General features: G+C 44.5%; 2 protein-coding genes and 1 pseudogene across 4 annotated transcripts; all 3 read left to right on the top strand.

Moving 5' to 3' along the window:
- Window positions 1-16,205: 16,205 nt before the first annotated feature.
- LOC143816815 (retinol dehydrogenase 16-like) lies at window positions 16,206-140,299 on the top strand (annotated as a pseudogene). Its single transcript, XR_013224004.1, has 5 exons — window positions 16,206-16,329; window positions 34,107-34,431; window positions 87,960-88,223; window positions 113,584-113,747; window positions 138,719-140,299. The product of XR_013224004.1 is annotated as a retinol dehydrogenase 16-like (transcript).
- Window positions 140,300-156,734: 16,435 nt separating this feature from the next.
- Window positions 156,735-212,464, top strand: LOC143816813 (retinol dehydrogenase 7-like). 2 transcript variants are annotated; one of them, XM_077297675.1, is made up of 5 exons: window positions 156,735-156,957; window positions 184,895-185,220; window positions 194,654-194,912; window positions 200,154-200,317; window positions 212,147-212,464. In XM_077297675.1, exons 2-5 carry the CDS (start codon window positions 184,905-184,907, stop codon window positions 212,362-212,364), a joined length of 957 nt encoding a protein of 318 aa, XP_077153790.1. In that variant the 5' UTR covers window positions 156,735-156,957; window positions 184,895-184,904; the 3' UTR covers window positions 212,365-212,464. The 2 variants fall into 2 exon arrangements, with proteins under 2 accessions (XP_077153790.1, XP_077153791.1); XM_077297676.1 differs by having other exon boundaries at window positions 156,741-156,963.
- LOC143816814 (uncharacterized) lies at window positions 201,950-209,509 on the top strand. Its single transcript, XM_077297677.1, has 6 exons — window positions 201,950-206,248; window positions 206,330-206,398; window positions 206,747-206,939; window positions 207,102-207,258; window positions 207,379-207,515; window positions 207,983-209,509. The coding sequence occupies exons 1-6, from the start codon at window positions 206,177-206,179 to the stop codon at window positions 208,297-208,299; spliced, it is 945 nt and encodes a 314-aa protein (XP_077153792.1). The 5' UTR covers window positions 201,950-206,176; the 3' UTR covers window positions 208,300-209,509.
- Window positions 212,465-258,552: the final 46,088 nt, after the last annotated feature.

The following is a 258,552-nucleotide window of genomic DNA, read 5'->3' as shown; positions in this document are numbered from 1 at the left end:
AGTCATGTGAGGTCTTGTTTTTTGCGGGACGAGTTGACGTTTTTATTGGTAACATTTTCGGACAAGTGACAGTTTTTGATCACTTTTTATTCCGATTTTTGTGAGGCAGAATGACCAAAAACCAGCTATTCATGAATTTCTTTTGGGAGAGGCGTTTATACAGTTCCACGTTTGGTAAAATTGATAAAGCAGTTTTATTCTTCGGGTCAGTACGATTACAGCGATACCTCATTTATATCTTTTTTTATGTTTTGGCGCTTTTGTACGATAAAAGCTATTTTATAGAAAAAATAATTATTTTGGCATCGCTTTATTCTGAGGACTATAACTTTTTTATTTTTTTGTTTATGATGCTATATGGTGGCCCATTTGTTGTGGGACAAGATGACGTTTTCAGCGGTGCCATGGTTATTTATGTCCGTCTTTTAGATCGCGTGTTATTCCACTTTTTATTCGGCGGTATGATAATAAAGCGTTGTTTTTTGACTCGTTTTTTTTTTTTCTTACGGTGTTCACTGAAGGGGTTAACTAGAGGGACAGTTTTATAGGTTGGGTCGTTATGGACACGGCGATATTAAATATGTGTACTTTTATTGTTTTTTTTAAAATTTAGATTAAGAAATGTATTTATGGGAATAATATATATTTTTTTTCTTTATTTAGGAATTTTTATTTTATTTTTTTACACATGTGGAATTTTTTTTTTAACTTTTTTACTTTGTCCCAGGGGGGGACATCACAGATCGCTGATCTGAGAGTTTGCACAGCACTCTGTCAGATTGGCGATCTGACTTACAGTGCTGCAGGCTTACCAGAGCCTGGTCTGCACCCCGAAGTAATCCCTGCAGGACCCGGATGCAGCCCCGCGGCCATTTTGGATTCCGGGGCCTGCAGGGATAGGAGGTAAGAGACCCTCGGAGCAACGCGATCACATAGCGTTGCTCTGGGGGTCTCAGGGTAGCACGCAGGGGGCCCCCTCCCTGCGCGATGCTTCCCTATACTGCCAGAACACTGCGATCATGTTTGATCGCAGTGTGCTGGGGGTTAGTGTGCCGGGGGCGGTCCGTGACCGCTCCTGGCACATAGTGCCAGATGTCAGCTGCGATAGTCAGCTGACACCCGGCCGCGATCGGCCGCGCTCCCCCCGTGAGCGAAGCCGATCGCTATGACGTACTATCCCGTCACTGGGAATTAAGTCCCAGGTCACTTTGACGGGATAGTACGTCCAATGGGATTAAGGGGTTAATAGATCATTCTGTCCCCATACAGTATAGTGTTCAGGCAGCACTTCTGCAGTTTACATCGGGCAATGTGCTGCTGAGAACTAGGATTTTTGTTCTGGCATAAACAATCCAATCATCCAATCAATGAGCAGCATTTTGTTTGCTCCTTGGTGGTTTCCAACATATTTATTACACCTATGAACTTCCATGTACGTTGCCGGTATTTATCGATGTGGATGCTACAGACAAACACAGTTATATGACACTAACACTGTATTTTACACACACACATATACACAGATACAGTGGGGCAAAAAAGTATTTAGTCGGTCAGCAATAGTGCAAGTTCCACCACTTAAAAAGATGAGAGGCGTCTGTAATTTACATCATAGGTAGACCTCAACTATGGGAGACAAACTGAGAAAAAAAAATCCAGAAAATCACATTGTCTGTTTTTTTATCATTTTATTTGCATTTTATGGTGGAAAATAAGTTTTTGGTCAGAAACAAAATTTCATCTCAATTCTTTGTAATATATCCTTTGTTGGCAATGACAGAGGTCAAACATTTTCTGTAAGTCTTCCCAAGGTTGCCACACACTGTTGTTGGTATGTTGGCCCATTCCTCCATGCAGATCTCCTCTAGAGCAGTGATGTTTTTGGCTTTTCGCTTGGCAACACGGACTTTCAACTCCCTCCAAAGGTTTTCTATAGGGTTGAGATCTGGAGACTGGCTAGGCCACTCCAGGACCTTGAAATGCTTCTTACGAAACCACTCCTTCGTTGCCCTGGCGGTGTGCTTTGGATCATTGTCATGTTGAAAGACCCAGCCACGTTTCATCTTCAATGCCCTTGCTGATGGAAGGAGGTTTGCACTCAAAATCTCACGATACATGGCCCCATTCATTCTTTCATGTACCCGGATCAGTCGTCCTGGCCCCTTTGCAGAGAAACAGCCCCAAAGCATGATGTTTCCACCACCATGCTTTACAGTAGGTATGGTGTTTGATGGATGCAACTCAGTATTCTTTTTTCCTCCAAACACGACAAGTTGTGTTTCTACCAAACAGTTCCAGTTTGGTTTCTTCAGACCATAGGACATTCTCCCAAAACTCCTCTGGATCATCCAAATGCTCTCTAGCAAACTTCAGACGGGCCCGGACATGTACTGGCTTAAGCAGTGGGACACGTCTGGCACTGCAGGATCTGAGTCCATGGTGGCATAGTGTGTTACTTATGGTAGGCCTTGTTACATTGGTCCCAGCTCTCTGCAGTTCATTCACTAGGTCCCCCCGCGTGGTTCTGGGATTTTTGCTCACCGTTCTTGTGATCATTCTGACCCCACGGGGTGGGATTTTGCGTGGAGCCCCAGATCAAGGGAGATTATCAGTGATCTTGTATGTCTTCCATTTTCTAATTATTGCTCCCACTGTTGATTTCTTCACTCCAAGCTGGTTGGCTATTGCAGATTCAGTCTTCCCAGCCTGTTGCAGGGCTACAATTTTGTTTCTGGTGTCCTTTGACAGCTCTTTGGTCTTCACCATAGTGGAGTTTGGAGTCAGACTGTTTGAGGGTGTGCACAGGTGTCTTTTTATACTGATAACAAGTTTAAACAGGTGCCATTACTACAGGTAATGAGTGGAGGAAAGAGGAGACTCTTAAAGAAGAAGTTACAGGTCTGTGAGAGCCAGAAATCTTGATTGTTTGTTTCTGACCAAATACTTATTTTCCACCATAAAATGCAAATAAAATGATAAAAAAACAGACAATGTGATTTTCTGGATTTTTTTTTCTCAGTTTGTCTCCCATAGTTGAGGTCTACCTATGATGTAAATTACAGACGCCTCTCATCTTTTTAAGTGGTGGAACTTGCACTATTGCTGACTGACTAAATACTTTTTTGCCCCACTGTATATACTGTAAAAATATACACAGAGCACATGCATAGAGACACGTGCATATATACAGAGTGCAAACAAACACAGTGCATGGTACACACACATATTCACACATACAGTGGGAAAAAAAGTATTTAGGTAAACCACAACTATGAGAGTCAAAATGAGAAAACAAATCCAGAAAATCACCTTGTCTGATTTGGCAAGATTTATTTTTCTAATTATGGTGGAAAATAAGCATTTGGTCACCTAAAAATATGCAAGATTTCTGGCTCTCACTGACCTGTAACTTCTTCTTTAAGAGGCTCCTTTGTCCTCCATTCATTATCTGTAGTAATGGCACCTGTTTGAACTTGTTATCAGTATAAAAGATACCTGTCCACAACCTCAAACAGTCACACTCTAATCTCCACTATGGTGAAGTCCAAAGAGCTGTTAAAGACACCAGAAACAAATTTGTAGCCCTGAACCAGGCTGTAAAAACTGAATCTGCAATAGGCAAGCAGCTTGGTGTGATGAAATCAACTGTGGAAGCAATAATAAAAAAATGGAAGACATAGAAAACCACTGATAATAATCTCCCTCTATCTGGATCTCCACGCAAGATCTCACCCTGTCGGGGCAAAATGACCACAAGAACGGTGAACAAAAATCCCAGAAACCACAGGGGGACCTAGTGAATGACCTGCATAGAGCTGGGACCACCGTAATAAAGGCTACTATCAGTAACAAAAACCTATATAGAAAAAGATACCAGAGATAACACCTTGTATGGTTGAATGAAAAAAACTATAGAGATTGATGACGCACTTCCGGGTTCCGGTCGTGGTGACGGCGGCGGCTGTATGCGGTATCTCGGCGCCATGTAACTATGGCATCTCCTGATTAAATATGATTTGCAGCTGTTATTTAGCTATATATGAGCCCTCCTGCCCCACTCACATCACTCCCTGACGAAGCAGCGAGCGAAACGTGCATTGGAGTGGTGTGTGCGGGGCAGTGGCATCCCTATACTGGTTGGTATAATATATCATTTTTTGCACTAGGTTGCGGTACAATTGGCAGCATTGTGGTATAAGTAGAATTGTATTATGGTGATGGATTTTTTATTCACTCTTTGATTGATTGAATTTCATGTGTTTTGTATATAATTCAAATATTTTTCATTGATTGCACTATTGCACTTTATTATAATTGAATATTTGGTTGTTATACACAAGGGGTGTGTATATATATACATATATACTTTTCCACAATTTTATCACATTATTTATTTACACAAATATGGTTTATTTTTATCACATATTATATAATTAAATTTTATTTGCTGCGTATTAAATTATATATTTTCACAAGAAATATAATTTTATATACCAATCAGTTTGGGTTTGCCCTGTCCTGCACATACAGGGTTTATGAAATTAGTAAAATATTAAAATCCCCAGAAAACCTCATTTGAGGAGATAAACATATCTACATGTACATTTTATGTGTTTTTAATAAATGTAGTCATCTATTTTAATTGGTTTTATTTTCATTTTTATTTTTAATAAAGATTTCTAGATATATTTTTGGTGATATTATTGTGATTGTATTTAAATATAAATAAAAATTATATTTTTATGGAATAATTTTTGGTCTGATGAAATTTTTTAAGGGTTAATATTACTATCAGTAACACACTACGCTGCCAGGGATTCGAGATGAACTTTTCTTAATGACCAAATAGTTTTTTTCCACCATAATTTGCGAAATAAATCTTGCCAAATCAGACAAGATGATTTTCTGGATTTATTTTCTCATTTTGACTCTCATAGTTGTGGTCTACCTATGATGTAAATTACAGGCCTCTCTCATTTTTTTAAGTGGGAGAACTTGCACAATTGGTGGCTGACTCAATACTTTTTTCCCCACTGTATGTATATACACAAAGCACACATATGTACATATACAGAACACATATACAAACAGAGCACATACATGCATGCACATGCATGTGCAGCGCCCCAGAGTCCTGGTCGTTGCAGTACTGATGCTCCGCCGCTAAGGGGGGCTATGGTACGTCTGATGGAACTGAAGGAGTTCACCTGACCAGGTATCACAGACACCAATACACTTCACAGTCTGGCCTCCAGGGGGAGCTAAGGGTACTATGTATTAGGCCACTCCTCACAATCTGGTAAAACTGGGGGTTGGATAGGAAGTTAGAGAGAAGCTGACTGGGAATCGAACAGGCAACACCCAGGCAGGGTGTTGCGGGGAGAGACTCAGGGGGGTCCCTGTCAGGGGTGGGATCCTGACAGAGGCCTAGCGAACAGAGAGAACGTTACGGGACCGCGCCTGCACGAGATAGCGGCGGTGCCCTAAGAAAGGACAAGAAGCGAGGTCTATTGTGCTGAGTGAGAAACGAGATCAACGCAACAAGGAGAAATACCAGTAGGAGTCGTGCTGTAAGACGAGGCAACATCCTACTGAGGCGCGTAGCCGGTGGCCGGAACGCCGAGGAAGTACTAGGCTCCAAGCAATACTTCAAACCTATGGCAGGACAGTCAGCTATAGGCAGGCTGTCTCACACAAATCACCTACGAAGACATAGGGGGCAACAACAGGAGAAGGGCGACACTAGGGTCCAGGAAGAGCTCCGAGCCTACCCGTCATACGGGTGCGTCCTAGCCATATCATCTGGGGGACAAAGAAGAACATCAGAATCGAGTTGTGAGGGAACACGAGAAACAGACACAACAGTTGTGGGGACTATCCCGTAAGCACAGCAGGGGAGGACTACAACACACAAGCGCTAGAAGGTAGGCACAGATTTCCACCTGCAAAGGGAACTCTGGAGGTGCCATCGGACCGGCCGGACTTGCGCAGCCTGGTTAACCGTATTCCGGACTGAGGATCCTGGAGCCTTCAGTAAAGAGGTAAAGAGACTGCAACCTGGTGTCCTCGTTATTTACTGTGACCCGCACTGCACCGCACTACCACCACCATCCACACCTTTCATTGGGCGCCCCTCAGCAGGGTCACGGACCGGGTCTAGCCACCGTGACAACCCCAGAGCAGAGACTCAGAGGCCCGGTACCGGGTACCCCTCGGCCCTGCGGCAGTGGGGGCGCTACACATGCACACATGTATATACATTGCACACTGAGCAAATACATACATAAACACAGTTACAGTATTCACAGAGCACATACATATATGTATCCACAGAAAAAATACACACATGTATACACAGAGTATAGACATGCATTCACATTTGTATACACAGCACATGCATACACACATGTATACACAGAGCAAATTACATACAGACATGTATACAGAGAGGACATATATACAGACACATGCATATGCAGAGCGCATACAAACGACACAGAAAAGGTGAACGGATGGACTCTACATGCCTGGTTCCCACCGTGAAGCATGGAGGAGAAGGTGTGATGGTGTGGGGGTGCTTTCCTGGTGACACTGTTGGGGATTTATTCAAAATTGAAGGAATACCGAACCTGCATGGCTACCACAGCATCTTGCAGCAGCATGCTATTTCATCCGGTTTGCGTTTAGTTGGACCATCATTTATTTTTCAACAGGACAATGACCCCAAACATATCTCCAGGCTGTCGAAGGGCTATTTGACCAAGACGAAGAGTGATGGGGTGCTACGCCAGATGACCTGGCCTCCACAGTCACCAGACATGAACCCAATAGAGATGGTTTGGGGTGAGCTGGACCGCAGAGTGAAGGCAAAAGGGCCAACAAGTGCTAAGCATCTCTGGGAACTCCTTCAAGATTGTTGATGTACAATAACAAATTGTATTGTGGTACCGTGTTAGCCAGAAAAATCGATGTGAATACTTTTCTGCCCAATGTTTTCTGGTTAGCCAATAAAGGTATCACTCTTAGAATACTTCTGACATCATTGGGCAGAAAAGTATTCACATCTTCAAGATTGTTGGAAGACCATTCCCGGTGACTACCTCTTGATGCTCATCAAGAGAATGCCAAGAGTTGTAATAATTATAGGGGATAACTCAGGAGACTCTTTGCGTGGAACAAGACAACTACAGGACACAGTTTTATAAATGGTAAAGTCTATATTATCACATGGTGATTCAAACAGGTGCCGAGAGAAACTCAAGTCCACAACACTTGGTGCAAATATCAAATGCAGCTCAGCAGTCTATAGGAAACTTCAGAGGAAAATGCAATCATGCGGAAAGTCTATGAAGCACAATTATTCTTGAGGATACTTGACACGAATAAGTCTTTGCTTAGTCCAAAACACAGATAGATATGCTTATAAGGCAGTTCAAATAATATCTTAGCTCAACCAGGGAGGTCTGGGTAATAGTCTCAGGTTCTTGCAAACCAGAAACAGGTTACATGTCCAGCAAATGCAGATGGAAGTAAACACGAGCAGCAGATGAAGGAGGATTACTGGAACTGGTGTATGCAGCAGGAACTCAGAGCAGAGTAGCAGGATCACCACACAGGTTCACAGGAGCAGGTATATAGCCAGGGAGTCACCAAAGGTCAGGAGCTGGATGCAAGGCAGAATACTCTAGCACAGACTGAAGGCTGGGGTGGAGTTTTATAGTAGGAAGACACAGTGCACATGAGACCAAAGATGCCATCTTGGAAAAGGGCAGTAATGCACAAAAAGGTAATAAAAAATGTTCTGAGTCCTGACATTACTCCCTCCTTAGAAGCGGCCTCAGGACGATCCTAGACCTGGTTTCTCAGGGAATCTCTGATGAAAACGAGAAATCTTCTGTTGGGCATTGATGTTTTCCACAGGTTCCCAAGAGTCTTCCTCAGGGGGATATCCCTGCCATCTTATCAGATATTGGAGCCGATCCCTGCGAATCCTGGAATCAACAATTTCTTCCACCACAAATTGTTCTTGCCCATCAATCACCACAGGCTGCGGAGGTGGCACAACACGTCCCTGGAAGGTATTAGGAGATACAGGCTTTAGTTAAGATACATGAAAAACTGGGTGTACCTTCATAGTCCTAGGCAGCTTCAGCCAGCAGGCCACAGAGCTCACAATACCGTTGATCTTGAAAGGGCCAATGAATTTCTGTCCAAGTTTTAGTGAAGGAACGTTTAACTTCAGATTCTTAGTTGCTAACCACACATAATCTCCTACCTTGAACATGGGTGCAGGTTTACGGAATCTATGAGCCGATCTCTTATAACATTCTTGAGCTGTGGTCAGGGATTCCTTCAGAACCTCCAGATTTTGCCTCATCGCAGTCAGCCTTTCCTTCACTGCCGTAACCAGAGAACTAATTGGAGACCTAGGTAAGATACACGGATTATAACCCAGATTGGCAAAGAAAGGTGTAAATTTAGCGGAGGAGCTTTGAGAATTGTTATATGAAAATTCGGCTAACGGCAGCAACTCCAACCAATCATCCTGGAGATGGCTGACATAGCATCTTAGATATTGTTCCAGAGTCTGGTTGGTACGCTCAGTCTGACCATTTGTCTGGGGATGGTAAGCAGAAGAGAGACAGACATTAATATTGAGTGCAGAGCAAAACCCCTTCCAGAATCTTGAAGTGAACTGCACTCCACAGTCAGAGATGATCTCAACCGGAACCCCATGCAACCGAAAGACATTCTGTATAACCAAGTTCACTGTATCTTTAGCTGAGGGGAGGTCAGTGCACGGAACAAAATGAGCAGCTTTAGTCAGGCGATCAACTACCACCCTGATTGTATTCATGCCCCCCCCCCCCCCCCCCGTTGTAGGCAGCTCCACAATAAAGTCCATTGATATAGAACCCCAAGGGCGGGAAGGAACAGGTAATGGTTTTAGAAGACCCGTAGGTGCCACATGAGGAGTCTTGTAATGGGCACATACCTCGCAAGAGAGAACATAGTCCTTGGTATCCTTCAGGCAAGTTGGCCACCAGAAGAATCGGCTCAGGAACTCTTGTGTCTTCTGTACCCCCCTGTGACCAGCCAACTTGGAGTCATGTACCAACTTGAGAATCTGCAGATGGACGACCTCAGGGATGTAAATACGTCGATCTCTGAACCACATGCCACCCTTAAAGACAAGATTAATATCCACAGGTGGGTTGGCCAGAAATACATCACCGTCATAGGCCTCCCTGCACTCATTCCACAAGTCCTGATCGAGGATAACTCCGATGAAATTGGCATCAGATAGAATGGTCTTGGATGGGGCTCCAGGTACGGAATCTGCAGCATGGATTCAGGATAAAGCATCAGTCTTCCTATTACAAGAACCTGGATGGTACGAGATAACAAAGTTAAACTGATTTAAAAATAAGTTCCAACGAGCCTGATGAGGAGAAAGACATCTAGCGGATTTAAGGAACTCTACATTGCGATGGTCAGTTAGCGCTATGATCTGTTGTGCAGCTCCTTGCAGATGATGCCTCCATTCTTTGAAAGCCGCAATAATAGCCAGCAATTCCTCTTCTCCCACATCGTAATTCTCCTCTGCTGAGGTTAGTCTATGGGAAAAGAAAGCCCAAGGATGTAGCAGACCCTTCTCTCCAGTTCTTTGGGAGAGAATAGCCCCCAAAGCATTATCAGAAGCGTCCACCTCCACAATGAATGAAAGTGTTGGATCTGGGTGTATCAACAGCGGTGCTGATGTGAAACAGATCTTAAGCCGATCAAAAGCTTCTTGAGCCTGTGATGACCATTTAAAGGGCTTTTCCTTCTTTGTCAAGGAAGTAATGGGACGGACAATATCAGAAAAATTTCGAATGAAGCGTCTGTAGAAATTTGCAAAACCAATAAAACGTTGGACCTCCTTAACGTTCTTGGGTCCTGGCCAGTCAAGGATAGCCTGAATCTTACCAGATTCCATGTTCAGCCCCTGGGGAGAGATGATATAACCTAAGGACTGTATCTCAGAACGATGGAACTCACATTTCTCCGGCTTAATATACAGATGGTTCTCTTTCAGATGTCTTAAAACAGAGTTGACATGCTTTTCATGTTCCTGTAGAGAGTCAGAAAAGATTAGTATATCGTCCAAATAGATCACTACAAACTGGTCCAACAAATCTCTGAAAATGTCATTAGCAAGGTGTTGAAACGTTGCAGAGGCATTACAAAGCCCGAAGGGCATCACAAGATATTCAAAGTGTCCATACCGGCATCTGAATGCTGTCTTCCACTCATCCCCTGGACGAATTCGCACCAAATTATAAGCCCCACGAAGATCCAGTTTAGAGAACACCTTAGCATGGCGGACTCTTTCCAGTAATTCGGGAATCAGAGGCAAAGGGCAATGGTTTTGTACGGTTACCTTATTGAGTTCCCGATAGTCATCACAGGGTCTCAGGGTCCCATCCTTCTATTTTACAAAAAATATAGGTGCCACTGCTGGTGAGGAAGAAGGACGTATGAAGCCTTTGGCCAGATTTTCATCAATATACTCCTTTAAGGCTTGAAGCTCAGGTGCCGCCAAAGGGTATACGTTACCAAAAGGAATAGCTGCCCCAGGAAGCAGCTCAATGGAACAGTCATAATTAGTGTTGAGCATTCCGATACCGCAAGTATCGGGTATCGGCCGATACTTGCGGTATCGGAATTCCGATACCGAGGTCCGATATTTTTGTGATATCGGAAATCGGAATCGGAAGTTCCCAGTGTATGGTTCCCAGGGTCTGGAGGAGAGGAAACGCTCCTTCAGGCCCTGGGATCCATATTCATGTAAAAAATAAAGAATTAAAATAAAATATATGGATATACTCACCCCTCCGGCGGCCCCTGGACCTTACCGATGTTACCGGCAGCCTCCGTTCCTAAGAATGAGGAGTTTAGGACCTGCGATGATGTCGCGGCTTGTGATTGGTCGCGTGAGCTGTCACATGAGCGGTCACGTGACCAATCACAAGCCACGATGTCATCGAAGGTCCTAAACTCCTCATTCTTAGGAACGGAGCTGCCGGTTACATCGGTAAGGTCCAGGGCTCGTCTAAGGGTGAGTATATCCATATTTTTTATTTTCATTCTTTATTTTTTACATGAATATGGATCCCAGGGCCTGAAGGAGAGTTTCCTCTCCTTCAGACCCTGGGAACCATCCAGGATACCTTCTGATACTTGTGTCCCATTGACTTGCATTGGTATCGGGTATCGGTATCGACGATATCCGATATTTTTTGGATATCGGCCGATACCATCCGATACCGATACCTTTGAGTATCGGAAGGTATCGCTCAACACTAGTCATAATGCCTGTGTGGAGGAAGCTGATCTGCATTCTTCTTGTCACAGATGTCAGAGAACTCTTTATATGCTGGAGGTAAAGTAAATACCTGTACATGTGGTTCCGTAGCCGTGGACTCCGGGACAGCTTCTGTTAAAGCTGAGTTGCTCCTTGTTGGAAAGGTAATCTCCTTGGTCTCCCAGTTGATAATTGGGTTCTAAGAACACAACCAAGGAATGCCTAAAATCACAGGAAAATGAGGAGAAGAAATTAGCAAGAAAGAAAGTTGCTCCTGATGATTAGGCTCCAACACAGTTTCAAGGGGTACGGTATCCTGATTCACAGGCCCGGAGATTAAAGGTGACCCATCCACTGTTTCCATGGTAATTGGAGAGACTTTTTCAAAAGTCGGGTCGAGTGAAATCGGCCGATCCTATAAAAAAGTCGGGGCCGGGGTCGGCCGAAACTCGAAACCCAATGCAGTGCATTGGGTTTCCAATGGTTCCCAGGGTCTGAAGGAGCGGAAACCCTCCTTCAGGCCCTGGGATCCATATTTAAGTGTAAAATAAAGAATTAAAATAAAAAATATCGCTATACTTACCGTCTGACGGGCCCTGGTACTAACCGGGAACCTTCCTTCCTTAGAATCAGCCTTCCAGGACCTTGCGGTGACGTCACGGTGACGTCGCGGCTTGTGATTGGTCGCGCGGCCACCCATGTGACCGCTCGCGCGACCAATCACAAGCCGCGACGTCACCGTGACGTCACCGAAGGCCCTGGAAGGGCTGATTATTAGGAAGGAAGGCTGCCGGAACGAAGCCGAGGGTGAGTATATTCCTATTAGGTATATACTCACCCTCGGACACGCCCTGCTTCTTTCCGGCAGCCTTCCTTCCTAAGAATCAGCCCTTCCAGGGCCTTCGGTGACGTCACGGTGACGTCGCGGCTTGTGATTGGTCGCGCGAGCGGTCACATGGGCGGCCGCGCGACCAATCACAAGCCGCGACGTCACCGTGACGTCACCGCAAGGTCCTGGAAGGCTGATTCTAAGGAAGGAAGGTTCCCGGTTAGTACCAAGGCCCGTCAGACGGTAAGTATAGCTATATTTTTTATTTTAATTCTTTATTTTACACTTAAATCTGAATTCCGATACCAATTCCCGATATCTTAAACATATCGGGAATCGGTATCGGAATTCCGATTCCAGATTCAGAAGATCCTGCAATGTCTGTCCAAACACTTGTTGATTGTGTTCAAAGCTTCCAAACTTCTTTTGCAGACCTTCCACATCTTTCTGCAGTGATCTAATTATGGAAAACACCTGCTCTAGTCTGCTTTCTGCAGTCATTGTTCCAGCAGCCTCCTTTTTTTTTTTTAGGCTAGACTATCCTGTAATAATTATAGGGGATAACTCAGGAGACTCTTTGCGTGGAACAAGACAACTACAGGACACAGTTTTATAAGTCATAAAGTCTATATTATCACATGGTGATTCAAACAGGTGCAGAGAGAAACTCAAGACCACAACACTTGGAGTAAATATTAAATGCAGCTTAGCAGTCTATAGGAAGCTTCAGAGGAAAATGCAATCACGCAGAAAGTCTATGAAGCACAATTATTCTTCAGGAAACTTGACACGAATAAGTCCTTGCTTAGTCCAAAACACAGATAGATATGCTTATAAGGCAGTTCAAATAATATCTTAGCTCAACCAGTGAGGCCTGGGTAATAGTCTCAGGTGGTTGCAGAGCAGCAACAGCTTACAGGTCCAGAAAATGCAGATGGAAGTAAACACGAGCAGCAGATGAAGGAGGATTACTGGAACTGGTGTATGCAGCAGGAACTCAGAGCAGAGTAGCAGGATAACCACACAGGTTCACAGGAGCAGGTATATAGCCAGGGAGCAACCAGAGGTCAGGAGCTGGATGCAAGGCAGAGTACTCTAGCACAGACTGAAGGCTGGGGTGGAGTTTTATAGCAGGACAACACAGTGCACATGAGACCAAAGACGCCATCTTGGAAAAGGGCAGTAATGCACAAAAGGTAATAAAAAATGTTCAGAGTCCTGACAGGCAGCCTAACAGCAATACGCCATGTAGATGAGGGACAGAAAGAGCATGTTCTCCAGTGTCTGAATCAAGAGGCATCTCCTTCTCTTCCTACACCTTAACATCACACACAGTTCAGTACTCAGAGGTTGCACCCAGATTAGGGTTGTAGATCCCGCATGGTGAGAACCCAGAGGTACGCAGCTGAGTATCTTAGCAGAGGAGGTGAAGGAGGAGGAAGACGAGGAGGTTACATTGTGGCTTGCAGCACAGACATAAGGTATGCAACCAAAACAAGCACTACATCCTCAGCCATAACTTGGGCTGTAGGTAGCAGCTGTCGTGACTCTGCAGTTTGCAAGGGCAGCAAGGATTGCCTAGCCTGGGACTTTTCTGAGACCACAAAGGATGACCCAAATCACGTTATCTGACAACTTTGTTAAAAAATGACTTGGAAGAGACAAAAATGTCACTAACTTAGCTACTACATGCATGAACCAGTCCAGTACATGCGCGATCAACACGCATTAGTCTGGGAATCTTACTGGACTAAATGGGATCAAGCGGGCATCACCAACCACCGGCTGCCCAATGAACTGCATATGCTGCTTCTTCCTCCTCAGTCACCCTGGCAAGTGTTCTCACACAGGTCTCCGGTCGCAGAACCTCCACTTCTTCACCTGCTACAGTCAGGGTGAGTGAGAGCCTGGCAGCAGTTATGAAAGTGGACATGCCTGCTGTTTTTGAGTGATCTCAGATACCGATCACAACACATCTTTCTCAATTCACCATAACATTTCTGCCCGCACATCACTCACAGTCCATCAGTTTGTTGTGCATACACTACTCCACCCTCTCTCAGCACAGCAGCCAGCCCACGGTCCCACAGTTGTGGTCACATAAAAGATTTTTTCCTCCTACACATGACAAAGCTAAGAGCTTGAACTTCACCATCTCTAATCTGTTGGCCACGGAAATGCTGCCTTTCCGCCTGGTGGATACAGTTCCCAAAAGCTGATGGCTGTCGCAGTCCCCAGTCCAGTTGCCCAGTCACCATTTTTTCTCTAAGAAAGCTGTGCCTGGGCTACACCAGCATGTCATAGACAACATCACCCATTCCTTGAAAATATCTGTGTCTGACAGAGTGCATTTCTCCACTGACACCTGGATGATCAAGCATGGCCAGGGACATTACATCTCACTGACACGGCACTGGATGGCTCTGGTGGCTGCTGTGCAGGCAGGGAAGGGACAGCTCCACAAGTCTTGAAATCCCCAAGCTATGCAGTACACACCTCTGCATCTAACACTTCTTCCACTTCTTCTGACACCCCCACATCTTCAAGGGCCTCTACCTGCGCCATCAACCTCTCCCTTAATGACACACAAGTTCCAGCAATGCATAGAGAATCCCCCTCACCTCCATACTGTTCAGCCCGGGCTCATCGCAATCAGGCAGTGTTTAAATTAATATGCCTTGGAGATCGCAGTCACACAGCTCAAGAGTTTGAGCAATGATTGTTTCCACCTTTCACTCATCCACCTCTTACTGATCAATTTTCAACTTTGAAATGCTGGGCAAGGCCCTGTCCCATCCATCCATGCTGCGCCAATATAAAATTCAGACTGAGGGTCAATTAGTGCCACTTTTCCTGGTGTCTGCCCCTAATTTCTGGAAATGTTTGGACTCCATGTTGGGTCTAGTTCATGTTTGCTGTCTGAATTTGGCCGGGCTATCAGAGCACTAGGCCTACACATGTCACTTATCCACCTGTTACTTATCAATGTTTAAATTGACGTGAAATGCTGGTCCAAGCCCTGTCCCAGCCTCTGTCTCATGTGCAGCCATGTTGTGCAATTACACTATTTGCTCTGAAAATTTGGGTCAATTGATGCTACCTTTCCTGGTGTCTGCCCCTAATTTGAGCTGTTTTGGCAGCATTTGGGCCCCTCTCTGAAGGTGTTGTCTAGGAGTTTGGCTCTGCCTCCCATTGAATTCAGTGGGGTTTGGATAATTTCGGTGAACATCAGGAAGTTTGCTGATCTGAGCTGAACCAAACCTTGAAAGGTTAACTCATCTCTAATCACAACTGACTCATATTATTTATTTATGTCCCCATATGACACAGGGGTAAGTATATAACCAAAATAGAAAAATGTGCAAGGAAACAAAATACAATAATGTTTTGATAATACATTCATTTTATTCAATAGTATGTTTTGTAAAAATAGTGATTAGCACAGTTTAAATAACTGGCTTAAAAGCAGACCCAGGCAGCAAGGAAAATTGGAGGGTGAACAAATAAAAATATATATATATTTCAACAAAATTCATAAATTTTTATATAAAGAAATATGTCAAAAATAAATCAAAATGACATAATATTGCATGTCAATTGACAGTCTGTTGTTGTATACATGTATACAGAAAGCTTTCCGAAAAACAAAATTATCTGACATGACAGAGTAATTAAAGGGTCCTCTTCAAAGAGCCTTATCAGTAACAATAATTGTGATAAAAAGTAATGGTAGATGATTAGTACAAGTAGGAGGAAATATCCAGTCTGCGTATAATGAAACACAAATATGATCAGACCACCCACCAAGACACCCGACAAGTGTTTCACGATTTTTTTTATATTATTGGAAAAAAAATAATGTTTTATCAAAGCATTGTTGTATTTTGTTTCCTGGCAAATTTCTCTTTTTTTGGTTATTTTTGATTTAGTGGAGCAGTACAGGTTCAGGTGCCAGGAAAGTGATGGGCGGGACCAGTCATTCCTATCCTCCAATTCAGAAGGTTCAGCTGGAGCGAAAAAGGCAGCAGAGCTGCTCATAGCTGCCTAGCTGTGGAGGAGTAAACACGTCTAAAACTTACACAAGGTTGATTGAAGGACCTATAGGACAATAGTCTGCTTTGCCAGTGGTTAAACGCTACCCAGCTGCCTGAAAGTGAGTCCATCTCTACAATACATCTTTTGCTATATTTTTTTACATTAAAAAAGCATGTTGCTTCACACTAAGTGTGATTATATCTGAGAGCTTAACTCTATTGTTCCCACATTGAACATTTGGTGTTTTTTTCATATTGAAGGCTTGCAGCAGTTCTGCTTTTATAAGCTAAATTAGGTTATTTGCGTTTTTGAGTGTTTCTTTTACATGCATTTTTATCTTGTTTTTGGCACTGATGTTTTTGCATCTTTTTGGTATGTCATGTGTTAGGGCTAGCGGAACGCACCAAATGAATAGAGAGACTTCTATATATATAATTGTCTAAGGGTTTTTCTGTCTGTCTGTCTGTCTGTCCTGGCCTGGCGGCCTCGACCAATCAGAGACGGGCACAACATGGCGACGATGATGTCATAAAGGTTGCCTCGACCAATCAGCGACGGGCACAGTCTGCCACGAATTCGCCTCGACCAATCAGCGACGGGCACAGTATCGACGTAGATGTCATAATGGTTGCCATGGCGACGATGATGTCATAAAGGTTGCCTCGACCAATCAACGACGGGCACAGTCTGCCGTGAATTCTGGAATCATCATTGTCCATATACTACGGGGACATGCATATTCTAGAATACCCGATGCATTAGAATCGGGCCACAGTCTAGTTATTATAATATATGCGCTCGCAGCCCGGGGTCCACCGTGCAGGAGAACCTGCTGCTAGCAAATGGCGGAACTAAATAGTGGTATGAGCTACCTCTGTTACTTCACAGAGTAGCCGTGAACTCAAAGCACTGTGCCCTGTTAACCTTCACAGTGGCACAGGCTAACTACCCAAATGAGAGCAGTCAGTGGTCATGCATGCACACAAAACTCCTTGCCGGAGGTGCCAGCATTCTAGGGGCTTATTTCAGCCAGGTCCCTGAATACTCAAACACACAAACTCCTCGCCGGAGGTGCCAGCATTCTAGGGGCTTATTTCAGCCGGGTCCCTTAACACTATCATACGTGACCACACTGGCGCAAAGTACAATATTGAACAATACTAGCGCATGGCCGTGCGGCCATGCGAGCCTTAAATAGTTGCAGCACATACAGGACCTTCCTAGAAGGACCAATGAGAGGCTGCCACAGAGCGTGAGCACCTACAGGACCTTCCTGAAGGACCAATGGCCTTAGCTGCAGTGTCTGATCATGTGACCCTCGATCTCCACTGAGAGATCTTACTCTGGGCATGCTCAGAACGAGAAAAGCAGGACTTAGTCCCAGAAGCGTCTGCTCGCCGCTGCCCAGCACTGACTCCAATGGCAGAAGCAGGAAAAGCAGCAGTAACTCTGTACAGAGTCAGACTGAGCGAGACGCTGGGACCGATGTCTCCGCTGAGCAGGCTCCACTGCGGCAGGAGAAGAATGGGCGACCGCAGCGGAGATGGCCCGAGATTCCCCCTGTGCAGAGGCGGGAACTTGACCCCTAACATCATGTTTCAAAATAAAGATGCTTAGTTTTTGATACTTCTTGCATTGTTGAAAATGCTATTGATATTGTCGTGTGTAGTTTACATTTTATTTTAAGGAAATTCTGTAGCAGAAATGCACTACAAATGCATCTAATGCAATGCTATTGGGGAATTACACACATTGCTTCATGAACCTGAAAGACAAATTGATATGTTGCCAAATAAAAAAACGCTCCGCATTTCACTTTACACTGCATAAAATAAGCACATCGTGCACAAGATTTTTCATTTTTAATCTGCCATCCAAAAAGAAAAAGTGCGTGTGTGTGCGTGTGTGTATATATATATATATATATATATATATATATATATATATATATATATATATATATATATATATATATATATATATATATATCAGACCAAAAGCTTGGACACACCTTCTCATTTAAAGATTTTTCTGTATTTTCATGACTATGAAAATTGTATATTCACACTGAAGGCATCAAAACTATGAATTAACACATGTGGAATTATATACTTAACAAAAAAGTGTGAAACAACTGAAAATATATGTTATATTCTAGGTTCTTCAAAGTAGCCACCTTTTGCTTTGATGACTGCTTTGCACACTCTTGGCATTCTCTTGATGAGCTTCAAGAGGTAGTCACCGGAAATGGTTTTCACTTCACAGGTGTGCCCTGTCAGGTTTAATAAGTGGGATTTCTTGCCTTATAAATGGGGTTGGGACCATCAGTTGTGTTGAGCAGAAGTCTGGTGGATATACAGCTGATAATCCTACTGAATAGACTGTTAGAATTTGTATTATGGCAAGAAAAAAGCAGCTAGGTAAAGAAAAATGAGTGGCCATCAGTACTTTAAGAAAATAAGGTCAGTCAGTCCGAAAAATTGGGAAAACTTTGAAAATGTCCCCAAGTGCAGTTGCAGAAACCATCAAGCGCTACAAAGAAACTGGCTCACATGAGGACCTCCCCAGGAAAGGAAGACCAAGAGTCACCTATGCTTCTGAGGGTAAGTATATCCGAGTCACCAGCCTTAGAAATCGCAGGTTAACAGCAGCTCAGGTTAGAGACCAGGTCAATGCCACACAGAGTTCTAGCAGCAGACACATCTCTACAACAACTGTTAAGAGGAGACTTTGTGCAGCAGGCCTTCATGGTAAAATAGCTGCAAGGAAACCACTGCTAAGGACAGGCAACAAGCAGAAGAGACTTGTTTGGGCTAAAGAACACAAGGAATGGACATTAGACTAGTGGAAATCTGTGCTTTGGTCTGATGAGTCCAAATTTGAGATCTTTGGTTCCAACCACCGTGTCTTTGTGCGACGCAGAAAAGGTGAACGGATGGACTCTACATGCCTGGTTCCCACCGTGAAGCATGAAGGAGAAGGTGTGATGGTGTGGGGGTGCTTTGCTGGTGACACTTTGGGGGATTTATTCAAAATTGAAGGCATACTGAACCAGCATGGCTACCACAGCATCTTGCAGCGGCATGCTATTCCATCCAGTTTGCATTTAGTTGGACCATCATTTATTTTTCAACAGGACAATGACCCCAAACACACCTCCAGGCTGTGTAAGGGCTATTTGACCAAAAAGGAGAGTGATGGGGTGCTACGCCAGATGACCTGGCATCCACAGTCACCAGACTTGAACCCTATCGAGATAGTTTGGGGTGAGCTGGACCGCAGAGTGAAGGCAAAAGGGCCAACAATTGCTAAGCATCTCTGGGAACTCCTTCAAGATTGTTGGAAGACCATTTCAGGTGACTACCTCTTGAAGCTCATCAAGAGAATGCCAAGAGTGTGCAAAGCAGTCATCAAAGCAAAAGGTGGCCACTTTGAAGAACCTAGAATATAAGACATATTTTAATTTGCTTCACATTTTTTTGTTAAGTATGTAATTCCACATGTGTTAATTCATAGTTTTGATGCCCTCAGTGTGAATTTACAATGTTCATAGTCATGAAAATAAGGAAAAATCTTTAAATGAGAAGGTGTGTCCAAACTTTTGGTCTGTACTGTATATATATACATTATATATACAGGTGCTTCTCACAAAATTAGAATATCATCAAGAAGTTAATGTATTTTAGCTCTTCAATACAAAAAGTGAAACTCATATACAGGTCCTTCTCAAAAAATTAGCATATAGTGTTAAATTTCATTATTTACCATAATGTAATGATTACAATTAAACTTTCATATATTATAGATTCATTATCCACCAACTGAAATTTGTCAGGTCTTTTATTGTTTTAATACTGATGATTTTGGCATACAACTCCTGATAACCCAAAAAACCTGTCTCAATAAATTAGCATATCAAGAAAAGGTTCTCTAAATGACCTATTACCCTAATCTTCTGAATCAACTAATTAACTCTAAACACATGCAAAAGATACCTGAGGCTTTTAAAAACTCCCTGCCTGGTTCATTACTCAAAACCCCCATCATGGGTAAGACTAGCGACCTGACAGATGTCAAGAAGGCCATCATTGACACCCTCAAGCAAGAGGGTAAGACCCAGAAAGAAATTTCTCAACAAATAGGCTGTTCCCAGAGTGCTGTATCAAGGCACCTCAATGGTAAGTCTGTTGGAAGGAAACAATGTGGCAGAAAACGCTGTACAACGAGAAGAGGTGACCGGACCCTGAGGAAGATTGTGGAGAAGGACCGATTCCAGACCTTGGGGAACCTGAGGAAGCAGTGGACTGAGTCTGGTGTGGAAACATCCAGAGCCACCGTGCACAGGCGTGTGCAGGAAATGGGCTACAGGTGCCGCATTCCCCAGGTAAAGCCACTTTTGAACCATAAACAGCGGCAGAAGCGCCTGACCTGGGCTACAGAGAAGCAGCACTGGACTGTTGCTAAGTGGTCCCAAGTACTTTTTTCTGATGAAAGCAAATTTTGCATGTCATTCGGAAATCAAGGTGCCAGAGTCTGGAGGAAGACTGGGGAGAAGGAAATGCCAAAATGCCTGAAGTCCAGTGTCAAGTACCCACAGTCAGTGATGGTGTGGGGTGCCATGTCAGCTGCTGGTGTTGGTCCACTGTGTTTCATCAAGGGCAGGGTCAATGCAGCTAGCTATCAGGAGATTTTGGAGCACTTCATGCTTCCATCGGCTGAAATGCTTTAAGGAGATGAAGATTTCATTTTTCAGCACGACCTGGCACCTGCTCACAGTGCCAAAACCACTGGTAAATGGTTTACTGACCATGGTATTACTGTGCTCAATTGGCCTGCCAACTCTCCTGACCTGAACCCCATAGAGAATCTGTGGGATATTGTGAAGAGAAAGTTGAGAGACGCAAGACCCAACACTCTGGATGAGCTTAAGGCCGCTATTGAAGCATCCTGGGCCTCCATAACATCTCAGCAGTGTCACAGGCTGATTGCCTCCATGCCACGCCGCATTGAAGCAGTCATTTCTGCCAAAGGATTCCCGACCAAGTATTGAGTGCATAACTGAACATTATTATTTGATGGTTTTTTTGTTTGGTATTAAAAAACACTTCTATTTGATTGGTCGGGTGAAATATGCTAATTTATTGAGACAGGTTTTTTGGGTTATCAGGAGTTGTATGCCAAAATCATCAGTATTAAAACAATAAAAGACCTGACAAATTTCAGTTGGTGGATAATGAATCTATAATATATGAAAGTTTAATTGTAATCATTACATTATGGTAAATAATGAAATTTAACACTATATGCTAATTTTTTGAGAAGGACCTGTATTATATAGAGTCATTACAAATAGAGTGATCTATTTCAAGCGGCGTCGGGCCCCTCTTACTCACAGGTCCCCTTAGCGGCCGCTTGGTGTGCAGCTATTAGTGGCACGCTACTGGCTGGGCGCCCCTGGAGGAGCAGGGGCCCTAGGCAGCTACCTTGTCTGCCTGCTCTAAATGCCGGCCCTGACAGCTACTTTGTATTAATTATTATTTTTAAAAAAAGCACAAATCTGATGTCACCAAACACTGATGTTCACTTCTTTAATACGCTACCTATAAAACTACTCTGTATGCAAAAAAAATTCAAATGGGAGTGGGGGGAGGGTAGCGGAAGGTGATTGGGGGGAATTGGGACAGGGATTGAGGAGCTGCTGTTGCCACTGCTGTTGTGATCACAGATGAGTCACACAGCAGCCCCCACACATCACAGGAGACAGATTAGCACAGCATGTCAGCTAAGCAAAATATCCAGGAGTAGGCACAGGTCGCGGGGGGGGGGGGGATTTCGAACTAGCCATGGATGAAATTCTCTCTCAGATCCACAGGGGGGTCTCACAACTGCTCTGCACGCCAACTGTGAGGTAACGATGGTGGGGATTTCTATTTTAGATTAACTTTTGGCGCTGATTGGCAAAAAAATAGTTTGTGACCAATCAGCACCACAGGGGTTAATCAGGTGAGGTGACATGACCATCACCCCACCCATTGTGATGGCTGCCATTGGTGATGTGTCAGACAGCACCAATCACACCATGTTACATGATTTATTTTTTTTATATAACTTTATTGTCACATTACTGAGATTGCTATGTCAGAATTGACCAGCCAATCAGGGAAGGTACAGACTCCCGGGATGACGTGCAGGGATGGCCTGCTGTCAGACAGCAGCCATCTTAACCAGGTCAACGCACGATGCAGCGTGGTGACCAGAAATAGAGGCACCGTATACTTCTCTTTGCTGGCATGCAGCTCCCGCAGAGAAGTGTATATATACGGCACATGTCGGGAAGGGATTAACATATTCCAGTAATTGTGAGAATTTTTTTTGTGACATGTTTTGCTTTAAGTTAGTGGAAAATTTGGGTTGTTTTTTTTGCATTTTATTTATGGAATTATAACAAAAATTTACAAATTTTAAAAGTTTACAATTTTCTAACTTCAAATGTTTAAGCCCTTAAACCAGATAGATAGTTAACCACACAAAATGGATAATTCGTAACATTTACCATATGTCTACTTTACATCAGCATCATTTTTAAAACCTATTTTTTTTTAGTAAGTTAAGAGGGTTAAAATTTTTATCAGTAATCTCTGTAAAATTGATTTCAATTAGGGACCACATCCCTTTTGAAATGACTTTAACCCCTTTACCCCCAAGGGTGGTTTGCACGTTAATGACCGGACCAATTTTTACAATTCTGACCACTGTTCCTTTATGAGGTTATAACTCTGGAACGCTTCAACGGATCCCGGTGATTCTGACATTTTTTTCTCGTGACATATTGTACTTCATGATAGAGGTAAAATTTCTTTGACATTATCTGCATTTATTTGTGAAAAAATGGAAATTTGGTAAAAATTTTGAAAATTTCGCAATTCTCAAATTTTGAATTTTTATTCTGTTAAACGAGAGAGTTATGTGACACAAAATAGTTAATAAATAACATTTCCCACATGTTTACTTTACATCAGCACAATTTTGGAACCAATTTTTTTTTGGTTAGAGAGTTTTAAGGGTTAAAAGTTAACCAGTGATTTCTCATTTTTCAAACAAAATTTACAAAACCATTTTTTTAGGGACTACCTCACATTTGAAGTCACTTTGAGGGGTCTATATAGTAGAAAAAACCCAAAAGTGACACCATTCTAAAAACTGCACCCCTGAAGGTACTCAAAACCACATTCAAGAAGTTTATTAACCCTTCAGGTGTTTCACAGGAGCAGAAGCACCGTGGAAAGAAAAAATGAACATTTTACTTTTTAGTCACAAAAATGATATTTCAGCAACAATTTTTTTATTTTCCCAAGGGTAAAATGAGAAAATGGACCTCAAAATTTGTTGTACAATTTGTCCTGAGTCCACTGATACCCCGAATGTGTGAGGAACCACTATTTGGGCACACGGCAAGGCTCGGAAGGAAAGGAGCGCCATTTTACTTTTTCAAGCTAAATTTGGCTGGAATTTAGATCGGACGCCATGTCGCGTTTGGTGAGCCCCTGATGTGCCTAAACAGTGGAAACCCCCCACAATTGACCCCATTTTGGAATCTAGACCCCCTAATGAACTTAGCTAGATGTGTGATGAGCACTTTTATCCCCAAAGTGCTTCACAGAAGTTTATAACGCCCGGGCGTGAAAAAAAAAATCCTATTTTTTCCACAAACATGATCGTTTAGTCCCCAATTTTTAATTTTCACAAGGGTAACAGAAGAAATTGGACCACAAAAGTTGTAGTACAATTTGTCCTGAGTACGCCAATACCCCATATGTGGGGGGGGAACCACTGTTTGGGCGCACGGCAGGGCTCAGAAGGGAAGGAGCGCCGTTTGACTTTTTCAAGCTAAAATTAGCTGGAATTGAGATCGGACGCCATGTCTCGTTTGGCGAGCCCCTGATGTACCTAAACAGTTGAAACCCCCCACAAGTGACCCCATTTTGGAAACTACACCTCCTAAGGAACTTATCTAGATGTGTGATGAGCACTTTTATCCCCCAAGTGCTTCACAGAAGTTTATAACGCCCGGGCGTGAAAAAAAAATCCTATTTTTCCCCACAAAAATGATCTTTTAGTCCCCAATTTTTAATTTTTCCAAGGGTAACAGGAGAAATTGGACCCCAAAAGCTGTTGTCCAGTTTGTCCCGAGTAGGCTGTTACCCCACATGTGGAAGAAAACTAATGTTTGGGCATACGTTGGGGCTCGAAAGGGAAGTAGTGACGTTTTGGAATGCAGACTTTGATGGAATGTTCTGCAGGCATCATGTTCCGTTTGCAGAGCCCCTGATGTGCCTAAACAGTAGAAACCCCCACAAGTGACCCCATTTTGGAAACTGGACTCCCTAAGGAACTTATCTAGGTGTGTGGTGAGAATTTTGAACCCCCAAGTGCTTCACTAAAGTTTATAATGCCCAGGCATGAAAATAAAAAATCCTATTTTTCCCCACAAAAATGATCTTTTAGTCCCCAATTTTTAATTTTCCCAGGGGTAACAGGAGAAATTGGACATCTAAAGTTGTTGTCCAAATTGTCCTGATTACGCTGGTGCGCCATATGTGGGAAAAAACTGTTTAGGCATACGTTGGGGCTCGAAAGGGAAGTAGTGACGTTTTGGAATGCAGACTTTGATGAAATGGTCTGTCGTAATGTTCCGTTTGCAGAGCCCCTGATGTGCCTAAACAGTAAAAAAAAACACAAGTGACATCATTTTGGAACCTAGACCCCCAAGGAACTTATCTAGATGTGCCCCCTTTTTGGAACTAATGTACGGTTTCCTGTGAAGTAAATTAGTAGTGCATGGAGGTGTGGTACAATTTGAAGCAATCCTTCATACACAGGCCAGGTTTTTCGGGGCAGGTGTTGCATTGATAAATGGTGTCCTTGCGTATTCCCCTTTTGTAACACACTCAGCACCTTTTTTGCGGCTTACCTTTTCTGCCAGTTGGCGGGACCACCCCCGGAAAATGCTGGCCTGGTACGGTATGAGCACCTTCAGTTCCGAAAGTACTGGGGCCCTCTCCTTCCGGAGTGCCAAATATCAGGGCCTTAACCACTACCTCCTGGAATTGAAGGTACAACGTATCGGTGTGGTGTGCACATTGTGACAGCAGGAAAGCGTTCAGCATTGCCATTTGTACAATGTGCACGGCCAGCTTTTTGTACCACACCTTGGCCTTTCTCAAAGCACTGTACGGTTGGAGGAGTTGATCAGAGAGATCAACGCCCCGCTTGCTTTTGTTGTACCCCAGTACACAGTCCGGTTTGAAGACCTGTGTGGAGGTACCCCGTACAGTGCTGAGGGCGCTGCCATCACCGTGTATGGTGGTCAAGAGAAGGACATCCCTCTTGTCCTTGTACTTGACCACCAGCAGGTGGTCGCTACATTGGGCTTTGCTCTCACCTTTTCTGAGCATCTGCCCAAGTAGCGTCTTTGGGAGGCCTCTCAGATTTTTGCGGATAGTACCGCAGGCTGCGGTACCTCGCGTAGAGAGGGATTTGTAGAGTGGGATGCTGGTATAAAAATTATTGGTATAGAGGTGATAACCTTTATCCAGCAGTGGGTGCACCAAATCCCACACAATCTTCCCACTCACTCCCAGGACAGGAGGACACTCAGGGGGTTCAATCCTGGTGTCCTTCCCTTCATACACTCTAAACCTGTGGATGTACCCTGAGGTACTCTCACACAGCTTGTAGAGTTTGATTCCGTACCTGGCCCTCTTGTTGGGCAGGTATTGACGGAATCCGAGCCGCCCCTTAAAATGGACCAAGGGCTCATCCACGCAGATGTCCCTTTTGGGCATGTACAATTCAGAAAACTTTTTGTTGAAGTGTTCGATGACCGGCCGAACTTTGAACAGACGGTCAAAGTTGGGGTCATCTCGTGCGGGACACTGTGCATTATAGGAATAATGCAGGAACTTATGGATGGCCTCAAAACGCTTCCGAACCATGACCATTCGGAACACTGGAGTGTTATATAAAATATCTACACTCCAATATTGCCGAATTTCTGGCTTCTTCACGATCCCCATGTGGAGGACCAGGCCCCAAAACTGCATCATTTCAACTGCATCTACAGGAGACCAGTTGGAAAATGATGAACCGGGGTTTTGCTCCAAAAATTGACGAGCATACAAATTAGTTTGCTCCACCAGGAGTTTAATAAAATTCTCAGAGAAAAAGACTTTGAAAAAGTCTGTTTCTGTGAGGCCGGCGGTGTCAAACTTGATTCCTGATTCTGCCACAAAATCAGGAATCAGCGGCTCGTAATTTTCTGGGGGCGAGGTTCGTATGGGGTCCGCAGTGGGGAGCGCTGGTTCAGGAATGGTGGGCGATGCCTCATCTTCTGTCCTGGGGCATCTGCGTGGCGGTTCCGCAGGACCCGAGGAGGAAGATGAGGAGGAGGAGGAAGAAGAGGATGAGGATGAAGAATCAGAAAAGTAAAGAAAAGTGGGATCCTTTCCCTCACTATCAGTGTCGAAGGAAGGAAAGAATATGCCTCCTCCAATGAATAGCGCTGTTGGGACGAACAGGACTAGCGGGACATTTTTGTGTGAATATGGTGCTTGGGTACACTTTATTGATAACTGTATGTGTGGGGGGATAGTGATTTGTGCAAACTATTATCTGAAAAGAAAACGCTAAAAGGAGAATAAAAACCTGTGAAAAGAAAAGTCTAAAACAGCAGGCCCTAGCTCTGATAAGTGAACTTGCATCACTTATCAAAATTCGGCGGCTGCTGGATGTGCGCACGGAGATGACAAAAAAAGTAAAAGTGTCTAAAACAGCAGGCCCAGCTCTGATAAGTGAACTGTTTCACTTATCAAAGTTTGGCTGCTGCTTGATGTGCGCACGTGCCTCAGGCAAGGGGGGGGGGTAAAAGGAAAACGGCAGGCACAAACTATGATAAGTGAACTGCGTCACTTATCAAAGTTTGGCGGCTGCGGGATGTGAGTATGGAGTTGGCGCAAAGGGGCTGAGGAAAAAAAAGCGAGCACGAGCGTTGATCGGTGAACTGCGTCACCAATCAACGCTTGGCGGCTACTAAATGTGCGCGCAGAGGCGGTGCAAATGGGGGTGGAGGGTGTAAAAAGAGGGGGAAGGGGGGGATTGGGGGGGATGTGGGGATTGGGGTGGATGAAGGGGGATTGGGCAGGGATCAGGGATAAAACTTACGTTTAGTTGTCTTCTCTCTTTAGCAGGGATTGCGGTGCTACAGGCTGCTGTGGCACCACAATACCCAGCACAGCAGGGAGATCCAGGCACAAGATCCAGCAGGGAGATCCAGCAGTATGACCACTCTGTAGGAATCCTCAGCTAGAGTGAGGACCCCTGCAGAGCGGTCATACACAGGTCAGGCAGGTGACGAGACAGGTCACAGAGCGGTCATACTGCTGCTGTGACCTGTCATTGGTGGGATCGACCATAACATCGATCCCACCAATCAGAGCTTTCCTCGTCACCCTGGCAACTGCTGATGACCTGGCTGCGACCTGCCTGGATCGAAGCTGTTAGCTCCGATCCTAGGCAGGTCACAGCCAGGTCACATGCAGGGCACAGAGCGGTCACCGCGTGACTGCCGCAGTGCCCTGTGATTGGCGCAATTGACAATGACATCGATCGTGCCAATCGGCTCCTGTAGGCCCTGCTGGGCCTGTGCTAGGTTCTATCCTTGGATCGGTGCTATTATAGCACCGATCCACGCAGGTTCCAGCAGGGCACAGCGCGATAATACCGCGCCGTGCCCTGCGATTAGCGCGATCGATGCGATCGGCGATCGTGCCAATCCGGGGTCCTTTTGCCGGTGCCTGGTGTTGCCAGGCACCAGACCTAGGATCGAGTACATCGGTAATCGATCCTAGCCTGTGACCTCATTGTTTCAGCCGCTCCGATTGGCTGAAACAGTGAGAATGGCTGTGATTGGCTGTTCAGAATTGAACAGCCAATCACAGCGATCGGGAGGCCGGGTGGGCGGTGACAATGCCCTGGATGCTGACACCATCTTCCCTAAGGTAAGATGGCGTCGGAATTTTAATGCGATCACCGCGACTTAAGTCGCGGTATCGCATTAAAGGGCATGACGTACTATCCCGTCGAGGGTCAGATAGGCCCAGGTCACCTCGACAGGACAGTACGTCTAAGGTCAGAGAGGGGTTAAGGGGCTTATGTGACTAAAAGTCACAACACATTAAAAACAACACCCCCTCAAAGTGCTCAAAACCACATTCAAGAAGTTTAACTCTTTAGGTACTTCACCAAAATTAAAGCAATGTGGAAGGAAAAAATGAAAATTTTACTTTTTCCCACCAAAATATTGATTAGCCTCAAATTTTTCATTTTCAAAAGAGTAACAAGAGAAAATGGACCATATAATTTGTTGTCTAGTTTCTCCTGAGTAAGCCGATACCCCATATGTGGTGGAAAACTACAGTTTGGGAATGCGGCAGGGCTCAGAAGGGAAGGAGCACACTTTATCTTTTAGAGCACAAAATTGGACTAGATAACAGATACCATAATGCGTTTTCATAGCCCCTGTTGTGCCTAAATAGTGCTTAATGCTTCTAACACCGCCACTTGATGACACTTTGTTTGAGGGCGGCGCTGTAGGGCGGCACTGGTCTCTCACTGATTCTGTCTCTACCCCCAGTGACATCTTATTTCACAGGTAGAAGATGCTGTTGAGATAGAAGTAGAGTGTGGGCATGACACTCACTTCTCCAACAGCTTATAACACCATGGATCCAAAACATCTCAGTGATGCAAGAAACTATATCAAATAACTGCAGCTTCACCTCCTGACGGCACCTTGTTCCAGGAGGGGCAATACTGCAGGGAAGTAAGTTCAGTTGAAAAAGAACTTATTGTTCGAAACATGTAGCTTGCTGCTATTTCTTCTCCTGTGAACCATGTTTTTGGACTTTGGATTTTATCTTTAATAAATTTTGATATTTTTGGAAGCTGGATTTTCTCCTCTATTTGTTCTAAGTAAGTTCAGCCCCAGCCCCAGCATTCTGTGTCATTTGTTTGAGACTCCTCTCAAAAGAAGTGTAACAGGAATTTAAGTAAAAAACGCATTTAAGGATTAGCTAGATATGAAAAAGTGTAGGGTATTTTATAATAGAACTAATTATAAAAGTGGTTAGGGTGTAATGATAGATATTTAAAAAGGACATTTTAGGTGCTGGACCAACACTTGCAATTAATAACTTGTTGCACAACCTTTTGAGGTAAAATCTGATAAATTATTTGTCACTGACTTCTGCACCTGCCCACAGATACTTAGATTCACTTCTCATGAGCAAACTACTCCACTTGAATGTTTTAGCTCCTTCCACAGATGTTCAATAAGATTTAGTTCAGGGCCCATAGACGGCCACTTTAGAATAGTCCAATGCTTTGCTCTTAGCCATCATTGGGTGTTTTTAGCTGCATATTTTGGGTGATTTTCCTGTTGGAGGTCTCATGACCTGCAACTCAGTCCAAGCTTTCTGACACTTGGCAGCACATTTCACTCCAGAATGCCTTGAAAGTATTGATGGTTCACTGTACCCTGCACAGATTCAAGACACCTTCTGCTAGATACAGCAAAGCAGCCCTAAAACATAACCAAGCCTCAATGTTTCACAGTAGGTACAATGTTCTATTCTTTACTTTATTTTTGCATGTGTCAATATAGAGCTGATGTGACTTGCCAATAAACTCTTGTTTTATCTCATCTGTCCAAAGGTCATTCTCCTAGAATCTTTGCAGCTTGTCAATATGCATTTTTGCAAATTCCAGTCTTGCTTTTTTATGATTTGCTTTCAATAGTTCTTTCCTCCTTGGGCGTCTTCCAAAACTGTGATGGATTGTGCAATCTGATACGAATGTACCCTGACCTTCAAGTTCAGCTAATCTTTATGGAATTTGTTTTGGGCTGTTTGGTTACCATTTGTATTATCAGTCTGTCATCACTTTTCCTCTTGCGGCCACATTCAAGGAGGTTGGCTACAGTCCCATAGCCCCTACACTTCTGATATGTGCAATTGTAGTAACATGAACATCAAGCTATTTGGAGATGGTTTTTACCTTTAACATGTTTGTCTTTCATTTTCTTTCTACTCTTCTCGGACTAAATCAATTTTGGCTCCATGTTCAGGGTAGAACACACTATGATACAAAACAGCACAAAGACTACTTTTCATCCTTAAAATAGGCAGACTAACTGATTACAAGTTTAGAGCCACCTGTGAAGCTAATTACAGGACACACCCTTGCTTAACTTGTCCTTGTGATCAAATTATTTTCAGTCTTTTCTATGGTGACCATCAGTTTTGTCTAAGTCATTTTCATTAGTTTGTTTTTTGCTTTTAATTTTCAAGTTGAACCCCAATGCCAAAGTAACGTTGGATTTTCGTTAGTTGATTTTCAGTAAATTTAACTTGAGAACTACTTTTGCCACTTTCAAGTTATTTCAGTGACCATTATGAGTTTTTGGGTTCTTCCTATTTTAACTAAAGGGTTCCAACTGCATACATATCACAGCTACATATACCGTATTTTTCGGACTATAAGACGCACCGGACTATAAGGCGCACCCAGGTTTTAGAGGTGGAAAATAGGGAAAAAAATATTTGAAGCAAAAAAATGTGGTAAAATATTTAATAACATACTATTATATGTGATGTTATTATATATAATAGTATGTTATTATGTTGGAAGCTGCGGGACCAGTGTGGTGTCTGTGAAGTACTATATGAAGATGCTGGAGGGTGAGTATAAGAATGGGGGCACAGGGCTTCTATTGAAAGCACCACTCCAGCACTGCAAAATAACACTGGAGTGCTGCTTTAAAAGCCCATGAGAGAACTAGAACTCCCAGCATGTCCTGCAGATCCTAAGACATGCTGGGAGTTATAGTTCACTAAAGGAGTGGCAGAGTGCTTTATTGTGTTTTGGAAAGACTAACCTCTTAATTGTGGCAGCCAGCCTGTGGCGAGGTAAAAGCATCCCATGGCTGCACACACAGAGCCCTCCCTCTTGTTGCCTTTCCACAGCACAGGTAATGGAAGCCAGCAGATTCTAGTGTTGGGGTCTGAAGGACCTGTGATGATGTCAAGAAGAGTCAGGGCTCTGTGCTGCCATGTGATGCTGCAGCCCACCCACTTCTGACATCATCACAGGTCCTCCTTGTGCACACTGCACAGCACTCAGCTCCAGCCCTGGAAGGTACGCAGCGATCTCCTCTCCCCTGGACCCTGCTGCTGCTGCCTCCTCCTCCCCCGGACAAACGGATCTCCCCAGCTGCTGCAGGAATCAGTGCTGAGGAAACCATGTGTGTCCCTGCTTAAGTGCAGTATTCATTTGCTGCTCCCGGCTCACCGCTCAGCTGATAGGTGGGCAGGGAGTAGCTAATGAATATTCACTGCACTTAATCATCAGGACCACATGGTTTCCCCAGCGCTGATTCCCGGCAGTGGGGACATTTTTCTGCCTCCTAAAGTGGGATAACAGTGCGATCCCACTCACTGCTGCCCCCCTCCCCACATGCTACATCCCTACCATAAGACGCACCCACACTTTCCTCCCAAATTTGGAGGAAAAAATTGCGTCTTATGGTCAGAAAAATACGGTATGTATATAATCTATATCTGCGTGAAAAAGTGTTTGCCCCTTCCTGATTTCCTATTTATTTGCATGTTTGTCACTTTTAAATGTGTTAGATCACCAAGCAAGTTTAAATATGAGACAAAGATAACACAAGTAAACACAAAATGCAGTTTTTAAGTGAAGGTCTTTAATATTGAGGGAAAAAGTACAATTTTCATAGTCATGAAAATACAGAAAAATCTTTAATTGAGAAGGTGCGTCTAAACTTTTGATCTGTACTGTGTGTATATATATATATATATATATATATATATATATATATATATATATATATATATATATACACAGTACAGACCAAAAGTTTGGACACACCTCATTTAAAGATTTTTCTGTATTTTCATGACTATGAAAAGTGTACATTCACACTGAAGGCATCAAAACTATGAATTAACACACGTGGAATTATGTACTTAACAAAAAAGTGTGAAACAACTGAAAATATGTCTTATATTCTAGGTTCTTCAAGGCAGCCACCTTTTGCTTTGATGACTGCTTTGCACACTCTTGGCATTCTCTTGATGAGCTTCAAGAGGCAGTCACCGGGAATGGTCTTCCAACAATCTTGAAGGAGTTCACAGAGATGCTTAGCACTTGTTGGCCCTTTTGCCTTCACTCTGTGGTCCAGCTCACCCCAAACCATCTCGATTGGGTTCAGGTCTGGCGAGTGTGGAGACCAACAGTATCAACAATACAGTTGATCCTCTGTCTGTATAATACTGTACATGTAATACAGCGGAAAAACACAAAAATTGAGCTTGGATCAAGTTGGTACATGCAGCACATAAACGCATGTTTACATTGGCCATAAAGCGCACAAAACCTACAAGAAACAAAATGAGCAAAAAATCCTCAGTGTGTGAATAAGGGCACTATCTAATATTAAAAACATGTAATAATACAGGTATACTTGTACAGTGACATATAAACGTTTGGGCACTGCCCATCCATTCTTCCTTGAAAGATTCTTGCAGTTCTGTGAGATTCCTGGGTCGTCTTGCACGCACTGCTATTTTGACGTCTAGCCACAGATTTTCAATGATGTTAAGATCAGGGGACTGTGAGACCATTGCAAAAACCTTTAGATTGTGCCTTTTGAGTTAGTCTATTGTGGATTATCTATACAGATATTCTACAGATCTTTCAAGTTTCAGGGCTGTCGCTGGGCAACATTAAATTTCAACTCCCTCTAAAGATTTTCTATTGGGTTCAGGTCTGGAGACTGGCTAGGCCACTCCAGGACCTTGAAATGCTTCTTATGGGGCCACTCCTTAGTTGCCCTGTGTTTTTTCAGGTCATTGTCATGCTGGAAGAACCAGCCACCCACGACCCATCTTCCATGCTCTTACTGAGAGAAGGAGGTTGTTGAACAAAATCTTGCGATACGTGAACCCATCCATCGTTCTCTTCAATATGGTGCAGCCATTCTGTCCCCTTTTCAAAAAAGAACCCCAAAATCATGATGTTTCCCCCATTATGCTTCTTGGTGTGGTGTTCTTTGGGTTGTATTCATCCTTCTTACTCCAAACACTGCAAATGGAGTTGATACCAAAAAGTTTTATTTTAGTTCCATCTGACCACATGAACTTCTCCCATGCCTCCTCTGGATCATCCAGATGGACATTGGTGAACTTCAAATGGTATTGGGCATGTGCTGGCGTGAGCATGGGGACCTTGTGTGCACTGCAGGATTTTAATTCATGACTGCGTAGTGTGTTACTTATGGTAATGTTTGAGACTATGGTCCCAGCTCTCTTCAGGTCATTGACCAGGTCCTGCTGTGTAGTTCTAGGCTGATTCCTGAGCTTTCTCAGAATCATTCTAACCCCACGAGATGAGACTTTGCCTGTAGCCCCAGATCGAGGACAATTGACAGCCATCTTGTGTTTAAAGTTTTGGTCTCTTCTTGTGGCTAGTGTGCAAAAAGGAATTGGCCAATATGTGCACTGAGAATCATTTTGAAAGTATAGTCTATATGGCAGTAATGCAGTTTTGCAGTTTACATTTTATATATTATATGTTTGCACAATAGGCTCCTGAACTTTTGGATGTATGTAACCCTATATTCTGCACTATGGCGATTGTCAGTTTTGATTTTTGAGGTGTCTCTAAAAAAACATTTACCGTAATTTCCTTTTATTGCAGTTCATTTATATATTGTTTTAAAACTCTGTTTTAATCCCACATTGTATTGCCATTGCCTAGGTCCTCGTCACCATGTGGCTCCTTCTGTTGGCGCTCCTGGCTCTGATCCTTCTATACAGACGATACAGATATAGATTGATCCTGGAGAATCTCACAGACAAATATGTTTTAATCACGGGATGTGATTCTGGATTTGGAAATCTGCTGGCAAAACAGCTGGACAAGCGTGGGATGAAGGTTTTGGCAGCTTGTCTGACTGATAAGGGGGCAGAGGAACTAAAGAAGGAGACATCATCCAGATTGCAGACAATACTTTTAGATGTCGCCGACAGCCAGAGTGTCAGCGCTGCAGCAGAGTGGGTCAGTGGTATAGTCCGAGATAAAGGTGGGTCACAAGAATAGACAGACAGCAACTTTTTACATTTCACAAGAAAATACTAATTTCTGTGTGTTTAAGCATCCATCACAAGTGTTTTCTTCATAGAACTTGGTTGTTTCATCTTCTGAAATAAGTAAAATTGCAAAGTGCTTGTAAAATTAAGTAACTTTGCAATTTACCTCTAAAAATTCTTTATCTTCTCAAGAATGGAGAGTTTTTACATTTTTATTTTTTTTTAGTTTACAAGCTCGTTGACTGGGATACTGGCTACCTTAAATTGGCTAGTAACCCAGGTAAGGAGCTCGTGCTTCCAGGCTCTGTGTTTTAGGCCTCATTGAAATATCTGTGATTTTGCTTGTATGTAAAAACATGGACTGTTCTTCATCAATGTCTTGATTCCGAGCTTCATCATTTTTTTGTCAGTTAATTTTTGCAAAGTTTTTCAGCATTTATTTTCACATTTGGATATATACATGAATTACAAAGCCTAATCATTGCAGTGTTAATCACAGACCGCACACAGGTTGTACACTGATTCCATCCATGATTTCCATGGACCCTTAGGCCACGTTTACATGTTCAGTATTTATTCACTATTTTACCTCAGCGTTTCTAAGTCAAACCCAGGAGTAGGTGATAAATATTGAAGTGTTGATGTGTTTCTACTATACTTTTCCTCTAATTGCTCCTCCTTATTTTGGCCTACAAATACAGATGTAAGGAAAACTCACCAAATTCATAACGTGTGAACGTGGCCTTAGTCATGTATAGGTGATTTTGATCTGTGATTCACATAAAAAACAGACATATCTGTGTGATTTTGTGGACATGCAGTATTGGTCCACATTCATTATTGTCTTTGTGCATGTGCTTTGTCTAGTTTTGGGTGTCTTGTTCCTCTTTTGTTTGCACCCAATTCATTATTCTATTTGAGTCTATTTTCAATGTGCTCCCCTGTTTTCTTTTTCCGTGTTGTGGTTGGAGTTTAATGATTTCAAATGTTTTCACCAGATTTATCAATTTTGACTTTTTCTAAAGTCGTAAAATTTGGCACAACTCCAGTCTCATCATGGTGTAAATTTGAGTGCGCCAAAGTTTTGGCATAATTTTTGCCCCATTTTGCACCAAAAAGTCGCAAGAACTGTTTGAGGCAGAAAAAAAGGTCATATTTGACTGTGCAGTAAATTCATGAATCGCATGCATCATTTTGAAGAATTGGGTGCCAAAAATGGCAACTAATACGACAAGGAATAACTAATACGACAATGATAAGACAAAAAAGGGAAGTGACAAAAAAGGCAAATGATGAATCAGGGCCATGGTTCACAAAACAACATGGACATGTGAGCAGCTTCATAGGTTAAAATGGATATACAGTATGTTCTATGTTTGAGAACCACAGATAGATTATGTACGGGAAAACCTGTTGTCTGAAAGAGGCTTTAAAACTAGCAAGCACTGCTCTAAAGCTTGATTATTGGATCCTGCCAGCTTTAGAGTCCTAGCACTACTACCATAGTACAGAGGCAAAGCTGACTCTGCTTGCAACACTAAAGAGCACACAGTTTTGAGCAGTGACACCACCATTCTGCTTATCTGAACTGTCAGTCTTCAGGAACGCCCTGCCCACAGCAACCAGGAATCGGGAAAGCAGAGGAGTGATGTGCTCTTGAAGTATAAAAGGGGGTCAAACACTTTAAACTCTTCCTACCATGGGCAAATTTAGCCAGATCACTAGATTACAGCTATTCTGTAACAGTGTAGAGTGCAGTGTATATCCAATGAATTCCTGGTAGGGCCTTTAGCTTCAATCACAAACCATTGGCACCAAGCAATCATTTTATGGATTACACTGAAGTGATTAGCAATAGCACCGATAGCTGTATTTAGAGACAGTTGTATCACAGACAGCACCCACATCTAGATTTGGAATCAAGCATGTGACCCGTTGTCCTAATCAGACATCCAGTTGATAAAAAATGCTCATAATGTCTTACAATATGTTTACACACCCACAATTCATTCCTCCAAAGTACTACAAATTTGCAGTGAGCATAGCTCTGCATGAAGCAGTACTTTACTGTACTGCTTTACTGTATGTAAACCATGTCTCATATCATGTCGGGTTTGGGAAGGAGATAGCAAAAGCCGGCAATTGAATTACCGGCTTTTATGATATCTAGCGCTGTATGAAATATAATTATATATATATATATATATGTGTGTCTCACTGACAAAAAAAAAATATATATATATATATATATATATATATATATATATATACACTCACTGGCCACTTTATTAGGTACACCATGCTAGTAACGGGTTGAACCCCTTTTGCCTTCAGAACTGCCTCAATTCTTCGTGGCATAGATTCAACAAGGTGCTGGAAGCATTCCTCAGAGATTTTGGTCCATATTGACATGATGGCATCACACAGTTGCCGCAGATTTGTCGGCTGCACATCCCTGATGCGAATCTCCCGTTCCACCACATCCCAAAGATTTCATGTTGTTTACGCCAAATTCTGACCCTACCATCCGAATGTCGCAGCAGAAATCGAGACTCATCAGACCAAGCAACGTTTTTCCAATCTTCTACTGTCCAATTTCGATGAGCTTGTGCAAATTGTAGCCTCAGTTTCCTGTTCTTAGCTGAAAGGAGTGGTACCCGGTGTGGTCTTCTGCTGCTGTAGCCCATCTGCCTCAAAGTTCGATGCACTGTGCGTTCAGAGATGCTCTTAGGCCTACCTTGGTTGTAACGGGTGGCAATTTGAGTCACTGTTGCCTTTCTATCAGCTCGAACCAGTCTGCCCATTCTCCTCTGACCTCTGGCATCAACAAGGCATTTCCGCCCGCAGAACTGCCGCTCACTGGATTTTTTTTCTTTTTCGGACCATTCTCTGTAAACCCTAGAGATGGTTGTGCGTGAAAATCCCAGTAGATCAGCAGTTTCTGAAATACTCAGACCAGCCCTTCTGGCACCAACAACCATGCCACGTTCAAAGGCACTCAAATCACTTTTCTTCCCCATACTGATGCTCGGTTTGAACTGCAGGAGATTGTCTTGACCATGTCTACATGCCTAAATGCACTGAGTTGCCGCCATGTGATTGGCTGATTAGAAATTAAGTGTTAACAAGAAGTTGGACAGGTGTACCTAATAAAGTGGCCAGTGAGTATATATATATATATATATATATATATATATATATATATATACATACATATATATATATATGCATATACATATATATATATACATATACACACACACATATATATATATATATATATATATATATATATATATATATATATATATATACAGTACAGACCAAAAGTTTGGACACACCTTCTCATTTAAAGATTTTTCTGTATTTTAATGACTATGAGAATTGTACATTCACACTGAAGGCATCAAAATTATGAACATGAATTAGCACATGTGGAATTATATACTTAGCAAAAAGTGTGAAACAACTGAAAATATGTCTTATATTCTAAATTCTGCAAAGTAGCTACCTTTTGCTTTGATGACTGCTTTGCACACTCTTGGCATTCTCTTGATGAGCTTAAAGAGGTAGTCACCGGAAATGGTCTTCCAACAATCTTGAGGGAGTTCCCAGAGATGCTTAGCACTTGTTCGCCCTTTTGCCTTCAGTCTGCGGTCCAGCTCATCCCAAATTATCTCGATTGGGTTCAGGTCTGGTGACTGTGGAGGCCAGGTCATCTGGCGTAGCACTCCATCACTCTCCTTCTTGGTCAAATAGCCCTTACACAGCCTGGAGGTGTGTTTGGGGTAATTGTCCTGTTGAAAAATAAATGATGGTCCCAAGTAAACGCAAACCGGATGGAATAGCATGCCGCTGCAAGATGCTGTGGTAGCCATGCTGGTTCAGTATGCCTTCAATTTTGAATAAATCCCCAACAGTATCACCAGCAAAGCACCCCCACACCATCATACTTCCTCCTCCATTCTTCACGGTGGAACCAGGCATGTAGAGTCCATCCATTCACCTTTTATGCGTCGCACAAAGACACGGTGGTTGGAACCAAAAATCTCAAATTTGGACTTATAAGACCAAAGCACAGATTTCCACTGGTCTAATGTCAATTCCTTGTGTTCTTTAGTCCAAACAAGTCTCTTTTGCTTGTTGCCTGTCCTTAGCAGTGGTTTCCTAGCAGCTACTTTACCATGAAGGCCTGCTGCACAAAGTCTCCGCTTAACAGTTGTTGTAGAGATGTGTCTGCTGCTAGAACTCTGTGTGGCATTGACCAGGTCTCTAATCTGAGCTGCTGTTAAACTGCAATTTCTGAGGCTGGTGACTCGGATAAACTTATCCTCAGAAGCAGAGGTGACTCTTGGTCTTCCTGTCCTGGGGCGGTCCTCATGTGAGCCAGTTTCTTTGTAGCGCTTGATGGTTTTTGCAACTGCACTTCGGGATACTTTCAAAGTTTTCCCAATTTTTCGGACTGACTGACCTTGATTTCTTAAAGTAATGATGGCCACTCGTTTTTCTTTACTTAGCTGCCTTTTTCTTGCCATAATACAAATTCTAACTGTTTATTCAGTAGGACTATCAGCTGTGAATCCACCAGACTTCTGCTCAACACAACTGATGGTCCCAACCTCATTTATAAGGCAAGAAATCCCACTTATTAAACCTGACAGGGCACACCTGTGAAGTGAAAACCATTTCTGGTGACTACCTCTTGAAGCTCATCAAGAGAATGCCAAGTGTCATGATCTCAATGGCAAGAGATCATAGCATCAGCATATATAGGAACTAGCTCTTGGAAGATGGAAACTGAGCTGACCATGAACTAAACCTAACGCACAACTAGCAGTGGCCGGGTAGCATGCCTACGTTGATTCTAGATGCCCAGCACCAGCCGGAGGACTAAATAAAGCTAGCAGAGGAAAATATTAGTCCTAGCTCACCTCTAGAGAAATACCCCGAAAGGAGACAGAGGCCCCCCACATGTATTGGCGGTGAATCAAGATGAAATAACAAACGTAGTATGAAAATAGGTTTAGCAAATTTGAGGTCCACTTACTACATAGCAGAAGACAGAAAGGACACTTTCATGGTCAGCTGAAAACCCTATCAAAACACCATCCAGAAATTACTTTAAAACTCTGGCATTAACTCATAACACCAGAGTGGCAATTCCTGTTCACAAGAGCTTTCCAGACACAGTAACGAAACTACAGCTGTGAACTGGAACAAAAATGCAAAAACAAACATGGACAAGAGTCCAACTTATCTAGTAGTTGTCTAGGAGCAGGAACAAGCACAGAGAGGCTTCTGATAACATTGATGACCGGCAAGCAACTAACAGAGCAGCAAAATTATATAGCGACTCCCACATCTTGATGGGAACAGGTGAACAGAGAAGATGAAGACACCAGTTCAATTCCACCAGTAGCCACCGGGGGAGCCCAGAATCCAAATTCACAACAGTACCCCCCCCTCAAGGAGGGGGCACCGAACCCTCACCAGAACCACCAGGGCGATCAGGATGGGCCCTATGAAAGGCACGAACCAGATCAGAGGCATGAACATCAGATGCATTCACCCAAGAATTATCCTCCTGGCCGTATCCCTTCCACTTGACCAGATACTGGAGTCTCCGTCTGGAAACACGAGAGTCTAAGATTTTCTCCACAACGTACTCCAACTCACCCTCAACCAACACCGGAGCAGGAGGCTCAACGGAAGGCACAACCGGTACCTCATACCTGCGCAATAATGACCGATGAAAAACGTTATGAATAGAAAAGGATGCAGGGAGGTCCAAACGGAAGGAAACGGGGTTAAGAATCTCCAATATCTTATATGGGCCGATGAACCGAGGCTTAAACTTAGGAGAAGAGACCCTCATAGGGACAAAACGAGAAGACAACCACACCAAATCCCCAACACAAAGCCGAGGACCAACACGACGGTGGCGGTTGGCAAAAAGCTGAGTCTTCTCCTGGGACAACCTCAAATTGTCCACCACCTGCCCCCAGATCTGATGCAATCTCTCCACCACAGCATCCACTCCAGGACAATCCGAAGATTCCACCTGACCAGAGGAAAATCGAGGATGAAACCCCGAATTACAGAAAAACGGGGACACCAAAGTGGCAGAGCTGGCCCGATTATTGAGAGCAAACTCCGCCAATGGCAAAAAAGCAACCCAATCATCCTGGTCAGCAGACACAAAACACCTCAGATATGTCTCCAGGGTCTGATTAATCCGCTCGGTCTGGCCATTCGTCTGAGGATGGAAAGCGGACGAAAAAGATAAATCTATGCCCATCCTAGCACAGAATGCCCGCCAAAATCTAGACACGAATTGGGTCCCTCTGTCAGAAACGATATTCTCAGGAATACCATGCAAACGAACAACATTTTGAAAAAACAGAGGAACCAACTCGGAAGAAGAAGGCAACTTGGGCAGAGGAACCAAATGGACCATCTTAGAGAAACGGTCACACACCACCCAGATGACAGACATCTTCTGAGAAACAGGCAGATCTGAAATAAAATCCATCGAGATGTGCGTCCAAGGCCTCTTAGGAATAGGCAAGGGCAACAACAATCCACTAGCCCGAGAACAACAAGGCTTGGCCCGAGCACAAACGTCACAAGACTGCACAAAGCCTCGCACATCTCGTGACAGGGAAGGCCACCAGAAGGACCTTGCCACCAAATCCCTGGTACCAAAAATGCCAGGATGACCTGCCAACGCAGAAGAATGAACCTCAGAGATGACTCTACTGGTCCAATCATCAGGAACAAACAGTTTATCAGGTGGGCAACGATCAGGTCTATCCGCCTGAAACTCCTGCAAGGCCCGCCGCAGGTCTGGAGAAACGGCTGACAATACCACTCCATCCTTAAGGATACCTGTGGGCTCAGAGTTACCAGGCGAGTCAGGCTCAAAACTCCTAGAAAGGGCATCCGCCTTAACATTCTTAGAACCCGGTAGGTATGACACCACAAAATTAAACCGAGAGAAAAATAATGACCAGCGCGCCTGTCTAGGATTCAGGCGCCTGGCGGTCTCAAGATAAATCAAATTTTTGTGGTCAGTCAATACCACCACCTGATGTCTGGCCCCCTCAAGCCAATGGCGCCACTCCTCAAAAGCCCACTTCATGGCCAAAAGCTCCCGATTCCCAACATCATAATTCCGCTCAGCGGGCGAAAATTTACGGGAAAAGAAGGCACAAGGCCTCATCACGGAGCAGTCAGAACTTTTCTGCGACAACACTGCCCCAGCTCCGATCTCAGAAGCGTCGACCTCAACCTGAAAAGGTAGAGCAACATCAGGCTGCCGCAACACAGGGGCAGAGGAAAAACGGCGCTTAAGCTCCCGAAAGGCCTCCACAGCATCAGGGGACCAATCAGCAACATCAGCACCCTTCTTAGTCAAATCGGTCAATGGCTTAGCAATATCCAAAAAACCAGCAATAAATCGACGATAAAAGTTAGCAAAGCCCAAAAATTTCTGAAGACTCTTAAGAGAAGAGGGCTGCGTCCAATCACAAATAGCTTGAACCTTGACAGGATCCATTTCAATGGAAGAGGGGGAAAAAATATATCCCAAAAAGGAAATCCTCTGTACCCCAAAAACACACTTAGAACCCTTCACACACAAAGAATTAGACCGCAAAACCTGAAAAACCCTCCTGACTTGCTGGACATGAGAGTCCCAGTCATCCGAAAAAATCAGAATATCATCCAGATACACAATCATAAATTTATCCAAATAATCGCGAAAAATATCATGCATAAAGGACTGGAAAACTGACGGAGCATTTGAAAGACCAAAAGGCATCACTAAATACTCAAAGTGGCCCTCGGGCGTATTAAATGCGGTTTTCCACTCATCCCCCTGCCTGATTCGCACCAAATTATACGCCCCACGAAGGTCAATCTTAGAGAACCACTTGGCCCCCTTTATGCGAGCAAACAAATCAGTCAGCAACGGCAATGGGTATTGATATTTAACAGTGATTTTATTCAAAAGCCGATAATCAATACATGGTCTCAAAGAGCCGTCTTTTTTTGACACAAAGAAAAAACCGGCTCCTAAGGGAGATGACGATGGACGAATATGTCCCTTTTCCAAGGACTCCTTTATATATTCACGCATAGCAGCATGTTCAGGCACAGACAGATTAAATAAACGACCCTTTGGGTATTTACTACCCGGGATTAAATCTATGGCACAATCGCACTCTCGGTGCGGAGGTAACGAACCAAGCTTGGATTCTTCAAAGACGTCACGATAGTCAGACAGGAACTCAGGAATTTCAGAGGGAATAGATGATGAAATGGAAACCACAGGTACATCCCCATGAGCCCCCTTACATCCCCAGCTCAACACAGACATAGCTTTCCAGTCGAGGACTGGGTTGTGAGATTGCAGCCAAGGCAATCCTAGCACCAAATCATCATGTAGATTATACAGCACCAGAAAGCGAATAATCTCCTGGTGATCCGGATTAATACGCATAGTTACTTGTGTCCAGTATGGTGGTTTATTATTAGCCAATGGGGTGGAGTCAATCCCCTTCAGAGGAATAGGAGTCTCCAAAGGCTCTAAATCATACCCACAGCGTTTGGCAAAGGACCAATCCATAAGACTCAAAGCGGCGCCAGAGTCGACATAGGCGTCCGTGGTAATAGATGACAAAGAGCAAATCAGGGTCACAGATAGAATAAACTTAGACGGTAAGGTGCAAATGGAAACAGATTTACCAAGCTTTTTAGTGCGCTTAGAGCATGCTGATATAACATGAGTAGAATCACCACAATAGAAACACAACCCATTTTTCCGTCTAAAATTCTGCCGCTCGCTTCGGGACAGAATTCTATCACACTGCATACTCTCTGGCGATTTCTCAGTGGACACCGCCAGATGGTGCACTGGTTTGCGCTCCCGCAAACGCCTATCGATCTGAATAGCCATTGTCATGGACTCATTCAGACCCGCAGGCACAGGGAACCCCACCATAACGTCCTTAATGGCATCAGAGAGACCCTCTCTGAAAGTCGCCGCCAGGGCGCACTCATTCCACTGAGTAAGCACAGACCATTTACGGAATCTTTGGCAGTAAATTTCCGCTTCATCTTGCCCCTGAGATAGGGACATCAAAGTTTTTTCTGCCTGAAGCTCCAAATGAGGTTCGTCATAAAGCAACCCCAAGGCCAGAAAAAACGCATCCACATTGAGCAACGCAGGATCCCCTGGTGTCAATGAAAAAGCCCAGTCTTGAGGGTCGCCCCGGAGCAAGGAAATCACAATCCTGACCTGCTGTGCAGGATCTCCGGCAGAGCGAGATTTCAGGGACAAAAATAATTTGCAATTATTTCGAAAATTCTGAAACCCAGATCTATTCCCCGAGAAAAATTCCGGCAAAGGAATTCTCGGCTCAGATACAGGTGCATGACAAACAAAATCTTGCAAATTTTGTACCTTCGTGGCGAGATTATTCAAACCTGCAGTTACACTCTGAAGATCCATTGCAAACAGGTGGACACAGAGCCATTCAAAGGAGAGAAAAAAAAAAAAAATTTCAGCAGACTACTTATTACTCTCCTTTCTCAGCCAAGGATTTTAACCCTTTAGTGGGCCGGTCAAACTGTCATGATCTCAATGGCAAGAGATCATAGCATCAGCATATATAGGAACTAGCTCTTGGAAGATGGAAACTGAGCTGACCATGAACTAAACCTAACGCACAACTAGCAGTGGCCGGGTAGCATGCCTACGTTGATTCTAGATGCCCAGCACCAGCCGGAGGACTAAATAAAGCTAGCAGAGGAAAATATTAGTCCTAGCTCACCTCTAGAGAAATACCCCGAAAGGAGACAGAGGCCCCCCACATGTATTGGCGGTGAATCAAGATGAAATAACAAACGTAGTATGAAAATAGGTTTAGCAAATTTGAGGTCCACTTACTACATAGCAGAAGACAGAAAGGACACTTTCATGGTCAGCTGAAAACCCTATCAAAACACCATCCAGAAATTACTTTAAAACTCTGGCATTAACTCATAACACCAGAGTGGCAATTCCTGTTCACAAGAGCTTTCCAGACACAGTAACGAAACTACAGCTGTGAACTGGAACAAAAATGCAAAAACAAACATGGACAAGAGTCCAACTTATCTAGTAGTTGTCTAGGAGCAGGAACAAGCACAGAGAGGCTTCTGATAACATTGATGACCGGCAAGCAACTAACAGAGCAGCAAGGTTATATAGCGACTCCCACATCTTGATGGGAACAGGTGAACAGAGAAGATGAAGACACCAGTTCAATTCCACCAGTAGCCACCGGGGGAGCCCAGAATCCAAATTCACAACAGCCAAGAGTGTGCAAAGCAGTCATCAAAGCAAAAGATGGCTACTTTGAAGAACCTAGAATATAAGACATATTTTCAGTTGTTTCACACTTTTTTGCTAAGTATATAATTCTACATGTGTTAATTCAAAGTTTTGATGCCTTCAGTGTGAGTGTACAATTTTCATAGTCATGAAAATACAGAAAAATCTTTAAATGAGAAGGTGTGTCCAAACTTTTGGTCTGTACTGTATATATATATACCTATACTATGTGTAGACATTTATTCTATCTATTCTATTCTGTCAGTGTGATTTTACTGTACACCGCAATGAATTACCGGCTTTTCTCTATAACACCGGTGCGTATTTCTTGCAAGTCACACGCATGGCCCGTGTGTAATCCGTATTTTTCTCGCCCCCATAGACTTTCATTGGTGATTTTTTTGCGCAATACGGTGACAAACGGAGCATGCTGCGATTTTCTACGGCCGTTCAAGACCGTATAATATGGATCAGTAAAATACGGCAGATAGGAACTGGGCCATAGAGAATCATTGTACCGTATGCAATCCGTATTTTCTGCACCTCTCATACGTGCGTAAAACACGCTAGTGTGACGCCGGCCTTAGTGTCAAATACAGAATAGGTTACAGCGTTATTTTCATTACACTATATACAGTATATATATATATATTAGAGCAAATCTGTGACCAAATAGAGGAAAGTGATGAAAAAAATGCTAATATGGTCTCAGGTAAAATGTACATGTGGTGCTTACCTGTTAGAGGCCAACCAAGCAGATTGCATGGGAGTAAACTTTATTTCATGAGGATATAGTGATAGGTTTGCCAAATCGGTATCCTATAATTAAATGTTTTTATTAGAATAAAAAGACCTTTGCATATAGTATGAGGAAACCCAGATATCTCATAGGGAAATGTCTTTATACTGTTTAACAATAAGTGGTTGTCCCAAACTTTACTGCATATTCTACAGTGCATTCTATCCTTTCCATTGTGGCCACAAGCCTGTGACTCACCAAGGCCAGACTGTGCTGTGCATGGCTTTGTATTTCACCTTACTGCAGTCTTGCTATTGTTCCATCTTTCCTCCACAGGAGGCATTTTGCACCTTATTTCTGATTTTCAACACAAGTTACATTTATCATATACCTGTATAATTAGGGTGTTATAGTTCTTGTTGTGGCATGAGATGGTTATCTAACAGGAGCTATTTCCCATTGGCATCATTTTCTGTTTATACTGCTATTGTTCATGCATGTTTTTTGATATTGCCATATTTGTGACTGCATCCATGTAAATATTGGGATTCTTATTTTGGGACTTGTCCTTCAGTTCTGCTTGGGGATTGTGGTGCAAATATTTGGAGTATTCTGACTCACCAAGGCCTGACTTCTGAGTCGACTCATCAAAGCCCAGTAACAGCTATGGCACTGGCTCACAGGCTTTTATTACCGGCAAGCTGGAGAATGTGCCATTGATGATCTCTGGACTGCTTGCATGTATGAGTGATCACTTACTGTCTCCGTACAGCTTTGCTCTTTTGTCTTCTTACTGTGCACCCACCATATTCGTTATTGACAAAATCTTGTCAGTTTATTTGGACATGGAATAGCGAGGGAAGAATCAAGTGGCAGTGGTGATTTTCTTCATATGCTGTTGCCATTTTTTTTGTCTACTGGACAACATTTTTTATATTTGTGTCTTCATGCTTCAAGGAAATTTTGAGGGCTAGGTGTGGGGCTATGCATATTGCTGAGGAGCATGGCGAATGCTCATAAAAATTTTGGACCATGTGTGAGATTTATTCCTGTTGTCCAATTAGAAACTATTAAGAAAGATGACAACCTTGACATATGCAGGTTCAAAGTTAGTCTCAAATTGTTACTGGTCCCAGTCCTCACATGGCACTTTGGCGCAAATAAAATGGGAGAGTACATCTCTTTCTATGTGCCAAGTTGCTGTCATTTGTTAGGTCTGGTCTGTATAGCCATTACATCTGCACACTCAATGTCGCTTTTGCAGTCATATTCATCTACATTGTCATCAGCAAGCTTCTGTAGGAAGGAGTATTCTGATTCCATAATGCTACAAGTGTAGGGTGCTTGAGACACCATATCTCGGCTGTCTCTATGTAATAGTACTCACACGAAGAGATATCATCAGATAGCCTGACTCGTCTGCAGAGGCACAGATGAAGATGTAAGAAGATTTATTATCAATCTGAATTCTTATAAATACACAACCCAAAACATCATTATTTTCAGGAAAAAGAGGGTCCATTCAGAGAAAGTTTAAAAAAAATATATATATACATATTTTATTTTCAATAATTCATCAATCTTAAAAATTCAAGCAGGTGTTACCAACAGTGACAAGTTCAAGCAAAAATTATATATAGAAACGGGCTTCATTTTTAACTCCAAAAAGAGGGATCTTCAAATTAGGATTTATAATGCCAAATAAACCCTATTTGGAGCAGAAAAGGGGGCCCCCTTTTTGAAGAAGCATATGGCGAGACGGCGTTGTTGGAGTGGTGACATTTGATCAAGCTTCCTTGGCGTTGTAAGCTTAGAGGCATTCTATGTAAGTATACTTCAAAACACTCTAGCCTGTTTTAGCTTTAGCGGCAATGTCCTTTTCTGCTCCAAATAGGGTTTATTTGGCATTATAAATCCTCTATTGCTGAGCACATGCAGTACATAGGGATTACTCTGGAGACCCATACACATTGCAATAGTGTGCCTAATTTGAAGATCCCTCTTTTTGGAGTTAAAAATGAAGCCAGTTTCTATATATATAATTTTTGCTTGAACTTGTCACTGTTGGTAACACCTGCTTGAATTTTTAATATTGATGAATTATTGAAAATAAAATATTTGTTATTTTTTTTTTTAAATAAAACTTTCTCTGAATGGACCCTCTTTTTCCTGAAAATAATGATGTTTTGGGTTGTGTATTTATCTTAAACTGTTGAGGTTATATTCTTTAAAAAGAAAATACATTGGACTGTGTAGATCAATCTGAGTTCTTGTAGTCGTGCACAATTACTAGTGATGAGCGAATATACACGTTACTCGAGATTTCTCGAGCTTGCTCGGGGGACCTCCGAGTATTTTTTTAGTGCTCGGAGTTTTAGTTGCAGCTGAATGATTTACATCTGTTAGCCAGCATAAGTACATGTGGGGGTTGCCTTGTTGCTAGGGAATCCCCACATGTACTTATGCTGGCTATCAGATGTAAATCATTCAGCTGCGGCAAGAAAAACTAAAACTCCGAGCACTAAAAATACTTGAAGGACCCAGGAGCATGCTCGAGAAATCTCGAGTAACGAGTATATTCGCTCATCACTAACAATTACATTAGCTGTAACAGCTGCAGTAGGTAAAAAAAGACTATTCTGAACCAGAGCTGCAAAACACGAGGTTCTAAAATAGCGGACATACAGAAAATGAGGAAGAAGAAATTACTGACATCAGAGCGAGGGAGGCAGACGAGGAGAGAGACAGGACAAACTTCTAAAAGACAAGACTTATTGCATAGCAATGCTACAATACAATACAATACAATACGATTTTCAAGTCATGGGACATAACAAGGAGACTCTCCTTCTTTTGCACAGCTCAATGAGGCTGGTACTCAATTGCAAACACCTCTTCTACAGCCCCCTCATGGTACCAGGGCTGCACTCAATTCGGGCCATTCCATTCACTGCCTCGCTGCGGAATGCAACCGCACAATGCATTTTAAACAGCACTTTCTCATAGGCAGGCTACCTCCTCTGGCAATAGAAAACTTTCCAACTATTCCACTATGCTGGGTTCTCAATTAGCCCTGCAGCCTCCTGATTCCCTGACCTTACAGGTGACCTCAGGCATAACCCCAGTAGCAAGATATGTTCACATTTAGGAACAAATACCTGACGTGCCCTTAATCAGATCAAATAATTATATGTAGCTCAAAGACCTGAATAATGTGATATGATTGCAAGGTGATGTACTGCAGCATAGTCCATAAGACATTTATGCCATCAGATGAGAATGCAGCATTAGAAATATATATCATACACATATATATGTACACTGATAATATTTTATCTACAACGGATAGTTCATGGCACAAGCAGACATAAAATTAGTGCAACCTGTGCAGCCGCAAAGTGGCGTAAGATATAAGGGGGTCCACTTCTAACTCCAAAGCAGGTAAAATTCTGCATTATGATGAACTATGGGACTGCCAAGGGGCCCACATACTGGTCTTGCACAAGGGCTGTCTAATGTATTTTTCCACCACTGGTCCATGATGTGTCACAGGAAAGGTCATGGCAATACCTTATACTGTATACCTAGTGCATGATGACCTGAAAACCAACGCTACAATATACACTGCTCAAACAGATAAAGGAAACGCTAAAATCCCACATCCTAGATATCACTGAATTAAATATTCCAGTTGCAAATCTTTATTCATTACATAGTGGAGTGCGTTGAGAACAATAAAACATAAAAATGGTCAATGTAAATCAAAATTAATATCCCATGTAGCTCTGGAATTGGAATGATACGCAAAATCAAACTGGAAAATCAAATTACAGGCTGATCCAACTTCAGTGGAAATACCTCAATACAAGGAAATGATGCTCAGTAGTGTATGTAGCCTCAATGTGCCTGCATGACATCTCTACCGCACCTGGGCATGCTCCTGATGAGGCGGGAGATATTCTTCTTAGGGATCTCCTCCCAGACCTGGAATAAAGCATCCGTCTACTCCTGCACAGTCTGTGGTGCAATGTGTTGTTGGATGATGGAATGAGACATGATGTCCCAGATGTGCTCAATTAGATTCAGGTCTGGGGAATGGGCAGGCCAGTCCATAGCATCAATGCCTTCATCATGCAAGAACTGCTGACATACTTAAGCCACATGAGGCCTAGAGTTGTCATGCATAAGACGTAACCCAGGGCCCAATGCACTTGCATATGGTCTCACAATGGGTCTGAGGATCTCATCCTGGTACCAAATGGCAGTCAGGGTACCACTGGCTAGCACATGGAGGACTATGCGGCCCTCCAAGTAAATGCCTCCCCACACCATTACTGACTCAATGCCAAATCGCTCATGCTGGAGGATGTTGCTGACAGCAGAACATTCTCCATGGCGCCTCCAGACTCTCACGTCTGTCACGTGCTCAGTGTGACCCTGCTATCATCAGGGTTCCAATGTTGAATCTGCCAATCTTGGTGTTCTCTGGAAAATGCCAATCACCCTACATGGTGTTGGGCTGTAAGCACAACACTCACTTGTGAACGTCGGGCCCTCCTACCACCATCATGGAGTCTGTTTCTGACTAATTTGAGCAGACACATGGATGTTAGTGGCTTTCTGGAGGTCATTTTGCAGGGATCTGACACTGCTCCTGGTCCTCCTTGTACAAAGGAGAAAGTAGTGTCCTGCTGCTGTGTTGTTGCTGCTATGGCCTCCTCAACATCTCCCGGTGAACTAGCTTATCTCAAAGTATCTCCTCCATGCTCTGAACACTGTGCTTACAGACATAGGTACCCTTCTTACCTCAGCTCGCATTGATGTGCCATCCTGGATGAGCTACACTACCTGAACAACTTTTGTGGGTTGTAGACGCTGCATCATGCTACTGTACAGTACCTCTAGGGGTGAGAGCAATGACAAGATGCAAAAGTGACCAAAACAGCCAAAAAGGATGAGAACAGATAAATGGTCTGTGGTCACTCTCTGCAAAACCACTGCTTTATAGGGGTGTCTTGCTAATTGTCTATCATTTTGACCTGCTGTCTGTTCCATTTGCACACCAGCAGGAGAAATTGATTCACAATCGGTGTTGCTTCATAACTGGATAAGTTGACTTAGAGCTACATTGTGTTGTTTTACGTGTTCCCTTTTATTTTTGGTGGCAGTGTATAAATATGTTGCCAGGATTACCAGTTTAAGTAAGGCTAATTTCACACTAAGCACATTTGCAGCGTTTTTTAAATGCAAATTTTCGGCTGTGTTTTACAATACCAGCAAAGTCTGTGAGATTTCAGAAATCTTATGCACATAGCTTGGTTCTTTTGTTATCAGGATTTTCGGCTTTGCATGTTTTTTTGCACAATGGAGCATGTCACTTTTTTCAGAAGATTGAAGTGAATGGGTTGTGAAAAACGCTAAAAAAAGCACCAAAATTGCAGGTATCAGGTTTTGCTGTGTTTTTTGTGCCAAAAACCGAATTCTATAGAGTAGGACATTTTTTTTCAATGCTAAACTTTATCAGCATGCACAAGAGAAATCTAGCATGTCAAAATCGCACAAAAAACGCAGCGGAAAACACACAAAAAAAGAAGAAAAATATGATTTTTATTTTTTTTCAGCTTTGTTTGTGCCATGAGATCAGGTTTTACTGCACAAAAAAAAACTGTGAAAAAATTCCTAGTATGAACTTACCCTAATGCATGCAGTACCAAATAGACAGTGCCAGGATTAAAAATGGAGGCCCATGGAGAAAATGTATTTGAGTGGAATTAAATTCTTTTGACTCTTACAAAAATGAGTACCGTGTTCTCTAGAATACAGATTTTTTTTTTTTTTTTGTAATTCACTTTGTTCAAATTCAGCAAAATGTTAGCAAGTTGCGGCCACTATTTTGCTATTTTGTTGAACTATACAGCGGCAGGTAACAGTTAAAAACAAAGAAAAAAAATTAATCCCCTGTCTCAGCTCATCAGCATACTGCCATTGAGTCCTCTGCTCCTCTTCTTTTCCCTTTGCCTCATTGCGCATATTCTCTTCGGTCTGTGACTCCACTGCTCGATGTGCCTTCACAGCGCATGTTGTGACGTTATGACGCTTGACGCCTGAGTGATGGCATGGTGCACAGTGGCATCTGAGGCATAGAAGCACCAGAAGCCAGAGCCTGGAGTGAAGTCGCCGAAGGCATTGCAAGCGATGGAGAAAAAAGGGGAAAAAAAGAAGTGCGTAGAACCAGACTATGTGTGGTGGAGGCCGGACAAGTGAGGTGAGGAGAGTATAGAATATTAATTAACCCCTTAATCTCATATGACGTACTATCCCATCGAGGTGACCTGGGACTTAATTCCCAGTGACGGGATAGTACGTCATAGGCGATCGGCTGTGCTCACGCTATCGCAGCTGACATCCAGCACGGACCACTCCTGGCACATTAACCCCCGCCACACATTGCGATAAAACATGATCGCAGCGTTCCGGTGGCACAGGGAAGCATCGCGCAGGAAGGGGGCTCCCTGTGTGCTTCCCTGAGACCCTCGGAGCAACGCGATGTGATCGCGTTGCTCCGAGGGTCTCCTTCCTCCTCCTCCCTGCAGGCCCTGAATCCAATATGGCAGTGGGGCTGCTTCCGGGTCCTGCAGGGAGGTGGCTTACAAGTGCCTGCTCAGAGAAGGCACCCGCAAACCTGCAGCACTGCCTGTCAGATCGCTGATCTGACACAGTGCTGTGCAAAGTGTCAGATCAGCGATCTGACACTATAACATGATGTCCCCCCTGGGGCAATGTAAAAAAGTTAAAAGAAAATATTCACATGTGTAAAAAAAAAAAAAAAATTCTTAAATAAAGAAAAATATATATATATATTGTTCCCATAAATACATTTCTTTCTAAAAAAAACCCCCTCAAAACAATAAAAGTACACATATTTAGTATCGCCGCGTCCGTAACGACCCGACCTATAAAACTGTTCCACTAGTTAACCCCTTCAGTGACCACCGTAAAAAAACGAGGCAAAAAACAACGCTTTATTATCATACCGCCGAACAAAAAGTGGAATAATACGCGATCAAAAAGAAGGAAATAAATAACCATGGTACCGCTGAAAACGTCATCTTGTCCCGCAAAAAACGAGCTGCCATACAGCGTCATCAGCGAAAAAATAAAAAAGTTATAGTCCTCAGAATAAAGCGATGCAAAAATAATTATTTTTTCTATTAAACAGTTTTTATCGTATAAAAGCGCCAAAACATAAAAAAAGATATAAATGAGGTGTCGCTGTAATCATACTATCCCGAAGAATAAAACTGCTTTATCAATTATACCAAACATGGAACGGTATAAACGCCCCCTCAAAAAACAAATTCATGAATAACTGGCTTTTGGTCATTCTGCCTCACAAAAGCGATCAAAAAATGTCACATGCCCAAAAATGGTACCAATAAAAACGTCAGCTCGTCCTGCACAAAACAACACCTCACATGACTCTGTGGATCAAAATATGTGGAGATGCAAATACTATTTTTTGCAATAAAAAGCGTCTTTTAGTGTGTGACTGCTGCTAATCACAAAAAACTACAATAATAGTAAATCAAACCCCCCTTCAAGACCCCCTTAGTTAGGGGAAAAATAGTAAAATACATTTTTTTTATTTATTCCATTTTCCCATTAGGGTTAGGGTTAGGATTGGGACTAGGGTTAGGGCTAGGGTTGGGGTTAGGGTTAGGGTTGGGGCTAGGGTTAGAATTGAGGCTAGTGTTAGGGTTGGGGCTAAGATTAGGGTTGGGATTAGGGTTGGGGCTATGGTTAGGGTTAGGGCTAGGATTGGGGCTAGGGTTAGGGCTAGGGTTAGGGCTAGGGTTAGGGCTAGGTTTGGGGCTAGGGTTAGGGTTGGGGTTAGGGCTACAGTTGGTTGGGGCTAAAGTTAGGGATAGGGTTGGGGCTAAAGTTGGGGTTAGGGTTGGGGCACATGTTAGGGTTAGGACTACATTTATGGTTGGGATTAGGGGTATGGTTAGGGTTATGGTTGGGATTAGGGTTAGGGGTGTGTTGGAGTTAGAGGTGTGCTTATGGTTGGGATTAGGGTTAGGGGTTTGTTGGGGTTAGGGGTGTGTTGGTGTTAGGGGTGTGGTTGGGGTTAGGGGCATGATTGGGGTTAAGGTTATAGATTGAGTTGGGATTAGGGTTAGGGGTGTGTTTAGGTTAGGGTTTCAGTTAGAATTGGGGGCTTCCACTTTTTAGACACATCAAGGGCTCTCCAAACGCGACATGGCGTCCGATCTCAATTCCAGCTAATTCTGCTTTGAAAAAGTAACACAGTGCTCCTTTCCTTCCGAGCTCTCCCGTGCGCCCAAACAGGGGTTTACCCTAACATATGGGGTATCAGCGTACTCAGGACAAATTGGACAACAACTTTTGGTGTCCAATTTTTCTTGTTACCCTTGGGAAAATAAAAATTTTGGGGGCTAAAAAACATTTTTGTGGAAAAAAAATGATTTTTTATTTTAACGGCTCTGCGTTATAAACTGTAGTGAAACATTTGGGAGTTCAAAGTTCTCACAACACATCTAGATAAGTTCCTTGGGGGTCTGGTTTCCAATATGAGGTCACTTGTGGGGGGTTTCTACTGTTTAGGTACATTAGGGGCTCTGCAAACGCAATGTGACGCCTGCAGACCATTCCATCTAAGTCTGCATTCCAAACAGCGCTCCTTCCCTTCCGAGCTCTGCCATGCACCCAAACCGTGATTCCCCCCCACATATGGGGTATCAGAGTACTCAGAATAAATTGGACAACAACTTTTGGTGTCCAATTTCTCCTCCTACCCATGGGAAAATACAAAACTGGGTGCTAAAAAAAATTTTGGTGAAAAAAATGATTTTTTATTTTCACGGCTCTGCATTATAAACTGTAGTGAAACACTTGGGGGTTCAAAGCTCTCACAACACATCTAGATGAGTTCCTTAGGGGGTCTACTTTCCAAAATGTTGTCACTTGTTGGGGGTTTCAATGATTAGGCACATCAGGGGCTCTCCAAACGTAACATGGTGTCCCATCTCAATTCCAGTCAATTTTGCATTGAAAAGTCAAATGGCGCTCCTTACCTTCCGAGCTCTGCCATGCGCCCAAACAGTGGTTTACCCCCACATATGGGGTATCAGCGTACTCAGGACAAATTGCACAACAACTCTTGAGTTCTAATTTCTTCTCTTACTCTTGGGAAAATAAAAAATTGGGGGCAAAAATATCATTTTTGTGAAAAAATATGATTTTTTATTTTTAGGCTCTGCATTATAAACTTCTGTGAAGCACTTGGTGGATCAAAGTGCTCACCACACATCTAGATAAGTTCTTAGGGTGTCTACTTTCCAAAATGGTGTCATTTTTCAGGGGTTTCAATGTTTAGGCACATCAGGGGCTCTCCAAACGCAACATGGCGTCCCATCTCAATTCCAGTCAATTTTGCATTGAAAAATTAAACGGCGCTCCTTCCCTTCCGAGCTCTGCCATGCGCCCAAACAGTGGTCCCCCAACATATGAGGTATCAGCATACTCAGGACAAATTGCACAACAACTTATGGGGTCCAATTTCTTTTCTTACCCTTGGGAAAATAAAAAATTAGGGGCAAAAAGATCATTTTTGTGAAAAAATATGATTTTTTATTTTTACAGCTCTGCATTATAAACTTCTGTAAAGCACTTGGTGAGTCAAAGTGCTCACCACACATCTAGATAAGTTCCTTAGGGGGTCTACTTTCTAAAAAGGTGTCACTTGTGGGGGGTGTCAATGTTTTGGCAGATCAGGGGCTCTCCAAACGCAACATGGCATCCCATCTCATTTCCAGCCAATTTTGTATTGAAAAGTCAAACGGCACTCCTTTCCTTCCAAGCTCTGCCATGCGCCCAAACAGTGGTTTACCCCCACATATGGTGTATCGGCGTACTCAGGACAAATTGCACAACAACTTTTGTGGTCCATTTTCTCCTGTTATCCTTGGTAAAATAAAGCAAATTGGAGCTGAAGTAAATTTTTTGTGAAAAAAAGTTAAATGCTCGCTTTTTTAAACATTCCAAAAATTCCTATTTAACACCTGAAGGGTTAATAAACTTTTTGAATGTGCTTTTGAGCACCTTGAGATGTCCAGTTTTTAGAATGGTGTCACACTTTGGTAATGTCTATCACATAGACTCCTCAAAGTGACTTCAAATGTGATGTGGTCACAAAAAAAATGGTTTTGTAAAAATGAGAAATTGCTGGTCAACTTTTAACCCTTATAACTCCCTAACAAAAAAAATTTGGTTTCAAAATTGTGCTGGTGAAAACTAGACATGTGGGAAATGGTACTTATTAAGTATTTTGTGTGACATATCTCTGTCATTTAAGGGCATAAAAATTCAAAGTTGGAAAATTGCAAAAATTTTAAAATTTTTGCCAAATTTCCATTTTTTTCACAAATAAATGCAGGTAATATCAAAGAAATGTTACCACTATTATGAAGTACAATATTTCATGAGAAAACAGTGTCAGAATTATCAGGATCTGTTGAAGCGTTCCAGAGTTATAACCTCATAAAGGGACAGTGGTCAGAATTGTAAAAATTGGCCCCGGTCATTAACATGCAAACCACCCTTGAGGCTAAAGGGGTTAATAAGAAAACATTAATATTGGGTATTTTTGTTTGTCCTTTACAACCTACATTAATTATGCTCTGGAGTCTGAAGAGGCTCTAGTGCATAATAAAGGAACATTTAATTTGCATCAAATAACTTTGCTTCCAGTCAAACTTCCCTGTAAAATCCGTGTAGTTTGCTGAATTCAAATCTAGGCAGATCCATTCATCTCTAGTAGTTACTGATGCCTGAGAAAACTGTTTTAGTGTTGAAGTAGATCACAGGGCTATATACTATGTACACTATATTATATAGGCTGTATTGCTGCTAATGTTCACCTATGATGTGGGGATAAAATTGATGTTTCATATGGCTCTCTCACATGTTAACAATGGCACAGACAAAGATATATGAATACGAACTGAATTGTTCTATTTCCATATTTTATTTCAGTCCCCTGAAGTTTTTTTAATATTGTGTATACAGTCGTGGCCAAAAGTATTCACACCCCTGCAATTCTGTCAGATAATACTCAGTTTCTTCCTGAAAATGATTGCAAACACAAATTATTTGGTAATAATATCTTCATTTAATTTGTCTTAAATGAAACAACACAAAAGAGAATGAAGCAAAAAGCAAAACATTGATCATTTCACACAAAACTCCAAAAATGGGCCAGACAAAAGTATTGGCACCCTCAGCCTAATACTTGGTTGCACAACCTTTAGCCAAAATAACTGAAACCAACCACTTCCGGTAACCATCAATGAGTTTCTTACAATGCTCTGCTGGAATTTTAGACCATTCTTCTTTGCCAAATTGCTACAGGTCCCTGATATTTGAAGGGTGCCTTCTCCAAACTGCCATTTTTAGATCTCTCCACAGGTGTTCTATGGGATTCAAGTCTGGACTCATTGCTGGCCACCTTAGAAGTCTCCATTGCTTTCTCTCAAACCATTTTCTAGTGCTTTTTGAAGTGTGTTTTGGGTCATTGTCCTGCTGGAAGACCCATGACCTCTGAGGGAGACCCAGCTTTCTCACACTGGGCCCTACATTATACTGCAAAATTTGTTGGTAGTCTTCAGATTTCATAAAGCCATGCACACGGTCAAGCAGTCCAGGGCCAGAGGCAGCAAAGTAACCACAAAACATCAGGGAACATCCGCCATGTTTGATTGTAGGGACCGTGTTCTTTTCTTTGAATGCCTCTTTTTTTCTCCTGTAAACTCTATGTTAATGCCTTTGCCCCAAAAAGCTCTAGTTTTGTCTCATCTGACCAGAAAACATTCTTCCAAAACGTTTTAGGCTTTTTCAGGTAGGTTTTGGCAAACTCCAGCCTGGCTTTTTTGTGTCTCGGGGTAAGAATTGGGGTCTTCCTGGGTCTCCTACCATACAGTCCCTTTTCATTCAGATGCCGACGGATAGTATGGGTTGACACTGTTGTACCCTCGGACTGCAGGGCAGCTTGAACTTGTTTGGATGTTAGTCGAGGTTCTTTATCCGACATCCGCACAATCTTGCGTTGAAATCTCTTGTCAATTTTTCTTTTCCGTCCACATCTAGGGAGGTTAGCCACAGTGCCATGGGCTTTAAACTTCTCGATGACACTGCGCACGGTAGACACAGGAACATTCAGGTCTTTGGAGATGGACTTGTAGCCTTGAGATTGCTGATGCTTCCTCACAATGTGGTTTCTCAAGTCCTCAGACAGTTCTTTGGTCTTCTTTCTTTTCTACATGCTCAATGTGGTACACACAAGGTCACAGGACAGAGGTTGAGTCAACTTTAATCCATGTCAACTGGCTGCAAGTGTGATTTAGTTATTGCCAACACCTGTTAGGTGCCACAGGTAAGTTACAGGTGCTGCTAAATACACAAATTAGAGAAGCATCACATGATTTTTCGAACAGTGCCAATACTTTTGTCTACCCCCTTTTTAATGTTTGGTGTGGAATTATATCCAATTTGTCTTTAGGACAATTCTTTTTGTGTTTTTTCATTTAAGACAAATTAAATGAAGATAATAATACCAAAGAATTTGTGTTTGCAATCATTTTCAGGAAGAAACTGAGTATTATCTGACAGAATTGCAGGGGTGTGAATTCTTTTGGCCATGACTGTATATCTGAAATCTGATTACGTTTAGTACCATCACAGATGCTATGCTTTCCCTTTCTCATAATTAGTGATTTGATTGTTCGGAAAAAGATCGCCAAACATAAATTAGGCACGAATAAGGCACATTCGGAATTGAGATCGGAAACCCGAGCAAAATTTTAGAAAATCGGTAACATTCGGTTAAAAGTGCGGGAAAATATTTGTGTTACCACCAACATATTTTCAGCACTTTAGCAATGATATTGGTGGTGTATCATGAGCATGTGTTTGATGAGGGGAGGGGGTTTGCAGAGCTCAGAGGCGCGGTGTTCTCGTAAACAGTCTTTTTTTTTTCAAAAATATATGTGTGCACATTGCGGCAAGGCATGACTTTTGGATATGGGATGGACCCTACTCCATCTTAAAACCACCATAACTACTGTAAACCTAGGTACTAAAATGAATACACAAAACACATTATTTTGGTTGTCAAAATGGCAACAGCTTTTATTTAAATCACAGGATTAAATAATCACAGTAGGAGTCAGGTGGAGTGCTAGTACATTGGGATTCACAAGTACTGCGATATCCCCAGCTGTCTGACATACAGCACCAGGACAGACAGCCATAAAGGGGCGGAACGCACTGGCTTGCCATTCAAGCAGAGCCAGTAAACTTTCAGGGCACCAATGACCCTATTATCCTCACTCCTGTGCTTAACCACTGTGCCCGCCCCTGATTGATGTTACCATTACAACGTCCTTAAGGCTGGCCACCAAAGCCGAGCCTGCTCACCACCATGAGGTATTACATCCTCTATTAGTTAACCCCTTAAGCCCCGAGGGTGGTTTGCACGTTAATGACCGGGCCAATTTTTACAATTCTGACCACTGTCCCTTTATGAGGTTATAACTGTGGAACGCTTCAATGGATCTTGGCGATTCTGACATTGTTTTCTCAAGACATATTGTACTTCATGATAGTGGTAAAATTTCTTCGATATAACTTGCGTTTATTTGTGAAAAACAATGGAAATTTAGCGAAAATTTTGAAAATTTCACAATTTTCCAACTTTGAATTTTTATGCCCTTAAATCACAGAGATACGTCACACAAAATACTTAATAGGTAACATTTCCCACATGTCTACTTTACATCAGCACAATTTTGGAACCAACATTTATAAGGAGTTATAAGGGTTAAAAGTTGACCAGCAATTTCTCATTTTTACAACACCATTTTTTTTAGGGACCACATCTCATTTGAAGTCATTTTGAGGGGTCTATATGATAGAAAGTACCCAAGTGTGACACCTTTCTAAAAACTGCACCCCTCAAGGTGCTCAAAACCACATTGAAGAACTTTATTAACCCTTCAGGTGATTCACAGGAATTTTTGGAATGTTAAAAATAAAAATTAACATTTAACTTTTTTTCACACAAAATTTATTTCAGCTCCAATTTGTTTTATTTTACCAAGGGTAACAGGAGAAAATGGACCCCAAAAGTTGTTGTACAATTTGTGCTGAGTACGCTGATACTCCATATGTGGGGGTAAACCACTGTTTGGGCGCATGGCAGAGCTCGGAAGGGAAGGAGCACCATTTGACTTTTCAATGCAAAATTGACTGGAATTGAGATGGGATGCCATGTTGCATTTGGAGAGCCCCTGATGTGCCTAAGCATTGAAACCCCCCAAAAGTGACACCATTTTGGAAATTACACCCCCTAAGGAACGTATCTAGATGTGTCGTGAGCACTTTCACCCACCAAGTGCTTCACAGAAGTTTATAGTGCAGAGCCGTAAAAATAAAAAATCATATTTTTTCACAAAAATTATTTTTTGCCCCCAATTTTTTATTTTCCCAAGGGTAAGAGAAGAAATTTGACCCCAAAGTTGTTGTGCAATTTGTCCTGAGTACGCTGATACCCCATATGTGGGGGTACACGACTGTTTGGGCGCATGGCAGAGCTCGGAAGGGAAGGAGCGCCGTTTGACTTTTCAATGCAAAATTGACTGGAATTGAGATGGGACACCATGTCGCGTTTGGAGAGCCCCTGATGTGCCTAAACATTAAAACCCCCCACAAGTGACACCATTTTGGAAAGTAGACCACCTAAGGAACTTATCTAGATGTGTTTTGAGAGCTTTGAACTCCCAAGTGTTTCACTACAGTTTATAACGCAGAGCCGTGAAAATAAAAATTATTTTTTTTATCACAAAAATAATTTTTTTAGCCCCCAGTTTTGTCTTTTTACAAGGGTAACAGGATAAATTGGACCCCAAAAGTTGTTGTCCAATTTGTCCTGAGTACGCTGATACCCCATATGTAGGGGGGAACCACTGTTTGGGCGCATGGCAGAGCTCGGAAGGGAAGGAGCGCCATTTGGAATGCAGACTTGGATTGGTCTGTGTTATGATTTTCCCAATGGCAGGGAAATCAAAATAACAACGGACTAGCTCTCGGGTGATGGGAACTAAAGTGACCGTGACCTGAACCTGACACGACACTGGAAGTAGCCGGGGAGTGTTTCCTACGATGCCCTAGACACCACGCGCCAGCCGGAGATCTAACTACCCCTATCAGAGGAATATACAGGCCTGCCTTACCTCCAGAGATGAACCCCAAAAGGAGATAGCAGCCCCCCACAGATATTGACGGTGAGTCAAGAGGAAAAGACATACGTAGGATGAACAGCAGATTTAGCACAGTGAGGTCCGCTTACTAGATAGCAGAAGTACAGGAAAGAGTCACTTCACGGTCAACTTCAAAACACTACTCAAAAACACCATCCTGAAATTACTTTAAAACTCCAGTGACAACTCATGCCACTGGAGTGGCAATTTCAGTCCACGAGAGCTTCCAGCTACAGAGAGTCACATTGCAAATAGCTGGACAAAAATAGCATTAACTAGAAACAAAATTCAACTTAGCTGAACAAGATCTTGAGGCAGGAGAATGCAACAGAATGCTACTGATACATTGTTGGCCGGCATCGGACCAGCAGCCAAGCAGCCTTAAATAGGAAACTCCCCTAATGGGTGTCAACAGGTGATCAAGGATAGAAGAAGGCAAATAAGTGGCACTACCATAAAACACCACCGGGGGAGCCCACAAACAGAATTCACAACAGTACCCCCCCCTTAAGGAGGGGGCACCGAACCCTCACCAGAACCACCAGGGCGATCTGGATGAGCACTATGAAATGCACGAACCAAATCAGGAGCATGAACATCAGATGCTGTCACCCAAGAATTATCCTCCTGACCATAGCCTTTCCACTTAACCAGATACTGAAGTTTCCGTCTGGAAACACGGGAGTCCAAGATCTTTTCCACCACATACTCCAACTCACCCTCAACCAGCACAGGAGCAGGAGGATCAGCAGATGGAACAACCGGCACCTCATACCTCCGCAACAATGACCGATGACAAAAACATTATGAATAGTAAAAGATGCTGGGAGGTCCAAACGAAAGGACACAGGATTGAGAACCTCCAGAATCCTATAAGGGCCTATAAACCGAGGCTTAAACTTAGGAGACGAGACCTTCATAGGAACAAATCGAGAAGACAACCAAACCAGGTCCCCAACACAAAGACGAGGACCGACACGCCGATGACGATTAGTGAACTGTTGAGTCTTCTCCTGGGACAACTTCAGATTGTCCACAACCTGTCCCCAAATCTGATGTATTCTATCAACCACAGCATCTACTCCAGGACAATCCGAAGACTCCAATTGACCGGACGAAAAGCGAGGGTGAAACCCTGAATTACAAAAAAATGGAGAAACCAAAGTGGCAGAACTGGCCCGATTGTTAAGGGCAAACTCTGCCAATGGCAAAAAATCAAGCCAATCGTCCTGATCAGCGGACACAAAACACCTCAAGTAAGTCTCCAAGGTCTGATTAGTACGCTCAGTCTGGCCATTAGTCTGAGGATGGAATGCAGACGAAAAAGACAAGTCGATGCCCATCCTGGCACAGAACGCCCGCCAAAATCTAGACACAAACTGAGTACCCCTGTCAGACACTATATTCTCAGGAATACCATGCAAACGCACAACATTCTGAAAAAATAGAGGGACCAGCTCAGAGAAGGAGGGCAATTTGGGCAAAGGTACCAAGTGAACCATCTTGGAAAAACGGTCACACACCACCCAGATGACGGACATCCTACGAGAAACAGGAAGGTCAGAAATAAAGTCCATAGAGATGTGCGTCCAAGGCCTCTTAGGAATAGGCAAGGGCAACAACAACCCGCTGGCCCGGGAACAGCAGGGCTTAGCCCGAGCACAAACATCACAAGACTGCACAAAAATACGTACATCTCGAGACAAGGAAGGCCACCAGAAGGACCTAGACACCAGATCCCTGGTGCCAAAAATTCCAGGATGACCTGCCAACGCGGAAGAGTGAACCTCCGAAATAACTCTACTGGTCCAGTCATCAGGGACAAACAGTCTACCAGGCGGACAGCGATCAGGCCTATCCACCTGAAACTCCTGCAAAGAGCGCCGCAGGTCTGGGGAGACAGCTGACAATATCACCCCATCCTTCAGGATGCCAGTAGGTTCGGAATCACCAGGCGAGTCAGGCTCAAAACTCCTAGAGAGGGCATCCGCCCTCACATTCTTAGACCCAGGCAGATATGAAACCACAAAGTTAAATCGAGAGAAAAACAACGACCAGCGCGCCTGTCTAGGATTCAGACGCCTGGCTGACTCAAGATAAATTAGATTTTTGTGGTCAGTCAAGACCACCACCTGGTGTCTAGCACCCTCAAGCCAATGACGCCACTCCTCAAATGCCCACTTCATGGCCAAGAGCTCCCGATTTCCAACATCATAATTTCGCTCAGCGGGCGAAAACTTTCGAGAGAAAAACGCACATGGTCTCATCACTGAGCAGTCAGGACCTTTCTGCGACAAAACTGCACCTGCTCCGATCTCGGAAGCATCTACTTCAACCTGGAACGGGAGCGAAACATCAGGCTGGCGCAACACAGGAGCAGAAGAAAAGCGGCGCTTAAGCTCCCGAAAGGCCTCCACAGCCGCAGAGGACCAATTAGCAACATCAGCACCCTTCTTGGTCAAATCAGTCAAAGGTTTAGCAATGGCAGAAAAACCCGCTATGAATCGGCGATAGAAATTAGCAAATCCCAAGAATTTCTGAAGACTCTTTAGAGAAGTAGGTTGTATCCAATCACAAATAGCCTGAACCTTAACAGGGTCCATCTCCATAGATGAAGGGGAAAAAATATATCCCAAAAAGGAAATTCTCTGAACCCCAAAAATACACTTTGAGCCCTTCACAAACAGAGAATTAGCTCGTAAAACCTGAAAAACTCTCCTGACCTGTTGAACATGAGATTCCCAGTCCTCCGAAAAAATCAAAATATCATCCAAATACACAATCATAAATTTATCCAGATATTCACGGAAAATATCGTGCATAAAGGACTGAAAAATGGAAGGGGCATTCGTGAGACCGAAAGGCATTACCAAATACTCAAAATGGCCTTCAGGCGTATTAAATGCGGTCTTCCACTCATCCCCCTGCTTAATCCGCACCAAATTATACGCACCACGTAGATCGATCTTAGTGAACCACTTCGCCCCCTTTATGCGAGCAAAAAGATCAGTCAGTAAAGGTAACGGGTACTGGTATTTAACTGTAATCTTATTCAGAAGTCGATAGTCGATACAAGGTCTCAATGAACCATCCTTTTTACCCACAAAGAAAAACCCTGCCCCCAGTGGAGACAAAGAGGGGCGAATATGACCCTTTTCCAAAGATTCTCTGATATACTCCCGCATAGCAGTATGTTCAGGTACAGACAAATTAAACAAGCGACCCTTAGGAAATTTACTACCGGGAATCAACTCAATAGCGCAGTCACACTCTCTGTGAGGGGGGAGAGAATCAGTTTTAGGCTCCTGAAAGACATCATAAAAATCTGACAGAAATGCTGGGATCTCAGAGGGAGTAGATGAAGAAATGGGAACCAAAGGTGCATCCCCATGAATCCCCCGACATCCCCAGCTCAGCACAGACATTGATCTCCAGTCCAAGACTGGATTATGAATTTGTAACCATGGTAATCCAAGTACTAATACGTCATGTAGATTATATAACACAAGGAAACGAATAATCTCCTGATGGTCTGGGGAAAGATGCATAGTCACTTGTGTCCAATATTGTGGTTTATTGCTAGCCAAAGGTGTAGAATCAATACCCTTTAAGGGAATAGAAACCTCCAGAGGCTCTAAATCAAACCCACAACGCTTGGCAAAGGACCAATCCATGAGACTCAGAGCGGCGCCAGAATCCACATAAGCATCCACAGTAACAGATGATAAAGTACAAATCAATGTCACGGACAAAAGAAATTTAGACTGCAAGGTACCCATAGAAAAAGATTTATCAACCTTTTTATCAACCTTCTTTATGCGTTTAGAGCATGCTGATATAACATGAGCTGGATCTCCACAATAGAAGCACAACCCATTTTTGCGCCTGTAATTCTGTCGTTCGCCTCTAGACAATACACTATCGCATTGCATATGCTCTGGTGCCTTTTCAGAGGTCACCGCCAAATGATGCACAGGTTTTTGCTCAGAAGATACCGCCATATGGTGCACAGGTTTTTGCTCAGAAGATACCGCCATATGGTGCACAGGTTCTTGCTCAAAAGATACCGCCATATGGTGCACAGATTTTTGCTCAGAAGATACCGCCATATGGTGCACAGATTTGCGCTCCCGTAAACGCCGATCAATCTGGATAGCCAATTTCATGGCATCATTCAGACCTGTAGGCACAGGGAACCCCACCATGACATCCTTCACGGCATCAGAGAGACCTTCTCTGAAATTAGCTGCTAGAGCGCACTCATTCCATTTAGTAAGCACCGACCATTTACGAAATTTTTGGCAGTATATCTCAGCTTCATCTTGCCCTTGGGAAAGAGCTATCAAGGCTTTCTCAGCCAAAATCTCTAAATTAGGTTCTTCATAAAGCAACCCCAAAGCCAGAAAAAACGCATCTACATTTAATAACGCAGGATCCCCTGGCGACAATGCAAATGCCCAACTTTGTGGGTCACCCCGCAATAGAGAAATAACAATTTTAACCTGTTGCGCAGGATCACCAGCAGAGTGAGATTTCAGAGACAAAAACAATTTACAATTCTCTCTGAAATTCAAAAAACGGGATCTGTCTCCGGTAAAAAATTCAGGCATAGGGATCTTAGGTTCAGACATTGGAGCACGTATAACAAAATCTTGTAAGTTCTGGACCTTTGTAGCCAGGTTATTCAGACCTGCAACCAAACTCTGTGGATCCATGATTCAAACAGGTGTAACCAAAGCCATTCAGAGATTAAGAGGAGAGGAAAAAAAAAAAGGCTGAAGACTGCAGTTTAAGCAAGGAGTACAAATAAGTACTAAGGTGCACTTTCCAAACACAGAAGGAAAAAAAAAACCCTTTTCATATCCTTTCCTGCTTTAGTGCATAGTTTTAACACATGTGGCCGGCCAAACTGTTATGATTTTCCCAATGGCAGGGAAATCAAAATAACAACGGACTAGCTCTCGGGTGATGGGAACTAAAGTGACCGTGACCTGAACCTGACACGACACTGGAAGTAGCCGGGGAGTGTTTCTTACGATGCCCTAGACACCACGCGCCAGCCGGAGATCTAACTACCCCTATCAGAGGAATATACAGGCCTGCCTTACCTCCAGAGATGAACCCCAAAAGGAGATAGCAGCCCCCCACAGATATTGACGGTGAGTCAAGAGGAAAAGACATACGTAGGATGAACAGCAGATTTAGCACAGTGAGGTCCGCTTACTAGATAGCAGAAGTACAGGAAAGAGTCACTTCACGGTCAACTTCAAAACACTACTCAAAAACACCATCCTGAAATTACTTTAAAACTCCAGTGACAACTCATGCCACTGGAGTGGCAATTTCAGTCCACGAGAGCTTCCAGCTACAGAGAGTCACATTGCAAATAGCTGGACAAAAATAGCATTAACTAGAAACAAAATTCAACTTAGCTGAACAAGATCTTGAGGCAGGAGAATGCAACAGAATGCTACTGATACATTGTTGGCCGGCATCGGACCAGCAGCCAAGCAGCCTTAAATAGGAAACTCCCCTAATGGGTGTCAACAGGTGATCAAGGATAGAAGAAGGCAAATAAGTGGCACTACCATAAAACACCACCGGGGGAGCCCACAAACAGAATTCACAACAGGTCTGCAGGCATCACGTTGCATTTGCAGACCCCCTGATGTACCCAAACAGTAGAAACCCCCATAAGTGACCCCATATTGGAAACTAGACCTCCCAAGGAACTTATCTAGATGTGTTGTGAGAACTTTGAACCTCCAAGTGTTTCACTATAGTTTACAACGCAGAGCCGTGAAAATAAAAAATATTTTTTTTCCCCACAAAAATGATTTTTAGCCCCCCAAATTTTTATTTTCCCAAGGGTAACAAGAGAACTTGGACACCAAAAGTTGTTGTCCAATTTGTCCTGAGTATGCTTATGCCCCATATGTTGGGGTAAACCCCTGTTTAGGCGCACGGGAGAGCTTGGAAGGGAAGGAGCACTGTTTTACTTTTTCAATGCAGAATTGGCTGGAATTGAGATCGGACGCCATGTCGCGTTTGGAGAGACCCTGATGTGCCTAAACAGTGAAAGCTCCCCAATTCTAACTGAAACCCTTATCCAAACACACCCCTAACCCTAATCCCAATGGTAACCCTAACCACACCCCTAACCCTGACACACTCCTAACTCTAATCCCAACCCTAATCCCAACCGTAAATGTAATCCAAACCCTAACCCTAACTGTAGCCCCAACCCTAACCTAACTTTAGCCCCAACCCTAACCCTAACTTTAGCCCCAACCCTAACCCTAACTTTAGCTCCACCCCTAGCCCCAACCCTAACCCTAACCCTAGCCCTAACTCTAGCCCTAGTGGTATGATAATAAAGCGTTGTTTTTTGCCTCATTTTTTTTCCTACGGTGTTCACTGAAGGGGTTAACTAGTGGGACAGTTTTATAGGTTGGGTCATTACGGACGCGGCGATACTAAATATGTGTACTTTTATTGTTTTTTTTATTTAGATAAAGAAATGTATTTATGGGAATAATATATATATATTTTTCTTTATTTAGGTTTTTTTTTTTTTTTTACACATGTGGAATTTTTTTTTTTTACTTTTTTACCTTGTCCCAGTGGGGGACATCACAGATCACTGATCTGACAGTTTGCACAGCACTCTGTCAGATCAGTGATCTGACTTACAGTGCTGCAGGCTTACTAAGCGCTTGCTCTGAGCAGGCACTTGGTAAGCCACTACATGCAGGACCCGGATGCAGCCACACAGCCATTTTGGATCCGGTGACTACAGGGAGAGGAGGTAAGAGACACTCGGAGCAACGCGATCACATCGCGTTGCTCCGAGGGTCTCAGGGAAGCCCGCAGGGAGCCCCTCCCTGCGCAATGATTCCCTATACCGCCGGAATACTGCAATCATGCTTGATCGCAGTGTGCCGGGGGTTAACGTGCCGGGGGCGGTCCGTGACCGCTCCTGGCACATGGTGCCGGGTGTCAGCTGCGATAGTCAGCTGACACCCGGCCGCGATCGCCCGTGCCCCCCCGTGAGCGCGGCCGATCGCATATGACATACTATCCCGTCGGTGGGAATTAAGGCCCACCCCACCTCGACGGGATAGTACGTCATATGGGATTAAGGGGTTAAAATGCGTCCACCTTAACTTGTCTGCAACTTCCACCTGACTCCTAAACCGCAAAGCTGTGACGAATTATAAATTCCAAGTCTCATTTGACACTTTTTTTTATAATAATTAAATCATTTTTGTAAACTTAAAAACTAGAAGTCCCTGCAAAAGCATCAATGGGACTAAACTTGGCAAACCTCCGACTCACAAAGAGTCATCCTACAGCACTCAGGAGAGGAAAAAACCTCTGTGGAGGAAACCTCCAGGGAACCATGGCTTAAGGATTGCCCTTCCCTTGGGCTTAGAAGGTTACCGCAAATAATAACTCTTTATAGCCAATATACAATTGAACCTGGTACAAGATATACAATGACAAATTCAAAAATACAATAAAGCATCTATCATTATACAAGTAATAATTAAAAAGTTTTAGGACAGAGATTATAAACAGGGCGGGAGGGCGGGTAATGTTTCCTCCTGTCCATCCTGTGAGAGAAAGAGAGAGAGCCAGAGTTGCCTCCCCTATATAAGCCCCACCCTCATCACAGTAATACACAAGGCACAAACATCTAAACTCCTTCCTCTTAAAGCAACAACACTCTTGTTTATAATATGCACCACAATACAAACAAAAGCTGCAGGAGTTCTCGGTCCACCCATCCCCAAGTCATGTCCAACTCCGTCTAGTCTCCGGTGGGTTCTATCAGGGCGCAGGAAGCACACACAATGTCCTGACACTACGGCTTGTGTCATTGGCTGCTGAAATCACATGTCCCTCTCCATATATATAGCGACATCTTGTTTTAGCACCATTTTGACACTAACATCGCAGAGAGGTTCTGACACCACCACTGTTAACAGCAAGATTTTAGCTAGTTAGGCCCTTGTATATCAGTCAGATAGTGTATCTAGATAATGTCCAATGTGGATGTAAAATTTACCTTCTGACATTTTTTATTTTTGGGGGGCCATTACTGAGGTCCACAGACAAAGCCAACAGGGCACATGTCCTACAAGTGTGTTGTGCACTGCTTCTATAGTGCTACGTGCACAAGTATAGCAATCTATATAATATTTTTACAGCAGATAAATGTGAAAAAGCCTGCTGTATCTCACATTTTAGCTAGTTAGATAATTGGTTAGATAAGTGGTTGTACACTGCTCAAAAAAATAAAGTGAACACTTAAACAACAGAATATAACTCCAAGTAAATCAAACTTCTGTGAAATCAAACTGTCCACTTAGGAAGCAACACTGTTTGACAATCAATTTTGCATGGTGTTGTGCAAATGGAATAGACAACAGATGGAAATTATTGGCAATTATCCAGACACACTCAATAAAGGAGTGGTTCTGCAGGTGATGACCACAGACCACATCTCAGTGCCAATGCTTTCTGGCTGATGTTTTGGTCACTTTTGATTGTTGGTTGTGCTTTCACACTCGTGGTAGCATTAGACTGACTCTACAACTCACACAAGTGGCTTAGGTAGTGCAGCTCATCCAGGATGGCTCATTAATGCTAGCTGTGGCAAGAAGGTTTGCTGCGTCTGTCAGCGTAGTGTCCAGAGGCTGGAGGCGCTCACCAGGAGACAGGCCAGTACACCAGGAGATGTGGAGGGGCCGTAGGAGGGCAACAACCCAGCAGCAGGACTGCTACCTCAGCCTTTGTGCAAGGAGGAACAGGAGGAGCACTGCCAGAGCCCTGCAAAATGACCTCCAGCAGGCCACAAATGTTCATGTGTCTGCACAAATGGTTAGAAACCGACTCCATGAGAATGGTCTGAGTGCCCGACTTCCACAGATGATGATGATTGTAATCATAGCCCAACACCATGCAGGACACTTAGCATTTGCCACAGAACACCAGGATTGGCAAATTCGCCACTGGCACCCTATGCTCTTCATAGATGAAAGCAAGTTCACACTGAGCACATGTGACAGATGTGACAGAGTCTGGAGACGCCATCGAGAGCGACCTGCTGCTTGCAACAACCTTCAGCATGACCAGTTTCACAGTGGGTCAGTAATGGTGTGGGGTGGCATTTCTTTGGAGGGCCGCACAGCCAGAGGTAGGCTAACGGCCATTAAGTACTGAGATGAGATCTTCAGACCCCTTGTGAGACCATATGCTGGGTTGACCCTGGGTTCCTTCTATTGTAGGACAATGCCAGACCTCATGTGGCTGGAGTGTGTCAGTAGTTCCTGCAAGATGAAGGCATTGAAGCTATGGACTGGCCCGCCCGTTCCCCAGACCTGAATGAGATTGAACACATCTGGGACATCATGTCTCCCACCATCCACCAACGTCACATTGCACCACAGACTGTCCAGGAATTGACTGATGCTTTAATATCCTGAGACATAAAAACATACAAAGAAAATGGGAGAAGTTTATTAGCATCCTGGATAGGAACTGTGCACCGCATATACCGTATGGGAATAAACATACTAGAAATAGGACGAAACCAATATGGCTAAATGGAGCTGTAAGGGGCGCAATAAGTGACAAAAAGAAAGCATTTAGAGAATTTAAGGAAGTAGGTAGTGATGAGGCATTAAATAAATACAGAAAATAAATACATTCTGTAAAAAGCTAATCAAGGCAGCAAAGATTGAGACAGAGAGACTCATTGCCAGAGAGAGTAAAAATAATCACAAAATATTCTTTAACTACATAAATAGTAAGAAACTAAAAAATGATAGTGTTGGCCCCCTTAAAAAAGTCTGTGTGAAATGGTGGATGAGGATGAGGAAAAAGCCAATATGCTAAATGACTTTTCTTCATCAGTATTTACACAAGAAAATCCCAACGGGAAGTACAGCGGCGTCTAAAAATCACTAATATTGACAATTCTCCAGGCCCGGATGGGTTACACCCCCGAGTACTGCAGGAATTAAGTACAGTCATTGATAAACCATTATTTTTAATCTCTAAAGCCTCCATAATGACAGGGTCTGTATCACAGGACTGGTGTATAGCAAATGTGGTGCCAATATTCAAAAAGGGGACAAAAACTGAACTTGGAAATTATAGGGCAGTAAGCTTAACCTCTACTGTGGGTAAAATCCTGGAAGGTATTCTAAGAGATGCTATGCTGGAGTATCTGAAGAGGAATAACTTCATGACCCAATATCAACATGGGTTTACTAGGGACCGTTCCTGTCAGACTAAACTGATCAATTTCTATGAAGAGGTAAGTTCTGAAATGGACCAAAGGAACACAGTGGACGTAGTGTATATGGACTTTTCAAAAGCTTGTGCCACACAAAAGGTTGAAACATAAAATGAGAATAATGGGGATAGGGGAAAATATGTGTAAGTGGGTTAAGAGCTGGTTCAGGGATAGGAAACAAAGGGTGGTTATTAATGAAGCACACTCGGACTGGGTCGCGGTTAGCAGTGGGGTACCACAGGGTCAGTATTGGGCCCTCTTCTTTTTAACATATTTATTAATGATCTTGTAGGTGGCATACAGAGCAGAATTTCAATATTTGTAGATGATACTAAACTCTGTAGGGTAATCAATACAGCGGAGGACAATTTTATATTACAGGATGAATATGTAAATTAGAAGCTTGGGCTGATAAATGGCAAATGAGCTTTAATGGGGATAAATGTAAGGTCATGCACTGGGGTAGAAGTGATAAGATGTATAACTCTGTGCTTAATTCTAAACTCTGGGCAAAACCGTCAATGAAATAGACCTGGGTGTATGGGTGGATGACAAACTCACATTTAGTGGCCAGTGTCAGGCAGCTGCTACGAAGGCAAATAAAATAATGGGATGCATTGAAAGAGGCATAGATGCTCATGAGGGGAACATAATTTTACCTTTATTCAAGTCACTAGTTCGACCACACTTAGAATACTGTGTACAGTTCTGGTCTCCGGTGTATAAGAAAGACATAGCTGAGCCAGAGCGGGTGCAGAGAAGAGCGACCAAGGTTATTACACGACTGGGGGGTCTGCAATACCAAGATATGTTATTACACTTGGGGCTATTTAGTTTGGAAAAACGAAAGCTAAGGGGTGATCTTATTTTAATGTATAAATATATGAGGGGACAGTACAAAGACCTTTCTGATGATCTTTTTAATCATAGACCTGAGACAGGGACAAGGGGGCATACTCTACGTCTGGAGGAAAGAAGGGTTAAGCATAATAACAGACACGGATTCTTTACTGTAAGAGCAGTGAGACTATGGAACTCTCTGCCGTATGATGTTGTAATGAGTGATTCATTACTAAAATTTAAGAGGGGACTGGATACCTTTCTTGAAAAGTATAATGTTACAGGTTATATATACGGTACTAGATTTCTTGATAGGGCGTTGATCCAGGGAACTAGTCTGATTGCCGTATGTGGAGTCAGGAAGGAATATTTTTCCCCAATGTGGAGCTTACTCTTTGCCACATGGGTTTTTTTTGCCTTCCTCTGGATCAACATGTTAGGGCATGTTAGGTTAGGCTATGGGTTGAACTAGATGGACTTAAAGTCTTCCTTCAACCTTAATAACTATGTTACTATGTTAATCGAAATCTGGAAGCAAATCCCTCAGGAGAACATCCTCCGCCTCATCAGATGCATGCACAGACATTTTAGGGACATCATACAAGCACATGGAGGTCACGTATACTTCTGAGCATAATTTCCTTGTTTTGAGGCATTGCCACTGAAGGTAGATTAGCCTGCAATTTGATTTTTCACTTTGATGTTGAGTATCATTCCAATTCCAGTCCTCCATGGGATATTACATTTGACTTACATTGATCATTTTTATGTTTTATTGTTCTCAACTAGTGATGAGCGAGTGTACTCGTTGCTCGGGTTTTCCCAAGCACGCTTGGGTGGTCTCCGAGTATTTATGACTGCTCGGAGATTTAGTTTTCATCACGGCAGCTGAATGATTTACAGCTATTAGACTGCTTGATAACATGTGGTGATTCCCTAGCAACTAGTCAAACCCCACATGTACTCAGTCTGGCTAGTAGATGTAAATCATTCAGCTGCCACGATGAAAACTAAATCTCCGAGCAGTCATAAATACTCGGAGGCCACCCGAGCATGCTCGGGAAAACCCGAGCCATGAGTACACTCGCTCATCACTATTCTCAACCCATTCCTCTATGTATTGAATAAAGATTTGCAAGTAGAATATTTCATTCAATGATATCTAGGATGTGGCATTTTAGTGTTCCCTTTATTTTTTGGAGCAGTGCTGTGGTGAAATAAAACTGTCTGCAGACCTAAGGCACATTAAACAAAAAGTTATATTTTTTTCTGTTGCTAAATGTGAAACAGCCTGCTGTATCCCACGTTGTCATTTTGTGGCAGTGATATGAACTTGTCTGCAAACCTAAGGCACATTAAAAAAAAATTATAATATTTTCAGTTGGAAAAAGACAACCTGCCGTATCACACTTTGTCATTTGCTTGGGTTGAAATTAAGCTGTAGAGGCCTGATCCATAGGCCACAAAAAAGTCTTCTGTTATTAACATCATACAGTAAGGGACTTGACTTTAAAATAGCTTGTAGCATCTAGTGTGTAATAGAGGCCTGATCCATAGGTCACAAAAAGTCTTGTGTTATTAGTGTCATACTGTAAAGGACCTAACTTTAAAATTGTTTATAGCATAACTTCTTTGTCATACAGGCATCACACACATTCAAACAATTCTTTTTTGTGTGACTAACACAATACAGCAAGCCATATTTCAACTTTAAATTTACTGTCGTTGAAATTCAGCTGTTTGTAGAGGTGGTGCAGAATTTAAAATCTAATTTTTTGTTGCTAATACTGTGCTCCTACCACAGTATGTGAGCAATATGACTGGGAAAAAGCGAGGCCGTGGCGGAAGGGGAATTAGGCTTGGTTTTCAAGGTGTATGTGGGGTATGTGATAATGTTTGTGAAAGCACTAGTGAAGCAATGTCACATCCTATGCAAAGACAACTGACTACTTATGTTACTGGACAGGCTACACCCCTACCTTTCTTTGTCAGATGCACAGCGGCTCGCCTTATTGATTATACTCAAAAAGAGCATGTAGATGGCAAGTACAGCTTCAAGTGGCCTCTCCTACTCTTCCTCCACCTCAACATCACACCCAATACAGTCCACAGAGGTTGCACCAAAATTCCTCTTGCCTCCCTCCACGTCCCAGCTATCCAACCATTCAATTGACTGTACGGAACCACAGATGGGTGAGTCTGAAGAGCTGTTCACACATTTTATGCCATGTTCATCAGAAGTGCATGCAAAAGCTTCACAGAGTCAAGAGGAGGAAATCTGCACCAATGCCCAAAATTTTTTTAGCTTGGATTTGGGGCAGGACGAAGTATGGTCTGAACTGCATCCTGTCCCTCCTCATCAGTCGTTAACCCCTGGGGGAGGTGATCCTGATGAGACTCAGATATCTGAGGTTCACGCGGACTGTACTATGCTGTCAGGGAAAGAAGAAGGTGACTACAATGGCGAGGAATGTGATAACATAGAGGATGATGAGGTGTTAGATTCCAGTTGGCGTGAACATGTGGAAGGCTGCAGCCTTCCACATGATACAAAGGCTATGTCTACCTTAATACACATGCATTCCTAGGAAATTGGTTAAAAGACCATTCCTGACAGTATCTATAGGATAATCTGAAAATTCAGGATCAACAAACAGTATAACTACTAATTGTATTCCTGATGAAGGCTCGTGCCTGAGACGAAATATTGTTTGGAAACTACTTTTTTTGTACAAGATAAACTGATTAAAATTTTGAAAGCAACAAGTTCTCTCTTCAGTTTTTTGGAGTGTGCTGGGGTTTGATCTTTTGTATTGGCGTGAACATAAAGGCACACAGCTGAGTAGGTCATCTGAGGAGGAAGATGGGGAGGTTACATTGTGCAGTACATTGCAGACACGTAGTGAGTAGTGTTGAGCGATACCGTCCGATACTTGAAAGTATCGGTATCGGAAAGTATCGGCCAATACCGGCAAAGTATCGGATCTAATCCGATACCGATACCCGATACCAATACAAGTCAATGGGACTCAAGTATCGGACGGTATCCCTGATGGTTCCCAGGGTCTGAAGAAGAGGAAACTCTCCTTCAGGCCCTGGGATCCATATCAATGTGTAAAATAAAGAATTAAAATAAAAAATATTGCTATACTCACCTCTCCGACGCAGCCTGGACCTCACCGAGGGAACCGGCAGCGTTCTTTGCTTAAAATGCGCGCATTTACTTCCTTTCGTGATGTCACGGCTTCTGATTGGTCGCGTGCCGCCCATGTGGCCGCGACGCGACCAATCACAGCAAGCCGTGACGTAATTTTCAGGTCCTCAATGCCTAATTCTAGGCATTCATGATTTTAAAATTACGTTCCGGCTTGTGATTGGTCGCGTCGCGGTCACATGGGTGACGCGACCAATCACAAGCCGTGACGTCACGGGAGGCAGGAAACGCGCGCATTTTAAAATTACGTCACGGCTTGTGATTCGTTGCGTGCCGCCCATGTGACCGCGACGCGACCAATCACAAGCCGGAACGTAATTTTAAAATCATGAATGCCTAGAATTAGGCATTGAGGACCTGAAAATTACGTCACGGCTTGCTGTGATTGGTCGCGTCGCGGCCACATGGGCGGCACGCGACCAATCAGAAGCCGTGACGTCACGGAAGGAAGTAAACGCGCGCATTTTAAGCAAAGAACGCTGCCGGTTCCCTCGGTGAGGTCCAGGCTGCGTCGGAGAGGTGAGTATAGCAATATTTTTTATTTTAATTCTTTATTTTACACATTAATGTTGTTTCGATACCGATACCCGATACCACAAAAGTATCGGATCTCGGTATCGGAATTCCGATACCCGCAAGTATCGGCCGATACCCAATACTTGCGGTATCGGAATGCTCAACACTAGTAGTGAGGCAGCCACGAAGAGCGATGCATCCTCAGCCACAACTGTGCGTCTGACCAGCAGCATCCCCGGGTCTGCAGCTCGCACGGGTGGCAAGGGTTGTCTAGCTTGGGCCTTTTTTGACACTGCAAAGGATGAGTCAACTCACTTAATCTGCAAACTTTGCAAAAAAAATGAGTCAAGGTAAAAAGTGCAAAAATTTGACTACTACTTGAATGAACTTTCACATGCGCAATCAACATGCTTTACTGTGGGAATCCCAGTGTGCAAAAATACGGACCAGAGGACCTTAACCGCCATCAACCACCCCACCAATTGCATCTGCTGCTTCTTCCTCCTCCTCTGTTACCCTGACAACTATTGAGATGCAGGTCTTCGACCAGAGAACCTCGGGTTCTTTACTCGCTCCAGTTACACTGACTGAGAGGACGCCTTCAGCTGTAATTGAAGCGCACATGCCTGCTCTTTTTGACTGTTCTCAGAGAACGATCGCACCACAAGTTTCTCAATGCACAGCAACATCTCCCCCTGCACCTCTTTCATGGTCCAGCAGTTTGTCCACTTCATCATACTCCGCCCTCTCACAGCACTGCAGCCAGTCTACGGTTCCACAGTTGTGGTCATGTAGAGAAGACGTAGCAAACCTATTTCCCAGCTGGATAATTAAAATTAAATTATAATACCAGCAAAATCATATATCAGCAAAAGAGAGAAAATATGGTTGCTAAAAAAAAGAATGGCAGACCATTTAGGACACTAGACCAAACAGCATAACCCAATTTATGATCGCAAACATAATAATACAAATACAATAAAATATTTCAATAAAAATGCCTTTAATAAAATAATGATTGGCGAACGGTAGTACTAATACTAGTTGCACATGGCTCCGCTATGACGAACGCTGCTTATGACGCTGTAAATAGCGTGCTCTGTGCTGAATGGCACAACCGGTGCTAGTCTGCTCCAAACACCCACACTCAATCAACAACACTAGGGAAGGGGATCAAGAGCTTTCACCAGAACATACATGCTTCCATACACACCACGTTTTGAGGTTATATTAGCGCATGGCCGAGCATGCGAACCTTTTACAGTTGCAGTTTTCTGGAACCTTCTCAGTGGTCCAATCAGAGCTGCTTCAGGACCTGAGCATGTGACCTCCGACTTCCAATGAGAGGTCATTCCACAGGCATGCTCAGTAGACAAAAAGCAGGACTTAGTCCCTGGAGCAAATGCTCGCCGCTGATTAATGCTGGTCACAATAGCTGGACCTGGGACGGCAGCAGTAACCAGATGTACAGCTTCAGCTTGAGCAAGATGCTGGGAGTGACGTGTCTGCTGAGCAGGCTCCACTGTGGCTGGGGAAGAATGGGAGACCACAGAGGACATGGTTTGAGATTCCCCCTGTGCAGCGGTGGGAACTCGATACCCAGCACATAGTGCAAAGTGTAACACATAGAAATAATACATATACAAAATATATATAGAAACAATAAAAAAGTGGAGTTCCATACATGTTAAAAAGGTATACATTTTATTACAATTGATGCTACACAATTTATCAGAAATGTAACACGAGCATAGAACAAAAGGAGACCCTAGTAAGAGACAAGTAGGTCCCAGGCATAAAGATATAAACCATCACCACGGTACTAATATAAAACACTGTAAACTTTGCTGACACCCAATATAAATGCTGTTCATATAACATCAATATTAACCTTAATATTGGATATCCCTCTCATAGTGTATTCCCTTTAGGCTGTCACAGTGACCAATGCCCCCACAAAGGAGAAAAAGAGTTACAGTGCATTTAGTAGCCTAATAGCTTACCCATGAAGAGCGTAACAAAATGCCAAGGGACCGGATCCACCCCCATTCACTTTTGATAAAGCCTACGCGAAACGCGCGTCAGGGGGTGGATCCGGTCGCTTGGCATTTTGTTGCGCTCATCATGGGTATATCATTAATCTTTATGCCTGGGACCTACTTGTCTCTTACTAGGGTCTCCTTTTTGTTCTATGGTCATGTTACATTTGTGATAAATTGTGTAGCATCATTTGTAATAAAATGTATACCTTTTTAATCTATTTTTCGTGTACACTGTGTTCCAAATTATTATGCCAATAATATTTCCTCATATTTTCTCTAAGTTACCTATCTGAATTGCAGTCATTGTTATTTTCCAGTCATCTACTATTCTAGTATAATTGCAATGTTTTGGAACAAACTGCCTATTAAAACAGTATCTTTAAAAAAAAAAAAAAAAAAAACACTCAAAATGCATGTTCCAAATTATTATGCACAGCAGAGTTTTCAACCTTTTTTTTTATTTTGAACAAAAAAATGGTCAATTGTGAAGTTATAAGCATTATCAGCTTATCATAAAATGAAATCAAACAGTTTTCAAGTGAAAACTTTTTATTCTAGGTGATGCTACATTTGCACATAGCACCCCTTGTTCGAAAGAAGCTTCTGAACTCTCTCGTCCATTGAATTTGTCTATTTCTGGATGGTTTCTGCTTCAGTTGTTTTGCATGTGGACAGAATACCCTCCCAGAGCTGTTGCTTAGATGTGAACTGCCTCCCGCCATCATAGACACTCCTTTTGATGATGCTCCAGAGGTTCTCAATGGGGTTGAGGTCATGGGAAGATGGTGGCCACACCATAATTTTGTTCTCTTTTATGCCCATAGCAGCCAGAGATGCAGATGTGTTTTTTGCAGCATGAGACGGTGCATTATCATGCATAAAAATGATCTTGCTGCAGAAAGCACTGTTCTTCCTCTTGAACCATGGCAGGAAGTGTTGTTTTAGAAACTCCACATAGATTATGGAGTTCATCTTTACCCCTTCAGGGATCATAAAGGGGCCTACAATCTCTCTCCCCATGATTCCAGCCCAAAACATTACTCCACCTCCTCCTTGTTGGCGCCTTAGCCTTATTTTCATGGGGTGTCCATCAACCAGCCATCCTCCACTCCATCCATCTGGACCATCGAGCCTTGCACGGCACTCATCGGTGAACAAAACAGTTTGGAAGTCAGTCTTCATGTATCATTTGGCCCACTGGAGCCGTTTCTGCTTGTGTGCAGTGGATAGAGGTGGTCGACAGGATGGCTTACGCACAGCTGCAAACCACTGAAGGACCCTGCATCTTGTTGTTCTGGGGACGTTGGAGGCACCAGCAGCTTCAAAAACTTGTCTGCTGCTATGACAAGGCATTTTTGCAGCTGCTCTTTTAACCTTATGCAATTGCCTGTTGGAAAGAGTCCTCAATTTTTCCTTATCAGCACGCACACGTGTGTGCTGGGAATCAGCTACATACTTTTTGATTGTGCGATGATCACGATGAAGTGTCTTGGCAATGTTGATTGTAGTCATGCCTTGACCTAAATACTCCACAATTTGTTGCTTCTCAGCAGAAGACACATCTGTTTTCTTTCCCATTTTGGCAAAAAATGTATGCTGCTTAATAATGTGGAACAGCCTTCTTAAGTAGTCTTGCCTTTATTTGGACACACCTGCCAAACTAATTTGCACAGGTATCTGCAATTGCTTTCAGTGATATAAAGAGCCCTGTCACAAAGCACCATCAATGAGTTTAAATGACAGACAAAAAAATTCTAACCTTATCACTCCTAAACTCTTTGTGCATAATAATTTGGAACACAGTGTATGGAACTCCATTTTTTCATTGTTTCTTATGTGTATTGGGAGTATAAACCGATTATCCAGTTACTTCATGGGTAAATACATTAAATCACTTGGATTGTACCTTTTATTATATGGGACCCATATTCTTTCTGTGAGTTTGATTATATTAAAAATATATATAAAGTGCAAGTGACTAATTATAAATAAAAAATGACAATGCGATGAAAAAGTGAATTAGAACAAGGTGAAATATATATATATATATATATATATATATATATATATATATATACAGTATATACCTGCACCCCAAAAAGCATAAAGTGCAATGAAAAATAATATGTACCTTTAAAGGCTCGCCGATCCAAGTACAGCACACACCGACGAGCGTTTCGGATAAATCCTTCGTCAGGGAGGAGTAAGAGGATGCAGAAGGGATAACATTGTCTCTAAGTTCCAGACTGCCATCACACAGGTGGGTGCCAAGGGAGGGTGGATTACTGAGATATGGGGGGGCTGGTGATAACAGACAAGCTGTTATTGAAGGTGCAAGATTTGAAGAACAAATGGAGGAGGAAGAGGTGATGGGCGAGCAACTGTCTGATGAAGAGGATAATCCTCCCCTCTCTGTTGTTCGTGGTTGGCAGGAGGAAACGAGCCTCATTGATACCCAGCACCACCAAAACAGCATGGGCTTCAACCTCATGGTAGAGCCCGACATATGAGTACCTTCTTGCTGCACTATCTGCAACATAATCCCATATAGTAGTGATTAGGAGTAATGCTGACTACTGGTTTGCCACTTCATCCACGTTATAAAACCAAATTTTGCCAGATGACTCCCACCCTAGAAAGGGACCGACGAATGCTGCTGGAGTATCAAAACACGCTTTTACACAACCTTAAGAGAGCTTTTCCCCAAGACAGCAGTGAAGCACACAGTTCGCATCGCATTTAGACTTCCAACCTCTGGCACATCAATTCGTCAACGCCAAAACATTAGCAGCAGCAGTGGTGGAAGTGGAAGAAGCAACTTCTGTGAGTCCTTTGCCACTTTTTTAGACCAACTCGTGCACCAGCACAACAGAGTCCAAGTCTTAAGGTACCGTTACACTTAACAACTTACCAACGATCACGACCAGCAATACGACCTGGCCGTGATCGTTCGTAAGTCGTTGTGTGGTCGCTGGGGAGCTGTCACACAGACAGCTCTCTCCAGCGACCAACGATCAGGGGAACGACTTCGGCATCGTTGAAACTGTCTTCAACGATGCCGAAGTCCCCCTGCAGCACCCGGGTAACCAGGGTAAACATCGGGTTACTAAGCGCGGCCCTGCGCTTAGTACCCCGATGTTTACCCTGGTTACAAGTGAACACATCGCTGGATCGGTGTCAAACACACCGATCCAGCGATGACAGCGGGTGATCAGCGACCAAATAAAGGTCCTGATCATTCCCTACGACCAACGATCTCCCAGCAGGGGCCTGATCGTTGGTCGCTGTCACACTATAACGAGATCGTTAGCGGGATCGTTGCTACGTCACAAAAAGCGTGATGTTGCAACGATATCCTTAACGATATCATTATGTGTGAAGGTACCTTAAGGCTGCCATCACACTAGCAGTATTTGGTCAGTATTTTACATCAGTATTTGTAAGCCAAAACCAGGAATGGAGCAATCAGAGGAAAAGTATAATAGAAACATATGCACCACTTCTGCATTTATCACCCACTCCTGGTTTTGGCTTACAAATACTGATGTAAAATACTGACCAAATACTGCTAGTGTGACAGCAGCCTTACACAAGGTGAATGAATGGAAAGGATGATGCAGAAGCATCTAAAACTAAAATATCAATACCATCAAGGAGGGTTTGAACCCTTTCACATTTTGGTCTTCCAAAATGGATGAGTGGCCTGAGTTCGCCTCACATGCCTTGGAGATTTTATCGTGCCCAGCAGACAGCGTTCTCTCAGAACGTGTGTTCAGTGCTACTGGTGGTGTCCTGACAGATATGCGAGGTCGGCTGTCCCTTGAAAGTGTAGACAACCTAACTTTCATTAGGATGAACAAGTCATGGATCTCCAAGGACTTTGGCACCCCAATCGCAGACTGTGCAGACTAGGTGATATTGCATTTTTTAGTGTGATGCATTAATGTCATGTAACTGCACTCTGTGATATCCTTAGTGTGCTTTCTGTGCCTGCTGTGGCTGCTGCTGCTGCTGATAACAAAAATTTGTGGAAATGTAAACCAACCATGACTTTTTCACATCTGCTGGGTTTGCTGTACTGGAAGATGTCTCGGTCTCAATTATATTACTTCTAGTGTCGTGACAGTTATTCCACTTCGGTGGTGTCAGGCACTCGTTTTTTAAAATGTAAACACTCATGGTTGGGTGTCCACCTGCTAGATTGGGTGTAGTGAAAGACCTGTCAGTCCCTATTATACTATTTCCACTGTGGTTTAATTGATGCCACTTCTGTGGTGTAAGGCCCTCATTTCTTTAAATGTGAACATGCCTTGTTGGGTGTCCATCTGCTGGATTTGGTGTAGTGAAAGACCTGTCGGTCCCTATTATTTTATTTCTACTTTGGTGAAATTAATGCCCGTTTGGTGGTGTCTGCCAATAATTTTTGGAAATGTGAACACTCCTGGTTGGGTCTCCATCATGCATGTTGCCTGCAGTAGTAGGCCTCCGAGACCGTCAGGCCTCCACTTCCTTGGAATCAACTACCCCTGTTACAGTCCTTAAATTTTTCTGACAATGGTAGTCTACAAAACTGATATCTGTGCCACCTGAGTGTGGCTCAGCATGAAAGCAGGTAGAGGTTTAGTATGTGGTATCAGGGCTTCCAGCAAAGAGGGGCCTACACTGAACCCTCACCCACCTCATCTGACTGTGACGTTCAATTGAAAGCTGTAAATACTGTCCCAGACCCCGATGAAAAAGTAATGGAAATTCAGCTCACCCTTATGATGTTTTCTCACAAACAATAAGAAAAGTCCGAGCACTGAAAGACGTCTCTGCTTGACGCTAAATTCTTGCACAAGGAACGAAAGGAATCCAGCTCCAGAGATAAAATCAAAAAGTCTTTATTTAACAATTTTAAAATGTAGCTGCTTGACAAAATGAGGGTGATTACCGAAGGAAGAATGCCAAAAACAACTGAACGCATTTCGAACACGTGTAGTGTTCTTAGTCCTCAGTTACTGAGTCATATTGTCAAGCAGCTACATTTTAAGTTGTTAAATACTTTTTGATTTTATCTCTGGAGCTGGATTCCTTTCGTTCCTTGTGCCAGACCCCGATACCTCATGCCTGGCTGATTGCTGAAGTGAATTAGTACTGTGGGTGTGTGGCTGAACTGAAGCCAATTTACTGGTGTCTGTCCCTCATTTGATGTGTTTTTTCAGCATTTGGGGCCGTTATAAGGTGTTGTGCATGCATTTGTTTTTTCCTCCCATTGACGTGACTGTTTGGCTATGTTCGGCAAATACGAATTAATCAGCGAATATTGAAAATTCGGCGAACGTAAACCGAACATTGACATACACGCTCATCTCTAGTCATAATATTATATCAATGTGTTTCTACTATTTGTGTGTGACCACCACATGACTGAGGATTAGTGATGAGCAAGCATACTCACCACTACTCAGTGCTCGCCCGAGCATCACAGTGCTTGCGATGCTCGGAGCTCCCTGAGTATTTCTGGTTTTGCTCGGCGGGAGCTTGGGTCATCGCCCTGCATGTTTGGTGCTCTTTAGAGAGGCAATGAACATGCAGGGATGTCTGCCACACACTGTTGTGCCACAGCCATGTTGGTTGAGGCATTACAGTGATTGGCTGGCCGCACAGCATTATCAGGTCTATATCAGACCTGGCGCCGCCCTGTTCGTCACAGTCTGCTCCTGAATCTGGCAGTGTAGGGAAAGTTGCTGCTGAACTGGGGTGAGATTTGCTTGCTTCATACTTAGTGTTGGTGTACCGAATCTAATACACATATCCATCTCAACAAACAGTCCTTCTGAAGACTAATAAAGCAGCATAATTATCAGTGCTAGGCAGGCAGGCAGTGTATGTGGCAGACTGCAGTGCATATAGCAAGAGGGTCCATTGCAGTTCTGCCTGCTGCTGCTGCTATAACAGATATTTGTAGACATAGCCCCAGGTATCAGGGGCCAGGAATAATTTATTTTTGCATCAGAATCCTGATTATTTCCTGAAAAAGCAATCCAGCGCACTGAGTTTTTCTGCTCCATTTGCCAGTTGGCACTGCAGAACACAGCCAGATCCTTTCCATATTACAGCATAAAAATCCAGCTATTTTACACAGGAGTTTGGCCGTCACACAGATCACATCTCAGTGCGCTAAAAATTCTGCCACTTCTGGCCTACTGTTAAATTTTGATGTGTCTTAGCCAAGTTATTGACACCAGTTTGCTGAAAAAAATAGTTACCTACAGACCAGCTATTGTAAACAGGGATTTGTCTGTCACGCAAATCACATATAAGTTCGCTCCAAATTCAGCCATTTGTAGTGAACGTGGAAAATATTGCCCTCCATTTAAAATGGGCATGGTACGTGGCAAGGAAAGGGGACCGGACGTGATGGTGATGGTGCATGCCGAGGTCGAGGCCGTGGGCAAGCTGAAATTGTGCCAGAACACCCATATCTTCTTGTCTGACCTTCTTGTCCCAATTACTAGGGGACCGCAGCACACCATTATTGAACCCAGAGCACTGTCAAACGTTTATTGGTTGGATAGCAGATAATGCTTCCAGTCACTTTGCCACCACCACCACCCTGCTATGGTCACATGAAGGCGACGGTGAGAAAGTGTCACAAGAGGTGGACGATGATGAGATACAATTGCCAGAAAGTCAGGAGGAGGACCAGGGTGTGAAAGTGGAAGACAAGGTGGTGGATGATATAGTAACTGACCCAACCTGGCAAAAGGACATGCAGAGTGAGGACAGTAGCACACAAGGGGAGGGAGACGTAGCACCAAAACAGGCAGGAAGAAGCAGCAGTGTGGTGGCCACAGATAGAAGGCAGGTAACAGTTCCCTATAACACCAACACGACGGAAGTTGCCAATACAACTGTTAGGTCTTCCCGAGTCTGGTTGTTTTTTAAATACTCTGCCGATAACCCCAAAAAGGCCATTTGCACCACCTGCCAGGTCAGCATCAACAGTTGTAGCAAAACAACCAGCCTGACCACCACCAGCATGATCAGGCACATGGAAGCATAGCACGTGACTTTGTGGACCGAACCCCAGGGTCCAGTAGAAGTGTCTGCAGGTGACACCACTGATTCTTCTACTGTTGTGCATGCAAGTCAATTCCCTGTGAATGGTGCATGCGAAGATGCTTCCGGCCCGGCACCTGTTGTTGTACACACTCAACTAGCACCATCGACAAGCACGTCCACATCCTTATCCCAGCGCAGAATTCAGTTGTCCATACCTCAGTAATTTGGAACACAAGCGCAAATATGCAGCCAACGCCCCACAGGCCACACCACTAAATTCACACATTTCACAACTGCTTGAGCTCAAAATGTTGCCTTTTAGGCTTGTGGAGATGGAATCTTTCCGCAACCTGATGGCGGCGGCAGTCCCTCGTTACCTTGTCCACAGCAGCCACTATTTCTCCCAGTGAGCCATCCCTGCATTACATAAGCACATGTCTCACAACATTAACCGTACCTTCAACAATGCAGTTACTGGGAAAGTCCACCTAACCACAGACACGTGGGCAAGTGCTTGAGGGCAGGGATGGTACATCTCGCTGATGGCACACTGGGTTAACATAATGGAAGCCGAGACCCAGTCAGACCACAATATGGAACACATCCCCCCCGACACCGAGGATTGTCCCAACAGTCTATAGCTCCTGCACCTCCTCCTCCTCTTCAGCCTCCATCTCCAAAATGACCACATCAGTCAGAAGCTAGAAGCACTGCAGCACTGCCTCAGCCAAGTGTCAACAGGCTGTGCTGAAGCTAATATGCTTAGGTAACAAACCGAACAATGCTGAAGAGTTGCAGTCTGCTCAGAAAGAGCAGGCAGAACTGTCGCTGACACCACCTACAGCCAGGCATGGTCATGTGTGACAATGGCCGGAACCTGGTGACAGCACTGAAGCGAGGCAAGCTCACACACGTACCATGCCTGGCCCATGTGCTTAACCTCATGGTTCAGCGGTTTCTCAAAGCCTGCCCGGAGCTGCCAGATCTACTTGTCAAAGTACGTTGCATGTGTGCCCATTTTAGAAAGTCAGCTACAGCTTCCGCCGCCCTTGCTGAGCTTCAGCAGCATTTGCAGCTTCCAGCTCATTGACTGGTGTGTGATATCCCCACGCATTGAAACTCTACACTGCAGATGTTGGGAAGGATATGTGAGCAGAAGAGGGCAGTTGTTGACTACCAGCATCAACAAGGACATTGGTATTCAGTTCAGACTCGACACATAAGACCTCAGGAGTGGACATGGATGTCAAACATATGTACCATCCTCCAAAACTTTGAGGACTCCATCAAGATGGTGAGCGGCGATGATGCCATAATTAACGTCACCATCCCACTTCTCTGTCTCCTGAAATGATCTCTGCTCACAATCAAAGAGGAAGGATGCATTGCAGGCAGAGCACAATGAGATGGAGCAAGGAACCATACAGGGTGATTACACACAGCCCAGCCCCATCTCATCCCAATGTGGATTGGGTGACAATGAGAAAGAGGAGGAAGAGAAAGAGCAAGAACTAGTTTCATGCTTCATAGAAGGTACTAGCTGCATGGATGGCCTGAGGACAGGAATGAGGAGGAGAACATGTCCAGTTGGTGTGTCTGGCACGCATTGCTGAGTTTATGTTACTCTGCCTTGACCGTGACCCTTGCATTCTCTATTCCCATGTACCTCTTCACACCCACACATGGGTATACCCTTCCTCACTTTGGCTATTTGCTGTTGTCCTCCTCCTTCTCCTCATCCTTATCATCAAGCACCACTATATCACCACGGCGACCGTGGTCAGTGGTGCAACACCCACATAATTGTTTTAAAGGTTATTTATGATGCTCCCTCTCTTTTCTAATGACAACATTTTTTAATGAGGCCCTCCTCCACGTCTCTACCAAGGGGCATTGTAGTGCCTCCTAATTTTTGACACCTCTTGCATTCACTGCATAAGCAAACACTATGGGAGACCCGCACCTTTCTAATGGGAACATTTTTTAATTAGGCCTTTCCTCCACGTCTCTACCAATGGGCATTGAAGTGCCTCCAAATTTTGGCAGCTCATGCATTCACTGCATAGGCAAACAGTATTGGAGCACCAATTCCTCATAATGGGAACATTGCTTTCAGGAGGCCTTCCTGTACATCTCTTTAAAGTGGTAATGGGGTGTGTCCACATTTTGGGCAGCCTTGCCACTCACTGCATATGCAATAACAGTATAGGACACCCACTGTTTAATAATGGGAACAACAAAGTATAGCCGGCTGATGGCTCTTCAAGAATAGTGAGGGCCGACTGCTGGCCCTTTATGATTAGTAAAGACAGCCTGATGGCCCTATAAAAATAGGCTTTGTGACTTTCAGAGTCCCACCTTCATAAATGAAACAGGATCTGTCTGATGATGTGTCACGCACCACATAGCCAGATAAGGCTGTAAAATGTTAAAATGACATTTCCCAGTGAATGCATTTGTCTTGGTTGAATGCAATGCAGAAAGTTGAAAAACACATCAAAAACGCTACGTGTGAACATAGCCCAAGGTGCGGAGGAGCATTTTTGTTTTTGGTTATTTATTTTGCCTTATATACAAGTCATTACCCTGAAAAGAATGTTCCTTAACATATTTCCCAGGAAAATCCATTTTCGTTTCATTTTTGTATGTTTAATTGTGAGTCTGTAAAAGTGGCATAAGACAACATTGTTCACAGCACTAACCTGGGAGTCAGAAATGCTTCCCGGGGTCTTCCCCATGCTGTTCCCATGTCATTTAAGCACTGTTCCCATCGATTTCTGCAATTTCTAGTCCCTCTAAAGACCGCTGGGGGGCCACGGTAAAAATGCTCGAGTTTCCCATAGACTTACATTGAGCTCGTTGCTTGGGTCAAGCACCCAAGCATTCCAATTTGCTCGACCCGAGCAACGAGCACCCGAGCATTTTAATGCTCACCCGTCACTACTGAGGATGTCATGAAACAATTTTATAGATTACAAGGGCTTGAGACCATGTTGACAAGCTTACAGCTTATGAAAAAATACTTATGACATAATATTACTTCTGTTCTGCAAAAGAGATTTAACTTTTTTCCTTTATATTTCTTTATGTACAATTTACAGGACTCTGGGGTCTGGTTAATAATGCTGGCATTGCCAACCCTGTTGCGCCCAACGAATGGCTGACTAAAGATGATTTTGCCAAAATTTTAGATGTGAATATTCTAGGCCTTATTGATGTGACACTCAAAATGTTGCCCATAATGCGAAGAGCTCGAGGTCGTGTTGTTAATATCGCAACGCAAGCGTTGCTGGAAGAATAAGTCTCATAGGTGGAGGATATTGCATATCGAAATATGGGGTGGAAGCCTTCTCGGACAATCTCCGGTAAGCAGTATTACTGATAAGCGTTCATTGCCTATATATTCAACAAGTGGATAATCTAGCATTTTAATCTGGTTTCACAAATTTTTATTTCACCTACTCCACTATTAATAAAACCTGTCAGTAGGGTTGAGCGACCTTCAGTTTTTTAGGGTCGAGTCGGGTTTTGTGAAACTCGACTGTCTTAAAAGTCGAGTCGAGTGAAATCGGCCGACCACAGTGAAAAGTCGGGTTTCGGCCGAAACACGAAACCCAGTGAAGATAATTTTTTTTTTTTTTTTTTTTCTCTCTCTCATGGTTATTGCAGCCATGTATGTTTTATTATGAAATGCTTCACAGAAAAAGTATTTTGACAAGCATGCCTCTTAGGCCCCCTTCACACATCCTGGTGATTTCTGTACTGGAAAAAAACAGCACTGGTGAGATCCGTAGTCCATATACATGTGCCGTCCATATGTATGTGTGACATTGGTGTCACATCCTTGTGGCATCCTTGTGCCGCCTGGTTTATGTATAACGCCGCCTGGGAAAAGCAGTACAGTTAGCTGTTTCCAGGAATCAAGTGCTGAAGGCAGCTCTCATCATTGTCGCCTGGTCTATCTGAGATCAATGTGACCAGGTGAAAATGATGGGAGTTGTATATAGCATGTATAAAATTAATAAATAAAAAAATGGTGTGGGCTCCTCCATAATTATTTAAACCAGCAGAGGGAAAGCCGACCCCTGGGGGCTGATGTTAATATTCTGGGAAAGGGGCCAATAGCCATAAATGTTCCCAGGCTATTAATACCAGGTCCAGCTGTTTATTTAGCCTTTACTGGTTATTAAGGGGGAGACCCCCCAAAAAAAATTGATGTGGGGTCTGCCCTATAATAAAAAAACAGTAAAAGTTTAGCAGACAGCTGGAGGCTGATATTAATAGCCTGGAAAGGGTCATGGATATTGTCCCCTTCCCAGACTTAAAACATCAGCTCTCAGCCACCCCAGAAATGGAGCATTCATAAGGTGCCCCATTCTGGTGCTTAGTCTCTGCTGTTCCCACTTTCCCTATGGCTGTGTGCTTTATTTGAAATAAATACTCCTAGACCTACTTTTTCCCATTTATTACAGTATAAATAAAAAAACAACAACATATTCCTCACCTGTCTAACGATAATTCATCTCTGCTTCATCTGGATGTCTTGCTGAATGTGTTGTGAATTAGACTTTTTGGCTCCCTCTTGTGGTCACTAGTGGTATTACTCTGGGATTGTCTTTTTTCTGTTTGGCACTCACCTGGGTCGTTAGTCCAGGGGTGTCGCTATATTAACTTCCTGGATCCTTAGTCCAGTGCCTGGCATCGTTGTAATCAGATCCTTCTGTTGCTCCTGTCTGCTGGTCCTGGCTCTTGCAAAATTAAGCTAAGTCTTGCTTCTTTGTTTTTTGAGTTACTTGCTTTGCTACTATTTTTGTCCAGCTTGTACTAAATGTGAGTTCTGACCTTGCTGGAAGCTCTAGGGGGCTGGTGTTCTCCCCCCGGCCGTTAGACGGTTCGGGGGTTCTTGAATATCCAGCGTGGATATTTTAATAGGGTTTTTGCTGACCATATAAGTCATCTTACTTATTCTGCTATTAGCTAGTGGGCCTCTCTTTGCTAAATACCTAGCTCATTCTTATGTTTGTCTTTTCCTCTTATCTCACCGTTATTATTTGTTGGGGGCTTGTATCCAACTTTTGGGGTCTTTTCTCTGGAGGTAAGAAAGGTCTTTCTTTTCCCTTCTAGGGTTAGTTAGTTCTCCGGCTGGCGCGAGACGTCTAGAACCAACGTAGGCACGTTCCCCGGCTACTTCTATTTGTGGTGCTAGGATTAGATATATGGTCAGCCCAGTTACCACTGCCCTATGAGCTGGCTTTTTGTGTTTGCAGACTTGGTATTGATTCCTGAGACCCTCTGCCATTGGGGTCATAACAGTATGCCAGGCCATACATTGAATGTTTAATGCATTGCAGAAGTGGGATATAAGAAAGGAAATTCTGAATTTTTTTTTTTTTTTTCCTCTCTTCCTCCCCTTTATCTCTGAGCGGCTTGAGCTTGCTGCAGACATGAATGTCCAGACCTTGATTACAAGTGTGGACCAGCTTGCTGCTCGTGTGCAAAGCATACAAGATTTTGTTACCAGTAGTCCTATGTCTGAACCTAAAATACCTATTCCTGAACAGTTTTCTGGAGACCGATTTAAGTTTAGGAATTTCAGGGATAATTGTAAATTGTTTCTATCTCTGAGACCCCGTTCATCTGGAGACTCAGTTCAGCAAGTTAAAATTGTTATCTCTTTTTTACGGGGCGACCCTCAGGATTGGGCTTTCTCGCTAGCGCCAGGAGATCCGGCATTGGCAAATATTGATGCGTTTTTTCTGGCGCTCGGATTGCTTTACGAGGAACCCAATCTTGAGGTTCAGGCAGAAAAAGCCTTGCTGGCTATTTCTCAGGGCCAGGATGAAGCTGAAGTGTATTGCCAAAAATTTCGGAAATGGTCCGTGCTTACTCAGTGGAATGAGTGTGCTCTGGCCGCAAACTTCAGAAATGGCCTTTCTGAAGCCATTAAGAATGTGATGGTGGGTTTCTCCATTCCTACAAGTCTGAATGATTCCATGGCGCTGGCTATTCAAATTGACCGGCGTTTGCGGGAGCGCAAAACCGCTAATCCTCTGGTGGTGTTGTCTAAACAAACACCTGATTTGATGCAATGTGATAGAATTCAGACCAGAAATGAGCGGAAAAATCATAGACGTCAGAATGGGTTGTGTTTTTACTGTGGTGATTCTACACATGTTATATCAGCATGCTCTAAACGCCTAACAAGGGTTGTTAGTCCTGTCGCCATTGGTAATTTGCAACCTAAATTTATTTTGTCTGTGACTTTAATTTGCTCATTGTCCTCTTACCCTGTTATGGCGTTTGTGGATTCAGGTGCTGCCCTGAGTCTTATGGATCTGTCATTTGCCAAGCGCTGTGGTTTTGTTCTTGAGCCGTTGGTTAATCCTATCCCTCTGAGGGGTATTGATGCTACTCCATTGGTGGAAAATAAACCGCAGTTTTGGACACAGGTAACCATGTGCATGACTCCTGAACATCGGGAGGTGATTCGTTTTCTTGTTCTGCATAAAATGCATGATTTGGTCGTTTTGGGGTTGCCATGGTTACAGACTCATAATCCAGTCTTGGATTGGAAGGCAATGTCTGTGTCAAGTTGGGGCTGTCAGGGTATTCATGGTGATTCCCCGCCGGTGTCTATTGCTTCCTCTACTCCTTCGGAAGTTCCTGAGTATTTGTCTGATTATCAGGATGTGTTCAGCGAGTCCAGGTCCAGTGTTCTGCCTCCTCATAGGGACTGTGACTGTGCCATAGATTTGATTCCAGGTAGCAAATTTCCTAAGGGAAGACTATTTAATCTGTCTGTACCTGAGCATACCGCAATGCGTTCGTATATCAAGGAATCTCTGGAGAAGGGGCATATCCGTCCTTCCTCTTCCCCTCTTGGTGCGGGATTTTTTTTTGTGGCCAAGAAGGACGGATCTTTGAGACCTTGTATTGACTATCGGCTTTTGAATAAAATCACTGTTAAATTTCAGTATCCTTTGCCTTTGTTGTCAGACTTGTTTGCCCGAATTTAAGGTGCCAAGTGGTTCACCAAGATAGATCTTCGTGGTGCGTACAACCTTGTGCGCATTAAGCGAGGAGATGAATGGAAAACTGCATTTAATACGCCCGAAGGTCATTTTGAGTACTTGGTGATGCCTTTTGGGCTCTCTAATGCTCCTTCAGTGTTTCAGTCCTTTATGCATGATATTTTCCGGAAGTATCTGGATAAATTTATGATCGTTTATCTGGATGATATTCTGTTTTTTTCTGATGACTGGGACTCGCATGTAGAGCAGGTCAGGATGGTGTTTCAGGTTTTGCGTGAGAATGCTTTATTTGTTAAGGGCTCAAAGTGTCTCTTTGGAGTACAGAAGGTTCCCTTTTTGGGGTTTATTTTTTCCCCTTCTGCGGTGGAGATGGACCCAGTCAAGGTCCGTGCTATTCATGATTGGACTCAACCCACGTCAGTTAAGAGTCTTCAGAAGTTCTTGGGTTTTGCTAACTTCTACCGTCGTTTTATTGCTAATTTTTCTAGCATTGCTAAACCTTTGACGGATATGACCAAGAAAGGTTCTGATGTTGCTAACTGGGCTCCTGCAGCCGTGGAGGCTTTCCAGGAGTTGAAGCGCCGGTTTACTTCGGCGCCTGTTTTGTGCCAGCCTGATGTCTCACTTCCCTTTCAGGTTGAAGTGGATGCTTCTGAGATTGGGGCAGGGGCCGTTTTGTCGCAGAGAGGCCCTGGTTGCTCTGTGATGAGACCTTGTGCCTTTTTCTCGAGGAAGTTTTCACCTGCTGAGCGGAATTATGATGTTGGCAATCGGGAGTTGTTGGCCATGAAGTTGGCATTTGAGGAGTGGCTTCATTGGCTCGAGGGTGCTAAGCATCGTGTGGTGGTCTTGACTGATCACAAAAATTTGATGTATCTCGAGTCTGCTAAACGCCTGAATCCTAGACAGGCCCGCTGGTCATTGTTTTTCTCCCGTTTTGACTTTGTGGTCTCGTATTTACCAGGTTCAAAGAATGTGAAGGCTGATGCTCTTTCAAGGAGCTTTGTGCCTGACTCTCCGGGAGTCGCAGAACCAGTTGGTATTCTTAAAGAGGGAGTTATCTTGTCAGCCATTTCTCCGGATTTGCGACGTGTGTTGCAGAGATTTCAGGCTGGTAGACCTGACTCTTGTCCACCTGACAGACTGTTTGTTCCTGATAAGTGGACCAGCAGAGTCATTTCCGAGGTTCATTCCTCGGTGTTGGCAGGGCATCCGGGAATTTTTGGCACCAGAGATCTGGTGGCTAGGTCCTTTTGGTGGCCTTCCTTGTCACGGGATGTGCGGTCGTTTGTGCAGTCCTGTGGGACTTGTGCTCGAGCTAAGCCTTGCTGTTCGCGTGCCAGCGGGTTGCTCTTGCCCTTGCTGTCCCGAAGAGGCCTTGGACACACATTTCCATGGATTTCATTTCAGATCTCCCGGTGTCTCAGGGCATGTCTGTCATCTGGGTGGTATGTGATCGCTTTTCTAAGATGGTCCATTTGGTACCTTTGCCTAAGCTGCCTTCCTCTTCCGATCTGGTTCCTGTGTTCTTTCAGAATGTGGTTCGTTTACACGGCATTCCTGAGAATATTGTGTCTGACAGAGGATCCCAGTTTGTTTCCAGGTTCTGGCGATCCTTTTGTGCTAGGATGGGCATTGAGTTGTCGTTTTCGTCTGCCTTTCATCCTCAGACTAATGGACAAACGGAGCAAACTAATCAGACTCTGGAGGCTTATTTGAGGTGTTTTGTTTTTGCGGATCAGGATGATTGGGTGACCTTCTTGCCGTTGGCTGAGTTTGCCCTTAATAATCGGGCTAGTTCCGCTACTTTGGTTTCGCCTTTTTTTTGCAACTCTGGTTTCCATCCCCGTTTTTCCTCGGGACATGTGGAGCCTTCTGACTGTCCTGGGGTAGATTCCGTGGTGGATAGGTTGCAGCAGATCTGGAATCATGTGGTGGACAACTTGAAGTTGTCACAGGAGAAGGCTCAGCGTTTTGCCAACCGCCGCCGCGGTGTGGGTCCCCGACTTCGTGTTGGGGATTTGGTGTGGCTGTCTTCTCAATTTGTTTCTATGAAGGTCTCCTCTCCTAAATTTAAGCCTCGCTTCATCGGTCCTTACAAGATATTGGAAATCCTTAATCCTGTGTCCTTTCGCTTGGATCTTCCGGTGTCGTTTGCCATTCACAACGTGTTCCATAGGTCTTTGTTGCGGCGGTACGTTGTACCTGTGGTTCCTTCTGTTGAGCCTCCTGCTCCGGTGTTGGTTGAGGGCGAGTTGGAGTACGTGGTGGAGAAGATCTTGGATTCTCGTCTCTCCAGGCGGAGGCTTCAGTATCTGGTCAAGTGGAAGGGCTATGGTCAGGAGGATAATTCCTGGGTGGTTGCCTCTGATGTGCATGCGGCCGACTTAGTTCGTGCCTTTCACGCTGCTCATCCTGATCGCCCTGGTGGTCTTGGTGAGGGTTCGGTGACCCCTCCTTAAAGGGGGGGTACTGTTGTGAATTAGACTTTTTTGGCTCCCTCTTGTGGTCACTGGTGATATGACTCTGGGATTGTCTTTCCTCAGTTTGGCACCCACCTGGGTCGTTAGTCCAGGGGTGTTGCTATATAAGCTTCCTGGATTCTCAGTCCAGTGCCTGGCATCGTTGTAATCAGATCCTTTCTGTTTGCTCCTGTCTGCTGGTCCTGGTTTCTTGCAAAATTAAGCTAAGTCCTGCTTCCTTGTTTTTTGGTTACTTGTATTGCTCTTATTTTCTGTCCAGCTTGTACTAAATGTGATTCCTGATTTTGCTGGAAGCTCTAGGGGGCTGGTATTCTCCCCCCAGGCCGTTAGACGGTTCGGGGGTTCTTGAATATCCAGCGTGGAAATTTTGATAGGGTTTTTGCTGACCGTATAAGTCATCTTACTATATTCTGCTATTAGTCAGTGGGCCTCTCTTTGCTAAATATCTAGTTCATTCTTACGTTTGTCTTTTCTCCTTACCTCACCGTTATTATTTGTGGGGGGCTTGTATCCAACTTTTGGGGTCTTTTCTCTGGAGGCAAGAAAGGTCTTTCTTTTCCCTTCTAGGGTTAGTTAGTTCTCCGGCTGGCGCGAGACGTCTAGAACCAACGTAGGCACGTTCCCCGGCTGCTTCTATTTGTGGTGCTAGGATTAGATATATGGTCAGCCCAGTTACCACTGCCCTATGAGCTGGTTTTTTGTGTTTGCAGACTTGGTATTGATTCCTGAGACCCTCTGCCATTGGGGTCATAACAGAATGGTTGCATGATGAGACCATTCAGCCTGACATCCAGGAGACAGTGAGCTGAGCATGAGAGAGCAGCATCAGTGATCCGTGGTAGTGTCATTAAGGTTACTGCAGGCCACTGAAGCTGTGGTTCCCATGGGCAGCTCATTGTGAGTAGCCGATGAACTGCGGTGACTTCAATGAGATCACTGCTAGTACCACAACAATTTTCTCAATTATAGCAGTGATGTCATGAAGGTTACCTCAGTTCTTGGCTGGCTCACACTGAACTTAGCATGAGAACAACTGGCAGTGATTGGCGGTAGCCTCTACGACGTTACAGCTCGTCACTGAAGCTGCGCCCCAAGCTCAGCTCAGTGTGCCCTGGATTCATGGCTGAGCAGTTGCATAATACCACTGCCCAGCCATGTAATCCAGATGTAGCAGTGCTGGACTTCCTTGTGGGACACATGGATTATAGTTAGACCGGTGAGGAATATGTTTTCTTATTATTTTTCTTTTTTTACAGTAATAAATGGGAAAATGAGCCTGGTATATGTTTATTTCAATTAAAGAACTTTATTCTTGCTGGGTATTTTAGTAATGGGGGTATCTTATAGATACATCTCAATTACTAATCCCTGGGCTTGATGTCAGCTGACAATAAAAAAGCTGACATCAACCACAACCCTATTACCCCACTTGCCACCACACCAGGGCAAGTGAGAAGAGTGAGGCTAAGTGCCAAATTTGGTGCATCTTATGTACAGTGTTCTCTACTGGTTCTCCTCCTACCTCTCTGACCGCTCCTTCACCGTATCTTTTGCTCGCTCTTCTTTCTCACCCCTTTCCCTTGCTGTCGAGGTTCATCAAGATTCCATCTAGGGCCCCCTCCTTTTCTCCTTGTACACCACCCCTAGTGGACAAACAATGAAAAAACAAAACTTCTTGTTTCCTTCCTCCACTAACCTACCTATGCCCGATATTGTCATTTCTGTATCTGTATCTGGTATGGAAAGCACCAACTCTGCGCAGCTCGTTCAGGTGTGTCACCTGGAGTCCGAGCTCTCGGCAGCCAAAGCTCAGCTTGGAGAGAAGGAAGCACAGGAGCAGAAGCTGCTTCATACCATCAGCTCCACCAAGGAGAAGCCGCGCTTTGTTTGGCAGGAGGACGCAGAATACGTGTCTCAGCTGGAAATGACCTGCTGCAACAAAACGCAGGAGATCCAGGGCCTCGCCAAAGGGTTGGTTCGTGAGAAGCAAAAAGTGGCAGATTTGCAGGTCGAACTAAAGCATCTGGAAGTCTGAGGAATTTGCTGCTTTGGAGTAAAAAATAAGCTCAATGCGGAAAGCAAGGACACAAAGTGAACAAGCCCTCTGGGAACTGTCCGCAGATTTAGGGTATGTGCACACGTTGCTGTTTTTACTGGGGATCCGCAGAGTTTTTGATGCTGCGGATCTGCAGCAGTTTTCCATGCGGTGTACAGTACCATGTTAACCTATGGAAAATAAAAACCGCTGTGCACATGCTGCGGAAAAAAACTTGCGGAAACGCTGCAGTTTATTTTCCTAAGCATGTCAATTCTTTGTGCAGAATCCGCAGCGGTTTGAAACCTGCTCCATATTAAAAAAACGCAGGTGTAAAACCGCAGAAGAATCCGCACAAAAACTGCCATAAATCCGCAGGAAAACCGCGATAAATCCGCAGGAAAAATGCAGTCTTTTTGCCCTGCAGATTTATCAAATTCAGTGTGGAAAAATCCGCACACCAGTCCGCTGCGTGGGCACATAGCCTTAGAGGAGAAGAACGCATGCATCAGAGAGGCCCATGAGAAGCATCAGCAGAAGCTTCACCAGAGAGAAGACGACCATCGCTGCCTGGCAGGGGAGCGGGATAAAGTTCTCTGAGAGCTCTCTGGCCTTAGTTTTCATAATCTGGAGTGGAGTGTGGAGGGAGCAGGAGGAGGAGCGTCATTGTTACAGACAACTGGGAGAGGCAGCCAGTGCTGAGCCACAGGAGGGCGGGACTTTCCACCATCCAATCCCTGCTGAGCCCACGCTCCTGTAGTATTCCCCCAGTCAGTCATCACTGATCCTCTGCTGGTGGATGGTGTCCTAGTGTGGTGTGTGCTTAGTCACTGAGGATGCTGTTATGTCCTGACCCCATCTGTATCCGCTCTAGATCCTGATAAGAGCACACCATGGTCTGTGCAAGTGACCCCTCCCCCCCTCACCTCCTGCAGAGAAGCATAAGGCTATGTGCACACGATGCGGATTTAGTGCAGATCTGCAGTGGATTTTTCTGCGCAGAAACGCTCCAGATCTGCACTGTGATTTACAGTACAATGTAAATCAATGTGAAAAAAAAAAAAAAGCTGTGCAGATGGTGCAGAAAAATCCGCACGGAAACGCTACGGATTTAAAAGAAGTGCATGTCACTTCTTTTGTGCGGATCTGCAGCGTTTCTGCACCCTTCCATTATAGAAATCCGCAGTGGTAAAAAGCACAGAAAATCCGCACAAAATCCGCATCAATTCCACATAAAAACCGCACAAAATCAGCGGCAAATCTGCACCTGCAGTTTCTGCCAGGAGATGCGGAATTTGTGCAGAAAATTCTGCACCCCATTCCACAACATGTGCACATAGCCTAAGGCTTCCGTCACACTAGCAGTATTTGGTCAGTATTTTACATCAGTACTTGTAAGTCAAAACCTGGAGTGGGTGATAAATGCAAAAGTGGTGCATATGTTTCTATTATACTTTTCCTCCTATTGTTCCACTCCTGGTTTTGGCTTACAAATACTGATGTAAAATACTGACCAAATACTGCTAGTGTGACGGCAGCCTAAGGGTGCGTGTCCACGCTCAGGATGGCCGGCGGTATCGCCGCAGCGGCGAAGCCGCTCGGCGCTAAGCCCCGCCCCCTTTCTGGGACGCGATGGTGCCGGATGTGTACAGTACACATCCGGGATCATCGCACCCCTCGCCATAGGGCCCTGTGATATGCCTTGCGGGGACGCTGCGTCCCCGCAAGGTGTACGGACATGCTGCGATCTGAAAAGACGCGCAGCATGTCCGGAGTCGCAGGGCCGCCGCGTGCGGGTTTCCACGCATAGTGGACACGGGATTTCAACAAATCCCCTCCACTATGCTGGAACATCTGGACGCTGCGTGTTTGACGCTGCAGCGTCAAACAAGCAGCGTTTCCTGACAGTGGACACTCACCCTAAGGCTGCTGAGACCAATCTGCCTCCTGACAGGACACAGCAGCCCCCTCTCAAAATTCCCACAGGTGGCATTTACTCTCCAAACTGCTCTGAAAAGTTCAGTCTTCTGAATTGAGCTGCTGTGTCCTGTCAGGGGTGGATGGGGCACAGCAGCCTTATGTGTCTCTGCAGGGGGAAGGGCTCAACAATACACTGTTCCTCAAGATTTAGGCTATGTGCACACATTGTGGATTAATATGCGGATTTTTGCGCGCAGAATCTGAAAAATCCACAGGTAAAACACCCTGCATTTTACCTGTGGATTTACCACCGTTTTTATGCGGATTTCACCTGCGTTTTTACACCTGTGGATTCCAATTATGGAGCCGGTGTAAAACGCTGCGGAATCCACACAAACAATTGACATGCTGCAGAAAATACACCGCAGCGTTTACGCGCAGTATTTTCCGCTCCAAGGGCACAGCGGATTTGGTTTTCCATAGGTTTACATGGTACTGTACAACGCATGGAAAACTCCTGCGAATAAGCAGTGTTAAATCCACTGCGGATCCGCAGCCAAATCCGCAACGTGTGCACAGACCCTTATGGTATGTTTCTACGGTCAGGATACCGCAGTGCTTTGGACGCAGCACATGTCCGCTCCGTCCAAAGGGCTGCCGGCTTTTGTACCCACGGTGATTCCGCATGTGTGCACTGAACCATGCGGAATCACCGCATCCTATACATAGACTGTGTAATTTATCTTGTGGAGCGTCTCCACATTGTAAATAGACATGCTGCAGTCTAGAAAGACGCGCCACATGTGCGTAAACGCATGGAAGCCAGATGCGGCCGTGCACACATAATGGAGACAGGATTTCATAAAATCCCCTCCACTATGCTGTAACATCTGGATCCTGCAGCTGTATGCAGCCTCCAATCCACAGTGATTACTGACCGTGGAAACATAACCTAAGGCTTTGTGCCCACGTTGCGTATTTTATGCTTTTCCGCCATGTGTTTTGCCGCAGTGGAAACGCTTCAAAAAACGCTTAGAAATGTATTCCCATGCAATCCTATGGGATTCCACAGTTGCTGTGCCCATGCTGCAGATTTTCCCGCTGCGGAATCACATAGCAATAAAATCCGCAGCATGTTCATTATTTCTGCGGAATCGCGGCGATTCCGCACACATAGGATTGCATTGAAACGTTCAACTTTACGCATGTGGCTATGCCCACCATGCATAAAGTGAGCGCTTCATGTGCGGATGGTACCCAGGGACTCTCCTCCAGGCCCTGGATACAATATTCCTGTAAAAAAAAAGAATTCAAATAAAAAAATAGGGATATACTTACCTTCTGATGGCCTCCCGGAGTCCTCCCGGCTCTCAGCGGTGCACATGGTGGCTTCCGTTCCCAGGGATACATTGCGTGAAATACCTGAGATGACGACGTGGTCACGTGACCATGAAGTCACAAAGGTCCTTCGCACAAAGCATCCCAGGGAACGGAATGTACCGGGAGCGCAGTGACCAACCTGTCAATCACTTTTCCAAGCGATGCTTCAAATCACTTGGAAAACGCTAGCATTCTGCAAGCTAAAAACGCTTGCAAAACACTTGTGTTTTGCGGGAAAAAGCATGCGAATTCCGCATGCGTTTTACCCGCGGCAGGTAGTTGCGGAAATGCTGAGGACATTTACGCAGCATTTCTGCAACGTGGGCACATATCCTAATAGTTGACAAGTAGATTCACCTTCCAGAGATGTCATGTAACAGAAACACACACTATATAGTATATGCATAGTGTACACACATCACAAGCACAGTATACGTAGAAGTATGCAAAAATTTTACAGTATTGTAAAAAAAAAAGTAATTGAGGCAGGACTCCAGCTTGAAAGGCTAACTGGAGAAGATCTGCAGGAGGAATAAAGGGTCTTACCTCGCTCACACGAGCGTATAACACGGCCAAGTGCTATGTGTTGTTTTATCGGACAGCACTCGGCCCAATGTTATACTATGGGGCAGGGCAGATCTGTGATTTTTTTCCATAGACCGAACTGGTCTGTGGAAAAATAATCTGCAGTATACTGTGACTTGAGTGACTCCAAAATTCGGATCACATGCACCCACTCAAGTCTATGATTGTGTGTGAAACATCGGACTGCACTCAGCTGTCGTCTGAGTGAAGTCTGACATCCACGGCCTCAGACAATGGAGAAGATGGAGAAATGAAGTTCTCTGTCTTCTCAATGTGCTCTGATTCTTTCATGCAAGAGATCACACTAAGATGACACTCGGATGAGAGTTTGAGCCGAGTGTCAGTAGCATAATTGAGCCAATTCTCTCTCATGAGAGCATAATCACCATGGCCGCCATCAGGGCATTACTCCCCTGCCTGGCATATAGGGCCTGCTGAGCTCTGCTCACCGGGCCCCAGCAGCAGGATTCTGCCACTGCAGTAACTGAACCTGCGTCCGAGACGCAGGTTCAGTTGAACTCTATTGCCATGTGACATGGTGCAGGACGGAGACACATGGTGCAGGATCATGGGGCAGGATGGAAACAGATGCGGCACGATGGAGACTCATGGTGCAGGATGGAGACATGAGGCAGGATAGAGACAGATAGGGCAGGATGGCGACAGATGGGATAGGATGGAGACAGATGGGTCAGGAACATGGGTCAGGAACATGGGGCAGGATGGAGACAGATGGGTCAGGAACATGGGGCAGGATGTAGACAGATGGTGCAGGATCATGTGCAGGATGGATATGATAGAGACAGATGGGGTAGGATCAATGGACAGATGAGACAGGATCATGGCACAGATGAGGCAAGATCATGGGACAGATGGGGCAGATGGTGCAGGATCATGGCACAGATGAGACAGGATCATGGCACAGATGAGGCAGGATCATGGGACAGATGGGGGAGGATCATGGGATAGATGGGGCAGGATGGAGACAGATGGGACAGGATGGGGAGATCATATGGGGCAGGATGGGGAGATCATGTGGGGTGTTGTGAATTCCGTTCTCGGGCTCCTGTGGTCATGAGTGGTATTGTGTGAGTTCTGTTCTTGGGCTCCCTCTAGTGGCCTTTAGTGCTTACTGCTGGTCTGTAGCTGGAATCCAGCTGCCTCGTTTTCTGCTAGTCTGGCCTCTATTTAACTCCACCTGGACCTTCACTTTTTGCCTGCTGTCGTTGTATTCAGTACTGGTTCTGATCTCTCTGGACTTTCCTTGTGACCTGTCTCCTCCTGAGAAGCTAAGTCTTGCTAGTTCATGTTTGCTCATTATTTCCTTGAAAATGTTTCTCTGTATATGATGAGTTCTGTCCAGCTTGCTTATATGTAATATTCTCGCTTGCTGGAAGTTCTGGGGTGCAGAGTTGCGCCCCTCACATCGTGAGTCGGTGTGGGGGTTCTTGTAATCTCTGCGTGGATTATTTTTGATAGCATTTTATACTGACCGCACAGATCCCTTGCTGTCTTCTGTCTATTTAGTGTTAGCGGGCCTCATTTGCTAAAAAACCTGTTTTCATTTCTACGTTTGTGTTTTCCCCTTAACTCACCGTTATTATTTGTGGGGGGCTGTCTAAAACTTTGGGGTGATTTCTCTGAGGCAAGTGAGGCTTGCTTTCTCTCTAGTGGTAGCTAGTTTCTCAGGCTGTGACGAGGCGTCTAGGATTTTAGGTAACGCTCCACGGCTGCCTATAGTGTGTATTGATAGAATCAGGGTTGCGGTCAGTATAGCTCCCACATCCCCAGAGCTTGTCCTAAGGATTCCTGTTACTTAGCAGGTCAGTTTGCGATCCTTGCCACCAGGATCATAACAGTACAGCAGGCCATAAAAGAGTTAATGCATCGCAAAAGAGGGATAAGAGAGATCCTGAGTTCATTTTTTTTTTTTTCCCTCTGCAGTGTGGCTAGCCTCTCTCCTCCCCTTAATCTCTGGGTGGTTCAGAATTCAGCTGCAGACATGGACATTCAGAGTCTGTCCTCTAGTCTGGATCATCTCACTGCAAGGGTACAAGGTATCCAGGATTATGTAGTTCACAGTCCTATGTCAGAGCCTAAAATACTAATTCCTGAGTTATTCTCGGGAGATAGATCTAGGTTTTTGAATTTCAAAAATAATTGTAAATTATTCCTTTCTCTGAGACCTCGTTCCTCTGGTGACCCTGTTTAGCAAGTTAAAATTATTATTTCTTTGTTACGTGGTGACCCTCAAGATTGGGCATTCTCTCTGCCGCCAGGAGATCCTGCATTACTAAATGTGGATGCGTTTTTTCTGGCGCTTGGATTGCTTTATGAGGAACCTAATCTAATAGACCAGGCAGAAAAGGTTTTGCTGGCTCTCTCTCAGGGTCTGGATGAAGCAGAGGTTTACTGTCAGAAGTTTAGGAAATGGTCTGTGCTCACTCAGTGGAATGAGTGTGCCCTGGCAGCAATTTTCAGAAAAGGTCTTTCTGAAGCCGTTAAGGATGTTATGGTGGGGTTCCCCACGCCTGCGGGTCTGAATGAGTCTATGTCGTTGGCCATTCAGATTGATCGGCGTTTGCGGGAGCGCAAACCTGTGCACCATCTGGCGGTATTTTCTGAGCAGAAGCTTGAGTCTATGCAATGTGACAGGATTCTGACCAGAATTGAAAGGCAGAATCACAGACGTCAGAATGGGTTGTGCTTTTACTGTGGGGATTCTACTCATGTTATCTCTGATTGTTCTAAGCGCACAAATAGGTTCACTAAATCTGTCACCATTGGTACTGTACAGCCCAAATTCATTTTGTCTGTTACTTTGATTTGCTCCCTGTCATCCTACTCAGTTATGGCTTTTGTGGATTCAGGTGCTGCCCTGAACTTGATGGATTTGTCATTTGCCAGGCGCTGTGGTTTTATCTTGGAGCCTTTGCAATTTCCTATTCCACTAAAGGGAATTGATGCTACGCCATTGGCCAAGAATAAGCCTCAGTACTGGACTCAAGTGACTATGTGCATGACTCCTGCACATCAGGAGGTGATTCGTTTTCTTGTGTTACATAATTTGCATGACGTTGTCGTGTTGGGTCTGCCATGGCTGCAGGCTCATAATCCAGTCCTGGATTGGAAAGCAATGTCTGTGTCAAGTTGGGGTTGCCAGGGGATTCATGGCGATGCTCCTTTGGTGTCAATTGCTGCTTCTACTCCTTCTGAAGTCCCTGAATTTCTGTCGGACTACCAGGATGTATTTGATGAGCCCAAATCCAGTGCCCTACCTCCTCATAGGGATTGTGATTGTGCTATAAATTTGATTCCTGGTAGTAAGTTCCCTAAGGGACGACTTTTCAATTTGTCTGTACCAGAACATACCGCTATGCGGAGTTATATAAAGGAGTCTCTGGAGAAGGGGCTAGTTGGTTCACCAAGATAGATCTTCGAGGAGCGTATAATCTTGTGCGTATAAAACAGGGCGATGAATGGAAAACGGCATTTAATACGCCCGAAGGCCATTTTGAGTACTTGGTGATGCCTTTTGGGCTCTCTAATGCACCTTCCGTGTTTCAGTCCTTCATGCACGACATCTTCCGAGAGTATCTGGATAGATTTATGATTGTGTACCTGGATGATATTTTGGTATTTTCTGATGATTGGGAATCCCATGTGAAGCAGGTCAGGATGGTATTTCAGGTCCTGCGTGCCAATGCCTTATTTGTGAAGGGCTCTAAATGTCTCTTCGGAGTCCAGCAGGTTTCCTTTTTGGGCTTTATTTTTTCTCCTTCCACTATTGAGATGGATCCAGTTAAGGTCCAGGCTATTAATGACTGGACTCAACCTACATCAGTGAAGAGTCTTCAGAAGTTCTTGGGCTTTGCTAATTTTTACCGTCGCTTCATCACTAATTTCTCTAGTGTGGTTAAGCCTTTGACGGATTTGACCTAGAAGGGTTCTGATGTGACCAATTGGTCTCCTGCGGCCGTGGAGGCCTTTCAGGAGCTGAAACGTCAGTTTTCTTCGGCTCCTGTCTTGCGTCAGCCGGATGTCTCTCTCCCTTTTCCCGTTCGAGGTTGATGCCTCTGAGATAGGAGCAGGGGTTGTCTTGTCGCAGAAAAACTCTGATGGCTCTATGATGAGGCCATGTGCTTTCTTTTCAAGAAAGTTTTCGCCTGCCGAGCGGAATTATGATGTTGGTAATCGGGAGTTGTTGGCAATGAAGTGGGCATTTGAGGAGTGGCGACATTGGCTTGAGGGAGCCAAACATCGTGTGGTGGTCTTGACGGATCACAAGAATTTGACTTATCTCGAGTCTGCCAAACAGTTAAATCCTAGACAGGCTCGATGGTCTGTGTGATAGTGTGTATTGATAGAATCAGGGTTGCGGTCAGTATAGCTCCCACATCCCCAGAGCTTGTCCTAAGGATTTCTGTTACTTAGCAGGTCAGTTTGCGATCCTTGCCACCAGGATCATAACAGTGGGGCAGGATGGGACATCACATGGGACGAATGGATACTCATGAGGGCAGGATGGGAGAACATATGGATGGAGCCAGGAATGAGACACAAGGGGGCCAGGATGGGGAGATTATTACCCTAGAGGCTAATTAAGGGATATTATTACTGCAGTCATGTATTTTATTTTTTGAGGATACTGTTTTCAATGGGGTCCTGTTACTGTGCAGAGCGACACTGTCGCCTTTTTTCTTCATCTGGTGTAGTGTAGAAGATTGGCAAAAAAAGGAATGTGCTCTGCAAGCGGTGCTCTAGATAACTTATTTCCTGCAGAGATGAGTCCTGACTGGAAGAAGTGATGGCGGTCTGTGCTGGATGAAGATGAAAAGTGAAGATGAAGGACATCACCTAGACATGTCACTGGTGAGTCAGTGTGTTACCAGTACACTGACACTATACACTGTATACTTTATACAGAGGTCATGTGTACAATGTGATCACTGTATTACCTTTACACTGACACTATATACAGAGCTCCTGTGTACAATGTCACTGATGATCACTGTATTACCTGTACACTGACACTATATACAGAGTTCCTGTGTACAATGTCACCAGTGATCACTGTATTACTTTTACTCTGACACTATATACAGAGCTCCTATGTATAATGTCACCGGTGATCACTGTATTACCTGTACACTGACACTGTATACAGAGCTCCTGTGTATAATGTCACTGATCACTATATTACCTGTACACGGACATTCCATGCTAAGTACAGATCTCCTGTGTATATTGGCACTGATGGTGATATTAGTATTGTGTTTTTTTATTAATGATCAGTAATGTATTATTCGCTCACTATGTGATGGTAATATGTGGTTCGGCCATGGCGTGGCTGTATTTGTTCCTTTGTATGTGGTATTATAGGTCACTATGTGGTGGTAATATGTTGTCTGGTCATGGTGCGGTGGTATTTATTCCTTGTATGTGGCATTATTCGGCCACTGTGGTGGTAATATGTGATCTGGTCATGGTGCGGTGGTATGTGTCCCTTTTATGTGATATTACTGGTCATTTTAAACATTGAAAAATAAATAAAAATATACCTAAATTGTATTGGAATTTAACAAATGATTAATAGGTTAGAGTAGAGCTTGGTCAAAAGAGTCATGGTGGCGGAATAAGAAATGTTTTGGCCAAAACAAAAGCTCCTGGCTATATATTTAATCTGGTGATGGGAACTGTTAATGTGTGATTGGTGAGGATTTGGTGCAGAAATTGAGTTTTTCCAAGAGAGGGTGGGGGGACTGTGGACAGTTTGAGGGGTGGAGGCAGGGCTCGGGTGGAGCCTGCGTGGAGTTTCAAGGGGGCCCCGAAAATTTTGCCAGTATGGGGCCCCGAAATTCCTAGTGGCAGCCCTGCTCTCCTCTACAGAACGACTTGTCACATTATCTTGATCTGATAGCAATGAAGGAAAGTGAGCAGGAGAAACTGACCAAAGAAGTGGCCTCCAGGGAGGAAGAAATCCAGCAGTGGAAGTGCCATGCAGACAGCCTCAAAAAGGAGGTTGATGTCTTGAAAAAAACACTCTGACTCTCAGGACAAGAATATCGAACATCATATCCAAGAAGGTGAGACTTCGCTTCTAGTGCCTGGTAGAGGTACCCGAGGACTTGCGAGAAGCGGGTGCCAGTGAGGCTGTACATGAAGCATTTAGAAAGGCGGTGGAGGCGTGTAGTGTGAACTGGGCACCAGAGACTCAGCAGTTGGTTATACTGTTGACTAGGGAAGTCACACTGAAGCGGGTGGCTATCCTGAGTGACATACACCTACACTGTCTCCGCACGAAACAGATGATCCTGTTGAGGAATAAGGAAGCCGCTCGACGTCTGGAGCATGCAAGGAGGCTCAAAGTTGGCTGGGGTTTGTGGAAGACACCATTCAAGTGCCCAGAAATCTGGTGAGGAAAGTCAATGGGAGACTTGGACAAGTGATGCAAGAAATTGTGAATACGTGTGAGGATCCCGGCTGATGCCGAAGCCCAGGTAGCTGGTGAAGATGGGATGGTTCCATTCTTTGTTGTCAGGTCAATGGAGAGCCTTAAAAATATTCAAATACTCCTTGAATATTGGCTGGCGTACCCACAAGAGGTAGAGCAGCTGAGATGGGACAGACTGCAAATTAAGGTACAGCTACAGGAAATGGAAAGAAGGTGGCAACCACTTCCAACCCGAGGTATAGAAAGACGAAGGGGTTCTCTAAAGACTAGTAGCACGCAAACTGAAGCTAAAAGGGTTAGCAGTAGTGACACCTCTATTAACTCAGTGCTGAGGAGCATAGGCAGGAGACCCTGTAGCGAACGTAGTGACAAAGGGTCAAACTCAGACAAGACAGTAGGCTTGACTGTAAGGGAGTCTCGTGGCCACACAAACCAGTGGAGGCGTTCAGTGAGAGAATGGTCTGTAAAATGGGCAACTCTACCAGAGGACATGATGGAGTCAGATGATACATTGTTCCAAAAAGTTTCACTGACAGTACACCCATCTGTCAAAATTGGGCCCTATCAAAGGCGACCGAGAAGGGTCTCTGGTCGGGTAATGAAAGGTGCCAAGCCCATGGATTCAGCAGAGGGGGAGGTATGTAAGGAGCCTAATGTCCGTGTAGTCAATAGGAGGTATGTGTGCAGAGATGGCTGCTCCCTGCGATGCAAACCAGAGTATTTTGATTTAGTGCATGTGAGCACTAAGATGTCGTTTAGTGCACCTGGGTCCAGGTTGCGGGTAGATATGAGAGATGGGCAGGTCTGGCTACCCACATACCTCACCTGTGGGTGTTGTTACAGCCTACATAATGGAGGCTGTTCTTTGGCACATGGTTTGTGTGCAGAGAGGCAGAAGCCTTCCTGTGTGTGGGGCTCCTGACCGAGCCTGCGTGCTGGACATTGTCCAGCCTGTGTGCCCACAGGTCTGAAGGATCAGAATCCGGCTAAGGACATTTGTGTTGTTTTTCCTGCTCTAAAGGCCATGAACCTTTTTTTTGTTGCTGCCGGGTGTATGAAGCAAATAAACCAACATGAACTTTTAAGAGAACATGTCTCCAGTTTTCCTCCTGTCGCACCTGATAGAGTACAAAACTCCTACATAATTAATATATATATACTTCTATATATATAAATATATATATATATATATACACTGCTCAAAGAAATAAAGGGAACACTAAAATCTCACATCCTAGATATCACTGAATGAATTATTCCAGTTGTAAATGTTCATTCATTACGTAGTGGAATGTGATGATAACAATAAAACCTAAAAATTATCAACATAAATCATAACTAATATCCCAAGGAGGTCTGGAGTTGGAATGATGCTAAAAATCTAAGTGGAAAATGAAGTTACAGGCTGATCCAACTTCAGTGGAAATGCCTCAAGACAAGAAAATGATGCTCAGTAGTGTGTGTGGCCTCCACGTGCCTGTATGACCTCCCTACAACATCTGGGCATGCACCTGATAAGGCGATGGATGGTCTCCTGAAGGATCTCCTCCCAGACCTGGACTAAAGTATCCGCCAACTCCTGGACAGTCTGTCGTGCAATGTGAAGTTGGTGGATGGTGCGAGACATGATGTCCCAGATGTGTTCAATCGGATTCAGGTCTGGGGAATGGGAGGGCCAGTTCATAGCTTCAATGCCCTTATCTTGCAGGAACTGCTGACACACTCCAGCCACATAAGGTCTGGTATTGTCCTGCATTAGGAGGAACCCAGGGCCAACCACACCAGCCTATGGTCTCACAAGGGGTCTGAGGATCTCATCTCGGTACGTAATGTCAGTCAGGCTACCTCTGGCGAGCACATGAATGGCTGTGGTTTGTGCCACCCATTGCCAACTCAGTCATGCTGAGGGATGTTGCAGGCAGCAGATCGCTCTCCACAGCATCTCCAGACTCTGTCACGTCTGTCACATGTGCTTAGTATGAATCTGCTTTCATCTCTGAAGAGCACAGGGCACCAGTGGTGAATTTGTGAATCCTGGAGTTCTGTGGCAAACCCCAAGCGTCCTGCACGGTGTTGGGCTGTGAACACAACCCCCATCTGTGGACGTCGGGCACTTAAACCATCCTAATTGAGTCAGTTTGTAACCGTTTGTGCAGACACATGTACATTTGTGGCCTGCTGCAGGTAATTTTGCAGGGCTCTGGCAGTGCTCCTCCTGTTCCTCCTTGCACAAAGGCTGAGGTATCTGTCCTGCTGCTGGGTTGTTGCCCTCCTACGGCCCCCTCCACATCTCCTGGTGTACTGGCCTGTCTCCTGGTAGCGCCTCTAGCCTCTGGACACTACGCTGACAGACACAGCAAACCTTCTTGCCACAGTTCGCATTGATGTGCCATCCTGGATGAGCTGCACTACCTGAGCCACTTGTGTGAGTTGTAGAGTGCTACCACGAGTGTGAAAGCACAACCAACGTTCAAAAGTGACCAAAACATCAGCCAGAAAGCATTGGTACTGAGATGTGGTCTGTGGTCCCCACCTGCAAAACCACTCCTTTATTGAGTGTGTCTTGATAATTGCCAATAATTTCCATCTGTTATCTATTCCATTTGCACAACAACATGTGAAATTGATGGTCAATCAGTGGTTGATTTCACAGAAGTTTGATTTACTTGGAGTTATATTCTGTTGTTTAAGTGTTCTCTTTATTTTTTTGAGCAGTGTATGTATATATATATATTAAAATTAAAAAAATGTGTATATACCTAAGTACCAACTTCTTTTAGAGAAAAACGGACATATCCACTCCTTCATTTAAACCAGTGGAATTCAGCGCACATGTGCGCATTTATCCACCTGGCTTCTCTTCTAAGTAATTGCCTATGCAGATCACCGCCCTGTGGAGGCAGCGTCACTCTTTCTAAAACTGTAAAGGTTAGGACACCTGGATTACCACAATGAATATCTCTGATATGGTTAATCAAACTTGGTACACTTTTACCTGTGTTCACTGAATTCTAATGCTCTCTGAATCTAACATAAAGCGGACGTATTGTCTTCCCTATATAGAAGAATTTACAAGGGCAAAAAATTACATATACCACATGGGTAGTTTTGCAGGAAATGAAATAAAAAACGAGGTGTGAAACCGCACCCATGTGTAAATTGCGACCTGTAATGTGTTGTGAGCAAAATGGGCAATGTCCACATCTATAATTACCTTTAGGGATACTAGAACCTAACCAATCATTCTGTTCTTTATCTATCCGATTATGGACAAGATCATCATCCTTTAGGCTTGTACTCCTTCCTACATGAAAACAAAGGGCCCCTTGCTACTATATCCTATAAATCTTTGTCGCGCCCGAGGATGTGCCAATTCTTAATCGTGGATCAAATAAAGTTGTCCATGGGACCATACCGGAAACTAAAGCCAATTTTTTTTGTCCTTTTTACCATTTTTGTTTTTATTTTTAAAGTCCCTGAACACCTGTGCTGATGGACCCTATCTAGTACCAGTCAAGTGTATTGTGGTCTCTGGGGAGCGCAGAGGAAGCAGGTAGTTCGGATGGAATGAGAGGTCCACCGCAGCTCCAGCCGTGTGCCTCCGATGGAGGATGGGTGCAGTAGTAGAATGAAAAAAACGGTCAGAGGAGCGCTAGGAACTCCAGGTCACAAGTGTATTAGATGATTCCACAACACGTTTCGACGGTTATCCCGTCTTCATCAGGTATATATATATATATATATATATATATATATATATATATATACATATTTATATCCATGTATACATATATATGTGTGTGTGTGTATATATATATATATATATATATATATATATACATATATATATATAACACACACACACACACACACACACACACACACATATATATATATACACACATACATACATTTAAATTATATATACTGTATATACACTGTGTTCCAAATTATTATGCAAATTGGATTTAAGTGTTGTAAAGATTTAATTGTTTTGTTTTTCAAATAAACTCATGGATGGTATTGTGTCTCAGGGCTCAATGGATCACTGAAATCAATCTTAAACACATGTGATAATTAGTTTTCCAGGTGATTCTAATTAAAGGAAAACTACTTAAAAATGATGTTCCACATTATTAAGCAGGTCACAGGTTTCAAGCAATATGGGAAATAAAAAGGATCTCTCTGTTGCTGAAAAGCATCAAATAGTGCAATGCCTTAGTCAAGGGATGAAAACAATCGATATTTCCCGAAAACTTAAGCGTGATCATCATACTGTGAAGAGATTTGTGGCTGAATCTGAGCACAGACGTGTTCGTGCTGATAAAGGCAGAATGAGGAAGGTTTCTGCCAGGCAAGTTCATTGGATTAAGAGAGCAGCTGTTAAAAAGCCATTACAAACCAGCAAACAGATATTTGAAGCTGCTGGTGCCTCTGGAGTCCCTCGAACTTCAAGGTGTAGGATCCTTCAAAGGCTTGCTGTGGTGCATAAACCTACTATTCGGCCACCCCTAAACAGTGTTCACAAGCAGAAACAGTTGCAGTGAGCCCAGACATACATGAAGACTAATTTTCAAACAGTCTTGTTTACTGATGAGTGTCGAGCAACTGTGGATGGTCCAGATGGATGGAGTAGTGGATGGTTGGTGGATGGCCACCATGTCCCAACAAGGCTGCGACGTCAGCAAGGAGTAGAGGAGTCATGTTTTGGGCTGGAATCATGGGGAAACAGCTGGTAGGGCCCTTTAAGGTTCCTGAAGGTGTGAAAATGACCTCTGCAAAGTATATAAAGTTTCTGACTGACAACTTTCTTCCATGGTATAAAAAGGAGAAACGTGCCTCCAGGAGCAAAATCATCTTCATGCATGACAACGCACCATCTGATGCTGCAAAGAATCCCTCTGAGTCATTGGCTGCTATGGGCATAAAAGGAGATAAACTCATGGTGTGGCCACCATCTTCCCTATAGAGAACCTTTGGAGTATCATCAAGCAAAAGATCTATGAGGGTGGGAGGCAGTCTCCAAAAACTCACAAGTTCAATGGATGCAAGAATTGTGAAGGTGATATCAAAGAAGGGGTCCTATGTTAACATGTAACTTGGCCTGTTAGGATGTTTTGGAGTTAAATAGCTTTTTTGTTCAGTGAATGTGACCTCCTAATGCCACAAATTCCACAAATGAGCATTTTCAGTTCTTTAAAACATATCAAATGTTTAGAAATTATACTGTGCCTAATAATTTGGAACAGTGCATTTTGAGTTTTTATTCATTTTGGAGATTATACTGTTATCATTGGGAGGTTTCTCCAATAAAATTGTATATTTAATGGGTGATGACTGATGACTTTTATTAGACTGACTGTCATTTGCCCCTACCTTTTAGGAAAATCGGAGAAAAATGTAATTTGCATAATAATTTGGAACATAGTGTATATATAGATGGTGGCCCAATTCTAACGCATCGGGTATTCTAGAATATGTATGTATATAGCAGCCACATAGTATATAGCACAGGCCATGTAGTATATAGGAGCCATGTAGTATATATCGGACAAATACTACGTGGCCTGTGCTATATACTATGTGGCTGCTATATACATACATACATACATTCATATTGTAGAATACCCGCTGCGTTAATACAGGCCACGCTGTATATAACAGTGGCAACGCAGTATATAACACAGCCCACGTACTATATAACACAGCCCACGCAGTATATAGCAGCCACGCTGTATATAACACAGGCGACGTAGTATATAACACTGGCCACGTAATATATAGCACAGCCCACGCAGTATATAGCAGCCACGCAGTATATAGCACAGCCCCCGCAGTATATAACACTGGCCATGTAATATATAACACAGCCCACAAAGTATATAGCAGCCATGGAGTATATAGCACAGCCCCCGCAGTATATAACACTAGCCATGTAATATATAACACAGCCCACGCAGTATATAGCAGCCACGCAGTATATAACATAGCCACGTTAGTATATAGCACAGAGATGTAGTATATAACAGAGCCCACGCAGTATGTAACACAGCCCACGTAGTATATAGCAATGCGGGCACTATATGCGTGGTTAAAAAAGACTTAAAATAAAAAATAAACATATACTCACCTTCCGAAGGCCCCTTGAAGTCCAGGCGTCTGTGTGCGGTGCACTCGGCAGCTTCCGGTCCCAGGGTTGGTATGCGCGCAGGACCTGTGATGATGTCGCGGTCACATGACCATGACGTCATGGAAGGTTCTTTTCGCATAGCATCCTTGGCACCAGAACCTGCCGGTTGCACTGCCGAGGACAGCGGGTGACGTCGGAGGGTGAGAATAACCTTTTTTTTATTACTCTTATTTGTAACATTAGATCTTTTACTATTGATGCTGCATACGCAGCATCAATAGTAAAAAGTTGGTCACACAAGGTTAATAGCTGCGTAACCGGAGTGCGTTACACCGCGCTCCGGTAACGCTGTCATTAACCCTGTGTGAGGGCTGACTGGAGGGGAGTATGGAGTGGGCACTGACTGCTGGGAGGAAAGAGCGGCCATTTTGCTGCCGGACTGTGTCCGTCGCTGATTGGTCGTGGCAATGGCCGTGGGCGTTTTGCCACGACCAATCAGCGACTTGCATTTCCATGACAGACAGAGGCCGCGACCAATGAATATCCGTGACAGACAGACAGACAGAAGTGACCCTTAGACAATGATATATATATATATATATATATATATATATATATATATATATATATATATATCACATGTTTAGATGCTCTTTATTAATGGAATATTCTTTATTAACACTCTAGGTACTTTTTGTCTCTTCCAGACGTGATATATGCAGATTTGGTGTCAAAGTCTGCATCATAGAGCCTGGTTACTTCAAGACATTGATAACTCGCCCAGAACCACATATAAGAAAATTGCAATACTTTTGGGAGAAAACATCAGATGAAGTCCGTAGTGCATATGGCCAGCAATTCTATGAAAACTGTAAGTACCAATTTAAGGGAATATACATAGAATTGAATTAAATAATCAAGATACAATTGCTCAGTGTCTAAATGTTCTACATGTAAAAACCAGTTATTACCCAAAGTGCATAATTATGATTGCTGCATTACACTAAGTGCTGTATATACTTATATGGTTACTGGCTTGATGCATAAGAAGTTATATATTTTTGTAATGAGGACCGCTTCCGGTTGGTGACCCGCTTCCAGCATATCGCACCATGCTGGCACACATTGCCGTCACTTATCTGACAGCACTGTCAGCTTGCGGGTCACCGAACGGAAGTGGCGAGTCATGTGATTATTGCGGGCACATGATATATTGCGCTGGATAAAATTGACTGCAATGCAGCACAATCAACTTCCCTAATCATGTGCTAACCACGCTCTGATTGGACTACAATCTGCTTATAATGTCCCTCCTCTCCCTATACGCTCCCTGAAGAAGTGGATTTGAAACATGTGTCAGGGTAGAGGGGTATTTGACAGCCTTGGCCATTACCCTGCACAGCTCATATCACAGGTGACATATTCCTATTCCTACATCTAGCTCAATTAGCTGTTTCTCATTATGCACTGGCACTTTACTAAAGAAACACCTTAGCTTACATACACTTGCACCTTCTAGTGTTGTTGCCCTCTTATGGATATAGTAGGATTGACTGGGTTTAGTATAACCTATTTCACTGCATTTTTAATTTTTTCCCCATTTTTCAATACACTATATGGTAAAACCAATAGTGTCGTTCAAAGTACAACTCATCCTGCAAAAAACAAGCCCTCACACAGCCATACAGACAGAAAAATAAAAAAGTTTGTCTCTGGGAAGAAGAGCAAACAGCGAAAACTCAAACGGAAAAACCCAAGGTGGTGAAGGGGTTAATTGGTGTAACTGTAAAATTTGAGGAAGGATAATACTATTTTATTTTCAAGGGTTAACATAGGCCCCTAGTGCAAGTGAAAAGAAATTTCAATGCTTCAGCATACCAAGATATTGTTCCAATTTTTGTGGAAAGTAAGTTTTCTGTTCTAGCATGTCTGTGTCTTGTTAAACAAAGCAAGTTCCATAAAATCATGGTTGGGTGAATTTGGTGTGGAAGAGTAGAGCTATAGAAAAAGGAAAAAGGGTAAATCCACTTACCACTGAACTATAGCAATTTGAGCAGAAAATTCCTTAAAAAGGGACATTTCAATTTCAGTTGTATGAGGTATTGTCTGCATTGTCTTTGCAAAAATGTCTTTTCACAGTGAGTAATCGCATGATTGTCTGAAATAGATTACCACGACTTGTAGGTATGAATTCAGTTCCTTTTTTGAGCACCATGAGTTACATGGAAGAGATGTTTTCACACAAATTAATAACTGAAAATTCAGACAAAATTTCATTTTGCAGATGAGATTCATAATGAATTTCTATTTGCTGTATCAAACCGGATATGTGCAATTTAATTAATTTATTTATTTATTTATTTTTTGGTGTGTTTTCTGCCCACTCTACGGCTCATGTGTTTTTTTGAGATTTGATAGTGTTGGTGGGGATAAATTACATATACAGGTCCTTCTCAAAAAATTAGCATATAGTGTTAAATTTCATTATTTACCATAATGTAATGATTACAATTAAACTTTCATATATTATAGATTCATTATCCACCAACTGAAATTTGTCAGGTCTTTTATTGTTTTAATACTGATGATTTTGGCCTACAACTCCTGATAACCCAAAAAACCTGTCTCAATAAATTAGCATATTTCAACCGTCCAATCAAATAAAAGTGTTTTTTAATAACAAACAAAAAAACCATCAAATAATAATGTTCAGTTATGCACTCAATACTTGGTCGGGAATCCTTTGGCAGAAATGACTGCTTCAATGCGGCGTGGCATGGAGGCAATCAGCCTGTGACACTGCTGAGATGTTATGGAGGCCCAGGATGCTTCAATAGCGGCCTTAAGCTCATCCAGAGTGTTGGGTGTTGCGTCTCTCAACTTTCTCTTCACAATATCCCACAGATTCTCTATGGGGTTCAGGTCAGGAGAATTGGCAGGCCAATTGAGCACAGTAATACCATGGTCAGTAAACCATTTACCAGTGGTTTTGGCACTGTGAGCAGGTGCCAGGTCGTGCTGAAAAATGAAATCTTCCTCTCCATAAAGCATTTCAGCCGATGGAAGCATGAAGTGCTCCAAAATCTCCTGATAGCTAGCTGCATTGACCCTGCCCTTGATGAAACACAGTGGACCAACACCAGCAGCTGACATGGCACCCCACACCACTGACTGTGGGTACTTGACACTGGACTTCAGGCATTTTGGCATTTCCTTCTCCCCAGTCTTCCTCCAGACTCTGGCACCTTGATTTCCGAATGACATGCAAAATTTGCTTTCATCAGAAAAAAGTACTTGGGACCACTTAGCAACAGTCCAGTGCTGCTTCTCTGTAGCCCAGGTCAGGCGCTTCTGCCGCTGTTTATGGTTCAAAAGTGGCTTTACCTGGGGAATGCGGCACCTGTAGCCCATTTCCTGCACACGCCTGTGCACGGTGGCTCTGGATGTTTCCACACCAGACTCAGTCCACTGCTTCCTCAGGTTCCCCAAGGTCTGGAATCGGTCCTTCTCCACAATCTTCCTCAGGGTCCGGTCACCTCTTCTCGTTGTACAGCGTTTTCTGCCACATTGTTTCCTTCCAACAGACTTACCATTGAGGTGCCTTGATACAGCACTCTGGGAACAGCCTATTTGTTGAGAAATTTCTTTCTGGGTCTTACCCTCTTGCTTGAGGGTGTCAATGATGGCCTTCTTGACATCTGTCAGGTCGCTAGTCTTACCCATGATGGGGGTTTTGAGTAATGAACCAGGCAGGGAGTTTTTAAAAGCCTCAGGTATCTTTTGCATGTGTTTAGAGTTAATTAGTTGATTCAGAAGATTAGGGTAATAGGTCGTTTAGAGAACCTTTTCTTGATATGCTAATTTATTGAGACAGGTTTTTTGGGTTATCAGGAGTTGTAGGCCAAAATCATCAGTATTAAAACAATAAAAGACCTGACAAATTTCAGTTGGTGGATAATGAATCTATAATATATAAAAGTTTAATTGTAATCATTACATTATGTTAAATAATGAAATTTAACACTATATGCTAATTTTTTGAGAAGGACCTGTATATTGTTGACTATATCAACAATGCTATCTGAATAAGAAAGATCTTTATGACTGTCGGCGGTATCTAGGTTCAAAGAGATAAAACTGACACTCCTGTTGTAATGTTCAAACTGTTTATTGTTTTTTAAGATGGAATTGGGTTATCTGGAAAAATTTCAAGTGTTAAATTCGTAATCTCCATAATTCCGCCCAAATTTGGACCTTTTAATTGTGATGGCATATTCTCATATTCTTCTGTAGAGCTAATTTTGTGCAGTAATTTGTCATTCAATTTGCCGAAATCTGAGTGAGTGGTAAACATCTTTAAAGAATCTTGTAAAGAAGTGATCTTGGTTTCAAGGTCTAGTAGTTTCATTGATTCTTCTTTTGCTAATCAGCTGCATAAGCTTAATTGAGCAATTGGTAAGGATGTCATTCCAGTAGGTGGTAAATGCATCTGCCTGTATTAGGTGGTAGTAGAAGTTTTAGCATTAGGTGGTTTTTGAAGTATATTTTAATCAATCTACTTTTGTAAAGTTATGGACACTCACCACGTACATAACCATTGAATTGTGACTTTTTCAAGATCATAGACAATTTCATTCATATCCATATTCTATCTAATGTTGTTGTTTGTGTAACAAAAATAATATTTGCAGTGTCACCTCACAGGTGATTGGCTAGTCCATTTTAGCAGATTTATTCATTCTATGAAACCAGTTGAGAGTTTTGTTGTCTGTGTGTTTGGGATCATTGTCTTGCTGAAATGTTCACCCTCATATTATCTTCATCATCCTGGTAGTTGGCAGCAGATTTTTTTCAAGAGTGTCTCTGTACAATTGTCCATTCATCATTCCTTCAATTAGATGAAGTTTTTGAGTGCCATTTGTTGGAAAACAGGCCCACACCATGATGTTCCAACCTCAAAACTTCACTGTTGGTATGGTGTTTTTGGAGTGATATGCATTTCCTTTTGGCCTCCAAACATCTTGAGTATTATGACATTCAAATAGGTCAATTTTTGTCTCATCTGACCAGACTATATGCTCCCATTTTTTTCACAGGCTTGTCTAAATGTTGTTGAGCAAACTTTAAGCGACCTTGAACGTGCTTCTTGTTCAGCGATGGTGGAAGTTCACCGACCGCCATATTGGGACACCCAAGTGATGGATGTCTCAATATGGAAACTGCTGGTGGTACCAGCCTCTTGCGTGGTACCACCAGCGGAACACTATCGCACCACAGACACACACTGTATATGCCATATGCACCACACACACAAACACACACTGTATATGCCGTACGCACCAGACACACACACACACACACTGTATACGCCGTATGCACCACACACACCCACTGTATAAGCCGTACGCAGCCTCTTGCGTGGTACCACCAGTGGAACACCGTCGCTAACACAGTGCCACTGGGATCAGCCAAATGATTCACTGACCACCACCATCTTTTTTACAGGAGTAGCGCATGCGCAGTTTTAATCTGCCGCTATCTGTCTGCACAAAGATGGCAGTGGTCTGATTTACTGCTCGAATTCCACGCAGGCACAGTGAATCATTTGGCTGATCCCGGCGGCAGATGCGCGACATGTCTACAGGCAGAGGAAGCTGGTCACAATAAATTGGTTTTCCCATGAATAGTGTTGAGCGATACCTTCCGATATGCAAAGGTATCGGATTGGATCGGCCGATACCCAAAAAATATTGGATATCGCCAATACCGATACCCGATACCAATGCATATCAATGGGACACAAAATATCGGAATGGTTCCCAGGGTCTGAAGGAGAGGAAACTCTCCTTCAGGCCCTGGGATCCATATTCATGTATAAAATAAAGAATAAAAATAAAAAATATTGATATACTCACCCCTCTGATGGCCCCGGCTCTCACCGGTCCAAGCGTCTGCCTCCGTTCCCTAAGAATGCAGAGTGAAGGACCTTTGATGACGTCGCGACTTGTGATTGGTCGCGTGACCGCTCATGTGACCGCTCACGCGACCAATCACAAGCCGCGACGTCATTGAAGGTCATTCACTCCCTGCATTCTTAGGAACGGAGGCATCGCTAAGAGCCAGGGTCGCCGGAGGGGTGAGTATATCAATATTTTTTATTTGTATTATTTATTTTTTACATGAATATGGATCCCAGGGCCTGAAGGAGAGTCTCCTCTCCTCCAGACCCTGGGAACCATACGCACCGCACACTTCCGATTCCGATTTCCGATATCGCAAAAATATCGGAACTCGGTATCGGAATTCCGATACAGCAAATATCGGCTGATACCCGATAGTATCGGAATGCTCAACACTACCCATGAACGAAAGTTCATTTTAAAAATTGTCTGTCTGACCGTGTACAAGAGCAAATGGAGTACACAGGTCAAAGAAGAGATGATATGAGAGGAGAAGACAGCAGATGGGGGAAAGAGAAAGTGCACAGGGGTGAGAGAGACAGAGCACAGGGGGAGACAGCTCAAACGGGACAGCACATGAGGGGAGACCACAGCAGAGGAAGGTGAAAGACAGAAGACAAGTGGATAGCACATGGGGAAGACAGGTCAAAGAAGAGAGCACAGACGGGAGAAGTCAGCACATGGGAAAAGAGGGGTGAGCTCATGGGTGGAGAGATTCTCAACGCTGCAAAGCCTGCCTCCATCGTGACATTACCGCCCTCCCGGTGCGATAGCATATACATACATATATACTGTATATATATATATATATATATATATATATATATATATATATATATATAGTAACAAAACACTCCGGGATCGCCTTTGCTGGGGTCAAAGGTCACGTGGTTTGTGCATTAAACTCTGAGGCGACAGCAGGTTTCCAGGTAAACTGACCTCAGGTCAGGTTTATTAGAGTGAAAGCAAATACAGAAAACAAATCATAAAAATAAACCCTTGCCTGTCCGGCACTTACTAAACAAACACGTACCTATCTAACAACTGGGGGGCTACTCCCACCCAGCAAACATAACACAGGTCATGAGCACAGCTCTTACTCACATTGTCTCACACAGACAGGCATTCTGTGTGCCCCAGGCTGACACCTGAAACCTCCAGCTGGTCAGCCTTTATTCCTGCAGTTATTAACCCCTTAGTATCCTGAAGATACTGAGCGGCCTAATTCACATAGGACAAATACCTGGGCGAGATATACCTGCCCCCGACTACCAGGCCGACATGACTCTCACATATCCTCCCCCCCTGCTCAGACCACTCCGGTCGAGCAAAGACACTCCTGAAACAGTGCACTCGGGACAGGGCATCAGCATTCCCCATCTGTACCCCGGGGCGGTGCTCCACCGTGAACGAGTAAGCCTGCAGGGCAAGGAACCACCGGGTTACCCGACTATTATGGTCCTTGTGGAGGTGCATCCATTTGAGAGGGGCATGGTCCGTGACCAGCCTAAACTTCCTACCTGCCAGGTAATATTTGAGGGAGTCGAGAGCCCATTTGATGGCTAGGCACTCTTTTTCAACCACGGCATACCTCTGCTCATGCACATTCAGTTTCCGACTGAGGTAGAGGACCGGGTGTTCGACTCCGTCCCTGACCTGGGAAAGTACAGCTCCAATACCAGTATCAGAAGCATCCGTTTGCACCACAAACTCGCTGCTGAAATCAGGAGTCACTAGTACGGGCTGAGAGCACAAAGCCCGTTTCAGGCTGTGGAAGGCCTCTTCAGCCGCTGAGGTCCATTTTACCATGACGGAATCCCTCCCTTTGGTAAGATCCGTCAAGGGGGTAGCCATGGCCGCAAAGGTGGGTATGAACTGGCGATAATAGCCGGCAATGCCCAGGAAAGCTTGAACTTGTTTCTTGTTCACTGGTTGCGGCCAGCCCTGAATTGCCTGTATTTTGTCGATCTGGGGTTTAACCACTCCTCTGCCAATCACATAGCCCAAGTATCGGGCTTCTTCAAGGCCGATGTGACATTTCTTGGGATTCGCCGTTAAGCCTGCATCTCTCAGGTCATCAATCACCGCCTGTACCTTCCGGAGGTGAGTTTCCCAGTCCACGCTGTAAATTATGATGTCGTCTAGGTAGGCAGAGGCGTACTGCCTGTGGGGCCTCAAGACTCGATCCATCAATCTCTGGAACGTTGCTGGGGCTCCGTGAAGTCCAAACGGCATGTAGATATACTGGAACAGCCCTTCCGGTGTAGCAAATGCCGTCTTCTCTCTGGCCGCCTCGGCCAGAGGGATCTGCCAGTACCCCTTTGTTAGATCCAGGGTCGTAATATATCGGGCTTTACCCAGCCGATCGATCAACTCATCGACCCGGGGCATAGGGTAGGCATCAAATTTAGAAACCGCATTCAGTTTCCGAAAGTCATTGCAAAACCGTATAGAGCCATCCGGCTTAGGTATCAACACGATTGGACTGGACCAGGCGCTGTGCGACTCTTCAATGACTCCTAAGTCCAACATGGCCTTCACCTCCCGGGAGACGGCTTCACGGCGTGCTTCCGGAATCCGGTATGGCTTCACATGAACTGTGACACCAGGCTCTGTGACAATCTCATGTTTCACTAGCCTAGTCTGGTCAGGTTTTTCCGAGAAAAACTGTTGGTTCTGTAACAAAAACTGCTTAACCTCAGATTTTTGTCGTTCAGACAGAGTCTCGGCAATCTGCACCTCCGGTATGGTAGGTGAGCAAACCGGACGGGGCAGATCCGCTGTTAGGGCAGCGCGGTCTTTCCAGGGTTTTATCAGATTCACATGATAAATCTGCTCTGGTTTTCTCTTACCAGGCTGGTGCACTTTATAGTTCACTTCTCCAGCTCCTTCCATGACCTCAAAGGGGCCCTGCCATTTTGCCAGAAATTTACTATCCACCGTAGGGATTAGGACCAACACCCTATCCCCGGGTGCAAACGTACGGACCTTGGCGCCTCTATCATAACTTTGCCTCTGGGCTCCCTGGGCCTGTAACATATGTTCCCTAACAAGGGGCATGACAGCAGCAATCCGGTCCTGCATTTGCGTTACATGGTCTATTACCGTTTTAAAGGGAGTGACTTGACCTTCCCAGGTTTCTTTTGCGACGTCCAACAGTCCACGGGGACAACGGGCATGTAATAGCTCGAAAGGCGAGAATCCTGTGGAAGACTGGGGAACTTCCCTAATGGCAAACAGCAAATAGGGTAACAAGTAATCCCAGTTCTTCCCATCTTTGTCTATCGCCTTCCGGAGCATCTGTTTTAAGGTTTTATTGAACCGCTCAACCAGGCCATCTGTTTGAGGGTGATAGACAGACGTACGCAACTGGTCTATTTGTAAGAGCCTGCAGAGCTCCTTCATCACCCTTGACATAAAGGGAGTCCCCTGGTCGGTGAGTATCTGTTTTGGAATTCCCACCCGACTAAACACGTGTACCAACTCTTTGGCGATCATTTTGGTAGCAGTGTTACGCAAAGGGATGGCTTCGGGATAACGAGTGGCATAGTCCATGATGACGAGGATATGTTGATGCCCACGTGCGGACCGGGGAAGGGGCCCAACCAAATCCATCCCAATTCTCTCAAACGGGACCCCAATAACAGGGAGGGGTACCAAAGGGCTACGGAACCGAGGTTTAGGTGCCGAGATTTGGCACTCTGGACAGGACTCACAATAGTTACGCACATCATTGTGTATTCCGGGCCACACAAAACAATGCAATATCCTTTCTATGGTTTTTTGTACCCCCAGGTGTCCCCCCATTATATGTCCGTGGGCCAGGTCCAGTACCTTCCGCCGATAAGGTTTGGGTACCACTAACTGTTGCACAGTGTCTTCCCCTTTTTTCTCTACCTGGTAGAGTAAATCATTCTCAAGAACCATGTACGGGTACGCTAGCCTAGTGTCAGGTTCCACGGGTACGCTATCTATCACTTTTACATTTTTCCTAGCCTGAGTCAGGGTAGGATCTTTCATTTGTTCGCTGTGGAAGTCATCCAACTGAACTCCCAAATCGGGTAGGCAGGGTGCTGGATGACTGCCTGCCTCCGCCTCTCGCTGAGTTTCCTCAGTTTCCTCAGTTTCCCCCGCCATAACTGAGAAGGGGAACTGAAGGTTAGATTCAATAACCTCCCCAGCAACATCTTCCTGTGGGGTCTCGTCTAGGAACTCGGGACCTCCAGATGGCATGGGGGAAGATTCACGGTTACAGCTACTGTGAAGGAGCAACTGATTCTCCCACAACTGCCAGAAATGAGGAAAATCCCTGCCCAGGATTATATCATGTAACAGTGCGGGAACGAGTCCCACTTTGTGTTGCACAGACCCATAGGGAGTGGAAATCAGTATGACCGCTGTTAGGTACGAGCAGGTGTCACCATGCACACACGTTACAGAGAATTTGTCAGACGAACCAGACGGAAGTGCCACCAGACTAGCTTTCACCAGAGTCACCACACTTCCAGAGTCTAGTAATGCCACAACACTTTTCCCATCAACAGATAATTCACACAGGTGTTTTGCTATATCATTTTGGCCCGCATTCACATTCACCAGCTGTGTAACCAAAGACATGCGTTTCTTAGAGTCTATAACATCGCACTGCATGGGTTCAGTGGTAACAGGACAGTTCGCAGAAACATGGCCCTTCTCACGGCAACGAAAACACCTAACAGGCCCCCTACTGAGACCACCGTCCCATACTCTCGGTCTCGGAGCGCGAGCAGTCCCGGGTTCCTCCCCCACAGTTTTTGGTGATTTTCCTTCACCTGTAATCGCTGGAACAGTCTTACCGGTTCCACGAGGAGGAGGCACAGACCGGGTGCTGGCGGTGTCGTCGGGAAGTCCTTCTGCCACGGAATAACGCTCGACCAACTCCACAAGTTGATCCGCTGTCGTGGGATTTCCTTGGCTTACCCACTTTTTCAGCGCTGGTGGTAGTACCCTCAGGTACTTGTCCAAGACAATCCGCTGGATTATTTCGGGCGTTGTCAGTTCCTCGGGTTGCAGCCATTTCTTTGTCAAGTAGATCAGGTCGAACATCTGAGACCGCGCCGGTTTATCTTGCTGGTATGTCCACTGGTGTGCCCTCTGTGCACGGACAGCCGTCGTCACACCGAGCCGGGCCAGGATCTCAGCTCTCAGCTTCCCAAAGTCCTGCGCGACTTCCGGGTCCAAGTCATGGTAAGCTTTTTGGGCCTCGCCGGAAAGAAACGGAGCAATTAGATCGGCCCATCGTTCCTTCGGCCACTTCTCTCTCAACGCTGTCCGCTCAAACGTTGTCAGGTACGCCTCGACGTAATCTTCTGCGGTCAGCTTTTGCCAGTATCGACTCACATGGATCCTCCTGGACTCTGCTTCCGGGTTAGCCTCAGGCATGCTCAGCAAGCGTTGCGCCACCTGTTGGAGAAGCTGGCGGTCTGCAGCCGTCATGTCCAGTAACTCCTTCAGCTGTGCGGCCATCAAGCGATTAGCTTCCTGCTGTGCGGCAGTGGCCTGCTGCTGTATGGCAGTGGACTGCACTAGTGCTTTCACCACGTCTTCCATACTGTCGCCTGTGCCACGGAGTGCCCGCGTTCTCCACCACAATGTAACAAAACACTCCGGGATCGCCTTTGCTGGGGTCAAAGGTCACGTGGTTTGTGCATTAAACTCTGAGGCGACAGCAGGTTTCCAGGTAAACTGACCTCAGGTCAGGTTTATTAGAGTGAAAGCAAATACAGAAAACAAATCATAAAAATAAACCCTTGCCTGTCCGGCACTTACTAAACAAACACGTACCTATCTAACAACTGGGGGGCTACTCCCACCCAGCAAACATAACACAGGTCATGAGCACAGCTCTTACTCACATTGTCTCACACAGACAGGCATTCTGTGTGCCCCAGGCTGACACCTGAAACCTCCAGCTGGTCAGCCTTTATTCCTGCAGTTATTAACCCCTCAGTATCCTGAAGATACTGAGCGGCCTAATTCACATAGGACAAATACCTGGGCGAGATATACCTGCCCCCGACTACCAGGCCGACATGACTCTTACAATATATATATATATATATATATATATATATATATATATATATATATATATATATATATATATATACACACACTGCTTGAAAAATAAAGGGAACACTTAAACAACACTTTCACTTGCTGTCCTGCAAATGGAATAGACCACAGATGGAAATTATTGGCAATTATCAAGACACACTCAATAAAGGAGTGGTTCTGCAGGTGGGGACCGCAGACCACATCTCAGTACCAATGCTTTCTGGCTGATGTTTTGGTCACTTTTGAATGTTGGTTGTGCTTTCACACTCATGATAGCATAAAACGAACTCTACAACCCACACAGGTGGCTCAGGTAGTGCAGCTCATCCAGGATGGCACATCAATGCAAGTTGTGGCAAGAAGGTTTGCTGTGTCTGTCAGCGTAGTATCCAGAGGCTGGGGGCGCTACCAGGAGACAGGCCAGTACACCAGGAAATGTGGAGGGGGCCATAGGAGGGCAACAACTCAGCAGCAGGACCGCTACCTCGGCCTTTGTGCAAGGAGGAACAGGAGGAGCACTGCCAGAGCCCTGCAAAATGACCTCCAGCAGGCCACAAATGTGCATATGTCTGCACAAATGGTTAGAAATCGACTCCATGAGGATGGTCTGAGTGCCCGACGTCCACAGATGAGGGTTGTGCTCACAGCCCAACACCATGCAGGACTCTGCATTTGTCACAGAACACCAGGATTGGCAAATTCGCCACTGGCACCCTGTGCTCTTCACAGATGAAAGCAGGTTCACACAGAGCACATGTGACAGACGTGACAGAGTCTGGAGATGCCATGGAGAGCGATCTGCTCCCTGCAACATCCTTCAGCATGACCGGTTTGGCAGTGGGTCAGTAATGTTGTGGGGTGGCATTTCTTTGGAGGGCTGCACAGCCCTCCATGTGCACGCCAGAGGTAGACTGACTGCCATTAGGTACCGAGATGAGATCCTCAGACCCCTTGTGAGACCATATGCTGGTGCGGTTGGCCCTGAGTTCCTCCTAATGCAGGACAATGCCAAACCTCATGTGGCTGAAGTGTTTCAGCAGTTCCTGCATGATGAAGGCATTAAAGCTATGGACTGGCCTGCCCGTTACCCAGACCTGAATCCAATTAAACACATCTGGGACATCATGTCTCGAACAATCCACCAAAGTCACATTACACCACAGACTATCCAGGAGTTGGCGGATGCTTTAGTCCAGGCCTGGGAGGAGAGCCTTCGGGAGACCATCCGCCGCCTTATCAGGTGCATGCCTTGGCGTTGTAGGGAGATCATACAGGCACGTGGAGGCCACACACACTACTGAGCCTCATTTCCTTGCCTTGAGGCATTTCCACTGAAGTTGGATCAGCCTGTATCTTCATTTTCCACTTTGATTTTGAGCATCATTCGAACTCCAGACCTCCGTGGGATATTAGTTGTGATTTACGTTGATCATTTTTAGGTTTAATTGTTCTCAACCCATTCCACTATGTAATGAAGAAATATTTAGAGCTAGAACACTTCATTCAGTGATATCTAGGATGTGAGATTTTAGTGTTCCCTTTTTTTTTTGAGCAGTGTGTGTGTGTGTGTGTATATATATATATATATATATATATATATATATATATATATATATATATATATATATATATATAGTAAGATAGCGATAGCGCTTACTGCGTGTCTTGGGGGACACTTGCTTGGCAACAGGATAAACGCACACAGGCACGATTTTCTTACAAAAACAGTCTATTTGGTTTATTTTGACAACAGCATAAACCGCAACCTCGGGAACTTGGTAGTATGCAACAGCCTGAACACTGTCTGTACACATTCGGCTTTACAGTGGAACCACAGTCCCTCACTGACCCCGGTCAGCATAACACGGATTACAGTCCATTAGCTGTTGGCGTCCATCACACAGGTTCCCGGATGCCTCTTATCCTCAGAGGTATCCCATAGAGTAAACACAGTATCTCTCTCTGACCCCAGTCAGTGTAACACGGATCCCTTTCCGTTACCTGTTGGTGCCGGCCACACAGGTTCCCGAATACCTCTTATCCTCAGAGGTACCCCACAGACGTCTCTCACTGACCCTGTTCAGTAACACGATTATCAGACCGTCCACTCCGGAGATATCTCACAGACCTCCTTGCTCTGGCTCAGACTAGCCAGCACTCGCTCCCATGTGCCAAACACACCTCCATTACATAGGTGTAACCACACCCAGGTACCTATCACATGGCTAGTCAGGTGATCGTGACATCACCGCAGGTCTTCAAACACACAATCATATACAGGCTTCATCTTGGGCATTCAGACCCATCCCTTTGGATGGGTTTGTAGGTGACTGGACCCACCCAGCTCTCCAAGCCACCTGGAAGGCTTCCCAATATAAAACAAATCCCTCAGCAGTAGATCTGCTGAGCAAAACACGCCCAGGCTTCCATCACAGGGCCACCCACCTCTGCGATACATACCGCTCATCAATCACATGACAGTCGCCATGCCACAATATATATATATATATATATATATATATATATATATATATATATATATATATACAATACATATACATCAATATGCAAACAGAGGTCTTAACAGTAACGTTAGCACAATAAGAAAATCGTAATATGCTATAAAAAATAGAGTGAATCGGCTTACCACTGCACTGAAAGAAATGCCATAGATTTCCCTTCACACATGACAACACATGTGAGAGAGGGATCCGCCCAGCAAGGACAGGAAACCCATTGAAATTAAACGGCTGTACCTCTCCCCCGTTTCACTTACTTTCCTGTCCTTGATGGGATCCCCATCCTGAAATCCGCAGTGAAGAGGAAAAAAATATTCCCAGGCTTGTCCCGGTGTCAGAAGAGCAGCCTGCGTACCTGTGCACTGGCCTTCAGGTGACTGGAAGCTCTATCCACAGGTCCCCTGGGAGGTTGGTGTACGTGCGGGCACAGGCAGCACAGTCAGGTCTGTAACTGGTCTCAGATAGTCGTGCCACCATCCCCCTGCTGCACTCCCCATGCTTCCTCTCCGCTGGTTTCAGCATGATAGAGCGGCCAGGAAGCACATCCTGAGGTGGTGCGGGTGCAAGGCATCCTGAGTATGGGCGTGCCGAAGTGACTTCAGTGGGTGCGACAGAAGAAATTCACCAAACCAAAAAAACAGCTTGAACACCTAAGTCCGTATTAACCACACGATACACAAATTAATCTTAATAATAAACACAATTTTATTAAAGACACCAATCCAAATTTACAAAAGACATGATAAAAAACATATAAGAAATTTAAAAACACACAAGGGGAGCAGGGCACCAAACGCAGTCCAAATATAATTAGTAGTTGAGAAAGGTAAAATTCACTCCATAATCAGTATAATAATCAAGAAGGTGCTGTATATGTAGTAAATCCAGATTGTACTGGTAAGCAAAGAGGAGTAGTCAGTGCTCAATAGTTTATAATCTGTTAATCAATAAGGTGCCATATACATAATAAATCCAGATAATACTGGTAAGCAAATAAAGCGCTCAGTGCACACATAGCAAAATGTACATATATACCCATAAATATTATAAAGTGCCAAAGTGCAAACAATAATCAATAACCTTATCCATAAAAAGTAGTAGTAAGGCATATGTCTGCATATACTAACCGGAATTCATCTCAAACGTGGTGCCACTGCTACCCCCCACTCCAACGCACGTTTCACACGTTGCTTCGTCAGGGAGTGATAGAAAATGAGGGCTACAATAGGATTAATATAGGTCCATAAAGATACGTGTAACCAATGGGAACAGTCCTATCCATGTGCATATAATTCGGCGCTTGATTCACCGCCACAGCTATCGCATCCACGTCACCGGCCTTGCGGCAACATCACTAGAGGGCGTGGTTGCACCATCCGTGACGTCACAAGTGAAGCACGTGACCAGGTATGCGTGCAGGGAAGGCAGACCAAGAACGCAGCACACGGGACACCATTAGATGTAAGGGCAAGCAAAAGGGCAAGGCTTGCAACAATAGAGTACAAAAACTGGAGCGTGGATATCATAATAAATCATTAAATAACAAAACCGCATATAAATATCCACCATAACATCACGGACTAACCATATCATTAATCACAGAATAAGACAATACAAAATAAAGAATTCACTGAAATACCGCATAATATGTAAATATATAAATATCAAATAAAAAAAAATGTATAATAAATATGTATACAAATCATGTGTACATGTGACAATAAAAAAATATTAATATAATAAAGATCTAAAAAATAATAAGCAAATATAAATACAAATTATTAATAAAATAACAACAAATAAATAAATATATGTGAGTACATGTGAAAAAAAGTATATCAAAATATATGTGAGGACATGTGAAGAGAGATATATCAGGATAATCCTTCCAGTCCATTATATGTAAGACAAGTTTCCCATTCTGTCTCCATATAGTTCTCATATAGAATCCACCACTTGTATATCATGAACCTATAAAATTTCTAGAAATAAACATATTAGATAGACCACAACTCAAAATATAAATCCCTCATAAATAGAAAAAAATATAAAAACAAAAATAAAAAATATATATACAGTATAATAAAAACAAGAAAACAGAAAACATATTACTCAAAATACCATAATATCACAAATAAATATATTTATAAAAATAATCCAATATATATAATGAGACCGATAGACAGCAATGATAGGATGCACACATCCAAAGCTTAACTCATAAAAAGCTAGAAAAACCCCATTAGTCATTCAAGCCAAATGGCTTCATTGTTCTAAGAGTCGTAATCCAACGACATTCTCTTTGCACTAACTTATTCATTAAATGGCCCCCACGGGCACCCATATGAACAACATCAATACCTCTAACTTGTAGATCAATGGTCCCCGACGGATGAAATTCTCGATAATGGGAAGGTAATGTCTTCAACTTAGCAATCTCTTCTTTATGCGTGTCCTCAGGACCAATCAGTCTAGCCGCTCGTATATCTCTTGCATGTTCCAAAACAGGTACACGTAATTGTCTGGATGTCAAGCCGATATAGATAAGTCCACATGGACAGGTAATATAATAAATCACAGATGTCGTTCTGCAGTTTATAGCATGTACAATTTTGAAAGTCCGAGATTTTGAAGAATTCACAAAAGTACCAGTCTTAATCATATATCTCCAAGCACTGCAGTCACCACAGGAACGAGGTAGGTCCTCTGGAGTTAATAAATACAAGAAGATATATTGGTATAGTGATTTAGCAAACTAATATATTAACTAATACCTAAAATTAACTTTTTATTAATAGCAGTTAAAATGTCATAGACAAAAAACCTCTACAAAACCCGCAACCTACAAAAAAACCCCAAAACAATACAGTATATGCATATACCCCTAGTAAAGCCTACCAGACCCTGATATACCCTTCCTAGCAGCGGAGGTTGGCATCCTATCTTGTACGCAAAATGGCGCCCCCGCTCAACGATGGCTCACCCTGGATGCACACTGGTCCACCCTAAATAGCGATAATTACAACCAGTAAACCACGCCAAAAGCCACGAACCAAGGGTGTCGTTGAAAAATTAGAAAGGAAAGGAGGTAGAAAATATACAGAAGGTGAAATCTCCTCACTAAAGTATGCTAGTCATCCCTCTGAATAAAAGGAGCCAAATGCAAAATAATGTAACAACCACAAAAAATGACTGACTAATATAACAAATTGGATACCCAGATATAAATGTATACCAGGACCCGGGTAGGGAGAGGGAAAGCCTGGATTGCTGACCCTCTAGTCACCCTAGATATGTCCCTGCCTTGCTGCGGAGGTTGGCACCCTAAATAAAATCGCAAATGGCTCCCCCGCTCTCGTCGGCTCACCCTCGGTGACCCTTCACACTTACCCTCTCAACTCTCAAAAATAAATAGAGATTAGTAGCCCACAGGAGAGTGAGGGAACCACGTGTGAAGAAATCCCTAAAAACAGGGGTGTATAAGATAATAGACAAGCCCAGATCTTGAGACGCTGCAGAGTCTGCTTCAGGGTAGTGACAGGGAGTAAAACAAATGTTGGGACAAAGAACAGCAAACCGTAATCAATTGTGAACAATGCGCTGTCAAATGCTAAATGCTAAATTGTTTGCCATCAAACCAATATCAACATGTGGCAACAACCCTCTTTTATATGTTACCCGACAGCACAAAGTACCATACCATGGCACTATTGCAGCTTCCCTTATTGCACAATACCGCAAGACACAGCAGCGCTTTCAGCAAAGAAAAGAAAAACCAGTCTTATCTGGGGTCCAGAAGATAAACATATGCCTCTGCCTCAACGCGTTTCCCTGCCATGATGCCAGTTCATCAGGAGGCTAATGGAACAGCCGTTGCCAGTATATACACAGCCCACGGCAGTCAGGACATCCTAGTTGCAGTTCCTCTGGAGTTAAAAATAAAATTGGATCTAGGGGGAACATAATGGCTGTGTGTTATCATCCCACCAATCCTCTTGCTCCTTCTTGCAACAATCCGTGGTGTGTCCTCAATAAATGTAGCAAGTTCAGGGTCCTGTTTTAATATAGGCCAAAATCGATTCATGATGTTACTCATATCCTTCCATCTACTGTGATAATTAGTAATAATCCGTAAACATGACTCCTCCTTTCTTGATGTTTGATTATGAAGAAGATTATTACGATCCATACTTTTGGTCTGCTGATAACCTTTCTCAATGTCCCCAGCCTCATAGCCTCGACGTAAAAAACATGACTTCAAATCTAGGACTTGGCTTTCAAATTCTTCATTCAAATCACAGATCCTCCTGGCCCTAATAAATTGTCCTTTGGGGATGGCTTTAATAGTGTGTCTGGGATGTTCAGATCTTGCATGTAAGAGAGAGTTTGTACTTGTTTCTTTACGATAGATGGTACTATGAACATTACCGAGTTGATCAACTGAAAGCTGAAGGTCAAGAAAATCGATCTCACTCTCCGTCACTTTAAAGGTGAATTTGACATTCCAGTCATTAGTATTAATTCATCCAACTCGGCTCTGCTCCCTTGCCAAATAAAAAGGATATCGTCGATGAAATGCATCCAACTTAAAACGGCCGGGCCTTGTACATTTGACAAATGGGATAACATGTTCTCACGTTCCCAATGGCCCATAAATAAATTTTCGTATGAGGGCACGAAACACCCCCCCCATCGCCACTCCCCATTTTTGTTGAAAGAAACGGTCCTTAAATGTAAAATAATTGTGAGTCAAGGCATACTACAGTAGTTCCAACAAAAGTTGTAATAACTCCAAGTCCATACCCTTATTCATTAGGAAAAATTTCACCGCTGCAATACCCTTATGATGCTCAATACAAGTATATAATGATTCAACATCTCCAGATATGAGTAACATATCTGGTTCAAATGTTATACCCTGCAACCTACGTAATACCTCACCAGAGTCTTTAATATAGGATGGTAATTCCACCACACACGGCTTAAGATAGTAATCCAAAAAACGGGAAACCATTTCATTCAATCCACCACAATCGGAAACAATGGGTCTTCCGGGCGGGTTTAAAAGATTTTTATGAATCTTCGGTAAAAAATATATAGTCGGAACCACCGGAAAAACAACCCGTAATCCTTCCCAAACCATTTTCGTGATGCAGCCCTTTTCTAGGGCTACATCAAGGATATGAAACAGCTGCATCTGAAAGGTGGATGTGGGATCTGACGTCAGTCTATGATAACAACTATCATCATTCAGTTGTTTAAAAGCTTCCTTCTCATACTGCTGTATCGGCCAGACCACCACATTACCACCTTTATCAGCAGGTTTAAATACAACCTGTTTCATATCCTTGAGTTCCTGTAAAGCCTTATGTTGTACCTGTGTCAGGTTACCAAAGAGCCTCCTAATCTGCAACTGATACAATTCATTAAATACCATTCTCACAAAAATTTCCACTGAAAAATTCTAAGTTATTGGGGGAAAGGTTTTAGATTTCTTGCTAATAAAATCAGGAAACTTACTCTGTTCTTAATCCTGTTGCTCAAGAAGAAGACTCTCTAATACCCGGAGCGCTTCCAATTCGGCCTCTGTAGGAAAAGGTGTATTATTCTTTTTGTGGAATTTCTTTAAAATAAGTTTGCGGGCAAAAAGAAAAACATCCTAAATAGCCACAAAGGTATCAAAGTTGGAGGCCGGACAAAATGTCAAACCTAATGTCAAAACAGATTGCTGAGCTGGTGTAGGAACAATATCCGATACATTTATTACCTTAAAATCATTGTTTTGTTTGAAGTCCTGAAATTTGTTGTTTTTACATCCATTTGTCATCTGGCGAGTATTATAACGTCTTGAATCAATTGATGACTCCCTGGTACTAGTGCCAGCAGATACATGTGATGAACTACTCGACACAGAGGTAACAGAGCCTGATCGAAAGCGATTCCATCGTGATTTCCATCTATACACCCTGTTAGTCTCATAATCCGTCTGATCACATTGAAATTGATGTGTCTTAGTCTTTTTCAGATCTTTTTCCCATTTAGTATAGCTTACTTAGATCCTCTTCAAAAGTAGTCAATTCAGTAACAGTCAATTTATCCTTAAGTTTATCCTGTATAGATCGTATCTGTCCCTCTAATGTCTCCAATTTTTTCTGATCAAGTAAAATCAACAACTCCAAAAATGTTTTAGAACACCTATCACATGCCTCTTCCCACTTCTGTATAATTACCATATCCTCAATAGGGAATGAGGGAAAAACTTGGACCCGCAATCCACGTGGGACCAGTCCACGTTGCAAATATTGTTCTAATGTTTTACAATTCCACCAAGTTTTCGTACGCTTGAACAGTAGATCCCTCAATCGCTGCCCATCAGTCTCAATGCTACCATGAGTCTCATTAGTCTTATCTGAACTGTTTCCAAAAATAGTAGATATTTGCGTAAGCCAGTTGGTGTCCCGGCTCTTGTAATCCATAGTAAATAAGGGCTGCGCCCTACGTGTCGCCGGCCGGTGCAATGAAGACGGGTTGGCCAGTCAGCCTTCACAGGGGAATGGAAGAGCAATCATTAGGACTGGAAGGGAGTCCCCACAAGATGGCATTGTCGCCCCCTTCTTAATGGCGAGCAGCCAAGCATGGATCAAGGCAATCAGAAGCAGCAGTCAACAGCTCACAATCAACGTGGATACAAGGGAAGCAGCTGTTCAAGTGGCAGAAGCAGCAGCCGTCCCAGACAGCAGAGCAAAGCATCTCAATACTCGGTGTCAAGAGAGAATGCGTTGCGTCCCACCACAGCCTCCGAATCCGGTACCCTTAAGTGACAGCGGGTGGTCAGTGATCTTTGTGAATGTCTTCATTTGTTAATAGGCCCTTATTGTTTGTATAAAACACTAGGAGAGGCCTAGGAAAGCTAGCCCTAAGAAGAGGAACAGAGAGAGTGCGCTATGCAAACACCCGGTAGCGGTGGACTAGCAGAGGAACTTCTGCTCCGACTGCATTCACAGAACCATTAGTGAGGAGACCCCTGACTTTGCAGCAAGCCTTCGGTCTGTTATGAGATCTGAAGTGGAGGGCTCCCTAAAAACCGTATTAAAAAAAGGGAAGAAAAAACTTAGGGAGGTTTCTTCTAACTCTGACTCCTTTCCAAGGTCATCAAAAGGACCGTACCATACCAAGTCCTCGTATTCATCCTCCTCAGACAGTGACATAGGGTGCAGACCGTGCTTTCTGTTGGAGGACACAGATAAATTGCTTAAAGCCATTAGATCAACTATGGGCTTAAAGGAAGAGAAAGCAGTTAAGTCTCTTGAGGACCTGATGCTTGGAGGGTTTGAGGAGAAAAAGAAATGCACCTTTCTGGTCCATACTAAGATCCAAGCACTCATTAGCAAAGTGGAAGAGGCTGGAGAAGACTGATTCTTTGCCCTCATTCTCAAAAAGGAGATAGCATTTTGAGGAAAAGGATTCAGAGTTACTGGATAAGGTTCCTAGGATCCACGGTGCCATGTCTATGTAATTGGAGAGGTCAGCACTACCCTTTGAAGATTCAGGGTTACTCAGGGAACTATTAGATAAGAAGGCAGACACTTATCTAAGGCTACGTTCACATTTGCGATGTGCGCCGCAGCGTCGGCGACGCAACACACAACGCAAATGTGAACGCATGCACAACGCAGCGTATTGTGACGCATGCGTCCTTTTTTTGCTTGATTTTGGACGCACAAAAAATGCAACTTGCTGCGTCCTGTGCGCCCTGACGCGTGCGCCGCAGCGACGCATGCGTCACAAAACACAAATGCAATGCATGTCCATGCGCCGCCATGTTAAATATAGGGGTGCATAACGCATGCGGCGACGCAGCGGCGCCCGACGCTGCGTCGCACAACGCTAATGTGAACGTAGCTTAAGGCACATATGGGAAGTGACAGCAAGAGGTCTGAATCCAGCAATTACCAGAATTTGTACTGCACATTCCCTTATGGTTTGGCTGCAACAGCTTCACTCCAAAACCCCAAGAGGTAGGATCTTTTCAAACATGCCTCTGTTACACGGAGCTGCAGAATTCTTAGGCCGGGTTTACATTTCAGGGGCTTTGCAGAGGGCTATGTATGTCCTCCGTTAAGCCCCGCCTACATCTGCATACTTCTGCATGCGTCCTGCGTACTTATCTTTAACATTGGGTACGCAGGACATGAGGATGTACAGTATGCGGATATGTCAATTTGATGTGCCCGCCGTCCGCACAAAACGCAACTTGTTGCGTTCCTGTGCAGTCAGCGGGCGCACCCTAAGGTGTTTCAAATTCTCCAGAAATCCGAATATTTCCCGCCCTTTTTTATGACCATATGGGTGTGCACTATTGATTGGGTGTTTTATGAAGTGGCATCTGTTATGTGTATAAATTAACCAGGAGGACCTCTCATGCTCTGTAACCGAATTGAAGCGGAGAAGAGGTATCGCCCTTTAATTTCAGTGGGTTTCCTGTCCTTGCTGGGCGGATCCCTATCTCAGGTGTGCTGTCATGGGTTCTAAATGAAATTGCTACCGGTAAGTAACCTAGGTGTTTTCAATAAGTCGGTGCATGAAATCCTCCAGGCCAGTAACCTCGAGCAGACAAAGTAAAAATAAAAGGGGGGTGGAAGTATTTCATCCAGCACCCTACAAAAATATTATTTATTGATTATAAACATTCCATTTTATTAGAGAAACTTTATAAAAAAAAAAAAAAGTAAAAGGATCATATGTTTTTTTTCAGGAGTTAGCATAGGCCCCTTATTGCAAATGAAAAGAAATCTTAATGCTTCAGCATACTAAAACATTTTGGACAATTGTATGTTTCAACCTATGTGAAAATAGTTTGAGGAAGGTTGTTTCTTGTTCTAGCATGTCTATGTCCTGATGAACAAAGCAAGGTCCATAAAGGTTTGGTTGGGTTAATTTGGTGTGGAAGAATAAAGCCCAAGGCTGGCCTTAGGCTGTATAGTTGGGCACCTTCCGCTGGCTTTTCTGTCTATGTGTTTGTCTATATTATATGCATCTGATGATGGTTGTTTTGTGTAAGTTCACCTTTTTGTATTTTTTATGAAGAAATAAGTTATAATTTAATATATTCTATTAAAGTACGAAGTTCTCATAGTGAATTAGTTGCTTTTTCCCCGTTATTTGATGCATTTTTGGTGCAGATGTGAAGCCGAGTTTTTAATGTTTTCTTTTATAGTACGGTAATCTGTGTGGTCAAGTCCATGCAGCTGCTTGTTTTGCAGCTGTCAGACAGTCTAATAGCCATGAATCTTGCGTACATATTATTCGAGCACACCCAAGATGCTCGGATAACACTTTAACATGTTCGCTCAACACTATTTTTGTACAAGCTATATAAGCTTCTATGTGAAGCCTCCAAAAATGCAAGAAAAGAAAAATAAAATGGTGCTGCATTTTTAAGTGCAGAATTAAAGCTTCTCTGTATTTTAAAAAATGCGGCTTCACATCTGCACCAAAAAATGCATCAAATAAGGGGGAAATTGCATAAAAGAAAAGCAATGATGCAATAATCAGAGAAGATTGTTATTGTGCGTGTGATGAAGACAGTTGCAGAAAATGTACATAAAAAGCAGAAGGAAAAACACTGCATTAACGCTATATGTGAATACTTCCTGAGCATTCATTTTTTATTACTTTTTTATGAGTTTAAGGCTGGTGTCACACTTGCGAGTGCAATGAGAGAAACTCGCATCAATTCTCGGCACTGCCTCCACCACACGGGACCATAGTGTGCGGCTGCATGCATTTCTATGTAGCTGAACACTCCGGTCCGAACCGCCGGCGGCAGTGCCAGGAATTGATGCGCAAATTTCTCGCATTGCACTCGCAAGTGTGACACCGGCCTCATAGAGAGAAAAAAAATCAATCATGCCATTTTTCACACCATTTACCGATCCTTGTAAATAATCAGATTGCTATGTTGTGTGGATCATAACAATTACAGTGACACCAAATATATCCATGTTGTTTGCTTAATTATGATGTTTATTATTTTTCAATACAGCACATTAAAAATTACATTATTGTAATTGTTTTTCATTATTTTTTAGTAAGTTTATAGGAAAAGAAAAATCAAAATCTCTTTTTCTTCCTCTAGAGTCCAGGGACATAGCAGTGTATTTGTATGCAAAGATGTATCAGTATAATCTGCCTGTGGAGTCAGCCTGCAATACATATTAAGAAAATACAATTCTTCCAGTGACAGCAGCAGAGCCTGTGCCTCAATTGCATTAGTTTTTTCCTGTAGTATTGAAGGTTGTGAGTTCAAGTCCTGGGAAGCATCTCAAAAATGAAAAAAATAACATTTTGTAATTGCTTTTTATTATTTTTAGCAGTTTTATAGGAACAAAAAATTATGACTTTGTCTTCACCTTTAGTATACAGGGAGCATACTACTGCATATGACAGTGTATTTCTATGTGCCTATGTACATGTATAATCTGCTTTTGGGTTCACTGTCTGCAATACAGTTTAAGATTACCAAATTCTTTTGTCTACATCTTAGTGGGTCGTGGCTCATAGTTAGAGCTATTCCCTGTGAATGCTGGTGTCATGAGTTTTGGAGTCAGGTAGACCCGAGGAGGAAAGAATAGTTTAATTTAAATTTGGTGCGAGCAGAGATGCCAGAGAGCAGAGAGGTGAGTATTAGGAGTCTGTACAAAGCTGTGACGTGGCGGGACTGAGCCTTCAAGTTAGGACAGTCCTGTTGAATTTAGAACGTTGGGAGCTAGGAACTACTAGTCCAAAAGCAGTGTCAGCATACCTCACAAACGCTGTTCTTTATGAATGAGCAACAATTCCCACACACTCGAAAATCTTATAGAAACTCTTCCAAGAGTGGAAGCTGTTACACCTGCAAACAGGGAACCAACTCCATATTAATGTCAATTAAATTAAAGTGTCATAAACCATAAAAACTTCTGCAAGTATAATGTGTAGGTTACCATATTTTTTTTTCCATATAGTGTATATTAAAATCTGGCAGATTTTTTTTTTAATTTGGTTTCAGGTTGTTCCATAAATCTTCAAATTTTCAACTAGTAAAAAAGTTTTCTTACCAATATAAGATAATTGTATATCAGTCTATAATGATTGTCTAATTTTGCTTGAACAAATCACTGACTACAAATTGAGAACTGAGAGATTTCCTACATGTGAACAATATTTTTGATGGTATGTGGTAACACTAATTGACTCAATGCTAAACTTACTGTTTGTTCACACAGATTCCAAGAATCTTGAGAAAAACCTATCAGATGCTAATCCGAAGATTCACCTTGTCACAGACTGTATGGAACATGCCCTGACTGCTGTCCACCCTCAGACCCGCTATTCTGCCGGCCTAGATGCCAAACTCTTTTTCTTACCGCTTTCATACTGCCCAAGTGCAGTAGCAGATTATTTCTTATTACAAAAATAAAGTTTGAGAATAGCTCAGAGTGGTATCTAGGTATATAGAGAGGTTGAGCAATATTGTAAAAGGCTTTAATTTTCCAAATTCACATGCAAGGATTATTAGTCCATATTAGACAGATTAATGTAGATGGGATCTTACGAAAATCAATCGTTGCTGGCTTTTGTACACTCGGTGATTCCGCATGTGTTCATTGAACCGTGCAGAACCACTGCGTCCAATACATTGGACTGTGATATTTGTCTTGCGGAGACTGAGTGTCTCCACAAGATAAATTGACACGCTGCGGTTTAGAAAGACGCGCCACATGTCCATTTGCACAGGGTTGCCGGAGGCTTCCCTGCATACATAGTGGAGATGGGATTTCATATACTGGCCACTGTGGATTGGACGCTGCGGCTGTATGCAGCATCCAATCCGCAGTGTTTACTGACCATGGAAACATACCCTGTCCCTTATACAAACAGCTGCATTATTGTATCCAACTTAAGTTTTTTTTGTAGAAGGACTTGTGCTCCAGAGTTGTATAGAGCTGTAATAAAGCACTCATACCAGTGAAGAGTGCAATTTCTGTTTCTCCATATATTTCCAATGTAATAGTTTGGAAAAAAATGTGTCATGCTCCATTGGACTCTATATACACTGAGAATATCTTGTTACATACGGTGCCCAGACCTTTGTCAGTGTTTGATGCCCATGAGGGTCTGTACTAGGCCACCATAAGGCCTCTATGCTCACTACCTAGATATTTGCATGTACACTATAAATACTGCCTTAGACTGTCTTCTGGTCTGTTTCCTTTGTACTGCACATTTCCTGATCCACAACAGTGTCTAACTATAAATATATATCGTGAAGAACGATGAAAGGTGAGTGGTGGAAATCCACAGGGCTCCACGCTCTGAGCCAGGAACTACCCAGGTCAAATAAGAGAAGGTGATTATTAAACACACAATGCGTTTCAGGGACAATTCGTTCTCCTCATCTGGTAGTCACCTGATGAAGGGGACAGATTGTCCCTAAAACATGTGTGCTTAATAAATCGATAAATCGACTTCTCTTATCTGACCTGGATGATTCCTGACTCAAGAGCGTGGAGCCCTGTGGATTTCAAGCACCCACGTTTCATCGTTCTTCACTGTATCACGGCTCCTAAGCAGGACGCCAGGAGCAGACAGATGGAATTGCAGCACTCCAGCATTGTGCCTGGCATGTACAACTACCAGAGGTGAGGTGAACACCTCTTCCCCTTCCTTTTATATACTGTTACGTTCTTCATGTGGAGTGCCCCCTGTTTTGGTTTCTTTTTATAAATATATATGAGCAGTTTGTCTTTTTTCTCATGTAATACTGTATGTTAATAGCTCTATTAAATGACCACACTGAGCAAATCAAAAATCTGTGCAGAAACTTGTTTTTTCTAGTCCTAAAGAAAATGTAATTTACTCAATGTAAAGTTGCTTGAGAATAACAACTAGTGATGAGCAAATTTGTTCAGAAAACGATCGCCAAATATTTGTGTTGATAAAGTGCTGAAAATGCTTTGGCAACAAAAGTATTTTCAGCACTTTATCAACGATAATGGTGTTGTATCATGAGCGTTTGGTACATGTTTGAGGAGGGGAGGGGGTTTGCAGAGCACTGAGGGGTGGCGTTCTTGAAAACAGTAATATTTTTTTTTCCTAGCTTTATGTGTGCACATTGCGGCTAGCCAATCAGGGCACAGAAAGCATCCACAATGTCCTGACACCACGGCTTGTGCATCCACATGTCCCTCTCCATATAAAGAGTGGACATGTTGTTTTAACGCCATTTTGACACTGTAACAGCGCAGAGAGGCTGCTCCTGACGCTGGCATTGTTAGCAGCAAGATTTTAGCTAGTTAGATAGGTGGCTGTGTATCGGACAGATAGTGTAGCTAGCTAGTGTACAGTGTGGCTGTTAAATTTACCTTCCATCATTTTTTTTTTCTGGCCACAGACAAAGCCAGCAGGGCACATGTCCCACAAGTGTGTTGTGCCCCTCTTCTATTGTGCTCCAAGAACGAGTATAGCATTCTAAATAATATTTTTTCCCTAGCTAAATGTGAAACTGCCTGCTGTATCCCACCTTGTCATTTAGTGCTGTGGTGAAATGAAACTGTCTACACACCTAACGCACAAAAAAGTATCATTTTTTAGTTGCAAAAAGTAAGACAGCCTGCAATTTCACACTTTGTCATTTTGTTGGGTTGAAATTAAGCTGTCTACAGATCTCACGCACATAACCAAATTTTTTTTCTGTTGCAAAACGCCATACAGTAGGGACCTGACTTTCAAATAGTTTGTAGCATCTAGTGTTTTATAGAGACCTGATCCAGAAGCCACAAAAAAAAATTATGTTCCTAGTGTCAAACAGTAGGGGACATCTAACATTCAAATAGTTTGTGGCATCTAGTGTGTTATAGAGGCCTGATCCAAAGGCCACAAAAAATTCTTGTGTTCCTAATGTCATACAGTAGAGGACATATGATATTCAAATTGTTTGCAGCATATCTTCTGTCTCATAGAGGCCTCATCCACACTCAAACAATTCTTTCTTCTGTGACTAGCACGATACAGCATGCCATATTTTACCTTTGAATTTAGTTCCGCTGAAATTCAACTGTTTGCAAAGATGGTGCGGAGTTTAAAATCTTTTTTTTGGCGTTAATACTGTGCTCCTACCACACTATCTGAGCAACATGCCTGAGAAAAAGCGAGGCTGTGGTGAAAGGGGAATTAGGCTTGGTGTTCAAGGTGTACGTGGGGTAGGTTTTAAGGTTAGTGAAAGCACTAGTGAACCAACAATGTTACGTCCTATGCAAAGATAACTGACAACTTCTGTTAATGGACGGACTATTCCACTACCTTTCTTTGGCAGACGCACAGTGGTACGCCTAGTTGATGAGGCCCAGAAAGAACTTGTGCTAGAGTAGATGGCAAGCGCAGCTTCAAGTTGCCTCTCCTCCTCTTCCTCCATCTCAACATCACAGCCAATTCAGTCCACAAAGGTGGCACCCAAATTCCCCTTGCTTGCCCCCCGCGTCCCCACTCTCCAACCATACAACTCACTGTATGAAACCAAAGATGGGAGAGTCTGAAGAGCTGTTCACACATTCTATGCCATGGTCATCAGAAGTGTACTCAAAAGCTTCACAGAGTCAAGAGGAGGAAATCTGCACTGGTGTCCAAATATTTTTTTAGCTTGGATCCTGGGCAGGACAAAGTGGGTACCAAACAGCATCCTGACCCTCATCATCAGAAGTTAACCCCTGGGGGAGGTGATCCTGATGAGACTCATATCTAAGGCTCATGTGGACTGCACTGAACTGACAGGGCAGGAAGAGGAGGAGGGCGACTCCAAGGGCGAGGAGTGTGATAGCAGAGGATGATGGATGAGGTGTTAGATCCCAGTTGGATTGAACATAGAGGCACACAGCTGAGTAGGTCATCTGAGGAGGACGATGAGGACGTTACATTGCGCTGTATGTCGCACACACATAGTGATTCAGCCATGATGAGCATTGCATCCTCAGCCACAACCGTGGCTGTAACCAGCAGACGTAACCGTCCTTCAGACGGAACCTGAAAACCCATATCTTCAGGAAAGCCTACAGCCTGCAATAACCATTCTGCCGTCTCACCAACCACCCAAGCTGTCACCTCACCAACCACCCGAGCTGCCACCTCACTAACCACCCGAGCTGCCACCTCATCAACCACCCGAGCTGCCGCCTCACCACCACCAGAGCTGCCACCACCAGAGCTGCCACCTCACCACCACCGGTGCTGCAGCACCCCCGACCTCCTGTCTCTTCCCCATTATTCCATAGAATGTAAGTCCGCAAGGACAGGGTCCTCTCCCCAATGTACCAGTCTGTCATTGTAAATTTGTTTACTGTTAACGATATCTATAACCCTGTATGTAACCCCTTTTCTTGTGTACAGCACCATGGAATTAATGGTGCTATATAAATAAATAATAATAATCATGAGAAAAGAAGATTATGTGGCAATACTGAAGCAACATTTGAAGACATCAGCGAGGAAGTTAAAGCTTGGGAGGAAATGGGTCTTACAAATGGACAATGACCCAAAGCATACTGCCAAAATGGTAGCAAAATCAATGCATTGGAGTGGCCATCACAAAGCCCTATTTCAATGCTATTGAAAATTTGTGGGCAAATCAGAAAATGCAAGTGCAAGCAAGATGACCTACAAACCTGGATCAGTTACACTAGTTTTGTTAGGAGCAATGGGCTCAAATTTCAACCATTGTGAGAAGCTTGTAGAAGGATATCCCAAACAATTAACCCAGGTCATTAACTTTTGACGCTGCAGTAAGTAATAAAAAAGCCTAAAAACATTCTCTCTCTCTCTCTCAATATTCTGGCATTTGGAAAACATTAATAATTATGTTAATCCTAATTGACTTAAATTATTCGATTTCATGACAGATATTGAGAAAAGCATGCATATGTTATTTTATTTAGTGTATGTAAACTTCCGGTTTCAACTGTATAAATAAATATATTTTGAACATTGAAACTGCATTGCTGCCATAGAAAATGGAAAACAAGAAAACATTAAGCTATATAATGTATATATGAAATATTCATTTGCAAAATTGCTATGAAAAATACAGTAAAAAATGAAAGTACTTAGCTTACATAGATTGACCAATATATATGAGCCCAACTGCCATGTCAAGGCCAGCTTACGATTTAAAATCACCTGTGGTTGATGGAAGTTGGAATGTCCTAAAAGAAAATAGAGAAAAAGGACCTGCACATCCAAGCTAATGTGAACAGGTGCCAACCAAAAAACACACATAACTTGAAAAATTATAAGGTTGCACCATGAATTACCACGAAAGATTAGTCTAGATTAACATTGAAACTGCATTACTGCCATAGAAAATGGGACAAATGGAAAAAACGCTACATAATGTTTATATGAAATATTCATTTGCAAGATAAATAGACATGCTGCGGTCTGGAGAGACGCGCTGCATGTTCGTCTCCACTGGTGAGCCGCGGGTGTCTCTGGATGCATAGTGGCCATGAGATTTCTTGAAATGCCATCCACTCTGCTGTATCATCTGGAGGCTGCGAGTTGGACACTGCACAAGTATGCACCGTCCAACCCGCAGCTTTTACTCATCGTGTGCACATACCCTGACAGATGCTGCTGCAGACTTGGATGCTTTTCTCAGGCTGAGGAGACGCTTAAAGTAAACCTGTCAGCAGGAATTTGCTAAGTAACCTACAGACACTGTAAGATTGGCAGTGTTAAGCACAGGTCGCCCCGAAGCACAAACATGTTCCTCATCATAGAGACTGAAGATAAGCCTCTGCTTACAGTGCCGCCCTAGAGAATGGGTATCTCATTAAATGAAAAGGTCTAAAGGTACCTTCACACGAAGCGACGCTGCAGCGATAGCGAAAACGATGCCGATCGCTGCAGCGTCGCTGTTTGATCGCTGGAGAGCTGTCACACAGACCGCTCTCCAGCGACCAACGATGCCGAGGTCCCTGGGTAACCAGGGTAAACATCGGGTTGCTAAGCGCAGGGCCGCGCTTAGTAACCTGATGTTTATCCTGGTTACCAGCGTAAAATGTAAAAAAAACAAACAGTACATACTTACATGCGTCCCCCGGCGTCCGCTTCCTGCACTGTGTGAGCGCCGGCAGTAGCAGGGCACAGCGGTGACGTCACCGCTGTGCTGTGCTTTCACTTTCACTTTGCGGCGCTCAGTCAGTGTGGGAAGCGGACGCCGGGGGACGCATGTAAGTATGTACTGTTTGTTTTTTTTCCATTTTACGCTGGTAACCAGGGTAAACATCGGGTTACTAAGCGCGGCCCTGCGCTTAGCAACCCGATGTTTACCCTGGTTACCAGTGTAAAATATCGCTGGTATCGTTGCTTTTGCTGTCAAACACAACGATACACGGCGATCGGACGACCAAATAAAGTTCTGAACTTTATTCAGCGACCAGCGACATCACAGCAGGATCCTGATCGCTGCTGCGTGTCAAACTAAACGATATCGCTAGCCAGGATGCTGCAACGTCACGGATCGCTAGCGATATCGTTACAAAGTCGTTTCGTGTGAAGGTACCTTAACACTGATTGTGCAAGGACCACAAGATGGATTTCTTCAACCCAGGTGTCATTTTAATCAGTTTAACACTGCCAACTGGAAACTGTCTGTAGGTTACTTAGCAAAATCCTGCTGACAGGTTCACTTTAAGGGTCCCTTTCCACTTGCGAGGAAAACGGACGCGTGCAATCCGATAAAAAATCGGATTGCACTCGGACCAATGTTAGTTAATAGGTGTCTTTTGATTTGCGATTTTTTTCTCAGCCGAAATCGGACTGAGAAAAATCTGGATCGGCTGAGAAAAAAATCGCAGCCTGCTGCGTATTGCTGCGATTCTCGGACGAGACTCGCCAATGCAAGTCAATGGGTGCGAGAAAAAAATCGCACAGCACTCGCACCATGCGAGTTCTGTCCGATTTTTACGCACCGGTGTCCTTTGAAAAGCCGGTAATTCAGCGCGGTGTACAGTAAAATCACACTGACAGGTTAGAATAGAGTAGATATATACACATAGAATAGGTATATATACATATATATATGTCAGTGAGACACCTATATATGTATATTTATATTTAATGCAGCGCTAGATAGCTTAAAAGCCTCTAATTCAATTGCCGGCTTTTTCCTTCTCCTTCACAAACCCGACATGATATGAGACATGGTTTACATACAGTAAACCATCTCATATCCCTTTTTTTATTACATATTCCTCTTCACTAATGTAACAAGTGTCTGTGTGCACAATTTGGGGGCTCTAGCTGTTAAATTAAAGGGTTAAATTGCGGAAAAAATTGGCGTGGGCTCCCGCGCAATTTTCTCCGCCAGAGTGGTAAAGCCAGTGACTGAGGGCAGATATTAATAGCCAGGAGAGGGTCCATGGTTATTGGCCCCCCCGTGGCTAAAAACATCTGCCCCCAGCCACCCCAGAAAAGGCACATCTGGAAGATGCGCCTATTCTGGCACTTGGCCACTCTCTTCCCACTCCCTGTAGCGGTGGGATATGGGGTAATGAAGGGTTAATGCCACCTTGCTATTGTAAGGTGACATTAAGCCAGATTAATAATGGAGAGGCGTCAATTATGACACCTATCCATTATTAATCCAATTGTTGGAAAGGGTTAAAAAACACACACACACATGATTTAAAAGTATTTTAATGAAATAAACACAGCGATTGTTGTAATAATTTATTGTTCTCGCAATCCATCAGGAACACCCTCGCTTGGAAAAAATAATAAACGCACAAGATACATACCCTCAGCTGAACCGTCACGTCCCACGAAGTAATCCATCTGAAGGGGTTAACTAATATTACAGGCAGGAGCCCTGCAAATGCAACTGTGCTCCGTGCTTGTAATTCCCCAGCGAATGAATGAAATGTAGGTCATTGACCTACATTTCCTTCAGTCACGGTGATGCGCCCCCTGGTGGATGTCCTCATATGACCTGGAGCGTGGGAAAAAGTTCCCAGGCTGCAGTTCATGAGAACATCCAGCAGAGGGCGCCTCACCGCGACTGAAGGAAATGTAGGTCAATGACCTACATTTCATTCATTCGCTGGGGAATTACAAGCACGGAGCACAGCTGCATTTGCAGGGCTCCTGCCTGTAATATTAGTTAACCCCTTCAGATGGATTACTTCGTGGGACGTGACGGTTCAGCTGAGGGTATGTATCTTGTGCGTTTATTATTTTTTCCAAGCGAGGGTGTTCCTGATGGATTGCGAGAACAATAAATTATTACAACAATCGCTGTGTTTATTTCATTAAAATACTTTTAAATCATGTGTGTGTGTGTTTTTTAACCCTTTCCAACAATTGGATTAATAATGGATAGGTGTCATAATTGACGCCTCTCCATTATTAATCTGGCTTAATGTCACCTTACAATAGCAAGGTGGCATTAACCCTTCATTACCCCATATCCCACCGCTACAGGGAGTGGGAAGAGAGTGGCCAAGTGCCAGAATAGGCGCATCTTCCAGATGTGCCTTTTCTGGGGTGGCTGGGGGCAGATGTTTTTAGCCACGGGGGGGCCAATAACCATGGACCCTCTCCTGGCTATTAATATCTGCCCTCAGTCACTGGCTTTACCACTCTGGCGGAGAAAATTGCGCGGGAGCCCACGCCAATTTTTTCCGCAATTTAACCCTTTAATTTAACAGCTAGAGCCCCCAAATTGTGCACACAGACACTTGTTACATTAGTGAAGAGGAATATGTAATAAAAAAAGGGATATGAGATGGTTTACTGTATGTAAACCATGTCTCATATCATGTCGGGTTTGTGAAGGAGAAGGAAAAAGCCGGCAATTGAATTAGAGGCTTTTAAGCTATCTAGCGCTGCATTAAATATAAATATACATATATAGGTGTCTCACTGACATATATATATGTATATATACCTATTCTATGTGTATATATCTACTCTATTCTAACCTGTCAGTGTGATTTTACTGTACATGGCGCTGAATTGCCGGCTTTTCAAAGGACACTGGTGCGTAAAAATCGGACAGCAATACGGATGTCATACTGATGTCATACGGATGGTGCGATTAAAAAATCGCATGGCACTCGCATGACACTCGCATGACAATCGCATACGTTCCATCCGTTTTTTCGGTCCAGATTACGGACCGTTTTTTATCTCGCAAGTGGAAAGGGACCCTAAGGGTATGTGCACACGTCCGGATTTCTTGCAGAAATTTCCTGAAGAAAACCGGAAATTTTCTGCAAGAAATCCGCATTTTTTTTTTGCGGTTTTTTCCCGTTTTTTTTGCGTTTTTTTTAGCATTCTGCAAGCGTAATTAGCTTGCAGAATGCTAAAGTTTTCCAAGCGATCTGTAGCATCGCTTGGAAAACTGACTGACAAGTTGGTCACACTTGTCAAACATAGTGTTTGACAAGTGTGACCAACTTTTTACTATAGATGCTGCTTATGCAGCATCTATAGTAAAAGATAGAATGTTTAAAAATAATAAAAAAATTTAAAAAATGGTTATACTCACCCTCTGCAGACAGCCAATCTCTTCAGCGGCGTCCGTTCCTATAGATGCCGGTGTGGTTCAGGACCTTTGATGACATCGCGGCACAGCCCCGTGCGGGAAGTAAGCAGATCAATGCACTCCTAGGTGTGCGGAATCCCCGCAATTCCGCATTTTTAATGAATATGTTGCTTTTTTTTCCGCGATGCAATTTTTTCGCGGAAAAAAATGCAACATTTGCACAAAAAATGCGGAATACACTGTAAATAATAGGAGGCATATGTAAGCGTTTTTTATCGCGTTTTTATAGCGAAAAAACGCGAAAAAAACGCGAAAAATCCTGAACGTGTGCACATGGCCTAACAATCCAGAGTGCTAAAGTTGCAGAGGTCGGGACACTACCCCAAGTTTATGTGAGGGGAGATTGATCATTGCAGCAGTACTGAATAAACCACTGCAGTGCTCTGCTTCTGATCCCTGTATGATACATGGATGGTAGTATACAGTGGCGTAACTACAAAGTTATGGGCCCCGGTGCGAACTTCCAAATGGGGCCCCCCCCCTACCCCCCATACCCCCCCCACCTTCCCCCGCCTCCGCAACCCCCCACCTTCCCCCGCCCCGCTTCCCCTAGATACGCCTCGGACTGTTGCAGGAATCTCCTGCACTGCAACATGGTGTTGGGTGCCAGCACAGCCCGCACAGTGGTATATACAGCAGAGCCCGCACAGTGGTATATAGAGCACAGCCCGCACAGTGGTATATCCAGCACAGCCCGCACAGTGTTATATACAGCAGAGCCCGCACAGTGGTATATAGAGCACAGCCCGCACAGTGGTATATACAGCAGAGCCCGCACAGTGGTATATCCAGCACAGACCGCACAGTGGTATATCCAGCACAGACCGCACAGTGGTATATCCAGCACAGACCGCACAGTGGTATATCCAGCACAGCCCTCACAGTGGTATATCCAGCACAGCCCGCACAGGGGTATATACAGCACAGCCCGCACAGGGGTATATACAGCACAGCCCGCACAGGGGTATATACAGCACAGCCCGCACAGGGGTATATACAGCACAGCCCGCACAGGGGTATATACAGCACAGCCCGCACAGTGGTATATCCAGCACAGCCCGCACAGTGGTATATACAGCAGAGCCCGCACAGTGGTATATACAGCAGAGCCCGCACAGTGTTATATACAGCAGAGCCCGCACAGGGGTATATACAGCACAGCCCGCACAGTGGTATATCCAGCACAGCCCGCACAGTGGTATATACAGCAGAGCCCGCACAGTGGTATATACAGCAGAGCCCGCACAGTGTTATATACAGCAGAGCCCGCACAGTGGTATATACAGCAGAGCCCGCACAGTGGTATATAGAGCACAGTCCGCACAGTGGTATATACAGCACAGCCCGCACAGTGTTATATACAGCACAGCCCGCACAGTGGTATATCCAGCACAGCCCGCACAGTGGTATATACAGCACAGCCCGCACAGTGGTATATCCAGCACAGCCCGCACAGTGGTATATACAGCAGAGCCCTCACAGTGGTATATAGAGCACAGCCCTCACAGTGGTATATACAGCAGAGCCCGCACAGTGGTATATACAGCAGAGCCCGCACAGTGGTATATAGAGCACAGCCCGCACAGTGTTATATACAGCACAGCCCGCACAGTGGTATATACAGCAGAGCCCGCACAGTGGTATATACAGCACAGCCCGCACAGTGGTATATACAGCACAGCCCGCAGTGGTATATAGAGCACAGCCCGCACAGTGGTATATAGAGCACAGCCCGCACAGTGGTATATAGAGCACAGCCCGCACAGTGGTATATACAGCAGAGCCCGCACAGTGGTATATACAGCAGAGCCCGCACAGGGATATATACAGCACAGCCCCCACAGGGGTATATACAGCAGAGCCCGCACAGGGATATATAGAGCACAGCCCACATCTCATCTCCCCCCCCCCCCGATAATGGCCCCACAGTCCGGTTAAAAAGAAAAAAACTCTCCTCACCTTTCCTTTTGCCCGCGGCGGCTGCAGTCTGCCCAGGACACTGCAGGTGCGCGATGATATGACGTCATCGCGCACCCGCAGTGTACTGTCAGAGGCAGAGCGGGGAATGATGGGAGAGGAAGCGTCAGGTGACGCTCTCTCCTCCCATCATTGCATTGAACTATACCGGTGTCATAGACGCCGGTATAGTTAAATGCGGCGGCGGCGGCGGCGGCGGCACTGGGGGGGGTTCCGGGGGAGGAACAGTGCAGCGGCCCACTACTGGCATCGGCTCTTCTGGCATTTGCCAGAAGTGCCCGATGGCCAGCCTGGCCCTGCTCAGACCTGCCGGCCCGGGGCCCCTGACCTGCGGGGCCCGGTCGCAATGGCGACCGCTGCGACCGCGGTAGTTACGCCCCTGGTAGTATACATTATGCACTGTCATGGCTTGTAGAGCAGAGGATCACAGCGTGTATTTGCATCTTCTTGTTGATATAACTGCTACTAGAAGGGAGCTCATCCTCTGTTCTTGGATAAAACAGAGACATACAGTATATTAAGGGGCAGGCAGCTAGGAATAGCCTGCCACAGGCCATGCCCCAACTTTTCAGACTGGCTGTTACTCACAGGGGGAGCTGAGAACTAGTGTGTGATGTAATGTCCCACACGGGAGGGAGAGCAGTGAGGAGCAGCTCCTGTTTCACGGAATTACAATGGCTTTAAAGATAATTGTAGTGCAATGGGCATCTCATCTTTATAGTGTATGAGGGCAAGGACAGTACAAAAATGTTTAATCTCCTTGGAGTACCCCTTTAATCTGTTATACTTTATTATTATTATTATTATTATTATTATTCATTTTTATAGCGCCATTTATTCCATGGCGCTTTACATGTGAAATACGGGGCAAATATAGACAAACACATTAAACATGAGCAAAAAACAAGGCACACGGGTACATAAGGAGGGAGGACCCTGCCCGCGAGGGCTCACATCTGTGTTATTAACAAGTGATGTACCGCTGTCCACAATCAACATTTTTGTGCCTCTCTGATGTACTGCCGCTGAAGAATTCCAGCGCTTTACCCACTAACTGTTGAACATAGTTCCAAGACCAAGTAAGTAACGTGTGGCTCATTCTTAATGCCAACAAAGGGTTCCAACTTGTTCCACGTTACGGCAGCATGCAGTCTGAGAGTGACAGCAATTCAAGCAAACGTATGTGCACAAACCAAGGGTCACCTGTATATGGTATTTATGATCTCCGAAATACACCTTGGCAAAGGAGAACTTGGATATATAAAGTAATACTGTAGGAAAACTTCCCCTACTTTGAGTTCCTTTTGTTCTGAAAGAAAAAATAAGGAACACAAAACCAGTGAAGAGTAAAAGAGGCAGAGAAGGGAGTCAGCTTAACTATTGAAATTACAGTTAGCCAGCTCCTTAACTTAAAGGGAATTTGTCAGCAGGTTTTGCTACCTCATCTGAGAGCAGCCTGTTGCAGGCAAAGAGAAGCTGAATCCAGTGATGTATCACTTAGATTACTGGGTGCAGCTGTTCTGACACAATCAGAGTTTTTCAGATTTAGCAATGAAGCAGAGCTGAGAAAGCTGCCCTCACCTACACCTGGGTCTCCATATACAATGTCTATAGACAGAGAGCTGCTCATCACAGGAGAAGGCATAGCTGGACCAGAGGCACTGCTTCTATTTAGGAGCAATCATAAGTTACTAGTGCCAAAACATTCATTGCAAGAAAACAAAACTGTGGCGCTTGATATGAGAGGCATCACTGAAATCAGTGTTTTATCTCCTGCCTACAGCATGTTGTCTTGAGATTTCATAGTAAAACCTGCTGATAAATTCACTTTAATGATTCACTTTCATATTAACATGGGAAATGCACAGGACCTAAAGCTTAGAGACTAGCATGTGGAATGCAGAGCAACAAGACACTTAGGTCTACTAATATGGTCCCAGAACTCCCATTAGATTAATTTATCTTTTCCAGATCATATAGCTATATTTTTGTTTCACACGAAAGCTCCATTCATTATTTTCGTCCCAAGCTCATTTACTTTGTAACCTATATGTACACTATTTAACCCCTTAATCCCATATGACGTACTATCCCATCAAGGTAACCTGGGACTTAATTTCCAGTGACGGGATATACGTCATATGCGATCGGCCGCGCTCACGGGGGGAGCGCGGCCGATAGCGGCCGGGTGTCAGCTGACTGTCGCAGCTGACATCCTGCACTATGTGCCAGGAGCGGTCACAGACCACCCCCGGCACATTAACCCCTGGCACACTGCGATCAAATATGATTGCAGTGTTCCGGCGGTACAGGGAAGCATCGCGCAGGGAGGGGGCTCCCTGCGTGCTTCCCTGAGACGATCGGTACAAGGCGATGTGCTCACCTTGTACCGAGCGTCTCCTCCCTGCAGGCCCCGGATCCAAAATGGCCGCGGGGCTACTTCCGGGACCTGCAGGAAGGAGGCTTACCAAGTGCCTGCTCAGAGCAGGTGCTGGTAAGCCAGGAGCCCTGCATGTCAGATCGCTGATCTGACACAGTGCTCCGCAAAGTGTCAGATCAACGATCTGTCACTATACAGTGATGTCCCCCCTGGGACAAAGTAAAAAAAAAAATTTTAAATGTGAAAAAAAAAAATTCTAAATAAAGAAAATATATATATATATATATTGTTCCCATAAATACATTTCTTTATCTAAATAAAAAGAACAATAAAAGTGCACATATTTAGTATCACCGCGTCCGTAATGACCCGACCTATAAAACTGTCCCACTAGTTAACCCCTTCAGTGAACACCGTTAAAAAGAAAAAAAAAACGAGGCAAAAAAAACGCTTTATTATCATACCGCTGAACAAAAAGTGGAATAACACGCAATCAAAAAGACAGATATAAATAAACATGGTACCGCTGAAAACGTCATCTTGGCCCGCAAAAAACGAGCCACCATACAGCATGATCAGCAAAAAATAAAAAAGTTATAGTCCTCAGAATAAAGCGATGGAAAAATAATTATTTTTTCTATAAAATAGTTTTTATCGTATAAAAGCGCCAAAACATAAAAAAATTATGTAAATGAGGTATCACTGTAATCGTACTGACCCATAGAATAAAACTGCTTTATCCATTTTACCAAATGTGGAATGGTATAAACGCCCCCCCCAAAGAAATTCATGAATAGCTGGTTTTTGGCTATTCTGCATCACAAAAATCAGAATAAAAAGCGATCAAAAAATGTCACAGGCACAAAAATGGTACCAATAAAAACGTCAACTCGTCCCTGCAAAAAACAAGGCCTCACATGACTCTGTGGACCAAAATATGGAAATATTATAGGTCTCAAAATGTGGTAACGCAAAAAATATTTTTTGCAATAAAAAGCGTCTTTTAGTGTGTGACAGCTGCCAATCATTCAAATCTGCTAAAAAACCCACTATAAAAGTAAATCAATCCCCCCTTCATCACCCCCTTAGTTAGGGAAACATAAAAAAATTAAAAAATGTATTTATTTCCATTTTCCCATTAGGGCTAGGTTTAGGGTTAGGGTTAGGGCTAGGGTTAGGGCTAGGGTTAGCGTTAGGGCTAGGGTTAGGGCTAGGGTTAGGGCTAGGGTTAGGGCTAGGGCTAGGGTTAGGGTGAAGGCTAGGGTTAGGACTAGGGTTAGGATTAGGGTTAGGGCTAGTGTTAGGGTTAGGGCTAGGGTTGTGGGCTAGGGTTAGGGCTACAGTTAGGGTTAGGGCTACAGTTAGGGTTGGGGCTAAAGTTAGGGTTAGGGCTGGGGCTAAACTTAAGGTTAGGGCTGGGGCTAAAGTTAGGGTTAGGGTTGGGGCTAAAATTAGGGTTAGGGTTGGGGCTAAAGTTAGAGTTAGGGTTGAGGATAATGTTAGGGTTGGGGCTAAAGTTAGGGTTGAGGCTAAAGTTAGGGTTTGGATTACATTTACAGTTGGGATTAGGGTTAGGGGTGTGTCAGGGTTAGGGGTGTGGTTAGGGTTATGGTTGGGATTAGGGTTAGGGGTGTGTTTGGGATAGGGTTTGTTAGAATTGGGGGTTTCCACTGTTTAGGCACATCGGGGCTCTCGAAATGCGACATGGCATCCAATCTCAATTCCAGCCAATTCTGCGTTGAAAAAGTAAAACAGTGCTCCTTGCCTTCCGAGCTCTCCCGTGCGCCAAAACAGGGGTTTACCCCAACATATGGGATATCAGCATACTCAGGACAAATTGGACAACAACAATTGGGGTCCAATTTCTCTGGTTATCCTTGGGAAAATAAAAATTTTGGGGGCTAAAAAAACATTTTTGTGGGAAAAAAGTTTATTTTTATTTTCACGACTCTGCGTTATAAACTGTAGTGAAACACTTGGAGTTCAAAGTTCTCACAACACATCTAGATAAGTTCCTTGGGGGGTCTAGTTTCCAATATGGGGTCACTTGTGGGGAGCTCCAATGTTTAGGCACACAGGGGCTCTCCAAACATGACATGGTGTCCGCTAACGAGTGGAGCTAATTTTTCATTCAAAAAGTCAAATGGTGCTCCTTCCCTTCCGAGCCTTGCCGTGTGCCCAAACAGTGGTTTACCCCCACATATGAGGTATCAGTGTACTCAGGAGAAATTGCCCAACAAATTTTAGGATCCATTTTACCTTTTACCCGTCTGAAAACAAAAAAATTGAGGCTAAAATAATTAGGGGGATTTCTACTGTTTAGGTGCATCAGGGGCTCTGCAAATGCAACGTGACGCCTGCAGACCAATCCATCTAAGTCTGCATTCAAAATGGCGCTCCTTCCCTTCCGAGCTCTGCGATGTGCCCAAACGGTGGTTCCCCCCCATATATGGGGTATCAGCATACTCAGGACAAATTGGATAACAACTTTTGGGGTCGAATTTCTCCTTTTATCCTTGGGAAAATACAAAACTGGGGGCTAAAAAATAATTTTTGTGAAAAAAAAAAAAATTATTTTCACGGCTCTGCGTTATAAACTGTAGTGAAACATTTGGGGGTTCAAAGTTGTCAAATCACATCTAGATAAGTTCCTTAGGCGGTCTACTTTCCAAAATGGTGTCACTTGTGGGGGTTTTCAATGTTTAGGCACATCAGGGGCTCTCCAAATGTGACATGGTGTCCCATCTCAATTCCAGTCAATTTTGCATTGAAAAGTCAAATGGCGCTCCTTCCCTTCCGAGCTCTGCCATGCACCCAAACAGTGGCTTACCCCCACATATGGGGTATCGGCATACTCAGGACAAATGGCACAATAAACTTCTTGAATGTGGTTTTGAGCACCTTGAGGGGTGCAGTTTTTAGAATGGTGTCACACTTGGTTATTTTCTATCATATAGACCCCTCAAAATGACATCAAATGTGATGTGGTCCCTAAAAAATATTGTTGTAAAAATGAGAAATTGCTGGTCAACTTTTAACCCTTTTAACTCCCTACCAAAAAAATGTTGGTTCCAAAATTGTGCTGATGTAAAGTAGACATGTGGGAAATGTTACTTATTAATTATTTTGTGTGACATATCTCTGTGATTTAAGGGCATAAAAATTCAAAGTTGGAAAATTGCAAAATTTTTAAAATTTTCACCAAATTTCCATTTTTTCACAAATAAACATGACATCGAAGAAATTTTACCACTAACATGAAGTACAATATGTCACGAGAAAACAGTGTCAGAATCGCCAAGATCCGTTGAAGCGTTCCAGAGTTATTACCTCATAAAGGGACAGTGGTCAGAATTGTAAAAATTGGCCTGGTCAGTAACGTGCAAACCACCCTTGGGGCTTAAGGGGTTAAAGGGGTTTTCCAACGAACAGAAGTTCATGTTCATTTTAATCAATAGATCTTGGAATACTAATAACCTTTACAATTGGTTGTGTTTAAATTAAATAATCCTGTGCTGAGATAATCTTATAAATGCGTCCCTGCTGTGTACTGTGTAATGGCTGTGTCTGACCTTGCAGGGACATGGTTTGATCATACCACAGCTCCTGGGTAGGGGAGGAAGTAAATGGATTATACAGACATTACAGCATGGGATAACAAAAAAATATTTATTTGAAGTAAAACATTGTTTAAAACAGACAGGAAAATGCTTTACCTCACAAAAAGAATCAGCTGTGATCCCACGCAGTCCTGTCTGTTTATTCTTTTGCCTCCTCCCCTGCCAGGAGCTGTGGTGTGATCAGACCATGTTCCTGCATGGTCAGACATGGCCATTACACAGTACACAGCAGGGGCACATTTATAAGATTATCTCAGCAGAGGAACATTTTATCTAACCACATCCAATTGTGGAAGTTATTATTAGTCCAAGATCTATTGATTACAATTTGTTTGTGGGAAAACCCCTTTAACTACTTAAAGTTAGGAACAGTAAACAAAATACTTCCAGAGGTGTTTTTTCTGTACATGCTGCATTGTTGAAAAATGTCATTCATATGGAATGGGTGGAATGGGAATAATAAATGATGAATTTAACCATTTCTTTCTGCATGATTCGCTTTCCAATGCTGTGTTGTGAATCCGCCCCAAATTCCTTAGAACGCTAGCACATGTGGCACAGTGGAAGCAGCCCAGTTATGTATGCCTTTGGCCATGTTTTCACAGCTCTCCGTTTTTTCCTCTTAGTGGGGCTGGTTCTTCCTGTTTGTTTGCAGTGTACGCCTCTCAGCCTTTGCACTGGAGAGGAGTGGTTACTCAGTAGCACGGAGTAAATCTTGCATTGTTTTTCCTGAATTGGGTTTTTCCAGTTCCACAGGAGGGACATCTGATAATAGTCTTAAAGTCCATGGCCGTCAGCAGCCTGTGACATTTGTCCCCTATCATGAGACATTTCTGCACACTGAGTGCGGCTTCACATCAATTCCTCCCTTGGACTGCCTGTTGCAAGGTACAAGTAAGAAACAACATTCTCTGAGATCAAATGTATTGCTAGCTTTATTTATGCATATAGATTTAGTAAAGAAATATATATTTATAATGACTTCAATGAGTACTGTAAATCTGTATTATTGGATTATCCTGATATCATAAGGTAGACCTGGTTATATGGCTGCACTCCTAGGGTCAACTGGCTTTGGCTGCAGTTCTGAACATAGGCATGTTTTACACTGCTCCACTGTCAGACTCCATTGTGCTGAACCTCGATCATCATCTTGACAACCAACTTTTTTTCCGATATCTCAAAAGCGAAAATGACAATATATCAGCAAAATAATGCATAGAACATGTAAATGTGTGAATGTGGCCTAAAGTGGTGAAAAAGGTACCTTTTCAAATAATATGTCCAGTGAACCCTATATTAAAGGGAACCTAGTTTTAGCTATAAAACTGGCCCCAGTGTGCTGTTAGTAATGAACACTGCCCATCCGCTCCCCAGGCATGCACACTGACTCCAGCTTCATGTCAGTCCCAGTTTCATGTCAGATGTGCGCATGCGGCGGTGCACAGAGTGGAGAGGGCACAGAGGTGTGCATGGCGTGCGCGCTCATATGTTATGTAGCCACTGACTCAGAGCCTGTGTGCATCTGGCATGAAACTGGGGCTGTGTACCCAGAGTCAATGCGCATGCCCGGGGAGCGGATGAGTAGTGTGCACGCTCGGCATTTGATACGTGGTTGCCGTGACTTTGGTCCAGTCACTCAAATGCAATGCTGTGTGCGCGCCTAACTTCAAGTACACTGAATGATCTGTGACGGAAAGGATAAAATCACCACCTGACGGAAAGAAAAGGCATGTGAGGGAATCCTCTAATTATATAAAGTGTTTTTTAAACCTAATCCTTGGAGCTTTTCTTTGACAAAAACATGTTGGTGATGAACATTGCTTCACTATCAGCAAACGGGGACCAGTTTAATAGCTAAAAACAAGGTGATAGGTTCCCTTTAAGCATGTGGATTTACACATTTAGGCTAGATTCCCACAATGAGCTTTTGGTGCATTTCTGACGCTTCGTATTTTTGCTGCGTTAAAAAAGCAGTGTCTTATAGTTCCAGTAAAGTGAATGGAGAGTCTGTGATGTGCCTAAACAGTGAAAATATCCCCACAAGTGACACCATTTTGGAAATTAGACCCCTCAGGGAACTGATCTAGTTGTGCGGTGAGCACATTGAACCCTCAGGTGCTTAACAGAAGTTTATAACGTTGAGCCTTAAAAATAATAAAAAAAAAAAAACATTTCCCCACAAATATGTTTTCAGCACAAAATATTGCATTTTCATAAGAGTAACAGGAAAAATTGCAGCATACAGTTTGTTGTGCAATTTCTCCTGAGTACGTAGATACCCAATATGAGGGAGAAAACTACTGTTTGGGCGCACAGCAGGGCTCAGAAGGGAAGGAGCATCATTTGACTTTTTGAATGTAAAATTTCCTGGAATCATTAGCGGATGTCATGTCCAATTTCGAGAGCCCCTGACGTGCCTAAGCAGTGGAACCCTCCCACAAGTGACCCCATTTTGGAAAATAGACCCCTCAAAGAATGTATTTAGGTTCATGGTAAGCATCTTGAACCCCCAGGTGCTTCACAGAAGTTATTAACATTGAGCCGTGAAAATAATAGAAGCACATTTCCTCACAAAAATGTTGTTTTAGCCCCAAGTTTTTAATTTTTCTAAGGGCTAATAGGAAATTTTTTTTTACAACAAACTGAGGTCCATTTTTTCCTGTCTGCGCCAACATGTAATCGTGAAATATTTTTCAATGAAGAAAGGAAAAGGAATTTCTCCGGCACACCAATGAGGTAAGTGAAATGTTCTTTATTCAGTCATGTGGAGCAATAAAAAATGGGGGAGTGGATTAAAATCACATGACATGTTTCTGGCGCTGTAAATCACCCTCAGTCATAGGCTTATCACGTGAACCTGATAGGCCTATATATATAGAAATTGCCATCCAACCATCCAATCAGAGGGACATGAGATCATGAAATTGGAAATGCACCATGTGCACGACACACTGACAAATCAAATTAGTTATACAATAAAAAACACATAAGAAAAGTGGGGAAAAGGAAAAGGAGAGCTGAACAAGCAAAATAACATGTAAATAAATCTGATGACATAAGAGGAGGAACGAAATTAAATGAAAATTTCAAACTCAATTCATAAATATAAATTATTTCTAAAGTTCATTACCTATGGGTATTTTGTGTCCAATTTCAGTATCCAAAAGCTTCTCTAATGGTGAGGAGTTTTTGCCGATTGCCACCTCGCCCAGGGCAGGAGACTTTTTCTAAACTAAAGAGTAGGGTTGAGCGAAACGGATCGTTCATTTTCATAAGTCGCCGACTTTTGGCAAAGTCGGCGTCTCATGAAACCGAGCCGATCCCTGTGTGGGGTCTGCCATGCGGTACGTGACTTTCGCGCCAAAGTCGCGTTTCAATGACGCTAAAAGCGCCATTTCTCAGCCAATGAAGGTGGACGCAGAGTGTGGGCAGCGTGATGACATAGATCTCAGTCCCCACCATCTTAGAGAAGGGCATTGCAGTGATTGGCTTGCTTTCTGCTGCGTCACAGGGGCTATAAAGGGGCGTTCCCGCCGACCGCCATCTTACTGCTGCTGATCTGAGCGTAGGGAGAGGTTGCTGCAGCTTCTTCGGAAGCAGGGATAGTGATAGGGTACATAAAGCCACAAACCGCTTGTGCTGTAGCGATTTCCACTGTCCAATACCACCTTTTGTTTGCAGGACAGTGGAAGCTACATTTTTTTTCCTCAGCGCTGTAGCTCATTGGGCTGCCCTAGAAGGCTCCCTGATAGCTGCGTTGCTTTGTGTGTACGCCGCTGTGTAAACCAACTGCTTTTTTCAAAGCACAAATCCTGTTTTTCCTTCCTTTCTGCACAGCTATCTTGTGTCTTTGTCCACACTTTTGTGTGCAGCAGTCCTTTTACAGCTGCCTGCCATACTTTTCTGAGATAACTGCAGGGAGATAAATATTGGCAAGTCTGCCTCCGTGCCATTGCTGTGTGTGGCATCTCTCTCTCATTGTGTGCCACTGAAAACACTGTGTAATACTTGTCCTTTTTTTTTTCTAAATTCTCCCTTTTCCAAAAAAAAATTAGTGGGAGATAAATATTGTCAAGTCTGACTCCGTGCCATTGCTGTGTGTGGCATCTCTCTCTCATTGTGTGGCACCGAAAACACTGTGTAATACTTGGCCTTTTTTTTTTTTTCTAAATTCCCCCTTTTCCCAAAAAAAAATTAGTGGGAGATAAATATTGGCAAGTCTGCCTCCGTGCCATTGCTGTGTGTGGCATCTCTCTCTCATTATGTGGCACTGAAAACACTGTGTAATACTTGGCCATTTTTTTGGGGGGGGTACATTCTCCCTTTTCAAAAAAAAAAAATTATTGGGAGATAAATATTGTCAAGTCTGCCTCCGTGCCATTGCTGTGTGTGGCATCTCTCTCTCATTGTGTGCCACTGAAAACACTGTGTAATACTTGTCCTTTTTTTTTTTTAATCTAAATTCTCCCTTTTCCAAAAAAAAAATTAGTGGGAGATAAATATTGTCAAGTCTGACTCCGTGCCATTGCTGTGTGTGGCATCTCTCTCTCATTGTGTGGAACCGAAAACACTGTGTAATACCTGTCCTTTTTTTTTTTTTTTTCCAAATTCTCCCTTTTCAAAAAAAAAAAAATATATTGGGAGATAAATATTGTCAAGTCTGACTCCGTGCCATTGCTGTGTGTGGCATCTCTCTCATTGTGTGCCACTGAAAACACTGTGTAATACTGGGCCTTTTTTTTTTTTAGGGTAAATTCTCCCAGAAAAAAAAAAATAGTGGGAGATTAAGATTGGCATTTCTGCTTGAGTGCTGGGCCTGTGTGTGCCATCTGTCTCAAATTATTGGGCCACAAAAAACCTAGTGTGTAACATTGGGCCTGATTTTCCTTTCAGTGTCAGGCACCTATAAAGGTATATATAAATCCTACAGAAGTTTGAGTTCACCTTATAAGTTGTTTTACAGTAACAAATAGTGTTACTTTGGTTACGTTTTGCAAGCAATGAGAAAGTCTAGTGGAAGAGGTCGTGGGCGGTCATTGTCAGATGGTAATGATGGTAGTGGTGGTGGAGCATCAGGTGGTCGTGGTAAAAGCAGTACAGCACCTAAGTCTCGAGTTGTTGAGCCAGGTTCCTTGTCTGGCTACACAAGGCCTCGAACGCTCTCTTTTCTGGGAGTAGGAAAACCACTTTTGAAGCCGGAGCAGCAGGAACAAGTATTGGCTTTCATTGCTGACTCTGCCTCTAGCTCTTTCGCCTCCTCCTCGGAAAGTGCCAAATGTCAGAGCAGTGCATCGTCAGTGGATGCTCCCAGTCAGGGACAAGTCGCTTCCTTGTCTTCTTCACCCAGAACAAGAGAGAAGGATGCGTCAGGAGACACAACGGGTTACTCCATGGAGCTCTTTACACATACCGTTCCTGGGTTAGACAGTGAAACAGTTAACAGGCCATGCCCATTAGAAGTTGAATCAGACATGGAGTGCACAGATGCACAGCCACAGCCAGATTACTATGCTGTTCCTTTGACTCAGACCAGAACATTGCCCTCGCAGTGTACTGAGGCAGAATCAAACCCAGCGGAGACTATGGTGCCCCGTCACGGACACTATACCACCGGCTTACACGGTGACACAGACGAAATCGCACACGACATAGAAGAGGAGGTCATAGATGACCCAGTTGTGGACCCCGATTGGCAGCCATTGGGGGAACAGGGTGCAGGCGGCAGTAGTTCTGAAGCGGAGGAGGGGGAGCCGCAGCAGGCATCAACATCACAACAGGTTCCATCTACCGGGACCGTATCTGGCCAAAAACGCGTGGCAAAACCAAAACCAGTTGGAGGACAGCGTGGCCATCCGGTTAAAGAAGCTCAGTCTGCAATGCCTGAAAAGGTATCCGATAGTAGAAAGAGTGCAGTCTGGCATTTTTTTAAACAACATCCAAATGATCAGCGCAAAGTCATCTGTCAAAAATGGTCAACAACCTTAAGCAGAGGTCAGAATCTTAAAAGTCTAAATACAAGTTGCATGCATAGACATTTATCCACCATGCATTTGCAAGCCTGGACTAACTACCAAACGTCCCTAAAGGTTGCAGCACCCTCGGCCAATGAAGCTAGTCAGCAACGCTACATCCCTTCCCTCCCTGTAAGCCGACCATTTCCCGCACCACCTGCAGTATCTGTGCAGCTTTCGTCGCCAGGCCAAAGCAGTCAGGGAATCACCAGGTTAGTAGTAGGAAACACTGCATGTAGGGCACCGGCAAGAATACCATCTCCAACCCTCTCTCAGTCACCCATGTCCACCGGCACCACCGCTAGTTCCACGATCTCCAGCTCTCCAGTCCAGCTCACCCTACATGAGACTCTTGTTAGGAAAAGGAAGTACTCATCCTCGCATCCGTGTACACAGGGTTTGAACGCCCACATTGCTAGACTAATCTCATTAGAAATGATGCCCTACCGGTTAGTTGAAAGCGAAGCTTTCAAAGCGCTGATGGACTACGCTGTACCACGCTACGAACTACCCAGTCGGCACTTCTTTTCTAGAAAAGCCATCCCAGCCCTCCAACAGCATGTTAAAGACCGCATCGTCCATGCACTCAGGCAGTCTGTGACTACAAAGGTGCACCTGACAACAGATGCCTGGACCAGTAGGCATGGCCAGGGACGTTACGTGTCCATCACGGCACACTGGGTGAATGTGGTGGATGCAGGGTCCACAGGGGACAGCAATATTGGGACAGTTTTGCCAAGTCCACGGTCAAGGAAAGAGTTGGCTGTAAGTGTTCGCCCTTCCTCCTCTTCCTCCTCCTCATGCAGAAGCGAGAGCTCGTCCACACACCGCAGTCGCACATCCACTCCATCCGCAGCTGCCACTGTTGCACACCAGGTGTGCCATTATGGGACAGCTAGTGGCAAGCGTCAGCAGGCTGTATTGGCAATGAAGTGTTTGGGCGACAACAGACACACCGCGGAAGTTCTGTCCGAGTTCTTGCACCAAGAAACTCAGTCATGGCTGGGCACTGTACATCTTGAGGCAGGCAAGGTAGTGAGTGATAACGGAAGGAATTTCATGGCTGCCATAGCCCTTTCCCAACTGAAACACATTCCTTGCCTGGCTCACACCTTAAACCTGGTGGTGCAGTGCTTCCTGAAAAGTTATCCGGGGTTACCCGACCTGCTCCTCAAAGTGCGCAGACTTTGCTCGCATATCCGCCGTTCGCCCGTACACTCCAGCCGTATGCAGAACTATCAGCGGTCTTTGAACCTTCCCCAGCATCGCCTAATCATCGACATTTCAACAAGGTGGAACTCCACACTGCACATGCTTCAGAGACTGTGCGAACAGAGGCGTGCTGTTATGTTTTTGTGGGAGGATACACATACATGGGCAGGCAGTTGGATGGCAGACATGTAGTTGTCAGGTGTGCAGTGGTCGAAGCTACAAGACCTGTGTCAAGTCCTTCAGTGTTTTGAGGAATGCACACGGCTGGTTAGTGCAGACAATGCCATAATAAGCATGAGCATCCCCCTAATGCGTCTGCTGATGCAAAGTTTGACGCACATAAAGGAGCAGGCGTCTGCAGCCGAGGAAGAGGAAAGCCTTGATGACAGTCAGCCATTGTCTGGTCAGGGCCGTGTAGAGGACGCGGTAGCGGGCGAAGAGGAGGAGGAGGACGAGGAGGATGATGGGGATGAGTACTTTTTTAATGAGGAAGCTTCTCCTGGGCCAACAGAAATTAGTGGCGTTGCAAGGCCGGGTTCTGTTTTTTTAAGGGAGACAAGTGACGTAGATTTGCCTGTAACTGCCCCTCAAACCAGCACAACCGCAGATTTGCCAACAGGAACTTTGGCCCACATGGCGGATTATGCCTTACGTATCCCTAAAAAGGACCCACGCATTACTAAAATGATGAGCGATGACGATTACTGGTTGGCCTGCATCCTTGACCCTCGCTATAAAGGCAAATTGCAAAATATTATGCCACATGAGAACCTCGAACAAATCTTAGCAACCAAACAAGCTACTCTTGTAGACCGTTTGATTCAGGCATTCCCAGCACACAGCGCCGGTGATGGTTCTCACACAAGCTGCAGGGGGCTACATGGCAGAGGTGTTAGGGGTGCACAGATCAGAAGTGGTGTTGGACAGAGGGGTTTTCTGACCAGGTTGTGGAGTGATTTCGCAATGACCGCAGACAGGACAGGTACTGCAGCATCTATTCAAAGTGACAGGAGACAACATTTGTCCAGTATGGTTACTAACTATTTTTCAACCCTTATCGATGTTCTCCCTCAACCGTCATTCCCATTTGATTACTGGGCATCAAAATTAGACACCTGGCCTGAATTGGCAGAATATGCGTTGCAGGAGCTTGCTTGCCCAGCAGCTAGTGTGCTATCAGAAAGAGTATTCAGTGCTGCTGGTTCAATATTAACCGAAAAAAGGACTCGTCCGGCTACCCAAAATGTGGATGATCTCACCTTCATTAAAATGAACCACTCCTGGATTTCAAATTATTTTGCCCCACCTTTCCCGGCTGACACCTAGCTTTCCTATAAAAAGGTCTTGCTTGTGGACTGGTCTTACTGAGTGTTCCAATCTGTTAATTTGCAGCAGCTGTTTGTCCAGCATACGACATGTTTACACCTCCCCCAATGGGAAAAATCCCCCCACGGGGCCGTTGTCTCGCCACTTGGCGCAAGCACCCGTTACAGTGCTGATTGTCTGAAGAGGCGGGTGTGCCCGCTTTTGGTCGACGGCATTGCCACTGGGTCCCTCTCAGTACAATGTAGTGTCTCTGGTGGTGGTGTTGCGCACCCAACGTCAGACACACCGTTGTAACATAAGGGGCCCTGGGGCGGTACCGCCGGCCACAAGAGAGTCCCCCCCCCCAGCTCAAACTGTGCTCTACTACGTGCAAAATTATCTCGCACAGCTCCACCAATGTTTAGTCTATGCACTGACATCATTCAATGCCTGGCACTGACAAACAATACCAATTTGTTTGCATCTATGATGCTAGTTAAAGTAGTCTGGGTCAGTGTCCTATATTGACACCAGCAAATACTAATTTACTGCCAAATTACTTTGTCATAAACTCTGCAGATGAGCCCACCCCTGTACCTAAGCATGCCACCCTTTTTTTACTTATAGCTGTTTAGCGAGACATTAACATCTATTTATTTTTTTGGAGTACTAACTGTGTCAGACACTCCTTGCAATACTCCTCCACTGACCACAATGCTGCCTGCCTGTGTATCCATGTAACCGATGTAAAACTGCCATGAGCCTATTGTTGGTTATTTTAGGCCTTTGATAGCCTGTCTGCCGTCCCTACTTGCATTACTCCTCCACTGACCACAATGCTGCCTGCCTGTGTATCCATGTAACCGATATAAAACTGCCATGACTGCCTACTGTTTGCTATGTTAGGCCTTTGTGAGCCTGTCTGCGGCCCCTACTTGCAATACTCCTCCACTGACCACAATGCTGCCTGCCCGTGTATCCATGTAACCGATATAAAACTGCCATGAGCCTATTGTTTGTTATTTTAGGCCTTTGATAGCCTGTCTGCGGCCCCTACTTGCAATACTCCTCCACTGACCACAATGCTGCCTGGAGTGCCTGCCTGTGTATCCATGTAACCGATGTAAATCTGCCATGACTGCCTACTGTTTGTTATTTTAGGCCTTTGTGAGCCTGTCTGCGGCCCCTACTTGCAATACTCCTCCACTGACCACAATGCTGCCTGGAGTGCCTGCCTGTGTATCCATGTAACCGATGTAAAACTGCCATGACTGCCTACTGTTTGTTATGTTAGGCCTTTGTGAGCCTGTCTGCGGCCCCTACTAGCAATACTCCTCCACTGACCACAATGCTGCCTGCCCGTGTATCCATGTAACCGATATAAAACTGCCATGAGCCTATTGTTTGTTATTTTAGGCCTTTGATAGCCTGTCTGCGGCCCCTACTTGCAATACTCCTCCACTGACCACAATGCTGCCTGGAGTGCCTGCCTGTGTATCCATGTAACCGATGTAAATCTGCCATGACTGCCTACTGTTTGTTATTTTAGGCCTTTGTGAGCCTGTCTGCGGCCCCTACTTGCAATACTCCTCCACTGACCACAATGCTGCCTGGAGTGCCTGCCTGTGTATCCATGTAACCGATGTAAAACTGCCCTGACTGCCTACTGTTTGTTATGTTAGGCCTTTGTGAGCCTGTCTGCGGCCCCTACTTGCAATACTCCTCCACTGACCACAATGCTGCCTGCCTGTTTATCCATGTAACCGATGTAAAACTGCCATGACTGCCTACTGTTTGTTATTTTAGGCCTTTGTGAGCCTGTCTGCGGCCCCTACTTGCAATACTCCTCCACTGACCACAATGCTGCCTGCCTGTGTATCCATGTAACCGATGTAAAACTGCCATGACTGCCTACTGTTTGTTATTTTAGGCCTTTGATAGCCTGTCTGCGGCCCCTACTTGCAATACTCCTCCACTGACCACACCAATGCTGCCCGTGTACCCCTGGAACCTATTTAAAAGTTCATAGAGCCTAGTTATATATTTTATTTACTATTAATAAGGCCATGATGGACTACGCTGTACCACGCTACAAGCTAACCAGTCGACACTTCTTTTGCGAGAAAAGCCATCCCAACCCTCCACCAGCATGTAGAAGACCACATTGTCCATGCACTCTGGCAATCTGTGAGTACAAAGGTGCACCTGACAACAAACGCATGGACCTGTAGGTATGGCCACGGAAGTTTACGTGTCCATTACGGCGCAATGGGTTAATGTGTTGGATGCATGGTCCACAGGGGACACCCTACTAAGTCTGTCTGCAGTCCGTAATTCAAATTGTCCTCCACTGTCTACATCGGAGCTTCCACCTTCTGGCTTTCGGCCTATAGTATCAGAAATTAAACTGCATTTGGCCTTCAACTTTGGTTACGGCCTACTAACGGTGTCTGCCCCTCCCTGGTGTTTTTCCTCAACTGAATAAAGCTGAGCTTCATCCTTCTGGCTCTCATTAAGTGCTGTGTTTTTAAAAATTGGTGGTTAGGGCCTACTAACGGTGTCTGCCCCTCCGTGGTGTTTGCCCTCAACTGAATAAAGCTGAGCTTCAACCTTCTGGCTTTGGGCCTATAGTATCAGATATTAAACTGCATTTGGCCTTCAACTTTGGTTACGGCCTACTAACGGTGTCTGCCCCTGCCTGGTGTTTTTCCTCAACTGAATAAAGCTGAGCTTCAACCTTCTGGCTCTCATTAATGGCTGTTATTTTAAAAATTGGTGGTTAAGGCCTACTAACGGTGTCTGCCCCTGCCTGGTGTTTGTCCTCAACTGAATAAAGCTGAGCTTCAACTTTCTGGCTCTCATTAAGTGCTGTGTTTTCAAAAATTGGTGGTTAGGGCCTACTAACGGTGTCTGCCCCTGCCTGGTGTTTTTCCTCAACTGAATAAAGCTGAGCTTCAACCTTCTGGCTTTGGGCCTATAGTATCAGATATTAAACTGCATTTGGCCTTCAACTTTGGTTACGGCCTACTAACGGTGTCTGTCCCTGCCTGGTGTTTGTCCTCAACTGAATAAAGCTGAGCTTCATCCTTCTGGCTCTCATTAAGTGCTGTGTTTTTAAAAATTGGTGGTTAGGGCCTACTAACGGTGTCTGCCCCTCCCTGGTGTTTTTCCTCAACTGAATAAAGCTGAGCTTCAACCTTCTGGCTCTCATTAAGTGCTGTGTTTTTAAAAATTGGTGGTTAGGGCCTACTAACGGTGTCTGCCCCTCCCTGGTGTTTGTCCTCAACTGAATAAAGCTGAGCTTCATCCTTCTGGCTCTCATTAAGTGCTGTGTTTTCAAAAATTGGTGGTTAGGGCCTACTAATGGTGTCTGCCCCTCCCCGGTGTTTGCCCTCAACTGAATAAAGCTGAGTTTCAACCTTCTGGCTTTGGGCCTATAGTATCAGATATTAAACTGCATTTGGCCTTCAACTTTGGTTACGGCCTACTAACGGTGTCTGCCCCTGCCTGGTGTTTTTCCTCAACTGAATAAAGCTGAGCTTCAACCTTCTGGCTCTCATTAAGTGCTGTGTTTTCAAAAATTGGTGGTTAGGGCCTACTAACGGTGTCTGCCCCTGCCTGGTGTTTTTCCTCAACTGAATAAAGCTGAGCTTCAACCTTCTGGCTTTGGGCCTATAGTATCAGATATTAAACTGCATTTGGCCTTCAACTTTGGTTACGGCCTACTAACGGTGTCTGCCCCTGCCTGATGTTTGTCCTCAACTGAATAAAGCTGAGCTTCATCCTTCTGGCTCTAATTAAGTGCTGTGTTTTTAAAAATTGGTGGTTAGGGCCTACTAACGGTGTCTGCCCCTCCCTGGTGTTTTTCCTCAACTGAATAAAGCTGAGCTTCAACCTTCTGGCTCTCATTAAGTGCTGTTATTTTAAAAATTGGTGGTTAGGGCCTACTAACGGTGTCTGCCCCTCCCTGGTGTTTTTCCTCAACTGAATAAAGCTGAGCTTCAACCTTCTGGCTCTCATTAAGTGCTGTGTTTTCAAAAATTGGTGGTTAGGGCCTACTAACGGTGTCTGCCCCTCCCTGGTGTTTGCCCTCAACTGAATAAAGCTGAGCTTCAACCTTCTGGCTTTGGGCCTATAGTATCAGATATTAAACTGCATTTGGCCTTCAACTTTGGTTACGGCCTACTAACGGTGTCTGCCCCTGCCTGGTGTTTGTCCTCAACTGAATAAAGCTGAGCTTCATCCTTCTGGCTCTCATTAAGTGCTGTGTTTTTAAAAATTGGTGGTTAGGGCCTACTAACGGTGTCTGCCCCTCCCTGGTGTTTGCCCTCAACTGAATAAAGCTGAGCTTCAACCTTCTGGCTTTGGGCCTATAGTATCAGATATTAAACTGCATTTGGCCTTCAACTTTGGTTACGGCCTACTAACGGTGTCTGCCCCTCCCTGGTGTTTTTCCTCAACTGAATAAAGCTGAGCTTCAACCTTCTGGCTTTCGGCCTATAGTATCAGAAATTAAACTGCATTTGGCCTTCAACTTTGGTTACGGCCTACTAACGGTGTCTGCCCCTGCCTGGTGTTTTTCCTCAACTGAATAAAGCTGAGCTTCAACCTTCTGGCTCTCATTAAGTGCTGTTATTGTGGTTAGAGCCTACTAACGGTGTCTGCCCCTCCCTGGTGTTTGCCCTCAACTGAATAAAGCTGAGCTTCAACCTTCTGGCTTTGGGCCTATAGTATCAGATATTAAACTGCATTTGGCCTACTAGTGTGGTTGGGCCCTTAAAACAGTGTCTGCTGCTCCTGGGTTTGCTACTCCACTGAACAAAGCAATGCCGCCTGTTTAATCCTGTCCTGTTACCAATTTTGAACTGCATTTAGCCTACTTTATTCTTTGGCCCTATATCTGTTTCCTCCTCATCCTGCCCATTGCCCAGCCACTGCTAGATGAGTCTGCTGGTACATTGACCTAGACCACTACATTCCCCTTGCACTCTACACAGCCAGAATCTGACCCTGCTGAAAGTAAGGTTCCCCTTCCCGCATGTTATACCACCTTACACAGGGACAAATAGGAAGGTGCAGATGAAAGTGCAGGTTCCTTCATCAGGTGGGGGGGGCATACTCGTTGGCGACATCACTGGCACATGGCCCCTCAGAGTACGCAAAAGTGTCGCTGCTGGTGGGAGGCGCCCCCGCCGTGCAAACACACCGCTGTACTTTGAGGGGCCCTGTGCCAGTGCCAATGCGAACAAGTGTGCCCCCCTGCTTGCTCAGGATCACAGCACTTGCAACGTTGAAATACTTTCCTCTCCCTGCTCCACCGCCGCGACGTAGTCCACGATTCCTGGGCCCACTAAAACCTTGAACCAGCCCTACCTCCCACAAATTTGCCAAATGACCCCCAAGTTCCATTGAACAACTATTATTATAAAGTTAATTAAGATTGACAAGCTTCAGAAACAAGAATGGATGTTTTTGGCATTAAAATGGGCACTGTAGGTGTTTTCCTGGCCTCCACTCACTGCCGACTATGCTTCCCCATTGACTTGCATTGGGTTTCGTGTTTCGGTCGATCCCCGACTTTTAGCGATAATCGGCCGATTGCACTCGACTCGACTCTGGACAAAGTCGGGTTTCACAAAACCCGACTCGATCTTAAAAAAATGAAAGTCGCTCAACCCTACTAAAGAGGGCAAAATGTGTCAAGTCCCCTTTGTGAACATTCACAAAGTGCTTCGATGCTCCAGAATAGGAGCCCTTCTTGTTATTTATATTGGACACATGTTCAGCTATGTGATTTTTGTGCTTGCGAATCTTGTAGCCAACATAAAGTACCTCACATGAAAGACATTTGATGCAATACACTACATATTGTGTGTCGCAATTTATGAAAGAAGTAATAATATGATCAGGATTAGGAGATATGCCGAAGGATTTTGTCTTATCTAGTGCAAATGTACATGCATTGCATCTACTATTGGCGCATTTATGGAAACTTTTGACAGATAACCAATTGTCTTGTGAGCATTTTTTAGAAAGCTCGGGGATAGAGAGTTGCCCAAAGTGAGACCCCTTTTTGCAACACATCTACATCCATTGGCTATGATATTTCGTAAGATATTATCCTGATTCATAACTGGTATATATTTCAGAATGATGGATTTGATTAAATTAAATTAAATTGCAGACTTTAAGGGGTGGAAAATGTAATTGGTGTTCCATGTTTGTTGGAACTAGCTGAAGATTTATTTGGTGTAAGTGACCTAGATTTACTCTACACCAAAGTATGTGCACGTTTATTATATCCTCTCTCCATCAAATGTGAAGGAATTTTAGCACTTTCTTGGGTAAATAAATGCTCAGAAGAAAAAATGTGTTTAGCCCTATTTAGTTCACCTTAGGGTATAACCTGAATGGTGTGCTGAGGGTACAAGGAAGAGGTTAAGAGGACAGAATTAGCCAAAATTTCTTTCCTGTATAAGGATGTTTCCACCCTGTTGGTAACGGGATTGCCAAGAAGATAAATGTCTAAGAAAGGAGTCTCTGCAGTAGGAGCATTGACAGTGAATTTGATATTTAAATTGTTACTATTTAAATACACAACAAAATCAAGAAACCTCACCATCCCACCCTGCCATACAATAATCAAATCGTCCACATATCTCCCAGAACAATATATGTTGTCCAAGAAAGGATTATTGTTTGCAAAAATACATGACTCCTCCCACCAAGACATATAAAGGATGGCTAGGGACGGTGAAAATTTTGAACCCATAGGGGTACCAAGTGTTTGAAGAAAAAAATTGTTAATTAAACAAGAAATAGTTGTGAACCAACATATATGAAAGTGATTTTATAATGAAGTATTGTAATTTGGTGGAATAATTACTGTATTTCTCCAAATGGTAACGTATAGCTAAGATGGCATGGTGATGGGGAATGGTGGACTACAGGCTCACGACATCAAATGTGAAATATTTTATGCACAGTGCAAAGCAGGTACCATGACCCACTGGGAGAGCCCACTAGGTGCCAGCACAGCAGAGCCCACCCATAAGTGACTCCATTTTACAAACTACACCTCTCAATAAACTCATCTAGGGGTGCAGTGATCATATTGACACTACGGGTGTGTCACAGAATCAGTGAAGAAAAAATAACTACATTTTTCATATGAAAAGAGACTCGGGAGGAACGGAGCACTATTTGCCTCCTGGAGCGCAGATTTTCCTAGTAGAGTTTACAGATTCCATATACAGAGCCCATAATTGCTATAAGAGCAGAACCCCCCTCAAGTGACCCCATTTTAGAAATTATACCCCTTTGGGAATTTATTTACAGGTGTAGTGCTGGTTTTGACTCCATGGCTATTTTCCAGAAACAAGCAGCAATGTATGTTGCCAAGTGAAAATTGCAAACTGCCATTGTAGTGACCAGTATGCTGTATTGATCAGGAATTTGCAGTCACCATTATGTTATGCCTAGCCCATGCTTCCGGAGGCATGCACCCTTTAAGTTAGGCAGGCTCTCATCGCTTCAGAAATGCCAAAGGTGGACGCTATATGTGGTGTTAGGTACACTGTGGGGCTGAGAAGGAAGGGGGGCATTTGGATTTGGGAGCACAGAATTTGCTCAATTTCTTTTGGCAGGTGAGGAGCCATTTTGTTTTTCCAGAGCCTTTGTACCTAATGTTGGAAGCCCCCTATATTTCCATTATCAGATGGCAGACCTGAGTGGGGACTTGCTTTTTTTTGTGGATTGAGTTGAAGCTTTTATTGGGAACATTTTATGTAACATTTGGGATCACATTTATCCGGCACTCTACGCTGACCACTTACATAGTGGTTTCCATCTAAATCTCTGATTGATGTGATTCAGATGAAATTACCGAGGGATCCATTCACTGCAATGAGGCTGCAGAGATACTCTGGACTCCGTCTGGCCTCTGTTTAGCTGTGTCCTTCTTTTCAGAAGTGCACAAAACTGTGGCTGACAGCACTTTTTATGTAATTCTAAAAAGACGGACACCGCCGGATCACAGGTCCTATGGCATCCGCAATGCCTCCATCTGCCTCATTATAGGGAATCTTCCACTAGAGGTTCAATCTGAATCATGTATTTTAGAGATTTACATGGAAACCCTGGTGTAAGTGCTCAATGCAGAGGGCAGGATAAATGTGTGCCGAGGCTTACTGCGATCTTTGGGAGGCAGAATAAAAAAATGAACAGTAGGGGAAGAATTGGTTTTATTTTCTTTTTACGTTGTTCCTCGTGCGGTATAAGTGATTAGGTGACTTTATTCTTCGGGTCGGTGCAATTACAGCTATACCAGATTTATATCGGGTTTTTATGCTTGGCTGCTGTCACACACTAAAAGACTTTTTTTATTGCAAAAAAATAGTTTTTCAATGTAAAAAAGTTTATTTATAAACCAAAATGAAAGAATGTCCTGTTAACAATGTGCATATGCCTGTTTACACGAGTAGATTTTAGTAAATTTTAGTACATTTTAATGTTTATGGCAGGTACCCATTAAATGAAATTGTACATAATAATGTGTAGTGATAGTAGAGAGTACCTGAAACCCACACTTTCACGTTCAAACAGTAGAAAATTGGAGAACCAACCTAGCTGCCCCTATTCTTACAAAACTATGTTGACAAGTATAAATAAATAAAGGGGAATAGAGGGAAATAAAAGCATTCGGTATTTAAGAATAAAACGTCCTGGAGGTAGAAAAGTAGATGGTAAAAAAGACAGTGTGCTCTGTCTATTACCGTGTAAGATGGTGACTTTCTCAGCAGTGGAGGCTAGAATGTCTTAATAGATTGCCAGATGAGCAGTTGAAGGAAAAAATGTCGGAGAGCTGCCCCGGCCGGTGGCAGCAAACTCCTTTCAGTACCTCTTATAGTTAGCGGTGGGTCTTGTCACACTTCCACGGTACTGCTCCTCAATGTTGCAGTAGATGTGACTGATGCAGGATCCGTCGGCGTTCTCCGTTCCTGTGTATGCCGTGTGCTGTTAGAGCTGTCAATGCGGCTGGAACAGGACCTACATGACGTAATGGACCAGGTGATGCCCGCGTGACTTGAGTGAGGTACAGATCGTAGTGAGGACCAAACAACCAACGCGTTTCGGAAGCACGATTTCCATCTTCAGGGATGGCCCCCCAACAGGTAAATGGTCCTTATATATCTGTCCAAAAGTTCAAAAATTGTTAATTTAACGAAAACCAAAAAATGTCCACCTCCCTATTGAGTTCTTTGGGCATTATAGTGTGCAACATTAAAAAATCAATTTACTTTCCACACGGGACATGGATTTAATAAAGTTGCCTCCCCTTCAATGTGGGTGCACAATCTCCAGGCCAGTAACCACCATATTATGTATCAACCCCCTGTGACTTTCAGCAAAGTGTTTGGATAGGGGGTGGCCTATGAATTTTTTCTTTATATTCCTGATATGTTCATTTATTCTCACATTTAGTGGGCGCTTAGAACGTCCCACATAGAGTTTATTACATGGGCAACCTATAATATATATGACTTCCACAGTAGAACAGGTGATAAAATCTGTAATTCTATAATCAATACCGTCCTTGCTGATATTTAATTGTGTTTAGGCTGACCAAGATGGCACATTTTACATTTACGGCAGGGAAAGAATTTTTCCAGGAAGTCTTGAAAAAATGTAGTGGATTTTTTTAGGTTTTTCTTTTGAACTGTTGGTGCAATCATATTTCCCAGATTTGAGGCCTATTTATACACAAATCTGGGATGGGTTGGAATATGCTCTCCTAAGATTGTATCATGTCTTAGTATACCCCAATGTTTCTTTACTATATTCAAAAGGATCTTAGAGTTCGCGTTATATTGTGTGATAATAGGGATAAAATCTGGTACATCTCTGGAGTTGTTAGTTCCATTAAATAGTCCTGACGGGAAGTCAATGCAACTGTTTCTTTAAATTCTATTATAGTTTCCCTATTATACCCTTTTTCCATGAATTTATTTGTTAATAGTTCAGACTCAGTGTGGAAGTCTTGGGATTTAGAACAGTTACGATGGATCCTTGTGAATTGACTCTTAGGGATGTTTAACAGCCAATGAGGAAGGTGGCAGCTGTCAAGTAGAATGAAGCTGTTGGTATCCAGGAGTTTATAAGAAGTGCGCGTCTGAATAGTGGAGTCTTCAATAAGACATTTCAAGTCAAAAACACATTTAAAGAGAATGCACACAAAAACGCAGTGAAAAAACGCACGCTAACTCATTTTTGTAATAGATGCAGAAATGGTGCAGAAAATCTGTAATATAAAAAAAATCACCAAACTCTCATTTTGGTAACATAGCTCTTAGGGTATGTGCACACATTGGGTATTTTCAGCAGAAATTTCTGTTGAAAATATTCAACTTGTCTAGATAAACTTTTTCACTTATGATTGTAGACTGTTGCACTGACTAGATGTGATTTAGGCTTCATTTGCACACATATTTCTGATCAATTGTAGGCCAGGACAAGGTAGGCGCATTTCACAGCATGTACACTCACCGGCCACTTTATTAGGTACACCATGCTAGTAACGGGTTGGACCCCCTTTTGCCTTCAGAACTGCCTCAATTCTTCGTGGCATAGATTCAACAAGGTGCTGGAAGCATTCCTCAGAGATTTTGGTCCATATTGACATGATGGCATCACACAGTTGCCGCAGATTTGTCGGCTGCACATCCCAAAGATGCTCCATACAAGGCAGGATGGATCCATGCTTTCATGTTGTTTACGCCAAATTCTGACCCTACCATCCGAATGTCGCAGCAGAAATCGAGACTCATCAGACCAAGCAACGTTTTTCCAATCTTCTACTGTCCAATTTCGATGAGCTTGTACAAATTGTAGCCTCAGTTTCCTGTTCTTAGCTGAAAGGAGTGGTACCCGGTGTGGTCTTCTGCTGCTGTAGCCCATCTGCCTCAAAGTTCGACGCACTGTGCATTCAGAGATGCTCTTAGGCCTACCTTGGTTGTAACGGGTGGCGATTTGAGTCACTGTTGCCTTTCTATCAGCTCGAACCAGTCTGCCCATTCTCCTCTGACCTCTGGCATCAACAAGGCATTTCCGCCCACAGAACTGCCGCTCACTGGATTTTTTTTCTTTTTCGGACCATTCTCTGTAAACCCTAGAGATGGTTGTGCGTGAAAATCCCAGTAGATCAGCAGTTTCTGAAATACTCAGACCAGCCCTTCTGGCACCAACAACCATGCCACGTTCAAAGGCACTCAAATCACCTTTCTTCCCCATACTGATGCTCGGTTTGAACTGCAGGAGATTGTCTTGACCATGTCTACATGCCTAAATGCACTGAGTTGCCGCCATGTGATTGGCTGATTAGAAATTAAGTGTTAACAAGAAGTTGGACAGGTGTACCTAATAAAGTGGCCGGTGAGTGTATATGGGCCCCAAAGCCTGTACTGACAGCAGGTCTCCCATTTTGAACTTAGTTTGAATGTCCACTTCATAAGACAAATTTCAATCAGATGAAGTGGTCATGCACACACATTTTTTGTCTGGTTGGACAGAAATTGATCAGATATCTGTGTGCGTGAATACACCCTAAGACCTTCTTCATATGTCTTTTTTTATGTCCCTATGCCGTCTGTTTTTTAAGGACCGCAAGTACGGACATACGTACACTCATTGTATTCAATGTTGGTGCACACATGTCAGGTGTTTTGCACGGACCGTGTATCTGTGTGAAAAACCCACAGACATGTCAGGTTTTTTTCTGGGGCTGCTGAGGGCTGATGTGGTTGCCTGGGAGGGTGTAATATTTCTGAACCCTTTCCAGGCTATTAATATAAACCCACAGCTGTCTGCTTAGCCTTTGCTGGTTTGAATTTATAGGGGGGGCTCTCCATCATTTTTTTTCTGGTGTCCCATAAATTCTCCAGGAAAGGCTACGCAAACAGCTGTGAGCTGTTATTATTAGCCTGGAAACCTTATGTAGTATTGCCCCTTGTCCCCGAATATTAACAACAGCACCCAGCTGTGGGCTTTGCCTCTGCTGGTTAGGAAAATTGCACAGGAGCCCACACTGTTTTTTTATTTAAGTTACACGGAGTTACACAGCTGCTGATGAATACAGCTCCCATCACGGTCTCCTTGTCGCGCTGATCTCAGCGAGCACAGAAGACAATGATGAGAGCTGCCTTCAGCAGTCGGCGCCTGGGATCAGCTGTACTGCTTTTCTCAGATGTCAGTACATATCACAAGGACATACGGACAGCACATAGATGCGAAATACGGACATATAGACAGCACACGGATGTGAAATTCAGACATACAGCTCCACAGATAGCACACGGACACACGGATGTCACATATGTACATACGGATGGCACACAGACACCGACCTCGGTTCTCACCAGTGCTATTTTTTCCTGTACAGGAATCACCAAGATGTGTGAAAGAGGCTTTAGCTTGGCTTGCCATGTTTAATCTGGCCATGCATGTCAGATGTGTATGATCGACTGAAGCATCATTTGGCCAACAGCCATCACAGCCAACTCTCCCATGAAAAGGAGTGCTCTCTTGGCATTCCTGTGTTCTCTATGAGAAAGTTGCTGTTGATCGGTGGTTCATCTGAAGGAGAACAACACAATCATCCATCTGAAATCACACATGTGAGATTGACATCTCTACTGACCATCAGATGACCATTGCTCTCATACACATTAGACGGTCAGCTGAACTTGGCAATATCGGCGGGAATTGGCTGACAGTCTAGTGTGTATAAGGGTCTTTAGTTTAAAAGGGTTGTCCGATCTTCTGCTGAAAAACTGCTGTCAGTCTATGTGACTGTAGACTTCTGAATCCTGACAGTGTGTGGTGTCCAGTTTGTTGTTTGCTATTGTTGGCAAGAGCTCGCAGTCACGTGACTGCAAGTATGTGATTTGCATACATGCAATCATGTACAGATGAGATTGCTCTGCTTCTAATCATTCACTTGTAAGCTAGGTACATCTAAAGGAATGTGGCTGGAAGTATGGAAACTGCCCACTCACTGGCATTGCTGGAGCGCACTGTATGCTCTCAGGATCCAGAAGTTTGCAGTCACAAAGTGACTGCTTACTTATATACAGAAGAATGGACATCGCATTGAAATTTTGCTGCATCATTTCTTCACAAATTAGCTAAAAAAAACACCATTGGAGGAAACCCTCCACTAAACTAAACAAAAAAACACCAGAACACAGGCATGGATGCTTACCTGTTCAAGGCCTCCAACAATTGCACTACCCAGGGTGCACCAGGCCCAAATGAAGATAGCGAAAACACAGGTGCAAATAATACCGATGCAGCCAACCTACAATCAGGAATTGGCTGCTTGGAGCACCCGTGCAAAAAAATAGTCTGTATGTGGCATGTTCACACAGGAATGCAAAATATATGGTGAAAAGCCTATTAATGACGCCATATATATAGCGGGCTAACCATGATGCATCCTGTGTGAACAGAGGCCACAGTGTACAGAGCCATCTAGGGCCCAGGCGCACCCTGGAAAAATGTACAGTGCACCAAAAACATAACAATGTATGCAAGGTATTGGTTGATATTATGGCCACAATATTGAAGCTGCCAACCCACGTCAAGGGTCCTTGTATCTTGGCAGTCCTAATCTAAAAAAAACACCATTGGAGGAAACCCTCCACTAAACTAAACAAAAAAACACCAGAACACAGGCATGGATGCTTACCTGTTCAAGGCCTCCAACAATTGCACTACCCAGGGTGCACCAGGCCCAAATGAAGATAGCGAAAACACAGGTGCAAATAATACCGATGCAGCCAACCTACAATCAGGAATTGGCTGCTTGGAGCACCCGTGCAAAAAAATAGTCTGTATGTGGCATGTTCACACAGGAATGCAAAATATATGGTGAAAAGCCTATTAATGACGCCATATATATAGCGGGCTAACCATGATGCATCCTGTGTGAACAGAGGCCACAGTGTACAGAGCCATCTAGGGCCCAGGCGCACCCTGGAAAAATGTACAGTGCACCAAAAACATAACAATGTATGCAAGGTATTGGTTGATATTATGGCCACAATATTGAAGCTGCCAACCCACGTCAAGGGTCCTTGTATCTTGGCAGTCCTAATCTAAAAAAAAACACCATTGGAGGAAACCCTCCACTAAACTAAACAAAAAAACACCAGAACACAGGCATGGATGCTTACCTGTTCAAGGCCTCCAACAATTGCACTACCCAGGGTGCACCAGGCCCAAATGAAGATAGCGAAAACACAGGTGCAAATAATACCGATGCAGCCAACCTACAATCAGGAATTGGCTGCTTGGAGCACCCGTGCAAAAAAATAGTCTGTATGTGGCATGTTCACACAGGAATGCAAAATATATGGTGAAAAGCCTATTAATGACGCCATATATATAGCGGGCTAACCATGATGCATCCTGTGTGAACAGAGGCCACAGTGTACAGAGCCATCTAGGGCCCAGGCGCACCCTGGAAAAATGTACAGTGCACCAAAAACATAACAATGTATGCAAGGTATTGGTTGATATTATGGCCACAATATTGAAGCTGCCAACCCACGTCAAGGGTCCTTGTATCTTGGCAGTCCTAATCTAAAAAAACACCATTGGAGGAAACCCTCCACTAAACTAAACAAAAAAACACCAGAACACAGGCATGGATGCTTACCTGTTCAAGGCCTCCAACAATTGCACTACCCAGGGTGCACCAGGCCCAAATGAAGATAGCGAAAACACAGGTGCAAATAATACCGATGCAGCCAACCTACAATCAGGAATTGGCTGCTTGGAGCACCCGTGCAAAAAAATAGTCTGTATGTGGCATGTTCACACAGGAATGCAAAATATATGGTGAAAAGCCTATTAATGACGCCATATATATAGCGGGCTAACCATGATGCATCCTGTGTGAACAGAGGCCACAGTGTACAGAGCCATCTAGGGCCCAGGCGCACCCTGGAAAAATGTACAGTGCACCAAAAACATAACAATGTATGCAAGGTATTGGTTGATATTATGGCCACAATATTGAAGCTGCCAACCCACGTCAAGGGTCCTTGTATCTTGGCAGTCCTAATCTAAAAAAAACACCATTGTAGGAAACCCTCCACTAAACTAAACAAAAAAACACCAGAACACAGGCATGGATGCTTACCTGTTCAAGGCCTCCAACAATTGCACTACCCAGGGTGCACCAGGCCCAAATGAAGATAGCGAAAACACAGGTGCAAATAATACCGATGCAGCCAACCTACAATCAGGAATTGGCTGCTTGGAGCACCCGTGCAAAAAAATAGTCTATATGTGGCATGTTCACACAGGAATGCAAAATATATGGTGAAAAGCCTATTAATGACGCCATATATATAGCGGGCTAACCATGATGCATCCTGTGTGAACAGAGGCCACAGTGTACAGAGCCATCTAGGGCCCAGGCGCACCCTGGAAAAATGTACAGTGCACCAAAAACATAACAATGTATGCAAGGTATTGGTTGATATTATGGCCACAATATTGAAGCTGCCAACCCACGTCAAGGGTCCTTGTATCTTGGCAGTCCTAATCTAAAAAAAACACCATTGTAGGAAACCCTCCACTAAACTAAACAAAAAAACACCAGAACACAGGCATGGATGCTTACCTGTTCAAGGCCTCCAACAATTGCACTACCCAGGGTGCACCAGGCCCAAATGAAGATAGCGAAAACACAGGTGCAAATAATACCGATGCAGCCAACCTACAATCAGGAATTGGCTGCTTGGAGCACCCGTGCAAAAAAATAGTCTGTATGTGGCATGTTCACACAGGAATGCAAAATATATGGTGAAAAGCCTATTAATGACGCCATATATATAGCGGGCTAACCATGATGCATCCTGTGTTTTGCACGGGTGCTCCAAGCAGCCAATTCCTGATTGTAGGTTGGCTGCATCGGTATTATTTGCACCTGTGTTTTCGCTATCTTCATTTGGGCCTGGTGCACCCTGGGTAGTGCAATTGTTGGAGGCCTTGAACAGGTAAGCATCCATGCCTGTGTTCTGGTGTTTTTTTGTTTAGTTTAGTGGAGGGTTTCCTCCAATGGTGTTTTTTTTAGATTAGGACTGCCAAGATACAAGGACCCTTGACGTGGGTTGGCAGCTTCAATATTGTGGCCATAATATCAACCAATACCTTGCATACATTGTTATGTTTTTGGTGCACTGTACATTTTTCCAGGGTGCGCCTGGGCCCTAGATGGCTCTGTACACTGTGGCCTCTGTTCACACAGGATGCATCATGGTTAGCCCGCTATATATATGGCGTCATTAATAGGCTTTTCACCATATATTTTGCATTCCTGTGTGAACATGCCACATACAGACTATTTTTTTGCACGGGTGCTCCAAGCAGCCAATTCCTGATTGTAGGTTGGCTGCATTGGTATTATTTGCACCTGTGTTTTCGCTATCTTTATTTGGGCCTGGTGCACCCTGGGTAGTGCAATTGTTGGAGGCCTTGAACAGGTAAGCATCCATGCCTGTGTTCTGGTGTTTTTTTGTTTAGTTTAGTGGAGGGTTTCCTACAATGGTGTTTTTTTTAGATTAGGACTGCCAAGATACAAGGACCCTTGACGTGGGTTGGCAGCTTCAATATTGTGGCCATAATATCAACCAATACCTTGCATACATTGTTATGTTTTTGGTGCACTGTACATTTTTCCAGGGTGCGCCTGGGCCCTAGATGGCTCTGTACACTGTGGCCTCTGTTCACACAGGATGCATCATGGTTAGCCCGCTATATATATGGCGTCATTAATAGGCTTTTCACCATATATTTTGCATTCCTGTGTGAACATGCCACATACAGACTATTTTTTTGCACGGGTGCTCCAAGCAGCCAATTCCTGATTGTAGGTTGGCTGCATCGGTATTATTTGCACCTGTGTTTTCGCTATCTTCATTTGGGCCTGGTGCACCCTGGGTAGTGCAATTGTTGGAGGCCTTGAACAGGTAAGCATCCATGCCTGTGTTCTGGTGTTTTTTTTTTTTCACAAATTAGCTAAACAGAACATTTCAAATTCAAATTTGCCAACTTAGGATAATTTTCTGTAATCTCAATGAGAAAGGGAGAGATTGATAGCTAACTGTGTGTGTGATATCGGTTATCTACAAGGAAATCAGAAAGTGAGCTATCAATCAAGCTAAAGAGGCTGGTGCTGGCAGAGGAAATGAGCTTAGGAGACAGAGAATTGTTAAGTTCTCTGCCATGTCCAGAGCACATAACACTTAATTGACCTATGAGTTAAAATGATAATCACTCATTAATACAGCAATAGATAGACGATGAAAAGATGTTTATGGATGTACATTTCATGCACCTGTATGCCGATATACATAGTTTTTGAGGGCTGATATTACCTGCAGATTCCCTTTAAAGAGCACAAGGTCAATTTACACGGACCGACTGTAGGCACAATATGAGGGCTGATCGGTAACCTTTTATCAACAGGCGGTCATTAGAATGACTGTTTACATAGGCAAACCAAAGCAATCTATGCAGAATAATTATCTGTACTAGATCGCTCAGTGCACATATGCCGCCATAGTTCTCGACAGTGGGAGTCCTGTTTGCGATTCATCAAAGTGTTTTCCCCTGAAAATTGCCATCACTAAAAGTCACAATTTCTTGCACAATGAGGAAGTGTTCTAGAATTTTGCAAATTTCAGTGTTTTCACGCCAGTTTAAAGCAGCTCCAGCAAAATGATTAGAGATGTGGAGGAGCATGCGCTGGACATGGATACACCTTCTGCAAAAGTGGCATTCTCGACTGGATGAACCATTTCTAGCACACACCACTGATCAAATGCACCTGTGACCCTTCATGAAGTCTGGGCGTGCACATTGCCAGTCCTAATGACTTAGCCCCATTGTCTCCTCATGTAAGTCTAAATTCTGAAATTTATGCATGCTTTCCATGATCCCTTAAAGGAAATCTGTCAGTAGATTCTTGCTATATAATCTGAGATGTAGCATGATGCACTTCCCAAAATGTATTGCTCCTGGCATTTGAGACAGACAAGCTATACTTTCTATTTTCTTTGCAAGACAAGTGTAAAATCTCCAGATTTCAGAAATGTAAATGTACCTATCTACTTCACAAAGTGTGCAAGGTCTTAAAAATATATAGATTTTTTTTGCACACTGCCTTGTTTGTTATTACACTAGCAAAGCAGGCATCTGCCCCAAAAAGGGATCATTTGGATCTTTACGACTTAAGTAGCCTAAAAACTCTGATATTGAACGGTGATGTTAAAATAGGCTATTATCAATAAAATAGCCACTGGCAGCCATCTATGGTGGTGGCTTATCTCTTAGAGAACAAAAGTATTAGCATTTCGAAATCAGACATGCCGGATCTTACCTTCCACTGACATCATTGATCGGGGGACAGTCGAAAGCACACATACTCATTAGACTTCGGCAAACCTGCCGAAATCACCAGGTTTACTGTTATGGGTATTGGAACCTTAAGCCAAGAATGGTATTACTAAACCTAAAACCACCCCATGAAAAAGTGTATGATGTGATTAATTTACAAATTCATCAGTGTCCTTTTGATTAGGGATATTTTTTGTCTCCATTGTGGACACCAATTCACTTTGGAAATACACTTTAAAATATTAGATGTTTGCCTCTGGATGGCATGACATTCAAATGCCGCATTTCTAATGTGTTTTGCTCATATCTCACTTTGCTACACAATGTATTTTGGGAAGTTTCAGCACAAGTTGGCATGCTGCCAACCCTTTCTGGCTGAAGGGATATCCTGGCATTTTGGGGGAAGTACAGAGACTTCTAGCAGTGACAGTAAGGCTACTTTTATACTAGCATTGTGCACTGAACGTCACTATGCGACGTTGCAGCGCACCGACGGACAGTGTGGAAGCGCCGCACAACGGGGGCAGCGGATGCTGTGTTTCAATGCATCCGCTGCCCCATTGTGAGGTGCGGGGAGGCGCTGGCGGAAATGCTGCAGACGACGCACCAAAAAACGTTACATGCAACGTTTTTTGGTGGCGACGGTCCGACGCAACCGTCGCACGACGGTTGCGGCGTGTGGCAATGCGTCGCACTGCGTCGCTAATACAAGTCTATGGAGAAAAAACACATCCTGCAAGCACTTTTGCAGGATGCGTTTTTTCTGCAAAACAATGCATAGCAACGTGCAGTGCACGACGCTAGTGTGAAAGAGGCCTTAGTGTGTAAGTAAGTATAAGGATTCTTTCATTGAGGCTACGGTCACACTATCAGTATTGGGTCAGTATTTTACCTCAGTATTTGTAAGTCAAAACCAGGAGAGGAACAATCAGAGGAAAAATATAATAGAAACACGTCACCACTTCTGTATTTATCACCCACTCCTGGTTTTGGCTTACAGATACTGATGTAAAAACTGACCAAGTACTGATAGTGTGACTGTAGCCTTACACTGAGTTCTGTGCAGCATTAAAAATGTACTTTCCCTTAGTAGAAGGGGCCCATGGGATTGTGCTGCACTCCACTTTTCTTCCACTTTTTTCCTCTTATTCTTGTTATCTTTTCTCATGGTTTCTGCCCCTCTGTTCTTTGTGATATTCAGCTCCCTCTCTTCTTACTGTCTCTTTAAGGGGTTAAATGGTTTAATATTTGAATATGATTCTGTTAGGTTTCTTTACATGGTCGCGTGTAAAAAGTCTGCCTCATAACTAGATTCTCATTGCCTGTGGGGTAACTAGGCAGCCTCCTCGCAGGTATATAACCCCCTGCACACTGGCTACCTGAGCAATTTACCTCAGGATCGTGAAGAGTCGCATCATCCCGCCCCTTTAATTCTTGTAAATATGTGTGTTTGTCGCGGTGTTTGTCAAGGGTGGTCGCCCAGCTAATTCTGGCTGGACATTTCGGTTTTAATATGTTATTTATTGGTATTGAATTTTATTGAACAATTATTAAGTACTTGATAATATTCTCTGGTGACCCAAAATATAAAGTGCGGCCTTTTACTGCCAAATTCTGTATTGTGTTCTATTTTTATTAAATTAGTTTTGGTGGGTTGGCAGCTAAGTTCCCATGTCTCTTTTTCATGGCCCCTTTTACTGCAGATGTAGGATGGCTCAGTTTATAAACAGTTTTGATAAATGAGGTCTTATATTTCTAATAAGGAAAAAAGATTTTGCCGTCAGTGAATGATACCCAGCTGATTATTGACCTTGAATTTTTCTTTTTAGGACCCGTGTCATGTGGTGTCTTCTGTTTCCCGTGGCTTTGGTCTTGATCTATCTCTTCAGGTGGAACCAAAGACGTTTGATTCTTCCAAATCTCATAGATAAGTATGTGCTGATCACAGGATGTGACTCAGGATTTGGAAACTTGGCTGCCAAGCAGCTGGACAAACGTGGCATGAATGTACTTGCAGCTTGTCTTACTCAGAAAGGAGCTGAAAATCTGAAGAAGGAGACATCCAGTAGGCTGAAGACTGTCATCCTTGATGTTACTGACAGTCAGAGTGTGAATGATGCAGCTGTATGGGTTTCTTCTATTGTAACAGATAAAGGTGAGAGTGTCAGATTTTTTAAAATGTTTTTTCAAAATCCTTTACTTGGCATTGAAAGTAACATTCAAAAGCACACATTTCCAGAAATAACAAAAGATCTATTGAACTAATGACAATTTGAGACAAGTACATTGCATAAAAAATATGAAATACAAAATATGAAAAACAACAATGTCATAATCTACAACGAGGTATATTTAAGTCCACTTATTTTTTTGGTGCAAAATGCTCCAAAAAACTGTCAGATTTTAGATTAGACATATTTATGAACTGTCTGCTCCAGAAAAAAATATCATTTTTCGGCATACTCTACAATTTTCTCTTGAAAGCTCAAAATTGGGTATGACTTGGGTGTATCTACATTTTAGACATACTTAACAACTATTTTTTTGTCAAAATGACGATAAAAAACTGGTGGAAAATAAGCCACTTCCAATTTAGTGAGGTTTGACATGGAAACTGGACAAGCAACTAAGTAAAAGTTATTTAAGTAAAACAACAAAAATCACAATTATGTGTGAATTATGACTTAAAAAAATAAAAATAAATTTTCCTTTCTCACTTTAACCCTTTACCAATATTGATATGTCCAATGTTGGCTTGCTGTCTTTAATGCAGGGTCATGAACTGAGCCGAGCCTGAATCTTTCCTGGCAGATGATTGCTGTGTTATTCAGCCATCCGGTACCTCATGGGACGGACTGGGACTGAAATTCAGCCCTGGCATTTGAAATCACACAGATCTATGTTGTCCTCGCCCTCAAGCACCAGATCAGCATATATTACTAATATCACCCTGTCTGGCGGAAATCAAGATTTACTACAAGACCAATATTTTCAAAAATACCAATAACATTGCTACATAAGATTAAATATGTATAACATCAAAATAATAATGTTGCAATATTACAGGCAAATACTAATGAAACATAACCAAATATTACCAGCATATACAGTAGTAATAATACCATCATATTGATCGTTAACGGGGTTATGGTTAAAGTCTATGTAACTTTAGACTTCTGAATCCTCATAGCGCGCATTGTGAGGATTCTCCGGTGACGGCATTGGCAGCGGCTATCATGTGACCGCAAGTATGTGATTTTCACACCTCCTGCCACATTCTGACTAATTGTACTCAGTTTTGCTAATTTTGCTTGTATTGAGCGAGGCCATGTATGTCTAGTTAGCAGGTGACCGCATGTAAGCAAATCACATTCTTGCGGTCACCTGATCAGGGCCGTAAATACAGTAGGTGCGAGGGTTGCAATTCCATCTTGGCCCTGGAGCCTTGGGGGCCTCTAAAGTCCCTTTGGGGGCCCCATTAGACATCTTGCTTTGGGGCCCATGCTGTCCAAGTTAGGCCACTGCACATGATCACCAACTCCCAGTGCCAGCACCGGAGAATCCTCACAGTGTGAGCGCTCCGTGGGGATTTAGAAGTCCGCAGTCACATAGAGCCACTTAGAAAAAGGAAGGTTTGAATCCTTAAATTTCAGGCTTTATTAATCCATTTTAAAATAACAATGATGCGGTGCGACTGTCTGCAGCCTCTGACACACCCATGACAAATGATTACCACAGCTCCCAACATAGTATAATGTACCCCATAGATCTCCAGACAGTAAAATATCCTCAGCAGCCAACCCACACAGTATGATGTTGACAACAGCCACCCTCCACAGTACAATGGTCACTACCCAGCCATTTCACACAGTTTGATAGATACACTTTGAAGATCTCCCATAGCCCCAATACTTTATGACAGTCCTCCCCACAGTTGCCTATATAGTATGATGGACCCTCCAACAGCCCCCTATATAGTAGGATGGTTCCCCATTTAGCATGATGGTGCACCTCACAGCTCCATATATATTATAATGGTACATCTCATAGCCCTATATAGTGTGATAGCACCCCAAAAAAAACCCTATATAGTATTATGTTTAACCTCATAGCCCCCTATATGGCATGATGGTTCACCTCATAGTCCCCTACATAGTATGACTGTCCACCCACTTCACAGTCCCTCATATAGTATGATGATCCCCCTATCAGCCCCTTATGTAGTATGATGGTCCCCCCAACAGTAAATTATATAGTATGCTGGTCCACCCCACAGAACCTTATATACTATGATGGTCCTACTCCCAGCATCCTATATATGGTGATGCTCCCTCACAACCTCTCAAAAATAAAGAAAATCCCTATACTCACCTAATCAAGACACCTTGTCCTCCACAGTGTCTGACTCCTCTTCTATCCATTCTCATAGTTGATGTCGGCTGTGCGATGCAGTGACATCATTGCACCACCAACGTCCTCTGTTTGGAGCTGGCATCCGGCAGGTTGCAGCCAGAGGGGCTACTGAAGTAATTGAAGGAGCCAGCGACTTTGTGCTTCATCACAACTATTAACAGTAGGGACATCTTTACGATGCAGACTCTGATAACAGTGTAGCATACAAGGTGGCCCACAACCAAACAGGCCCTTCTGGCATTTAAGCCCTGGCTGCCTCTAACAGCCATGAGTGTAACGGAGAGGAGCTTGTGGTTGTTGACCAGGGACAGCAGCATTTACAGTGAGCAGCCTGGGAGGGGGGGTCTGTTCAAACTGCCCATTGGTGCCCTCGCCACGTTATCATGAAGTGTCAGTGAGTTGCCATGATGGATGAGAATCTATTGAACTCCCTTGTGCTTGTGGTTGGCATTCATTACTTACCGGGATTTTTCCTATATATTGCTATATATAGAACAAACTATCAGATGTCCGCAGTTTCACAGTCCCTAAAGCAGTGGTCCCCAACCTTTCTGACCTTGAGAGCCACATTCAGCTTAGAGAGAGGGTCGCGAGCCACATTCAGCACTGAGAGAAGGTCGCGAGCCACATCCAGCTCCCACCCCCTTCAAAGTAGTGTCAACCAAAGCCCCCATTACAGGTATAATGATAACCAAAGCTTTTGCACAGAAATCACTCCAAAGCAGTAAACTGAGATCCATGGGTTCCCACAATACCCCCATTCAGTATTCTCCCATCAAGGACTCCCAACACACTGACATATCCAGCTTTGAGCATCTCTTCTAACAGGTAGTACCATCTTCTAGTGTACCATACCTAAAACATCTCCTAACCCCTAAGACCAGTAAATGTGCATCCAGATCTGCACTTCTGTGCAGGGCTACTCACAAAGTTCACCATTTTGAGATGTGCTCTTCATACCAGTTTGCTAGACATTGAGCTAATGCACCAAGCTGGCAGACAGTCACGAGCCGCAATTCATGGGACCGCGAGCCACATGTGGCTCCCGAGCTACAGGTTGGGGACCCCTGCCCTAAAGGGACTACAAAATATTGTATAAAATAAAGTTTTAAAAAATATGAGAACAAATCTATATATGAAAACAAATCTATATATACAAGATGAAAACAACCCCATTTCTACAACTTAAGAAGAAATTAAAAAATTAAAAAAATACACATATGTGGTATTTCCATTATCCAATCAATAAACAATGTAATGAGAGAAAAAAATCTAAACACCAGAATTGTAGTTTTTTTTCAGCTGCCACAACAGCACAAAAAAAGGTAATAAGAGGCAATCAAAACATTATATCTACGTCAAAATGGTATCAATTCAAAATATCAGCTGAGGGTGCAAAAAAAAACAAGCCCTCCAACAGCCCCAGTGACCATTGATAACATTGTAGATCTCAAACAACAGTGACAAGAGCATTTTTTTTTATTATTATGAATTTCTGAATTTTTTTTACCACTTAAATAAAATTTTGCATGTTTGCGATCACCGTATCTGCACTGACCTGAAATATCATATTGCCAGTCATTTTACCTTATATGGAAAGCTGTAAAAATAAAATCCAAAAAGCAATAGTGTAATTGCACTTTTTCCATCAATTTTGCCGCACTTGGATTTTTTTTTAACGTTTTCCATTACATTGCATGATACAATGGATGATGTCATTGAAAAGTACAACTTGTCTTGCAAAAAACAAGCCCTCATTCATCTATGTCAATGGAAAAATAAAAAAGTTATGGCTCTTTGAAAAAGGGTAGTTAAAAATATAAAACACAAAATGTAAAGTCACCCAGTAGGGAAGGCATTAAAGACTTATATCCAAGACATCAATGTCTGATCGGTCGGGGTCCGACACCCAGCACGCCTGCCGATCAACTATTATTGGTGATGCAGGCGCCGTCCGGAACTATTCAGTCGTAGAGCTGCTCCGTCTTCTCATAGTAGCCGGGGAATGGTATTGCACATCCACATCCTATTCAAATCAATACGAGGCGCATGTGCAGTACTCAGAAGACGGAGCAGCTCAGCAATCAAGCAGTTGCGGCCAGCAGTTGCCACCACTACCAAGAGCAGCTGGTCAGCGGTGGTGCCAGGTGCCGGACCCTGACCGATCAGATGTTGATGAAGTATCCTATGGATAGGGCATCAATAAAAAGTAGTGGACAACTTACTTAATAATAAGGCCAACATCAGTTTGTGGCTCAGGGGTAAAAATGTTGCCTTCCATAAGAGAGATTTCTCATTTAAATCCTATCGTTGATCTAAATTTCTAATTTTATAAAAATATATATACTGTATATAAACTGTAAATATAAATGATATTTATGTACACACTGCACTTTTTTGTCCACTTCTTTCACTATACTTGCATTACAGAGAAAGCATACTCTAGGAAAATACTGTAGCTAGTAGCATATACAACGCTCAAAAAAATAAAGGGAACACTTAAACAACAGAATATAACTCCAAGTAAATCAAACTTCTGTGAAATCAAACTGTCCACTTAGGAAGCAACACTGTTTGACAATCAATTTCATATGCTGTTGTGCAAATGGAATAGACGACAGATGGAAATTATAGGCAATTATCAAGACACACTCAATAAAGGAGTGGTTCTGCAGGTGGGGACCACAGACCACATCTCAGTACCAATGCTTTATGGCTGATGTTTTGGTCACTTTTGAATGTTGGTTGTGCTTTCACACTCATGGTAGCATTAGACGGACTCTACAACCAAAAAAAGTGGCTCAGGTAGTGCAGCTCATCCAGGATGGCACATCAATGGGAGCTGTGGCAAGAAGGTTTCCTGTTTCTGTCAGTGTAGTGTCCAGAGGCTGGAGACAAGCCAGTACACCAGGAGACGTGGAGGGGACCGTAGGAGGGCAACAACCCAGCAGCAGGACCGCTACCTCAGGCTTGTGCAAGGAAGAACAGGATGAGCACTGCCAGAGCCCTGCAAAATGACATCCAGCAGGCCACAAATGTGCATGTGTCTGCACAAACTAGTTAGAAACCAACTCCATGAGGATGGTCTGAGTGCCCGACGTCCACAGTTGGGGGATGTGCTCACAGCCCAACACCGTGCAGGACGCTTGGCATTTGCCACGGAACACCAGGATTGGCAAATTCGCCACTGGTGCCCTGTGCTCTTCACAGATGAAAGCAGGTTCACACTGAGCACATGTGACAGGCGTGACAGAGTCTGGAGAGGCTGTGGAGAGCAATCTGTTGCCTGCAACATCCTTCAGCATGACCGGTTTGGCGGTGGATCAGTAATGGTGTTGGGTGGCATTTCTTTGGAGGGCTGCACAGCACTCCATGTGCTTTCCAAAGGTAGGCTGACTGCCATTAGGTACCGAGATGAGATCCTCAGATCCCTTGTGAGACCATATGCTGGTGCGGTTGGCCCTGGATTCCTCTTAATGCAGGACAATGCCAGACCTCATGTAGCTGGAGTGTGTCGGCAGTTCCTGCAAGACAAAGGCATTGAAGCTATGGACTGGCCCGCCCGTTTCCCAGACCTGAATCCGATTGAACACATCTGGCACATCATGTCTCGCACCATCCACCAATGTCACGTTGCACCACAGACTGTCCAGGAGTTGGCGGATGCTTTAGACCAGGTCTTGGAGATCCTTCAGGAGACCATCCGCCCCCTCATCGGGAGCATGCCAAGGCATTGTAGGGAGATCATTCAGGCACGTGGAGGCCACACACACGACTGAGCAGCATTTCCTTGTCTTGAGGCATTTCTACTGAAGTTGGATCAGCCTGTAACTTCATTTTCCACTTTGATTTTGAGCATCACTCCAACTTCACACCTCCGTGGGATATTAGTTTTGATTTACATTGATCATTTTTAGGTTTTATTGTTCTCAACACATTCCACTATGGAATGAATAAAGATTTACAACTGGAATATTTCATTCAGTGATATCTAGGATGTGGGATTTTAGTGTTTTCTTTATTTTTTTGAGCAGTGTATTTATTTTATGAACCATGTACACTTTTTTTAATCTCCAATAATGGGAATATTTCAATTATTAATTTAAGCGCACAATACAAATTTTGTGCAAATTTTAACTCCTTCCCCACATTTTTATATCATATGTTGGGTCCCCTGATTTGATGCATGTTCAGGAGCTTTGCTGGCATCATTGCTGGCAGACACTAGGGGTTCATACAGACGTCCATATCGGGCAAGCACTGACAGCTAATACATGATCTGACCGTTGGTCTCCATAACAGAGCATGACAGCTTCATGTAATTGTATGAGACTGCAACGCTCGGGTCGGGAGAGACGCCGATCAGCGCATGCATTGTGTTCCGATCTAGGACCAATTTGCATTGATGTTTGAATGAGCCTTAATTGTGCAATTTAGTCAGCATCTGCCTCTAGCAGCAGTTAGTATGACTGAGTTCCACCTGCTGCTGTTGACCTCTTAAATACCGCTGTCAATCTCTGACAGTGGCATTTAATGCGTGCAGTCCAGGGAGTACACCGTTCAATCTCCGCAACGCGATTGCCAGTGCCAATGGGTTTTTATAAGAACTGGTGATCTGCTGAAGACTCCTGCTATGAAGGCGAGTCACACATAACGATATCGTTAACGATATCGTTGCAACATCACGCTTTTGGTGACGTAGCAACGATCCCGCTAACGATCTCGTTATGTGTGACAGCGACCAACGATCAGGCCTCTGCTGGGAGATCGTTGGTCGATGGGAATGATCAGGACCTTTTTTTGGTCGCTGATCATCCGCTGTCATCGCTGGATCGGCGTGTGTGACGCCAATCCAGCGATGTGTTCACTTGTAACCATGGTAAATATCGTGTTACTAAGTGCAGGTCCGCGCTTAGTAACCCGATATTTACCCTGGTTACCATTGTAAAAGTTAAAAAAAAAACAGTACATACTCACATTCTGATGTCTGTCACGTCCCCCGGCGTCCACAGGGTTAAAACTGCTTTCGGCAGGAGAGCTGCTATGCACGCGCTGCTGCCGAGAGCTTCCCTGCACTGACTGTGTCAGTGCCGGCCGTAAAGCAGAGCATCACCGCTGTGCTCTGCTTTACGGCCGGCGCTGACACATTCAGTGCAGGGAAGCTCTCGGCAGCAGCGAGTGCATAGCAGCGCTCTTTCCGAAAGCAGTTTTAACCCTGTGGACGCGGGGGACGTGACAGACATCAGAATGTGAGTATGTAGTGTTTTTTTTTTTTACTTTTACAATGGTAACCAGGGTAAATATCGGGTTACTAAGCACGGCCCCGCACTTAGTAACCCGATGTTTACCCTGGTTACCCGGGTGCTTCAGGGGGACTTCGGCATCGTTGAAGACAGTTTCAATGATGCCGAAGTCGTTCCCCTGATCGTTGGTCGCTGGAGAGAGCTGTCTGTGTGACAGCTCCCCAGCGACCACACAACGACTTACCAACGATCACGGCCAGGTCGTATCGCTGGTCGTGATCGTTGGTAAGTCGTTTAGTGTAACGGTACCTTTACAATATTCCTGTGAAGACTAGCATATAGCTTGGTTTCATAGCAGACTGTGATTTTCACTATATACTGCAATACTGTGGTATTGTAGTGTATAGCATAAGTGATCAGATGATCACTGGATCATATCCTCTTAAGTGGACTAAAAAATAAAGTACAAAAAGTCAAGTCACTCCCTTTTATCCCATTAAAAATAAAACATTTAAAATTGAAAATAAACATATTGATTCTGTAAAATTCAAATCTATGAAAATGTAAAATGTGTTAACCTGATCTGTAAACACTGTTGAGAAAAAATTGAAATGACATTTTTTTGGTTGCCAGGGAATTGTAAAAAAAATACAATAAGAAGCAATCGAAATGTATCTTCACCAAAATGATATCACTGAAAATGTCAGCTCACCACTCAAAAAGCAAGTCATGACAACTCATTCGAAGTAAAAATGCAAATGTTATGGGTCTCGGAAAAGGACAACATAAGTAATAATTTATCGTAATAAAATTCTGCATTATTTTTCGCCACTTAAATAAAAAAAAAGCTGTACAGGTTTGATATAGTCATAATGGTAGTGACCCAAAGTCTCATGTTTGTAGGTCATTCTTACTACGCAATGAATGCCGTAAAATGAAATCCAAAAACTATTGCTGAATTGTGTTTTCTGCATAATTTTAACATGTTTGGAGTTTTTCCCCACTTTCCTGTATATTGAATGGCAAAATGATTGGTGTCACTCAGAACTATAACTCACCCCACAAAAAAACAAGCCCTCATATGGCCTTGTGAATGGAAAAAGAAAAATGTTATAGGCCTTTGAAGAAATGGAGGAAAAAAGAAAACTGATAAACGTAAAATTGCCATATCTGGAAGCAGTTGACCAAAAAAAAATTGGGTTTATATATGCCATTTTTTACTTTTGGACAAAACTTATGAATATGCATGTACCAGAATCATAAATATGTCAAAAACTAACACTATGAGTCTTAAGCCATAGAATGCTGGAACAAAAGGAGTGCTGTGTATGGGAGAGCTAGCCTATATGGCTACCAGCCAATTGATGAACTAAGCATTCATTTAACCGACAGCCATCTAATGTGTTTAACGGAATTAAAGCACCATTCCGGCGTTTTATTTTATTGTACAGCTGGAGTGGTGCGTTAAATGTAATTCCCCTGCCCTCTTTCTCATACTCACCTGCCACCATCTTCATCCTATTCCAGCATCCGTCCAGTCGGTCTCCGGCAAAAAGTGACATGCCAGCAGCTCCAGGGTTACATGGAGCGCGACGGAGGTCATTTTTAAATATATCTCCAAGACAGCCCCTTCTGGGTCTCATAGACTTGCATTAAGCTCTTGTTATGTAACTTCTGACTTCCGGCCAAACAGAAGTTACGGGCATAAGATGGTGCCGCTTGATCGGAGCGGCGTCAGTAGAAGGTGAAGCTGCCGGAAGGTAAATACAAGAATGGGAGCAGGGAGCTTACATTTAAAGCACCACCCAAATACTGAAAAAAAACTCTGGAGTGGTGCTTTAAGATTTAGACAGTGCAAACTTAGTCACTTTTCATAAGTATGACCCAATATGTGAGTTCTTCAACTATCCGTTATATTATTTCCCTTCCTAGGTCTATGGGGTGTGATAAACAATGCTGGTATTTCTGTGCCAAATGCCCCAAATGAATGGCTGACTAAAGAAGATTTTTCTAAAATCCTGAATGTAAATCTGTTGGGTGTTGTGGATGTCACTCTTAAGATGCTGCCTTTGATTCGAAGAGCTCGAGGACGTGTAGTGAATGTTGCAAGCATCGCGGGTAGATTTACCATCTGCGGAGGGGCATACTGCATGTCAAAATATGGCGTGGAATCATTCTCTGATAGTCTTCGGTGAGAGATGCTTCCTGGTTCTTTCTTTAATATATTGCTTTTGTGTAATCACAATCTAATTTTCACACTAGGGTAGATTTCAAAAGAAGTCAGTTAAGTCATTTTTTGTGTGGAGAGTGGAGACTTTTCTTTGATTCATGTGTTAACTGTCAGACGAACAGCTATCTCCTCCAACTTCTCCATACACATTAGCTCTCTACTATTTATTCATGTGTTTTCAGTGGGGGGGACATGAAAAAGCCACTGTCAAGCACATCTGGCAACACTTTATCTCCCCTTAAAACAGAAGGATCACCCATATACAGTAAATTTAAATGGCCCAATCCTTCTTCCAAAAGTACATATCTAGTGACTGGGGAACCTATGCCGTTTTTTTTTTAAATATTTATTGAGAGCGCAGGTGCTGGCTGATGAATACTCCCATCATCCACCGCCTGCTCTCGCTGTTATTAGCGGCAGCAGGCATAGGCTGATGGGAGCAGTAGTCCCATCAACCGATGCCACTGACCGGAAGTAAACTTTATTATCAGGACCCTGTCAGCACCGGCGCACTGCCATGGCTGAGCAGGGTGACTCACCCACACTGCGGGAGAGCCCGGGGTCAGATGGCACAGGGAAACATCAGGCAGACAGGACCTGCGCAGCGTGCTGAAGGTAGCAGAAAGCAGAAGGACCTACGATCATGTGACCACAGGGGGCGGGGCTTAGCATCCTGCTACTGGAGATAAGTGCAGGATTCTACAGGCACCCTGAAATAGGGGAAAGGAAAACTCAAGTCATACAAACGGGGGGTCAGACACGGAGAGGGCGGCGCGGTACAGAAGAGGCGAGCAGAGAATAGTCAGAACGTAAGCCAGTAGTCATACACAGAGATAGCAGCGCAGTACAAAAGGGACAGACAGAACTCTAAAGTGGGACAGAACCAGATCAGAACCAGACAAGCATAAATTAGCACAGGCACAAAGCGCAGGCACAAAACACAGGCACCACAGGATCACACACACTTGGCTAAGAGTCAGAGTATAAGCGACAGAGGATGGCTCCACAATGAGGCTATAAAAAGCCTTCCAGAATCCCAGAGCGAGGCCATCCAAGTTAACCCTAAAACCACCTAATCCCAGAAACTCAGCAGACCATGACAATTATACCTCCGATTACAACTGCAGGCTCACGCTGACAATTGACAGTGTGCGAACCGCAGATGTCTGACCGGCAGTAATGATTTTACCACTGATCAGTGTTTGCCACGCTGTGATGCACATGATAGGGTGACAAACACAGACTTCCATGCCCGAACAGTAGGTGTTCGGTACGTACGCCGAACTTTACTGTTTGGGTTCACCTGTCTCTAGTTAAAGGGAACCTGCCACCCCCAAAATCGATGGTGAGGTAAGCTCACCGTCATCAGGGGCTTATCTACAGCATTCTGTGATGCTGTAGATAAGCCCCCAATGTTACCTGAAAGAGGAGAAAAAGACATTAGATTATGCTCACCCAGGGGCGGTCCCGCTCCGATGGGCATCGCAGGTCCGGTCTGGGCCTCCTATCTTCATTCCATGATGTCCTCTTCTGGTCTTCACGCCGTGGCTCCGGCACAGGCGTACTTTGTCTGCCCTGTTGAGGGCAGAGCAAAGTACTGCAGTGCACAGGCACCGGAAAGGTCAGAGAGGCCCGGCGCCTGTGCACTGCAGTACTTTGCTCTGCACTCAACAGGGCAGACAAAGTACGCCTGCGCCGGAGCCGCGGCATGAAGACCAGAAGAGGACGTCATGGAATGAAGATAGGAGGTGCCGAAGCGGACCTTAGACGCCCATCGGACCGCACCGGGAGCGGGAACGCCCCTGGGTAAGTATAATCTAACCTCTTTTTCTCCTCTTTCAGGTAACATCCGGGGCTTATCTACAGCATTACAGAATGCTGTAGATAAGCACCTGATGATGGTGGGCTTACCTCATCATCGATTTTGGGGGTGACAGGTTCCCTTTAAGATATGTTTTAACCATACCTAGCATTGGGGAGGGGGGGAGGGATTTTTGAAGCTCACCATGCCATGTCATCCAATATTGAAGGCTGGAGTCTGTGTGTCAGGTGTCAGTCCTGCTTGTGACGTTCCGCCATAGATTCAAGTAAAAGGAAATGAGCGGCACATCCGACCACAATATGTAAAAATGAAGTTCATGCTTTATTAAAGATTCATTAAAAACATGGAATCCAAAAAATATATAAAAACCTGACGCGTTTCTGGCATCCATACCCAGCATTAGTTTTTTTTATAGAATTTTGACCGATGTTGACTCTCCTTAAGCATTAACAAGTTTTGGGCAATCATGACTGTGTTGTGATGTTCTTGGTTTTCCTTCCTTCCTTGTCTATTTCTGGTAGGTACTAGTCACTGTATACTGAGGACAACCACTTTGGAAATGCTCTTATTTAGTCATCTAGCTATCACTAGGGTTGAGCGACCTTTACTTTTATAGGATCGGGTCGGGTTTCACGAAACCCGACTTTTTCAAAAGTCGGGTCGAGTGAAATCGGCCGATCCTATAAAAAAGTCGGGGTCGGCCGAAACTCGAAACCCAATGTAGTGCATTGGGTTTCCAATGGTTCCCAGGGTCTGAAGGAGCGGAAACTCTCATTCAGGCCCTGGGATCCATATTTAAGTGTAAAATAAAGAATTAAAATAAAAAATATCGCTATACTTAACCTCTGACGGGCCCTGGTACTAACCGGGAACCTTCCTTCCTTAGAATCAGCCTTCCAGGACATTGCGGTGACGTCGCGGCTTGTGATTGGTCGCGCAGCCGCCCATGTGACCGCTCGCGCGACCAATCAGAAGCCGCGACGTCACCGTGACGTCACCGAAGGTCCTGGAAGGGCTGATTCTTAGGAAGGAAGGCTGCCGGAAAGAAGCAGGGCGTGTCCGAGGGTGAGTATATACCTAATAGGAATATACTCACCCTCGGCTTCGTTCCGGCAGCCTTCCTTCCTAAGAATCAGCCCTTCCAGGACCTTCGGTGACGTCACGGTGACGTCGCGGCTTCTGATTGGTCGCGCGAGCGGTCACATGGGCGGCTGCGCGACCAATCACAAGCCGCGACGTCACCGCAAGGTCCTGGAAGGCTGATTCTAAGGAAGGAAGGTTCCCGGTTAGTACCAGGGCCCGTCAGAGGGTAAGTATAGCGATATTTTTTATTTTAATTCTTTATTTTACACTTAAATCTGAATTCCGATACCAATTCCCGATATCTTAAACATATCGGGAATCGGTATCGGAATTCCGATTCCAGATTCAGAAGATCGCCGACTTCATGGCCGACCCCACACAGGGGTCGGGTCGGGTTTCATGAAACCCGACTTTGCCAAAAGTCGGCGACTTCTGAAAATTGCCGACCTGTTTCGCTCAACCCTAGCTATCACAACTTAGCCTTTTTCAAAGTCTATCAGATACTTAAGGTACCTTCACACTCAGCAACTTTACAACGAGAACGACAACGATCCGTGACGTTGCAGCGTCCTGGTTAGCGATCTCGTTGTGTTTGACACGCAGCAGCGATCTGGATCCCGCTGTGATATCGCTGGTCGGAGCTAGAAGTCCAGAACTTTATTTGGTCGTCAGGTCGGCATGTATCGTCGTGTTTGACAGCAAAAGCAACGATGCCAGCAATGTATTACATGGAGCTAACGACCTGTGAGAACGATAAGTGAGTCACCGTTACGTCACAGGATCCTCCTGCATCGTTCTGGAGCTGCTGTGTTTGACGTCTCTACAGCGACCTAAACAGCGACGCTCCAGCGATCGGCTCGTTGTCTATATCGCTGCAGCGTTGCTGAGTGTGACGGTACCTTTACTCTTTCCCACTTTTGTTATTCTTAAAGGGAAACTGCCAAGTCCCCTATTTCCCCAGAACCACTAGGAGAACCACCTGTTGTGTCTGCATATGTAAACACCCTGCCTAACAGACCCTTTATTACATTACATTGATAAACAGATCTTTATAAAAAGTATATCATAAAGTCTGTTTTTGATATGTAAATGAGGGCTTTGATTAGTCGATGGGGTGTTAGTGTTCCAAAACTAGTCGGCCCACTTATATGTTATCATGCCAGTGTCATCGCTAGAGCTATACTTACTCGTGCATTCTTCCCCTCACTGCATTCATCCTCTGAAATTGGGTGTACACTTCCCGGCATCAGAAAGGTGCACTGCGCATGATCGGGAGTGCAGAAAACTTCTGATCATGTGCAGTGCACCTCTCTGAAGTTGGGACGCGGCTTCAAAGGATGAATGCAGTGATAGAAAGAAGCCGCGAGCATGCGGAGGTATGTATGGCACTACCGATGATACCAGTGCTTGCATATTATATTATTATGCCCACAGGGGTGTTACAGCATCTAAGTGGGCCGACTACTCTGGGAACACTAACACCCCATTGACTAGTCAAAGCCCTCATTTACATATCATAAATGGATTTTAGAAATACTTTTTCTAAAGATCTGTTTATGTATGTAATGTGATACAGGGACTGTTAGGCAGGGTATTTATATATACAGGCACAACTACTGGTGGTTCTGTGGGTACAGGGGACCTGACAGGCTCCCTTTAAGTTAGGTAAGAAAACAAATTATCTTTAAAAATTTCCTGCCTAATATATCCCATCAATTGATTGGTGCCATTGTCATCAATGTAATTCACTTCCTCTGTCAGTGGTTTAAACTAATGGCTGATCAGTTAATCTAAAATGCATGGCTGAGGGCTCATGCAAACTTTTGTGCAATTCAGCCAATCTCGTATCGAAATGTATGGACTGGCAGCTGCTCTCCTGATCTAAGCATGACAGCTTCATATATTTCTATGAGACTGTCACGTTTAGATTAGGGGCACCGTGGCCAGTCCGTGCATTAGTGGTCCATGCTTGGAATGATTTGTTTGGATGTTTGCATGAGCCCTAAACCAGTAAAAAAATTGTAACTTATGCTTATACAGGTATATTTGTCATATATAAGAATGCATGTTCAGGTAGGTAACATAGGTGATGTATGTTGGAGAAATTCTCAACCAGAAACAATAAGTCATATGGATGGCAACAATAAAATTAATTCAATTTCAGATGGAGGTCACACATAAATTCTTGATGCCTTTTGTATCTCTATGACAGCCCTTTTAAAAAAAAACTGAACCTTAATAATATAAAAATATTACATTGTGCATGAACCCTTTCTGACTGAATTTATATCTTCTAGCCGCGAGATGAATTCTTTTGGTGTGAAGGTCTGTATTATAGAACCTGGATTCTTTTCAACGCAAGTAACAGATGCTAAACTGATGAAGGAGAGTGCCCAAAAAGCCTGGACCCAAGCACCAGAAGAAATTCGTAGGAGCTATGGACAACAATACTATGAAAGATGTAAGTATATTGTCCTGAGAACTATCGAGATTTTTAATCAACTTTTGGGGCTCATTCAGATATCAGTTTTTCTCACATATGAGAAAAATTGACCAATTATTTTGATCAGACTTGGAGAGAGGAAAAAAGTTTTGAAACTTACCGTATTTTTCGGACTTATAAGATGCACCAGTCAATAAGACGCACCCAGGTTTTAGAGGTGGAAAATAGGAAAAAAAAATATTTGCAGCAAAAAAAAAAAAAATGTGGTAAAATTGAATAACATACTATTATATGTGGTGTTATTATATATAATAGAATGTTATTATATTGGAAGCTGCGGGTAGAAGATGGTGCTGCGGGACCAGTGTGGTGTCTGTACAGTACTATATGAAGACGCTGGAGGGCGAGTATAAGAATGGGGGCACAGGGCTTATATTGAAAGCACCACTCCAGCACTGAAAAATAACACTGGAGTGCTGCTTTAAGATCCCATTGGAAGAACTATAACTCCCAGTATGTCCTGCAGATTCTATGGCATGCTGGGAGTTATAGTTCACCACAGGAGTGGCAGAGTGCTTTATTGTGTGTTGTAAAGACTAACCTTTTAATTGTGCCAGCCAGCCAGCCACTGTGGTGAAGTAAAAAGCTGGAGCCTCCCATGACTGCACACACAGAGCGCTCCCTCTTGTCACCTCTCCACAGCACAGGTCATAAGAGGAAGCCAGCAGATTCTAGTGGGGAGTCTGAAGGACCTGTGATGACATCAGAAGACGGAGGGCTCTGTGCTGCCATGTAATGCTCCAGCCCGCCCACTTCATGACATCACACAGGTCTTTATGCCCAGCACTCAGCATGCAGCCAAGGCAGGTATGCAGCGATCTTGTCCCATCTGGCCCCTTGCTGCTGCCTCCTCTGTTGTGAATTTGGTTTTTGGGCTCCCCCGGTGGTCACTGGTGGTACTGGACTTGTGTGCTTCACTTTCTCTGTTCACCTGTTTCCATCAGAATATGGGAGTATCCTATTTAGCCTTGCTGCTCAGTTATTCTAGTGCCGGCCATCAATGTAACCAGAGCCTTTCTGTTGCATGTTCCTGCTTCTAGACTACTATCAGCTAAGTTGGACTCTTAGTCCTAAGTTTGTTTTGCATTTTTGTTCCAGTTCACAGTTATGTTATTTTTCTGTAGCTGGAAGCTCTTGTGGGCCGAAATTGCCACTCCGGTGTCATGAGTTGACACATGAGTCTTAAAGTAATTTCGGGATGGTATTTTAATAGGGTTTTCAGCTGACCGTGAAGTTCCCTATTGTATCTTCTTGCTATCTAGTAAGCGGACCTCGCTTTGCTGAACCTACCTTCATACTGCGTATGTCTTTTCCTCTGAACTCACCGTCAATATATGTGGGGGGCTTCTGTCTCCTTTTTGGGGGAATTTCCCTAGAGGTAAGCCAGGTCTGTCTTTTCCTCTATTAGGGTTAGTTAGTCCTCCGGCTGGCGCTAGGCGTCTAGGGATAAAACGCAGGTACGCCACCCGGCCACTGTTAGTTGTGTGGTAGGTTTAGCTCACGGTCAGCTCGAGATTCCATCACCCAAGAGCTGTTCTGTTATTTATGTTCTCTGACGTTCCCTTGCCATTGGGAACCATGACACTCCTCCTCCACCGGACACACAGATCTCCCCAGCTGCTACAGGAATCCAGCGCTGGGGAAACCATGTGTGTCCCTGTGAAGGAGTATTCATGTGCTGCTCCCCCTCACCGCTCAGCTGATAGGTGGGCGGGGAAGCAGCTAATGAATATTCACTGCACTTTAATCATGGGGACCACATGATTTCCCCTGGGCTGGATTCCTGGCAGTGGGGACATTTTTCTGCCTCCTGCAAGTGGGATCACAATGTGATCCCACTCACTGCTGCCCCCTCCCCACATGCTACATTCTGACCATAAGACGCACCCACACTTTCTTCCCAAATTAGGAGGAAAAAAAGTGCGTCTAATGGTCAGAAAAATACGGTAGTCAGAATGCCAACATGGTTATCATTCCTTTATGTACAAGTGCTTCTCGCTAAATTAGAATATCATCAAAAAGTTAATTTATTTCAGTTCTTCAATACAAAAAGTGAAACTCATATATTATATAGGAGTCATTACAAACATAGTGATCTATTTCAAGTGTTTACTTCTGTTTATGTTGATGATTATGCAATGAAACCCAGAAGTCATTATCTTAGTAAATTAGAATAATTAACAAAAGACACCTGCAAAGACTACCTAAGTATATGTGCACACGATGCGGATTTGCTGCGGAACCGCAGCGGATTTTACAGCGTAGAAACGCTGCAGATCTGCACTGTGTTGTACAGTATAATGATAGTCAATGGAAAAAAAAATAGCTGTGCAGATGGTGCAGAAAAATCAGTGCGGACTTGCTGCGGATTTCAAAGAAGTGCATGTCACTTATTTTCTGTGGATCTGCAGCGGTTCTGCAGCCCTCCATGTTAAAATTCCGCAGTGGCCCAAAACCGCTGAAAATCCGCACAAAATCCACAGCTGCGGATTCTGCCAGGAGATGCGGATTTTGTGCAGAAAATTCTGCACCTCTTTTCCTACGTGTGCACATACCCTAAGTGTTTAAAAAGGTCCTTTAGTCTGTTTTAGTAGGCTCCACAATCACATGGAGAAGGCTGCTGACTTGACAGATGTCCGGAAGGCAGTCATTGACACAATCCACAAGGAGGGTGTTAGGTGTTGAGTTCCCACCACTGCACAGGTGGAATCTCAAACCATGTCCGCTACGGTCTCCCATTCTCCTTCAGCCACAGTAGAGCCTGCTCAGCAGAGATGTCGATCCCAGCGTCTGGCTCAAGCAGATACTGTGTGTTTGGGTACTGCTGCCATTCCAGGCTCAGCCTTTGTAACTAGCATTGTTCAGAGGTGAGCAGACATTCCAGAGACTAAGTCCTGTTTTTCTTCTACTGAGCATGCCCACGGGACGAACTTTCATTGGTGGTCGGGGGGTCACATTCTCAGGTCCTGTAGCGGCTCCGATTGGAACACTAGGAAGGTCCTGGAAGGCTACAGATATAAAAGGTTTGCATGGCCGCTCGGCCATGCGCTAGTATAAATCAGCTATTGTGTGTGTGGATGTATGCTTGTTCTGGTGAAAACTCCGAATCATTCCCATCCCTAGTGTTGATGAATGCTCGTGAATTTTGGAGCTGTCTAGGGCCAGTTAGTGCCATCCAGCACCAGGCACAATCTATAGTGTCTAACAGTGCAGCACCGTGCACAACCAGTGCACTTACCTGTCCCTAGTTAGGGCGGTTAGTGGTGTTCACCAGAGCAACGCTGCATGCACTCAGTGTGGTAAATCATTATTTAGGTTTTTCCCCGGCACCGCAGTTGTGGCGCCGAGCTCTAGTGGTCTAGAGGGACTCTAACCCCTTGTCCTTGAGACAGTCCTGTGACCCAATACTAGCTTTCACTCTGCAGTATTGCGGCCCTGTGACGCAACAGGGTTCACTTCCTTACATACCAGGTGAAGCTAACCCATGTGTGTTCACATTATACCGCCATATACTGTCCGGCATTACCGAGCAGCAGGTGTCATCTCTGCACGGTGGACCCCGGGCTGCGAACGCACCTTATACCATCCTTATAATTATTTGGTGCATTCCGCCAGCCCTAACAGAGGGTAAGCCACAAAAGGTCATTGCTAAAAAAGCCGGCTGTTCACAGAGTGCTGTATCCAAGCATATTAATGGAAAGTTGAGTGGAAGGAAAAAGTGTGGTAGAAAAAGGTGCACAAGTAACTGGGATAACCGCAGCCTTGAAAGGATTGTGAAGAAAAGTCCATTCAAAAATTTGGGGGAGATTCACAAGGAGGACTGCTGCTGGAGTCTATCAAGAGCCCTGCTGCAGACTTACAGCAGGAGTTGGTGTTACAGAAGGACAGAGAGAAAGTGAGGAGCGCTGTGGTGAGATTACCTGCCGGAGCGCAGTACCTGAAACACATGACCTTCAAGGCACGGGACGGAAGCGGAGCCAGATGTCGAGTGGAGGCGGAGTCAGAGAGTAGTCTGAATGTGCCAAAGTCAAGCTGGGAGGTCGAAGTAGTGTCAAAAGGGTGAGACATAAGCGTGGTTGGGACATAGCAAAAAGGTTGGGGAGCCGAAGATGGTGGTGCAGTACAATCGGGCAGACAGGAGGGAAGTTAGAGTACCGAGTCAAAGGTCAGAGCAGGAAACAGACAATTAGCACAGAGTCACAAGGAAAAGCACAGAACGAGAAAACAGACCGAGTCATACAGAAGAAAGCAACCGGATAACAGTATGCAAGCACACCAGGGGGTCAGACACACAGCCAAGACAGATCTATCACTGACAAGGATCCCCAGATGAAGACGGGTAAATATAGCCCTCCCAAAACCAGAAGGAGGCTATTCAAATTAACCCCGAGAGGATAGGGAAGGAACCCTGTCCACAACCATGACAGAGGCATTGCTTCAAAACCACCATGCACAGACATATCCAGGACATGGGCTACAAGTGTCGCATTCCTTGTGTCAAGCCACTCATGACCAATAGACAACACCAGAAGTGTCTTGCCTGTGCCAAAGAGAAAAAGAATTGGACTGTTGCTCAGTGGTCCAAGGTGTTGTTTTCAGATGAAAGTAAATTTTGCATTTTATTTGGAAATCAAGGCCCCAGAGTCTGGAGGAAGAGTGGAGAGGCCACAATCCAAGCTGCTTGAGGTCTTGTGTGAAGTTTCCACAATCAGTGATTGCTTGGGGAGCCATATCATCTGCTGGTGTAGGTCCACTGTGTTTTATCAAGACCAAAGTCAGCACAACCGTCTGCCAGGAAATTTTAGAGCACTTCATGCTTCCCTCTGCCAACAAGCTTTTCGGAGATGGAAATGTAATTCTCCAGCAGGACTTGGCACCTGTCCACACTGCCAAAAGTACCAATACCTGGTTTAAAAACAACAGTATCAATGTGCTTGATTGGCCAGCAAACTCGCCTGACCTTAACCCCATAGAGAATCTATGGGTTTTTGTCAAGAGGAAGATGAGAGACACCAGACTCAACAATGCAGACAAGCTGAAGGCTGCTATAAAAGCAACCTGGGCTTCCATAACACCTCATCAGTGCCACAGGCTGATCTCCGCCACTCCACACCACATTGATGCAGTAAGGCTGGTTTCACACTTGCGTTTTGATCTGAAGGCTGCTATAAAAGCAACCTGGGCTTCCATAACACCTCAGCAGTGCCACAGGCTGATCTCCTGCACTCCACACCACATTGATGCAGTAAGGCTGGTTTCACACTTGCGTTTTGATCTGCAGCGTTTTTGGAAAAAAAAACGCATGCGTTTTTTTTTCCCCTATGTTTAACATTAAAAACGCATGCAGTTTTTTTGGTACGCGTTTGTCCGCGTTTAACGACGCATGCATTTTTTGACTGCATGCAGCATGTTGCAGAAATGCAACATGTAGTAATTTTCAGGGGCGTTTTTTTGCCGCAAAAAAACGCATGCGTTCATTTGCATTTGATTTGCGTCAAAAAATACATTGATGTCTATGGAAACGCATGCGTTTTTGTGTACATGCGTTTGCATGCGTTTTTGAATGCATGCGTTACCATTAAGATAACCATGTCTAGACACTGATAAGACACCCCCTACCAACAAGGTGATAAAAGGGAGGTTGGGGAAAGTTTCAGGACACTTCTCATCAGACTCTGAAGAAGACAAGACACTGGCAGGATGCATTTTGGAGGACAAGACCCAGATCAATGTGAGTATATCCTACCAATGCCTTTATTTTCTAATTTTTGCCTCTACATGTCCTAATTTCATTTCTTTCTTTCTACATGCCTCAGAATGTCTTCTTCGGAGTCTTCATCTGGTGAGGCGTTTGAGCCACGTCAGTCGGAAGTGGAGCATGTCAGTGAGGTGAGTGTTTGCCTCGTCAGATTGGTAAGTATTCACTGTCACATCGACTCATGTGACAATTTGATTTTTCCTTTTTTTTAGAGCACTTCTACTGAGGCACAGACCGGCCAGGAGCAGCGGAGTCAAGGTCCGGTGGGAAGACCGCAGCGGGTATGTATACAAGGCTGACTGTCCTCATTGCGAATTGAGATACTGATTTGGCTTTAATCCTAAGTCATATTGCACGACTCGTTAAAGGGTTGATTGTGACTTGTAGGATCGCTACTTCCAACAGGTGGCGCTATAGAGTAAAGTCCTCTTTTTCTCAGAAGAGGCAATTTGCATGTCCTCATTGTAAAATTCTTGAATCTTCCATTCTTTACACTCGAATATCTTAAAATTTTTCTTATGGAATCCTTTTGTATGTTTACTTTCGTATTCATGACATTTCTCATCATCTGTTCTCTTTCTTTTCCTAATGTGATTGAGCAAACTGTAATGATTGTTTTTAATTTTTAGGTTTCACGACGGGACGATGACCTTATTGACAACGACCTCCTAATAAGCCTGGTCCAGGAGCGAGTTCCGTTGTGGGACAGCCGGGATCCACTGCATTCGATCAACACCACTCTCCGACGTCTGTGTAATGAGGTGGCCCAAGCGTTGTGGGATGGATGGGACAATGCCCCGCCACAGGTCCGTAGTGCATTTGGTAAGTGTTGCACTGCAGTGTGAAGCAGCAGAGACCTTTGCTGTGCTCTCTTGACTGTGTGTGATGAAAGAAACTCTCCGGAGTTTCTCTCATCACACACAGTTGTCTTTGAACGGCAAAAATTCAATGTCCTGACCATAATTTTTTTTTTTTTTTTAACAGTGGACAAAGTCAGAACACGTTGGCGTTCCATGAAGGACCGCTTCAACAAGGACCTGCGACAAGAGAGTCGTGCTGCCAGTGGTTCAGGAGCAAGGATCAGACTGTACAAGTATCATCGCGTGCTGTCATTTTTAAGACCGGTCCTTGCCCATAGAGCGTAAGTTTTTCTCACATGCTTTTGGTTGTATTGTATTGACATAATCTGTATTTTAAAATTCCACAGGATTTAGCATCTGGTTATTTTTTGGTATTAATTTTCTGTTTCCTTTTTTCACAGCACACAGAGCACGACTGTTGAGCCAGGTTCTGGAGCGGTCCTTCAGCCGGCAGGCACGGACCCGTCCCAGCCATCCAGCAGCGCAGCAGCAGGTGGGCCTTCCACACTAACTGGAGACAAGGGAGCTGGCCCGTCAGGTATTCCCCTTTCCCAGTCCTCTTCCACTGCCCCCTTTTTTTGGGCTCATCCCGGCAGCGAGAGAGGGTTTCGGACAGGTCAATCATGCCCGAGTTTTTGCACTTGAGCTCGGTTTTACATGAAGCAATCAAGGCTTTAGGTGACCGAATGGATGTTTCTCATAACCTCTTGAATTGCCGTCTTCAGGAGGTCACCAAAAGCCTTGATCAAGTTAAAGCCGACCTCCAGAGGCCAGCTCATCATTTTTTCAACCAAATTCAGCAGGGCATGTCGGAACACCTTAGCCCTGATCTCCAGCTCAGTGTGATGCAGGCCTGCAATGCTGCTTTTGTGCAGGCTATGCAGCAGAGTCGTTATTTACAGCAGACAGTGGCGGCATATCCAACTGTGCCGTCACTGTCACGATTAACCTCCTTGCCGACCTCTGCTGCATACCACTGCATGGCCATCTCAATTCCTTCCACAGGCGGACTCCACTACAGCGCCAACACCATGACGAGTGCAGTTGGACATCCCACCGCCACCACCGTGACCACCGCTGCTCCGGCTTGGACCTCCTCCACTGACACCACGATGCAGCAGGACCCTGGCGTGGCTTTCAGGCCCGGACCCACCACGATGCAGCAGGACCCTGGCGTGTCTTTCCGGCCCGGACCCACTACGATGCAGCAGGACCCTGGCGTGTCTTTCCGGCCCGGACCCACTACGATGCCGCAGGACCCTGGCGTGTCTTTCCGGCCCGGACCCACCACGATGCAGCAGGACCCTGGCATGTCTTTCTGACCCGGACCCACTACGATGCAGCAGGACCCTGGCGTGTCTCTCCGGCCCGGACCCACCACGATGCAGCAGGACCCTTGCGTGTCTTTCCGGCCCGGACCCACTACGATGCAGCAGGACCCTGGCGTGTCTTTCCGGCCCGGACCCACTACGATGCCGCAGGACCCTGGCGTGTCTTTCCGGCCCGGACTCACTACGATGCCGCAGGACCCTGGCGTATCTTTCCGACCCGGACCCACCACGATGCAGCAGGACCCTGGCGGGTCTTTCATGACCGGACCCACCACGATGCAGCAGGACCCTGGCGTGGCTTTATGTTTCCCATCCAACACGACGCAGCAGGACTCTGGCATGGGTGAGCGCTCGACAAGCACAATGGACTGTGAGACAGTGCAGCCGGACCCTGTCGGGTCTCCCACCACGCTACAGCATTTGAGCCCACCAAGACGTCCCCCTACCAGGCAAAGCAAAAAAAAAATCAGAAAAAAAACAAAACAAAAAACTCTTAGTATTCCTCCCCCTTCACCTACCGATGTGTCTGTATTGTCAGTTTTGTCTCACCCTTCCAGTGTGTCTCAAGCCTCTCATGTTTCAAGCCCCATCCCCGAACTTCCAGACCCTTCTAGTTTTATTGCCCCTTCTCCTGCCTCCTCTGCGTCGTCCACGGTTAGCCAGGCCTCAGTTCTTCACACCCCCCCGTTTACATCACTCAACCCCAAGCTGGCACGGTTCAAAAAAATAATTTTTTTACATTGTTAACTAAATAAAAAAGTTTGCTTTGCCACAATCTTGTTTGGTTTATTGTGTCTATCGCCGACGGCAACACACACCGTGCGCCAAGAAACTTCGCCACACACTTATTTTTTGGGCCACAACATATCTCCAGTAGTTAAACATACAAGACTGCAGCTATATGTGTGTCTTTAGTATACAGATATGAGGTGGCCCCAAAAATATAAGATGTATATCCATAATCTCTTTTTGTATATGCCTAGTGTGGCAGTATTAATAGAAAATGGTGGAAATACAGTGCAGTCCTCTACTGAACAGGTCAGGTGTCCATAAACTCAAAAGTTATGACACCTGACCTGTTGAGTTGATAACTGCCTTGTATAACCACTAGGGTTGAGCGAAACAGATCTGCCAATTTCAAAAGTCGTCGACTTTTGGCAAAGTCGGGTTTGGTGAAACCCCACCCGATCTCACTGTGTCATTGAGATATATATATATATATATATATATATATATATATATATATATATATATATATATATATATATACACATATATATATATATATATACACATATATATATATATATATATACACATATATATATATATATATACACATATATATATATATATATATATATATATATATACATATACATATACATTTATATTTACTTCAGCGCTATATATGTTAAAAGCCTGAATTTGAAGTCCCGGATTTACAAACCGAACATGATATGAGACATGGTTTACATACAGTAAACCATGTCATATCCCCCTTTTTTTTGCATATTACACACTACAAATGTTAGTAGTGTGTATGTGCAAAATTATGGCGCTGTAGCTTTTAAAATAAAGGGTTAAATCGCGGAAAAAATTTGCGTGGGCTCCCGCGCAATTTTCTCCGCCAGAGTGGTAAAGCCAGTGACTGAGGGCAGATATTAATAGCCTAGAGAGGGTCCATGGTTATTGGCCCCCCTAGCTACAAACATCTGCCCCCAGCCACCCCAGAAAAGGCACATCTGGAAGATGCGCCAATTCTGGCACTTGGCCTCTCTCTTCCCACTCCTGTGTAGCGGTGGGATATGGGGTAATGAAGGGTTAATGTCACCTTGCTATTGTAAGGTCACATTAAGCCAGGTTAATAATGGAGAGGCGTCAAATATGACACCTATCCATTATTAATCCAATTGTATGAAAGGGTTAAAAAAACACACACACATTATTAAAAAGTATTTTAATGAAATAAACACACTGGTGGTTTTAATATTTTATTGCTCTCTCAATCCACCTGAAGACCCTCGCTTGGAAAAATAATAAACCAACAATATACATACCTTTTGATGATCTGTCACGTCCCACGAGGTAAATCCATCTGAAGGGGTTAAAATATTTTACAGGCAGGAGCTCTGCTAATGCAGCGGTGCTCGTGCCTGTAAACCCCGGGGAATGAAGGAAATGTAGGTCAATGACCTATAGTTACCTTCAGTCGTGGTGATGCGCTCCTGAAGAGGAAAAAAAGGCAGAATAAAAAATTTGGACTGTCATTGGTTTAAATTTTGAACGTACCGTAATGTCACCAGCAGACGTTCCACGGGTGGAATCGCTCTACGGAGCTGGGTGTCCTGTCGCCGTATGGCTCCTTGGAAACGAGACAGCAAATCCGCGACATTCTCGTGTACTCCTGGAATTTCTCCGGCTTGGCATTCAGCTCGGCATAGATCGTGTGGTAGGCTCCACGGCTCTCACGCAATTCAATAATGGGGTGCCTCCAAAAACGCCTACGTTGTCTCCTTCTCCATCTTTCGCGGTTTCGGTCTTGCTCCCAAGCAAAAGCACAGGCCAGAAACATCTTGAAGCTGAAATCCAGGTTGAAATAAAAGCTCTCCATGCGAAGATCCATCATGACACAGGATACAGTAGCAAGCTGTTAAAATTTAAGTAGCCGTAGGGTCTAAATATAGAGAGCCCATCATACACGCCCTCTGTAGTCCCATTGGTGGTGTCTGGTTATCTTGTTTTTGCTATTGTGAAATTTCTCTTCTTGCGCAAAAAAAACGCAAACGCATGCAAAAAACGCATGTAAACGCGGTCAAACGCTGCATTTTTTAAAACGCATGTAAAAACGCATGCGTCTAAAAAACGCAGCGTTTGCATGCATTTACATGCGTTTTTTCACCACCTGCGTTTTTTAAAAAAACGCTGCAGATCAAAACGCAAGTGTGAAACCAGCCTAATTGATGCAAACGGAGCGCCAATCAAGTATTGAGTGCATTTACCGAACATACTTTTCAGTAGGCCAACATTTAGTATTTTAAAATAATTTTTCAAGCTGGTGTTATAAAGTATTCTAATTTACCGAGATAATGACTTTTGGCTTTCACTGGCTGTGAGCCATAATCATCAACATAAACAGAAATAAACACTTGAAATACAGTAGGTCACTCTGTTTGACTCTATATTATATGAGTTTCACTTTTTGTATTGAAGAACTGAAATAAATTAGGTTTTTGAATATATTCTAATTTTGTGAGAAGCACTTGGACTTATATGTTTTCATGATTGCGTAAGCCAAGATTTTTTAGAAATATGTATTGTAATTTTCTAATTAGCTTGTCAATAAATTTTCTCTATGCTCTTGATGTAACATGCTGTTGAAATGACATCATCATCATCAGAATCTCATTGTAATGGGACAATTGATTAAACACCTTCAAGATAAAGCAGGGAAACCAAAGGTTTTGTATTTGAACTTCCGGCATTAAACATGTTTTCTCCTTTGTTGCCAGGGATGTCTAGCAACAGATATATCCTTTCACCACATTGAAATAAACTAGCGTAAGCAGCCAAGTTGAGGGTATTAATGGTGGAGCTGTTCCTACTATCTTTATCCGTCATCTGAGCTTTTACAATGCATAAAAAACTGAAAGACACTATAAAGTAAATGATACATTCAGAGACAGCACGGCCAAGCAATATAATTGACCTTAGTCAGAAAGTGCACAGATGACATATAGATTGGTTATAGATAATATTTTTCCATAGAATAAAGAGTTTTCTACCTGCTCTGAATGTAATATTTGTAACAAATCTTGTTTTCTATTTCTTTGTTCAGATTGTAGCATTGTTGATCTGGCTTTGTCGACGTCCAGCACCAATTTGTCTCTAGTCACAGACTGCATGGAGCATGCGCTGACTGCTGTCCACCCCAAGACGCGTTATTCTGCTGGATGGGATGCCAAGCTCTTTTACCTCCCCCTTTCTTACTTTCCTGCAATGATTACTGATTTCCTTATAGGTACTCAATTTCCTAAGCCAGCAAAGAGTGCTTAAATATCTGCCTGCTCATTAAACGTGATTGTTCTGTTCTAAAAGCACATTACATAATAAATGTATCTGGAAATGATATAATAAATATGTCCCTATACACAAATGTCCTATTATTTCATTGCAGTTTAACTCAGTTGCATTTTATCAAACTGTATTTTGCTTGGGTAAGTAAGTACTCTATGAACCTCAATGGGCTCTTTAATTTACCTTAAATTGATGCATCAACAAGGTGCGTAAAAATAAATTGTTTAAAAATTACATTAAAAATATCACAACTTTAGAAATGTGCAATATTTCATGCAGTATGAAACACAAAAATACCTTTGTGAACACTGTCATACAACAGAGTCAATGGAATTTACAATCTGAAGATGAACTGTGACACTATCAATCTTCCCCAGATCGCCATGCTCACTCAGGCAGCTATATGATCACAGCTGTTTACTCTCGTCCTTTTGCGCTTGCCAGTTTATAGCTATTAAAGGGATCTGTCAACACAGAGTGACTGTTTAAACCAAGTACAGGCACTCGGTGCACCCTTGCTGTGGACACACATTTATGTGCTTCTCCCCATCTACTTGTTTCCCTTTATCTCCACCCCCCTTGTTCTCTTTGATTGACAGCTTTTGCTTTATAGAGCCATAAAAGGCAGAGATAGATGGAAAACAAGTAGGTGGGGAAAGTTGCACATAAAAAGAAATCCATTATACCTAATAGGAATATACTCACCCTCGGACGCGCCCTGCTTCTTTCCGGCAGCCTTCCTTCCTAAGAATGAGCGCGTGAAGGACCTTAGATGACGTCGCGGCTAGTGATTGGTCGCGTGACCGCCCATGTGACCGCTCACGCGACCAATCACAAGCCGCGACGTCACCGCAGGTCATTCACGCGCTCATTCTTAGGAAGGAAGGCTGCCGGTTAGTACCAGGGCGCGTCCGAGGGTGAGTATATCAATATTTTTTTATTTTGATTCTTTATTTTACACATTAATATGGATCCCAGGGCCTGAAGGAGAGTTTCCTCTCCTTCAGACCCTGGGAACCATAGTATCCCATTGCACTGCATTGGGTTTCGTGTTTCGGCCGACCCCCGACCCCGACTTTATTATAGGATCGGCCGATTTCACTCGACCCGACTTTTGAGAAAGTCGGGTTTCGTGAAACCCGACCCGATCCTATAAAAATAAAAGTTGCTCAACCCTAGTCACGAACATTTCCCCTTTAAAGACCTTTCCCTTTTACATGGACATCCCAAGGGCCACGGACCGGGTCAGCCACCGTGACATCCCCCCTGAGAACCGAAGGACCCGGTACCGAGTACCCCGCGTCCCTTGGGGGCGCTCCATGTCCCTTCCTCATTATGCTGTCAGATTACATAGCAAAAACTTGCTGACATATTCCCTGTAAATGTTTTTCCATGCCAAGGGTGCACCGAGTGCCTGTTTTTGGTTTTAACAGTCATTCTGTGAGGACAGACTTGGTTTACTCCGTCACAACGCGGCCAATTTCCATTTTTGCGCTTTCATTTTTTCTTCCCAAAGCCATAACTTTTTTCTTTTTCTGTTCACATAAGGGCTTGTTTTTGTGAAACAAGTTGCACATTAATTTTACCACATAGTGTACTGGAAAATGGGAAAAAATTCCAAATGAGGATAAATTGTTAAAAAAAACACAAGTCTGACATTGTTTTTTGGGATTTTTTTGCAGTATATATTTTGTGTTAAGAATGACCTTGCAAATTGATTTTCCTTATCAGTACGACTACGGCAATACCAAACATGTCCAGTTTTTTTTAATTATTTTAGTGTTGAAAAAAACATTTTGGGACAGATGTGATGTTTTGTTCACTTGTTAAGGCATTTTTCATGGAATTGTGGCAACCAAAAAAAACATTGTTTTAAAATTTTTTTAATATCTTTATTTTTAAATGTGGGAAAAGGGTGATTTGCACGTTTATTTTTTTTTCATACTTGTTAAAACTTTTTACAGTTTACAGTATTTTACTGCAATCATCAAGTCTAAGGGGACTAACAAATACTGTGAAAACATGTAGCAAAAATCATAATCTCCTTTGAAGCCCGGCCACAGGCGGAGTTTCAAGGGAGCTCCATAATGACAATCACAGGGGGTCTTCAGCAGACCGCTTGCCGTCATAGGAACCCATCAGTGATCCGTGATCAGGTCACAGGCATGGGTGCATGCAATGACGTGTCCTAATGCTGACACTTGCTAAATGTCATTAAATGTCGCTGTTAGTTTGAGAGCAGCATTTACCAGGTTATCAAATCATGATTGTTGTTGGAGGGAAGTCCTGACTGCAACACGCAGCCATGACCTGACGGCTCCAAAAAAACACTTCTGACTTGCACCTGTAGTGCAGCAGGGTTGGTGCAGTGTGACAGATAGGCAGGACCACAGGAAAGTTCAAAGCAAATGTCTTTTAATGTACAAAAAACTCACAAAAGAAACAGCAGATGGAATCTTCCGGAAACAGTCCTAATCCGAGAATGGTTGCGGTGGACGACTGCACCGCCGTGTCACGCTGAGGGGTACCAGGCCTTTTGGCTTTGCTTGGCTCTGTGTTACTTCACACAGGCTGAACCTTGCAGAGCCCCACTACCATCCTGTAGTTCGTTCCAGAAATAAGAGCCCATGCTGAGTTTTCTTAAATTTGCCTTGAGCAAATAGCTTGCTTAAGACCATCCTTACTTTCATTTTGCAATGCAATCACAGCTATGTCTGTGACAGCAATGCACTACAGCAGCCTCAATACGCTTCTATGTGCATCCTTGTGGACACATAGTGGCCCTCACATATAACAACTGTCGCTGCCTCACACACACCCCCGTTCAATCTTGTGAGGTTGAAGGTTTGTCACCATACAGGGGGCCCATGACAGGGCAGCCGCATTTCCCTGCAACTTCCCTGCTCGATGTTCCAAGGTGAAATTGAAGTTCTGTAGAGAAAGAAACCATCTGGTGACCCAAGCATTCCTCTCCTTGGCATTTCTCATCCATACCAAGGATGAATGGTCTGTCACCAAGCGAAACAGTCGACCAAGTAAATAATAGCATAGGGACTCCAAGGCCCACATAATGGCTAGACACTCCTTCTCCACTACGCTATAATTTTTCTCAGCTGTGGTGAGTTTCCTACTTAGGTAGATGATTGGATGTTCCTCTCAGTTCACCTCCTTTGACAGCACCACTCTTAGGCCCATGTTAGAAGCATCGTCTACATGATGAAGGTTTTCCTGAAGTTGGGGCTGATGATGACCGTCTGTCCACACTATGCCGACTTCAGGGACTGGAATGTTTCCTCCGCTTGAGGATTCCACCAGACCATAACTGACTTGTTACCCTTTAATAGGTTGGTTAGGGGTGCTGAACTCCCAGCAAAATTGGGTATAAACCGGCGGTAGTATCCACTGATGCTGAAGAATGCCATCACCTGTTTTGTACTTAGCGACTTGGGCCAGTTATGGATGGCCTCAGTCTTATTTATGACTTGTTAACCCCGCGGCCAATCACGTATCCTAAGTACCGAGCTTCCGTGAGTCCTATCACACATTTTTACGGATTCACTGTTAACCCCTTCATGACCCAGCCTATTTTGACCTTAATGACCTGGCCATTTTTTGCAATTCTCACCAGTGTCCCTTTATGAGGTAATAACTCAAGGACGCTTCAACGGATCCTAGCGATTCTGAGACTGTTTTTTCGTGACATATTGAGCTTCATGTTAGTGGTAAATTTAGGTCGATAATTTTGCGTTTATTTGTGAAAAAACCGGAAATTTGGCAAAAATTTTGAAAATTTTGCAATTTTCAAATTTTTAATTTTTATTCTGTTAAACTAGAGAGTTATGTGACACAAAATAGTTAATAAATAACATTTCCCACATGTCTACTTTACATTAGCATGATTCTGGAAACAGAATTTTTTGCTACGAAGTTATAAGGGTTAAAATTTGACCAGCGATTTCTCATTTTTACAACAACATTTGCAAAACCATTTTTTTAGGAACCACCTAACATTTGAAGTCACTTTCAGGGGTCTATATGGCTGAAAATACCCAAAAGTGAAACCATTCTAAAAACTGCACCCCTCAAGGTGCTCAAAACCACATTCAAGAAGTCTATTAACCCTTCAGGTGCTTCACAGCAGCAGAAGCAACATGGAAGGAAAAAATGAACATTTAACTTTTAAGTCACAAAAATGAAATTTAGCAACAATTTTTTTATTTTCCCAAGGGTAAAAGGATAAACTGGACCCCGAAAGTTGTTGTACAATTTGTCCTGAGTACGTCAATACCCTATATGTGGGGAGGAATCACTGTTTGGGTGCACGACAGGGCTCAGAAGGGAAGGAGCGCCATTTTACTTTCTGAATGAAAAATTGGCTCCAATCTTTAGCGGACACCATGTCGCGTTTGGAGAGCCCCTGTGTGCCTAAAGATTAGAGCTCCCCCACAAGTGACCCCATTTTGGAAACTAGACCCCCAAGGAACTTATCTAGATGCATAGTGAGCACTTTCAATCCCCAGGTGCTTCACAAATTGATCCGTAAAAATGAAAAAGTACTTTTTTATCACAAAAAAATTATTTTAGCCTCAATTTTTTTGTTTTCAGATGGGTAACAGGATAAAATGGATCCTATAATTTGTTGGACAATTTCTACTGAGTACACCGATACCTCATATGTGGGGGTAAACCACTGTTTGGGCACACGGCAAGGCTCGGAAGGGAAGGAGCGCCATTTGACTTTTTGAATGAAAAATTAGCTCCAATCATTAGCGGACACCATGTCGTGTTTGGAGAGCCCCTGTGTGCCTAAACATTGGAGCTCCCCACAAGTGACCCAATTTTGGAAACTAGACTCCTCAAGGAACTTATCTAGATTCAAAGTGAGCACTGTCAACCCCCAGGTGCTTCACAAATTGATCCGTAAAAATGAAAAAGTACTTTTTTTCACACAAAAATTCCTTTAGCCTCAATTTTTTCACTTTCTCATGGGCTACAGGATAAAATGGATCTTAAAATGTGTTGGGTGTTGTGAACTATACCTTTTGGCTCCCTCTTGTGGTCACTAGTGATTTGGCACTTGGATTGTCTTTTACCAGGTTGGTACTCACCTGCTTCGTTAGACCATGGGTGTTGCTATTTAAACTTCCTGGATTCTCAGTCCAGTGCCTGGCATCGTTGTAATCAGTTCACTTCTGTTTGCTCCTGTCTTCAGGTCCTGGTTCTTTGCAAGATAAGCTAAGTCCTGCTTTCGTACTTTTGATCATTTGCATTGTTCTTATTTTTTGTCCAGCTTGTACAAAATGTGATTCCTGATATCGCTGGAAGCTCTAGGGGGCTGATATTCTCCCCCCACACCGTCAGTCGGTTTGGGGGTTCTTGGATATTCAGCGTGGATATTTTGCAGGGTTTTTTGCTGACCATATAAGTCTTCTTACTATATTCTGCTATTAGTCAGTGGGCCTCTCTTTGCTAAATCTAGTTCATTCTTACGTTTGTCTTTTCTTCTTACCTCACCGTTATTATTTGTTGGGGGCTTGTATTACATTGGGGTCTTTTCTCTGGAGGCAAGAGAGGTCTTATTTTCCCTGATAGGGTTAGTTAGTTCTCCGGCTGGCGCGAGACGTCTAGGATCAACGTAGGCATGTTCCCTGGCTGCTGTTAGTGTTTGCGCTAGGATCAGGTATATGGTCAGCCTAGTTACCACTTCCCTAAGAGCGAGTATTTATGTTTTGCAGACTTTGCGGTAATCTCTGAGGTCCCCTGCCATTGGGACCATAACAGTTGGGCAATTTCTCCTGAGTACACCGATACCTCATATATGGGGGTAAACCACTGTTTGGGCACACGGCAAGGCTCGGTAGGGAAGGAGCGCCATTTGACTTTTTGAATGAAAAATTAGCTCCAATCGTTAGCGGTCACCATGTCACGTTTGGAGAGCCCCTGTGTGCCTAAACATTTGAACTCCCCCACAAGCGACACCATTTTGGAAACTAGACCCCCAAGAAACTCATCTAGATGTGTGATGAGCACTTTCAACCCCCAAGTGCTTCGCAGAAGTTTATAACGCAGAGCCATGAAAATAAAAAATCAAGTGCTTCACAGAACTTTATAACGCAGAGCCGTGAAAATAAAAAATCATTTTTCTTTCCTCAAAAATTATTTTTTAGCCCGCAATTTTTTATTTCTACAAGGGTAAAAGGAGAAATTGGACCCCAAAAATTGTTGTCCAGTTTGTCCTGAGTACGCTGATACCCCATATGTGGGGGTAAACCACTGTTTGGGTGCATGGCAGAGCTCAGAAGGGAAGTAGGGACTTTTTGAAATGCAGACTTTGATGGAATGGTCTGCGGGTGTCATGTTACGTTTGCAGAGCTCCTGAAGAGCCTAAACAGTAGAAACCCCCCACAAGTGACCCCATTTTGGAAACTAGACCCCCAAGGAACTTATCTAGATGTGTGGTGAGCACTTTGAACCTCCAAGTGCTTCACGAACGTTTATAACGCAGAGCAGTGAAAATAAAAAATCCTTTTTTTCCCTCAAAAATGATTTTTTAGCCCACAATTTTTTATTTTCACAAGGGTAGCAAGAGAAACTGAACCCCAATAGTTGTTCTACAGTTTGTCCTGAGTACGCTGATACCCCATATGTGGAGGTAAAGTACTGAATGGGCACACGTCGGGGCTCGGAAAGGAAGTAGTGACGTTTTTAAATGCAGACTTTGATGGAATGGTCTGCGGGCATCATGTTGCGTTTGCAGAGCCCCTGATGTACCTAAACAGTAGAAACCCCTCACAAGTGACCCCATTTTGGAAACTAGACCCCCCAAGGAACTTATCTAGATGTGTGGTGAGCACTTTGAACCCTCAAGTGCTTCACAAAAGTTTATAACGCAGAGCCGTGAAAATAAAAAATCTTTTTTTCCTCAAAAATTATTTTTTAGCCCGCAATTTTTTATTTTCATAAGGGTAATACGAGAAACTGAACCCCATCAGTTATTGTCCAGTTTGTCCTGAGTATGCTGATGCCCAATATGTGGGGGTAAACCACTATTTGGGCACACGTTGGGGCTCAGAAAGGAAGTAGTGACATTTTGAAATGCAGACTTTGATGGAATGGTCTGCGGGCGTCACTTTGCGTTTGCAGAGCCCCTGATGTACCTAAATAGTAGAAATCCCCCACAAGTGACCCCATTTTGGAAATTAGACCCCCCAAGGAACTTATCTAGATTTGTGGTGAGCACTTTGAACCCCCAAGTGCTTCACAGAATTTTATAACGCAGAGCCGTGAAAATAAAAAATCTTTTTTTCCCCACAAAAATAATTTTTTAGCCCCCATTTTTTATGTTTCAAAGGGTAACAGGAGAAATTAGACCCCCAAATTTGTTGTACAATTTTTCCTGAGTACGCTTATGTCCCATATGTTTGGGTAAGCCACTGTTTGGGCACAAGTCGGGGCTCGGAAGGGAGGGAGCACCATTTGACTTTTTGAATGCAAGATTGGCTAGAATCAATGGTGGTGCCATGTTGTGATTGGAGACCCCCTGATGTGCCTAAACAGTGGAAACCCCTTAATTCTAACTCCAACACTAACCCCAACACACCCTTGACCCTAATCCCAACTCTAACCATAACCGTAATCACAACCCTAGCCCCAACACACCCCTAACCACAACCCTAACCCCAACAAACCCCTAACCCTAATCCCAACCCTAACCCCAATCCCAACCCTAACCCCAACACACAACCAACCCTAATCCCAACCCTAACCATAACCCTAACCCCAAGCCTAACCCTAACCTCAACACACCCCTAATCTTAACCCTAATTCCAACCCTAACCCTAATTCCAACCCTAACTCTAGTTCCAGCCCTAACACTAAGGCTATGTGCCCACGTTGCGGATTCGTGTGGGATTTTTCCGCACTGTTTTTTAAACATCCGCAGGTAAAACACACTGCGTTTTACTTGCGGATTTCCAGCGGATTTCCAGTGTTTTTTGTGCAGATTTCACCTGTGGATTCCTATTGAGGAACAGGTGTAAAACACTGCGGAATCCGCACAAAGAATTGATATGTTGCGGAAAATACAGCGCAGCATTTCCGCACGGTATTTTCCGCACCATGGGCACAGCGGATTTGGTTTTCCATAAGTTTACATGGTACTGTAAGCGTGATGGGAAAACTGCCACGAATCTGCAGCAGCCAATCCGCTGCGGATCCACAGCCAAATCTGCACCATGTGCACATAGCCCTAACTCTAACCCTAACCCTAGTTCTAACCCTAACCCTAGTGGAAAAATAAAAATAAATATATTTTATTTCATTATTTTAACCATCCTATGGGGGTGATAAGGGGGGGATTTATTTACTATTTTCTTTATTTTGATCACTGTGATATAACCTACCTATCACAGTGATCAAAATGTACCTGTAACGGCCGGCAGATTCGGCGGATGCACTGCGCATGCGCCCGCCATTTTGGAAGATGGCGGCACCCATGTTAGATGCCGGACAGACACCGGGAGGGTCCCTGGGAGTCCAGAGGTATGGGGGGTGGGATCGGACAGTAGGGGGGCGCTGGACAGGACAGAGGGGAGAGGAGGGCAGCGGAGCACAGAACGGAGGGGAGGAAAGACTGACAGCAGCGGCAGATCGCCGCTGTCTTTCGGTGGAGGGGGCAGATCGCTGTTTCCAGCCATGGCCGATGATATTACAGCATCGGCCATGGCTGGATTGTAATATTTCACCAAATTTCATAGGTGAAATATTACAAATTGCTCTGATTGGCTGTTTCACTTTCAACAGCCAATCAGAGCGATCGTAGCCACTTGGGGGCAAAGCCACCCCCCCCGGGCTGAAGTACCACTCCCCCTGTCCCTGCAGATCAGGTGAAATTGGAGTTAACCCTTTCACCCAATCTGCAGGGGCACGATCCCTCCATGACATCACATAGGCATCACAGGTCGGCTTGGCACCTATTTTCATGACGCCTACTTGGCGTCACAGGTCGGAAGGGGTTAACCCTGTGATTCTGAGAGAATCCAGCACTGCTTGTTACAGGGACAGGTGGGTATTCCACTTGGTACTAAAGATGACTACAGTATGTCATCTAATTACGCTGATGCGTACTTCCGATGAGGTTCTAACACTATGTCCATCAGCCTCTGGAATGTGGCCGGAGCCCCATGTAATCCAAAAGGCAAGACAACATAGTGATAGAGATCCTCTGGCGTTATAAATGCAGTCTTTTCTTTTGCCGACTCTGTCAGTGGGACTTGGCAGTACCCTTTGGTGAGATCGAGCATGGTGAAAAGCCAGGCCTCCCCCAGTCTCTCAATTAGCTTGTCCACTCGTGGCATTGGATAAAGGTCAAACTTGGATACCTCATTTAGTTTCCTGAAGTCATTACAGAAACATAATGACCTGTCTGGCTTTGGAATTAATACAATGGGGCTAGCCCACTCACTCCGGGGTTCCTCGATGACTCCCAACTGAAGCATTTGCTTCACTTCGGCCGTGATGGCCTGCCTCTGGAATTCTGGCACTCGGTACAGTTTCATCTGTACCTTTACCCAGGACTCAGTGACAATATCATGCTAGATCACCGAAGTCCACCCCAGCACCTCTGAGAATACGTCCGTATTCTGTTGCACCAGAACCTGAGCCTCCCGTTGCTGCTGTCTTGTGAGAGCATCATTTATTTTAACTTGACCCCCGCCGCGTCCTTGGCCGGTGACAGAGGGTTCCAAATTGGTACGACTGCCGTCGCCTCCGTGACCAAATATATCCGGTCCTTCCAGGCTTTAAGCAGATTTACATGGTACAACTCTTCGCGTTTTCTCTTTATGGGCTAGTACACTCTATAATTCACTTCTCCCACCTTCCCCCATATCTCATACGGCCCTTGTCACTTGGCCATGAGTTTACTCATACAAGTACCAACACCCGTACCCTTTATTTAAAGTTTAATAATGTTTCGGTCTCCCGACCTTCATCAGACTACGGTACAAAAATTAAAGAGAAAACATGATATCATAACTGCTGATAACAATTCATGTACAATTTATCATAACAGACAATGTCTGTCATGAATCCCAATGGCTAGGGATAGCACAGGACAAGCAAAGTACAAATATATTACGGACGAGCTCTAGGGTGATGGAACCTGGGCTGACCGCTGCCCTACGCCTGACAAACGCAACTAGAGATAGCCAGGGAGCGTGCCTACATTGGTTCTAGACGCCACGCACCAGCCTAAGAGCTAACTAGCACTGCAGAGAAAATAAAGACCTCACTTGCCTCCAGAGGAATGAACCCCAAAAGATATAGTTGCCCCCCACATGTATTGACGGTGAAATGAGAGGAAGGCACACACATAGAGATGATATATATATAGTTTTAGCAGATTGAGGCCCGCTGTAAACTAGAAAGCAGAACGATACAAAAGGGGACTGAGCGGTCAGCAAAAAACCCTAATCAAAAAAACCATCCTGAGATTACAAGAACCCATGTGCCAACTCATGGCACATGGGGAGAACCTCAGTCCACTAGAGCTACCAGCTAGCATAGAGACATAATAAGCAAGCTGGACAAAAAACCAAACAACTGAAAATCAGCACTTAGCTTATCCTGAAAGATCTGGGAGCAGGTAGGCAGGAACCAAACAGAGCACATCTGAATACATTGATAGCCGGCAAAGGAATGACAGAAAGGCCAGGTAAAATAGGAAACACCCAGCCACTGATGGACAGGTGGAAACCAAAGGCCGCAACCCACCAAAGTCACCCAGTACCAGCAGTAACCACCAGAGGGAGCCCACAAACAGAATCCACAACAGTACCCCCCCCTTGAGGAGGGGTCACCGAACCCTCACGAGAACCCCCAGGGCGATCAGGGTGAGCTCTATGGAAGGCGCGGACCAAATCAGTCGCATGAACATCGGAGGCGACCACCCAGGAATTATCCTCCTGACCATAACCCTTCCACTTAACCAAATACTGGAGTTTGCGTCTGGAAACACGAGAATCCAAGATCTTCTCAACAACATACTCCAATTCTCCCTCCACCAGCACCGGAGCAGGAGGCTCAACCGAAGGAACAACGGGCACCTCATACCTCCGCAACAACGACCGATGGAACACATTATGAATAGCAAACGATGCTGGGAGATCCAAACGAAAAGATACAGGGTTAAGAATCTCCGAGATCCTATAAGGACCGATGAACCGAGGCTTGAACTTAGGAGAAGAGACCTTCATAGGGACAAAACGAGAAGACAACCACACCAAATCCCCAACAAGAAGTCGGGGACCCACGCGGCGACGGCGATTAGCAAACTGCTGAGTCTTCTCCTGAGATAACTTCAAATTGTCCACCACCTGATTCCAAATCTGATGTAGCCTGTCCACCACCACGTCCACTCCAGGACAATCCGAAGGCTCCACCTGACCAGAGGAAAAACGAGGATGAAACCCCGAATTACAAAAAAAAGGAGAGACCAACGTGGCAGAACTAGCCCGATTATTAAGAGCAAATTCGGCCAGTGGCAAAAAAGCAACCCAGTCATCTTGATCAGCAGAAACAAAACACCTCAAATAAGTTTCCAAGGTCTGATTAGTTCGCTCCGTCTGGCCATTCGTCTGAGGATGGAATGCAGACGAGAAAGACAAATCAATGCCCATCTTGGCACAAAACGTCCGCCAAAATCTAGACACAAACTGGGATCCCCTGACAGAAACGATATTCTCCGGAATCCCATGCAAACGAACCATGTTCTGAAAAAATAAAGGGACCAACTCAGAGGAGGAAGGCAACTTAGGCAAGGGCACCAAATGAACCATCTTAGAAAAGCGGTCACACACAACCCAGATAACGGACATTTTCTGTGAAACCGGGAGATCAGAAATAAAATCCATGGAAATGTGCGTCCAAGGCCTCTTCGGGATGGGCAAGGATAACAACAACCCACTGGCCCGAGAACAGCAAGGCTTAGCTCGAGCACATACTTCACAAGACTGCACAAAGGTACGCACATCCCTAGACAAGGAAGGCCACCAAAAAGACCTGGCCACCAAGTCTCTAGTACCAAATATTCCAGGATGACCAGCCAACACAGAAGAATGGACCTCGGAGATGACTCTACTGGTCCAATCATCCGGAACAAACAGTCTTTCTGGTGGACAACGATCCGGTTTATCCACCTGAAACTCCTGCAATGCACGTCGCAAGTCTGGGGATACGGCGGACAATATTACCCCATCCCTAAGGATACCAGTAGGCCCAGAGTCTCCAGGAGAGTCAGGCACAAAACTCCTGGAAAGAGCATCTGCCTTCACATTCTTTGAACCTGGCAGGTATGAAACCACGAAATTGAAACGAGAAAAAAACAACGACCAACGAGCCTGTCTAGGATTCAAACGCCTGGCAGACTCAAGGTAAATGAGATTCTTGTGATCAGTCAAGACCACCACACGATGTTTAGCACCCTCAAGCCAATGACGCCACTCCTCAAATGCCCACTTCATGGCCAAAAGCTGCCGATTACCAACATCATAATTGCGCTCGGCGGGCGAGAATTTTCTAGAGAAGAATGCACATGGCTTCATCACCGAGCCATTAGAACTTCTCTGTGACAAAACCGCCCCCGCTCCAATCTCGGAAGCATCAACCTCAACCTGAAAAGGAAGTGAAACATCTGGTTGACACAACACAGGAGCAGAAGAAAACCGGCGCTTAAGTTCCTGAAAGGCCTCCACGGCCGCAGGAGACCAATCAGCAACATCAGCACCCTTTTTAGTCAAATCAGTCAAAGGTTTAACAATACTGGAAAAATTAGCAATGAACCAACGATAAAAATTAGCAAACCCCAAGAACTTCTGAAGGCTCTTAACAGATGTAGGTTGTGTCCAGTCACAAATCGCCTGAACCTTGACGGGATCCATCTCAATAGTAGAAGGAGAAAAAATGTACCCCAAAAAAGAAATCTTCTGGACTCCGAAGAGACACTTTGAGCCCTTCACAAACAGAGAATTGGCCCGCAGAACCTGAAACACCTTCCTGACCTGTAGAACATGAGACTCCCAGTCATCAGAAAACACCAAAATATCATCCAAATACACAATCATAAACTTATCCAGATATTCACGGAAAATATTGTGCATAAAGGACTGAAAGACTGACGGAGCATTGGAGAGTCCAAAAGGCATTACCAAATACTCAAAATGGCCCTCAGGCGTATTAAATGCGGTTTTCCACTCATCACCCTGTTTTATCCGCACCAGATTATACGCACCGCGAAGATCTATCTTAGTGAACCACCTAGCCCCCTTAATGCGAGCAAACAAATCAGTCAATAATGGCAATGGATACTGATACTTGACTGTAATCTTATTCAGAAGGCGATAATCTATACAAGGCCTCAGGGAACCATCTTTTTTTGCCACAAAAAAAAAAACCTGCTCCCAGAGGGGACGAAGATGGACGAATATGTCCCTTTTCCAAGGACTTCTTAATATAATTCCGCATAGCAGTATGCTCTGGCAGTGACAGATTAAATAAACGACCCTTAGGGAACTTACTGCCAGGAATCAATTCTATAGCACAGTCACAATCTCTATGCGGAGGGAGCGAATTGAGCTTAGGCTCCTCAAAAACATCCCTATAGTCAGACAAAAACGCAGGGATCTCAGAAGGAGTAGATGAAGCGATTGAAATCGGAGGTGCATCATCATGAACCCCCTGACATCCCCAGCTTAACACAGACATTGTTTTCCAGTCCAGGACAGGATTATGAGTTTGTAACCATGGCAGACCAAGCACTAGTACATCATGTAAATTATAAAGTACAAGGAAGCGAATCACCTCCTGATGAACGGGAGTCATGCGCATGGTCACTTGTGTCCAATACTGCGGTTTATTCATAGCCAATGGTGTAGAGTCAATTCCCTTCAGAGGAATAGGAACTTCCAGAGGTTCCAGACTAAAACCGCAGCGTTTAGCAAATGACCAATCCATAAGACTCAGGGCAGCGCCCGAATCCACATAGGCATCGACGGAAATGGAAGACAGTGAAAAAATCAGAGTCACAGACAAAATGAACTTAGGCTGCAGAGTACCAATGGCAAAAGATTTATCAACCCTTTTTGTGCGTTTAGAGCATGCTGATATAACATGAGCTGAATCACCACAATAGAAACACAATCCATTTTTCCGCCTATAATTTTGCCGTTCACTTCTGGACTGAATTCTATCACATTGCATAGTCTCAGGTGCCTGTTCAGAAGACACCGCCAACTGGTGCACGGGTTTGCGCTCCCGTAAACGCCGATCAATCTGAATGGCCATAGCCATAGACTCATTCAGACCTGTAGGCGTAGGGAACCCCACCATAATATCCTTAATGGCCTCAGAAAGACCATTTCTGAAGTTTGCAGCCAGGGCGCACTCATTCCACTGAGTAAGCACCGACCATTTCCGAAACTTCTGACAATATATTTCCGCTTCATCATGCCCCTGAGAGAGGGCTAATAAAGCCTTTTCAGCCTGAATCTCCAGGTTAGGTTCCTCATAGAGCAATCCCAATGCCAGAAAAAACGCATCCACACTGAGCAATGCAGGATCCCCTGGTGCCAATGCAAATGCCCAATTCTGAGGGTCGCCCCGCAGGAAAGATATTACAATCTTGACCTGTTGAGCAGGGTCTCCAGAGGAGCGAGATTTTAAAGAAAGAAACAATTTACAATTGTTCCTGAAATTCAGGAAGGTAGATCTATCTCCAGAAAAGAACTCTGGAATAGGAATTCTAGGTTCAGACATGGGAGTGTGAACAACAAAATCCTGTATGTTTTGAACTTTTGCCGCGAGATTACTCAGGCTGGAAGCCAAACTCTGGACATCCATGTTAAACAGCTAAGATCAGAGCCATTCAAGGGTTAAGAGGAGGTAAGAAGCAGCTAGACAGCAATTAAGGGCTAGGCAGCAAAACTCTGAAGGGAAAAAAAAAAAAAAAAAAAAATTTCCCTTAAACACTTCTTTTTCACCTGCTTCAGCCCAAACAATTAACACTTTGTGGGCCGGCTATACTGTCATGAATCCCAATGGCTAGGGATAGCACAGGACAAGCAAAGTACAAATATATTACGGACGAGCTCTAGGGTGATGGAACCTGGGCTGACCGCTGCCCTACGCCTGACAAACGCAACTAGAGATAGCCAGGGAGCGTGCCTACGTTGGTTCTAGACGCCACGCACCAGCCTAAGAGCTAACTAGCACTGCAGAGAAAATAAAGACCTCACTTGCCTCCAGAGGAATGAACCCCAAAAGATATAGTTGCCCCCCACATGTATTGACGGTGAAATGAGAGGAAGGCACACACATAGAGATGATATATATAGTTTTAGCAGATTGAGGCCCGCTGTAAACTAGAAAGCAGAACGATACAAAAGGGGACTGAGCGGTCAGCAAAAAACCCTAATCAAAAAAACCATCCTGAGATTACAAGAACCCATGTGCCAACTCATGGCACATGGGGAGAACCTCAGTCCACTAGAGCTACCAGCTAGCATAGAGACATAATAAGCAAGCTGGACAAAAAAACAAACAACTGAAAATCAGCACTTAGCTTATCCTGAAAGATCTGGGAGCAGGTAGGCAGGAACCAAACAGAGCACATCTGAATACATTGATAGCCGGCAAGGGAATGACAGAAAGGCCAGGTAAAATAGGAAACACCCAGCCACTGATGGACAGGTGGAAACCAAAGGCCGCAACCCACCAAAGTCACCCAGTACCAGCAGTAACCACCAGAGGGAGCCCACAAACAGAATCCACAACAAATGTCCCAACATTGTCTGTTATGATAAATTGTACATGAATTGTTATCAGCAGTTATGATATCATGTTTTCTCTTTAATTTTTGTACCGTAGTCTGATGAAGGTCGGGAGACCGAAACGTTATTGATTTACGTGAATAAATAAAAGTTATTATTCTTCATGATATTGAGTGCCGGGATTTTGTACTCATTTGGGATATAAGGGTTGGTTACCCTTTTCCGTGCACCTTACCCACAGAAGGAGTGACGTGTCAGATTATATACCCATTATTTAAAGGTCCTGGCTCTTTTATTTTACGTGTGGCTCTGCGCGGCCTGGGCATCCATCAGATGCTCCTTTGCTATGGGCCTGACTGCCGCAATCCGGTCCTGCATACTTGCCACATTCTCGATCACACTCCACTGCAAGGTTGGCTCCTGTTCCCACATCTCATTAGCTACGTCAAGCAACCCATTCAGATGCCTGCCATACAATAGCTCAAACGGTGAGAAACCCGTGGGCGCCTGTGGTACTTCGCGGATAGCGAATATTAGATAGGGCAATAACATGTACCAGTCTCTCCTGTCCTTAGTGGTCACCTTTTTAAGCATGGACTTAAGGGTCTTATTAAACCTATCTACTAACCCGTCCGTTTGCGGGTGGTATACCGCCTTGCGTAGCTGTTTGATCCGTAGCAGTTTACATAGCTCCTTGGTCACCTTGGACATAAGAGCAGTCCCCTGATCTGTGATAATCTCCTTTGGTTGCCCAAGGAGACAAAACATTTCAAACAGCTCGAGGGCTATTAGTTTTGCTGAGGTTTGGCAGACAGGTATCACCTCTGGGTACCGCATGGCGTAGTCCACTATGACCAAAATATGTTGATGGCCACGGACAGATTTCACTATATGCCCCACCAAATCCATTGCTATCTGCTCAAATGGTACCTCTATATTGGATAGAAGCACCAATGGACCCCCGGAAATGCTCAGTGGGTGTGGAAAGTTGGCACTCGGGAGAGGCCTCACAATACCTCTGGACCTCAGCATAAATTCCAGGCCAAAAAAACTGCTGCAGTATGCGTTCCTGCTTCTTTCTGGCCCCCAAGTGCCCTCCCAGCATGTGGATGTGAGCCGTTTCAAGCACCACCCGACAGTAGGATTGGGGCACTACCAGTTGTTCCACCACTTCATCACGGATTTTATCCACCCTATATAGCAAATCCCGGTGGATAGCCATGCAGGGAAAAACTGCCTTGACACCTGGTTGCTGAGCTACTCCATTTACTTCTATCACCCTTTCTCGTGCCCGGGTCAAAGTGGGATCCTGGACCTGAGCTGTCCTGAACTTACCAGGGGACACTTCCAGCTCGGGGATTGGTGAAATCTCCTCGACCTCTCCTGCCAATACCTCTAGGGGAACCTATCGGGGTTACACTCTGTCCCTAGGTTGGCGACCCCTACGGCAGGTATCCCTAACTCAGGATCTTTGGGTTCAGGGACCGAAATAATATTTACCCTGGAAGAGTTAACCCTGGTCTCTCTCAGGTACTAGAAAAGGGGAAAATCTTTTCCCAAAACAGTCCCATATGGAAGGGTCTTCCCTACTCCCACCACGTTTTATTTCTCCACACGGTGTGGAAAAAGTAACCTTTGCGGTCAGATACTTCCAGAGTTTCCCATGTATACACACTACCCCCACTTTCTGTCTTTTGGGATTGTCCCCGGCAACAAGGGACCCATGGACCAGAGTTACTAAGCTCCCCGAGTCAAAGAAAGCCTCCATTTGGTACCCGTTGATGAGTACCTGGCACAGTTGGGGTTCGCTGCCGGAGGTGCCTGTAGTTGCAGTGCAGACTGTCTAGGTGTACATAGACATATAGCGAGTATACTTGCAGTCCATGGGTTCAGCTGTCAGGGGCCAGTTGACAGCCACATATCTGGGCCCTTGGCACTGCCAACACTTAATAGCTGTGGCATGACTGAACCTTGGGGCTGATTTAGGGGAAACGGGACTTTTGTCACCCTCACTTCGGGGTACCACCTCAGTATGGGCTCAGTTATGATTAGCCCCAACAAAGGGTCGTGCACTTTTCCCAGGCTTCTGGGATGATGGTGCCTGACGTGACAGCCAAAGTTGAGCAGTGTCCCGTATAATGTCCTGAGTGGCTGTATACTTCTCAACCAGTCCAACCACCTGGTCCTGAGTGCCCGGGTCCAATTGCCCTACCCAACGCTGTATGGCTGCTGGCAGAGCCCTCACCAGTAGGGTTGAGCGAAACGGGTCTGCCATTTTCAGAAGTCACCGACTTTTGGCAAAGTCGGGTTTCATGAAACCCGACCCGACCCCTGTGTGGGGTCGGCCATGAGGTCGGCGATCTTCTGAATCTGGTATCGGAATTCCGATACCGAGTTCCGATATGTTTGCGATATCGGAAATCGGTATCGGAATCCACATTTAAGTGTAAAATAAAGAATTAAAATAAAAAATATTGATATACTCACCTCTCCGGAGGCCCCTGGACATCGCCGCTGGTAACCGGCAGCCTTCTTTGCTTAAAATGAGCGCGTTCAGGGCCTTCCATGACGTCACGGCTTCTGATTGGTCGCGGCCGCCCATGTGACCGCCACGCGACCAATCACAAGCCGTGACGTAATTCTCAGGTCCTAAATTCCTCATTCTAGGAATTTAGGACCTGAGAATTACGTCACGGCTTGTGATTGGTCGCGTGAGCGGTCCCATGGGCGGCCGCGACCAATCACAAGCCGTGACGTCATCTAAGGCCCTGAACGCGCTCATTCTTAAGAAGGAAGGCTGCCGGAAAGAAGCAGGGCGCGTCCGAGGGTGAGCATATACCTAATAGGAATATACTCACCCTCGGCTTCTTTCCGGCAGCCTTCCTTCCTAAGAATGAGCGCGTTCAGGGCCTTAGATGACGCCACGGCTTGTGATTGGTCGCGGCCGCCCATGTGACCGCCACGCGACCAATCACAAGCCGTGACGTCATGGAAGGCCCTGAACGCGCTCATTTTAAGCAAAGAAGGCTGCCGGTTACCAGCGGTAAGGTCCAGGCTGCGTCGGAGAGGTGAGTATATCAATATTTTTTATTTTAATTCTTTATTTTACACATTAATATGGATCCCAGGGCCTGAAGGAGAGTTTCCTCTCCTTCAGACCCTGGGAACCATAGTATCCCATTGCACTGCATTGGGTTTCGTGTTTCGGCCGACCCCGACTTTTTTTATAGGATCGGCCGATTTCACTCGACCCGACTTTTGAGAAAGTCGGGTTTCGTGAAACCCGAACCGATCCTATAAAAATAAAAGTCGCTCAACCTTACTCACCAGCCAGTCGACCACCACCCTCTCTACTATCTGGAAAGGGGTTTAGGTCTCAGGCTGGAGCCATCTTATGCCTGAGACCTGGCAGGGCAAGACTCTGCAATGGACCACTGGTACACTCGCTGAGCCCGCACATATGTATTAACCCCCAGTCGGGCAAGGATCTTACCTCTCAGCTTCTCATAGTCCAGTGCATAGTCAGGACTGAGATGCAGGTTGGCCTTCTGGGCATCTCCCGTCAGGAAGGGGCCACCACTTCAGCCCACTGGCCATTGGCAGGCTCTCCTGTGCTTTCAAACATGATGAGGAAAGCCTCCAAATCATCTTGAGGACTTATCTTCCTCAGCGCTGACTGGACTTTGTACCGGGCCTTCGAAAGGAATGTGGATGCTAGTGTGGATGTCTCTCACAGAGCCACAATCTGCTGCATCAACAGGTTATTTGCTGCTGTTGCTGATGCTCCTGTTGCAATTGCTCTTGTTGTTGCTGCTGAAACTGCAGCTGCTGCTCTTGCTGTTGCCATTAAAACTGCAGCTGCTGCTGCTGTGTGAGAGTCAACTGCTTGAGCATTTTCTCCATCTTTCCAGCAGGCTTGAGCTGTTGCATTGCAGGCTTTATTACTGACATGCAGTGGGCTTTGGGTATGCCTCAGTTCACACTGCCGGCATTCACCAACCATATGTAGTGCAGCAGGGTTTCTTGCAGTGTGAAAGATAGACAGGGACCATAGGAAAGTTGTAAGCAAATGTCTTTTAATCTCAAAAAAGCTCACAAAAGTAACAGTGCACGTAATCCTCCAGATCCAGCCGGGCATCAAAGCAGTCCTAATCCGATACTGGTTGCTGTGGAAGACTGCACCACCGTGTCATTCTGAGAGGTGCCCGGCCTTTTGGCTCCGCTTGCCTCCATGTAACTTCACCCAGGCTGAGCCTTTCAGGGCAACCTGCTCTGCAGATTGCAAACTAAGGGTACCGTCTCACAGTGGCACTTTGGTCGCCACGACGGCACGATCCGTGACGTTCCAGCGATATTCATACGATCTCGCTGTGTCTGACACAGTACTGCGGTCAGGGACCCCGCTGAGAATTGTACGTCGTAGCAGATCGTATGAAACTTTATTTCGTCGCTGGATCACCCGCTGTCATCGCTGGATCAGTGTGTGTGACACCGATCCAGCGATGTGTTCGCTTGTAACCAGGGTAAACATCGGGTTACTAAGCGCAGGGCCGCGCTTAGTAACCCGATGTTTACCCTGGTTACCAATGTAAAAAAACCCACTACATACTCACCCTCTGATGTCTGTCATGTCCCCCGCCGTCAGATTCCCGCACTGACTGTGAGCACCGGCCGTAAAGTAAAAGCAGAGCACAGCGGTGACGTCACCGCTGTGCTGTGCTTTACGGCCGGCACTGACACAGCAAGCTGACGGCGGGGGACGTGACAGACATCGGAATGTGAGTATGTAGTGTTTTTTTTTTTTTACATTTACAATGGTAACAGGATAAACATCGGGTTACTAAGCGCGGCCCTGCGCTTAGTAACCCGATGTTTACCCTGGTTACCCGGGGACTTCGGCATCGTTGGTCGCTGGAGAGCTGTCTGTGTGACAGCTCTCCAGCGACCACACAACGACTTACCAATGATCACGGCCAGGTTGTATCGCTGGTCGTGATCATTGGTAAATCGTTTAGTGTAACGGTACCCTAAGACTGACACACCCAACCCTTTGCTGCAGGGTTACTAAATGAAATCTGTAAGATCCAGCCTGGAGGGAGCTAACTACCATCCTGTAGTTCGCTCCAAAATTAAAAGCCCATGCCGGGTTTTCTTAAACCTGCCTGGTGCAAATAGCTTGCTTAAGACCAAACTTACTTTTATTTTGCACTGCAATCGCAGCTATGCCTATGACTGCAAAGCACTCCAGTAGCCTCAATTCGCTTCTATGCGCATCCTGGGGAACATATAGTGACATATAGTGACCCTTGCACATGGAGCACCCCAAGGGCAGCGGGTTACTCGGTATCGGGTCCTTCGGTTCACAGGGGGATGTCACGGTGGCTGACCCGGTCCGTGGCCCGGGGATGTCCGTTGCAAAAGGGAAAGGACTTTAAAGGGGAAATATTCGTTACGCCACCTGTGGTATTCGGTCAGGGTGACCGATGCTGCTTTAAGGGGTCCACTGGGGTGATGTTATGGCAGCTAGATGGTATACCTTCCCACATGTGAAGTGTATCCCCAGGGCTTCCCAGTGTGTAGATGGTGAGAGGCGCAGTGAAGAACGAGGACACAAGGTTGCAGTCTCTTTACATTTTACTGAAGGCTTCAGCATCCACAGTCCAGAGCACCAGATCACAGGGCAGACAGAGTCCGGCCGGTTTGGAGGCAAGTCCAGAGTTCCCTTGTCCAGGTAGAAATCAGTAGCCTTCCTCTAGCGCTGTGGTGTTGTAGTCCCTTACTGCTAAGCTTCTCATAAGGTCCTCACAGATGTTGTAGATGTTATGTCTCTCTCTCTATCCCCCAGATGGATAGGACAAACCCGTGTGACCGGTGGCTTGAGGCGTTTTACAGGGACTCTATCATGCCCCAGCCTCTAAGGGGTGCCACCTTGCCTCTTGGGTGTAGGGGCGGACAGGTAACATGAAATTAGCTGTCCTGCTGGTCTCTGGAGCAAGGCATAAAGGATCGTTGCTCCCTCAGTGTTCCGGCTACCGGGATCCTGCGCCTCAGAAGGAGGCAGCCTGTGTAGGGCTGTTCCCCTCCTGGAATCCACTCCTTTTGCTACGACTTCTTCACCCTCTCTACAATACAGTTCTCCTTCAGTGTCCCTTTCTAGAAGCTGCAGCTCTCAGGGCATGCACAGCTCCGTGTCCCTCTGTCTCGATCTCTGACAGGATCCCACCCCTGTCAGGGACCAACTACCTGAGTGAAGCTCAGCCAGCAACTAACTTCCTCTCCAGGCAACCAGTTTTACCTAAGTGTGAGGAGTGCCCTAATAAATAGAAGCAGAGCTCCCCCTGGTGGCATGGAGTGTGAAATGTGTTGCATGTTTGTGATACCTGGATGCAGTTGTCCTTCTTTGCCTCCAAACGTAATATCACTCCCCCCTAGAGGAGAATGGTATTACTGAAACGACCAGGACCCTGCGGCGCTGCACATATAACACCTGTCGCTGTCTCACACACCGTACACGTACAGTAAATGTAGAGAAGTGGTTGATTTTGGTCAACCAGCAGAACAGCCCTGCATAGTCATTAGCACTTATCTTACTACTGATGATGAGGAGACCAACCTAGAGTGTCAACTTGGTGTTAACAGCTGAAATGGAGGCCAGGGGGGTAGTCGTGGCTGAGGGTAGAGTACTGGCACACCCTGGCCCTCCGTCACATTAACACATTGCAGTCCACTCACTTGCAAGTCAGGGTCTATTTCACACTACTGGGGTTCCTTTTCTTCCAACACTTCACAATGACAGTCAGAGTCCAGGGAAGTCTTCAACAAAACAATTTTACTAAGCTCTCCAGTTTAGTCAGCAAAACAGCACCCGATTCTTTGCAGAATATCACCATTCCGTTCCCTGTACTGTTCCTCACTCCTCCAGGCATATCCACTGGATCCACTGGTGCCACAGCTTCCTGACTGGTCAGACTATCCCGCTTCAGGAGTTCCCCGCCCACTTCTCTCTCCAAAGGTGAAGCTGAAGGATGGCTGTTCCATTCCTTTCTAGGTCGTAGGCCTCGGACATTAAGAGATGTTCCCACAAAGTTAGTTGCTACCATCTTTATGCTGCCCTGATATTCCTTCGCTACCGCGTGACTGTCAGCTCTTAGGCCCTGGACTGCTGGTCTCCTCTGCTTGAACGTTCCCCTGGACATGACTGTCCTTTCCCTACCCCTGTCTCACACACACTAACTCCAGGAAGCTTCCCAACTACTCTTTTTGTAGTCTCTCCCAACCAGACAAAATCCTATTGGTCTAACTAATCCCTATTCTATTGTATTTTGCTCCCCCTACTGGTCTAAGTCCTACATTATCCCTATATCTTTACAACACATGAACAGAAATACAATGCAATGCATAATATATAAACATTACATGACATATGAAATATACCAATATGCAAGGAATGCAGGACATTAAACTGCCCCCCCCCCCGCACCCCTTACACTGCCACCATTGTTTCTCACAGAAAGAGGTTCTCACTTTTTGTAAGAGCTCCACCGTACCATAGACACCTTTAGCAACAATTATGGACAGGGATGATACATAAGTTTTATGACCTTTTGGGTGAGGAATGTTTTGGAAGGCAGCGATGCATGCACCGTCACAACAAAAAAAATATGGTGAAACCTCTGTAACTGGGATCTACAGCTGCTTTACCACCAGGCAACAGTTACATATTTCCTCCTACACCTTCTATATACCCTCCTTAACAGGCATGACCCCATCTCCGACAGCAACAGGGAACAGTATTGATTCTTCATGACTGGCGTTCCAGCTTGAGAGCATGGGGAACAATAGCCATACAGAAGATGAATTGCTGCTATGCAACAAATCACACACTAGATGGCTCTCTGTGAACTGCAATTGGGTATAGTCATTAGCAATAATGCCTGAAACGTTCTGTCTGCTTTATGTTTTGGCAAAGTAACTTAAGCTCCCTGCATCATATGCGTCCTAAATTTAATCATGCAAAAAATTATGACTGATTGAACAAGACGATGGCTATGACCAGGAACGTGTGTGCTCATTTCCATTTGAGAGTCCTCAGTGGAAGATACCTTTCAATAGCTAACTGAAAAGATGTCAATAATTAGCAACTTCCGAGATTACTCAGGTCTCTTCATCAGGCTTAAGGTACTTTCACACTAAACGACTTTGCAACGAGAACGACAGCGATCCGTGACGTTGCAGCGTCCTGGATAGTGATATCGTTGTGTTTGACACGCAGCAGCGATCTGGATCCTGCTGTGATATCGCTGGTCGTTGCTGAAAGTCCAGAACTTTATTTGGTCGTCAGATCGGCGTGTATCATTGTGTTTGACAGCAAAAGCAACGATGCCAGCAATGTTTTACAATGTTAACCAGGGTAAACATCGGGTTACTAAGCGCAGGGCCGCGCTTAGTAACCCGATATTTACCCTGGTTACCATTGTAAAAGTAAAAAAAAAAACACTACATACTCACCCTCTGGCCGGGGTCACACATGCGTGTTTTACGTACGTAAGAGCGCAAAAACTACGTACGTAAAACTCGCATTACATAGGGCACAATGCTTCTCAATGGGGCTGCTCCTATTAGCCGTATATTACGGTTCAGTATTATACGGCTTTCTACGGCCGTACAAAATCGCAGCATGCGTTTGTCAGCGTATTGCGCAAATAATACGCCAATGAAAGTCTATGGTGGCGAGAAAAATACGGATTCCACACGGACCTGCATTGTGACTTGCGAGAAATACGCAGCGGTGTTAGTGAAAAGTCGGTAATTCAATTGCCGGCTTTTCATTTCTCCTGCACAAACCCGACAGGATATGAGACATGGTTTACATACAGTAAACCATCTCATATCCCCTTTTTTTTGCATATTCCACACTACTAATGTTAGTAGTGTGTATGTGCAAAATTTCAGCGCTGTAGCTGCTGAAATAAAGGGTTAAATGGCGGAAAAAATTGGCGTGGGCTCCCGCGCAATTTTCTCCGCCAGAATGGTAAAGCCAGTGACTGAGGGCAGATATTAATAGCCAGGAGAGGGTCCATGGTTATTGGCCCCCCCGTGGCTAAAAACATCTGCCCCCAGCCACCCCAGAAAAGGCACATCTGGAAGATGCGCCTATTCTGGCACTTGGCCACTCTCTTCCCACTCCCGTGTAGCGGTGGGATATGGGGTAATGAAGGGCTAATGCCACCTTGCTATTGTAAGGTGACATTAAGCCAGATTAATAATGGAGAGGCGTCAATTATGACACCTATCCATTATTAATCCAATTGTTGGAAAGGGTTAAAAAACACACACACACATGATTTAAAAGTAGTTTAATGAAATAAACACGGCGGTTGTTGTAATAATTTATTGTTCTCTTAATCCATCAGGAACACCCTCGCTTGGAAAAATAATAAACGCACAAGATACATACCTTCTGGTGAACCGTCTCGTCCCACGAAGTAATCCATCTGAAGGGGTTAACTAATATTACAGGCACGAGCTGCGATAAACCACTCGCTCGTACCTGTAATCCCCGGGTGCTGAAAGGAAAGCAGGATCTGTACTTACATTGAGTCGCGGTGAGGCGCCCTCTGGTGGATGTTCTCATGAACTGCAGCCTGGGAACTTTTTCCCACGCTCCAGGTCATATGAGGACATCCACCAGGGGGCGCATCACCGCGACTGAAGGAAATGTAGGTCAATGACCTACATTTCATTCATTCGCCGGGGAATTACAAGCACGAGCACAGCTGCATTTAGCAGGGCTCGTGCCTGTAATATTAGTTAACCCCTTCAGATGGATTACTTCGTGGGATGAGACGGTTCACCAGAAGGTATGTATCTTGTGCGTTTATTATTTTTCCAAGCGAGGGTGTTCCTGATGGATTGAGAGAACAATAAATTATTACAACAACCGCTGTGTTTATTTCATTAAAATCCTTTTAAATCATGTGTGTGTGTGTTTTTTAACCCTTTCCAACAATTGGATTAATAATGGATAGGTGTCATAATTGACGCCTCTCCATTATTAATCTAGCTTAATGTCACCTTCCAATAGCAAGGTGGCATTAACCCTTCAGTACCCCATATCCCACCGCTACAGGGAGTGGGAAGAGAGTGGCCAAGTGCCAGAATAGGCGCATCTTCCAGATGTGCCTTTTCTGGGGTGGCTGGGGGCAGATGTTTTTAGCCACGGGGGGGCCAATAACCATGGACCCTCTCCTGGCTATTAATATCTGCCCTCAGTCCCTGGCTTTACCATTCTGGCGGAGAAAATTGCGCGGGAGCCCACGCCAATTTTTTCCGCCATTTAACCCTTTGTTTCAGCAGCTACAGCGCTGAAATTTTGCACATACACACTACTAACATTAGTAGTGTGGAATATGCAAAAAAAAAAGGGGATATGAGATGGTTTACTGTATGTAAACCATGTCTCATATCCTGTCGGGTTTGTGCAGGAGAAATGAAAAGCCGGTAATTGAATTACCGGCTGTTCACAGATATCGCGCTGAATGAAATCTAAATACAGAATATATATATATGTGTCTCAATGACATATATATATATATATATATATATATACACTGTATATATGTTTTCCCTAACATTTGAGCACATAAATCCATTAGATGTCGGTTTTGCAAGCCTGCGCGAAAATCTCGCAGTACGGATGCCATACGGATTACATACGGAGGATGCCATGCGCAAAATACGCTGACACACCCTGACTACGGAACAATATTTTGGGAACATTTCTCCGTATTACGGCCGTAGTACGGACGTATAATACGTGGCGTATTGTCTTACGCCATGTGTGACTCCAGCCTCTGATGTCTGTCACGTCCCCCGGCGTCCGCGCTGCTGCTCAGAGCTTCCTGCACTGAATGTGTCAGTGCCGGCCGTAAAGCAGAGCACAGCGGTGATGTCACCGCTGTGCTTAGGGCCGGCGCTTACACAGTGCAGGGAAGCTGAAGGCGAGGGACGCGACAGACACGGCAATGTAAGTATGTAGTGTTTGTTATTTTTTACATTTACACTGGTAACCAGGGTAAACATCGGGTTACTAAGCGCGGCCCTGCGCTTAGTAACCCGATGTTTACCCTGGTTACCCGGAGACTTCGGCATCGTTGGTCGCTGGAGAGCTGTCTGTGTGACAGCTCTCCAGCGACCACACAGCGACGCTGCAGCGATCGGCATTGTTGTCGATATCTCTGCAGCGTCGCTTAATGTGACGGTACCTTTATTATAACACAGAATCTGAAGAGTCACACATTTTCACACAACAGGACGTAGGTGTAGTGCAGTAAATAAGACAAGTGACAGGAACCAGAACTATCAGTATGGCAAGGGAAGAAAACAGTTGTTTGGGAAGGGGAGTGTGAAAGTTTTATTGTTCTCTGATTGAGATCTGGTCCAGAATTGTGATGCCCCCTAAAGCAAAAAGACATAAATCCTTAAGACACATTCATTCCTGCTATGAATGTGTCAAAGATCATCATAAGCGTGTACTCCCAGACATTTATGTATCTCTGAGACTTGAAGTTACCTTTCATATCAGCAATTTTATGTCCATGATGCTGTGAACAGGGCTACACAAATGTTTGACCACAGGTAGACCTATTGTTTTTTCTTTAATTGCGTGGTGATGAGAATTCATCCTTGCTCATGTCAACCATTCTTACTTAGCAAAGCCCACAGTCCAGGCTTTGCAAAAACAAAATGCCTCGATTAGAAAGAGTCTATCAGTCAGTTTCCTGATTTGAGACATCACAAAATTCTGGAATTCAAAGCTGCATAAAGAATCCATACGAGTAGTGTAAAACCTGGACAGACTATATCATGCTGTCACCAAAATGGAACTTGGGTTGTTTTGAGATCCACCATTGGCAGTTAATGAGATTTTGCACACAAAAGCCATTTGAAACCACTACTAAATTTGGCAGTATCTATCTTGGAAAAAAACACAGCAAAAAAACAGGATATAAAAAGAACAATAACTTGTACATTTTCATTGCCATCTTGTAGCTGCTGCAGACCCTCACAGTCCATGGAACATGCAGCGGAATATGGTGAAGAAGGAGGAAGAGCAGCATGTAGATTTGGAGGGTGACACTGAATTTTCCCAGGTAAGAAAGTGTGACTGGGACAGTCATGTGCTTCCCCTTAAAAAGAAAACGGTTATTGTTTGTTGTGAGGCAGCGACTGGTGTGATTTGCAAGGGTCACTATGTGTCCCCTAGAATGCGCTCAGGAGCGTATTAGACACGCTGGAGTGCCTTGTGGTCACAGCAGGACACCTGTGAGTTACAAGGCAAAATAAAAGTAAGTGCGGCGCCCCAGGGTCCTGGTCGTCGCAGTGGTATTGCTTTCCTCTCAGGGAGAGTGATATTACGTTTAGAGGCAAAGAAGGATAACTGCATCCAAGTATCACAAACATGCAACACATTTCACACTCCAGACCACCAGGGGGAGCTCCTGTCCCTATTTATTAGGTCACTTCCCATATATATATATAACTGGTAGTCTCAAGGGAAAGTTAGAACGTTCCAGACAGTAGTCTGAGGTGGAGAGAGGGTCCAAGGAGCTGTGCATGCCCTCAGAGCTGCAGCTCCCAGAAAGAGACATTCAGAAGGCAGAACTGTATTGCAGCGAGCGTGCAAGGGAGTCGCAGCAAAGGTGAGGATACCAGAAGGGGACCAGCCCTGCTCAAGCTGGCTCCTTCTGAGGCACAACATCCCGGTAGCTGGAACACCGAGAGAGTAAGGACCTCTATGCCTTATTTCAGAGACCGGCAGGACAGCTAATTGCAAGTTATCTGTCCACACTTACACCCAGGAGGCACGGTGACAACTAAAGAGCCGGGTTATCGTAGAGACCCTATAAACAGGCTCAAGTCACCAGTCATACAGGTTTTGTCCTATCCTATATGGGGGACAGAGAGAGCGAAACATCGAATTTGTGAGACCCTTATGTGAAGCCATAGGCAGTAAGGAACTACACCACTGCAGCGCAAAGGAAAGCTACTGATTTCCACCTGGACAAGGGAATTCTGGACTTGCCTCCAAACTGGACGGACTCTGCCTGCCCTGTGATCTGGTGCCCTGGACTGCGGATGCTGAAGTCTTCAGCAAAGGTAAAGAGACTACAACCTTGTGTCCTCATTCATCATTCACCATCTACACACCGGGAAGCCCTGGGGATACACTTCACCTGTGGGAAGGAATACCATCTAGCTGCCATAACATCACCCCAGCAGACCTCTTAAAGCAGCGTCGGTCACCCTGACTGAATACCACAGGTGGCGTCACGAACATTCCCCTTAAAGACCTTTCCCCTTTTACATGGACGTCCCAGGGCCACGGACTGGTTCAGCCATCATGACATCCCCCTGTGAACCGAAGGACCCGGTACTGAGTACACCACAGCCCCATGGGGGCGCTACATAAGCATGGACCTGGTCAAGCTATTTGGCTAAGGTATTGTTCAGGAAAATCTGCTATGGACTTTTATTTTTTAAACGGACTGCCAGAAGGTAGTGGGGCCAGTCCGTTTCCTCCAGGCCGGATCTTGCCACAGATTCCAGTGAGAGAAAAACCCTGCAGGAAGGGTTTGGGTGTGTCAGTGTGGAGTTTGGACATTAAACATGTTTTGCTGTGAACTTTTCCTGTGGTCACTGTCACAGTGAACCAACCCCGCTGCACTACGTTGTGTATAGGAAAATGTGTTTTATTATGCATAGAGCTTTTTAGGTACTAATGTGCACGGTTTTTGTAATGTAATAAGTATACAGTATGTGCAATTTTATAGAGTACTTTTATTTTATTATTATTATTTTTCATTTTAAAAATACTTAGTGATGTGTCTCTCTCAAGTTTGCTTTGTTTTCATGAATATATAATGTACTATTTTATTAGATATAGGGCAAGAATAAGGTTTGGGTGTAGGACATAGAATAAACGTTTAGCTGTAGATATAAAATAGGACTTGGAAGAGTGCAGTGGTGGGCACAATAGATTCAGACAGTAGATAGGTACAGGATAGGAATGGTTAAAGTGATGGGTAAGAGCCCCAGTAATGGAGGGGCAGGTTAGAGTAATAGTATGCAGGTACTGAGTATGTCACCACGGAACAGACAGACCAACAGTTGAGGGGTTTAATAACAGGAATCAGGTTCTCCTCGCAGGGAGGAAGAAATGGAATATAACTAGCAATAAAACAGTGCAAAAATATGGGAGTCAAACAGTGTAACAGAAGTAAGCAGGATTTCTTGAGAAAAGAACACTTATCAGTCTGATGAGGACTTGCTTGAAGGGTCGTCTTCTCCAGCGTAGGCGCCGAGAAACAGCGGCACTTGTCGTCCCTCTGTTGTCCGTGGGCTGAGTAGTCTCTAGGAACCTGCTGCCTGGGGTTTCGGGAGTTAATGTGATATGCACAGGCTCTGAGTCTTTAGCTTTTACAGCACAGCCTATCCCGGGAAAATGATGGTCAGTCTATTATTAAGTCTCTCACCAGGAATCAGGGGCTCTGCGCTGTTAAGTCTCTTACCAGGAATCAGGGGCTCTGCACTGATACCATGGGTACCAGGGGTCACAGTCTCTGTACTGATACCGCGGGTACCAGGGGGTCGCAGTCTCTACACGGGCCGATGTCTCTACACGGGTCTCAAAGCGCCCCTCTCCAGTCACAGCAGAGTCCGCTTTCATGTACTCACAAGATGCAGTCTCTCTGGGCAATCTCCCTGTATTTGTCCTCTGACCGGGAGCTCTCTCTCTCTCCCGGAGCACAGCTGCACCCTACTCTGACTACTGCTCACGCTGCTCACGCTGCTCTGTTCCTTGTGCACATGCTTTTCCCGCTCTCTGCCTGGCTTCCTTCCTGTCCCAGTCTCTAAGTCTGCCCCCTGGGGAACCTGTAGCACAGCTCAATGGTTCCAGGCATTGAGCCAAGAAGGTAACCGCCCCCTGACTCTTCTTGTGCTTCACCTCCTTATATTCCCCTCTCTTTCTGCTCGCCATTCCACGGGCGAGATTTTCAGGAGTTCCTGTTGGCAATCTTCCAGTCCTTGCACAATCTGCTGCCAGATGAACTCATCCTGATTGTAGGGAACAGGGGGTACACCAGCTGTTGAACGTTCAGAGCGTCTCAAATCAGCAGGGCGGTGGTGTCAACTGCTGTGGGAGGAGTCGAGGTTTCCTCAGATACATTGGTAGTTTCAGGCACCAGACCTGTTTCTGGGTTCCCTGGGAGAGATTGGGAGTCTTCCTCGTCTTCCACATCTACATTGATCACTGGCCCAGCCAGTTGTGGTGCTGGAGCCAATTGGACTGATTCAGGATCTCGAGACAAACAGGGACGCAACATTTTCCTGTGCATTGTGTGGGTGGGAGTCCCCTCTTTCATTTCGGGCTGGACCTCATAAACAGGACCCCCATTGCCAAGCCGCCGCTTCACTCGGTACGGCCTTTTCTCCCACCGGTACTCTAGTTTGTTGTGTGGGCGCTTTTCTCTCACTAAGACTCGGTCTCCAGGCCGCAGGGCTGTCCCCTTTTGAGGAGCTACCTGGGGATGCTCCAATTCTTACAGCCAGTTCTGCACTAGACGTTGAATTGTCCGCAGCTGACGACGATGTTCTTGAACCCAGGAATACACCCCCGTCCGTGGGTAGTCCTCCTCGGGTTCCAGCTCCAGCTCTGCCAGCCCCTTCCCGGGTCGGCCAAAGAACAAAGAGTAGGGGGTGAATCCAGTGGTGCTGTGTTTCTGATTGTTATATGCCCACACCAATTCAGGGATGGACTCAGTCCACTTCACCTTCTGGTCCTCTTCCAGGTTCATCAGCATTTGAATCAGAGTGCGGTTAAATCTTTCACAAGCCCCATTCCCCTGTGGATGATAAGGGGTGGTCCAGGACTTATCAATTTTGTACAGCTGGTGCAGCTCCTCCATCACTCTTCCGAGGAGGCAGGCCCCTTGATCAGAATGGATGCGCTTGGGACACCCATACACCGGTACGAAGTGTTTGCAAATTGCGTGAGCAGCAGACTCGGCAGTCTGGTCCCGTGTGGGCGTCACTACAGCAAATTTAGTAAAGTGGTCTATCATCACTAAACAATGCTCATAGTCTTGGTGTGCTGGTCCAATTGTCAAGTAATCTATTGCCAGTAGGACCATGGGGCCAGAAGACCTCACCCTCTCTGTGGGGGCTCGTTGTTCTGGTGGTTTGACCAGCTCACAATGTCTGCATTGCTGACATACTCTCTCCACAATGTTCCTTAAGTTGGGATGATAAAATAGGCACTGTATCCACTGGAAAGTTTTTTCTGGCCCAAAGTGTGCTCCTTTCTCATGTGCTTCCTTAGCCACCTGATCTATCAAGGATGAGGGAATTACCATCTGCCATACAAGACTGGGGTCTGTTTGCAGGAATACCTTCCGGTACAGGATACCATCCCGCAACTGGAGCCTCTCCCACTGGCGTAACATCTTCAGTACTTCAGGTGACATGGACCTCCTCTCGTGCCGATTGGGCATTTGTTCAGACACGACCCACCTTCTCAACTGAGCTAGCTCCGGATTCTCCTGCTGCACTCGGACCCACTCATCGCGGGGCTGCTCCAGCAAATTCACACAGGCCGCTTCCTGTTCATTTTCCCGTGTCGATGCCACCGTCCTGGCAGTCTCTACAAACCCTGGAACCTCCACATCTTCCAGTTCTTCATCCTGGCTGGGTGCTGGTTTGCGATAGTTTACTCGGGAGAGGGCATCCGCATGAACATTCTCAGCTCCTCTTTTATACGAAATTCTGTATCGGAACTTGGCCATTCGGGCTACCCAACGTTGTTCTAGGGCCCCTAACTTGGCATTTTCGAGATGGGCCAATGGATTGTTATCGGTGCGTACATGAACTTCTGAGCCAGCAAGATATTCCGCGAACTTCTCAGTCATTGCCCACACCAGTGCCAACAACTCCAGCTAGGGTTGAGCATTTTGATACTGCAAATATCGGGTATCGGCCGATATTTGCTGTATCGGAATTCCGATACTGAGTTCCGATATTTTTGAATATCGGATACCGGAATCGGAAGTTACCATAGTGCAATTATGCACTATAATGGAGTGTGGGCGGTGCGTGGGCGGAGACTGCGTGTGTGTGGGCGGGGTCTTGCGTGCCTGCCGGGGCTCTGTGCGGGCTGCCGGGGCTCTGTGCGGGCGTGCCGGGGCTCTGTGCGGCGTGCCGGGGCTCTGTGCGGTGTTCTGGGGCTCTGTGCGGCGTCCCGGGGCTCTGTGCGGCGTGCCGGGGCTCTGTGTGGCATGCCAGGGCTCTGTTCGGCATGCCGGGGCTCTGTGCGGGGCTCTGTGTGGCATGCCGGGGCTCTGTGCGGCGTGCCGGGGCTCTGTGCGGGGGTCTGTGTGGCATGCCGGGGCTCTGTGTGGGGCTCTGTGTGGCGTGCCGGGGCTCTGTGCGGGGCTCTGTGTGGCGTGCCGGGGCTCTGTGCGGGGCTCTGTGTGGCGTGCCGGGGCTCTGTGCGGCGTGCCGGGGCTCTGTGCGGGGATCTGTGTGGCATGCCAGGGCTCTGTGCGGGGCTCTATGTGGCGTGCCGGGGCTCTGTGCGGGGCTCTGTGCGGCGTGCCGGGGTTCTGTGCGGGACTCTGTGCGGTGTGCCGGGGCTCTGTGTGGCATGCTGGGGCTCTGTGCGGGGCTCTGTGCCGCGTGCCAGGGCTCTGTGCTGGGTGCGGGGGGGTCTGTGCGTGTGTGCAGGCATCGTCCGATGAGACTACAAGTCCCATCGGACGATGCCTGCAACAGTGACAGTGATTGACACATTAGCCAATGATGAGACAGTAGTAGTCCCATCATCCGGCCAATGTGTTGAATGTAAAAAAAAAGAAAAATACTACATACATACTACATACATACTACATACATACATACTACATACGTACCACATACGTACTACATACGTACTACATACGTACTACATGCATACTACATACATACATACTACATACATACTACATACTACATACATACTACATACATACATACATACTACATGCATACTACATGCATACTACATACATACTACATACATACAACATGCATACTACATACATACTACATACATACTACATGCAGTACATTCATACATTACAAAATGACGTGGGGTCCCCCTATATTTTATAGCCAGAAAGGCTATGCAGACACCTGCGGGCTGATATTCATATGCTAGAGAGGGGCCATGGATATTGGCTCCCCCCCAGCTACAAATACCAGTCCGCAGCCGCCCCAGAAATCTGTAAGATGCGCCAATTCCAGCACTTAGCCCCAATCTTCCCACTCCCGTGTAGCGGTGGGATATGGGGTAATAAGGGGTTAATGTCACCTTGCTATTGTAAGGTGACATTAAGCCGGGTTAATAACGGAGAGGCGTCAATAAGACGCCTATCCATTATTAATTCAATAGTAATAAAGGGTTAATAAAACACACACACATTAGGAAAAAAGTATTTTAATATTCTTCATTTAACCATACTTACCATACTTCAGCGCCTGCAAAAAACGTAAAATAATAAACCTCATACTACCTGTCCGACGTAGTCCAATTAAGATCGAGTGTCCCACGACGAACTCCCCTATAGAACAGTGACATAGGGCGATGTCACTGCTCTATAGGACCCTCAGTGACACACTGACAGGAGACAATGGCTCTTGCAGTGCATCACTGAGAGGTTACCTTAGGACAAAGTCTTACTTTATGGCAATTGCTGCGTGGGAAAATTTCTCACACAGCAATGCATAAAGTGAGACTAGGGACTATTTTTTTTCAGCTGCCGAGGAATACAGTGCGGAAGGATACCTTCCTCCCATCATTGTGTTCCTGAAGCCCCTAGAGAGCGGTCGCATCAGCTGATGCTGCCGTTCTCCACGGGAGATCGCCGTCGGACACTCGGGGATTTCTGCGGACAGGGAGTATATTGTTTGTTATTTTAATCTTTTTTACAGATGACACTGGCTTCGGGGAACAAGTGACAAGTGATGGTGAGTATGTAATCTATGTTTAATGTACTGTATGTCTATATGTATGTATTGTATGTAGTGTATGAATGTACTGTATGTAGTATGTATGTAGTATCTATGTATGTAGCATGTATGTATGTATGTAGTATGTATGTAGTATGTATGGTTTTTTTTTTTACATTCAACACATTAGCCGGATGATGGGACTACTACTGTCCCATCATTGGCTAATGTGTCAATCACTGTCACTGTTGCAGGCATCGTCCGATGGGACTTGTAGTCCCATCGGACGATGCCTGCACACATGCACAGACCCCCGGCAGCCCGCACAGAGCCCCGGCACGCCGCACAGAGCCCCGGCACGCCGCACAGAGCCCTGGCACACAGCACAGAGCCCTGCACAGAGCCCCGGCATGCCGCACAGAGCCCCGGCACGCCACACAGAGCCCCGCACAGAGCCCTGGCACACAGCACAGAGCCCCGCACAGAGCCCCAGCACGCCGCACAGAGCCCCGGCACATCGCACAGAGCCCTGCACAGAGCCCCAGCACGCCACACAGAGCCCCGGTACGCCGCACAAAGCCCCGCACAGAGCCCCGGCACACCGCACAGAGCCCCGACATGCCACACAGAGGCCCGGCACACTGCACAGAGCCCCAGCATGCCACACAGAGGCCCGCACAGAGCCCCGGCACGCCGCACAGAGCCCCGACACGCCGCACAGAGCCCCGGCACGCCGCACAGAGCCCAGCACAGACCGCACAGAGCCCCGGCATGCCGCATAGAGCCTCGGCAGCCCGCACAGAGCATCGGCACGCCGCACAGAGCCCCGCTCAGACCGCACAGAGCCCCAGCACGCCGCACAGAGCCCCGGCAGCCCACACAGAGCCCTGGCACGCCGCACAGAGCCCCGGCACGCCGCACAGAGGCCCGCACAGAGCCCCGGCACGCCACACAGAGCCTCGACACGCCACACAGAGCCCCGGCAGCCCACACAGACCCCCATACAGATCCCGGCAGGCCTGCACAGACCCCGCCCACACACACAGACACCCACAGTGTCCACCCACGCACCGCCCACACCCTTCCCCCCTCCGGGTCAGGATGTAGAAGCACAGAAAGGGCTTCTTTACATTCCGATATTTGTGTCCCATTGACTTGCATTGGTATCGGGTATCGGTAGCGGCAATATTCGATATATTTTGGATATCGGCCGATCCAATCTGATACCGATACTTATGGATATCGGAAGGTATCGCTCAACACTAACTCCAGCTTAAACGAACTGTAGTTTTCTGGATTCTTTTCCAAGTCATGCGAAGACCGACTGGCGTATGCGATGATGCGCTGTTTCCCGTCCTGCATCTGCGATAGTATGGCCCCGAGGCCCTGCAGGCTCCCATCAGTGTGCAAGATGAATGGTTGTGTGAAGTCAGCGTAGGCCAGCACTTGGGCCTCTGTCAAAGCCTTCTTCAAAGCCAAGAATGCCTCCTCCTGACGCTTCCCCCACTGTATGTTTCTGTTTTTGGAGCAAGAGGGCACTCCCCTCAACAACTCCTAGAGTGGATTAGCAAGGCGGGAAAAGTCTTACGAAGTGTCTGAAGTATCCTGTGAGTCCCAGGAACGCACGTACATCTTTCACAGTTTTTGGAGTTGGCCACTCTTGTACCACAGCAATCTTCTCCTGGGAAGGCCTCACTCCCTCAGTGGAGACAACGTGTCCCAAGTATTCAATCTTGGTACGGAAGAGGTGACATTTCTGGGGTTTCACTTTCAAGCCATACTTCTGTAGCCGACTCAGAACTTGCTCTAGTCTCTGCAGATGCTCCTCAAAGGTGGAGGCAAAGAAGATGATATCATCCAAGTAAATCAAAGTGGCTTCAAAGTTCAGGTCTCCCAGACATCTCTCCATGAGTCGCTAAAATGTTCCTGGGGCATTTGCTAGGCCAAAGGGCATCCGGTCGAACTCATACAGTCCCATCGGAAGGATGAAAGCAGTCTTGGCTCGGTCTTGCTCAGACATGGGCACCTGCCAGTAGCTGATGGCCAAGTCTAATGTGGAGAAATATCTAACATTCCCTAGTGCCATCAGGGACACCTCTATCCTGGGCAGTGGGTACGAGTCCCGCACTGTGCAAGCGTTGAGCCGGCAATAGTCCACACAGAACCGCAAGGACCCGTCTTACTTTCTCAGCAAGACTATAGGGGCAGCCCACGGGCTCTGACTCTTGCATATAACTCCCTTCTTCAGCATGTGTGACAGCATTCCTTTTACCTCCTGGTACATCTGTGGGGGTATTTGGCGGTACCGTTCCCGGATTGGTGTCGCATCCCCAGTGGGTATCTCGTGGGTGATGGCCGTGGTACGTCCAAAGTCATCTTCATCTTTGGTGAACGCCTCCTGAAATTTCCCCAATACGGCTTCCACCTAAGGTACCTGCTGCAAAGTAAGTTCTGAGAGCTCCGCCCTCATGCGTTCCAGTATCTGGCGCCCTTCTTGCAGTAATCTGGGGTCCAGAGCTGCCTCCGCTTTGACAGTCACCAGCCAAAGATCTTCTGGCCTTGCGGTCAGCTGTACCACCTCAGTTGGGACCAACTCATCTGGAAGGCCCAGGACTTGGGCGACTTCCCTTCTAGGGGGCAAAGTTGTATCTGTCTCCCCCAAATTTATGCAGCGCACAAGGACAGTTCCATCCAGCACAGTAGCCAGGGACCGTGCGACCAATATTCCTGAAGGCAGCTGGTCGGCTCTGCTGGGCTCAATTTGGACTTCGACCCCTTCCAGCGGGATGCCGGCTCATATAGGCAGGGGAAGCAATGTCTGCCCAGGGGGCAACACTCGATAGACTGAGGCGAGGGCGATGACTTTGCCGAGTTCCTTTCCGTCGCTGTATGCTTCCCGGACCTGGGCGGTCCGTATCAGTTGTTGAAAGACCCTTCTCTGGGGGGTTTGGTCACTCCATTGTTGCAGGAACTGTTCCGGGGACTCGTTGAAAACCAGGCTTCTGAGGTATTTTAACACATTCATGCCCAGGGTCATGGTATGGTCTTTAGCTACCTCTCCATCCACCAGTACCACTCCTCTTCTCCCGAGGTCTTTTCCGCAGACCTCTATGTTCATCCATACCACCCCTGCGACCGGGATGGGCAAGTGATTGGTCGCCATAAGTTTGATCACAGGGCCCCATTCAGGTCATAGCGCCTCTGTGAAGTGACGGCGGAAATATCTCTCAGGCATGGTGGTCACTTGTGAGCCGGTGTCTATCAAGCACCGCACTGTTCTTCCATTGATTTCTGCCCAGACCAGAGGGCACATGGAAACAAGGCTGTGGGGACTTTTACTACTCCTCCTCTGTTCTTCACGCTCTGAGCGGTGCCCCTCAAGCTCAGAGGCACCTAGTTTAAAGGAGGGCGCGGGGATGGTCGGCTCCGCCAGGGACACCATCGAGCAATGTGGCCGGATTCTCCACAAGTGTAGCATGTAAGAGGGCTTCTCCTCCTGGTAGTTTCACCCTCCCTTCGGGGGGCAGCTTCTCTGTCTCACACTAGAGGGCCGGGCCCTTCTGCCAGAGTTCTTCTGGAGGCCACCATTTCTTCACAGACCTGTCTAATCTCCAGTCTCAGGTCCTCCACCCACTGGGGGATATTGCCTGCGGTGGTGGTTACCTCCCCGCTCCGCACCCTTCCCACCAGCCCCGCCACTCCCTGTTCTTGTTCTTGTACACGTGCCTCACTGCCAACCTCAGAGAACGTCATGTCTGGCTTTACTCGCATGCGCTCTCGCAGTGCCTGTTTCATCATTGCGACATGCAGTCCCGTCACTACCTGATCTCTGAGCACCACATCAACTGACCCAACCCCTACACCGTCCTTTCATCTGATAGCAGTGTGAAACTCTTGTAGGGCGTTCATGAATTGGTTCACGGTCTCCCCCTCCCATTGTACCCGGTGAAACAGTCGCATGCGAAGTTCCCCTACGTCAGTGGGGTTCCCATGCGTCTCCTCAAGTATGCGCAGCACTTTGTCCAGGGTATCTCTCTCCCGGGGGGACCTATACATGACAGAATCCCGCGCCTCCCCCTCCAGGGCCATCAATGCAATTTCTGCCTCCAGGGCTGGTGTCATGGGATCCATGCATCCTCATCATTCCCCGGATAAGCTCCGTCCAACTCCACAGCATTACATTGTTCCCAGTGAACCTTGGCAAATTATTCAACATGGCTCCCAGGGAAATGCTAGACCTGGGAACTTCCCCAGCTGCTTGGTCTGCCCTGTCCGCGCTACCATGTGACATCCTCCTGACTACGCCAAATGTATGCAGGTACTGAGTATGTCACACGGAACAGACAAACCAACAGTTGAGGGGTTTAATAACAGGAATCAGGTTCTCCTCGCAGGGAGGAAGAAATGGAATATGACTAGCAATAAAACAGTGCAAAAATATGGGAGTCAAACAGTGTAACAGAAGTAAGTAGGATTTCTTGAGAAAAGAACACTTATCAGTCTGATGAGGACTTGCTTGAAGGGTCGTCTTCTCCAATGTAGGTGCCAAGAAACAGCGGCACTTGTTGTCCCTCTGTTGTCCGTGGGCTGAGTAGTCTCTAGGAGCCCGCTGCCTGGGGTTTCGGGAGTTAATGTGATATGCACAGGCTCTGAGTCTTTAGCTTTTACAGCACAGCCTATCCCAGGAAAACGATGGTCAGTCTATTATTAAGTCTCTCACCAGGAATCAGGGGCTCTGCACTGTTAAGTCTCTCACCAGGAATCAGGGGCTCTGCACTGATACCATGGGTACCAGGGGTCACAGTCTCTGTACTGATACCGCGGGTACCAGGGGGTCGCAGTCTCTACACGGGCCGATGTCTCTATACAGGTCTCAAAGCGCCCCTCTCCAGTCACAGCAGAGTCTGCTTTCATGTACTCACAAGATGCAGTCTTTCTGGGCAATCTCCCTGTATTTGTCCTCTGACTGGGAGCTCTCTCTCTCTCCCGGAGCGCAGCTGCACCCTGCTCTGACCGCTGCTCACGCTGCTCTGTTCCTTGCGTGCGTGCCTTTCCCACTCTCTGCCCGGCTTCCTTCCTGTCTCAGTCTCTAAGTCTGCCCCCTGGGGAACCTGTAGCACAGCTCAATGGTTCCAGGCATAGAGCCAAGAAGGTAACTGCCCCCGGACTCTTCTTGTGCTTCACCTCCTTATATTAGTTAAAAAGGGAACACTTCCTGATTAGAGTGAGATGAAATTAAATACAAGTGTAGAGAGCAGAAGTTTAAGGCCAGAGGCCTGGAGATCACGAGACGGACCCTGTGGGCAGCATGAGAATGACTGCAACAAACTTCAGTGGATCTTCCAGGGACATCCAAGCGTATTGCCCCAACTAGGCATGCCATATTTTCTTCCTTCAATGAAAGCCAGATGGGAAACCACTTTCAGAAGTTGGGACGGGATTAATGAGAACTGCGGATCCGGGTGGAGTATCCAAGAGGCCAGAGATGCCAGTGAGAAGAGAGAGAGCTTAGGCTGAAAGTACCGTAACCACAACAACCTATTGTGCTGGAAATAAAATTGAACTTGGACTGCTCAGTAAAGTTAAACTGTTTGAAAAGACAAAGTGTCTCGTGTTGACTTTGCGGCTGTTCCTGGATTTGTGATCGTGAAGACAGTGGAGCCAAAATGTGAGTGTCATACAATTCACACAGAGCACAAGGGAAACAAGACACTATTTACTTGTGGGGTGCCAGGGTGTGGGAACACAGTAGCCTCTTGCCCATGACTACCACCCTGTGCACCTTACACAGGCATAGTCACACAGGCATAGATAAGGCTGAGTGAGAGTAAAAATGCTGGCCATGGCAAACCATCATCGCTGTGATGTGTGAAAAGTGAATGCATGGATCCCTTGGTCATACTTGTAAACTTCTCCTTGAAAAAGGCAGCGTCAAAACTTGCATTGGCATAATGTCACCACGGGGACAAGGGAGATTTATCATGTATGTTACCTTTGCAACCATGCTTACCATTAATATATATTCTCACCATATTTCTATATTGCATTAGGCATGTTATACCATTCCCTATGGATTTGGGGTCTATCTAAATCACAGATACTATTCATGATCAGGTGATAGTATATATACAGTGGCGACCAAACACTTTGCTTTTTTTAAAAAAAAGTGTAATTCTATCTGTTTGTTGTGATGCCATTTTCCTGGTGATGAATTAAAAGTGCTTGAAGTTGTCATTCTGCAAGACCTTAATTTTAACCAAAATGCTTTAGAATATAAGTATGATCATTTAATTAAAGAACACTGACTGCAAAAGTTTTGCATATGCTACTTATTGATCACAACACAGAGAGTAATTCAATGTTTACGATGTCATAACTTGACAGCACACATATGCTCGCAACAGCCGCGGTGGAAATCGAGATCCACCTCGCCCGTTAACTAGTTAAATGCTGCTATCAATCTCTGACAGTGGCATTTAACTCACAGGAAGTGCATCACTAAACCCTCCCATCATTCCTCCCGTCACATGACCGCGGGTCACCGGTGAGTCTCCAGCAGCCCGTTGGTCAGCGCTCATAGTAAGTGAGCATTTCTGCTACATACAGGCGATCTGATCATCGCCTGTTTGTAGCAGAGCCGATAAGACAACTGAAGCTTCTATTCTACCATGGAGACTATTGAAGCATGCTAAAAGTAAAAAAAAGTTTTAAAAAATATTTTAAAAAATATATATAAAAGATAAAATCGTCCCCCTTTCACGCAATTGAAAATAATACAATAAAAAAATCAAATATACACATATTTGGTATTGCCACGTTCAGAGTCACCCGATTTATAAATATTAAAAAAAAAAAAATGAACCCGATTGTTAAACGGGGTAACGAGAAAAAAAGTCAAAATGCCATAATTACGTTTTATTGGTCGCCGCAATACTGAATTAAAATGCAATAACAGACTCTCAAAAGATCATATCTGCACCAAAATGGTATCATTAAAATGTCAACTTATCACGGAACAAGTAAGCTCTCACCCAGCCCCAGATCACGAAAAATGGAGATGCTATGGGTATCGGAAAATAGCGCAATTTTTTTTTTTAGCAAACTTTGGAATCTTTTTCACCACTTGAATAAAAAAGAACCTATGCATTTTTGGTGTCTATGAACTAGTACTGACCTGGAGAATCATAATGGCAGGTCGGTTTTAGCATTTAATGAGCATGGTAAAAAAAAACAAAAAAAACAACTGTGGGATTGCAGTTTTTTTGCAATTTCACTGCACTTGGAATTTTTTTCCCATTTTCCAGTACACAATATATTAAAACCAATGGTGTCATTCAAAAGTACAACTCATGCCGCAAAAAACAAGCCCTCACTTCGCCATTTTGACCAAATAATAAAAAAGTTATGGCTCTGGGAAGGAGGGAAGCAAAAAACGAAAATGCAAAAACAAAAATACCTCTGGTCGTTAAAGGGTTAATTACTGCACCACCCTGACGGGACATTGAAGCCACTATGGTATTAACCCCTTCACCCCCAAGGGTGGTTTGCACGTTATGGACCGGGCCAATTTTTACAATTCTGACCACTGTCCCTTTATGAGGTTATAACTTTGGAACGCTTCAACGGATCCTCGTGATTCTGACAATGTTTTCTCGTGACATATTGTACTTCATGATAGTGGTAAAATTTATTTGATATTACCTGCGTTTATTTGTGAAAAAAATGGAAATTTGGTGAAAATTTTGAAAATTTCGCAATTTTCCAAATTTGAATTTTTATGCAATTAAATCACAGTGATATGTCACACAAAATACTTAATAAGTAACATTTCCCACATGTCTACTTTACATCAGCATCATTTTGGAACCAAAATTTTTTTTTGCTAGGGAGTTATAAGGGTTAAAAGTTGACCAGCAATTTCTCATTTTTACAACACCATTTTTTTTTAGGGACCACATCTCATTTGAAGTCATTTTGAGGGGTCTATATGATAGAAAATACCCAAGTGTGACACCATTCTAAAAATTGCACCCCTCAAGGTGCTCAAAACCACATTCAAAAAGTTTATTAACCCTTCAGGTGTTTCACAGGAATTTTTGGAATGTTTAAATAAAAATGAACATTTAACTTTTTTCACACAAAATTTAATTCAGCTCCAATTTGTTTTATTTTACCAAGGGTAACAGGAGAAAATGGACCCCAAAAGATGTTATACAGTTTGTCTGGAGTACGCCGATACCCCATATGTGGGGGTAAACCACTGTTTGGGCGCATGACAGAGCTCGGAAGCGAAGGAGCGCCATTTGACTTTTCAATGCAAAATTGACTGGAATGGAGATGGGACGCCATGTTGCGTTTGGAGAGCCACTGATGTGCCTAAACATTGAAACCCCCCACAAGTGACACCATTTTGGAAAGTAGACCCCCTAAGGAACTTATCTAGAGGTGTGGTGAGCACTTTGACCCACCAAGTGCTTCACAGAAGTTTATAATGCAGGACCGTAAAAATAAAAAATCATATTTTTTCACAAAAATGATCTTTTCGCCCCCAATTTTTTATTTTCCCAAGGGTAAGAGAATAAATTGGACCACTAAAGTTGTTGTGCAATTTGTCCTGAGTATGCTGATACCCCATATGTGGGGGTAAACCACTGTTTGGGCGCATGGGAGAGCTCGGAAGGGAAGGAGCGCCGTTTGACTTTTCACTGCAAAATTTACAGGAATTGAGATGGGACGCCATGTTGCGTTTGGAGAGCCACTGATGTGCCTAAACATTGAAACCCCCCACAAGTGACACCATTTTGGAAAGTAGACCCCCTAAGGAACTTATCTAGATGTGTGGTGAGCACTTTGACCCACCAAGTGCTTCACAGAAGTTTATAATGCAGGACCGTAAAAATAAAAAATCATATTTTTTCACAAAAATGATTTTTTGCCCCAAATTTTTTATTTTCCCAAGGGTAAGAGAATAAATTGGACCACAAAAGTTGTTGTGCAATTTGTCCTGAGTACGCTGATACCCCATATGTGGGGGTAAACCACTGTTTGGGCGCATGGGAGAGCTCGGAAGGGAAGGAGCGCCGTTTGACTTTTCACTGCAAAATTGACAGGAATTGAGATGGGACGCCATGTTGCGTTTGGAGAGCCACTGATGTGCCTAAACATTGAAACCTTCCCACAAGTGACACCATTTTGGAAAGTAGACCCCCTAAGGAACTTATCTAGATGTGTGGTGAGCACTTTGACCCACCAAGTGCTTCACAGAAGTTTATAATGCAGAGCCGTAAAAATAAAACAAAAATTTTTTCCCACAAAAATTATATTTTAGCCCCCAGTTTTGTATTTTCCCGAGGGTAACAGGAGAAATTGGACCCCAAAAGTTGTTGTCCAATTTGTCCTGAGTACGCGGATACCCCATATGTGGGGGGGAACCACTGTTTGGGCGCATGGGAGGGCTCGGAAGGGATGGAGCGCCATTTGGAATGCAGACTTAGATGGAATGGTCTGCAGGTTTCACATTGCGTTTGCAGAGCCCCTAATGTACCTAAACAGTAAAGAAACCCCACAAGTGACACCATTTTGGAAAGTAGACCCCCTATGGAACTCATCTAGATGTGTTGTGAGAGATTTGAACCCCTAAGTGTTTCACTACAGTTTATAACGCAGAGCCGTGCAAATAAAAAATATTTTTTTATCCACAAAAATTATTTTTTAGCCCCCAGTTTTGTATTTTTCCAAGGGTAACAGGAGAAATTAGACCCTATATGTTGTTGTCCAATTTGTCCTGAGTACGTTGATACCTGATATCTGGGGGGGAACCACCGTTTGAGCACATGGCAGAGCTCAGAAGGGAAGGAGCATCATTTGCAATGCAGACTTAGATGGATTGGTCTGCAGGCGTCACATTGCGTTTGCAGAGCCCCTAATGTACCTAAACAGTAGAAACCCCCCACAAGTGACCCAATATTGGAAACTAGACCCCCCAAGGAACTTATCTAGTTGTGTTGTGAGAACTTTGAACCCCCAAGTGTTTCACTACAGTTTATAACGCAGAGCCGTGAAAATAAAAAAATAAAAAATGTCCCCCCAAAATTATTTTTAGCCCCCAGTTTTGTATTTTCCCAATGGTAACAGGAGAAATTGGACCCCAAAAGTTGTTGTCCAATTTGTCTTGAGTACGCTGATACCCCATATGTGGGGGGGAACCACCGTTTGGGCGCATGGGAGGGCTCGGAAGGGAAGGAGCGCCATTTGGAATGCAGACTTAGATGGAATGATCTGCAGGCATGACATTGCGTTTGCAGAGCCCCTAATGTACCTAAACAGTAGAAAACCCCCACAAGTGACACCATTTTGGAAAGTAGACCCCCTAAGGAACTCATCTAGATGTGTTGTGAGAGCTTTGAACCCCCTAGTGTTTCACTACAGTTTATAACGCAGAGCCATGCAAATAAAAAATATTTTTTTTTCCACAAAAATTATTTTTTAGCCCCAGTTTTGTATTTTCCCAAGGGTAACAGGAGAAATTGGACCCCAAAAGTTGTTCTCCAATGTGTTCCGAGTACGCTGATACCCCATATGTTGGGGTAAACCCCTGTTTGGGCGCACGGGAGAGCTTGGAAGGGAAGGAGCACTGTTTTACTTTTTCAACGCAGAATTGGCTGGAATTGAAATGGGACGCCATGTCACATTTGGAGAGCCCCTGATGTGCCTAAACAGTGGAAACCCCCCAATTATAACTGAAACCCTAATCCACACACACCCCTAACCCTAATCCCAACGGTAACCCTAACCACACCTCTAACCCTAATCCCAACCCTATTCCCAACCGTAAATGTAATCCAAACCCTAACCCTAACTTTAGCCCCAACCCTAACCCTAACTTTAGCCCCAACCCTAAATGTAGCCCTAACCCAAGCCCTAGCCCTAACCCTAGCCCTAACCCTAGCTCTAACCCTAACCCTAGCCCTAACCCTAACCCTAGCCCTAACCCTAACTCTAGCCCTAACCCTAATGGGAAAATGGAAATAAATACATTTTTTAAATTTTTTTTAATTTTTCCCTAACTAAGGCTACGTTCACATTAGCGTTCTGCGCCGCAGCGTCGGGCGCCGCAGCGTCGCTGCATGCGTCATGCGCCCCTATATTTAACATGGGGGCACATGGACATGTGTTGCACTTGCGTTTTGCGACGCATGCGTCACTGCGGTGCACGCGTCATGGCGCAGAGGACGCAGCAAGTTCCATTTTTTGTGCGTACAAAATCAAGCAAAAAAAGGACGCATGCGTCGCAAAACGC

Source organism: Ranitomeya variabilis, chromosome 3 (assembly GCF_051348905.1).
Source record: "Ranitomeya variabilis isolate aRanVar5 chromosome 3, aRanVar5.hap1, whole genome shotgun sequence".
In the NCBI taxonomy this organism is placed as follows: domain Eukaryota; kingdom Metazoa; phylum Chordata; class Amphibia; order Anura; family Dendrobatidae; genus Ranitomeya; species Ranitomeya variabilis.
The sequence above is the reverse complement of the archived record's forward strand: the minus strand, read 5'-3'. Positions and strand labels throughout refer to the sequence as shown.

Bases quoted from the DNA above. Each gene is read 5' to 3' on its own strand.
- LOC143816813 (XM_077297675.1), top strand. From the start codon at position 184,905: ATGTGGTGTCTTCTGTTTCCCGTGGCTTTGGTCTTGATCTATCTCTTC. The intron at 185,221-194,653 runs GTGAGAGTGTCA...TTCCCTTCCTAG, and splicing joins TTCTATTGTAACAGATAAAG to GTCTATGGGGTGTGATAAAC. The intron at 200,318-212,146 runs GTAAGTATATTG...TTCTTTGTTCAG, and splicing joins ACAACAATACTATGAAAGAT to ATTGTAGCATTGTTGATCTG.
- LOC143816814 (XM_077297677.1), top strand. From the start codon at position 206,177: ATGTCTTCTTCGGAGTCTTCATCTGGTGAGGCGTTTGAGCCACGTCAG. The intron at 206,399-206,746 runs GTATGTATACAA...TTTAATTTTTAG, and splicing joins CGGTGGGAAGACCGCAGCGG to GTTTCACGACGGGACGATGA. The intron at 206,940-207,101 runs GTAAGTGTTGCA...TTTTTTTAACAG, and splicing joins ACAGGTCCGTAGTGCATTTG to TGGACAAAGTCAGAACACGT.